The 243,793-nt window shown below is 37.8% G+C and overlaps 3 protein-coding genes across 5 annotated transcripts; all 3 read left to right on the forward strand.

The window, feature by feature from the left end:
- Positions 1–99,087: 99,087 nt before the first annotated feature.
- adam8b (ADAM metallopeptidase domain 8b) lies at positions 99,088–129,365 on the forward strand. 2 transcript variants are annotated; one of them, XM_052102506.1, is made up of 23 exons: positions 99,088–99,258; positions 105,254–105,351; positions 105,520–105,626; positions 105,916–105,994; positions 108,179–108,255; positions 108,386–108,569; positions 108,686–108,748; positions 109,485–109,556; positions 110,004–110,173; positions 110,714–110,795; positions 110,910–111,052; positions 111,774–111,951; positions 114,204–114,293; positions 114,451–114,646; positions 116,421–116,523; positions 116,982–117,153; positions 117,239–117,319; positions 117,426–117,510; positions 117,615–117,726; positions 121,229–121,385; positions 121,499–121,540; positions 122,185–122,259; positions 128,719–129,365. In XM_052102506.1, the coding sequence occupies exons 1-23, from the start codon at positions 99,207–99,209 to the stop codon at positions 128,773–128,775; spliced, it is 2,475 nt and encodes an 824-aa protein (XP_051958466.1). In that variant the 5' UTR covers positions 99,088–99,206; the 3' UTR covers positions 128,776–129,365. The 2 variants fall into 2 exon arrangements, 1 of the variants encoding a protein (XP_051958466.1); XR_007968468.1 differs by lacking the exons at positions 117,615–117,726; positions 128,719–129,365.
- Positions 129,366–138,266: 8,901 nt separating this feature from the next.
- LOC127626603 (exocyst complex component 6-like) lies at positions 138,267–224,347 on the forward strand. Of its 2 annotated transcripts, XM_052102507.1 has the most exons (23): positions 138,267–138,375; positions 174,151–174,322; positions 175,786–175,833; positions 175,975–176,065; positions 176,542–176,587; positions 179,230–179,434; positions 181,002–181,154; positions 182,948–183,016; positions 187,862–187,945; positions 188,024–188,070; positions 188,810–188,930; positions 194,802–194,873; positions 195,052–195,149; positions 195,753–195,858; positions 198,835–198,944; positions 201,549–201,660; positions 201,766–201,900; positions 203,239–203,418; positions 204,479–204,508; positions 208,800–208,941; positions 212,011–212,084; positions 220,725–220,837; positions 222,689–224,347. In XM_052102507.1, exons 1-23 carry the CDS (start codon positions 138,278–138,280, stop codon positions 222,819–222,821), a joined length of 2,439 nt encoding a protein of 812 aa, XP_051958467.1. In that variant the 5' UTR covers positions 138,267–138,277; the 3' UTR covers positions 222,822–224,347. The 2 variants fall into 2 exon arrangements, with proteins under 2 accessions (XP_051958467.1, XP_051958468.1); XM_052102508.1 differs by lacking the exon at positions 204,479–204,508.
- A 12,260-nt stretch (positions 224,348–236,607) lies between these two features.
- LOC127626991 (cytochrome P450 26A1) lies at positions 236,608–239,818 on the forward strand. The gene is made up of 7 exons (XM_052103172.1): positions 236,608–236,896; positions 237,117–237,341; positions 237,496–237,777; positions 237,885–238,040; positions 238,137–238,271; positions 238,360–238,512; positions 239,166–239,818. Exons 1-7 carry the CDS (start codon positions 236,708–236,710, stop codon positions 239,505–239,507), a joined length of 1,482 nt encoding a protein of 493 aa, XP_051959132.1. The 5' UTR covers positions 236,608–236,707; the 3' UTR covers positions 239,508–239,818.
- Positions 239,819–243,793: the final 3,975 nt, after the last annotated feature.

The following is a 243,793-nucleotide window of genomic DNA, read 5'->3' on the forward strand; positions in this document are numbered from 1 at the left end:
TTACAGTGCTAAAACTTTAACTCTGTGTTACTCAGCTTTTTTGTAAATTAATCTGAAAGAAATGTTGAATGAAACACTATGGTGTTTTGGCCAAACCATTTGAATTATTACAGTGGGGGGAATTATTATTATTATTATTATTATTATTTGAAAGAGATTGTGAATAAAACTACTGTATATTGTAATGGCCAAACAAATTCAAAGAAAATAGTTGACATCGTTTCAGCTTCTGGGTTTTTAAAATTGCTCATTATTAAAATTGCTTTTATTTTATAAACTTGTTAGTTTTATGAAAACACTAAAAATAATAAACACTGGCTCTCAAATTTAACTTAATGGATATATACAGGGATGACTAAAAACTAAATTAATCAAAAATGTGCTTTATTACTACATTTGTTTACAAGTAATTTTATTCAAGTTAAAAAAAAATAATAAAATCAATAGGATTTACGTAATATACTGTAGAATTTAGCTTTTTTTTGGTCACTGGCAGCCACCCCGTTTGGAGGCAGTGCCCCAGCATGGCCCCCCCACTGAAAATGCTCTAGACACGCCCCTGAGTCCTGGACCACCTTTGGGACAGTCATCTACACATTCTTTGTGTTTATTCCGCCTATTGTTTTAGAGAGTATCTTTTGTTGTGTTATTCTGTCTCACAACATTTGTATAGAAACACCGAATGTGATCTATCCGATGGCAAAGTTGTCGCGGAGGCTTTCATAGGCGTACATGTATATGGAACGCCAGGCAGGTCAAATATACGCGAATTTTAACACGTAGACAACGCGTAGACAACACGTCAACAACACGTTGTTTGCACGTTGTCAACGTGTTGTCTACGCGTTGTCTACGTGTTAACTTTTCACGCGTTGTTTACGTGTTGTTAACGTGTTGTTTACGTGTTGTTAACGCGTTGACAACGTGTTGTTAACGCGTTGACAACGCGTTAACAACACGTAAACAACGTGTCGATTTCATGTGATTCTGAGCCATTTGGCCACTTGTCCAGTTTGAAGGGGTGAGTGTTGCACTTTTCCATTGGCTGCTGAGTAGTAGGGTTAAACCATTTCTGTAAGCCTGGGGGGTTTGCCTGCCACTATTTAACATACTAAGGATCCTCTAATTTCTTGGTCCTTTTCTTCCTTTTGTGTGTAGCCTATAAAAATGTAATATTTGGATTGCAGTTTTAGGACTTAAAATAAATTATTATTATTATTTTCATCAAGATAAATTGCCACTTTTGCTCCTTTACTCCCTATTTTGTTAAACAAACACATTAGAGGGAATTCATGCTTTTTACACCATTCAGCAACTTTAGTTTTTATCTTAAAAATCATTAACAGTTGTGCGGGGAAAAACTAACAGCAGTGGTACTCATTTAATGTTGGTGTAGGATACAGACCATTGTAATAAATACTGTATATGTCTTTTGAAAACAACATGAACCTTTTTCAGCATTTTAATTTAATGTAGGGCTTTGACCAGCAGAGGGCACAATGTGACTAATTATGGGGCTTGTTAAAACCTAAACGGACCTCTTTTTGTTTAGACCAGGGGTGACCAACCCTGGTCCTGGAGAGCTACCTTCCTGCAGAGTTTAGATCCAACCCTAATCAAACACACCTGAACCAGTTTATCAAGGTCTTTAGGATTACTTGAAAATGACAGGCAGGTGTGTTGGAGCTAAACTCAGCAGGAAGGTAGCTCTCAGGAGCAGGGTTGGTCTCCCTAGTTTAGATATTAAGCACTCAGACATATGTACACAGGTGATATTACCCATTTTGAGGAAATGTACAGCCTTCCAAAGACTGTCAGGATTAGAATGAAAGTTTGTAATTAGGTTAGATAGTAACTGATTTGACTTTCCTGACAGCAGATGTACACTACTGTGCCAAACTCCTAGGTCATCCTTAAAATTCTTATTAAAGCCTAAAACCTTATTAAAGCCAGTTTATTATTCCCATCTTTTAGTGGAGCTAAAATATTCTGTTTAGAACCTGCCTTAATGTTAGCCCTGCACCAGCTTGTTGCATAAGTTAGGACCTCTTCTATAGACAAAGAGGGAAGATCATTAAAATGCTGGGTATGCTAATGCTTATGCCGGATCAGAGGCCAAAATAGGCCAGTGTTTAAGAATAGTGTTCTGACAGAGTAATTTTTACCCTATTTGACACTTTTTTGTAAAAGATCAAACTAGAATTTAAATGCACCTTGGTAAGCCTCATCAACACACTGTAAAGAGGAGGCTCTGTCCCAAAAGCTTTATTTTTCATTGCAGCAGCTTTATCAATTAGTTCCTCATTAGAATGACATCTGAGCTCTTGGGTAAACCATATTCCTGGCTAGGCAGATTGTAGTCTTATCTATTTATTTTTTATATGAGGCTGCCACTGCATAATTCGATTCACATATCCAAAAAGACAAACGTTTATGATCATATTCAACTGAGAACGTAAGGTCAGGAGGTGTCTGTTAGTGTTAAAAACATAACTGTGTAAAATAGTTATTCTATGAAACGGCTGCCATTTGTGTCCATAACGTTTGATGAGATGCATAAGGCACAAAAAATGTCCCAAAGTGTGTTTCCAAAGCTTAAAATTATTAAATGATGTGTTCTTGTTAACATGATATATGATAAAATACTATTCTTAAAGAGTAGCATACTATTTTTAATCATTTTTCATTCAGTACATGTCCAATTTCACATGTCCGTGTTGACCAACATGACATTTGCATCTAAAATATCACCAAATAAGTTATAAATTTTTTTCAAACATTTATTATTTTCAGGATTTTATGTGTGTCCCTGTATATATGAGATATATTTATTCAAAATACATCGTATTTTTGGGTAAATATTTTATGATTTGTGTAGGTCCCTCAGTTTGACTTACCACCTGTCACACTAACTTGTTTTATCTATAAATAATGTACTGTTGCTTTAAATGACATCACAAAGTGGAAATGACATAATTTGAGCCTTATAGCCACCATGAACAAAAGCAGGCAAGTACTGACATTCTTTTACTTTGTTTATTTGTTGCTTTTTCATGTTAGGCAGTGTCCGTCAAGCTGAAACCAACCACCCCATCATGGAAAATAGATAGGAAAACTGTTTTTTATTACATTTTTTACATTATTAATGCAAAGAAAATAATATTATAATATTTCAGATTGAATGCATTTATTCTATGTGAGGAATTTGACCACATGTGAGATCTGCAGCCATTTTGGGATGAAATGTACCACCCCATCACATGTTTTATTTTGACGTGGTGGTAAGGGATGTGATGGGGTGGTTCTGCTTCCTGTCTTGGTTCACTCACTCACTTACTATCACTTACTATCTCTTTCAGTCACTCATCACTCACTCACTCACTCTCTCACTATATCTTTCAGTCACTCACTCACTCACTCTCTCACTATATCTTTCAGTCAGTCAGTCAGTCAGTCAGTCACTCATCACTCACTATATCTTTCAGTCAGTCACTCACTCACTCACTCACTCACTCACTCACTCATCACTCACTATATCTTTCAGTCACTCACTCACTCACTCACTCACTCACTCACTCACTCACTCATCACTCACTATATCTTTCAGTCACTCACTCACTCACTCACTCACTCATCACTCACTATATCTTTCAGTCAGTCACTCACTCACTCACTCACTCATCACTCACTATATCTTTCACTCACTCACTCACTCATCACTCACTCACTCATCACTCACTATATCTTTCACTCACTCACTCACTCACTCACTCACTCACTCACTATATCTTTCAGTCAGTCACTCACTCACTATATCTTTCAGTCACTCACTCACTCACTATATCTTTCATTCACTCATCACTCACTCACTCATCATTCACTATATCTTTCACTCACTCACTCACTCACTCACTCACTCACTATATCTTTCAGTCAGTCACTCACTCACTATATCTTTCAGTCACTCACTCACTCACTCACTCACTCACTCACTATATCTTTCATTCACTCATCACTCACTCACTCATCACTCACTCACTATATCTTTCAGTCACTCACTCACTCACTCACTCACTATATCTTTCAGTCACTCACTCACTCACTCACTCACTCACTATATCTTTCATTCACTCACTCATCACTCACTCACTCATCACTCACTATATCTTTCACTCACTCACTCACTCACTCACTCACTCACTCACTATATCTTTCAGTCAGTCACTCACTCACTATATCTTTCAGTCACTCACTCACTCACTCACTCACTATATCTTTCAGTCAGTCAGTCAGTCAGTCAGTCACTCACTCACTCACTCACTATATCTTTCAGTCAGTCAGTCACTCACTCACTCAGTCACTCACTCACTCACTATATCTTTCAGTCAGTCAGTCAGTCAGTCACTCTCTCACTCACTCACTCACTCACTCACTCACTATATCTTTCAGTCACTCAGTCACTCACTCACTCACTATATCTTTCAGTCAGTCAGTCAGTCAGTCACTCACTCACTCACTCACTCATCACTCACTATATCTTTCAGTCACTCACTCACTCACTCACTCACTATATCTTTCAGTCACTCACTCACTCACTCACTCACTCACTCACTCATCACTCACTATATCTTTCAGTCAGTCAGTCAGTCACTCACTCACTCACTCACTCATCACTCACTATATCTTTCAGTCACTCACTCACTCACTCACTCACTATATCTTTCAGTCACTCACTCACTCACTCACTCACTCACTCACTCACTATATCTTTCAGTCAGTCAGTCAGTCAGTCACTCACTCACTCACTCACTCACTCACTCACTCACTATATCTTTCAGTCAGTCACTCACTCACTCACTCACTCACTATATCTTTCAGTCAGTCAGTCAGTCACTCTCTCACTCACTCACTCACTCACTATATCTTTCAGTCACTCAGTCACTCACTCACTCACTATATCTTTCAGTCAGTCAGTCAGTCAGTCAGTCACTCATCACTCACTATATCTTTCAGTCAGTCAGTCAGTCACTCACTCACTCACTCACTCATCACTCACTATATCTTTCAGTCACTCACTCACTCACTCAGTCACTCACTCACTCACTCACTATATCTTTCAGTCAGTCACTCACTCACTCACTCACTCACTCACTCACTCACTCACTATATCTTTCAGTCACTCTCTCACTCACTCACTCTCTCACTATCTCTTTCACTGACTCATCATTTATGTTTTTTATTTATTGTACAACTTCCTTTTATACAGTTGAATGCAAAAAGTATTGTGATGTATATGAACAAAGTCTAGAAAATGTTCTTTCATTATTACAAGGAATAAATTGTTCAAAAATTGTTTGTTAATAATTTTTTTGTAAAATTTTCAAAATATCATTGGTTCTAAAGTTTGCATCCCCATTTCTGAATGTAATAGCAAAGTTCTCAAATAATATCTTTGTATCTTTTTCCATTAAATGTTCATCCAACCTCTTTGGGTACTCTTTGAGCAGCTTTTTTTGTAGTTTAGAGGGATGTGTGGATGCGACTCTCCCATTCACCATTATGATGCTCTTTTCAGGTATTCAGAGCATGACCAAAGTTTTCCATTACATCTCCAATTTTAATGTTTCCCATCCCCCAGTTTTATAAAGGTTAAAACCAGAAGATCATATAGAGAAACACTTTGTCCATACCACCCTGTAACAGTGAACCACCCCGCCACATCAGTTACCACCCTGTCACAGGGTCATTTTGTTAAAATTTTATGGAATGGAAATGAAATGTTACATAAATGAATGTTGAATGATGTTCTTGTTGTGTGGACTAATCAGATAAATGTAACTTTATTTGTATTTTTTAAGTGAATTTGTTTTTTTCAGTACAAACAATGAGGCCATTGAAATGTCAAATTCATATTTCAAGATTAAAAATCTAAGAATACATTTTTTTTATTAAATTACAGACTTTCTATTGATGGTTTCCAAAAAGGACATTTTACTATTAGGAAAACATTAGATTTTAAAAATCTATTTCTTGTATTACTACTCTAACGGGGTGGTACAAGAAAGGCTCCCTTGCCTGAATAAAAAGGATAATATTAATAAGGATTTTGTGCCTGAGGTGGAAAAATATGTATTTTTTGGAGGATTAACATATCTTTCAACTTGTAGGTTTAAAAAAAAAAAATTTGTTCTTCATGAAAAATTAGTGGAAATGGCACCCATTTGGTAAAAACAAAAACATATAAATTATCATATTCCAGTGCAAAAGTAGAACCCATTAATGTTCCTTTACATTGTAGGAAGAAAACTTCAATGAAGGAGAAGTAGTTCAGTTTAAGGACCAAATCAGCTCACAAATAAATGTACAGGGTTGTAGTGCTTCCTCAGTGCAGTCTTAAATAATACTCAAGAGCCTCAAGACCTCTTACAAGGAAGATATTTGTGTAGAGGCTTTCCACATCTAAAGTGGCCAGAATAACATCATTGGGTAACTTTTTAATGTTGATATCTTGTTGAATAAATCAATCTTTAATATATGATGGAAGCCTCTGAACAGATGGTATAAGAAAATGATCAAAATAGTTAATTAAAAGATAATGGTTCTAGTAGACAATCATTGATGGCTACAATAGGTTGGGCTTTGGGTTTAACCAACCAAGTAGAGCAACTGTTGCAGGAAGCATGATATAATTGTTAAGCTGTGGCCTATCACTCATTGCCTAGATTATATCTGCTCATATTTGGCTGCTTCAACTCAGTTTTGATTATACTGAATTCTCAGTAAATTATTATAATTACACAATTTGTGATTATGTCTTACATTTATCTAACTGTGCATCAGGACACTTATTATAAATTAGGTAGCCTATATTCCAATTATTTTTAACTACCTAAAATCAGTGCATATAACCTTAAACATTTGGATCTTCTGATACTGGTTTCTAGTGTTGTAATACAAGTGCAAGTGTTACAGGCTGCTTAATTGCTTGTTAAGCTGCAGCCAATCACAACACTGCCTCCCTCCTCCACTCATTTGCAGCCTCTTTGATCTGTGCGTGAGACCTGCGCGGCTTGCTTCAGTCCGGTTGTTTGGATGCGGACGGTGCAGTATGCTGAATCGCGAAGATTACATGAGTAACAGATATAATCATATAATTGAACGAATTCAGAACAGACAGGAGCAGCCGAGTTCTTCTGAGAGTCTTGTAGAAAGGTGAGTACTTTGAATTAGCTGGGAAATATCTGTAAAGGACCCCAATTCACCGTGTGTTTCAAAAGGTATAACGTGAAGTTTGCGTTCCTCATGCAACTTTATTAATGTTATTGGAGTCTCCTCTTAACCATAATAAGCTTTTGACGGAGTAATTTAAGTAAATCATGTTAAAGTGGTGTTAATAATATATTCTGCGTCTCGGTGAATTTCATTGGGGTTGAAGTGTGTGTTGTAGTGTTTGCCAACATTAGCCTAACTATGTAGCAAGCTAACTTAGCAAAATGCAATGCGTGGAAATGGCACCTTTTGATAGAAACATTACTGCAGTTAAAGGTTTTAATAATTGGAGGACTGCACTCACGTTGAATGTTTCAGCAACTCCGTTTAAAATATTTATTGATGGCAGTGGAATTATGGTATGTCAGTAACGTTATCTAACTTTCATCCTGCCTTCGAGTAACATGTCATATTATTGATTGTTTAATCTTTGAATGTAGCATTCTTTGTCAAGTGAACGCAAGATCTCTGTATAAGACATGACACCTTGTTGACATCACCATTTCCATGCTTTGGGAAAGGATCGCTTCCCCCCCTGGCCAGGCCCCCAACTGTGAACAGGTCGGTGTGACTGTAGCTGTATGGTGGTCATTGTCGTTTGTCACCCATCAGTTGTAGATCTATTTGGTCAAATTTGTGTGTTGTATCATGTTTAGATGTCAGTTGACTGGTTTAGTTATCCTTTGTCAGGCAGCCATTTGTGGGGCAAGGAGCTGGATTTTCCATATACATCAGATTTATATGAGATGCTTTACATGGCTTTTGTATTCAGCCAAAATTCTGCCTCACTGCATACAAGCGCCATCTAAGTTTAACATAGTACATCTTATGATTAAAGCAGCCGAGAATGTCCTAAAATGACCACTTTGCGTGTATAATATTTAATAGGCCTATTTTAACATCAACTAACCACTTGCCATTAGTTATGGATATGTTATGTATGTTTTTCTGGACATGGTCTATATAGGCTTTTGGCTTTGCATTTCCCGGTCTCACATTTTCTGTCACTTTTTCAGGCTGAGGATGTTCAGATAAAATACTCCCATTAGAGGACCAAAGTGAAGGGGGCAAACAAGACTTGCAACTTTCAGAGTTGGTCTCTTCCTCCATCCTGCTATGGAAACATTCCACCCACATAAAGGTATGTTTAATTACGTATGCATTGTAGTGTTACGCTGTGGCACATTGATGGGAACCACAAGCTCATCAGGTATATGCAGATGATAAATTAGTTACAGTGAGACTAAACACTCAACTAACACCGTCTGTAAACGGCCCCTCTTTCTGAATCAAAACATGATCATGCACTGGAGGAAGGATTGTTGACGGCTTTTCCACGCAGAGAAGATTAGTGAATCAATCCGAAGTTGAATGGTTAACGTTAGTATCATGAACACCGCTGCGCAAATCTGTTCAACACAAAGCTGTCAATTTCTGAGACCCACTTTCAATTAAATTAGTAAGCATGTACGGAGCCTAGTTAATAAGGGTAGTTATGTTAAGAATAGCCTACAGCTGGGTGGCCGAGGTTAGCACAATGTACATAGCTACTAGTTAATATCAATTGCCACCTCCCCCCCCCCCCCGGGCCGTTCGCCACAGTTAGCCATTCTGTTTAAAACACTGCATTACGTACAAAATTGCACGTATGTGTAATGAATGTTACCGTGCTCACACGGTGTGCGAGTCAAAATCATTAGTTGCTTTTATATACAGTCTGTTTGTTGCACTTGATAATGATAACCCTGTGAAATTTTTGTAGCGGCAGTCATAATTCAGGAGCAGCGACGTGCCGAATAGGGGAACACTGGTTTGTGTACACCACCAACTGTCTGGCGCTGCACTTCCAAGTTCTGCCTCTTTTGTTCTGTCGACATTAAGTTACCAATTAACATTTAGGGAATCCATTCGGAATCCTCCACTTCTGCATCGCAATGCATCAAAGTATTGATTTATTTACTTATTTCCCCCCACCCCTACTAACCACAGTGGTATTGATAAACATTTATTTTTCTCCTGTAGACTGCTGTATGGAATGTCCAGTGCATAGAGAGAACTTCGCACACTCTTAAAACGGATGTGTTAAAAACAACGCAACCTGTGTTATATCTTAACACACCTGTGTGTCTAGTTAAGGACAACACATTTTGTGTTACTTTTAACACAACCAGTGTGTTATTGTTAACACAGGGAGTGTGTTAAAATATTTAACACACTGTGTCGTAAATCACACAATTTGTGTCATAGATGTGCTATTTTTGACCAGTTAAAATGAACACAAAACAAAAGCATTTTAAAAAAATAATTTATTAAAAACTTAACTGCTACATTTTCACAAAACAAGCACCACTCACATTTTGTTCACACAATGTAAAGAGCAGCACATTCAGAAAACATTCGTCAGTAATATAGATAAACTGGAAGTATAACCTCTTTAATGTCAATGTCATGTAGGGAAAATCATTTATACATGTACATCTAAACAGATGCAGAAAATCACACCGCTCACAAATCAATATAATTGAGAAGTCACTTCATTCTTATTCATATTAGTTCTGCTGCTAACGAGTACTGAATATAATTCTATATACCAACTTACAAAATTAGACTGAACAAAAAATACTTAATATAAAAAATAAATACTAGAAGCTTTAAATTGTAGTAAATGAGACTTAATAATTTGACTGTACTCATCAATCAGTAAAGACAACATTCAACATTTCACAAAGTCAACATTCACATGTCATTTGATTTTCATAAAGACATTTTTAAACAATTTTATATCTTGGATTTACAAAAAGGTTTTCTTTGTAGGAAATCATGTGAAGAGGTTTTACATCAGCAGCATTGCTCAAATTAATCACTTTGTACTCATTTGTTCTTTGGACAGCGTAAGCATACAAGTGTGGGTGAAAGTACATTTGTGTTAAAACTCTAAGAAAAACTAAAACAATTTCTTTTTCAAATTGTGGAACTATGTGTAAAACTTCACCAAAGAGACGCTCTTCTCTTAAGTCACAGTTTAAAGCAAGTACACAGCCAGTTTGAAAGGTCTGACCGAACACACCAACAGAGTGAGAAAGATGAACAGTGCTACATGTGTCAAGTTCATAGCCAAAGTCTGTCATGTTTTCAACAAACAGAACACTTTTTTTCCAAAGAGCCAACCATGACTGGAAAAACATTTGGGACAGTAATTTTCTCTGTTAATGGACTTCCCAGTTTCCAATGAAACATAGTCTGAACCTGACTCTTGTAGGCTAATGTCTTACTTATATTTATAAAATTACATACAACTTGTGCTTGTCTTTTTAGAGGACCATGCTTTCCCTCAAATCTCATGCACCAAAATTTAGACAGTGGGCCAAATTTTATCATCATTCGCCAGTAATGAGTCATAAAATGATGCTTTGGTATTAGTGATTTGTTTGGATATAGAGTCTTAAACAAATTATGGTGATCAATAACTAGCTGCTTTAAAAATACAGCTAATCCTTTGGTAACAACTGGTGCAAAAATTATACTACAAATTTCCTTAAGGAGAAGGAACAATTTCCAGTGACTATCACCTTCACTTATAAAATTTCCAATCAGGAAAGGCAAAAAAAGGATGAGACACCACATTTGACTGGCATTTTGCTTAATGGGGTTCTCTGATATTCTTAAATTATGAATGGCACTAGGCTTTTCGCGTTTGTCACACCATAGTCAAAGCTTTTCATTCGGTCATTCAACTGATCTAAAGTGAAAAGTTTTTGCTCATAGATGAAATGTTGTAACATTAGTTTGATCTCGAGTGGAGCCACACCCTCTAAAATGTCATGCATAATGAATCAGACATTATCGGTAATATGAAAGTACTCTAGAGAGTTTAGGCAAGAGTCTGCTTTTATGCCTGTTAAACTAGGATTTTTAAGCATGACATGTTCATTGTAATTAACTTTACTTAATAAAGTTGTAATTGCGCAACTCCAAACAATCGTCGTCAAATATACTCTGCATCTCATGTTTGTCAATCAGACAGTAATGACAGGATTTGTTGGCTGCAAAACTCTCCAAATATCCTCCAAGTGAATGGCAGGCCAGATTATCAGCAGTAAATAAGCATATTGTGCCAAATAACACTGAACTTTGGCCATTTATCTGAACTTCTAGCCCTCTGGTTTCAAGAAGTTTAATATCATCCAACAATGGCTCAAATATTTTGTCGAAACCATAAACTTCTCTGTCAATGGAATTAAAAAGCAAACATAGATGGATGTTTTCAAGAGACGAGTTAAATCTAGCAGGTAAATTCCTCAAACAAAAATAAACTGCTCCCATTTTGTGAACTTTGGTTTTAGAGCCTAAAGGATTTGTTGTTTCAAAATCATCAAAATAAAGTTGAATTTGTAAAGCTTGAGGAAATCTACTGTACAATTTGTGATTTTTAAAATGTGAGCCATCACAGTAGTCACACAATTTACCATCACTTTCAGTTGAATCCACAAAGAGCTTTTGCATTTGTTCATTGTCAAAAAGAAACTTCAGGGTGTCAATAATAGATATGTATTGACATGTATCTGCTATTAACGCTTGAGTTAATTTACCTTGCTTTCTTGCAGTGTCACCTCTGTTTCCAAGGAAGAGTTCTGTTGGCTTGATAAGAGTGGTTTTCAGCAAAATACTTGGTCATTTTGTGGGGGGTATCAACTTCCTCAAACATATTTCGTCCTCTTTCAAAATCTTTCAAAGTCTGCAATTCATCATTGGGTATAGAGTAACGATTAAGCAGAGATGTGGTTCTCTCTTGCAAACAGTCCAGAGTTTCACAGAGTAGTTCTTTTGTGCATGTGATGCTTCTTTGCACATCGGTCAGGGTACAATTTGAAGAGGAGTACATTTTTGCAACAAACGCTGCTGCACAGCTTTGGTAGTCAGAAGTGCTGAAATTACTGGAGCCATCAAAATTAGTCTCTTGAATATCAACAGCAGCAGAGCAAGATGCAGCTGAGAAGTTCTCACTCATGCTAGTGTCAGAATCTTGTTCTAAATGTACTGGGTTTGCAGCTTGAGCATGGTTTCTATTTAGATGTTTAGCATAAGAATTGAAGTTATGGTATGTTCGTTGACAGTTGTTTTGACTACAAACAATTGTATAATCCTGTCCATCAGAAAGTGCATGGACATGCCTAAGATGACTTAAAAGTTTCCGGATGTCTTTTGAAGTTGATTTTTTTTTTTGCACTTCGGACATATATACATGGCGGTACAATTTAGGAAAGTGCTTGAAGCTTTGAAATAAGCTCCACAACTTTAGATCTCTTCCCACCAGAGAAAGGAATGTCATACACATTTTCAAAGAAATTGAAGACAGATGTGAGTTGGGCAGGATATTCTACATTGCAAACCCAATACATTTTAAACAGCTTGTCGATGGCACACGTTAGACTGTTATCCTCAAGTGGAATGGTGACTTTGTCATTCTCGGCCACAATGATGTATTGCGCTGTAGAACTTGGAGCTCCTAAGCAGACAATGTGGGGTTGATGGCTTTCCACCATTGTCTGGGAATTATCCAGGAGGCTGGAGATGCTGGTTCCAGCCTGTAAAAATAAAAGTACATTTTATAAAATCAATTTTTTGCAACAGGAATACCGCACAAGGAGTAGCAAAAGCTACAGAGCGCTAGGATTTGAACTTGTACTGCCAGATCTGAGAGTTTATAAGTGCCGACTTGAGATTGTGCAGCGAAACTGAAGTAAAGTGCAAAAGGAAATGTCGTAAACATTTGTGCTAAGATTCCGATTGGCCCAGAGAAATGTCAATTATAAGAATTATCCAATAATGTTTCTCAATTCTAGCCTCCATGGCATGCAGATGAAGGGCGGGCAGCATACCCCCAAAATAAAAAAAACTCTCCGGTTCTACGCGATTCACGTAAATGACCCAATTGACCAAGAAAACGGCGATTTTCGCCGAAAAGCGACAAGTTTGCAGGTATGTAAGCTACTGATTTACCTCCATAGTTTTGGATCACTGCATTTAATTTGAGAATGTACATACAGAATGAAACATCCAGGGGTGCGTTTCCCGAAAGCATCGTTATCCAACTATGGTCGGAAGTTCTGTCGTTATCAACATAGTTCAACAAGTTGGTGTTTCCAGAAACCATTGTTCCAACGAACATTCCCAAACAGCATTGCAAAGTTGTGTGGTTGGAACGACAGCTCTCGACCTGTGGTTTAAGCATAGTTTCTAAATTGCATGACATGTGGACTTAATAAATCCGTATGTTGAGCAAAATAAGCAAGCTGACATTCAGTACAACCTGTGTCTTTTATTTAGAATACATACAAATGTGTTTTACATCTTTGAGTTTGTCAAGAGATTTTGAAGACTGCGCATGTGCGAACGTGCTCTACTATGCAAGAACGAGCCTGTGGCAGCGGGGGCGTGGTCAAGCGCCCGTCCGGGAGAGAGAAGCGGTAAGGGCGCTCACACCTGGGCCAAATTATGACTAACACCTGTCTCTAATTGCAGTAGAGCGAGGAGAGCGGTTAAAAAGCCAGCAGCCTCAGAGCAGAGGGAGACGACCGTGCAAGCCAACCCAGTGCGCTTGTGTCTTTGTGTGAACTAGTGTGTAAATTATTGTGAGACATACGGCAATTAAAGCCTTTTTGTTGAAACCTTCGTTTCCTGTCCTGCTTCCCGTGAGAGTTTCACAGAGCCTATGATTGAATCTGGAAATAAAGCGAAATAACAGAAATATGAGAAATAGTCCTCAGAAAAACTATCGGTGTGGATTTCTGCCGATAACGATAGTTCCACCAATCAACTATCGGTACCGATATATCGGCAAAACCAATGAATTGGTCGACCTCTAGTTATAAACCAACGTGGTTGAACGACCAGTTTGCGACAATATGGTTTCGGGAAACAGTTGTGACTAGCTAGATGATTTCTTCAAGATGCATCGTACTATGGTAGTGAAGCAGTGAGTTACGGCGTTGTACGGGAAACACACCCCAGCATGAGAGTAAACATTCACTACCGTGAGCAGCAGAAACAGCCTCCCCTGGGTCCTAATGCCCATTTGGTAAAAAATGAAAATACAGAAATAACCTTTAGACACTTGGCAAAAATGAGTTTAAAAATATATGCAAAAATCTAATATCATGCATACCTAAACAACAAAACAAAATTAAAACAGTATAGTTTTATGTAAATCAGAGTCATATAATTTAATAACATCACAAAGTGCTTGTACAGAAAACTAACAAACAAAAATAAAGCTAACATAAAAGGACAAATAATTTGCTTACCGGCTTAATGTCCAAGAGATAAGCAAGGGCTGACTTTGTACTGCATTTGGCCCACCCTTTGCTCCTTCCTGACGCAGTAGGGGGAAGCAATGTAATAAGAATTTGAAGAGCTCTGTAACATGAATCTGTAGTATGATAGAAAAACACAAAATATAATGACATTTTTCATGGCTGGTATAATGGCTGACTTTAAACTCTTTGAACTACTAAAACTAATGGTGTCCACTGAAAGAAAAACAACATTTTGACAAAACGAGCAAAGTAGCCTACCTTCACTCTCATTTTCAGTTGGCATGACCAGAGTGTTTTTCACTGTGGACATCTTTTGCAATTTTGGAACAATATTTCCTTCCCATTTTCGAAGAAAGAGGTCAGCCTTCCCAGGAAACATTTTTCCAAACTCAGTGCCAAGCTACAACACAGGATAGAATGCACAATTACAAAACTACTGTTTGCTCAGCATGTTTTGCTCAGTATGAGTCTTTGAGTCAAGTTTATGCAATCTTAACTTCAGAGAGGCATTGTGGGCCATTTCAGGTTATGAATAACAGTAGGCAAAAAATAATTATAAATATATAGCTAGCAGTATTACGATTTTACTTAAACTGAATGAAGAATAATAAGTGGTGGGGATTAATTGCATAGATACGTTTTTCACCATAAGACTAGTATTATGCACTAGCAAAGTTAAAAAAACAATCATTTTTAATAATATCTACCAGCCATGTCCCTTGACAAGTCTATTCATACCTAGCTATAAGGAAAAGCCAAGCAAAACACAAGTCCTTACCAAGTATGGCATGTCTACAAATCGAGGGTATTGTTCAAAAATCTTTCACTGTTGGGGACTTGTTTGCGACCCATAACCTGCGACTATTGTACGTTTTCTCCATCCCAGATTTGATGGTATTGAGGTTTTCTGGAGATGGTTTCATCCTTTTGATCACAATCGTCCACTCCCGAGAGGACTCCTCCTCCCCTTCAGCAGTTATTTCCAAAGTGATAGACACTCCAGAGGAATCACTGATTCGACTACGTTTGCGCTGGTAGCGACGCTGATCATCATGAAGTTTCCTCCGTAGATTCCGAAGTCTCATCTCAATAAATCCACTGTGGGAAATTGGGTCATAGAAATGTTCCTGGATGAAAGGGGGAGGAATTATAAATAAATAGTTGTCTATTTCTCGTCTGAATAGTGCTCCTTGCAAAAAAGTGTCAATGGGCCAGATGGCATGGTGATTTTTTTTTTTTTTTTACATTGTTTTAATTGTGTTTAAATATGAAATCAGGATTACAATGTACGCGACACAAAAGTGAAAATGCTGAAGCATTATATGGTGAAATTGTTATTGCTAACCCTAACAATTGTAACTTTTACAAGAACCCATGTGTGGCGAGCAAACCAGAGTGGATGTACTTTTGGTGTTATTGTAACTGTGATATTGATAATTTAAAAAATAAAAATAAAACCAATGACAGTCACTAAATTTTCAATTGATTTGTATCCTGTTAACTAATTAACATACCACAATTAGTACTATTATAATTTGCATTTATTTAAAGTGGTCTTTGTGTGTTTTAATAAGTGCAACTTACAAATCCTTCATTCTCATCTCTCATCTTCAGAGAAGGAAACAGTGTTACCACACTTTCTGCCAACATCCGTTTCTCTTCATTAGAAGGGTAACTATAAGCAAAATAAAGACATAGCATGGAAGAATTACCTAATTCAACTCATACATAATACATTAAAATAAAATACAGGAACCAAATTCAGTCAGTTTTTTCTGCTGCTGATAAGCAGTTTGTTTTACAAGTTTCCCCCCCAATTATGTTCAAATTATTAAAAGTAATCAGTGTTTTCAAAGTATTCAACATCTTTATACGTTATTGCATTCACAGTTGTTGTAGTTAATTTCTCAACTGTAAACATACAATCCACTTTGTTCCACCAACGCACTGACTCCTATCTTCACAAGGAGCTTTCTTGATGTCTCTGAAAGCATTCCTGAAGCTTCATAATCCTTATATATACTCAGACCTTTGCTTTCAAGTAGTGCTCGCATTGTGTCTACATCAAGTATATTACGTTGATGCTGGAAATATAAAAAGCACAAAGTAGTTCTTATTAGATGAGTTAGTGATTCAGTTACTCAAAGTTAATCCCTTAGGGTTAGGCTCCTGAGTGAATCAGCAGTTTTAAATGAACTGATGAATGATTCACTCATTAATAAAGACAGTCAAAATTTACTGACGAAATGTACAGATGTACTGTACAAGTGTACAGACTGTTAGTTTCTGTGGAATGGGCAAAAAAATTCAAACAGAGTAATACAAATATTGAAAATAGTGCTGTTATTTCAGCACTCTGTTATATATACAAACCTTCTGTTGACTACTTGGACCAGCTTCATGCGTGTTCTTTGGGGCAACCTTCAAAAAAAGAAAAGAAAAAAAGGCAGTTAAAATATGTTCAAGTATATTACTTGTAATTATGTATATGCAAATCATCCATGAACATACATTCTGTTGATGACTTGGACTGGCTGCATCTACATCCAATTTTTCATCCTCAAAGGACAACAAATGTAACAAGAATTAGTACAATAATAAAGATATGAAATACAATGAAACTGCATCTACTCTTATGTTATGTACAAAAAGGTTAAAGTAATCTTTTATCAATGGATAAGTTTAATTTATAAAGTTGTCTATTTCTGGTCTGAATAGTGTCTGAATTAAATTATTTTGTTTTAATTGTGTTTAAATGTGAAATCAGGATTACAATGTATGCGACACAAAAGTTTGACGTGTAATACTGTAGGAAAATGCTGAAGCATTATATGGTGGATGATCATATAATACAAAGTTAAACAATCCCAAACTAGTAAAGTGTGTTTACTAATTGACAAGTTAATTTGAGTTTTCAATTGCTACCATTATGTACCATGCAAATGAAAAAAGAAATGTAGATAAATACTGTACTACTTTACATTATCATTTGTGATCATCATCCCCCACCATGTTTGAATGGAAATGCCACTTGAACGGTTTCTTACCATGCAAATTGAAACGCAATATTCATTTTTAATGTTTAAGAAAAGTACAATAATACTGGAATCTGTATGCAGGATACACAGGTCACTTATTATATGTTATGTTACTGAAAAGGGAATTACATACCAATGCATTTGATCCACTTCTCTTAATCGACTTAAACAAAACTTGAAACTTGTCCAATGCTTCCACTTTCTCAGTTAGGTCGGTGTCAATAAATTCATTAAAATCAGCGTTAAATTTTAAAATTCGGTGGTACTCTGCAGCACAGGGGAGGAGACATTTGGAAGCATCAATTATTTCTGCTGCACTCTTGAGATGCTGCAATTTTTTGCATATCTCCTTTTCATCAAGTAGTACAGCCACTAGTGTTTTCGGAGTGTCCTCCATTTGAAGCTGCAAAAGGGCAAACAAAAACACCAATCTGTTATATATAATGTTATATACTGATTAAGCATAGTATTCACATTAATAATGTAAAAGAGTAGTTAACAAGCAGTGTAAGAATGAACAATATCAATTTATTTACGAAAACATCAACCTAGCATAATAATCTTCCGAGATAAACCTAAAGCAATCTTTTGATCTCCGAAAACCAGTCCATTTTTAATGAAGAGTCTTCCTGAATTTGGTACTTCATACTAATACTATTTCATTCTGCCCCAAAATATTAAAAGTAACGTTAGTGTGCTAGTACGCGGTTCCGAAATTCCGAATCTATTTGTCTGGTATTACAATGCACTCAAAAGGATGTTGAAAACAACACAACTTGTGTTGAGGACAACACGTTTGTGTTACTTTTAACTCAACAATGTGTTATTCCTGCTAATTTTCTACACACCAATGTGTTATTACACGATTTGTGTCAATTACGTAAGTTACACGAAATGCCCAAACTGAGGTCAATCAAATTTGTACCGTTACCTTGATAAATCATGTTAATATTAAAGGGCATTTCACAAAACATCAATACATTAACGTTATGTTGTTTAATGAAATAGAGGCGACAGATAGGAATGAAAGTGATAACATTACCACTAGCTGCTAACAGTTAGGCCTAACGGTTTGTCAAACTCGTTAACGAGCTGCAGCGTTTTATCAGACATTGTTAATAGTTTGGAGAGGAATGGAGGAATGGAGGTTAATGGCACAGAACAATAAGCTCTTATATAGAATTTTGCCAGCTTTACCTTTAGAATTGCCTTAACGGAATGTCAAATTACAATCAACTATACATTATTAGATGCTAAATTAATCACCAATGCTGAAGTTGCCCTACTATACCAGTCATTTAACATTAGCAGTGGAGGATTTTGCTGAGGTATATTTGACTTGCCAGACAATGGTCAAAGAACAGCATGAGCATTGTGTGAAATAGGACTAAAATAAAACTGCCCAAATCTAATGTAAACTATATTCTGTTCTATGGCCACACAGCATGTCCAGTGTGCAGGAAGAGTTTAAACGGAGAAGACGGCAGCAGCCAGACCCCATCAGAATATCTGCCCTCTCCATGGATGCCGCAAACAGGAGAGATCGTCCTTCTGAGACACCAGTCATCCCTCGGTTCTTCACGCCTACATCAAACACGCCGAGAAGACAAAGCGCTTGTCACGTTCTCTTTGCTATCTGTTGCAGTCATAATCATCTCAGTCTGATATTCCTTTGTATTTCTTTGTATTTGTTTAATTTATTTAATGCCTTTCTGCACCATGTAAACTGTTACCAATACAGGCGTCCTAACAGTAGGTTGAGTTCAAGCCCATGTCTTCACCTCTCAAGCAACTCCATCTTTCTTGACATGCACTGCGGCAATATGCTATTATGGGGAAATGCCAGACTTTATATCATACCATGTCCTCTTTACACATCAGAAAATTTGCTAATCCTGCAACTGAGCACTACATTTACATTTATGCATTTGGCAGACGCTTTTATCCAAAGCGACTTACAGTGCACTTATTACAGGGACAATCCCCCCAGAGCAACCTAGAGTTAAGTGCCTTGCTCAAGGACACAATGGTGGTGGCTGTGGGGCTCGAACCAGTGATCTTCTGATTACCAGTTTACCAGTTATGTGGTGTAGACCACTACACCACCACCACTGGTGGTGACTACAGCATATGACTACAGCATATGGGATGGCTGTAGGGGTTACTTTCACTCTTGGCATTTACAGGGTCTGGACCGAACAATATGAACACAATATTGCCTGAAATAAATGATGTTTATGAAGGATCTAATATATTTTTGAGGTTTTGTCAGGAAGATCTTGATTGATCTCTGGTTACTTATTCTGGTGGTGTTTTATTGGATTGCATTATAAAACCATGGGCCAATGACTGGGTGATGGGCAATCGATGGGGTATCTTTAAAATGTTATGTTTGTGAAAAAATAAAAAACCTTTCTCATGATTGTCTAGCTCTGTGGGTGTTTTTGATGGAGTCAGATGCAGATTGTAAACTTTTCTGTCTATGAAATGAAGTAGGCATCTTCAGCAGTATTCACACTGTGCTTGCTTGATATATAAATTAAGACTTGTCATCTTAAATATGTTAACAGTGTTTCCCACCCAAAGCACCTGGTTAAATCATGACATTGTCATTATTTTACCATTTCATCGGGATAAGGTTACCCCCCCCTCCTCGCGGGTCATAACCTACATTCAATAAAAATGTTCAAAGACTAAAGTTACATGTTTTCCAAATACATATTTATTACAATGGACTGTATCCTAAACCAACATTTAATGAGTACCACTGTTGTAACTTTGCAGCCACACAATTGTTGATGTAATGAGAACTAAAGATTGATGAATAGTGTAAAAAAGCATGAATTCCCTCTAATGGGTTTGTTTACCAAAATAGGCAGTATTGGAGCAAAAGGAGGCAAATTATCTTTTTGAAAATGGGTTTATAACTTTACAATTTATTTTAAGTCTTAACTGCACTCCAAATATTAAATTTTTATAGGCTACACACAAAAGAAAAGGACCAAGAAATTAGAGGATCCTTAGTATGTTAAATAGTGGCAGGCAAACCCCCCCCCAGGCTTACAGAAATGGTTTAACCCTACTACTCAGCAGCCAATGGAAAAGTGCAACACTCACCCCTTCAAACTGGACAAGTGGCCAAATGGCTCAGAATCACATGAAATCGACACATTATTTACGTGTTGTTAACGCGTAGTCAACGCGTTAACAACACGTTGTCAACACGTAAACAACACGTTAACAACACGTAGACAACGCGTAGACAACACGTTAACAACGTGCAAACAACGTGTTGTTGACGTGTTGTCTACGCGTTGTCTACGTGTTAAAATTCGCGTATATTTGAACTGCCTGGCGTTCCATACATGTATGGCGTTAGAAGTTGGACAAAACAGCGCAAGCGCAAAAACACAGCGCGCAAGTGAATTTCAACAGTGTGATCACCATGACACAGCTTGCACGTAAAATTTAAACCCGCAGAACTTGCAAATCACAAACTCGGGCACAAAAAATATGATTGTGCACACAAATTAACAAGTCCCACACACTATGGAACGCACGAGTTATTTTCTGCACGCGCGCAGAACTGTACACACGCGCAGATCTGCACACACGCGCAAGTTATATTCTGCACACAAGTCGGTTTTGACACTCAGGGGCGGGGCCCAATCCTTTCTGTTAACAAATGCTATTGGCTGCTGACCAAATACTGTATTGATTGGCTTCATCTCTTCGAATCTCTCGTGATTGGCTGTTGTTGGACGAGAACAGACAGAAGGTAGGAAGGATGTTTTTTTTATTAACAAAAATATCAACATACAAACTCTTGGTAGGGAAAAGAGAATATACATGCGTATATACAAATGTTGTCAATATACAAAAGTATTAACCCAAGCATAAAACAACAAAAACAAACCAAAGAGGGGGAGCTATTTCAAAATACACAAGTCAAAAGCAAAAAGGCTAAAGAGAATAAAAATAACATTTGGAGCAGCACACAAGGGGAGACTAATCAAAAAAGTAATTTCCTAGATATGTCTCTACACATTTTCCTTGCGATTTTATTAGATTTGATCTTTTTCATTGAGGTAAAAAACAATTTAAAATCATTTATAAACCAAACAAAGGAAGGCTTAGAACATCTCCACTTACTGCAATGAATATGATATTTACCTATAAGAATAATCATATTGACTAAATCTGATACTGATGAATCTACATTATCCATATAAAAGAGGATGTGTGGCAAGATGAGAGTAGGGATATTATCAATCTTAAGTGACAGCCAATTATGTAGCTCGGACCAAAAGCTGTTGGACACGGGGCAAAGAAAAAACAAGTGTTCCAGAGTCTCATCAGCCATCTCACAAAAAACACAAGGGTCTACATCAAATTTGAATCTTTTTCTAAGAAAGTCAGCAACCGGATATATCTTATATATTATTTTAAAATGAGTCTCTTTGACTTTTGGGAAAATGGGCCATTTAATGAATTTAAAATGTTTTTTTTTCTATGGACAATGCAGCCATATTCGGAATCTGTACACACAATCCTCTGTTATAATCAAAAAACAATTTAGATTTCAAAGCATCATTAATATATTTATTATTACATTTTTTGTCAACTAAAGTACAATCATTAATAACTATATTTGGTAAAGTTGGTAAGGGTCAGAGGCGTTTCCAGCATTGAAGGACATCCGTGGCTTAGCCCAGACCATTTTATTTTAACACTAGCAACCACTTCCCTGTAGTCCAAAGCTGGTGAGAGGGTATTCTTTGAGTTTTGCTCTTGCTGGGCCTGTTTCTACAGTTCCTAAATCTACCACTCTAGTATATCCTCGACTAACTCATCCTCTCTCCTCCCTGAATCATCTGTGATGCAAAAGAACAGATACAGCACATAACTTATTGCAAATCAGCTTCAAACAACTAATTCATCAAGTGCTACATATTTCAAATTGTAGACCAATACCATTGAAGAAGAGCAGATCAGTGGGATTGCCCTAATATCTATCATGATTCTTGAATTTTCATGTACATTAACATAAAGTCATCACAAAAGAGTTATATTATAGTGAGTAAAGTGAAGTAAAAAACTTTTTTTTAATATACATAATTTATATTTTTGACATAAATAGTCAAAATGATGTATAAAATCCTAAGTTAAAGCAATACATGAATGACTTTAGTCTAAGTTCATTGACACACCATGGCATCGAACTGTATATAATTCTCAATGTTCATCTGTCAAAATTCCTTCATTAGGATTATTGGGATAAACAATGTTTCACTTTTAACTTTCTCTAAAGTAAAGTATACTTATATATATATATATATTGCCTTATATAGGAACTGTATCTAAAATAAATAAGGGGTGATAAATAGATTCTAATACAACAGGCTGAAAAAATAGACATTTATTAATTTTAATATCCTATATATATTTTTAATGTGTTGAAACTTAACACCGGGCGACGCATCCCGAAAACTGCACCATTAGAACGGTTTCATGGTGAATAGATGCTTAAAAGTAAGTTTTTCTTCTCTCTCATAAATGTAAACAAGTGTAAATTTCATCATCATACTGTATGTCGAAAGGATTGAACATGAAAACATGAGCAGATTGATGCAATTAAATGAGTCTGCTTTTTTATTCCAACCATTACACCCAGTCAGAGGCTACCGTAAATATTTAGTTTATTTTACTAAAACGTTTTACCTAAGTTTAATAGTGCAATGCTCAAATATGCAGTGGTGCGTAAGTTGTGACGTAGTGCCCATTTACGCCAAAACTAGGCTAAGTTAGCTGGTGCAACCGGCTCCCAGACTTGTGTGTGTGGCTGTGCGCGCTGCAATGGCTTTGGTTATAGAGATTGCTAATGTGACGTCATCGTGATGTATTACCAGTGGTAAACGCAAAGCATTTTGGGAATCCGCGGCACAAACAGAAGGCGCCAGACTTGATTGCATGGAGGGAAGAACGCAGTGTTCAAGATGCCGTCTACCTGCTGTGTTATAAACTGCAATAGTCGTTCTCACGATAGAAGATTATCTTTTATCGTTTTCCAGCGTGGAAAAATAATAGTACAAGCTATGTTTCAGAGGTGACAAAAAGGTGACGAATGGCATGGATAGCACCAGTAAATGAAATCCAATGCGATATGATTAATGTGCAAAAGATGGAACCCACAGACTGTTTTGAAATGGGGTTAGATAAATATGTTTTGCTTTTAAAACTGTGTGTGTGTGTGTGTGTGTGTTTGGTTGGGTGACAGTTGTAGGTTACAGTTTGACAAGAGTTTAGAGTGTGACAAAAGCACAATGTTGTGTTGTATTGCGAGTGTACACAAATATAAGTAAACACTTTGCAGTTTGAATGATGTCCTCTATGAACAAAATGACGGAGTATGTTTTTATGTTTCCACTGTTCGATCGCGCCCGCGCCTCTCTCTCTCTCTCACACACACACACACAGTTCGATCGAGCCCACGCATCTCTCTCTGTGTTCGCAGGCGCGCGCACACACACTCCAGCATTGCAATGTTGACATGAATTCTGTTGAATTCTGACTGCATGCAGATAGATGAGAGAGAGCGAGGAGTGTGGTGCTTAAAACATTAGCATACCGTTGAACGGACGACAGTTTTCTGCCCCACTTTTACAATCTCCAGGTCCTGGACCCATCCATCTGTAAAAAAGACCTAGGCCTGCTGCAGCGACTTGAAGTTACTGAAAACATTGTGTGTGTATATACTAACACTTAATATCATGTAGTTGTATATATATGGGTGCTGGAAGTTGGGCAACAGGTTGACGTCCCCTGACCAATCACTATGCTCGTAAGGATCCAGTCCTTTGATTCTCGTCATATCTCGTCTTTGCATTAGGATTTAGTTTTAGGCGGTATGGTCCGACAATGTTTTCTTTAGCCCGCTGCATTTTATAGGATTATATTCTGTTTTTCATGCTAATTTTTTTATTATCTTCATGCCAGAACAGCCTGCTATGCGATGCCAGCCCATGTAAACGGGCCAAACATACCCATAATTCTTTGCGTTCTGATGACGTTGCAGCCCAGTTGGTCACATGTCTTAGCGATCTCTATAGCAAGCGCACAGGCGCGTGCCACACGGACATGGAGTTCTGCTCGCATATATTGGATTTGTGTTTTCAGTTAAACTGCGTTGCTTTTACAAGCATTGATTGGGTGGGTTACTGCAATTTAGGTAGATCCGTTTCTTTTTTCCGGGATTATCAATCTAAATGAATGCACTGACAAATAAAGTAAATTGTTAATACTCAAACTTGAGATTTTACTGGGTCACAGCAGATTTATACTGAGGCATGTGCCCCTAGCAATGCCCCTGTTTAAGTCCCTATTTGAGTTGGCCTCTAAGAGCTTTGTGCTTTTTTTTTTAAATTTTGTTTTATTATATTCTTAATAAATTCTTAATTAAATGTATTTTATTTTATTTTTTTATTTTATTTTATTTTTTTTTTATTCTTTGTGTTTGTAAAACTGAAGTGTGTGTGAATAAACACTCAACTGTTCACTGTCTCCTGACTCCTCCATTGCCCCCAAACTTAACGTTATCACAGAAACATTTTAGTCTCAGATCGTGCCCTGGTGAGTTTAGAGATGTTTCCACATATGGAGAAAAGGAAATCATATAGTTGGTGCTTTAATGTATACCTTTTTCAAAATCCTGAATTCCAACCAATGGTAAAGGCTAAAATTAATTTTTATATGGAGGCCAACTAGTCCTCAGTATCCTCTGTGGGCATGGCTTGGGAGGCAATTAAGGCAGATCTTAGGGATCATACAGTATGCCTCACTCACTAAAAAATCCAAAGCATGAGAACTTGTGGAGTTCGAAGGGAATATTAAAAGTGCCAAAGCAGAGCTGAAGCGCCAACTGTCATCTGATGGCCTCAGAGAATTGACCCGATTGAAATACAGATAAAGTACTATTTTGTGGAGTTCCGGACCAGAAACATTGATCATAATCTATAAATAAATTGAATGGCATCTACGCTAATAATATTAAGGCCCGAGCAATGATGGTGCGAGGACCCTATTGTTCTTCTAGTCATTTATTACGGTCCGAGCACAGATGATGCGAGGACCCTATTGTTCTTCTAGGCGTTTATTAGGGCCTGAGCACCGATGGTGTGAGGACCCTATTGTTCTTCTAAGTGTTTATTATTAGGGCCCAAGCACTGAAAGTACAGAGACCCAATTGTTCTTCTAAGGATTATTAGCCATTTTGATTTTTCTTTGATTTTTTTTCAGGCCTCATACTTTAAAATACTCCTAGAGATTTCATCAGATCTACTTCATATTTGGTTATTCTAATCTAAAGGCCATGGCAATACTAAATTGCAAAACTTTTGAGTTTTCACTGCACGGTGTGGCCATGACGGTCTGACAAATTTGATGTTTTGCCATGAAACAGGAAGTTGTTATAACTCATACATACAATGTCTAATCTGCCCCAAACTTCACATGTTTGATAATAGTCCAGCCTGAATACATCTATATGCCAATATTCAGTTATAGTCATAGTACCAACTACTGACAACAGCCAATTCCAGGTCTTGTACTTTAACAAATTCCTCCCAGAGATTTAATCAGATCAACATTATATTTAATCAGTCTTAATCTAATGGCCTTGGTGATGTTAAAGAAGCTTTTGAGTTTTCGTTGAAGGGCGTGCCCTTGATGGCCTGACAAATTTCGATGTGAAACAAATCATATTTGAGGCCTAAACATGCATGAAAGATCATGAAATTTTGCACACACCTCAAAAGTGCAGAAAATTTACATCTGATACAGGTTTTAGAATTAAGTGTTGCAAAATGGCTCAATAGCGCCACCTACAAAATTACAACTTTACATTACTCACGCCACATTTCACCTACATATAAGAAAATTTGTAAATATATGCAACATCTCAACACGTACAAAAAAAGTCTCTTAGAGCCATATCCTAAACCCAACAGGAAGTAATTTTTTTTTTTTCAGCCAATTTTTGCTCAGTTTTTGCCATTTCCAGGCCTTGTATTTTAACAAACTCCTCCTAGAGATTAAATTATATCGACATCATATTTCGCCTGAAACAGGAAGTTGTTGTAACTCAAACATACAATGTCCAATCTGCTCCAGACTTCACATGTTTTATAACAGTCCCGGCCTGAATACATCTACATGACAATATTAAGTTGTAGTCATAGCGTCACCTACAGGTAACAGGAAGTGACATGTTTTGATGTATAGTTATAAAAGTTGTATTTGTTGTGAAGTAATAAGTGTCTTACCTCAGGAAAAATTTACTTTCCAGTCAGACGCAGCTGAAGTAGGCCTACTAAACTGCCTGAGAAAAATGTGTTGTCTTGTTTAAATATCTGCTGTAATATAAGGTTCTGTCAGGCTATATGTCAGGCTGATGTTATTTCCGTATCTTTGATAAAATTTGTTTTGAAATAAAAAGCCTTTACCTCCTTAACTCTCCTGTCCTCTCAAAATTACATACATGACCTGAATAATTAAATATATCATAACATAAAAAGTGCTAAAAAGGGCTACAAAAATTGAATGCCATTCCCCTGGCCCAGCAGCCCCAACTTGCACCAGGGTGCGAGGGCCCTTTCAGCTTTAATTAGGGCCCAAGCCTTGAAAAGGCAAGGCCCTATTGTTTTCGTTAGGATTAATTAGGGCCCAAGCACAAAGTGCGTAGGACCCTATTGTTTTCGTTAGGATTATTATTATTATTATTATTATTATTATTATTATTATTAGGGCCCAAGCACAAAGTGCGTAGGACCCTATTGTTTTCATGTGGGTTTTTTTTATTTTATTATTATTTTTTTTTTTTACGACTATTGGGGCACTTTTGGGGCTCTTAACGTGCTCAAAAACTCTTGAAACTTTGCACACGGGTCAGAACCCGCGGCTGTCAGGGCCGGGCTGAAGCTGGTACCCGGGCGTGGTAGGGGCTCGACAGCGCCCCTGGAACAGGGTCCGAAAACTTGGTCTATAACTCAAACACGCTTGCATGTAATAATATGAAACTCGATGCACGTATAGATCTCATCGTTTCATATATCCTTCATACTTTTACTTTTTACCCCAGACCAACAGGAAACCGTCTATTTAGGGTTGTTTGAAAAACGCACGCAATGGAATTTGGAATACTCCTCCCAGAGAATTCCACCAATCGCCACCAAACTCGGTCAGCATGATGTCAAGACATTGAGCATGAAAAATTGCCGGCAGATTTTTGATATCTCTAACGGTTTGGCCGTGGCGAGGAAACGAAATGATGGCGCGAAAAGAGAAACAGGAAGTGTGTTATAACTTCTGCATACATTAATTGATCTCCATGAAACCGCAGCAGCGTGATCGCTGGAAGAAGCCGATCGCATGGATGTGACTATTGTCAGTCAAAGTTATAGCGCCACCAACTGGCAGAAGGAAGTGTGTCACTTTTAAAATGCTTTGAAATCACCCACTTATTTTTACCCGATTTACTTAAAACTTTAGGTGTATAATGTAAACACACGGCAGATGTAGACATGTGAAAGGATTATTGATATCTTCGATACTGTCGCCGCGGCAACGCTTCAAACTCGAATATTCTTTTTGATGCTTTTGAGACTCTTAGCATACTTGAAATTGCATGAAACTCGACAGACTCATCACATTTATTAGCCAGTACACATGTGCAAAGTTTCAGAAACGGGCGTGGTGCAGGGGCTCAGTAGCGCCACCTTTTGACAAAAGTGGGGGGTTGCTTTACACTTTGACCCACAGTCACAAAACTCAGGAATTATATTGTTCTCATCGAGCCGGACAACTTTCTAATTTACAGTCATTAGCTCAGACCAACAGAAAGTCAGATATCGTGGTTTGAATGTGGATGTTTTGGAGAATTTTCTCTCCCTCTCTCACTGACCCTACGTCTCTCTGTGTCTGGGGGAGGGTGCTGATTTTGCTGAGGAGTGAAAATGCTTTTATTTTTGTTTTTCAAGGTTTTGGGGCCCTTAACGTGCTCGAAAACTCTTGAAACTTTGCACACGGGTCGGAACCCGCGGCCATCAGGGTCGGACCGAAGATGGTACCCGGGCGTGGCAGGGGGGCTCGACAGCGCCCCCTGGAATGGGATTCGAACACTTGTCCATATATCAAACATGCTTGCATGTAATGATATGAAACTCGGTACACTTGTAGGTCTCGTCGGGCCGAACAACTTTCTAATTTACAGTCATTAGCTCAGACCAACAGAAAGTCAGATATTTTGGTTTGAATGTGGAACACATTTCAAATTAACTTTGAAGCTCCAAAAAGCACATCAAAAGTAACATAAAAAAAGGGATTGTGTTATAACTTCTGCATACATTAACTGATCTCGATGAAACTTCAGCAGTGTGTTTGCGGGAAGAGGCCGGTCGCATGGATGTGACTACTGTGAGTCAAAGTTATAGCGCCACCAACTGGCAGAAGGAAGTGTGTCACTTTCAAAATGCTTTGAAATCACCCTCTTATGTCTCAAGTGAACAAACAGACCAACAGAAAATCAGATATTTTGGTTTGAATGTGGAACACATTTCAAATTAACTTTGAAGCTCCAAAAAGCACATCAAAAGTAACATAAAAGAAGGGAGTGTGTTATAACTTCTGCATACATTAACTGATCTCGATGAAACTTCAGCAGTGTGTTTGCGGGAAGAGGCCGGTCGCATGGATGTGACTACTGTGAGTCAAAGTTATAGCGCCACCAACTGGCAGAAGGAAGTGTGTCACTTTCAAAATGCTTTGAAATCACCCTCTTATGTCTCAAGTGAACAAACAGACCAACAGAAAATCAGATATTTTGGTTTGAATGTGGAACACATTGGAAATGAACTTTGAAGCTCCAAAAAGCACATAAAGGCAGCATAAAAGCAAGGAAGTGTGTTATAACTTCTGCATACATTAACTGATCTCGATGAAACTTCAGCAGTGTGTCACATGGATGTGACTATTGTGAGACAAAGTTATAGCGCCACCAACTGGCAGAAGGGAGTGTGTCACTTTCAAAATGCTTTTAAATCACCCTCTTATGTCTCAAGTGAACAAACAGACAAACAGAAAGTCAGATATTTTGGTTTGAATGTGGAACACATTGAAAATGAACTTTGAAGCTCCAAAAAGCACATAAAGGCAGCTTAAAAGCAAGGAAGTGTGTTATAACTTCTGCATACATTAACTGATCTCGATGAAACTTCAGCAGTGCGTAAATTATAATTACATTAATAAACCTGAACAGAGACCTCCGGATAAATACTGGCCTTCTGGATTAACACGTTTAAGTGCTGCAAAAGATATTGACCTATGACATCAAAAATTAATCTACATTTGAATTACCTCATAGATCTGACTATTGTGGTTCACGGTCCTAGGCACTGTCCCTGTCTCAAATGGCACACTTCATATGAATTTTCAGTCTTGTGTACTTATTTCGTGTGTCCATTAACTCCATGAGACCGTAGGGTGTCTCATTTTTCATTTTAGGTATCGGAAGGGTGCTCACGCATACTTTGTGGTTGATATGTGCCCTCCATGCGAACTTTTGCAGAGCCCACGCTGATGCGAGCTCTACAGCACACGTCTTCTCGACGGTCAAAGCGAGGTTACGTTATTGCCCATCGTGCACAGCGATCCTAAAGGCACGGGGGTAGCGGTGCCACCGGCTTGGGCCCGCCATCGCTGCTCGCAGCTATATTTATTATTATTTTTTTTACGACTTACGGGGCACTTTTGGGGCTCTTAACATGCTCAAAAACTCTTGAAACTTTGCACACGGGTCAGAACCTGCGGTCATTAGGGCCGGGCTGAAGCTGGTACCCGGGCGTGGCAGGGGGGCTCGACAGCGCCCCCTGGAACAGGGTCCGAAAACTTGGTCTATAACTCAAACACGCTTGCATGTAATAATATGAAACTGGGTACACATATAGATCTCATCGTTTCATATATCCTTCATACTTTTACTTTTTACCCCAGACCAACAGGAAACCGTCTATTTAGGGTTGTTTGAAAAACGCACGCAATGGAATTTGGAATACTCCTCCCAGAGAATTCCACCAATCGCCACCAAACTCGGTCAGCATGATGTCAAGACATTGAGCATGAAAAATTGCTGGCAGATTTTTGATATCTCTAACGGTTTGGCCGTGGCGAGGAAACGAAATGATGGCGAGAAACGAGAAACAGTCAGAGTGTTATAACTTCTGCATACATTAATTGATCTCGATGAAACTTCAGCGGTGTGTTCGCTGTAAGAGGCCGATCGCATGGATGTGACTATTGTGAGTCAAAGTTATAGCGCCACCAACTGGCAGAAGGAAGTGTGTCACTTTCAAAATGCTTTAAAATCACCCACTTATTGTTACACGATTTACTTCAAACTTTATGTGTATAATGTAAACACCCGGCAGATGTAGACGTGTGAAAGGATTATTGATATCTTAAATACTGTTGTTGTGGCAGCTCTTCAAACTTGAATTTTCTTTTTTGATGCCTGGTGCAGGGGCTCAGTAGCGCCACCTTCAGACAAAAGTGGGGTATTGGTTTCATACTTTGACCTAGAGTCAGATATTTTGGTTTGAATGTGGAACACATTGCAAATGAACTTTGAAGCTCCAAAAAGCACACAAAGGAAGCATAAAAGCAAGGAAGTGTGTTATAAATTTTGCATATATTAACTGATCTCGATGAAACTTCAGCAGTGTGTCACATGGATGTGACTACTGTGAGTCAAAGTTATAGCGCCACCAACTGGCAGAAGGAAGTGTGTCACTTTCAAAATGCTTTGAAATCACCCCCTTATGTCTCAATTGAACAAACAGTTGATAAAGAAATCGGGTATCAATATATTGAATTATGAATTATTGCAGTGATCAACTTTAATGTCCGGTTAAGATGAAAATAAACTATTGCTCTGTCTAAGCCATTATCTTTCTGAAACACGTCACAAAAACTTACAGAAACTGATAACACAAACATGATGTTGGAAATATACACTTATCAGAATAGTTATATTAAACTTTAGTCTATTTCAGTTAAAGCCATTTCAGTTATAAAGCTGTCTCATGTAATTTCTCCTTTAATTCTATAATATAACCACTAGGTGGAGTTCTAAGCCTATTTTCTGTATTCTCGTTGTTTTAACGTATGAAGAAGACTTGTACATGTTGTTGAGAACGCAGTAAAGTGTGACGCATATTTCGTTCTGTGAGTTTTATGAGTACTCCGAGTCTTTATTAAAACCAACACATGAAACATATGTCTAAAGAAAGTAGGGATGGGCTGATCGATCCGAACGTATCAAAACGTCCGAGAATGATGATCAAATTTCAAAATGCTTTGAAATCACACTCTTATTTTTATTGTAAACCTGTGATAAAACATATATGCTTGTGTTTTACATTTTTAAGAAAACAAAAAAAATGGCAGCAAACAACCACTTTTATAATTATTGTTTTGCGATCTTTGCGATTGATTTTCTTTCTGATTAATTTTCTGATAAATCTACCATTTGTTTTTGAAATGACGTAGTTCCAACGGGAGTGCGAAGTGGGTCCACCTTCTTCATGTAGCCAATCAGATGAGCTAATCGCTAACTCTTGATTTACTCTTATCTGATTGGTTTAAAAACACGCCAGTCACCAGAACACATCTTTAACATAATTTGGCTCAGACCCGTTCTCGTTGCTGCAATGGTACTTTTAATAATGCACACATGCATGTTAAATAATAAATAAATAAAAGAACAAATGAATAAATAAATGAATAAATAAACCATGATTACTTAAGGTTACAAATACACACACACACACACACACACTCCATCATTGCAATCTTGACATCGCAGCCTGTTCATTATATCCGCAATAAAATATAATAATAAAATAGTAAACCTAACATATAAAAATTACTCTGTTTAAATTAGGGCTGGGCGATAAAACGATCTCGATATGGCATCGCGATAATATTTATTTAGACTACGATGATAAACTTTTGACATGTTTACTCGATATGGATAGACCTAACAGCCTATTACAAAGCAGAAATAAACGGACAACAGCCAGTCAGAACGCAGATTTTGGCTTGTGCGTCTAAGTACACGCCCATTTGCTAGCAGAGCACTGTTTGAGCTACCGGCAGTGAAGAAAGTGAGTGTAAAGAAAAAATGAGTGGAAACGACGAACTCGAACTATCTTCCAAAGCTGAGGAAATTGTTGACAAAAAAGGTAACAAGACGTCAATTATATGGAAGTGGTTTGGATATCTGAAAAGCGACAACACGCAAATAAAGACGGTCTGCGAAATATGCCGTCGGTCGGTGATAACCAAGACGGGAAACACAAATAAAACCTTTTCGGTCACCTGAAAAGGTACCATCCCAGCGACCACACCGAGAGTATGAATATGCGGGCCCATGTTAATGTTACTCCGTCCAAAAGTTTTGCAGACTAGTCTTTCTGGCAAAAAACCTATAATAGGGTAATTAGGGTTACATATGACGAGCACTACCTAAAAGGTGTAGCATAGTGACTGGTTTACAATGTTTACATTTTGCACTTTTTACTCAGATTGCTACCTCTAAAACATTTGAGATATTTAAAACCAGTACACAATTAATATTTTATTTATCTGACAGTTAAGTACTTAAATCTGCCAGGGACTTTGTGGTTCACCTGTTTACATTTGTTGTCTTGGTTGTACCTCTGCAAACATTTTGAAATGTTTGCTGCCCTGCCAAAGAAATTTGATGTGATAGTACTGTAGTCACAGCTTTTAGTTTGATATTTTATAATCAGTTACAAGGCAAGCTAACTTGCATTGTTTTGTCAAGGCAGATAAAGCATGTTTGCTAAAAGTAAAATGTTAACATTTAGATTCAAAGTTTATCAATATTCTTTTATAACAAAATATATTCTCAACCAATCCATGTTTGCACAGTTAAATGTTTGCATTGTTATTTATTTATGTTAATAAACTATATAGTTCAACTATTGAACCTTCTGGTTTCTTCAGGCATCATTATCAGTATACTTTTCAAACGGGCAGCATTATTAAATTATATATCGTAACAAATATCGATATCGATCAATATGGAAAAAAATATCGTGATAATATATTTTGCCATATCGCCCAGCCCTAGTTTAAATAGTCAGTAGTATAATTCGTATCATTCACAGTAAGCACCGCTCCACTGTGATGTTTCCAAGCATATTTTTGCACATGTAAAGCGGATGATTTTCTACGTCGGTATTGGAGCGTGAGTAAAGTACAAAGCCTATAATAAAGAATAGTTTAGCATCCAAATACATCGCAAATGTAAAAACATTTTGATTGTAAAGAGAGCGTTTTTTTATTCGTGTTCTGTTCTGAATATCATTCAATTTCAAGGATTTGTTGTGGAATGTTTTGAGAGTATCATCAAATAAGAATAATTCTCTCGTTTTAGTGATTCCCTAGTTATTTTTTTTATAATTCTAATCCGGTAAGGCAAGTAATATTCTCTGTGTCTTTATATAAATAAACCAAAACAAAAAAGTTTGAGAACCGCTGCTTTATGGCACGTTTTGGATTGTGGTCAGCACAGAAAACAGCGCACGATTCTTAAATGGTTTGAAAGTTATATTGAAATGCTTACAAAGGAATGGATAAGAGGAATCGACATTTTTATTTAAAAACAAGTCATCTGAAACCTGACATCAAGTAAGGTGAGGAACAACGAATTTCACACACTTGGAAAATGCTTTTTATTTGAATGAGTGAATGTGGCTCTTAAAAGAGCCATTGTTGCTGCCCTTAAAAGGACATTTGTTGCTTCATCTTCTGAGTTCCACCTGCAGAGCTTCTCGGAGGTTGCTCGGCAGAAGCTGGTTTCCCTCTGGTCTCAGGTGGACTCCGTCTCTGCACAGATGGAACAAGCCGATGTTTCTGTGGTGAATGCAGCGCATCTGCCTCTCTGCCAAGAAGCCAGACATGGCGCCGTTGATCCACCGCCGGCTTCGTTCAATGCCATAGCCAGTCCTGCCAGTCTGTCCTCTCCAATTTAGATGGGGTAAAATGCCAGAAAACACCAGCCTGGTTCTGGGAAACATTTGTAAGACTTCGGTCAGGTCACTCTTTATTTCCCGAAGAAAATCGAGGCGGTTGCGGCCCACCCGACACAAACTGTTCCCTCCCAGGTGAATAATGAGAATATCTGGAGCTGTAGCTTTGGCCCTGAGAGAGCGCAGAGCTGGAAACAGCTGCTCCCAGAGTCTTGCCGTCCCAGGTGATCTCACACTGAAGACCGAGGTTTCCGTCCAGGCGCTGCTCACAGAAGCGAGTATGCAGTGTGCGGATGATGGAACTGCCGACGATCCAAACACGTGAAGCCATCTCAAAGACGAGTGAGGGAATGTGATTTACAACCGGTATTTATGAGTGTTGCACGTTTGGTTCCTAAAGGTGTTACAGGCCCCACCCATTTCCAGATTCAATAATCGGCTCGTTCTTACATAGTAGAGCACGTTCGCACATGCGCAGTCTTCAAAAACGGTGCTTTATTTATTTATGTACCGTACAAAAACGGTACATAAATAACATTTGTATGTGTTCTAAACAAAAGACACAGGTTGTACTGAATGTCAGCTTGTTTATTTGGCTCAAGATAAGGATTTATTAAGTCCACATGTCATGCAAACAAGAAATGCTTCTAACTAGGTCGAGAGCTGTCGTTGCGAATGTTCGTTGGAGCTCTACAGCACACATCTTCTTCTCGACAGTCAAAGCGAGGTTACGTTATTGCCCATCGTGCACAGCAACCCTAAAGGCACGGGGGTGGCGGTGCCACCGGCTTGGGCCCATCATCGCTGCTCGCAGCTTTAATTAGGGCCCAAGCCTTGAAAAGGCAAGGCCCTATTGTTTTCGTTAGGATGACTATGATTATTATTAGGGCCCAAGCACAAAGTGCGTAGGACCCTATTGTTTTCATTAGGATTATTAGGGCCCAAGCACAAAGTGCGTAGGACCCTATTGTTTTCGTTAGGATTATTATTATTATTATTATTATTATTATTATTTTTACGACTATTGGGGCACTTTTGGGGCTCTTAACGTGCTCAAAAACTCTTGAAACTTTGCACACGCGTCAGAACCCGCGGCTGTCAGGGCCGGGCTGAAGCTGGTACCCGGGCGTGGCAGGGGGGCTCGACAGCGCCCCCTGGAACAGGGTCCGAAAACTTGGTCTATAACTCAAACACGCTTGCATGTAATAATATGAAACTCGGTGCACGTATAGATCTCATCGTTTCATATATCCTTCATACTTTTACTTTTTACCCCAGACCAACAGGAAACCGTCTATTTAGGGTTGTTTGAAAACGCACGCAATGGAATTTGGAATACTCCTCCCAGAGAATTCCACCAATCACCACCAAACTCGGTCAGCATGATGTCAAGACATTGAGCATGAAAAATTGCCGGCAGATTTTTGATATCTCTAACGGTTTGGCCGTGGCGAGGAAACGAAATGATGGCGCGAAAAGAGAAACAGGAAGTGTGTTATAACTTCTGCATACATTAATTGATCTCCATGAAACCGCAGCAGCGTGATCGCTGGAAGAAGCCGATCGCATGGATGTGACTATTGTCAGTCAAAGTTATAGCGCCACCAACTGGTAGAAGGAAGTGTGTCACTTTCAAAATGCTTTGAAATCACCCACTTATTTTTACCCGATTTACTTAAAACTTTAGGTGTATAATGTAAACACACGGCAGATGTAGACATGTGAAAGGATTATTGATATCTTCGATACTGTCGCCGCGGCAACGCTTCAAACTCGAATATTCTTTTTTGATGCTTTTGAGACTCTTAGCATACTTGAAATTGCATGAAACTCGACAGACACATCACATTTATTAGCCAGTACACATGTGCAAAGTTTCAGAAACGGGCGTGGTGCAGGGGCTCAGTAGCGCCACCTTTTGACAAAAGTGGGGGTTGCTTTACACTTTGACCCACAGTCACAAAACTCAGGAATTATATTGTTCTCATCGAGCCGGACAACTTTCTAATTTACAGTCATTAGCTCAGACCAACAGAAAGTCAGATATTGTGGTTTGAATGTGGATATTTTGGAGAATTTTCTCTCCCTCTCTCACTGACCCTACGTCTCTCTGTGTCTGGGGGGAGGGTGCTGATTTTGCTGAGGAGTGAAAATGCTTTTATTTTTGTTTTTCAAGGTTTTGGGGCCCTTAACGTGCTCGAAAACTCTTGAAACTTTGCACACGGGTCGGAACCCGCGGCCATCAGGGTCGGACCGAAGATGGTACCCGGGCGTGGCAGGGGGGCTCGACAGCGCCCCCTGGAATGGGATTCGAACACTTGTCCATATATCAAACATGCTTGCATGTAATGATATGAAACTCGGTACACTTGTAGATCTCGTCGGGCCAAACAACTTTCGTGCTCTAAGTTTTACGCCAGCCCAACAGGAAGTCGGCTATTATGGGTTGTTTGGAAACACGTCCTCTGGAATTATATATATTCCTCCTAGAGAATGAATCCAATCGCCACCAAACTCGGTCGGCATGAAGTCAAGACATTGAGGATGCTACATTCCGGACGGATTTTTGATATCTCGAACGGTTTGGCCGTGGCGAGGAAATTGATTTATGACTAAAAAGGACACATGAAGTGTGTTATAACTTAGTTAGTTCTATCTACAGTTACAAAACTCGGCGTGTATATTGTTCTCGTCGAGCCGAACAACTTTCTAATTTACAGTCATTAGCTCCGACCAACAGAAAGTCAGATATTGTGGTTTGAATGTGGATTTCTTAAAATTTTTCTCTTTCTGAGTGACCCCTCCTCCTCCCTTTCTGTGTTTTTTCTCTCAGTGTCTCTCTGTCTGACAGACAGAATGGGCCTGCCAAATTTTTTTTTGTGTGTGTGTGTGTGTGTGCGGAGGGGAGGGGGGTTCTCTGTTGGGTTTAGATTTGCTTTTTGATTGTTTGATTGTTTTTCAAGGTTTCTGGGACTTTTGGGGCCCTTAACATGCTCGAAAACTCTTGAAACTTTGCACACAGGTCAGAACCCGCGGCCATCAGGGCCGGGCTGAATCTGGTACCCGGGCGTGGCAGGGGGCTCGACAGCGACACCTGGAATGGGATTCAAACACTTGTCCATATATCAAACATGCTTGCATGTAATAATATGAAACTCGGAACACTTCTAGATCTCGTCGGGCCGAACAACTTTCTAATTTACAGTCATTAGCTCAGACCAACAGAAAGTCAGATATTTTGGTTTGAATGTGGAACACATTTCAAATTAACTTTGAAGCTCAAAAAAGCACATCAAAAGTAACATAAAAGAAGGGAGTGTGTTATAACTTCTGCATACATTAACTGATCTCTATGAAACTTCAGCAGTGTGTTTGTGGGAAGAGGCCGGTCGCATGGATGTGACTACTGTGAGTCAAAGTTATAGCGCCACCAACTGGCAGAAGGAACTGTGTCACTTTCAAAATGCTTTGAAATCACCCTGTTATGTCTCAAGTGAACAAACAGACCAACAGAAAGTCAGATATTTTGGTTTGAATGTGGAACACATTGCAAATGAACTTTGAAGCTCCAAAAAGCACACAAAGGAAGCATAAAAGCAAGGAAGTGTGTTATAACTTTTGCATACATTAACTGATCTCGATGAAACTTCAGCAGTGTGTCACATGGATGTGACTACTGTGAGTCAAAGTTATAGCGCCACCAACTGGCAGAAGGAAGTGTGTCACTTTCAAAATGCTTTGAAATCACCCTCATATGTCTCAAGTGAACAAACAGAGCAACAGAAAGTCAGATATTTTGGTTTGAATGTGGAACACATTACAAATTAACTTTGAAGCTCCTAAAAGCACATAAAGGCAGCATTAAAGCAAGGAAGTTTTGTTATAACTTCTGCATACATTAACTGATCTCGATGAAACTTCAGCAGTGTGTTCGCGGGAAGAGGCCGGTCGCATGGATGTGACTATTGTGAGTCAAAGTTATAGCGCCACCAACTGGCAGAAGGAAGTGTGTCACTTTCAAAATGCTTTGAAATCACCCTCTTATGTCAAGTAAACAAACAGTTGATAAAGAAATCGGGTATCAATATATTGAATTATGAATTATTGCAGTGATCAACTGTGATGTCCGGTTAAGATGAAAATAAACTATCGCTCTGTCTAAGCGATTATCTTTCTGAAACACGTCACAAAAACTTACAGAAACGGATAACACAAACATGAAGTTGGAAATATACACTTATCAGAATAGTTATATTAAACTTGTCTATTTCAGTTAAAGGCATTTAAGTTATAAAGCTTTCTCATATGTCATTTCTCCTTTAATTCTATAATATAACCACTAGGTGGAGTTCTAAGCCTATTTTCTGTATTCTCGTTGTTTTAACGTATGAAGAAAACTTACATGTTGTTGAGAACGCAGTAAAGTGTGACGCATATTTCGTTCTGTGAGTTTTATGAGTACTCCGAGTCTTTATTAAAACCAACACATGAAACATATGTCTAAAGAAAGTAGGGATGGGCTTATCGATCCTAACGTATCAAAACTTCCGAGAATTATGTTTTAGGGTTGCCTCTGACAACACGTGATCCGCGAGGCGAGATTATTTTTGCTCGCATCTACACGAAGGTTTGTCGGTTGTATACAATGTTTGCCTGTTTGAACGTTCAAGCGATTTTACACTATTCAACTCAACAAATGTGAAAACAACTCAAATACATGTTTGCGAGCAGATTGTGTGACACAACGAGACGCGTCGTGTATAACGCACGCACTCCAATGAGACTTCGCTTTCGCTGCTGCTTGCGTCTGAACGGACAATATCATACAAAAATTTTTTAAAATAGGCTACATGATATATTGGGGAGTCTGTTATGTCTCAAGTGAACAAACAGTTGAGAAAGAAATCTGGTATAATTATATTAAATTCTGGCATTATTCCAGATGACGTCCTGCTATATTTTTCTCTCGAAACAGCGGAAACAACTTAAACAAAATACTGCATTATTTGTGCCCATACTGATACATTTAATACATCATTACGAACTATGAAAGTTGTACTTTTATTTGTGTACACTTAAAATAACAATAAAACCTTGTGCTTTTTTAAAATATCAAATATCAAAACTTCCGAGAATTATGTTGTTTTAGGCGAGATCATTTTTGCTCAAATGCAACATAAAAGTAGCCTAACCCATAGGCTAACACTTTTTTTCTTCATTTTTGCTCAAATGCAACATAAAAGTAACCCATAACACTTTTTTCATTGTTCTAATCAGGTAAGGCAAGTAATATTCTCTGTGTCTTTATATAAATAAACCAAAACAAAAAAGTTTGAGAACCGCTGCTTTATGGCACGTTTTGGATTGTGGTCAGCACAGAAAATAGCGCACGATTCTTAAATGGTTTGAAAGTTATATTGAAATGCTTACAAAGGAATGGATAAGAGGAATCGACATTTTTATTTAAAAACAAGTCATCTGAAACCTGACATCAAGTAAGGTGAGGAACAACGAATTTCACACACTTGGAAAATGCTTTTTATTTGAATGAGTGAACGTGGCTCTTAAAAGAGCCATTGGCAATAAGGCAGACATTTCAAAATGACAGTCCCAGTGTATTTTGGTCTTGTTTAGGCTATAATTTAAAGTCACGCATTATTTACAATTTTCCCACAGGCCATTACTGATATTTTCCTTACACCAGAAATGGTAATTTCCACGTAATGAATAGTAAGTAGCTCTGTAGGATGCTCTGTCACCGGAAGGAATCGTGGAATACGAATTGAAATGATTCTGTCTAAGTAGATGAAATTAACGTTTAAATTCATCAACATTTCTTAAATTATGCACACTTCTGGATTAAAAGCCCATATGGGTGCTGTTCAATGAAGCCATATGAAAACATAAACCAGAACATAGGTACTGAATATGAATAAATATTTTTTTTTTTTCAAAACATTACACATTGAGTGATCAATAAAACTTATTTAAATAAGCTTTTAAATGAGCCTTTTACCACCTTAAAATACCATCTGGGCTGTAACCTATAGGTAGGTTGGGTACAGGACCTAGTTGAATCACATGCATCAAGCTGAAAGGACCGCCCACAGCAGGTTACCCCATTTTTGCTTAAAGCCAGGCCCCAGGACTTTTGCTGCACAATTCTACGTATTGGCGTAAGACAGCAAAGACTACTACTGCTACCTGAGACACGCGGGATTAAACTATTGTTCCAGTTACTGGATTCTTTGGAGACATCTCTACGACTTCTACAATTACGAAAAGGTATTTTTATCACGATATGTGATTTTGTGTTTTGTTTTTTTAACAATCATTAGTTAAATCATTACTTATCACAAGTTAGCTTTTTAATGTAAGATCATAAAGATATTTTCCCTTTTAACAGCAGAAAAAACTACAATACTGACCATACAGATCAAGAAATTATTCCAAACAATAAAAGGTTTGTTTTTATATTTTTACTCTCACTATAAAAACAAAATATGTTGTGCTTTTCTTAAATAAATCAACACCATACCGCGTTCTGGTGTCACATTAACTTTCTGTGAAGCAGCGCGTGCAAAAATGAACAAACTCAGCAAATAGCTCAATTAAGTGAAACATTTCGTGTCACTGCCTGTTTGTTTCTTTAATACGTTTGTATTGTTTTATTCTGTTGTGCTCCGTCGATGCGTAATTGTTGCGTGAATCCTAATATTATGTTGTTTATCTTTTGATATTTGCATGTAGGCCTAAATCTAAACGCTTTAACAATTTTGCCATTTTCAATGGGCCACACACTATTCCATATTAATTTAACTGATATATAATTGAACTATCTTGCCTAATCCTTTAACAAGAGACATTGTCGGTCAGGAAAAAAACAACATCATGTGATAGCCTATTTCAAGTGTTTTATTTACTCGTTTGTTCATTTAGTTTTATATCTTACAAAATACTTTTTCCGGTTTTGAGAATTTAAAGGCTTTTTATTTTCGTTCCTTTTTTGTCCTTATAGTTGTCGACATTTGGCTACTTTTCCTGTTATCTGTATATTTATTCATTCATCTGTTTATAATATATATATAAAGTTTTACTTAAACTTACTAAAGTTAATTAGAACGTTCTGGCAAGGTTATTAGTGTCCAATAGGCCTATCGCACGTTTAATGCCAGCTCTTAAGCACATAGATGATAGGCTATGATAATGTTGTATTATTGTAGTTACATATTGTAGTACTTTAAAATGTACAACAATGGTAATACTAAATTATTTCTGAACATTGAAACTCAACGTTTTCTGATAGGTCTCCTCCCCAGTAAGCTATATTAAAAATGTGTCGGTCAACAGTTAAGGATCATCCTTGTCAGGTAAAAAAGGAAAAGTTTTGGAGTGTCATTTCTCTTTCAAATGTTTTATGTATTAGGCTACTTTCTTTATAATGTCTACTCTTTAAAAAAATCCCAATTTTCTGAAAAAAAATTATTTCAAAATAATATTTTATTTTCAATTGTACTCCAAAAGTCTATAAAATTACAAACAATATTAACAACTGAAATTAACAGCTCTTGCCAAGTTTTTCATTTTACCCCAAAACTTTGTATGAAATATTATAAGTAAATTTTTCCTCTACATTTCTATATTTTAAAATGTATTCCTGTAATGCCAAACCTGAATTTTCAACATTGTTACTCCAGCCTTCACTGTCATTATTATTATTAGGGCCCAAGCACAAAGTGCGTAGGACCCTATTGTTTTCGTTAGGATTATTAGGGCCCAAGCCTTGAAAAGGCAAGGCCCTATTGTTTTCGTTAGGATGACTATGATTATTATTTTTTTTACGACTATTGGGGCACTTTTGGGGCTCTTAACGTGCTCGAAAACTCTTGAAACTTTGCACACGGGTCAGAACCCGCGGCCATTAGGGCCGGGCTGAAGCTGGTACCGGGCGTGGCAGGGGGCTCGACGGCGCCCCTGGAACGGGGTCCGAAAACTTGGTCCATAAATCAAACACGCTTGCATGTAATAATATGAAACTCGGTACACATATAGATCTCATCGTTTCATATATCCTTCATACTTTTACTTTTTACCTCAGCCCAACAGGAAATCGTCTATTTAGGGTTGTTTGGAAAAGGCATGCAATGGAATTTGAAATACTCCTCCTAGAGAATTCCACCAATCGCCACGAAACTCGGTCAGCATGAAGTCAAGACATTGAGGATGAAAAATTGCCGGCGGATTTTTGATATCTCGAACGGTTTGGCCGTGGCGAGGAAACGAAATGATGGCGCGAAAAGAGAAACAGGAAGTGTGTTATAACTTCTGCATACATTAATTGATCTCGATGAAACTTCAGCAGTTTGTTCGCTGTAAGAGCCCGATCGCATGGATGTGACTATTGTGAGTCAAAGTTATAGCGCCACCAACTGGCAGAAGGAAGTGTGTCACTTTCAAAATGCTTTGAAATCACCCTCTTATTTTTACCCGATTTACTTAAAACTTTTGGTGTGTAATGTAAACACACGGCAGATGTAGACATGTGAAAGGATTATTGATATCTTGGATACTGTTGCAGCGGCAATGCTTCAAACTCGAATATTCTTTTTTGATGCTTTTAGACTCTTAGCATACTTGAAATTGCATGAAACTCGACAGACACATCACATTTATTAGCCAGTAGACATGTGCAAAGTTTCAGAAATGGGCGTGGTGCAGGGGCTCAGTAGCGCCACCTTTTGACAAAAGTGAGGGGTTGGTTTTATACTTTAACCCACAGTCACAAAACTCAGTAATTATATTGTTCTCATCGAGCCGGACAACTTTCTAATTTACAGTCATTAGCTCAGACCAACAGAAAGTCAGATATTTTGGTTTGAATGTGGATTTATTGGAGAATTTTCTCTGCCTCTCCCACTGACCCTACGTCTCTCTGTGTCTGGGGGAGGGGCTGATTTTGCTGATGAGTGAAATGCTTTTATTTTTGTTTTTCAAGGTTTTGGGGCCCTTAACGTGCTCAAAAACTCTTGAAACTTTGCACACGGGTCGGAACCCGCGGCCATCAGGGCCGGGCCGAAGATGGTACCCGGGCGTGGCAGGGGGCTCGACAGCGCCCCTGGAATGGGATTCAAACACTTGTCCAGTATATCAAACATGCTTGCATGTAATAATATGAAACTCGGTACACTTGTAGATCACATCGGGCCGAACAACTTTCGTGCTCTAAGTTTTACGCCAGCCCAACAGGAAGTCGGCTATTATGGGTTGTTTGGAAACACATGCTCTGGAATTATATATATTTCTCCTAGAGAATGAATCCAATCGCCACCAAACTCGGTCGGCATGAAGTCAAGACATTGAGGATGCTACATTCCGGACGGATTTTTGATATCTCGAACGGTTTGGCCGTGGCGAGGAAATTGATTTAGGACTAAAAAGGACACATGAAGTGTGTTATAACTTAGTTAGTTCTATCTACAGTTACAAAACTCGGCGTGTATATTGTTCTCGTCGAGCTGAACAACTTTCTAATTTACAGTCATTAGCTCCGACCAACAGAAAGTCAGATATTGTGGTTTGAATGTGGATTTCTCTGAATTTTTCTCTCTCTGACAGACAGACCTGCGATTCTGTGTGTGTGTGTGTGTGTGTGTGGGAGGGAGGGAGGGAGGGGAGGGAGAGGGGTTTTCTGTTGGGTGAGATTTGCATTAAGATATTGTTTTTCAAGGTTTCCGGGACTTTTGGGGCCCTTAACGTGCTCAAAAACTCTTGAAACTTTGCACACGGGTCAGAACCCGCGGCCATCGGGGCCGGGCTGAAGCTGGTACCCGGGCGTGGCAGGGGGTTCGACAGCGCCCCTTGAACGGGGTCTGAAAACTTGGTCCATATATCAAACATGCTTGCATGTAATAATATGAAACTTGGAACACTTCTAGATCTCATCGGGCCGAACAACTTTCGTGCTCTAAGTTTTACGCCAGCCCAACAGGAAGTCGGCTATTATAGGTTGTTTGGAAACACATGCTCTGGAATTATATATATTCCTCCTAGAGAATTAATCCAATCGCCACCAAACTCGGTCAGCATGAAGTCAAGACATTGAGGATGCTACATTGCGGATGGATTTTTGATATCTCCAACGTTTTGGCCGTGGCGAGGAAATTAATTTATGAATAAAAAGGACAGCATAATAATGGGAGCATAAAAGCAATCCATACGACTCCATTGGTATAATTCATAATTCCCACAGTGTACTTGCTTGTTATATTAGCTACTACAAAATATATAAATACATTTACTATCTTAACTTTAATGATCTACTTAACATAATGATAAATAATCGTAAAATATGATATCGTATGCTATGTATTGTGAATACACCCATGTTAAACATAAAAATGTACCTCCATTGCATATCATAGGAACACATAAGCGTAAATTATAATTACATTAATAAACCTGTACAAAGACCTCCAGATAAATACTGGCCTTCTGGATTAACACATTTAAGTGCTGCAAAAGATATTGGCCTATGACATCCTATGACATTAAAAATTATTCTACATTTGAATTACCTCATAGATGTGACTATTGTGGTTCACGGTCATAGGCCCTGTCCCAAATGGCACACTTCATATGAATTTTCAGTCTTGTGTACTTATTTCATGTGTCCATTAACTCCATGAGACCGTAGGGTGTCTCATTTTTCATTTTAGGTATCAGAAGGGTGCTCACGCATACTTTGTGGTTGATATGTGCCCTCGATGCGCACTTTTGCAGAGCCCACACTGATGCAAGGTCTATAGCACACATCTTCTCGACAGTCAAAGCGAGGTTACGTTATTGCCCATCGTGCACAGCAACCCTAAAGGCACGGGGGTGGCGGTGCCACCGGCTTGGGCCCGCCATCGCTGCTTGCAGCTATATTTATTATTATTATTATTATTATTATTTTTTTTTACGACTATTGGGGCACTTTTGGGGCTCTTAACGTGCTCAAAAACTCTTGAAACTTTGCACACTGGTCAGAACCCGCGGCCATTAGGGCCGGGCTGAAGCTGGTACCCGGGCGTGGCAGGGGGGCTCGACAGCGCCCCCTGAAACAGGGTCCGAAAACTTGGTCCATAAATCAAACACGCTTGCATGTAATAATATGAAACTCGGTACACATATAGATCTCATCGTTTCATATATCCTTCATACTTTTACTTTTTACCTCAGCCCAACAGGAAATCGTCTATTTAGGGTTCTTTGGAAAACACATGCAATGGAATGTAAAATACTCCTCCTAGAGAATTCCACCAATCGCCACGAAACTCGGTCAGCATGAAGTCAAGACATTGAGGATGAAAAATTGACAGCGGATTTTTGATATGTCGAACGGTTTGGCCGTGGCGAGGAAACAAAATTTTGGCGTGAAAAGTGAAACAGGAAATGTGTTATAACTTCTGCATACATTAATTGATCTCGATGAAACCGCAGCAGTGTGATCGCTGGAAGAGGCCGATCGCATGGATGTGACTATTGTGAGTCAAAGTTATAGTGCCACCAACTGGCAGAAGGAAGTGTGTCACTTTCAAAATGCTTTGAAATCACACTCTTATTTTTACCCGATTTACTTAAAACTTTATGTGTATAATGTAAACACACGGCAGATGTAGACGTGTGAAAGGATTATTGATATCTTAAATTCTGTGGTCGTGGCAGCGCTTCAAACTCGAATATTCTTTTTTGATGCGTGGTGCAGGGGCTCAGTAGCGCCACCTGTTGACAAAAGTGGGGTATTGGTTTTATACTTCGACCTAGAGTCACAAAACTCAGGAATTATATTGTTCTCATCGAGCCGGACAACTTTCTAATTTACAGTCATTAGCTCAGACCAACAGAAAGTCAGATATTTTTGTTTGTATGTGGAACACATTGCAAAGGAAACTTTGAAGCTCCAAAAACCCCATAAAGGTAGCATATAATGGGAGCAAATAGCAAGGAAGTGTGTTATAACTTCTGCATACATTAACTGATCTCGATGAAACTTCAGTAGTGTCACATGGATGTGACTATTGTGAGTCAAAGTTATAGCACCACCAACTGGCAGAAGGAAGTGTGTCACTTTCAAAATGCTTTGAAATCACCCTCTTATGTCTCAAGTGAACAAACAGAGCAACAGAAAGTCAGATATTTTGGTTTGAATGTGGAACACATTGCAAATGAACTTTGAAGCTCCAAAAAGCACACAAAGGAAGCATAAAAGCAAGTAAGTGTGTTATAACTTTTGCATACATTAACTGATCTCGATGAAACTTCAGCAGTGTGTCACATGGATGTGACTACTGTGAGTCAAAGTTATAGCGCCATCAACTGGCAGAAGGAAGTGTGTCACTTTCAAAATGCTTTGAAATCACCCCCTTATGTCTCAATTGAACAAACAGTTGATAAAGAAATCGGGTATCAATATATTGAATTATGAATTATTGCAGTGATCAATGTCCGGTTAAGATGAAAATAAACTATCGCTCTGTCTAAGCGATTATCTTTCTGAAACACGTCACAAAAACTTACAGAAACGGATAACACAAACATGATGTTGGAAATATACACTTATCAGAATAGTTATATTAAACTTTAGTCTATTTCAGTTAAAGCCATTTAAGTTATAAAGCTGTCTCATGTAATTTCTCCTTTAATTCTATAATATAACCACTAGGTGGAGTTCTAAGCCTATTTTCTGTATTCTCGTTGTTTTAACGTATGAAGAAGACTTACATGTTGTTGAGAACGCAGTAAAGTGTGACGCATATTTCGTTCTGTGAGTTTTATGAGTATTCCGAGTCTTTCTTAAAACCAACACATGAAACATATGTCTTAAGAAAGTAGGGATGGGCTGATCGATGCGAAAGTATCAAAACTTCCGAGTATGATGTTGTTTTAGGGTTGTCGGACTAGAGCTGTCGCGATAGTCAATATATCGACTTATCGCACGATATATGGAAATGAGCGTGATCATTTTTGGTGCCGCGATATATTGCAACTGATCATTTGTTTTATTATTAAAAATAATAATCAGATTCATTTTTACATTAAAATGAATGTCACCAACATTTTAGTTGATCGCGCTGCCTCTGTCATCTTGTCTGCACTCTGTGTCGGAGGCGGGGCTCAGGCAGCGTGTCCACACACACACACACACAGAGGTAGAGACAGAGCGGACACCGTCTAGTGAAGAGAAGGCGTGAACCAACTGCATTTTAAAGTGTTCTGTTTCGTGACATCTTCAGCGAGCCAGTTAGGAAGAACGAGTCCAACATGGAATTGATTTCAAAGCCGCAATCTTCAGCTCCGGTGTGGGAACATTTTGGCTTTAAGCCGAACGAGAGAGGAGAGCTAATTGACGTTGCGATTTAAAGTTGCCTTTTCAACTTTGCTCGCATCTTCACGAAGGTTTGTCGGTTGTATACAATGTTTGCCTGTTTGAACATTCAAGCGATTTTACACTATTCAACTCAACAAATGTGAAAACAACTCAAGTACATGTTTGTGAGCAGATTGAGTGACACAGCGATCGAGTCGCGTCGTGTCTAACGCTCGCTCGAACGCCTGCTGCTTGCGTCTGAACGGACAATTTCATACAACAAAGTGTAAAAATACATGATATATTGAGGAGTCTGTTATGTCTCAAGTGAACAAACAGTTGAGAAAGAAATCTGGTATAATTATATTGAATTCTGGCATTATTCCAGATGACGTCCTGCTATATTTTTCTCTCGAAACAGCGGAAACAACTTAAACAAAATACTGCGTTATTTGTGCCCATACTGATTTAATACATCATCACAAACTATGAAAGTCGTACTTTTATTTGTGTACACTTAAAATAACAACAAAACCTTGTGCTTTTGTAAAATAAAGAAAATAAACCGGCTGCGCTGTCTCTGTCTTCGCGATAATCTTTCTGAAACACGTCACAAAATTCAAGTGAACAAAATCAGCCATTCACGCAGTCTGTATTTTATCATCTCACAATGAATACAGATGCAACAAGCAAGGCACAAAACGAAAATAATGATACTTCTCAGTTCTCAAAAGATTAAGCTGAACTGTGCCTTGAATATCGTAACATGCGATAAAACCCTCTTAAAGAGACAGTAACAATTTAGCCTTCGCCCTGAACATAGACATCCCAAGTCATTGGAAAGTACAAATGGTATTATTTTAAGTTTTTTAATTTCTCGCTTACGCTGTAAAATGCCACGTTTTTGAATGGCATGTAAAATGTAAAAATAATCACTCAATCTCCATTTATCTTCTATGATCTGTTGCTATTTTAATGATTTAAAAATCAAAGCACTGACCATTTAAAGTGTGAGCTTGTACATTTTGAAATTTATAAACAGTCACAGCAATGCAGTGTTATTATGTACCTAGATAGTCTTTCAAATAAAATGAGTTTACCCCAAAAAGATATTTCTCTCATCATTTACTCACCCTCAGGCACGTGCCCACATAGACATCAAAGGGGGCTTGAGCACCTGCCCTTTTTCTTCCTCGAGAGAAAGTGCCCTTTTTTCTGGGGTGTTTATTTTTTTAATAAATAAATTAATATATATATTCCTGTTTACGCACAGCTTCCTGTCAAACAAATATATTTATTAAATAAAAAATCAAAACATCAGGTCGGTAGATGAGATTTTGTCGATGCCCGCCCTCCCTCCCTCCCTCAGCGTCGTGTACAGTGCCTCGACTATACAGCTAATTAGCCAAAAGCAAATATAGTTAACTTGTGTCTTGCTAACATTCATGACTCATGAGCTACTAGCTAATGTAATAGGTTAGCTAAAGTCTAGCTAAGGCAATATATCATGGCCATACAGGCCAATATACTGTACTTATTGGAGACATTACAGGTGAATACAGTCACATTTGTGTGATGTACTTAACATAATGATAAATAATCTTAAGATATTATATCGTATGCTATGTATTGTGAATACACCCATGTTAAACATAAAAATGTACTTCCATTGCATATCATAGGAACACATAAGCGTAAATTATAATTACATTGATAAACCTGTACAAAGACCTCCAGATAAATACTGGCCTTCTGGATTAACACATTTAAGTGCTGCGAAAGATATTGACCTATGACATCCTATGACATCAAAAATTATTCTACATTTGAATTATCTCATAGATGTGACTATTGTGGTTCACGGTCATAGGCCCTGTCCTAAATGGCACACTTCATATGAATTTTCAGTCTTGTGTACTTATTCCATGTGTCCATTAACTCCATGAGACCGTAGGGTGTCTCATTTTTCATTTTAGGTATCGGAAGGGTGCTCACGCATACTTTGTGGTCGATATGTGCCCTCGATGCGCACTTTTGCAGAGCACACACGTATGCGAGCTCTACAGCACACATCTTCTCGACGGTCAAAGCGAGGTTACGTTATTGCCCATCGTGCACAGCAACCCTAAAGGCACGGGGGTGGCGGTGCCACCGGCTTGGGCCCGCCATCGCTGCTCGCAGCTATATTTATTATTATTATTATTATTATTATTATTATTTATTTTTTTTTTACGAATATTGGGGCACTTTTGGGGCTCTAAACGTGCTCAAAAACTCTTGAAACTTTGCACACGGGTCAGAACCCGCGGCCATTAGGGCCGGGCTGAAGCTGGTACCCGGGCGTGGCAGGGGGGCTCGACAGCGCCCCCTGAAACAGGGTCCGAAAGCTTGGTCCATAAATCAAACACGCTTGCATGTAATAATATGAAACTCGGTACACATATAGATCTCATCGTTTCATATATCCTTCATACTTTTACTTTTTACCTCAGCCCAACAGGAAATCGTCTATTTAGGGTTCTTTGGAAAACACATGCAATGGAATGTGAAATACTCCTCCTAGAGAATTCCACCAATCGCCACGAAACTCGGTCAGCATGAAGTCAAGACATTGAGGATGAAAACTTGCCGGCGGATTTTTGATATCTCGAACGGTTTGGCCGTGGCGAGGAAACGAAATTATGGCGCGAAACGTGAAACAGGAAATGTGTTATAACTTCTGCATACATTAATTGATCTCGATGAAACCGCAGCAGTGTGATCGCTGGAAGAGGCCGATCGCATGGATGTGACTATTGTGAGTCCAAGTTATAGCGCCACCAACTGGCAGAAGGAAGTGTGTCACTTTCAAAATGCTTTGAAATCACACTCTTATTTTTACCCGATTTACTTAAAACTTTATGTGTATAATGTAAACACACGGCAGATGTAGACGTGTGAAAGGATTATTGATATCTTAAATACTGTGGTCGTGGCAGCGCTTCAAAGTTGAATATTCTTTTTTGATGCGTGGTGCAGGGGCTCAGTAGCGCCACCTGTTGACAAAAGTGGGGTATTGGTTTTATACTTCGACCTAGAGTCACAAAACTCAGGAATTATATTGTTCTCATCGAGCCGGACAACTTTCTAATTTACAGTCATTAGCTCAGACCAACAGAAAGTCAGATATTTTGGTTTGAATGTGGAACACATTGCAAAGGAAACTTTGAAGCTCCAAAAACCCCATAAAGGTAGCATATGAAGGGAGCAAATAGCAAGGAAGTGTGTTATAATTTCTGCATACATTAACTGATCTCGATGAAACTTCAGCAGTGTGTCACATGGATGTGACTATTGTGAGTCAAAGTTAAAGCGCCACCAACTGGCAGAAGGAAGTGTGTCACTTTCAAAATGCTTTGAAATCACCCTCTTATGTCTCAAGTGAACAAACAGAGCAACAGAAAGTCAGATATTTTGGTTTGAATGTGGAACACATTACAAATTAACTTTGAAGCTCCAAAAAGCACATAAAGGGTGCATAAAAGCAAGGACGTTTTGTTATAACTTCTGCATACATTAACTGATCTCGATGAAACTTCAGCAGTGTGTTCGCGGGAAGAGGCCAGTCGCATGGATGTGACTATTGTGAGTCAAAGTTATAGCGCCACCAACTGGCAGAAGGAAGTGTGTCACTTTCAAAATGCTTTGAAATCACCCTCTTATGTCTCAAGTGAACAAACAGAGCAACAGAAAGTCAGATATTTTGGTTTGAATGTGGAACACATTGCAAATGAACTTTGAAGCTCCAAAAAGCACACAAAGGAAGCATAAAAGCAAGGAAGTGTGTTATAACTTTTGCATACATTAACTGATCTCGATGAAACTTCAGCAGTGTGTCACATGGATGTGACTACTTGAGTCAAAGTTATAGCGCCACCAACTGGCAGAAGGAAGTGTGTCACTTTCAAAATGCTTTGAAATCACCCCCTTATGTCTCAATTGAACAAACAGTTGATAAAGAAATCGGGTATCAATATATTGAATTATGAATTATTTCAGTGATCAACTGTGATGTCCGGTTAAGATGAAAATAAACTATCAGCTCTAAGCGATTATCTTTCTGAAACACGTCACAAAAACTTACAGAAACGGATAACACAAACATGATGTTGGAAATATACACTTATCAGAATAGTTATATTAAACTTTAGTCTATTTCAGTTAAAGTCATTTAAGTTATAAAGCTGTCTCGTGTAATTTCTCCTTTAATTCTATAATATAACCACTAGGTGGAGTTCTAAGCCTATTTTCTGTATTCTCGTTGTTTTAACGTATGAAGAAGACTTACATGTTGTTGAGAACGCAGTAAAGTGTGACGCATATTTCGTTCTGTGAGTTTTATGAGTACTCCGAGTCTTTCTTAAAACCAACACATGAAACATATGTCTAAAGAAAGTAGGGATGGGCTGATCGATGCGAACGTATCAAAACTTCCGAGTATGATGTTGTTTTAGGGTTGTCTGTCTAGAGCTGTCGCGATAGTCAATATATCGACTTATCGCACGATATATGGAAATGAGCGCGATCATTTTTGGTGCCGCGATATATTGCAACTGATCATTTGTTTTATTATTAAAAATAATAATCAGATTCATTTTTACATTAAAATGAATGTCACCAACATTTTAGTTGATCGCGCTGCCTCTGTCATCTTGTCTGCACTCTGTGTCGGAGGCGGGGCTCAGGCAGCGTGTCCACACACACACACACACACACACACACACAGAGAGAGAGAGAGAGCGGACACAGTCAGGTGAAGAGAAGGCATGAACCAACTGCATTTTAAAGTGTTCTGTTTCGTGACATCTTCAGCGATCCAGTTAGGAAGAACGAGTCCAACATGGAATTGATTTCAAAGCCGCAATCTTCAGCTCCGGTGTGGGAACATTTTGGCTTTAAGCCGAACGAGAGAGGAGAGCTAATTGACGTTGCGATTTAAAGTTGCCTTTTCAACTTTGCTCGCATCTTCACGAAGGTTTGTCGGTTGTATACAATGTTTGCCTGTTTGAACATTCAAGCGATTTTACACTATTCAACTCAACAAATGTGAAAACAACTCAAGTACATGTTTGCGAGCAGATTGAGTGACACAGCGATCGAGCCGCGTCGTGTCTAACGCTTCGCTCGAACGCCTGCTGCTTGCGTCTGAACGGACAATTTCATACAACAAAGTGTAAAAATACATGATATATTGAGGAGTCTGTTATGTCTCAAGTGAACAAACAGTTGAGAAAGAAATCTGGTATAATTATATTAAATTCTGGCATTATTCCAGATGACGTCCTGCTATATTTTTCTCTCGAAACAGCGGAAACAACTTAAACAAAATACTGCGTTATTTGTGCCCATACTGATTTAATACATCATCACAAACTATGAAAGTCATACTTTTATTTGTGTACACTTAAAATAACAACAAAACCTTGTGCTTTTGTAAAATAAAGAAAATAAACCGGCTGCGCTGTCTCTGTCTTCGCGATAATCTTTCTGAAACACGTCACAAAATTCAAGTGAACAAAATCAGCCATTCACGCAGTCTGTATTTTATCATCTCACAATGAATACAGATGCAACAAGCACGGCACAAAACGAAAATAATGATACTTCTCAGTTCTCAAAAGATTAAACTGAACTGTGCCTTGAATATCGAAACATGCGATAAAACCCTCTTAAAGAGACAGTAACAATTTAGCCTTCGCCCTGAACATAGACATCCCAAGTCATTGAAAAGTACAAATGGTATTATTTTAAATTTTTTAATTTCTCTCTTACGCTGTAAAATGCCACGTTTTTGAATGGCATGTAAAATGTAAAAATAATCACTCAATCTCCATTTTTTTCTCTGATCTGTTGCTATTTTAATGATTAAAAAATCAAAGCACTGACCATTTAAAGTGTGAGCTTGTACATTTTGAAATTTATAAACAGTCACAGCAATGCAGTGTTATTATGTACCTAGATAGTCTTTCAAATAAAATGAGTTTACCCCAAAAAGATATTTCTCTCATCATTTACTCACCCTCAGGCACGTGCACACATAGACATCAAAGGGGGCTTGAGCACCTGCCCTTTTTCTGCCTCGAGAGAAAGTGCCCTTTTTTCTGGGGTGTTTATTTTTTTTAATAAATAAATTAATATATATATTCCTGTTTGCGCACAGCTTCCCTGTCAAACAAATATATTTATTAAATAAAAAATCAAAACATCAGGTCGGTAGATGAGATTTTGTCGATGCCCGCCCTCCCTCCCTCCCTCCCTCCGCGTCGTGTACAGTGCCTCGACTATACAGCTAATTAGCCAAAAGCAAATATAGTTAACTTGTGTCTTGCTAACATTCATGACTCATGAGCTACTAGCTAATGTAATAGGTTAGCTAAAGTCTAGCTAAGGCAATATATCATGGCCATACAGGCCAATATACTGTACTTATTGGAGACATTACAGGTGAATACAGTCACATTTGTGTGATGTACTTAACATAATGATAAATAATCTTAAGATATTATATCGTATGCTATGTATTGTGAATACACCCATGTTAAACATAAAAATGTACTTCCATTGCATATCATAGGAACACATAAGCGTAAATTATAATTACATTGATAAACCTGTACAAAGACCTCCAGATAAATACTGGCCTTCTGGATTAACACATTTAAATGCTGCAAAAGATATTGACCTATGACATCCTATGACATCAAAAATTATTCTACATTTGAATTATCTCATAGATGTGACTATTGTGGTTCACGGTCATAGGCCCTGTCCTAAATGGCACACTTCATATGAATTTTCAGTCTTGTGTACTTATTTCATGTGTCCATTAACTCCATGAGACCGTAGGGTGTCTCATTTTTCATTTTAGGTATCGGAAGGGTGCTCACGCATACTTTGTGGTCGATATGTGCTCTCGATGCGCACTTTTGCAGAGCACACACTGATGCGAGCTCTACAGCACACACCTTCTCGACAGTCAAAGCGAGGTTACGTTATTGCCCATCGTGCACAGCAACCCTAAAGGCACGGGGGTGGCGGTGCCACCGGCTTGGGCCCGCCATCGCTGCTCGCAGCTATATTTATTATTATTATTATTATTATTAGGGCCCAAGCACAAAGTGCGTAGGACCCTATTGTATTCATTAGGATTATTAGGGCCCAAGCACAAAGTGCGTAGGACCCTATTGTTTTCGTTAGGATTATTATTATTATTATTATTATTAGGGCCCAAGCACAAAGTGCGTAGGACCCTATTGTTTTCGTTAGGATTATTATTATTATTATTATTATTATTTTTTATTTATTTTTTTTACGACTTACGGGGCACTTTTGGGGCTCTTAACATGCTCAAAAACTCTTGAAACTTTGCACACGGGTCAGAACCTGCGGTCATTAGGGCCGGGCTGAAGCTGGTACCCGGGCGTGGCAGGGGGCTCGACAGCGCCCCTGGAACAGGGTCCGAAAACTTGGTCTATAACTCAAACCTGCTTGCATGTAATAATATGAAACTGGGTACACATATAGATCTCATCGTTTCATATATCCTTCATACTTTTACTTTTTACCCCAGACCAACAGGAAACCGTCTATTTAGGGTTGTTTGAAAAACGCACGCAATGGAATTTGGAATACTCCTCCCAGAGAATTCCACCAATCGCCACCAAACTCGGTCAGCATGATGTCAAGACATTGAGCATGAAAAATTGCCGGCAGATTTTTGATATCTCTAACGGTTTGGCCGTGGCGAGGAAACGAAATGATGGCGAGAAACGAGAAACAGTCAGAGTGTTATAACTTCTGCATACATTAATTGATCTTGATGAAACTTCAGCGGTGTGTTCGCTGTAAGAGGCCGATTGCATGGATGTGACTATTGTGAGTCAAAGTTATAGCGCCACCAACTGGCAGAAGGAAGTGTGTCACTTTCAAAATGCTTTAAAATCACCCACTTATTGTTACACGATTTACTTCAAACTTTATGTGTATAATGTAAACACCCGGCAGATGTAGACGTGTGAAAGGATTATTGATATCTTAAATACTGTTGTTTTGGAAGCTCTTCAAACTTGAATTTTCTTTTTTGATGCCTGGTGCAGGGGCTCAGTAGCGCCACCTTCAGACAAAAGTGGGGTATTGGTTTCATACTTTGACCTAGAGTCAGATATTTTGGTTTGAATGTGGAACACATTGCAAATGAACTTTGAAGCTCCAAAAAGCACACAAAGGAAGCATAAAAGCAAGTAAGTGTGTTATAACTTCTGCATATATTAACTGATCTCGATGAAACGTCAGCAGTGTGTCACATGGATGTGACTACTGTGAGTCAAAGTTATAGCGCCACCAACTGGCAGAAGGAAGTGTGTCACTTTCAAAATGCTTTGAAATCACCCCCTTATGTCTCAATTGAACAAACAGTTGATAAAGACATCGGGTATCAATATATTGAATTATGAATTATTGCAGTGATCAACTTTAATGTCCGGTTAAGATGAAAAAAACTATTGCTCTGTCTAAGCCATTATCTTTCTGAAACACGTCACAAAAACTTACAGAGACTGATAACACAAACATGATGTTGGAAATATACACTTATCAGAATAGTTATATTAAACTTTAGTCTATTTCAGTTAAAGCCATTTCAGTTATAAAGAAGCTGTCTCATGTAATTTCTCCTTTAATTCTATAATATAACCACTAGGTGGAGTTCTAAGCCTATTTTCTGTATTCTCGTTGTTTTAACGTATGAAGAAGACTTGTACATGTTGTTGAGAACGCAGTAAAGTGTGACGCATATTTCGTTCTGTGAGTTTTATGAGTACTCCGAGTCTTTATTAAAACCAACACATGAAACATATGTCTAAAGAAAGTAGGGATGGGCTGATCGATCCGAACGTATCAAAACGTCCGAGAATGATGATCAAATTTCAAAATGCTTTGAAATCACACTCTTATTTTTATTGTAAACCTGTGATAAAACATATATGCTTGTGTTTTACATTTTTAAGAAAACAAAAAAAATGGCAGCAAACAACCACTTTTATAATTATTGTTTTGCGATCTTTGCGATTGATTTTCTTTCTGATTAATTTTCTAATAAATCTACCATTTGTTGTTGAAATGACGTAGTTCCAACGGGAGTGCGAAGTGGAGGGCGGGTCCACCTTCTTCATGTAGCCAATCAGATGAGCTAATCGCTAACTCTCGATTTACTCTTATCTGATTGGTTTAAAAACACGCCAGTCACCAGAACACATCTTTAACATAATTTGGCTCAGACCCGTTCTCGTTGCTGCAATGGTACTTTTAATAATGCACACATGCATGTTAAATAATAAATAAATAAAAGAACAAATGAATAAATAAATGAATAAATAAACCATGATTACTTAAGGTTACAAATACACACACACACACACTCCATTATTGCAATCTTGACATCGCAGCCTGTTCATTATATCCGCAATAAAATATAATAATAAAATAGTAAACCTAACATATAAAAATTACTCTGTTTAAATTAGGGCTGGGCGATAAAACGATCTCGATATGGCATCGCGATAATATTTATTTAGACTACGATGATAAACTTTTGACATGTTTACTCGATATGGATAGACCTAACAGCCTACAAAGCAGAAATAAACGGACAACAGCCAGTCAGAACGCAGATTTTGGCTTGTGCGTCTAAGTACACGCCCATTTGCTAGCGGAGCACTGTTTGAGCTACCGGCAGTGAAGAAAGTGAGTGTAAAGAAAAAATGAGTGGAAACGACGAACTCGAACTGTCTTCCAAAGCTGAGGAAATTGTTGACAAAAAAGGTAACAAGACGTCAATTATATGGAAGTGGTTTGGATATCTGAAAAGCGACGACGCGCAAATAAAGACGGTCTCGCGAAATATGCCGTCGGTCGGTGATAACCAAGACGGGAAACACAAATAAAACCTTTTCGGTCACCTGAAAAGGTACCATCCCAGCGACCACACCGAGAGTATGAAAATACGGGCCCATGTTAATGTTACTCCGTCCAAAAGTTTTGCAGACTAGTCTTTCTGGCAAAAAACCTATAATAGGGTAATTAGGGTTACATGAGCACTACCTAAAAGGTGTAGCATAGTGACTGGTTTACAATGTTTACATTTTGCACTTTTTACTCAGATTGCTACCTCTAAAACATTTGAGATATTTAAAACCAGTACACAATTAATATTTTATTTATCTGACAGTTAAGTACTTAAATCTGCCAGGGACTTTGTGGTTCACTTGTTTACATTTGTTGTCTTGGTTGTACCTCTGCAAACATTTTGAAATGTTTGCTGCCCTGCCAAAGAAATTTGATGTGATAGTACTGTAGTCACAGCTTTTAGTTTGATATTTTATAATCAGTTACAAGGCAAGCTAACTTGCATTGTTTTGTCAAGGCAGATAAAGCATGTTTGCTAAAAGTAAAATGTTAACATTTAGATTTAAAGTTTATCAATATTCTTTTATAACAAAATATATTCTCAACCAATCCATGTTTGCACAGTTAAATGTTTGCATTGTTATTTATTTATGTTAATAAACTATATAGTTCAACTATTGAACCTTCTGGTTTCTTCAGGCATCATTATCAGTATACTTTTCAAACGGGCAGCATTATTAAATTATATATCGTAACAAATATCGATATCGATCAATATGGAAAAAAATATCGTGATAATATATTTTGCCATATCGCCCAGCCCTAGTTTAAATAGTCAGTAGTACAGTTCAGTATCATTCACAGTAAGCACCGCTCCACTGTGATGTTTCCAAGCATATTTTTGCGCATGTAAAGCGGATGATTTTCTACGTCGGTATTGGAGCGTGAGTAAAGTAAAAAGCCTATAATAAAGAATAGTTTAGCATCCAAATACATCGCAAATGTAAAAACATTTTGATTGTAAAGAGAGCGTTTTTTTATTCGTGTTCTGTTCTGAATATCATTCAATTTCAAGGATTTGTTGTGGAATGTTTTGAGAGTATCATCAAATAAGAATAATTCTCTCGTTTTAGTGATTCCCTAGTTATTTTTTTATAATTCTAATCAGGTAAGGCAAGTAATATTCTCTGTGTCTTTATATAAATAAACCAAAACAAAAAAGTTTGAGCACCGCTGCTTTATGGCACGTTTTGGATTGTGGTCAGCACAGAAAACAGCGCACGATTCTTAAATGGTTTGAAAGTTATATTGAAATGCTTACAAAGGAATGGATAAGAGGAATCGACATTTTTATTTAAAAACAAGTCATCTGAAACCTGACATCAAGTAAGGTGAGGAACAACGAATTTCACACACTTGGAAAATGCTTTTTATTTGAATGAGTGAATGTGGCTCTTAAAAGAGCCATTGTTGCTGCCCTTAAAAGGACATTTGTTGCTTCATCTTCTGAGTTCCACCTGCAGAGCTTCTCGGAGGTTGCTCGGCAGAAGCTGGTTTCCCTCTGGTCTCAGGTGGACTCCGTCTCTGCACAGATGGAACAAGCCGATGTTTCTGTGGTGAATGCAGCGCATCTGCCTCTCTGCCAAGAAGCCAGACATGGCGCCGTTGATCCACCGCCGGCTTCGTTCAATGCCATAGCCAGTCCTGCCAGTCTGTCCTCTCCAATTTAGACGGGGTAAAATGCCAGAAAACACCAGCCTGGTTCTGGGAAACATTTGTAAGACTTCGGTCAGGTCACTCTTTATTTCCCGAAGAAAATCGAGGCGGTTGCGGCCCACCCGACACAAACTGTTCCCTCCCAGGTGAATAATGAGAATATCTGGAGCTGTAGCTTTGGCCCTGAGAGAGCGCAGAGCTGGAAACAGCTGCTCCCAGAGTCTGCCTCCTCTGCCGTCCCAGGTGATCTCACACTGAAGACCGAGGTTTCCGTCCAGGCGCTGCTCACAGAAGCGAGTATGCAGTGTGCGGATGATGGAACTGCCGACGATCCAAACACGTGAAGCCATCTCAAAGACGCAGTGAGGGAATGTGATTTACAACCGGTATTTATGAGTGTTGCACGTTTGGTTCCTAAAGGTGTTACAGGCCCCACCCATTTCCAGATTCAATAATCGGCTCGTTCTTACATAGTAGAGCACGTTCGCACATGCGCAGTCTTCAAAAACGGTTGCTTTATTTATTTATGTACCGTACAAAAACGGTACATAAATAACATTTGTATGTGTTCTAAACAAAAGACACAGGTTGTACTGAATGTCAGCTTGTTTATTTGGCTCAAGATAAGGATTTATTAAGTCCACATGTCATGCAAACAAGAAATGCTTCTAACTAGGTCGAGAGCTGTCGTTGCGAATGTTCGTTGGAGCTCTACAGCACACATCTTCTACTCGACAGTCAAAGCGAGGTTACGTTATTGCCCATCGTGCACAGCAACCCTAAAGGCACGGGGGTGGCGGTGCCACCGGCTTGGGCCCGTCATCGCTGCTCGCAGCTTTAATTATTATTATTATTATTATTTTTTTACGACTATTGGGGCACTTTTGGGGCTCTTAACGTGCTCAAAAACTCTTGAAACTTTGCACACTGTCAGAACCCGTGGCCATTAGGGCCGGGCTGAAGCTGGTACCCGGGCGTGGCAGGGGGGCTCGACAGCGCCCCCTGAAACAGGGTCCAAAAACTTGGTCCATAAATCAAACACGCTTGCATGTAATAATATGAAACTCGGTACACATATAGATCTCATCGTTTCATATATCCTTCATACTTTTACTTTTTACCTCAGCCCAACAGGAAATCGTCTATTTAGGGTTCTTTGGAAAACACATGCAATGGAATGTGAAATACTCCTCCTAGAGAATTCCACCAATCGCCACAAAACTCGGTCAGCATGAAGTCAAGACATTGAGGATGAAAAACTGCCGGCGGATTTTTGATATCTCGAACGGTTTGGCCGTGGCGAGGAAACGAAATTATGGCGCGAAAAGTGAAACAGGAAATGTGTTATAACTTCTGCATACATTAATTGATCTCGATGAAACCGCAGCAGTGTGATCGCTGGAAGAGGCCGATCGCATGGATGTGACTATTGTGAGTCCAAGTTATAGCGCCACCAACTGGCAGAAGGAAGTGTGTCACTTTCAAAATGCTTTGAAATCACACTCTTATTTTTACCCGATTTACTTAAAACTTTATGTGTATAATGTAAACACACGGCAGATGTAGACGTGTGAAAGGATTATTGATATCTTAAATACTGTGGTCGTGGCAGCGCTTCAAAGTTGAATATTCTTTTTGATGCGTGGTGCAGGGGCTCAGTAGCGCCACCTGTTGACAAAAGTGGGGTATTGGTTTTATACTTCGACCTAGAGTCACAAAACTCAGGAATTATATTGTTCTCATCGAGCCGGACAACTTTCTAATTTACAGTCATTAGCTCAGACCAACAGAAAGTCAGATATTTTGGTTTGAATGTGGAACACATTGCAAAGGAAACTTTGAAGCTCCAAAAACCCCATAAAGGTAGCATATGAAGGGAGCAAATAGCAAGGAAGTGTGTTATAACTTCTGCATACATTAACTGATCTCGATGAAACTTCAGCAGTGTGTCACATGGATGTGACTATTGTGAGTCAAAGTTATAGCGCCACCAACTGGCAGAAGGAAGTGTGTCACTTTCAAAATGCTTTGAAATCACCCTCTTATGTCTCAAGTGAACAAACAGAGCAACAGAAAGTCAGATATTTTGGTTTGAATGTGGAACACATTACAAATGAACTTTGAAGCTCCAAAAAGCACATAAAGGGTGCATAAAAGCAAGGAAGTTTTGTTATAACTTCTGCATACATTAACTGATCTCGATGTAACTTCAGCAGTGTGTTCGCGGGAAGAGGCCGGTCGCATGGATGGGACTATTGTGAGTCAAAGTTATAGCGCCACCAACTGGCAGAAGGAAGTGTGTCACTTTCAAAATGCTTTGAAATCACCCTCTTATTTTTACCCGATTTACTTAAAACTTTAGGTGTATAATGTAAACACACGGCAGATGTAGACCTGTGAAAGGATTATTGATATCTTCGATACTGTCGCCGCGGCAACGCTTCAAACTCGAATATTCTTTTTTGATGCTTTTGAGACTCTTAGCATACTTGAAATTGCATGAAACTCGACAGACACATCACATTTATTAGCCAGTAGACATGTGCAAAGTTTCAGAAACGGGCGTGGTGCAGGGGCTCAGTAGCGCCACCTTTTGACAAAAGTGGGGGTTGCTTTACACTTTGACCCACAGTCACAAAACTCAAAAATTATATTGTTCTCATCGAGCCGGACAACTTTCTAATTTACAGTCATTAGCTCAGATCAACAGAAAGTCAGATATTTTGGTTTGAATGTGGATGTTTTGGAGAATTTTCTCTGCCTCTCTCACTGACCCTACGTCTCTCTGTGTCTGGGGGGAGGGGGGTGATTTGGCTGTTGAATGAGAATGCTTTTATTTTTGTTTTTCAAGGTTTTGGGGCCCTTAACGTGCTCGAAAACTCTTGAATCTTTGCACACGGGTCGGAACCCGCGGCCATCAGGGCCGGGCCGAAGATGGTACCCGGGCGTGGCAGGGGGGCTCGACAGCGCCCCCTGGAATGGGATTCGAACACTTGTCCGTATATCAAACATGCTTGCATGTAATAATATGAAACTCGGTACACTTGTAGATCTCATCGGGCCGAACAACTTTCGTGCTCTAAGTTTTATGCCAGCCCAACAGGAAGTCGGCTATTATGGGTTGTTTGGAAACACGTGCTCTGGAATTATATATATTCCTCCTAGAGAATGAATCCAATCGCCACCAAACTCGGTCGGCATGAAGTCAAGACATTGAGGATGCTACATTCCGGACGGATTTTTGATATCTCGAACGGTTTGGCCGTGGCGTGGAAATTGATTTAGGACTAAAAATGGACACATGAAGTGTGTTATAACTTAGTTAGTTCTATCTACAGTTACAAAATTCGGCGTGTATATTGTTCTCGTCAAGCCGAACAACTTTCTAATTTACAGCCATTAGCTCCGACCAACAGAAAGTCAGATATTGTGGTTTGAATGTGGATTTCTTGGAATTCCTGACAAACAGAGTGACCCCTCCCATTCTGTGTTTTTTCTCTCTGTGTCTCTCTCTCTGACAGACAGAATGGCCTGCCATTTTTTTTGTGTGTGCGTGTGTGTGGGGAGGGGAGGGGGAGGGAATTTCTCTGTTGGAACTTTGAAGCTCCAAAAATCACATAAATGCAACATAACAGTAACCCATAACACTCCAGTGGTTTAATCCATACTTTCAGAAGGGATATTATAGGTGTGGGTGTGAAAAAGATAAATAGTATATATTGTATGTAGTATATATAGTATTTTTATATTTTTTACTATAAATTGTCCACCCTGCTCAGGAGGGGTGATATGCTTAAGTAAATCACCCAAAAAAACAAAAAAACAACTGAAACGGAACTCTTAAGAGAGAAGAGCGCTTGTGAAAGTGAAAGTAGAGATTTATAGTAAAAAAATGACTTAATTATTGATCTGTTTCACACCACTTCTCATTTACTTACATTGAAAGGACCAACAGAGCTGAGATATTTGTAACCCAGATGATTCAGGCTACCAGTAGAAGAGTTGAGAGATGTGTAAAAAGATGGGAAAATTAAGAAAATGCTGAATAAGAGAGAACAACGAGTGCTTTAGAAGAGAAAGTGTTTCATCCACTTATGGATCGTGCTGCATTGACTGACACTCCAATGAGCCAATGGTAGCAGCGCACTGAGACTGCGCGGGCCACACTGCTGTTGTCAAAAAAACATTGGGAGAGAGCGAGCGAGTCTGACGAAGCAGATACTCCTCATTAAAAAGTAGATATTGAGGAAAAGAAACTTGAATGCAATCAAAATATTACATTTGAGTGAAAGTGATAACTTTGAAGAGCTGACGCCGAAGTCGAGAATAAAAACCGATGTAGATACACGGAGCGCCAAAAAGCACCGCAAATTATCTTCTTGCAAAATAAGATGTGAAATTCTTGCCTTGGTGAGTTGTTTTTTTTTGTTTATTGACTTGACATTTTACAAGAAACTGTTGCAGACGCAACGGCAAATCAGTAGTGTGACATTAGAGTTCATATAGGCCGCTTGTGCATAGTGTGTGAGCTAGTGTTAATTTGCACGTTGGGCTAAAGCTAGTCACATGTGAAGATGCAAACGAGTCGATGAAAAGTGACAATGTTGTGTGTAAGTGTCAAGATATTGAGTTAATGCGTTGTTTGAAGTGTATACATGATATTTGTTGATGAAAGTGTTTGAATGGAAGATTAATTATTGTTCTGCCTTGTGTTTTTGCAAGGCTGTATTTTTTTTTGTTGTATGTGTGTTTCTTCTGAGAAATTGTGATCAACATCCTGGATACGTGCAACGCATATGAGCGTATGTAAAAGGCGAGCCACCCACGGAGACCATTTGATTGAACTTTGATCTTGAACTCATCGAAACTGGTATGAGAAACCTTTTCGTTTTCGGACAAATTGGACCGAGACTTTGTTTTTGCATATTTTTCCTCGAGCTTTGAACGGAGAGACATCGATTCTGAACTGAACGATTCTAAAGAGTCAAAAACTCTTTTGATCCGAGTCATTTGACTCTGAACTGACACTAACTGAATCAATTCAGTGGATTTTGAACATTTCATTCATTTGGCTGAAAAGACTGTTACATTTTAAATTGAAAGAGTGATTTGAGTTATTAAGTTGCAATATGTTGTTTTAAGAACATTGTTTATTGTTTCTAAAAATGTTATTGGGTCATAACCAAACTGAGTCTGAGTTTTCCAAGTTTCATTTTATTATTTCATTTTCATACAAAGTATATGACAACTGTTGTCAATTGAGTTGATTTGTTTGAGTTAATGAGTCCAACTTCCTGGAATTTCAAAAAAGAGATTTGATTGTAAGCATTATCATACATTGTATGTTGTCAAATTACAGTATTGAGATTTACATGCTCCAGACAAATTGCAATTAGGAATTTCTTCAACGAATACAAGATTCCAACCAGTAAAAAAAGCTCTTGGTTTTCACCTACCTGCTGTGTTGTTTCCCTCTCTCCAGTAGCCGCTCCTTATCTTCTGATCAGTTGGCCCATATCGAATTATATTGAACCTTATACAAGTGTGACACACAAGACCTGGCACGTGTGCCTCGTTACATATTCTTGCATACTTTGTGGTTGATATGTGCCCTCGATGCGCACTTTTGCAGAGCCCACACTGATGCAAGCTCTACAGCACACATCTTCTCGACAGTCAAAGCGAGGTTATGTTATTGCCCATCGTGCACAGCGACCCTAAAGGCACGGGGGTGGCGGTGCCACCGGCTTGGGCCCGCCATCGCTGCTTGCAGCTATATTTAGGGCCCAAGCACAAAGTGCGTAGGACCCTATTGTTTTCGTTAGGATTATTAGGGCCCAAGCACAAAGTGCGTAGGACCCTATTGTTTTCGTTAGGATTATTATTAGGGCCCAAGCACAAAGTGCGTAGGACCCTATTGTTTTCGTTAGGATTATTAGGGCCCAAGCACAAAGTGCGTAGGACCCTATTGTTTTCGTTAGGATTATTATTATTATTATTATTATTATTATTATTATTATTAGGGCCCAAGCACAAAGTGCGTAGGACCCTATTGTTTTCGTTAGGATTATTATTATTATTATTATTATTTTTTTTACGACTATTGGGGCACTTTTTGGGGCTCTTAACGTGCTCAAAAACTCTTGAAACTTTGCACACGGGTCAGAACCCGCGGCTGTCAGGGCCGGGCTGAAGCTGGTACCCGGGCGTGGCAGGGGGGCTCGACAGCGCCCCCTGGAACAGGGTCCGAAAACTTGGTCTATAACTCAAACACGCTTGCATGTAATAATATGAAACTCGATGCACGTATAGATCTCATCGTTTCATATATCCTTCATACTTTTACTTTTTACCCCAGGCCAACAGGAAACCGTCTATTTAGGGTTGTTTGAAAAACGCACGCAATGGAATTTGGAATACTCCTCCCAGAGAATTCCACCAATCACCACCAAACTCGGTCAGCATGATGTCAAGACATTGAGCATGAAAAATTGCCGGCAGATTTTTGATATCTCTAACGGTTTGGCCGTGGCGAGGAAACGAAATGATGGCGCGAAAAGAGAAACAGGAAGTGTGTTATAACTTCTGCATACATTAATTGATCTCCATGAAACCGCAGCAGCGTGATCGCTGGAAGAAGCCGATCGCATGGATGTGACTATTGTCAGTCAAAGTTATAGCGCCACCAACTGGCAGAAGGAAGTGTGTCACTTTCAAAATGCTTTGAAATCACCCACTTATTTTTACCCGATTTACTTAAAACTTTAGGTGTATAATGTAAACACACGGCAGATGTAGACATGTGAAAGGATTATTGATATCTTCGATACTGTCGCCGCGGCAACGCTTCAAACTCGAATATTCTTTTTGATGCTTTTGAGACTCTTAGCATACTTGAAATTGCATGAAACTCGACAAACACATCACATTTATTAGCCAGTACACATGTGCAAAGTTTCAGAAACGGGCGTGGTGCAGGGGCTCAGTAGCGCCACCTTTTGACAAAAGTGGGGGGGTTGCTTTACACTTTGACCCACAGTCACAAAACTCAGGAATTATATTGTTCTCATCGAGCCGGACAACTTTCTAATTTACAGTCATTAGCTCAGACCAACAGAAAGTCAGATATTTTGGTTTGAATGTGGATGTTTTGGAGAATTTTCTCTGCCTCTCTCACTGACCCTACGTCTCTCTGTGTCTGGGGGGAGGGGGGTGATTTGGCTGTTGAATGAGAATGCTTTTATTTTTGTTTTTCAAGGTTTTGGGGCCCTTAACGTGCTCGAAAACTCTTGAAACTTTGCACACGGGTCGGAACCCGCGGCCATCAGGGCCGGGCCGAAGATGGTACCCGGGCGTGGCAGGGGGGCTCGACAGCGCCCCCTGGAATGGGATTCGAACACTTGTCCGTATATCAAACATGCTTGCATGTAATAATATGAAACTCGGTACACTTGTAGATCTCATCGGGCCGAACAACTTTCGTGCTCTAAGTTTTACGCCAGCCCAACAGGAAGTCGTCTATTATGGGTTGTTTGGAAACACGTGCTCTGGAAATATATATTTTCCTCCTAGAGAATGAATCCAATCGCCACCAAACTCGGTCGGCATGAAGTCAAGACATTGAGGATGCTACATTCCGGACGGATTTTTGATATCTCGAACGGTTTGGCCGTGGCAAGGAAATTGATTTATGACTAAAAAAGGACACATGAAGTGTGTTATAACTTAGTTAGTTCTATCTACAGTTACAAAACTCGGCGTGTATATTGTTCTCGTCAAGCCGAACAACTTTCTAATTTACAGTCATTAGCTCCGACCAACAGAAAGTCAGATATTGTGGTTTGAATGTGGATTTCTTAAAATTTTTCTCTTTCTGAGTGACCCCTCCTCCTCCCTTTCTGTGTTTTTTCTCTCAGTGTCTCTCTGTCTGACAGACAGAATGGGCCTGCCAAATTTTTTTTTGTGTGTGTGTGTGTGTGTGAGGAGGGGAGGGGGGGGGTTCTCTGTTGGGTTTAGATTTTAAATTCTGGGACTTTTGGGGCCCTTAACATGCTCGAAAACTCTTGAAACTTTGCACACAGGTCAGAACCCGCGGCCATCAGGGCCGGGCTGAATCTGGTACCCGGGCGTGGCAGGGGGCTCGACAGCGACACCTGGAATGGGATTCAAACACTTGTCCATATATCAAACATGCTTGCATGTAATAATATGAAACTCGGAACACTTCTAGATCTCGTCGGGCCGAACAACTTTCTAATTTACAGTCATTAGCTCAGACCAACAGAAAGTCAGATATTTTGGTTTGAATGTGGAACACATTTCAAATTAACTTTGAAGCTCCAAAAAGCACATCAAAAGTAACATAAAAGAAGGGAGTGTGTTATAACTTCTGCATACATTAACTGATCTCGATGAAACTTCAGCAGTGTGTTTGCGGGAAGAGGCCGGTCGCATGGATGTGACTACTGTGAGTCAAAGTTATAGCGCCACCAACTGGCAGAAGGAAGTGTGTCACTTTCAAAATGCTTTGAAATCACCCTCTTATGTCTCAAGTGAACAAACAGACCAACAGAAAATCAGATATTTTGGTTTGAATGTGGAACACATTTCAAATTAACTTTGAAGCTCCAAAAAGCACATCAAAAGTAACATAAAAGAAGGGAGTGTGTTATAACTTCTGCATACATTAACTGATCTCGATGAAACTTCAGCAGTGTGTTTGCGGGAAGAGGCCGGTCGCATGGATGTGACTACTGTGAGTCAAAGTTATAGCGCCACCAACTGGCAGAAGGGAGTGTGTCACTTTCAAAATGCTTTTAAATCACCCTCTTATGTCTCAAGTGAACAAACAGACCAACAGAAAGTCAGATATTTTGGTTTGAATGTGGAACACATTGCAAATGAACTTTGAAGCTCCAAAAAGCACATAAAGGCAGCATAAAAGCAAGGAAGTGTGTTATAACTTCTACATACATTAACTGATCTCGATGAAACTTCAGCAGTGTGTCACATGGATGTGACTATTGTGAGACAAAGTTATAGCGCCACCAACTGGCAGAAGGGAGTGTGTCACTTTCAAAATGCTTTTAAATCACCCTCTTATGTCTCAAGTGAACAAACAGACCAACAGAAAGTCAGATATTTTGGTTTGAATGTGGAACACATTGCAAATGAACTTTGAAGCTCCAAAAAGCACATAAAGGCAGCATAAAAGCAAGGAAGTGTGTTATAACTTCTGCATACATTAACTGATCTCGATGAAACTTCAGCAGTGCGTAAATTATAATTACATTAATAAACCTGAACAGACACCTCCGGATAAATACTGGCCTTCTGGATTAACACGTTTAAGTGCTGCAAAAGATATTGACCTATGACATCAAAAATTATTCTACATTTGAATTACCTCATAGATGTGACTATTGTGGTTCACGGTCCTAGGCACTGTCCCTGTCTCAAATGGCACACTTCATATGAATTTTCAGTCTTGTGTACTTATTTCGTGTGTCCATTAACTCCATGAGACCGTAGGGTGTCTCATTTTCATTTTAGGTATCGGAAGGGTGCTCACACATACTTTGTGGTTGATATGTGCCCTCCATGCGAACTTTTGCAGAGCCCACGCTGATGCGAGCTCTACAGCACACGTCTTCTCGACGGTCAAAGCGAGGTTACGTTATTGCCCATCGTGCACAGCGACCCTAAAGGCACGGGGGTGGCGGTGCCACCGGCTTGGGCCCGCCATCGCTGCTCGCAGCTATATTTATTATTATTATGGCCCAAGCCTTGAAAAGGCAAGGCCCTATTGTTTTCGTTAGGAGGACTATGATTATTATTTTTTTTACGACTATTGGGGCACTTTTGGGGCTCTTAACGTGCTCGAAAACTCTTGAAACTTTGCACACGGGTCAGAACCCGCGGCCATTAGGGCCGGGCTGAAGCTGGTACCGGGGCGTGGCAGGGGGGCTCGACGGCGCCCCCTGGAACGGGGTCCGAAAACTTGGTCCATAAATCAAACACGCTTGCATGTAATAATATGAAACTCGGTACACATATAGATCTCATCGTTTCATATATCCTTCATACTTTTACTTTTTACCTCAGCCCAACAGGAAATCGTCTATTTAGGGTTGTTTGGAAAAGGCATGCAATGGAATTTGAAATACTCCTCCTAGAGAATTCCACCAATCGCCACGAAACTCGGTCAGCATGAAGTCAAGACATTGAGGATGAAAAATTGCCGGCGGATTTTTGATATCTCAAACGGTTTGGCCGTGGCGAGGAAACGAAATGATGGCGTGAAAAGAGAAACAGGAAGTGTGTTATAACTTCTGCATACATTAATTGATCTCGATGAAACTTCAGCAGTTTGTTCGCTGTAAGAGCCCGATCGCATGGATGTGACTATTGTGAGTCAAAGTTATAGCGCCACCAACTGGCAGAAGGAAGTGTGTCACTTTAAAAATGCTTTGAAATCACCCTCTTATTTTTACCCGATTTACTTAAAACTTTTGGTGTGTAATGTAAACACACGGCAGATGTAGACATGTGAAAGGATTATTGATATCTTGGATACTGTTGCAGCGGCAATGCTTCAAACTCGAATATTCTTTTTGATGCTTTTTAGACTCTTAGCATACTTGAAATTGCATGAAACTCGACAGACACATCACATTTATTAGCCAGTAGACATGTGCAAAGTTTCAGAAACGGGCGTGGTGCAGGGGCTCAGTAGCGCCACCTTTTGACAAAAGTGAGGGGGTTGGTTTTATACTTTAACCCACAGTCACAAAACTCAGTAATTATATTGTTCTCATCGAGCCGGACAACTTTCTAATTTACAGTCATTAGCTCAGACCAACAGAAAGTCAGATATTTTGGTTTGAATGTGGATTTTTTGGAGAATTTTCTCTGCCTCTCCCACTGACCCTACGTCTCTCTGTGTCTGGGGGGAGGGGCCTGATTTTGCTGATGAGTGAAATGCTTTTATTTTTGTTTTTCAAGGTTTTGGGGCCCTTAATGTGCTCAAAAACTCTTGAAACTTTGCACACGGGTCGGAACCCGCGGCCATCAGGGCCGGGCCGAAGATGGTACCCGGGCGTGGCAGGGGGGCTCCACAGCGCCCCCTGGAATGGGATTCAAACACTTGTCCGTATATCAAACATGCTTGCATGTAATAATATGAAACTCGGTACACTTGTAGATCACATCGGGCCGAACAACTTTCGTGCTCTAAGTTTTACGCCAGCCCAACAGGAAGTCGGCTATTATGGGTTGTTTGGAAACACATGCTCTGGAATTATATATATTTCTCCTAGAGAATGAATCCAATTGCCACCAAACTCGGTCGGCATGAAGTCAAGACATTGAGGATGCTACATTCCGGACGGATTTTTGATATCTCGAACGGTGTGGCCGTGGCGAGGAAATTGATTTAGGACTAAAAAAGGACACATGAAGTGTGTTATAACTTAGTTCTATCTACAGTTACAAAACTCGTCGTGTATATTGTTCTCGTTGAGCTGAACAACTTTCTAATTTACAGTCATTAGCTCCGACCAACAGAAAGTCAGATATTGTGGTTTGAATGTGGATTTCTCTGAATTTTTCTCTCTCTGACAGACAGACCTGCGATTCTGTGTGTGTGTGTGTGTGTGTGTGTGTGTGTGGGGAGGGGAGGGGAGGGGAGGGGGAGGGAGAGGGGTTTTCTCTGTTGGGTGAGATTTGCATTAAGATATTGTTTTTCAAGGTTTCCGGGACTTTTGGGGCCCTTAACGTGCTCAAAAACTCTTGAAACTTTGCACACGGGTCAGAACCCGCGGCCATCGGGGCCGGGCTGAAGCTGGTACCCGGGCGTGGCAGGGGGGCTCGACAGCGCCCCCTTGAACGGGGTCTGAAAACTTGGTCCATATATCAAACATGCTTGCATGTAATAATATGAAACTTGGAACACTTCTAGATCTCATCGGGCCGAACAACTTTCGTGCTCTAAGTTTTACGCCAGCCCAACAGGAAGTCGGCTATTATAGGTTGTTTGGAAACACATGCTCTGGAATTATATATATTCCTCCTAGAGAATTAATCCAATCGCCACCAAACTCGGTCAGCATGAAGTCAAGACATTGAGGATGCTACATTGCGGATGGATTTTTGATATCTCCAACGTTTTGGCCGTGGCAAGGAAATTAATTTATGAATAAAAAAGGACAGCATAATAATGGGAGCATAAAAGCAATCCATACGACTCCATTGGTATAATTCATAATTACCACAGTGTACTTGCTTGTTATATTAGCTACTACAAAATATATAAATACATTTACTATCTTAACTTTAATGATCTACTTAACATAATGATAAATAATCGTAAAATATGATATCGTATGCTATGTATTGTGAATACACCCATGTTAAACATAAAAATGTACTTCCATTGCATATCATAGGAACACATAAGCGTAAATTATAATTACATTAATAAACCTGTACAAAGACCTCCAGATAAATACTGGCCTTCTGGATTAACACATTTAAGTGCTGCAAAAGATATTGGCCTATGACATCCTATGACATTAAAAATTATTCTACATTTGAATTACCTCATAGATGTGACTATTGTGGTTCACGGTCATAGGCCCTGTCCCAAATGGCACACTTCATATGAATTTTCAGTCTTGTGTACTTATTTCATGTGTCCATTAACTCCATGAGACCGTAGGGTGTCTCATTTTTCATTTTAGGTATCAGAAGGGTGCTCACGCATACTTTGTGGTTGATATGTGCCCTCGATGCACACTTTTGCAGAGCCCACACTGATGCAAGGTCTACAGCACACATCTTCTCGACAGTCAAAGCGAGGTTACGTTATTGCCCATCGTGCACAGCAACCCTAAAGGCACGGGGGTGGCGGTGCCACCGGCTTGGGCCCGCCATCGCTGCTTGCAGCTATATTTATTATTATTATTATTATTATTATTTTTACGACTTACGGGGCACTTTTGGGGCTCTTAACATGCTCAAAAACTCTTGAAACTTTGCACACGGGTCAGAACCTGCGGTCATTAGGGCCGGCCTGAAGCTGGTACCCGGGCGTGGCAGGGGGCTCGACAGCGCCCCTGGAACAGGGGCCGAAAACTTGGTCTATAACTCAAACACGCTTGCATGTAATAATATGAAACTCGGTACACATATAGATCTCATCATTTCATATATCCTTCATACTTTCACTTTTTACCCCAGACCAACAGGAAACCGTCTATTTAGGGTTGTTTGAAAACGCACGCAATGGAATTTGGAATACTCCTCCCAGAGAACTCCACCAATCGCCACCAAACTCGGTCAGCATGATGTCAAGACATTGACCATGAAAAATTGCCGGCAGATTATTGATATCTCCAACGGTTTGGCCGTGGCAAGGAAACGAAATGATGGCGAGAACGAGAAACAGTCAGAGTGTTATAACTTCTACATACATTAATTGATCTCGATGAAACTTCAGCGGTGTGTTCGCTGTAAGAGGCCGATCGCATGGATGTGACTATTGTGAGTCAAAGTTATAGCGCCACCAACTGGCAGAAGGAAGTGTGTCACTTTCAAAATGCTTTAAAATCACCCACTTATTGTTACACGATTTACTTCAAACTTTAGGTGTATAATGTAAACACACGGCAGATGTAGACGTGTGAAAGAATTATTGATATCTTAAATACTGCTGTCGCGGCAGCTCTTCAAACTTGAATTTTCTTTTTTGATGCCTGGTGCAGGGGCTCAGTAGCGCCACCTTCAGACAAAAGTGGGGTATTGGTTTCATACTTTGACCTACAGTCAGATATTTTGGTTTGAATGTGGAACACATTGCACAAGAACTTTGAAGCTCAAAAAGCACATAAATGAAGCTTAAACAGCAAGGAAGTGTGTTATAACTTCTGCATACATTACTTGATCTCGATGAAACTTAAGCAGTTTCTTCACTTGAAGAGGCCGGTCGCGTGGATGTGACTATTGTGAGTCAAAGTTATAGCGCCACCAACTGGCAGAAGGAAGTGTGTCACTTTCAAAATGCTTTGAATTCACCCCTTATGTCTCAATTGAACAAACAGTTGATAAAGAAATCGGTATCAATATATTGAATTATGAATTATTTCACTGATCAACTGTGATGTCCGGTTAAGATGAAAATAAACTATCACTCTGTCTAAGCGATTATCTTTCTGAAACACGTCACAAAAACTTACAGAAACGGATAACACAAACATGACGTTGGAAATATACACTTATCAGTATAGTTATATTAAACTTGTCTATTTCAGTTATAAAGCTGTCTCATATGTAATTTCTCCTTTAATTCTATAATATAACCACTAGATGGAGGTCTAAGCACATTTTCTGTATTCTCGTTGTTTTAACGTAAGAAGAAGACTTGTACGTGTTGACTTGAGAACGGTGTTTGGAGATTTTAAAAGACGCGGACCAGACGGAAAAACAAGACATACTGCATCATTGCGTTCAATATTTTAACGAGGGCCACTCGTACGCTGTACACGGTGTAAGCATCAGCTTGAGGACTCTTCAAAATGTATATAGGTCTCAGTTCTGGATGGACTTATTTGCAGACCTTACAGATGCTGGATACTTCAACGGGAGTCGTGAGCGTCATTGCTTTGGTGATACAATAAAAAATACTCTACAAAAAAAAAAAAAAAAAAAAAAACAGGGTTTCCGCGGGGTCTTAAAAAGTCTTAAAAAGTCTAAAATTTCAAAATCACAATTTAAGGCCTTAAAAAGTCTTAAATTTGCTGAAGTATTGTGTTCTAGGTCTTAAATAATTTTTAACAGGTCTTAATTTTCCTACGTCCATGTAAATCTCATTTAAATGCTCCCGCAGCGCTTTGGAATGTTTTTTTTTTTTTACTTCCGTGGTGTTGTAGTTTCTTATTTCGCTAGTCCAAATGTAATTCGCTGTATTATGACTACAAAATAGACCAACATGCAACAGCCAGCTTTGAGCTTTCGTGTTATTGGCGCGAGTCTCTCGGATACAACAGAAAGACGTTAAACGGATTTTATTCAGCTATGAGGAAGTGCAAGTTTAGCGATACTTGGCTTGAAAAATCTGAATTTCGTGCTTGGTTAAAGCCAGTTGCAAATAACGCATTTGAAGCCTACTGCTTATGCAAGAAAGCTATTAAATTGGGAATGTTGGGTGTACGGGCGCTGGAGTCTCATTCAAAAAGTGAAAAATATCTAACTGCTGTCAAGGGTCTCCAGCAAACTACAGCCATCAGCCATTACGCGCTTTGGAATAGCGGATGATGACTAATTTCCAAAATCACGGGACCGTTCGTGCTGATGTTCGACGAAAGTCTTAATCGCACCACCAAAACGAAACAGCTGGACCTGCACGTACGTTTTTGGTCTGCTGCGAATGGGTCGAGACTGCAATAAATAAAAATAAAAAGGAATAGGCTACAATAAATGATCTATGGCAGGGCTAGTATAATGGTGGCCCCCAGATCATCTTTATCTGGCCCTCCAACAGTTTTTTTATGTTTAAAAACCCTCACAATCTGATATCAAAGTGCCCTCTAAGCAAAGGTTTAGCGCGTTCATAGGCAACCGCATTCATCGGTGAGTTTAACAACGCTCATTGTGGCGTACAACCCCATTCATCGGTGACTTTAACAACGCTCAGCTGCAGGTAAAGCAGCATTCAGAGGTGAGTTTAACCAAAACAACGCTAAACTGCATGTGGCTAATGTTTACACTCAGGGTACATTACGGCATGTTTTCCATAACGTTACGACGTTCTCAATATAATTCATAATCCCACGTTTATAATGAACAACGCGTTATGGTTATTGTGTTATTAAAAATTGTGTACGCAGGTGTTACAGTTAACATGGTAACACTAAGTTACACCTGGTTTACTTGTATGTTACTGATTAAGAAGTAATGTCAAAAAACAGTTATAACTGCATGAAGATGAATGGTAACACAATACTGGCAAAATACTGTTTACATCTTGCAAATGCATATGATTCAAGACTAGAATTCCCCCAGAACGGAGGGAGGGGCGGGGTGACCAAACCTCATTATCATTTAAAGTCATATGCACTGAAACGGCGTGCTGAAAACGGAGCTGTTTTTGAGCAGTTAAAATTAGTGTTTTCTTAAAATACTAATGAGAATTTTTAATAAAAGTATATTACAAAGTTTTCATTTAGACCCTAAAGATTCATATTAACTTGTACAAAAATGGCATTATATGACCCCTTTAAGGTTACAAATACACACACACACACACACACACACTCCATCATTGCAATCTTGACATTGCAGCCTGTTCATTATAGCCGCAATAAAATATAATAATAAAATAGTAAACCTACCATATAAAAATTACTCTGTTTAAATAGTCAGTAGTACAATTCGTATCATTCACAGTAAGCACCGCTCCACTGTGATGTTTCCAAGCATATTTTTAGCATGTAAAGAGGATGATTTTCTACGTCGGTATTGGAGCGTGAGTAAAGTACAAAGCCTATAATAACTGGCAGAAGGCAGTAAGAGAAACAGGAAGTCTGTTATAACTTCTGCATACATTAATTGATCTCGACGAAACTTCAGCAGTGTGTTCGCTGTAAGAGGCCGATCACATGGATGTTGCTATTGTGAGTCAGTTATAGCGCCACCAACTGGCAGAAGGAAGTGTGTCACTTTCAAAATGCTTTTAAATCACCCCTTATGTCTCAAGTGAACAAACAGACCAACAGAAAGTCAGATATTTTGGTTTGAATGTGGATTTCTTGGAATTTGCACACATCTTCTCGACGGTCGAGCGAGCTTACGTTATTGCCCGTCGTGCGCTGGCGACCCTAAAGGCCCAGGGTGGCGGTGCCACCGGCTTGGGCCCGTCATCGCTGCTCGCAGCTTTAATTAGGGCCCAAGCACAAAGTGCGTAGGACCCTATTGTTTTCGTTAGGATTATTATTAGGGCCCAAGCACAAAGTGCGTAGGACCCTATTGTTTTCGTTAGGATTATTATTATTATTATTATTATTATTATTATTTTTTTTACGACTATTGGGGCACTTTTGGGGCTCTTAACATGCTCAAAAACTCTTGAAACTTTGCACACTGGTCAGAACCCGCGGCCATTAGGGCCGGGCTGAAGCTGGTACCGGGGCGTGGCAGGGGGGCTCGACGGCGCCCCCTGGAACGGGGTCTGAAAACTTGGTCCATAAATCAAACATGCTTGCATGTAATAATATGAAACTTGGTACACATATAGATCTCATCGTTTCATATATCCTTCATACTTTTACTTTTTACCTCAGCCCAACAGGAAATCGTCTATTTAGGGTTCTTTGGAAAACACATGCAATGGAATGTGAAATACTCCTCCTAGAGAATTCCACCAATCGCCACGAAACTCGGTCAGCATGAAGTCAAGACATTGAGGATGAAATATTGACAGCGGATTTTTGATATGTTGAACGGTTTGGCCGTGGCGAGGAAACGAAATGATGGCGCGAAAAGAGAAACAGGAAGTGTGTTATAACTTCTGCATACATTAATTGATCTCGATGAAACTTCAGCAGTGGGTTCGCTGTAACAGGCCGATCGCATGGATGTGAGTATTGTGAGTCAAATTTATAGCGCCACCAACTGGCAGAAGGAAGTGTGTCACTTTCAAAATGCTTTGAAATCACCCTCTTATTTTTACCCGATTTACTTAAAACTTTAGGTGTATAATGTAAACACACGGCAGATGTAGACATGTGAAAGGATTATTGATATCTTCGATACTGTCGCCGCGGCAACGCTTCAAACTCGAATATTCTTTTTTGATGCTTTTGAGACTCTTAGCATACTTGAAATTGCATGAAACTCGACAGACTCATCACATTTATTAGCCAGTAGACATGTGCAAAGTTTCAGAAACGGGCGTGGTGCAGGGGCTCAGTAGCGCCACCTTTTGACAAAAGTGGGGGGGTTGCTTTACACTTTGACCCACAGTCACAAAACTCAAAAATTATATTGTTCTCATCGAGCCGGACAACTTTCTAATTTACAGTCATTAGCTCAGATCAACAGAAAGTCAGATATCGTGGTTTGAATGTGGATGTTTTGGAGAATTTTCTCTCCCTCTCTCACTGACCCTACGTCTCTCTGTGTCTGGGGGGAGGGTGCTGATTTTGCTGAGGAGTGAAAATGCTTTTATTTTTGTTTTTCAAGGTTTTGGGGCCCTTAACGTGCTCGAAAACTCTTGAAACTTTGCACACGGGTCGGAACCCGCGGCCATCAGGGTCGGACCGAAGATGGTACCCGGGCGTGGCAGGGGGGCTCGACAGCGCCCCCTGGAATGGGATTCGAACACTTGTCCATATATCAAACATGCTTGCATGTAATGATATGAAACTCGGTACACTTGTAGGTCTCGTCGGGCCGAACAACTTTCGTGCTTTAAGTTTTACGCCAGCCCAACAGGAAGTCGGCTATTATGGGTTGTTTGGAATTTGGAAACACGTGCTCTGGAATATATTATATTCCTCCTAGAGAATGAATCCAATCGCCACCAAACTCGGTCGGCATGAAGTCAAGACATTGAGGATGCTACATTCCGGACGGATTTTTGTTATCTCGAACGGTTTGGCCGTGGCGAGGAAATTGATTTATGACTAAAAATGGACACATGAAGTATGTTATAACTTAGTTAGTTCTATCTACAGTTACAAAACTCGGCGTGTATATTGTTCTCGTCGAGCCGAACAACTTTCTAATTTACAGTCATTAGCTCCGACCAACAGAAAGTCAGATATTGTGGTTTGAATGTGGATTTCTTAAACTTTTTCTCTTTCTGAGTGACCCCTCCTCCTCCCTTTCTGTGTTTTTTCTCTCAGTGTCTCTCTGTCTGACAGACAGAATGGGCCTGCCAAATTTTTTTTTGTGTGTGTGTGTGTGGGGAGGGGAGGGGGGTGTCTCTGTTGGGTTTACATTTGCTTTTTGATTGTTTGATTGTTTTTCAAGGTTTCTGGGACTTTTGGGGCCCTTAACATGCTCGAAAACTCTTGAAACTTTGCACACAGGTCAGAACCCGCGGCCATCAGGGCCGGGCTGAATCTGGTACCCGAGCGTGGCAGGGGGCTCGACAGCGACACCTGGAATGGGATTCAAACACTTGTCCATATATCAAACATGCTTGCATGTAATAATATGAAACTCGAACACTTCTAGATCTCGTCGGGCCGAACAACTTTCTAATTTACAGTCATTAGCTCAGACCAACAGAAAGTCAGATATTTTGGTTTGAATGTGGAACACATTTCAAATTAACTTTGAAGCTCCAAAAGCACATCAAAAGTAACATAAAAGAAGGGAGTGTGTTATAACTTCTGCATACATTAACTGATCTCGATGAAACTTCAGCAGTGTGTTTGCGGGAAGAGGCCGGTCGCATGGATGTGACTACTGTGAGTCAAAGTTATAGCGCCACCAACTGGCAGAAGGAAGTGTGTCACTTTCAAAATGCTTTGAAATCACCCTCTTATGTCTCAAGTGAACAAACAGACCAACAGAAAATCAGATATTTTGGTTTGAATGTGGAACACATTTCAAATTAACTTTGAAGCTCAAAAAGCACATCAAAAGTAACATAAAAGAAGGGAGTGTGTTATAACTTCTGCATACATTAACTGATCTCGATGAAACTTCAGCAGTGTGTTTTGCGGAAGAGGCCGGTCGCATGGATGTGACTACTGTGAGTCAAAGTTATAGCGCCACCAACTGGCAGAAGGAAGTGTGTCACTTTCAAAATGCTTTGAAATCACCCTCTTATGTCTCAAGTGAACAAACAGACCAACAGAAAATCAGATATTTTGGTTTGAATGTGGAACACATTGCAAATGAACTTTGAAGCTCCAAAAAGCACATAAAGGCAGCATAAAAGCAAGATATTTTGGTTTGAATGTGGAACACATTGCAAATGAACTTTGAAGCTCCAAAAAGCACATAAAGGCAGCATAAAAGCAAGGAAGTGTGTTATAACTTCTGCATACATTAACTGATCTCGATGAAACTTCAGCAGTGTGTCACATGGATGTGACTATTGTGAGACAAAGTTATAGCGCCACCAACTGGCAGAAGGGAGTGTGTCACTTTCAAAATGCTTTTAAATCACCCTCTTATGTCTCAAGTGAACAAACAGACCAACAGAAAGTCAGATATTTTGGTTTGAATGAGGAACACATTGCAAATGAACTTTGAAGCTCCAAAAAGCACATTAAGGCAGCTTAAAAGCAAGGAAGTGTGTTATAACTTCTGCATACATTAACTGATCTCGATGAAACTTCAGTTATAATTACATTAATAAACCTGAACAGAGACCTCCGGATAAATACTGGCCTTCTGGATTAACACGTTTAAGTGCTGCAAAAGATATTGACCTATGACATCAAAAATTAATCTACATTTGAATTACCTCATAGATGTGACTATTGTGGTTCACGGTCCTAGGCACTGTCCCTGTCTCAAATGGCACACTTCATATGAATTTTCAGTCTTGTGTACTTATTTCGTGTGTCCATTAACTCCATGAGACCGTAGGGTGTCTCATTTTTCATTTTAGGTATCGGAAGGGTGCTCACGCATACTTTGTGGTTGATATGTGCCCTCCATGCGAACTTTTGCAGAGCCCACGCTGATGCGAGCTCTACAGCACACGTCTTCTCGACGGTCAAAGCGAGGTTACGTTATTGCCCATCGTGCACAGCGACCCTAAAGGCACGGGGTGGCGGTGCCACCGCTGGCCGTCATGCTGCTCGCAGCTATATTATTATTATTATTATTATTAGGGCCCAAGCACAAGTCGTGGACCCTATTGTTCGTTAGATTATTATTATTATTATTATTATTATTATTTTTTTTTTACGACTTACGGGCACTTTTGGGGCTCTTAACATGCTCAAAAACTCTTGAAACTTTGCACACGGGTCAGAACCTGCGGTCATTAGGGCCGGGCTGAAGCTGGTACCCGGGCGTGGCAGGGGGGCTCGACAGCGCCCCCTGGAACAGGGTCCGAAATCTTGGTCTATAACTCAAACACGCTTGCATGTAATAATATGAAACTGGGTACACATATAGATCTCATCGTTTCATATATCCTTCATACTTTTACTTTTTACCCCAGACCAACAGGAAACCGTCTATTTAGGGTTGTTTGAAAAATGCACGCAATGGAATTTGGAATACTCCTCCCAGAGAATTCCACCAATCGCCACCAAACTCGGTCAGCATGATGTCAAGACATTGAGCATGAAAAATTGCCGGCAGATTTTTGATATCTCTAACGGTTTGGCCGTGGCGAGGAAACGAAATGATGGCGAGAAACGAGAAACAGTCAGAGTGTTATAACTTCTGCATACATTAATTGATCTCGATGAAACTTCAGCGGTGTGTTCGCTGTAAGAGGCCGATCGCATGGATGTGACTATTGTGAGTCAAAGTTATAGCGCCACCAACTGGCAGAAGGAAGTGTGTCACTTTCAAAATGCTTTAAAATCACCCACTTATTGTTACACGATTTACTTCAAACTTTATGTGTATAATGTAAACACCCGGCAGATGTAGACGTGTGAAAGGATTATTGATATCTTAAATACTGTTGTTGTGGCAGCTCTTCAAACTTGAATTTTCTTTTTGATGCCTGGTGCAGGGCTCAGTAGCGCCACCTTCAGACAAAAGTGGGGTATTGGTTTCATACTTTGACCTAGAGTCAGATATTTTGGTTTGAATGTGGAACACATTGCAAATGAACTTTGAAGCTCCAAAAAGCACACAAAGGAAGCATAAAAGCAAGGAAGTGTGTTATAACTTCTGCATATATTAACTGATCTCGATGAAACTTCAGCAGTGTGTCACATGGATGTGACTACTGTGAGTCAAAGTTATAGCGCCACCAACTGGCAGAAGGAAGTGTGTCACTTTCAAAATGCTTTGAAATCACCCCTTATGTCTCAATTGAACAAACAGTTGATAAAGAAATCGGGTATCAATATATTGAATTATGAATTATTGCAGTGATCAACTTTAATGTCCGGTTAAGATGAAAATAAACTATTGCTCTGTCTAAGCCATTATCTTTCTGAAACACGTCACAAAAACTTACAGAAACTGATAACACAAACATGATGTTGGAAATATACACTTATCAGAATAGTTATATTAAACTTTAGTCTATTTCAGTTAAAGCCATTTCAGTTATAAAGCTGTCTCATGTAATTTCTCCTTTAATTCTATAATATAACCACTAGGTGGAGTTCTAAGCCTATTTTCTGTATTCTCGTTGTTTTAACGTATGAAGAAGACTTGTACATGTTGTTGAGAACGCAGTAAAGTGTGACGCATATTTCGTTCTGTGAGTTTTATGAGTACTCCGAGTCTTTATTAAAACCAACACATGAAACATATGTCTAAAGAAAGTAGGGATGGGCTGATCGATCCGAACGTATCAAAACGTCCGAGAATGATGATCAAATTTCAAAATGCTTTGAAATCACACTCTTATTTTTATTGTAAACCTGTGATAAAACATATATGCTTGTGTTTTACATTTTTAAGAAAACAAAAAAAATGGCAGCAAACAACCACTTTTATAATTATTGTTTTGCGATCTTTGCGATTGATTTTCTTTCTGATTAATTTTCTGATAAATCTACCATTTGTTGTTGAAATGACGTAGTTCCAACGGGAGTGCGAAGTGGAGGGCGGGTCCACCTTCTTCATGTAGCCAATCAGATGAGCTAATCGCTAACTCTCGATTTACTCTTATCTGATTGGTTTAAAAACACGCCAGTCACCAGAACACATCTTTAACATAATTTGGCTCAGACCCGTTCTCGTTGCTGCAATGGTACTTTTAATAATGCACACATGCATGTTAAATAATAAATAAATAAAAGAACAAATGAATAAATAAATGAATAAATAAACCATGATTACTTAAGGTTACAAATACACACACACACACACACTCCATCATTGCAATCTTGACATCGCAGCCTGTTCATTATATCCGCAATAAAATATAATAATAAAATAGTAAACCTAACATATAAAAATTACTCTGTTTAAATTAGGGCTGGGCGATAAAACGATCTCGATATGGCATCGCGATAATATTTATTTAGACTACGATGATAAACTTTTGACATGTTTACTCGATATGGATAGACCTAACAGCCTATTACAAAGCAGAAATAAACGGACAACAGCCAGTCAGAACGCAGATTTTGGCTTGTGCGTCTAAGTACACGCCCATTTGCTAGCAGAGCACTGTTTGAGCTACCGGCAGTGAAGAAAGTGAGTGTAAAGAAAAAATGAGTGGAAACGACGAACTCGAACTATCTTCCAAAGCTGAGGAAATTGTTGACAAAAAAGGTAACAAGACGTCAATTATATGGAAGTGGTTTGGATATCTGAAAAGCGACGACGCGCAAATAAAGACGGTCTGCGAAATATGCCGTCGGTCGGTGATAACCAAGACGGGAAACACAAATAAAACCTTTTCGGTCACCTGAAAAGGTACCATCCCAGCGACCACACCGAGAGTATGAAAATGCGGGCCCATGTTAATGTTACTCCGTCCAAAAGTTTTGCAGACTAGTCTTTCTGGCAAAAAACCTATAATAGGGTAATTAGGGTTACATGAGCATTACCTAAAAGGTGTAGCATAGTGACTGGTTTACAATGTTTACATTTTGCACTTTTTACTCAGATTGCTACCTCTAAAACATTTGAGATATTTAAAACCAGTACACAATTAATATTTTATTTATCTGACAGTTAAGTACTTAAATCTGCCAGGGACTTTGTGGTTCACTTGTTTACATTTGTTGTCTTGGTTGTACCTCTGCAAACATTTTGAAATGTTTGCTGCCCTGCCAAAGAAATTTGATGTGATAGTACTGTAGTCACAGCTTTTAGTTTGATATTTTATAATCAGTTACAAGGCAAGCTAACTTGCATTGTTTTGTCAAGGCAGATAAAGCATGTTTGCTAAAAGTAAAATGTTAACATTTAGATTTAAAGTTTATCAATATTCTTTTATAACAAAATATATTCTCAACCAATCCATGTTTGCACAGTTAAATGTTTGCATTGTTATTTATTTATGTTAATAAACTATATAGTTCAACTATTGAACCTTCTGGTTTCTTCAGGCATCATTATCAGTATACTTTTCAAACGGGCAGCATTATTAAATTATATATCGTAACAAATATCGATATCGATCAATATGGAAAAAATATCGTGATAATATATTTTGCCATATCGCCCAGCCCTAGTTTAAATAGTCAGTAGTACAATTCAGTATCATTCACAGTAAGCACCGCTCCACTGTGATGTTTCCAAGCATATTTTTACGCATGTAAAGCGGATGATTTTCTACGTCGGTATTGGAGCGTGAGTAAAGTACAAAGCCTATAATAAAGAATAGTTTAGCATCCAAATACATCGCAAATGTAAAAACATTTTGATTGTAAAGAGAGCGTTTTTTTTATTCGTGTTCTGTTCTGAATATCATTCAATTTCAAGGATTTGTTGTGGAATGTTTTGAGAGTATCATCAAATAAGAATAATTCTCTCGTTTTAGTGATTCCCTAGTTATTTTTTTTATAATTCTAATCAGGTAAGGCAAGTAATATTCTCTGTGTCTTTATATAAATAAACCAAAACAAAAAAGTTTGAGCACCGCTGCTTTATGGCACGTTTTGGATTGTGGTCAGCACAGAAAACAGCGCATCGATTCTTAAATGGTTTGAAAGTTATATTGAAATGCTTACAAAGGAATGGATAAGAGGAATCGACATTTTTATTTAAAAACAAGTCATCTGAAACCTGACATCAAGTAAGGTGAGGAACAACGAATTTCACACACTTGGAAAATGCTTTTTATTTGAATGAGTGAATGTGGCTCTTAAAAGAGCCATTGTTGCTGCCCTTAAAAGGACATTTGTTGCTTCATCTTCTGAGTTCCACCTGCAGAGCTTCTCGGAGGTTGCTCGGCAGAAGCTGGTTTCCCTCTGGTCTCAGGTGGACTCCGTCTCTGCACAGATGGAACAAGCCGATGTTTCTGTGGTGAATGCAGCGCATCTGCCTCTCTGCCAAGAAGCCAGACATGGCGCCGTTGATCCACCGCCGGCTTCGTTCAATGCCATAGCCAGTCCTGCCAGTCTGTCCTCTCCAATTTAGACGGGGTAAAATGCCAGAAAACACCAGCCTGGTTCTGGGAAACATTTGTAAGACTTCGGTCAGGTCACTCTTTATTTCCGAAGAAAATCGAGGCTGTTGCGGCCCACCCGACACAAACTGTTCCCTCCCAGGTGAATAATGAGAATATCTGGAGCTGTAGCTTTGGCCCTGAGAGAGCGCAGAGCTGGAAACAGCTGCTCCCAGAGTCTGCCTCCTCTGCCGTCCCAGGTGATCTCACACTGAAGACCGAGGTTTCCGTCCAGGCGCTGCTCACAGAAGCGAGTATGCAGTGTGCGGATGATGGAACTGCCGACGATCCAAACATGTGAAGCCATCTCAAAGACGAGTGAGGGAATGTGATTTACAACCGGTATTTATGAGTGTTGCACGTTTGGTTCCTAAAGGTGTTACAGGCCCCACCCATTTCCAGATTCAATAATCGGCTCGTTCTTACATATTAGAGCACGTTCGCACATGCGCAGTCTTCAAAAACGGTGCTTTATTTATTTATGTACCATACAAAAACGGTACATAAATAACATTTGTATGTGTTCTAAACAAAAGACACAGGTTGTACTGAATGTCAGCTTGTTTATTTGGCTCAAGATAAGGATTTATTAAGTCCACATGTCATGCAAACAAGAAATGCTTCTAACTAGGTCGAGAGCTGTCGTTGCGAATGTTCGTTGGAGCTCTACAGCACACATCTACTTCTCGACAGTCAAAGCGAGGTTACGTTATTGCCCATCGTGCACAGCAACCCTAAAGGCACGGGGGTGGCGGTGCCACCGGCTTGGGCCCGTCATCGCTGCTCGCAGCTTTAATTCTATTTGTTTCCCTGTCTCAACCTCGGGATTCATATCCCACCAGAGCCGGCCAGATCCAGCTCCATTCCTGCTTGGTGTCGGACTGCACTGATGAGTGATGATGACAAACTATAGCCAGGGTGCTACCCAGGCATCACTTCAGTCTTTTACGATGGACTACAGAGGATGAACTGATGCCAACTCCAACTGTAAGAAATCAGATACTTTACATGCCACTGCCTGAACCTTGGACATAGGATGGACCCCACCAAACCTCACCGAAATACACCTCATTGATTTGATTTGATTTGATTTACTTTATTAATCCCCAAGGGGAAATTTATATGTCACAACAGCACAAAAATACAATGACTAAATAAGCAACAACAACAACAGACAACATCAACAAGTCTTGTTCTCAAATATAAATTTCTTCAAAGCATTATGATTATGATTATATACGACCATTATCTGTATATCATCTTATATAACAATGATTATAAAATCTAATTGCGGTTGGGGAAAAAAGACTTTCTAAAACGCTCTTTGTAGCAGCGTGGATGAATTAATCTTGAGCTGTAGGTACTCACAAAAGCTCCAAATATTTCATTAAGAGGATGACAGTCATGATTAATCATAAGAGAAAGTTTCTCAATCATTTTATCCTGCACTATCTCCTCTAAAGTGGGTAACACACTCCCCACCACAGAGCCTGCCTTCTTAATGAGTTTATTTAACTTATTCTTCTCCTTTTCCAACAGTCCCCCTCCCCAACATGTGATAGAGTACAAAATCACAGATGAGACTACAGAATCATAGAATATCTTAAGTAGTACCTGATATCTACCAGCCAGGGTTTCCGTTGTCCGGTAATTACCGGACATTGACCGGTAAAAAAATTAAATGTCCGACAAAATTAAATCTCTCCGGTCAAATTGTCCGATTAAAATTGCCTAATAATCCCGTCCCCCTAACACAATCTGAATTTGAGAATAAGCCTAAAATGTATAAAGCAAAAATACACCGATCTCTTGCTATGTTATAAAGGAACAGGCTCTATCGTTTGAAAGTTATGAAACAACATCGCATGATGCATTTCAAATAAAGCGCACGCCTAAAACGGCTGCAATATCTAAACAACGAACGATTGATTGAGTGAGACGTTTCAAATATGGCCAGGCCCAGGCAGACTAGCTTTAAAAGCTTTTTTCAGAGGCCAGACGATGGTGAATCAGGAACATCTCATTATAGATAGATCAGTGCTTCTAATCCGCGCATTCGTGCAGTTTTTTTTCTCTATCATCAAAACTGAATAGCCTATGTTCATCAGTGCATGGTTACAGTCTATATCAAGCAGGGACACGTTTGTGTGCATTTTATTTTGTGATTTCACCGGAATTAATAGAGAGTCTCCGCAACGGCGATAGATTGAAACGCGCGTCCTAGTGAAGATTGCGCAACTCGCGCAGCGCGTCGTCCATGCAATTGATAGCAGCGGACACGAGCGCTCAGCTTGATTTCAAAAACAACAGATTTTAGCGCTAGATCTCTTATTTAATAACGGACTAAATGAATGATCTGCTAGTTAACTGGAGATGTTTTATTTATTTGTATTAGGTACATCCGTGCCTCAATGTTTCAAAAAGTGAATGTGTGTGAAACCACAGTAAAAAACAATTGCCGTTGATTGACGCCAATCGGACGTTCATGTTTTTTTTTTCGTCTATTTGAAAGTTAAGCTAATAATAATGTGTTGCATTCTATACGGCCTGATTATGTCATTTTTTAAGTTACATAGACTGCCTCCAGTTTTCCTCAACTTGACTAATTAAGAGGCGATATATTTGACCGGCATATCATCAAAATGTTTTTCTAGCGGAAACTCTGCTACCAGCATCACCTTTGTTATTGACTATACTCTTGAAATGGAATACATAGACTATCAATTACTTGCCAACATAAGCCTTCATCAGCCAACAAACAAAGGACAATGCATCTATGTGAACTTCTGCAGTTAATCTAGGATGGACTTCAAAGACAGTAATCTTACAGTTCATACAAAATCTTTGTTTAAACACTGGCTCATAACACTAACTAAGTTTACAAATTTTAAACCATGACTTGCACTGCACACAAATAACAAATATTGGCTTTATATTAATGCTGTTTAGTCAGAGGGGAACTGGCCCCCAAAGTGAGCCTGGTTTCTCCCAAGGTGGTTTTCACCATTAACCAACATCTTATGGAGTTTTGTGTTCCTTGCCACAGTCGCATTCGGCTTCCTCACTCGGGTTCTAAATACAATTATTATTTAACTGTTTCATTATTTATTTTCATACACAATTTACAATTACACAATGATGACTCAAAGACTAGAAATTACAGTTTCATTTTCTGTTAAAGCATGATTTTCTGTAAAGCTGCTTTGAAATTATGTGTATTGTGAAAAGGTCTATAATAATTATATATTACTAGTATTAGTAGTAATTATTAATTATTAGTAATAATAATTACTTGACTGTTAGATAATCGGGTCTACCAGACCTTACTTATCATTTGTTATCGTTAAATATTTCTGTTAGCACATATGACATTGAACATCTTCAAATAATGCCATACATTTTTTCAGTTCTAATTACCTTTATTTACTTTAAACAAGTCATCAAACATGCCTCTTCAAGTGATAAAACATATGTGTAGTGGCATGTAAATTAGCATATTCACGCTTTTCAGTTCTTTTTCGGATTGGAGTGGCAAGGCCAACTCAGAAAAACACAATATTTTCAACTTTAAAGTATTTTCGAGTCATTTATGGCAATAATGAAAACTTGGACTGGTGCATGTTGTCATTATTACAGGAAAATATTTCAAGTAAAAGTGAAATTCATAATTGTTTTTCAGTTGTCTCCACAGAATTATTATACTGTAGATTTGATACATACTGATTTAATGCTATCAGACTTTTGGTCTGTAAATTAAAATGAGCAATTTCTCCTCCTAATTTTGTGTTCAGTTTTAAAAGGCGTTTAATGTTATCCACAAAAGAACAGTGAATTTTTTCTCTTTATCAGTATTGTTGCTTGTTTAAAAGCCTATTCCCTATGTATAATTGTATACAGTCTAAAGGACTGTGGTTATTTATATAATAATTATTATATTAGTAAATTTGGTGGAGGTCAAAATCATGAGAGGGACGGCCACCAGACTATAATTACGAATAAATCAGCGGTAGAAATTGGCGAACCCCAGGAACTTCTGCAGGGCCTTGTGGGACTCTGGGGTTGGCCAAAAGTTAACGGTCCAAACACACACCCTCAGAGGACACAACATACCCCAGAAACGGAACTGACTGTGCATGGAACGCGCACTTCATCGCCTTGACAAAGAAGTTGTTCTCAAGCAGCCTCTGCAGCACCCACCGGACATGCTTGATGTGCACCTGGAGAGAATGAGAAAAAATGTGAATGTTATCCAATTACACAAACACAAATCTATTGACCATGTCACTTAGCATGTCATTAACAAGTGCTTGGAAGACAGCTGGGGTGGTGGTGAGTCAAAAGGGCATCACCAAGTACTTGAAATGGCCCATGGGAGTATTAAATACTGTCTTCCACTCATCCCCCTCCCTAATCCTCACAAGATGGTATGCTTTGCAGAGATCCAACTTTGTGAAAAGTGTCGCCCCCTGCAGTAACTCAAAGGCTGAAGACATCAAGGGTAATGGGTATCTGATCCTGACAGTGACATCATTCAGCCCTTGATAATCAATTCAGGGGCACAAGGAATCATCCTTCTTGCTCACGAAGAAGAACCCTGCACCGGCTGGGGAAGAGGAAGGGCGAATGAGGCCGGTTGTCAGTGACTCACTGATATACCTGTCCATAGCCTCCCGCTCTGGTCCCGACAATGAGTAGAGTCACCCACGAGGCAGAGAAGTACCTGGTAGGAGATCAATGGCACCATTGTACAGGTGTTGGGGAGACAGGGACTTAAGAAGACTGCTCTCAGATCATAATAAATAGCTGGGACCCCAGACAAATCAGACATCTCTGCCTTGAAATAAAAACAGAATACAAAGCTAAGCCCAGACAGTGGGAGGAGCAAAAATAACTCCAAGCATAAACAGAGTTGCCAGCCCAATTTATGTGTGGATAGTGTTTCACCAGCCACGAATGTCCCAAAACCACTGAGTTATTGGGATTTCGGAGCTGGTAAAACACAATCACCTCCACATGGTTACCGGAAATTCTCAGACTCACCGGGGGGGACCTGAGGATCTTGCCAAGGGAGGAGCCACTGAGGGTACGGATAGCTATGGGAGGTTCCACTGGAACAACCGGGATGCCCCAGTCAGTCGCCAAGTCAGAATCCAGACAATTGCCCTCAGCCCCAGAATCCACGAATGCCAACACCTGTTGAGCTTTTTTCGAAAATGTGAAAATTACCTAAATGTCCTGGAAAAATAATGATTTGTCCTGGAAAATATTAATATAACCATTTGTTTGTGTTGCTAGCAAGGTTTCCATTACAAGCACAAAAACATGGTAACGATCGGACTTGGAATGGAGTCAAATACTGCAATGGGCACAAAGACCCATCCGATGTCGTCGTTCCCTCTCCTTCTTAGGGAGTGATGCTCGGCCCAGATGCATGGGTTCCGGTTCTGGCATGGCATTCAGCGGAGAATGAGGAGGGACAGCCAATGGAAGCTCTCGGAGACTAGAAAAAAAGCGCCTGCCAAATTAATCATTGTAGAATTCAGCGCTGAGAGTAGATGGTGATGGTTATGATGGTGAGAGAGATGATTGTCCACTCGGACGGCTAGATCAATGAGATCGTCAAGACTCTCAGACAAATCAAGTGAATAGATCTCATCCTTAATCACTTCTGATAACCCCCCAAGAAAAATGTCCTATTGAGCTCTCTCATTCCAACCGCTGCAAGCCGAGAGTGTCTGGAACTCAATGGAATAATCTGAGACAGAGTCCCTCCCCAGGTGAGAGTAATAACAAGGCACGTTGGTGCGAGACGAGCTGAATAGAGATGAGCCATGTGCGTTGACACCTGATAACTGTCAAATACCAAAACAAACATGCCCAAGAGAGATCATACACAAACACACAGGCACACATCACAGCCACATCAGCCATGAATCCTGACACGTTCAATAAATATGGTAATGCCATTGTAATTGTTCAGAATTTTAAGTGGTTCCTTGTAATGTTATTATTTTGATACACTTTTTACCTGCAGTACAGGGTCATTCGAAGACTACACATGCGAATGCACATGACTTTCTTTATCACTGGCAAATGATAGAATGCATTTGCAGGTTTTGTTTCAATGTATTGTATGTAAATATCCACTTCAATCAGCACTATTTTTGTTCTTTGTCTTCTAAAGGATCCCGTTTCTGTTTTACTGAAGGAGAAACCACTTAAAAAGATTCAGTCCAAACTTGCACTCATGACAGCCCCGCACTCATGAGTTAATGTTCCATGGAGGGTGCCACTACATGTTATCTGAGTGCACAGGATGCACAGTTTATTTGACACAAGTTCGACACGTTGAAATAAGCTCAATAGATCAATGCCCCAAGAGATGGCATGCTAGGTGGTTACCTACTAGGGCTGTCAACGAATATTCTAAATTCGAATATATATTCGAATAGTTTTAAAAAACAGAAATTCGAAGGTGAAAATTAATATTCGAATGTGGAAAAAAACGCGCCGCTGTAGCAGATGTCGCGGCTGTCTGCTTTAGCGAGTGGGCCTGCTGCCTGAGGGGTCTTTGTTGTCACATTTCTCGGAATTGTGTGCCTCATTTTATTTAACGTTAAACAGAAACATGACTAAAATGTAAGGCTACTGTACTGACTGAATAGATGTTGCATGAATAAGGTAGGTTAGATACAGCAGTTTCATGCACTGCAGGCTTCCACTGGTTTGATTATTTACCGTTTCATGTCAAGGAAAAGTTCCATGTTTACCACAGCACAGCTCGCTTGGAGCGTTCAATGTCGGTTCTATATACTGTAAAACTTCAATTAATGTTAATAATTTGTTTTAATCACTGAATGAAGCCTGCTATATTTGGGACAAGAGTCGCGACCTTATATTGCTTGCACAAAACTCTTGATCAGCACTCAACATTTGTTTATTGTTGTTGTTCTTTTAAACCGTTATGCTAGCGTGAGGGCAGAGAGAGAGAAAGAGTGCCTGCGTGGCGTAGCGAGAGTGAGGTCTTGGCCATTAGTTGATTTACTTGTTTTTGTGTAGGTAATACGTTGTCAAATATGTTTAAACTTAAATAAACTACCTATACAAATAGTTATGTCTCTTTGTATTAATTTGTCCTGTTATTGACGTAATGCGCGTCATTGACCAAATGCGCAACCAGATATTCGAATAGTTCGAATATATGTGTTTTTTTTAGAGGGAATATTCGAATGTCATTTTTGAGCAATTTTGACAGCCCTATTACCTACTGTATATCGCCTGTTGGGTTCACGGTCCCTGGCTGCCCTAATATTGCTTTATACGTAAGCCTTCAGAAGAAAAAAGAAGGAAAATGCTCTTTATTTTCACATCCTTTGAAAAGAAAACATAATATATGTGTTTGTTTGACCTTGTATTTATGTGTCTGTGAAATTCATGTATGTTTTTAAGTGTGTTTAGAAAACGAAACAGAAGCTGGACTTGTCAACCAGCCCCATACCGACGAATGCCGGTGAAGATTCCCCTATTGACCACCGGAGGTCGCCATCACCCCAATACTGACATTCCACCTTGAACTCCATTTCCCATAATCCTCATGCTGACTCTGATTACCTGCTCAACTGTTCATGATTTACTCAGACTATTTAAGTCACACTGTCACTCACTATCATTGCGAAGTCTTGTTTTGCCCCGGCTATATTACTGAGTGTTAACCATTCCCAGTCTTGATTACATGTGTTTGACTCTGCTTAGGATATTTCCGTTTACATCTGTTTGCTGCCTGCCTACTGTTGTGTTTGCCTGGATTACTGACATTGTTTTTTGTTGCCTGCCCTGAACCTCTGCCTGTCTCACTTCATTTCTGCTCTGCCTCTGATATTACTGTTTGCCTGGATTACTCAACCTATGCCTGTCTGTACTTGAGTTTGCTGTATTTAATAAATCGCACATGGATCCCACTCAACCTGAGTTCTTGTTACAGAAGACTTCGCAACTTACCGATCCAGCAGTCTTCATGCATGTGTCCAATGAACTCTCTGCACAAGCAAACCTACTTGCATCTCACCAACAACAACTAGTTTGCCTCACTTCACTAATGGAGGAATTAGTGAAATCCATTCAGGGTCTCCATCAGCCCACATCTGAGCCCGTTTCCACAGTGCTTCAAGTGAATCAGGTTCATATCGCTATGCCTCACAGTTCTGTGACTACCAATCCATGTCTAGCCTTTCCAGGAAAATTTGACAGCACCCCAACTAAATGCAAGGGCTTTCTCATGCAATGCTCTATGTTTCTGTCACAACAACCTTCTTTCTACCCTACTGAAGAAAGTAAAATCTCTCAAGTGTGTTCTCTGCTCACAGGACAAGCGCTAGATTGGGCAACCGCTGTCTGGGCTAATCAACGGTTTATCCACACCACTTTCGATAACTTCATTCAGCATCTAAAGGAGGTTTTTGAACATTCTGAGGGTGGAAGGAGTGCAGGTGAACAACTGCTTATGCTTCACCAGGGAAGTAATACCACAGCTGATTTTGCTCCATCGTTCTGCACCCTTGTGGCACAAACTGTTTGGGTGGAAGATACTTTAAAACTGCTATTTTGTCAAGGATTAAACACAGATGTGCAATCCGAGCTGGCCTGCCATGATGAAGGTAGAACCCTGGACCAATTAATTGACCTTGCTATTCGTATTGACAATCTCATTCGCACCAGGAGACTTAACCGATCTATCAGCCCTCTCAGTCAAAGGACACAACCCAGTGATTATGCTGAATCAATGCAAGTAGGTCAAACCCATCTCCCCACAGAGGAGCGTGAGCGCCGTATCAGTAATCGCCTCTGTCTATACTGTGGTCAAGCGGGACACTTGAGAGATGACTGCTCATCACGACCATCTCAATCATGCGATTGCAGGGTAAGTTTGTTGATTTCCTTTATCCAAACTACCGATTGCTTTGAAGTACCTGTAAAACTAACAACGCTGTCTGATACCATTATCACAAAACCATTGTTAGATTCAGGGGCAGTGGGTAACTTTATTGATGCAGAGCTAGCCCAACAGTATAAGGTACCACTAATTCCCTGCAACTCTCCTTTGGCAGTGGCAGCGCTAGATGGGCACCCCCTGGGGTCCAGCCAAGTGCTGTACACTACGACAGATCTCAGTCTTCATGTTGGAGCTTTACACACAGAAACTACTCGCCTCTTCGTCATTCACTCTCCTCACCACCCATTCATTCATGGATTACCCTGGCTACAGGAACATAACCCGCTAATTTCATGATGTGAGAAACAAATCATGCAATGGGACTCCAACTGCTCTCCCAAGTGTCTAAAGACTATCAACCCCATGCCTGTGAGAACCATAAAGGTGAAAAATGAGTCCAACAAAACTCCACAGGTACCTTCTGAGTATGCTGATTTAATTGAAACCTTTTGCAAAGCCTCACAACTACAGCTGCACCGACCTAGTGACTGTGCCATTGATCTGTTACCTGATTCCCTGCCTCCTAGAGGCAAAATCTTTCCCCTGTCAGAACCCAAGGCCAAACAATGAGATTGTACATTGAAGAGGAACTGGCCATGGGTTTCTCCGTCCATCCACTTTACCAGCAGCAGAAGGCTTCTTCGTGAGTAAGAAGGATGGGGGTCATCGTCCCTGTATCGATTATCGTGGTCTGAATGATATAACTGTTAAATTCAGATATCCATTGCCTCTGGTTCCTGCAGCATTGGAACAACTCAAATCTGCTAAAAAATTTTTACCAAGCTGGATCTTCACTGTGCTTACAACCTCATTCATATTCGAGGAGGGGATGAATGGAAATCAGATTTCTCCACCAGCTGCGGGCACTACGAATATCTCGTGATGCCGTTCGGCTTGTCCAATAGTCTGTCTGTGATCCAATCTTTCATAAATGACATATTCAGAGACATGTTGAACCAGTGCTTGAGTGTGTATATATAGATGTTATCTTGGTTTATTCAGACACCTTGGAGGAACGCATCAAACAGGTCCAGGCTGTTACGAAATGTTTCATGGAACGCAAACTATATGCCAAAGCAGAGAATTGTGAATTCCACCAAACATCCATCTCCTTCCTCAGTTATATCATCAGTCCAGAAGGCGTGTCTATGGACGAGGGCAAGGTACGGGCAGTTCTTAATTGGCCTCAACCCGTTACTGTCAAGGAACTCCAAAGATACCAACTTATACTGAAGATTCATCAGAAACTTCAGTACTGTTGCCGCCCCACACACTGCCATGGTAAAGGGAGGAAACACAAAGCTGGTCTATTGACACTATTCAAGCCTTCAGTGAGTTGAAGAATCACTTCACCTCAGCTCCCATCCTTCATCATCCTGATCCCAATGCTCCATTTGTGATAGAAGTGGATGTATCTAACACTGGCATTGGCGTTATCTTCTCTCAATGCCAAGGTAATCCTTCTAAACGTTTTCCATGTGCTTACTACACACGCAAACTTTCCTCTGCCAAACAGAATTATGATGTGGGCAATCGTGAACTGTTAGCCATGAAGGCAGCGTTTGGTGAATGGCGACACTGGCTGGAGGGGGCCAGACATCCATTTCTGGTATTAACGGATCATTGCAACCTGGAATACCTGCGTTCAGCCAAGAGACTAAATCCCAGACAGGCCAGATGGGCACTGTTCTTAACTCGTTCAACTTTTCTATTACCTATCTTCCAGGATCAAAGAATGCCAAACCTTTCCTGTCAGTATGGCGCCACACCTCAGAAGCCCTCTCCGGAGCCCTTCATTTCACCTACGCTGATTCTAGCCCCAGTCCAGTGGGACATCATTTCCGAAATCTTTCAGGCCCACGCACAAGACCCACCGCCTCCAGAATGCCTGCCCAACCGAACGTTTGTACCACCTAGGCTACGAGAAAAGGTAATCCACTGGGTACACTCCACCACAAGTTCTGGTCATCCAGGTATTATGTCAACTGTTCGCTTATTAAGGAAACGGTTCTGTTGGGAATCATTACAGGCGTTGCCACAGCAAAGACCCCTAGACAACCCCCGGCAGGACTGCTAAAACCCCTACCCATACCACAACACACATGGTCCCACATCGCCATTGATTTTGTCACTGATCTTCCTATCTCGCAAGGTAACACCACTATTCTAACTGTCATTGATGGTTTCTCTAAGGAATGTCATCTCACATCCCTAAACTCCAATCAGCCTTTGAAACCACAGAACACCTCTTTCATTATGTGTTCTGCTATTATGGTCTTCCTGAAGACATTGTCTCTGACCAGGGTCCTCAGTTCATACATAGTTTGGACAGTCTTTATTTCAATCACTTAATGTCAACATAAGTCTCACTTCAGGTTACCACCCTCAGTCCAATGGCCAGACAGAACGTCTGAATCAAGAAATCACTAAATTTCTTTGCATGTACTGTCAACAGGCTCTGTCACAAATGCCGGTGAAGATTCCCCTATCGACCACTGGAGGTCGCCATCACCCGAATACTGACTTTCCACCTAGAACTCCATTTCCCATAAGCCTCGTTCAGACTCTGATTACCTGCTCACGTGCTCACCTGTTCCTGATTTACTCTTTAGAGTACTATTTAAGTCACAATGTCACTCGCTATCATTGCGAAGTCTTGTTTTTCCCGGCTACATTACTGAACGTTTACCATTCCCTGTCTTGATTACCTTTGTTTGACTCTGCTTTGGATATTACCGTTTACATCTGTTTGCTGCCTGTCTACTGTTGTGTTTGCCTGGATTACTGACATTGTTTTTTGTTACCTGTCTTGAACCTCTGACTGTCTCACTATGATTCTGCTCTGCCTCTGATATTACTGTTTGCCTGGATTACTTGACTTATGCCTGTCTGTACTTGAGTTTGCTGTATTTAATAAACCGCACATGGATCCCACTCAACCTGAGTCCTTGTTACACTGACTAACCCAAAAATCAATCATTGTGCCAACCAACACCACACACACTTTTATTTTTGTTGTTGTGTAAATTATGTTCGTGAGCTAGCCTAGCATAGCTTATCACAAACCTTATATTAAAATATAACTAATACCAATCTCTATTAACAAAAAATAATGTTTATAAATTCTTGATCAATATTTCTATAACATTTTTAGCAGTGTGGTTTGATTTTTGACATAGATCAAATAAAAAAAGTTGCCTTAATTTAAACAAACCCCTGTAGCCAACCAACCACGGCTTCCAGGAGTCAATGAAGCAGACAAGTAACCTTTATAAGAGCCTAAATTATGCAGATGTAAATTAATGATAAGTACTGAAATTTAGAAAAAAATAAATAAATAAAAATGTTCTGGCAAGAAACTTGCTGAAATTGTCATTTTAAGTTTAAAAAAAAAAAAAAAGCTGCAATATAAAAAATTGTGCAAACAACGTTGATCATGTGTAGCAACTCAGGATATATTCAGGCTTCTACAAACTTATATGAATTATATTACAGCAATAATGGTATCTTATAATTATAGTATCACTGTCTTATAGCAACAACAACAAAAAAAGTGCTGTAAGATAGACAGTTAAAAAAAATACTGCAGCATGTTTGAGGTTTCTAATTCTTTAGTTAGTTTCTGATCAACCAGCAACCATTTCAATTGCAGAAATGCCTTTATCTCACAACCTAATACCATTGGAAATAACCATTATTTACATGTTGTTATCTCATACAGTGTGACAACATGCCCCACTAATATGTGTTAAATGAACTTCCTGGGCAAAAAAAGATGGAATTGTTCAATAGCTTTTTGAATCCAAGACTTTGATGTATGTGGTAATATAGAAATTGTCTTTACTCATTGGAACATGTTTTTTGGCACCAGTTGGTCAAACTCTGTCCATTACTCAAAAAATAAATAAATAAACAAACTAAAAAAATAAAACATTATTCTAAATTTGTTAATCTTCAGTTTTTTGGGACAGGCAACAAACATGCAAGGACCAAAGAGCAAAATATAAATCCTCCAAACAATCGGTCCAGCCAAATTGGACTCTTTATTTACATTACCAGAACAGAGATGCTGGTTACTTAAGTGAAGACGATACAAAAATCGTGTAACTATTGCTCAAATTAGGACTGCAGCACAGTGCATATCATATCAAAGGTCTGCTCTCTAGTGGTTGTAATATGCAAGTGGAGTCAAAAATAAAAATAAATAGCAATAATAATATTTTCGTCAAACCTCAGGGTGTATCAATATAAAATATGTAAGTGAAAATAAAATATTTAATTATATTTCTGCTATATGCATGAATACTAGAAAAAATCTCCAATTCCATATTTGGATCAAGATGTTATTGACAAATAATGTTTTTAAAAGATCACTCTTTATTAATAATTATACAAAATATATATCAATTATACCATTTTATTTTTATCATTAGGCTTGATGAAATAAATACACAAACTCTAAATGTGAAAGATATAGGCCTATCTATATGTTAAATACATCCTGTAGCTGGCATAACTGTGTTTCTTGTAATAGGCCTATTATGAGTCACTATGGTACATATGTTGTGGTTTTTACCACTTAGCAGAAATGTTGTTGTGTGGGCCTGGGATACTAGTATATTTCCTCTAAGGGGCGTTTGGGGGCCCAGACACTCATATCTTTTATTGAGCTGTATTCAAACCTCAGGCAGTTTCTTTGTCTTAATGCAGAAAGTTGTACAATAAAACCTATAGTAATTTACATCTATTAATTCCAGGAATTGGAAGTTAAAACACAAATGGAAACCCACCCAGGAGTTTCAATTTCATTGATAAACAAACTGCCTTATATTGCACTCATGAACGATTATGATTGGCCCATCCTCTCATTTGCTGAGAAAAGTAACAGTTACCACGTGACAGCGTCGTAGTTAACCTTTTACCCAGTTACCGATTAGTGGGTTTTATAATCAATTTAAACGTAATAATGACACCGATAAAGTTTAATTGTCATTGAATTTAAATGCACATTATATTATTATTAATTATTACGTCTCTGGCTCTAGGCCCGCCCACTTGAATTTATTGTTTCATGCTTATGGACATTCTAGCGGCTTATTCTATTTCGTTGGTTTGTTCTGATAGATAGAAAATGCAGCAGTCCACTTGGGCGGACCTTAAGTTTCACTTTTGGCTCATAGTTCGTCTGACATGTAGGAATCATGTTGTGTTCCGCGTTCACAGCTCGCGCAGTTTGCTGTCTTTGTCTTTGGGGTATGTCCATGGTTTTCTTTGAATTGTTTGAATAAGTATTTCCATCTTAATACAATATACACTGAAAGATGTAACCGTTTCGTTTTTATAATCATTAAAATGCATAACTGCATGTTGGATAGGCTACGCCTATACAATTATTAAAATATATTCGCCTATATCTAGCCTATTATATAACATACAGTGGGATTCAAAAGAGTGAGGCCACTAGTATTTTTTCTGATTTAATAGACAAAAGGAGTTAATGTCAGTGTCTCAATGTGTCATTTGCTTAGATGATTTGATTAGGGATTTAGGAAGAAGAATCTTCCCTTTCAGAAATTTGAAATATTTCCATTTATGAGCATACTATTTATACGTTGTATTTAAAAACAATAGTTCATTTTCTTGAGCATACTTGTACATATTTAAATTCCACTCGTATTTGGGAAAATATACCGAATGTGTTTTTTAGATGAAAACGGCCATTTTTATAGTTTTTCGAAATAGTATGTGACTCAGAGAAAACCATATATTTAATGTGTTTTGCCTTTTTCTGCCATATATCAGCTTTCTATGGGTTAAATAGGTAGTTAACTGCTCACCATGTGAAAAACAGAGGTGGGACGAATTTTTTTTTTTAAGAAAAGTACAAAATAAACAAGGAAAGTCAAGCTTTCACTATACAGAGAAATAAAAATAGACACAAGGGTCAAAAAGGTATAACAAAGAAAAAACACTGAGCTAGAGATCTGGTAACTCAAGGCACAGGGTGAGTAGGCTCAAGACTGAACACATTGGCGAGAAACAAACAGACTTATATAGGGCAATACACAGGTGAAGGAAATGAGGGTTAACGAGCAGAGTTGAATCAGGTTAGGGGCGTTGGTGCCATCTACAGGAGTGGAGAGGAGCACAGTGTTGCCAACTATTTTCAATGGAAAGTAGCTAAAGCCTGCTCGAAAAGTAGCTAAATGTCGCCAGATGACGTCATGCGTCATTAGCATATTAATGACGTCATCGCGTCGTATTTGCATTCTGCCTAATTTGTCGGTACTGTAGCCTACTTCAGTTTATAATAACGGTTATCTCCCCTAAACCGTGCTCATACTGTTTTTATATAAGTATATAGCCGAAAAACGGTCAAATTAAATGTTTTGAATTAAAACAAAGGAGAAGGCAGCTGATATGTGATCACTGATTGGTTCCTGCTAACACAGCGTGCACATGCGCAGCTCATTCATGTCTATGTCCGCTGGCGTGCAGTCAATGGAATGTGCTGCTCCTCTCAGCCGCTCACTGAACAGAGCAGACGCAGCGGGGAAGTAAGACCTCACGCTTGCAGTACTGGCGATATTTGGAATTTGGAAAGTTGCTAAGGTTTGTCCAAAAAGTCGCTAGATTTGTCGCTAGTCGCTTTTTTGAAAAAATGTCGCTAAAGGGGTCTGAAAAGTCGCTAAAAATAGCGACAAAGTCGCTAAGTTGGCAACAATGGAGGAGCATAGCATGGGAGGACCAAGGCAAACGCCCTCTGCTGGTCTGGAGGGGAACAGCACCCCAAAGAGGAGATCCCCTCCCCTAGGAACGGCTCCTGACGTTCTACAGTCAGTTCCCTCGGGATTGGTGAAACTCTGCGATGAGATGGACCGAGGATGTCTCAAGCGTGGACCCAGGTCAGCTCCTCCGGGCCATAGCCCTCCCAGTCCACCAGATATTGGGTCGTCCCGGACCCGGCGAGAATCCAGCAGTCTACGGACAGGGTACGCTGGTTGTCCATCAATGATATGAGGTACTGGGGCAGGCTTTCTAACAGGAGACAGAGTGGAGCAAACAACAGGTTTTAAGTGTGAAACATGAAAAGTGGGGTGAACCTTCTTGGACCTGGTCAGTCGGTAGGAAACTGGGTTGATCTTCTTGAGGACCTTGAATGGGCCAATGTAACTTGGAGCCAGCTTTCGGGACTCCACTCGCAGAGGAAGATCTCGGGTTGACAGCCATACACTTTGCCCTGGGCGAAGCATGGGTCCCACCCTCCGGCGTTGGTTAGCCTGCCTCTGTTGTTGTCGGGAGGCTCTCAGTAAAGCAGCGCATGCTCTTGCCAGGAACGTTAGCACTGGTGTACCAGCTGTGTAACAGCAGGAACTTCAAACCTCTGGCTCCTGGCCATTGGACTGGGGGTGGAAGTCGGAAGACAGACTGGTAGAAGATCCGATGAGTCGACCAAATGCCTTCCAGAACTGTGACGTAAACTGTGGGCCTCGGTCGGAAACCATATCCTGCGGGAACCCGTGGATCCTGAAGACAAGCCTCATTAACATTTCTGCAGTTTGGTTTGCTGTGGGGAGCTTAGGCAAAGGTAAGAGGCGACAAGTCTTAGAAAATCTGTCCACCACCACCAGAATTACCGTATGTCCTTGAGACTGTGGTAGGCCTGTGACGAAATCCACACAAAATCGGGTGAAGCTTATTATCACTCTTACCCCTCTGTGACAGGACAGCTCCTACTCCCACATCTGAGGCATCCACCTCCAATACAAAGGGTAACTCTGGATCATGAAGGGTAAGGATGGGGGCAGATGTGAAGAGTCGCTTTAGTTTGTTGAAGGCCTAGTTAGCTCTGCTGGTCCACACGAACTGCCTGGTTGCCTTCTTGGTGAGTGCGGACAAAGGCTCTGCAACAGAACTGAAGTTTCGAATAAACCTCATATAAAAATTGGAGAAGCCAAGAAAGCTGTACCTGTACCTGAGGTTGCACGGGGCCAATCCAAAACTGCCCAAATCTTGCCAGGATCCTTCTGGAGACTGCCCCTGGACATGCAGAAACTGAGGAATGAGACTGCTGGGACATGAAATTCGCTCTTCTCCAGCTTCACAAAGAGCCTATGCTTCAGCAACTGTACTAGGACATGCCGAACGTGCTGAAAGTGTTCTTGGTAGTTGCGGGAGAAAATTAGGATGTCGTCTAGATAAACAAATAAAAACCTATTTAGCATCTCTGAGCGCATCATTAATAAAGGCCTGGAAGACAGCTGGGGCATTTACCTGGCTGAATGGCATTACCTGGTATTCGTAGTGACCCGTCGGGGTGTTGAATGCTGTCTTCCACTCATCTCCCTCACAGATTCTAACAAGGTGGTATGCATTTCGAAGGTCAAGTTTGGTGAAGATGGTGGCACCCTGCAGGATCTCAAAAGCCGTGGACATGAGGGGGAGAGGGTACCGGTTCTTGACAGTAATACGATTTAGGCCTGGTTAGTCAATACAGGCACCAGCAGGCAAGGTGGAAGGGCAGATGAATCCACTGTCCAGAGATTCTTTAAGATACTTGTCCATGGCCAACCTTTCAGGGCCAGAGAGAGAGTTGAGTCTTCCACGAGGTGGGCAGGTGCTAGGAAGCAGATCAATAGAGCAGTCATAAGGTCTATGAGGGGGCAGTGTGGCAGCTCTGTCTTTACTAAAGACTTCGTGGAGGTCTGCATACTCCAGGGGTACTCAGGATAACTCTAGAATGTGCATTAGAGATTTGGGCTTCGCCAGCTCCATCTTGAGAGGAGCCATGACCTCCGTGGACAGGGTCTTGGGAACAGAAGTACTACTCCACCTGGGGACATCGGGTGAAAGTTCTGGGAATTATCTTAGTGGGTTAGAGGTGCTGCAGAAAGTGATGTTTGAGACACGACAGTCGGTTCCCTAGGTTCTAACAACCCCTCGGGACCAGTCAATGTGTGGGTTGTGAGCGGTTAGCCATGGGAAACCAAGAATTAGAGGGAGCTTAGGAGAATGAATCAAGAGGAACTGTATTTGTTCCTGGTGTTGCCCCACCCTTAGCTGGAGAGGTGGGGTACATTGACAGACTTGTTCGGAACCCAGGGGGCTTCCATCAACTGCTGTAATGTTAAGGGGTTCTTGAAGGTAACAGGCAGAATAGATAGTCTCTTGGCCAACTCAAAATCCATAAAACTCCCGGCGGCCCCAGAGTCTACAGTGGCACAAACTTGATGATGTTGAGTGCCGTGAGTAAGAGTGGCATGGATGGTCAAACCAGAGGTTGCCGAGCAGGGGCTGGTTCCTATTCTCGCCCTGGCCCCCCTCCTCCTGGGCGAGAGTTGGCTTTTCCTGACAACTCAGGACATGCAAGGAGAAAATGGCCCGACTTGCCACAATAGAGACAGCACCTGTTCATCATCCGTTGGTTGCATGCCGCTTGGGAAATTCTGGTTCTACCCAGCTGCATGGGTTCCTTGGGGTCGTTAGGGGACAAAGGTAGTTTGATTGGGTTGGCCGACTCCCGCAATCTGACCTCCTGTGGCGATGGTCATGGAGATTTCTGATCCCATAACGGTGAGGCCCAGTCCAAAGCCTTGCCTGTGAGAAGGGTAATGATGTAGGCCACTTTACTACTTTCAGCGGGAAATCAGCTGTGCTGGAGCTGGAAGGCCAGGGTACACTGGGTAATGAAGCCTCTACATCTGTCAGGAATGCCATCAAAACGTTTAGGGGCTGGTAGTCTGGGCTCTGATGGCAAAGAAAGTATAAGTCTTGGTGAAAGATCAGGAGGTGGGTCTCAGGATGAGGCAGCTTGAGACTGATGACTCAGAAGGTGAAGGATCTCTGACAGAGATCTGTTCATGCCTCAGAATGGTTGCAGCTTGATCAGAGAGGGCTGACATAATTTGTTCTACAAATGATGGAGGCTCTTCTGCTGGGCTCACTTCCATAGTTCGGCCTTGCTGTGATGAGGCTGCTGGAGGCAGGGATCGAACCTGGGTCTGCAGTGCTCTAGTGTTAGGCATCTTACCACGGAGCTTACTCCCTGATAATTGAGCCCAAGGTCAGATGAGCAAAGAGTCAGGAAACTAGCGTTTCTTCCAAAAAATATAATCTTTACTAGATGAAAAAAGGCAAAGTACAATATAAACAAGGAAAGTCAAGCTTTCACTAAACAGAGAAATAAAAATAGACACAAGGGTCAAAAAGGTATAACAAGACAAAACACTTGATGTGAGAATTGTACATGCTGTCTTTAGTTTGACATCTAACTCTGTATGTATGTGTGCGAATAACAGAATCACACCACATGCGTGAAGAGTCCATGACCTTCATAGATGCTGTTAGTTTCTCTTGTCCTCTTTAGGAATGTTCTGTGCTCCAACGAGCACATACTCCTTTCCTTGAGCTAAATATCTCAGTCGGACATAACAAATATCTAGGACTGCTTGATCTCATATGATTACCGGTCCCGTACTATTCCGGTCAACATTTATTGTCCTTGGCTGTCTCGCAAGTCCTGCTATCACTACACTATTGGCTGTTGGTTGTTCTTTGTTCTATGAAAGGTATAAATATTTTGCTTGCTGTAATAAACTTTGAGTAGATTGAACAGAAGCAAGTGTTGGCGTTCTTTCTACTTCCTTCATGAAGTCTTCAGATAGCAGACTCCCGACTACATTTAGCTACACTGAAAGGGACCGAGGAATTCTTGAGGGTAGAAGTGTTGTATTCTAGACTACAACGAGATCCAAGTTTTATTCCTAACACTAGAGAACTGGTAACTCAAGGCACAGAGTAAGTAGGCTCAAGACTGAACACATTGGTGAGCAACAAACAGACTTATATAGGGCAATACACAGGTGAAGGGAATACGAGCAGAGTTGAATCAGGTTAGGGGCATTGATGCCATCTATAGGAGTGGAGAGGAGCATAGCACGGGAGGACCAAGGCGAACACCCTCTGCTGGTCTGGAGGGGAACAGCACCCCAAAGAGGAGATCCCTTACACATCAGGATATGTCAACTACCCAAATATTTTTTCTTCTTTTAACCTTTCAACTTTTTTTAACTTTTCTTTGTTTATTTTTTTTTTAAACGCATAAAAAAAATTATATTATATATCTATATATATCCCTGAAATTTAATGTAGTTTCATACATTTGGACCCCACTGTATATATGGTTATTAATGGACATTTGTGAAGAATATTGTATTGTTTTGTATTGATTCACTCATTCATTCATCAGGATGTGTTGCACAGAGTTTAAGGACATTACCTCATGTACAGCAGTTTTATGTGGTGAGACCTCAGAGTATAAGAGCTCGCAGGAGTGTCTCCAAACAGGTACTATATATCTCTACATACCATCTGGATCTTACCATTACAGCTGCAAGATCTGTCTTGTACTAGGTGTTTCAACATTACATTTTTAATCTTAGTAGGGTTGTTTAATGTGTTTTGCAGCTATTGGGTTGTGTTGTTTATTATTATTAACACATGAGTTGTATGCAGGTACGGTCTGATGAAGAATCACAAAACCATGAGATATATCCTGATCAACTCACATATCAATTATTCTTTGGAGGGAAAAATCACACAATACATTTGGAAAAGAACATGTGAGTGTCATGTTTGGGTGCATTTTATTTCATAGACTTTCCTTGAAGATCACTGTTCGTACATATTTTGATGCTCAATGTTTGAAACAAAAAAATTAAAACATTCTGCACACCTGATAGATTATAAGCAGGTGCATGGGGAAAAAACACTGATGAAAATAAACAAGAAAAGTGCTGTTTGGAAGCCACAGCGGTGTGCAGGATTTTTTCTTGTTTATGATGCTCTATGGTTTGAAATACATTATTTACTATAAAGAAAATTAATATTGACTTTGTTCTTTATGTTTAGACAACTCATTGGACATAATTATACTGAAATATACTATCAGGATGATGGATCAATTGTGAGCAGCAATCCACATATAAAGGTAACTTACATTATATAGTATACAGTTAAAATTCACTTACTAAAATTTAACTTCAATGACCAAAAAACTGCAGCTATGTTCAGAGTAGCAAAGTACCACACTACTCTTACAATTTTCTTGCAGTATGTAGTATTCTAATTTTCTGCATGCATAGAATATCCAGATAACCTAATATAGTATAATGACCATGTGCCAACAATGTCTACATATTATTAAAGTTTTAAATATTTATTTTTGCAAAATGCATGCTGTCAGTGTATACTGAGCTGCGTAAATGTTTTTGTTAATATTCTATTCCGAACATATCCTACATTTAGCTCTAAAACTTGGTTTATACTCGATGCACCTGCTTGTTTGCGAGGTTGCCCGTGACAAAAATTATGTCATTGCGGCATTGGCGGAAGTGTGCGTTGGTGCCGCAAGCCCTCATTTTGTATAGTCGTGCACACTCCGATTTAGACTTCGGGGTCTCAGTACCCCCCACTTGCTGTTTTGGTGTTGCCTAACTTACCCACTTGGCTTATGTATTTCCAGTGTTTGGCCACTAGTGTGCAAGTAGATGTTAGGCAGTAGACTAGGCGAGTGTGTGGATGACTTTGGATTACACGTTGGGACACTCGTAGACTTAAAGATGTTGGTGCTGGTTGCGACAGCTGTTTTTGTCTTTTCACTCAGCTGAAGACTGATTGTTTTTGGTTGCAGTGACTGTTATAGCCTACTTAAAATAATAAAGAACTTAAAATGTTACCCATCTTTTCATTTATTAATACAATACTGGTTGTTGGAAGTGTATTGTGCTGTAGAAAATATGTAAGTAACATTTTTATAATTATTTTATTGTGTGAAAATAATTGTAAAAGGGAATTATTGTTACTCGTTTTGATTTTCAATACTTTGCACATTAAAAAAAATTTTAACTGTAAAATTGTGTCTTCCATAAATGCTTTACAATATGAAATATAAGCACTTTATTTTTACTTTGTTTCTCAATACACTGCATAAAACATAATTTAAAAAATAAAAACTTTATCTATAAACCTGTCTGATCCATTAATAACTACTAATACAAACTATTTAAATGATATGCTTTGGCTTGCCATTTATATAAGACGACCTTTACAAAATGTATCGGCTTAGCCGATGGTGTAAGTTTGGGGTGGGACTATTGGTTTGACCAACCAATGCTGCTCTTCAAAGACAAAACACAGTAACTACACATTTTGTTAAAGGTTATGACCAAAATCGGGTCTCTTAGACTATGATCTGGTCTGTTACAGGTTTGTCTTAACTATGCTTAGATTCAGAGAAATCAAATTGTGAAAACAGCATGGGAAATCAACATGCTGCTTTCGAATGTTCATTGAACCTATTGAAATTGACCCCATTCTGCAGAATTATTGACAAGTTCCATCCCCCACACCACACCACTTTTCCTGTGGTGTTACAGATAGTGCATTTTGAGAACAATCTCCAAGACATGGATTCTGAACCCATGAAAACCAGGAAGTAATTGCGTTCACTCTGAGACACAATTTCTGATCCCTTGGAAACAGAGGAAGTTATAGTTTTCACACTGAGATACGAGATCTTGTCCAGTGCAAACCAGGAAGTAATCATGTTCACACTGAGACACAGGATCTGGTCCAGTGGAAACCAGGAAGTAATCGAATTCACACCAAGGGATGGGATCTGGTCCCATGGAAAACATGAAGTAATCTGATTCACCTCAAGATATGATGAGACACATCGGTGGGTTCTGGTTCTGTGGAAACAAGGAAGTAATCACATTCAAATAAACAAGCATGATTCGGAGGCTGCATGTTTTCTCTCAAATAAAAATTAGGTTAGGGTGGAGAATAATAACAAAAAATAAATAAAACATGCATTCTTATTGACTGTATTACGTCATTCACAACTAAAAATACAACTTGCATTTGGTGCGACCCTGTGGATATTTCACCTCAACAACACTTCCAGCTTTGGCTAATGGGGGCAGTGGTTGGAATTTTGTTTAGAATTTTTGTTAAATGTGATCAGTCGAATGCTTGGAAACTTGATGAAAACAAACAAGAACAGAAATGATACAGTTCTCCTTTAAAATGTTTGTAAATTGGTCAGTTATGTATGGAATATAAAAAATCACCAACCATGTATCAACTATGCAATTTTTTTAACTTGTATCAGGACAATTGCTATTATCATGGCTATGTTCAGGATTTGGAGGATTCCTCAGTGAGTGTGGGAATCTGTTCTGGAATCAGGTATCAGACAATGGCACGCACATATAAGCATAAAAAATAACAAGACATAACTTTACTTTTCCTTAAGCAAGTGTTGTATTTGTGGCCATGTTTTTATATTTTTGAAGTGTATTCTGTCTTCTGCCCACAGAGGTTTTGTTAAGGTGAATCATGAAGTGTACCTGATTGAACCACTAAACAATCACATTGATGGAGACCATGCAATCTATAAGCAGAAACATCTAAGATGGAAGAGAAAATCTTATGCTGAATCACACACCACTATTTATGACCATGAACCACCAGTGGCTGCTCCCTTGAAATCCAGCAGCTGGGTAATAACATTTTAACATGTTTTAGCATATTTGTTGCATGTTAAATATATTTTCTATTAGCAAGCATTTTTTCTTTGGTGGAACATGTCTCTAAACAATTGACACTATCTTCCCAGACTCTTAAACGTTTTGACATTCCAAGATTTGTGGAAATGTTTCTGGTGGTGGATAACACTGAGGTAAGAATTAGAGCTTTCTGAAATATATTTATTAGTTGTTGATTAATATGGGATATTCAGCTGCTAATGCCATTATGATATCTAGAGATCATGGCGGCAATGGCTGATAATATGTTGATATATACATAATACAATTTAATAACAGCAAATGAGATGTACAAAAATTGCTGTAGTGAAGTGAACATTTGATTTTGACCTAGGGCCCTATGATTTCCGCTATAAAGAAAACATGGACAGAATAGAATAAAATACAGAATGTCATGGAATTTGACATATTTGGGCTAAAATATATGTATGAATACAAAAATAATCAAAATTTTAATCGTTATATGTCCTAGTGTGATTATTAAACCACAAAAGGCTGCAATTTAATGTAATAAATAAACAGTCTGTATGTGCTGCGCCCTTAACACCGCATTTATCCCTTTCAAGGATAAATATTCTCTGATTATTAGCATCACACACGCTTTCTGTGTACAGAGAGCAGAGCACTCATTAACCTTGAAGCATGCAGCACATGCAGACTATATATTTATATAATTAAATCACAGCCTTTCATGGTTTAATAAGCACCTTAAAATACATAGCGAACTGCTTATCTGCAAGTGAGAAGAAAGAAGAAAGTTATACTAGTTTGGATCAACATGAGAGAAATTATGACATTTTCATTCTTGGGTGAACCAGCCTTTTCAAAGGCTAAAAGTTAAATTTGCCATTTCATATCTCACTTTTACAGTATAAAAGCTACAGGTCTAACATGGACTTTATCAGAAGTAGGATGCTGGAAGCTGCAAATCATGTTGACAAGGTAAATTCATATATTTTATTTTAATGGAATCAAACCTACGAATATTATATTTTCTTGTATAACATTTTTTGTTATTTTTTTATGATTAGAAGGTCATATTTTAGAGAGAAATTGTGGGGTGCTGGTCATTATTGCAAAAAACAACAACAACTAAAGGGGGTTATTTGCAATGATGACAGCCTGGCTTAAACAGGGCTACATACTAAATAAGGTAATGCAAAAATTAACATGAAATATTATTTTGAAATTATTTTATAATGCAGGAAGAAAGAGACTGTGGATTGATACAAGGAAACCAGTTGCTTAGGTCAAAAGTCAATTATTCAGTTTATCAGTCATTATACAAATTTATTTGATTTCAGAATGTCACGATTGACCAGTCACAATCAAGTATTCCAGAGAGCTGTGTAAAATAACATATTGAACACTTGTCTTTATTAACTTCAGTTGTATCGGCCCCTGAATATCCATGTTATGCTGGTGGGTTTAGAGGTGTGGACAGATCAGGATCACATTGTGGTGAGTGAGAGTTCAGATGAAACTCTCAGCCACTTCCTTGAATGGAGAAAGAACAATCTGCTTAAACGAGTGAACCATGACAACGCTCAGTTTGTGACGTGAGTATGACAAAGTTACAGACTTAATCAGACCTACACTGTGTTGTAGATTTTGCCACCTTGCAAGTAATGTATATTGAACAAATGATTGTATTATTTGTGATAACTTTTTTTTCTTGTATACAGAATAAAAATGTAATAAAAAAAACATGTTATTAGCAAAAGCTCTTGCAGGATCTATAATTACCCTCAGTTTATTATGTCAATGAATGGACAAACTGTTTGTTTTTTTAACACAAAGTTCAATTTAAGTTCACTTTACAGTCTTTACCCTACAATTTGCATGCTTGCAGCATATTCACTATGCATTAATATATTTAGTCACTGACTAATTACTTTACATAATGATTACTGGTGAGATTTCACTGGCAACACAAAGAAATTGCACAAATAACATTGCAAATTTGGTTATTTTGGGCGCAATAATGAGAACAATACCTCTAACTTTATGCACTTTATGTTTTTATCAAACTGTATTTTACTACTAATTAACTCTATGTTATTCTGTATACTTTTTTTGTTTTGTATTTTTTCTTCCAGTGGAATAGATTTTTGGGGTGACACAGTCGGGCTGGCAAACAAATGTGCAATGTGTAGTGAAAATTCAGCAGGTGTTAACCAGGTATTCATAATTCAAGTTAGTTATGGTATTCTGGTAGTGAATTACTGTACATCAGATATTCAGATATACATAAGATGTTTTATAATTAGAGGAATGTGTCCTGTTATTGTTCAGGATCATAATCAGGATGCACTGGGTCTGGCGTCCACCATTGCTCATGAAATGGGTCATAACATGGGAATGTCTCATGATGAAATTCACTGCACCTGTGGCACATCCATGTTCAACTCCATCTGCATCATGACAGAGCGTGTGGGGTAAACCTGCATGTACTCTTTCAGTACACACATAAGTCCCATTCACACCACCAGTGACATTGTTGCTTGATGTTGCTAGTGGGCACACCTACTGTTGTCGCTCTGGCGTTATTGGTGGCTGATGAATGATTTATCAACACATTAATTAAACTCATTCAGAATTAAGACAAATTCTTACATCTACTATCATAAACATGTATGTGGTTACAGATAAATTATATAAAGCGGTGAAATCGCTCACGTTAACTTAAATTCTCCTCCGTCTTGTGTGCACTCAAATCTAGTATCTGATAGAAGTATGACTTGAGCTCTACTGACTTCACTCTGGTTGGTAGTTGCTCCCGAATGTTGCTCGCCATGCCCATATCTTGTCGCCAGCTAACTGTCTAGTAAGAGTGATGGAGTTACCCACAACTGCAGATTTTTACCCACAGTTTGCGGGTTGGCGTGTGTTAATGTCAAGCCCTGCCTGTAACACATATCATCTAACCTACAGATAGGAGTTACTTTCTTGTCATAATAAGTATACATTCATAGTTAGGCATTTTACAAGCCACAAAGTAAAGTCTAACTGGACAGATACAGCAGCAGGTATTTATTGATGATTATACTGTTGTTTAAAACAATAAATGGTAACCACAGGCTGCTTTGCCTCATAGTAGTTTCAAGTAGAGTGTGCGTTATCAGGAAATTAGCTCATGTTCTGACCCTGTCTGTCCAGCAATCTATTCCCAGAGCAGTTCAGTGACTGCAGTCTGCAGCAGTTGAGTGCGTTTCTGGAAAACGCTAACCCCAGCTGCCTGCTAAACACCCCCAGCTCACACAGACTGTACAGTGGGCCTGTGTGCGGCAATGCTTTCCTAGACCCCGGAGAGGAGTGTGACTGTGGGAAAGTGGAGGTACAGTAGAAAAACTACATACAGTATTTTCACAATCAAATAGTAAGTGGGTTGTCTCAGTGATTAGTTAACTAGTCAGCCTTAAGGAATCCCTGTATAATTAGGCTGGTTTTATGATCATGTCCACCACACACTGATTAGGTGCATTTTGGGGCATTTTTGACGCTTTACAGAGTGCAACAGAACAGAACATATTAGTCCCAAAACTGTTTTGTAAAAGTTGAAGTATTTAAAATTTTACAGAGCATCTTAAAATGCAAAGAGCTAGATGCTTCACTACGGTATAGAGAAACATTTAAAAAAGCAGGCTGTGCAGTCTTTTAAGGGATCGTTCACACCAAACACGTACTTACACTAAAAAAGCTAGATACAATGACATGAATAGAGCAGAATGCAGGTGCCTTGAGATGTGTTTTTAACAGTTGAAATTACAAGATGCTGAAAAAAACGCAAGACTTGGCATATCATATCAAGGCAGCTTTGCAGAAAATGATGCTTTAACAGAAAAAGAAGCTGTAATATCTGTAATGTCTTAAAGTCATAATTATGCGGTTTGATAAAAAAAACATGATTGTAAATTGCGCCTTAAAATAATGAAATAAATAAATAGATAATATTTGTATTAAGACCCCAAGTGAGCAGGCTAAAGGCGACTTTGGCAAGGAACACAAAACTCCATAAGATGTTTGTTAAAAGAGAAAAATAACCTTGGGGGAAACCAGGCTCACTGTGGGAGCCAGTTCCCCTCTGGCTAAACAGCATGAATATAATGCCAATATTGGTTATTTATGTTAACCAATTAACCAGCTTAAAGTTTCTTTGGACATGCCGCAAGGATAATGAGGAGTTAATAATATTAAGAAGAGGTGCTTATATTACAGGAAACCCCTCTTTTAAGAGCTTGGTTGGTATTGGGTCTAACATACAGTACATGTTGTTGCTTTTTATGTTTTAAAAGGTTTTGTTAGCTATTCTTAACCTATGACAGTGAAGGTAGGAAGGTGCTCATAGGGAATTATATGGTACACTGTCTTCTGAGGTGCTATGGTGGACTTTTGCATAATTCCAATTTTGTTTCTTTTTTAATTGTTTAATTTTATTAGTCAAGAAATTCATAAAGTCATTACTACTGTGCTGCGATGGAATATCTGGTTCAGTCGAAGCTTTATTCCTTACCAATTTATCCATAGTACTGAATAAACACCTAGGATTTTTGTGCTTCTTTTCTATGATTTTGTTAAAATATGTAGACTTAGCAGCTTTTAGAGCCTTTCTGTAGCTAGAGACACTATCCTTCCTTGCACCACGAAACATCTCTTATTTTATACTCTTCCACTTGCACTCCATTTTCCGAGCTGGTCTCTTGAAAACATGAGTGTGATCATTGTACCATGGTGCGGGATTTATAATTTTCTTTAATCAAAGGGAGGCGACACTATCAAGAGTGCTATTGCCAAGTGCAGCATACAAGAGACATGATCTGAGATCGCATCATCGCTCTGTGGTAGAATTGTTATATTATCAACATCAATTCCATATGACAGAATTAAATCTAGGGTATGATTATGGTGGTGAGTTGGTCCTGTCACATTTTGTCTGACCCCAACAGAGTTAAGAAACCTTTAATTGCACAGTCCTCAAAAACCTTTGGATTATGCATAATAATGGGAATGTTGCTCAAAGCTGTGATTTTAAGTCCAATGGTTGTTGTCTTGAAATGTATTGTTATCGTCTCTACATTCTGCACCAGAACTAAAATGTTAAAGCTAAAACCAAAAATAGGCAAAAATCGAGATAATCTAGTTGACCTCACTACTCGACTTGTTGGGTGATGGACAACTAGACTAGACTCTTCGCATGCTTAGAATGGAGAGTTTATGTTTACCCAAACATTCTAATTTTGTCATCATACCCTCATGTCATTTCAAACCTGTATGACTTTCTTTTGTGGAACACAAAAGGAGATGTTAGGCAGAATGGTAGCCTCAGTCACCATTCTTTATATTGCATCTTTTCTCCATACCTTCTGCCTAAAATTACCATTTGTTTTCCATGGAACAAAGAAAGTCATATGGATTTGGAACAAAATGCGGGTGAGTAAATGATGACTGAATTGTAATTTTTGGATGAACAATCCCTTTAATGTAGCTTTGGTACTCAATCTAGGCTAGCATCTAAATTATCCTTCTTTTATGAGTCACATCTGGTTTCCCAGTAATGACTAAAGTTACCGTCTTGTGTCTTTGTGTAAGGAATGTGAAAATCAATGCTGTAATGCTGCAACATGTCGGCTCACTGAAGGCTCACACTGTGCTCAAGGGGATTGCTGTGAGAATTGCCAGGTAATGTCTGAGAGTCACTTTGTCATCTCACTTTAGAGCATTTAATTGAATTTGCTTTAATTGTTTTGATGATAACTGTAATTCTAGATAATGAGTAGACTGGCTGACACTACATTATGCTTATTCACAATAATATTCTCTCTCTCTGTCATTCCAGATCAAAACTGCTGGAAGTTTGTGTCGGGAATCTGTAAATGAGTGTGACCTTGCGGAATACTGCACAGGTCTGTCAGAGCAGTGTCCAGACAATGATTTTAACATGAATGGAAAACCCTGCAGTTCAGGCCAGGGTTACTGTTACAATGGTCAATGCCCTACTCACCTCCAACACTGCCAAAGACTTTGGGGAACAGGTAGTCATGCGTATATTCAAGTCTTAAACCTTTTCAACTTACTGTTCTTTTACAGTCGAAGTCAGATGTTTACATACACTTTTTAAAGTCACTGCACAGATTTCATATAAGCAAAGCTTCTGATAGGCTAATTGGAGCCAAGTGGAGGTGTACCTTTGGATGTATTTTAAGGCCTATCTTCAACCTCAGCTACTCTTTGCTTGACATCATGGGAAAATCAAAAGAAATCAGACATCAGAAAGAAAATTGTGGACAGACACAAGTCTGGTTCATCCTTCTGAGCAATTTCCAAATGCCTGAAGGTACCACGTTCATCTGTACAAACAATAGTGTGCAAGTATAAACACCATGGGACCACACAGCCATCATTCTGCTCAAGAAGGAGATGCATTCTGTCTCCTAGGGATTAATGTAGTTTAGTGCAAAAAGTGAAACTCAATCCAAAACAACAGCAAAGGACCCTGTGAAGATGCCGGAGGTAAGAGGTGGTCAAGTATCTATATCCACTGTAAAACAAGTCCTATATCGACATAACCTAAAAGGCTACTCAGCGAGGAAGAAGCCACTGCTCCAGAACCACCATAAAAAAGCCAGACTACAGTTTGCAAGTGCACATGGGGACAAATATCTTACTTTTTGGAGAAATGTCCTCTGGTCTGATGAAACAAAAATGTAACTGTTTGGCCACAATGACCATTGTTATGTTTGGAGGAAAAAGGCTGCTGCTTTGTGGCAGGAGGGACTGGTGCACTTCACAAAATTGATGGCATCATGAGGAAGGAATATTATATGGATATATTGAAGCAACATATGAAGACATCAGCCAGGAAGTTAAAGCTCTTTCACAAATGGGTTTTCCAAATGGACAATGACCACAAGCATACCTCCAAAGTTGTGGCAAAATGGCTTAAGGACAACAAAGTCAAGGTATTGGAGTGGTCATCACAAAGCCCTGACCTCAGGTAGAACTGAAAAAGCATGTGCGAGCAAGGAGGCCTACAAACCTGACTCCGTTACACCAGATCTGTCTTGAGGAATGGGCCAAAATTCCACCAACTTATTGTGAGAAGCTTGTGAAAGGCTACCTAAAATGTTTCACCCACGTTAAACAATTAAAAAGGCAATGCATCCAAATATTAACAAAGTGTATGTAAACTTCTGACCCACTGGAAATGTGATGAAAAGCTGAAATAAAAAAATTCTCTCTACTATTATTCTTACATTTAACATTCTTAAAATAAAATAGTGATCCTAACTGAGCTAAGACAGTGAATAATTTATATTTCAGTTACATTTGACGTTTAATTATTTTTTCTGGTTAAACCCATTCATCTGCGATGGACTGGCGACCTGTCCAGGGTGTCCCCCGCCTTTCGCCCAATGTTAGCTGGGATAGGCTCCAGCCCCCCGCGACCCTGTACACAGGATAAGCGGTTGACGATGGATGGATGGATGGATAAACCCATTCATAAATCTGATATATCACAATATGTAGCAAAAACATAGGACTTCATGTGTGGTTTTCACTGATAACAAAAGGTCACATATTGCATATGTATCTGCTCTCTTATTGGCTGTAGGTCAACGCTGCAGTTTTAATCAGTCAAAACATATTTCACATTGTACGATTTGGAATCACACACAGGTCTAGATATTTAACATTCTAGATATCTTGGGCACTTCTGGTCTAGATATATTGTAGTATCCTGATAGTCCATTATGGCTAATATTAACAAAGTATGTTTCAATATCCTTTCTCTGATTATTTCATCAGGTGCCTCAGTGGCTTCTAAAGCATGTTTTTATCAAAACACATTTGGAAAAAATGATTCTCACTGTGGAAAGACCAAAGACCGCTACAGAGCCTGTACAGAAGAGTATGTTCAAATATTTTTAAATCAAATTTCTGAAAAATCGCTCACAGATTGACTTCTTCCAACTTCAATATTTGTCATAGCATTCAGTTTAAAAAATAAAATGGTAAATCAATGTGATCTCATTAGTATTTGTAGGTATTTATATTTAAAGTGTGGTTCACATGTATTTTTGGATGTTTGGATAGAAACTGAAACGTACAATATCAATGTATTGTTATCTAAAACATAAACAATTTTATTTGTGACATACACATGTTAACAAATTATTTAAGGTTTATAGAATATTGAATTTGTAAATGTTTAAAGTTGTACACACAAAAGTTAAAATTTTAGATGATGTAAATACATTTAAACGTACATTTATTGTTTGTTACAAATATCTATGAATACATATGAGATCACACTGGATAATTTTGGTCTGGTTATGTTGACATATGTTGTCTTTTGTCCTCAAACAGAAACATGTTTTGTGGAAAGATATTTTGCATGGGAGGAAATATCTACCCGATTACAGGTCAGAAAGCTGTCATAGTAACACGCATGGGACAAATATGCAGCATTGCCGGGGACCAAACAGAGGAGGATGCCCTCAGCATGGTGCCCAATGGAACAAAATGTGGACACAATAAGGTAAGCATGTGAGAATGCTGTTTAGACTGCAGGTATTTCTGACATGCAGGGACAAGTATTACATTATTTGGTTATATTTCAACAGGTTTGCTATGAATATATGTGCCAAGACCTGAGTGTTTATGGCAGTGATGAAGACTGCTCATTAAAATGCAATGGTAGAGGGGTGAGAGCAAATCTCCATTTCATTGCAACCAACAGCAAAATTTCATATTTATTATTCATAACATGAAAAGCCATGGTTGGAATGTTATTATTAATCTTTTTTGCAGATTTGCAATCAGAAAAAACAATGCCACTGTGAGGCTGGTTGGGCACCTCCTTACTGTGATGTCACATTCTCTGAATTGCCTTCCGGTAAACAGACACAAGATTGCTCAATTTTTTCTGGCCAGTGATAAATTGGAAACCTGTAGTATCATATTATTTTGACAAATTCTACTCTTTTTCCAATGTTTTAGGAGGAGGAGTGAAGATTATTGGCTACTTAGCAGCAGTTGCAATAGTTCTGCTTGCTGTAATAATCGGATTAGTGGTTTATTGTAAAAAGAGAAAAGTCATCGGGCAGCAGACGTGAGTTGTTCGACCTGCCCAATTTGTCAGACAACACTGAATATTGGTCAATTTAAAAATTTTGGACTGGAAAATCATGGAGATTATGGGGTAGTTCACCCAAAAATGAAAATTCTGTCATTTACACACCCTCAACCCGTATAATGTTTTCAGGGTAGTCTCATAGAAACACGTTACCTACATTTTTATGTGCTTATTGTGACACTAGAGGTGCTAAAACAACGACTTTTAATCCCTTTCACACAAATTACTTGTAAAAGGGCAGATTATAATTTTTATAAACACTTTTCGCTCCGTTTCTTACACAATTTTTACAGTTTAAAATGTGTTACTATAGCGCATGACTTGTAAGGGAACATACAACAGTTAGTTCCGGTCCTCGAATCTGATTGGACGAGAGACGTTCCAGCACTGATGGTCTGACACCATCAACACTCCTACGCTTCACTGTGTGTGTAGCACTCCGCTTGTGTTCGTGCCATTCTAAACTAAAATGTAAGAGCAGTGCTGTTAAGAGCTTCTGTTTGTCTTTTTTTTTTTACATTACATATGTTAGCCAGCAGGTAGTGGCAAATGATAATTTGTTTGTGTAATATGAGCCAGGTAGGTGACATGAAGTGAATCCACATCAGCTAGAGTTTACATAAAACTCTTCGTGATTGCTTGTATTACTCCTACTAATGTTAGGAAATAGCTTTAAACAGCTTTAAACGAACAACTTCAGCATTACGGCTCATCACAGCTGAGAGTCACAACAGACTGATTAATTACACAATGGGTGCTATTTAAAATGGCGAAGGACATTGCGGTTTCTATAGTGATCGACTCTGCACCGGCTACCGCGAATTAGGGAGAAATACTCCACTTGGACTCTATTTTTCCACTGAGAAAGCTGACCTTCAGAAACAGACAGCATCTCTGCTTGGGAGTGGCAACAGGTGATTGCAGATGCTCCATATCTCTCTCTCTCTCTCTCTCCCTCTCTCTCTCTCTCTCTCTCTCTCTCTCTCTCTCTCTCTCTCACACTCTCACTCTCACACACCTCCATGTTTATCCAATAACTTATTAGAAACAGCACAAGCCGTGATACTATTTCTGAAGTGGAATTTTTTAATTACTAACGGAGGTTTGGACGCATAATTTGTTTTGAAGGCAGATTCTGATCCATCGCGTAAGAAAGTAGATCCATGCACAAATGCGTTTTTATGGCTCTTATGATAAATTTACTTTTTCATTGAACTGTTGTATAAAAGCAATATCACACTCGTATCGTGCTATATTGCAATACCTCAGCACTGCTGAACATTGCTTAAATATAACATTTATAAGCTTGTTCCTCTTGATCAAATTGCGTGCAGTAACTCTTCTGATTTATTTGCGATGCAAAGGACCTGTGAGCTGATAGTCACAGAAGCACCGTAAAATGATGTGCTTGCTTAAGCAATTGCTTTTTTTTTATCTCACATTGGTTTTCGTTGGTAAAGGAATATTCCAGGTTCAATATGAGTTAAAGCTGATGTATGTAACTTTTTCTGTGTTAAAATACTTTCTCCTATCCCAGCTTAAATATGCAGAAACTACTATTAGTAAGCCATTCTGAATTTTCTCGAAAACTGTACACACTGTGTTTCTGTTGCGCTATAAAATGGCTCTGTTTGTTTGACACGCTTAGACCCTCCCTAACAATGTTACTCAACCAATGGCGTGAGTTGGGGGCATGATTATCTCTTTGTTTGACCAATGGCAGTCAGACAGGGGCATATTCAGAAAGCTTTAAGCAGCAGCATTTGTGGTGTAATGTTGATTACAATACATATATATATATATAGGGGAATACAATTTTTTTTCACATTTTAGAATAATAGTAAAGTCATCAAAACTATGGAATAACATAAATTGAACTATGGGAATTATGTTGTGACTAAACAAATTCCAAAATAAATCAAAATTGTGTTATATTTTAGCATCTTCAAAGTGGACACCCTTTGCCTAAAATTTACAGACATGTACGCTTGACATTTTCTCAACCAACTTCTTGAGGTATCACCCTGGGATGCTTTTTAAACAGTATTTAAAGAGTTCCCATCTATGTTGGGCACTTATTGGCTGCTTTACTTTATTATTTTGTCCAAGGCATCAATTTCAAAAATGTTTTTCTTTATGAAATTTTAGTTTCATAATTAAATAAATTAATATGGTGGCACAATTATATTTTTGTCTACAAAACTAATTTCAAACATTAAAGCATACACCTTCCGATCAAAAGATTTGATCATGAGAAAATATCAGTCAAGTGTATGTACCGGTAGTGTATGTATATATACAGATGAAGTCAGAAGTTTAGAAACACTTAGGTTGAAGTCATTAAAAAAAATGTAACAACTCCACAGATTTAATATTAGCAAACTGTAGTTTTGGCAAGTCGTTTAGGACATCTACTTTGTGCATGACACAATACATTTTTCCAACAATTGTTTACAGACAAATTGTTTCACTTTCAATTGACTATATCACAAGCAAGAACTTTACATACACTAAGTTAACTGTGCCTATAAGAAGCTTGTAAAATTCCAGAAAATCTTGTCAAGCCTTTAAACTATTAGCCAATTAGCTTCTGATAGGAGGTGTACTGAATTGGTGCAAAAAGTGCAAATCAATCCCAGAACAATAGCAAAGGACCTTGTGAAGATGCTTGAGGAAACAGGTAGAAAAGTATCTATATCCACAGTAAAACATGTCCTATATCAACATAACTTTATTTTAACATAACATACATTTTTAATATAACATACATTTTGGTCTCATGTGTATCATATGACTTCAGAAGACTTGTAATGTAGTGCATGAGTTGTATAGATTGCTTTTATGATACTTTTTTATTACTTTTTGTCCTTTTTAGAGATTGGCAGGAGTGAGTAAATAATGACAATTTCATTTTGGGGAGAACTATTCATTTTATAAAGTCTTAAAATGTAAAGGTAACATAATGGAAATTTTATATAAGATTTTCTAGTTATGCTCATCTCTAAAATATTTAAAGCTGAAGGGTGTAATTTTGTACTAGCGCCATCAAATAAATTGCAAAATTAAACCTTTTAGAATAAACCCCTGTCTGTTGTTGATTGAACAAATGATAATCCTGACACAACTCACGTCATTGGTATTTTTGTTGAGCCAATGTTTTTGTGTCGGACCAGACGGGTCGCTTAAAACAACCAGAAGAATCTTTGTGGAGCCTTAAGTTTTCTCTATATAGTAAGCTGGTATAGGAGAAATCATTTTAACACAGAAAACTTACACACTTCAGCCTTAATTGTCTAGGAATTGCTTTTTGTTAGTGCAATCACTTTAAAATGAAAAATCCTGATTGAATGAATGTAAAAGTAATGAAAATTCATCAGTCAAACGTTGTGGGAACCACTTGTTTGAAAAAGGGTGCTTTTACAAAGTAAAATAAGTACTTACTACTCTGATGGTTTCACATGTGTTTGCTTGTTTACAGGAAAACTGCATCTTCAGGACAGACCCTTCTTGATGAAAACAGCACTGCCAAGAGAGACCGCCCTCAGATCAGCCTGCCTATATTCATGGAGACCACAGTAACTCAACCCTGCCTCCCTCTAACCACAAGAGTGGCTCCAACCCATCCTGCTCTCCCGGTTTATAGTTTTACCCATAATATCCTTTCAAGACAGAAAAGAAATAAGTATTTTTGTCTTTCTGCTGAAAACATATTCATTCTTATAATTTTTTTGTCATTCTTTGCTTGCAGCCCTCTAAACAGTCACCACCACAGCTACAGAAGGCTCCAGATGTAAGACATGTATTATATATATCTATTTGTCTTTTTTTTTCTGGTCAAAACAAAAGCCATTTATGGAATTTCAGAGCACTTTCAAAAACATTTTCCTTCTTCATTGTTTGAATTAGTATTCATAGAGGTGTAATCAATTATCAAAGTGTTTTTACGTATGTATAGTTTTAGCGATGTGCAAATCTTTACAAATCCTCTCATGACTGATCAGAACTGAAATTACTGGAAACTTTGCTACAGGTTCCGGGGACACCTCTGCAGGTGAACCCCCCATAGCGGGACATTTATTTATCAGACAATGATGACATTTTATCCAGGAAAGACCTTTTTAATGCCATTTTTATGTATAAATTACATCCAGATGGGACTTATAAATACAGTATATTTATTTCCAACCTTAATATAGTTCATTTTAGTGACTATGCAATATATGTACATATGATAGAACCACACTTAAAATATGAATATGTATGAATACTAATGAGATCCTGTTGGACTACAACGTGACACCATTTAACAGTACGTAAGCACAAACATTTTCCTTGTTACAGTTGTTTTTCTTATAATAATAATTTTTTTTTTTTTGTAGTTAATGCATTTTAAAAATCAAAAAATAAATTCTAAAATATTCTGTGTAATTGCAGGGAATCAAGTCAACTCCTCCTCCAGTTCCTCCAGCGAAACCAATTGTAGTAGCAAGATCCTTGAAGTCAGATCAAGTTAGTTCCTTGTGTTTTCTCTAAATGTGTCAACTGCACAGTCAAGCCTTGTTTATACTTCTATACTCGAGACTGGCCATCGGGAGAACCGTGACTTTTCCCGGTGGGCCGGCCACGAAATGGGCTGCCATGTTATGCTGAACGGGCCGCAAATCGTTCTCGTGATATCACGAAGGGGACAGCGATATGCCAAAAAGGACAGCAAATTTTTCATTTACCTAGGCAGCTTTGATAATAAATAGTTTTTGATCGCTGGTCATTTGAAAGAGGTGAACAAGTCAAAAACACTTCAATAAAGAACCATTTATAGGCTTTTTACACTGTTTGTCTGTGGCTAAACGCAAGCACTAATTTACTAGAAAAATATTTGAATGAACTTTACATTTAAACAATTTAATAAAACTTGTAAAAAAAAATATTTACACTGTTTTACACAGAACAAAAATACAGTTGTTCAATTCAATTTTAATTAAACCAAGCCTTAGTGTATTGTTTAGAACTTTTTATTTAGTGTACAAAAGGTGGATAAATAGGCTTGCTTGTCTTTCTACACAAGAACAACTAGGGAGAACCAGGTAAATTCACGGTGAGAATATTATTTGTCATAGTTTAATCTGCCTCAAAAGCACAGGCACATCTGCCCTTCCCTTTTCCTCTAATTCATTCAATGGGAGCGAAGCAGTGCGTGAGCACTGTGCAAAACGTTAAAAGAATTGCCATCTGCACGAGCACGTGAAACAATATATTTTGATACAAAATAAATTACGTCCACTTGGAGTGCAATGATGAAGCTTCAATTTAATGGCAGCGGCCAACACATCAACAGCTTCTCAGCTGGGCTCTCTCTGCACACTCTGAGGAATGGCCCATTTTATTTCCCCCATCTCTCATTGCGAACACAGAAACAAGCAATTACTAGATGGCAGATGTCACTTTGTGCACGCAGACCCTCGTGAACAGTGACTGCATCGAGTATAAACCAGGCTTTAGTCTTCTTTGACACAGGACTGGGTGGTTTATTGAATACTTACAATTCACACTGATTACTGACAATAAAATTAACCCCTTACACTCTGCTGCAAAAATTTTGGTCTCATTGTACAAACCCCCCCTCTTTAAAAAAAAGATTCCAATAATTTATAAATATAAGTGTAACAGGTTAAATGAAATGAGGAAGTGGGAGACGGTGATTCCAACTCAGGATTGTCACTTTTTATTGATATAAAATAAAACATGTTTGCTTAGAGCATGACAGTGAAGCTTCAATTTAATGGCAGCGTCCAACACACCAACATCTTCTTAGCTGGGCTCTCTCTGCACACACTGAGGATTTGCCCCTTTTATTTCCCCCTTCTTTCATTGCGAAAACATAAACAAGCAATTGCCAGCAATTCATCTAATGTGAGAACCCAAAGACGAATGCTCAACCATGCCCTCGACTCCACAATAAGTATATTATTTATTAGTTTATTAGTATGAAACTTTTTCATCCTTTCATTGAAAGCATGTCATTAAGGCTCTGTTTGTCCCTGCAAAAAGTGTTTGGTCATTCTACTAGATGTACTAGAAAAACCATCACCATCCATTGCGATATCCATAAGCATTCTGTATGTTTTGTGATCTCATGCACCTTTCCAACTATTTTGTAGAAAATATCTGGCTCTAGACTAGAAGCTTTATTTAGGTGTCTTTGGAAAAATAAGATCCTCAGCTTTGCAATTTTGTATTACATTATTGTTTATTGTTAAACACTGTTTATCATGCTTTTTCTGATGGATTGCATATTTTGTTCTGGACATCTGACAGCTCACAGACAAGATAAAAATGGACTATAGTACAACAACCTAAATGCAAAAGTAATTGAGTTCTGTGAAAAGTTCAGATTCTTAACTTTCAAATGGCACCACATGACTATTTATGTATTCAGGGACTTTTACATTTTAAGCGGAATCTTTTTACAAACTGCTGGCCCCACAGAGTTTAGGGCAGTTTAGCAACATTGTGAATATAGCATTGATTTTAATGCACTTTATTTTTGACCATTAGGTTTCCTATAGACATCATCAGATTTGTTTCACAATCCCTCTTATTCTCATGACTCACAAATACTGTATAAGAGAGTTAAGACAGCGATGTTTTAATTAATCTAAGCCTCAGCAAACAATTTGTTAGGGGCTGTTTACACTGAACGCGTCCTTGCACAAACAAACGCTAGACACAGCATGGCGCTCCTGCATGAGACGCTGAGAAAATGGCGAGACACGGTGCAATGTTCAAAGTTCCCTTTCAAGTAAGTCACTTCAACGCTTCATCGGTAGTAGGGCTACTTGATATGGAGGAAGTTTATTAGGAGGAAAAAAAGGATTTATATCGCAGAGGTCACAGTAATAGTTGCCTTTTGTTCAAAATGGCAAATGGACTGTGCACAATATAGGTTTTACCATTAGCTGCCTACCCACAAATGTGACGTGCTCCTATCATTTGAGTCAGAATTCGTTTTTGGAGCAACACATTTTTAGTCTCAATTTTATCAAAAAATTCTAAAATAAATGTTGTTTTGATGCTCTTTAATGCTACGTGTGACAGATCGCAGTAGCTACCCATTCAAATGGAGCAGGGTTAAACGCTCTCTCTCTCTCTCTCTCTCTCTCCGACATATAGGACAAAAAAACATGAATGAATATCAGAGGGTATGGTGAAAGATACAATACAACTTACAAAAATATGTCAACTCTTATGTAATTGCCCAATCTGTTAATGTTGAAATGACATGGAGAAAATGAATGGGGAATATCTTGTGCTTGTCTCGTGCTTTGGATCTACATCTGTGCACTCTGCACGCACACACACCGAGTGAAAATCATGTGCCCAGTCCATTCTCTGCAATCTGCATAGCCATAAACATTACTTTTTAAAGTTTTAATGCAAGCCCTTGCAATATGCGCATCACGATATGTACATTTTTGATAAATGCGATATACTGTATTGTGCAGGCCTGCCAGGTCAGTAGGTGATGCTATGGGAAACTCTTCCTAGGATTGACGATCTCTGAAGCCCTTTAGAATCACACCAATCTATTGACAGATGGTGCTTGATGCTCAGTCCCTGATGTGCGTGTCATCTCAGGCATATAAACCAGAGCACAGTACAAGTTCATCTGAATTTTTCTCTTCGGGGTCACGATTTCATCTCTCATGCTCTGGACACTTGAATCTTTGCTACGTCATTGAAACTACACACCTTAACAGCGAATGGATTACTTTCTACATCCAAGCATGTGCTCTGACAAAAAGCATATACTTTATCACTTCCGTGTTTCAAAATATTTTGCATTGTGATTATGTTGTGTGTTTTATTATCTGTAAAGCACATTCAAGATGCCAGTTCACAAATGTTTTCCACCCTGTACTCACGGCCCACCATCCAGAACCATTTTTCCCCGAGATGCATGACCAGCTGGTCCAAACCTGCCATTCCAAGGAAGACATGCTGAAGGATATGGATGAGAACGGCCTGGACCCAGAGTTGTTTAAAGAGCTTCGAATCACCAATGATCTGCCTTTCCGAGCTACTAAGATCACCACTGAAGCCATCGGCTTGTCTATGAGTAGCCTGGTTTCCGTAGAGCATAATTTCTTGCTCAACTTGACAGAGATACATGATAAAGACAAAGCTGTGTTGCTCGATGCCTTGGTGTCATATTAGGGCCTATTTGGTTACACTGTGAGTACTTTCACTGAGCAGATAAAAAGCAGTTGTAGGTGTACAAGCACATCTTGCCGAGTTGAGGTGGCTCTGTGGTGTAAATGACTCACTCGCACGCTTCCTTGGGGCAGTGCCCAGCAAAGCTCAGTGCGCCTGGCGCTCTGGCTCCTAAGAAAATGGAGACCAAGCCAGTAGTTTGGTCCCAGTGGCCTTGGCCTAAGTGTAAATTTGTGCTTTACAGCACCATAAAGTACCACCACTTTGAGTACCATGCACCGGGGACCAGAGTTCACAGAACTGTTTGGTTTGGATTCGAAGAAGTTAAGATCCTGGTGGACAAAGATGAGCCTCTGTGTCCTCTGGCCCATTACATGGGCGCATGGCATGGTCTTCCGAGCATCTCAGTTGGGTACTGCTTACAATCGAACATGGCAACGTGCTTCAGTTCACGAGGTGTCCGCCTTGCTTCAGTGTCGTTATGTCCTCCACTGTGATGATGTGGGATGCACTGGTTTTGTGCTCAGAGGTACAGTACAATGTCTCCTTGCCAAAGATACCAGCATGAGACGCACAGATAGGCTTCTACAGATGTTATTCTCCGGTCACCAAAAAAAAAATGTTGAGACAATTTAATTTGACATTTGCGAAGTCTCTGTTCAATATTGTTACTCAGAAACAGATTTTGTCTCACATTCATAAGATTTGCCCATGAGGGCACTGCATACCAGTTAAAAGTCCTGCCCTCTGGCTTGTTCCTAGCTCCTTGCACATTCACAAAATATGTCCATGCAGCGCAGGCTTCGCTGAGCTCCGTCCGTGTTTTAAACGACCTTGTGGACTTGTTGCTTTTAGCGCAGCCAGACGCACAAGTGTGCAAGCAAAGGAACCTGTTGTTTGCACATTTGGAGCATTTGGGTCTCAAAGTCAATTGTGTGAAGAGTGTGTTGGTTCCCAGTCGTCAAGTCTATTCTCTGATGCGTGACAATCTTCAATCTAGGAAGAACTTTGGGATTACATGGCCGCCACAGCCACTGTCACCCTATTGGGTTTGTTGCGCATTAGGCTTCTCCAGTGCTGGGTCAACTTGAGAGTGCCTCGTCATTTTTGGCAAATGTGGTGTACATAAACCGCCAGGGGGAGTGTGGTCTCGCCCAATGTTGAACCTTTACCACAAATTTGGAGATATGCTTGGGGTCATTGTCCATTTGGAAGACCCATTTGCGATTGAGATTTAACCTCATGGCTGATGTCTTGAGATGTTGCTTCAATTTATCCACATAATTTTCCTTCTTCATGATGCCATCTACTTTGTGAAGTGCACCAGTCCCTCCTACAGCAAAGCATCCCCACAACATGATGCTGCCACCCCCCATGCTTCACGGTTGGGATGCTGTTCTTCGGCTTGCAAGCCTCACCCTTTTTCCTCCAAATATAACAATGGTCATTATGGAAAACAGTTCAGTTTTTGCTTCATTAGACCAGAGGACATTTCTCAGAAAATATATTTGTCCCTATGTGCACTTGCACTTGTAGTAGGCAGGTTTGGAGCAGTGGCTTCTTCCTTGCTGAGCAGCCTTTCAGGTTATGTCGATATAGGACTCATTTTACTGTGGATATAGATGCTTGTCTACCTGTATCCTCCAGCATCTTCACAAGGTCCTTTGCCGTTGTTCTGGTTTGTGCTTTTCACACCAAACTATGTTCATCTTTACGAGACAGAAAGTGTCTCCTTCCTGAGCACTCTGATGGCTGCCTGGTCCCATGGTGATTATACTTGCTTACTATTGTTTGTACAGATGAATGTAGTATCTTCAGGCATTTGGAAATTGCTAATGATGAACCAGCATTGTTGAGGTCCAAAAACATTTTCTGAGGTCTAGGCTGATTTCTTTTGCTGGAATTGTGATATAGTCAATTAAAAGTGAAACAATCTGTCTGTAAACAAGTATTGGAAAAATTACTCATGTCATGCACAAACTATAGTTTGCTAATATAAAATTGGTGGAGTGGTTAAAAAATTAGTTTTAATTACTTCAACCTAAGTGCATGTAAATTTCTTACTTCAACTGTATGTTCTTCTACCCCGTTTACTAGTGGCATCACTTTATTTTGTTGGCCAATGTCCGTTCTGTATTCATTTCCTCGCTGTGGTTTGGGTGGGATTTCTGTACAGTTTTTCACTACCCAGTATGGTTAGTGTCATTTTTATATTTTATAACCATGTATGGTTAAGTTTCTCTCTTTTCCTTCCTATTGTTCAAAACAAAGGTGAGACTATGTCAACTTTTTTCAACTACCCTAATGGCTAGTAAGCATTGCCTTGGGTGTGTGAATCAGTAGCACAGCATGACTTTTTCGTAGTTTCAGATACTGATCCAGAGTCGAAGTGACCAGCTTGAAAGGGAATGTGCTGGTTACGACCGTAACCCTGGTGTTTTGGTTTATATGCTAAATTATTTGTGTCACATTAGTGCATATGCATTAAGTGAATGTAATGAAATATTCTACCATGTGTTATATTGTACAGTGGCATATTATTACAAAATCATTTTAATTAAATGTTTTCTTTATTTTTCTGTTTTGCTTCATATTGAATCTAATTGGAAACGATGGCTGTTTGGTTGAAATTATGTTTCATTTAATTGACAAAAAACTTTTAACCTTTTAACCCATTTCAGAGCTAATACATAAATATTGAAATATATTAAATAGACTGAGTTCATCTATGTGTAAACTAGCATTTTAATTTTGCAGGTCACAGGAGATACAGTGAAGATCTCACTATGGCCCACCACCATTCCAAGAAGATGACCACATTTTAAATCATCATCTGACTAATTTTACCAAATTGCAGCCCTGCTTGTTCACTTCTATATTCTGTGGGCAGCTAAATCACACTGTGCCTGTTTAAACCATGCCTTTAAAACAATGCCAATGCCTTAAAATGCTTGAATTGATTTGTCCGTTAAATGTTAGCAGCAAGAAATATTATTATACATCATCTAAATATGTGGTTTGGAAAATAATCCACAGACCAAACTGCTTTATAATGAGTTTAATTTATTATTTAGAATATTTTATAGATGTGTATATATTCATTTCTTATAAATGTTTTTATTAATTACATGCCTCAGTATTAAATAAGTTAAGTCATTACACTTGAAAGCATCAGTAGTTTAATTTCTATTTTGACAATTTTTTTATGTTCTTATTTGTGCACAAAAAGTCAAAAGGGTATTACATTTCAAAATAAAAATTTCTTCCTACATTCTCACTACAGATTGTTCAGTTGGCAACTTCCCTTTATTTGCCTGGCAACCACCCTAATCACAATTTCCACAAATAAATTTTGACTTCTATCTTTAGAGGGCACATTAAAAATACATGGACAACAGCTTTTTTTGTTTTGTTTTGTATTTTGTATAGCATTTAGAGTTGAAACAATTAATTAATTGTAGTTTTAATTTTGTTTTAGTCTAAAAATATATTTTATTTTTTATTTAAATTTTCACAGGTGAATAGGATTATAACAGCTTTACGGTTTCATGATATACCTCAGTTTTGAAACATATGTTTTTTTTAATCACCCAGTAAGTTAAGTCAATTAATTATATTGTAAACTGTTTCCACACAAAAGCAGTTTATGCAGCATTCAGAGGCTTCTCCATTGACTTACATTGAAACAGCTCTGCTTGTTGACCGTACCAAGATGGCGCCATGGTTGATGTATCCATACCACCCGAATGAGGCATCTACATACCTATGCATGTAGGTGCCTGAACCTTTATTTCCACCAAAGCGTTTGAAAGTCACGGTGTAGGAATAAAGCTGTTGAAGTTGTAGTTCAAAAACCCAGAGGAGAATTAGCAATTTCGAGCCATGGGTTCCCTATGGATTTGCCTATGGGTTTTTATAATGGCAGTTTTTGATTTTTGAGTCCCTTTAAGATACTTAAATGTTTTGTTCTACAACATAAATGACAAACACTCATATCCCAAACATTAATTTTGAAGCCGTCATGTTTTAAGATAAACTATGTTGCTAACAAGTTGTCCATCGCACACTGCACCCCAACCTGCAATGAAAGCATCCGAGGTCACCACTTTCCACCTGAAATTCTAGTGAAGATCTTGAATAAACATGTAAACAGAGGATCAGCTAGTCAAGATAAGCGGCAAAAATTTTTATACAAAATAATGACCGTCAAATGCTCACACAAGGGGCTGACTCAGACAACACCTTTTCCTGGAACAGCTTAAAGGAATAGTTCACCAAAAAAAAATATTTTGCTGTTAATTTACTCACCCTCAGGCCATCCAAGATGTTTTGATGAAGATTCTTTCTTCATCAGAACAGAATTTAAGATTTTTAGGATTTCATTTCAGTCCTCCTCCTTTAAACAATGCAAGCGAATGTACGCCCATTTTTTGAAGGTAATGCATTATGCATACTCCAGTAGACAAATAATGTTCTGAACCTAATCGATTGATTATTTTTAGAATCAAAACAATACTTGTATACTTTTTAACTACAATGTTTGCTTCTGAACATCTCTGTGATGCGCGCTCATAAGAGGGATGGCGTAAGCTCGTTGGTAAAGTCGTGGAGGAGGAGGCAGGAAGCGTGTCATTGGCTGTGCCTCGTTTGGAAGGCTGCATATGTTATTGAGGCTGTCTTGTTTCAGAAAAGCGAGTAGGATACTTCGAATGCAGCCTTCAAATGCGACCTTCTTTCACAGGAATTCGGAGAATGCATGAGGTGTATCTTTAGTGGGCATTCGCACCCCACAATTCTTTGCTTCAAGAAATGATGCCAATTTGCCCATAAATATGATGTTCAAACGCAAGGAATGTTAATTCCCAAGTTGAAGTACCTCAGTAGATGGGTGCAGAGTATATAATATGTATAAATATATTAATATATAATAAAATAAATTATTAGACTAAAAGTACTCATGTAAAATGTATTTTCTTTTCTCTTTACATCATTATAACTCTCCTAAAATGTTCCTCATGGATTCCCTTCCAGAGGGAATTTGTTCACTTCTCAATCAAAGCACTCATGCTTGTTAAAGAGTGCCGTGCTGTCATAGCTACCATGTTACGTTACGTTTCTGTTTTTCCTACGAAAGCCATCTCGTTTATACGAGGCTTGTTTAAAGGAGGACACTCTGTATACTGCAGCCTTCAAAGGACATGTCCTACCTAGTACGTAGCCTTCGAAATGAGACACAGCCATTGTTTACATGAGGAACTTGCACCAAATGCCATTCACAAACCAATACAGTCCAAAACAATATAAAATAAAAAATAATGTCCAAATAATAATAATAAAAACAATTACTGCAGTAAATAACCATCCTTTATTTTGGAGTAATGCCATTGCGTTATCTCCTTGTGCTTTTTCTTTAGCAGAAATATATAGGCTATATGACTATATCATACCCTCAGATCACTGACGTTAGCCATTTTTGACCACTGTTGTGTCTCACTGCTGATACTGCTGTTCCCTTCATGGAGCTCATATCCTCTATCATCTTCCTCCTTAGACACTTCAGTGGACAGCTTTAGTCTCAGGTTTTGTGAATGTATGAACTCTGCTGCCCCTTAAAACAAAGACCGTCTCTGGGACCTCTTAAGCCCCCTGGATAAATAGTACCTTCATTGCAAAAGAGACTGTAGGAAAAGCAGAAAGACGGTAGAAACAAAAAACAAAAATATATTCACTTAATTGTTATATTGTTAAGGTGTGTTCAGTAATTTTTTTCCTCATTAAAAAAGTTTAATTCCTAAAGACATGAATTGTCATTTTGCGATATATGACTACTCACATTAAAAACACTCATGGGGGCTGCTATGTTAGAATCACATGACCAGCCTTATACTAATCGCTTAATCTCAGTAACCTTACTGTTATTTGACACTTTCACTCATTGATGAAATTAATTATGGCTGACTGTAAATACAACATTTCTATAATGGCATAAATAACTGAAACCTATGATGCTGCATCCAAGCTGCTACGTGTCAGTGTAAGTCCAAGATGACACAAAGATACCTTTAATATTTTCTCCAATATTACGAAATACTGAGGGGTATATGACCCTTATTCAATATGAGAGAACCAACCTGACTACATCAGGTTCCAATGAAAGAGATTTTTAAGGGTTAGAACAGGTAGAAATAAGGCCTTAAAATGTATTTTCACTTTTTACAGTGCATAACAGCCTCACGCCCTGCTACACCTTGCCCGAGTTAAACACCCTTTAAGTCAACCCAAATAAATATGACAGGATATGACTGATGCTGTATTTAGTGAACACAAATCTTTAAGCTTATGAGATTTATCCTTAACCTTTAGGATAATCGGCCTAGACTGGCAGTCATGTGTGCAATAAGTAATAAGTCTTGATGAATCATTGTGATTCACAGGTACAGCTGTAATTATCCTGTGAGTAAGATTAAAAAAATCATCCCTGACTCAGAGAATAAATGAAAGGGATAGTTCATCCAAAACATTTTATTCTCTCATAATTTACTCACCCTCATGCCATACAAGATGTGTATGACTTCCATTCTTCAGCAGAACACAAATTAGAAGAATATTTCACCTCTGTAGGTCCATATACAATTCAAGTGAATGAGTGCCAAAATTTTGATGCTCCAAATTTGACCTTCACAACATTCAAGAACCAGCTAAAAACACATCTGTTTCGCAAGCACCAACCCACAATAATTGCACTTACTACTGCACTTAACCTGCACTTAATGTACAAAAAAATAAACAAAAAAATAAATAAATCCCTGTCTGTCTCTTTCTTCTGTCTAGCATCTTTATTACTCCAGCAACTGTGAGAACTGTGAGTCCTATACTGCAGATGTTAAACTTTGTATGACAAATTGCTTGCTGTTCTCATTTGTAAGTTGCTTTGGATAAAAGCGTCGGCTACATGAATATATGTAAATGTAAACCTTATGTTAGCATGTTTTTAATGCACACAAACTTTTCAAAATTCACATTTTTTGTTTAAATATGTGTTATTTTGTAACACTTACAACAAGGTTGTATTTGTTAACATTAACGTGATCTATCAATGAACAATACATGTACAGCACTTATTAATCTTAGTGAATGTTAATTGCAACATAACTATTTTTTATTTCATTATAAATTGTATGTGTTAACATTAGTTATTGCATTACTAACAGTGAACAGTTGTATTTGGATGAATACACATTAAACAAGATTAATAAATGCTGTAAAAATATACTGTTCTTTGTAAGTTCATGACACCTAATGCATATACTAATGTTAAAAAAAATTATAACTTTATTGTAAATTGTTACCTGTAAATTAGATTGGAGAATAAAACATTAAAGTCTCTTCAAGTGATGCTAATCCCAGAACCTTATTTTTCTTAGAAATATGAAAACCTCTATTTTAAAACCCTGTTGAAAAATAATAATGAATAAAAATATGTTATTTTGGCACCCAGCACCCACATTTATATATTTTTGGATGCGCATGCCTTTTTTCCCTATTTAAAAAAAATTATGTTGTGAATGAACAACTCTATTGGTCTGAGTTTATAATTTACACTAACTGTTGCTAAGCTTCCTGTCACCCAATCAGCGAAATAAGGTCATGCATTGGCATGACCTTAATTTTAACAATATTGTTTCAGACACAGTATGGTAGGCTATATTTTACATTGTAGCATATTGATGCTACAATGTAAAATATAGCCTACATACTGTGTCTGAAACAATATTGTTATATTATAAATATATAGTAAGCATACTATATAGTGCTATATTACTGCCTCACACAATGGCAGTGAAATGACTGATTATGCTGAGAAGATCGGTCAAATAAAAGGTAGTCCATTGCAAATGTAAGACATAGAAAGGCAGAAGTTATAAATGAATGCAGGTTCAGACACGTTTGAAGAGAGGGTTCATCGTTGCTCAAAGATATTTCCTTTGAGGTCATGACCTTTTCTTGTTTTTGTGAGGTAGTGAGGAAATCACATGTTGTTAAGACATGTTTTGTAATATATGTAAGTTTGTAAGATGTGAAAATGTTACATTTCATAATCAAACAGTCATTTGAAAAACAAATGTGGTGATAAAATGATTTGATCTGAAATATTTCATTCTTTCTCTTTTAGGTTCTGCCTTTTTATTGACTTGGTTTCATGAGCAGTATCCAAGTGGAACTATTTGAGACATACAGTGACCCCACAAAGTACAGAAGAATTACAAATGTCTGGATGTCATTGCATTAGATTGCAAAATATCAAACAATTTCACATTTGCAAACAAATGCTACTAGATCTTTTCTCAGAATTAGCTTCACTGTTCTGTTCTGATCCCTTTTTGTAATGACATCTAACCAACTGGTACCAAATCAATTATTTTTAGTCAGTGTTTGAAGTCAGTTCTCCTCAGGTTATTTAATCAAATTAAGACATTAAGAAGTGTGTCTTAAGTGTATGCTTTTTGTTTGTTTGTTTGTTTGTTTTTTGCATTCGTAAATGCATGAATTAACATGAATTCATGTCATAAATGTCTGTAAACCATTCTTTACATGAATGCACTGTTGTCTTATATTGTGATTCAGGTCATATACCATGAAATACAGATTCCAGTTTAATGGTGTGATAAATCCTAAAGCACAACTGTGAAATATTTAACTAGACAGCAACTATGACTGTTTTGTTGGATTCAAAGTACTAGAGATTACAAGGTTTATCCATTTTCCTGAGTTGCAGTTTTCTGCTGACATTAGTAACTGTATGTCCTGCTGTGGGCCCAGACCTCCCATAGCTTAACACAGAGACGCAGTCATGTACAGCAGCAGTCTCAATTCTTCCACACATCCCCAAGAAGAAGATAACAGAGATGAAAAGGACTATGGAAATGTTTTTGCAGAACTTGAATCAGTAGACCTGCCCATAGGGACAACTTTAAAGTAGAGTAAATACCATGTGCTAATAAGAAATAATGATACAGCGAAGGATACAGTATCAGTATACGCTCTTTTCCCACAATTACTCATATTACTCATATGTCGAAAACTCTTATTAATACCATTGACAAACAATTTTACATTATATTTTACATAACAGATTATGCATACACAACATTAAAATTAATAAAAAATGTCAATGTTTATCTACATATTGTTATGTATAGTATTCTATTTCTAATATTCATGATTTACTGTGTGCATTATATAATACTTGTTAATTACTTATCAATGAAAGCAATACCACTAACCAAAAACTTGGTATTACATGTAACTTAGTAGTACAATGAGTTTTTTGACATTTTTCATTGTAATACCATGGTTTTGGGCTCCAAAACTGACACCAGAAGTGAAAAGTTAATACCGTTTATTTTTATAACAATTTAAGTGAAAGATAAATCTAAAACAAAAATTGCATGAATGCGATATGGTATGTCGATCCTCCTTTTTCTTTAATTATAGTATGCACTCGAGCTGGCATGGACTACACAAGTTTGTGTAAAACCTGATGATCATGTTATCCAGCTTGATTTGAGAAAGTTTCAAAGAGTTTTCTCTTAATTTCCAGGTCTGTTTGAATTTTTTTTAAGACTTTAAATGTGATCTTAAACTTTTGGACTCCACGATACCTTGGAATATCATGTAAATATAAATATGGTGATGGGGTCAACGACTTGAAATAAAAAAAGTCTCATCAAAAGCAGAAATTATTGAAAAAAGAAAAATTGGCATGCATGAGTAGTGCAGGATAATATTTTATTATTATTATTTTGAAAAAGCAGTAAAACAGTGAAATTATAATTTTTTTGTCATCCAAATCAAAGTCATGTTGAGAACTGTACAAACATGTAGGTGGCCATTTTGTTGTCATGTGACCTATAAATAAATAAACAGACATGACCCCTTTAGACCCTCGTGAGTTATAAGTACAAAATAATAATTATTATACATATCAGTGAATATATGTGTGTGTGTGTGTGTATATTTTTTCAACTTTGAAAATCTTTATTTGAATTTTTTTTTTTTGTAAGAAAATACTTGCATACATTAAAAGTATTCCACTGATTCATTTAGAGTCTGTGTGTGATCATTTAAAGGTGCACTCTAAAAGTTTAACTCCTAAAGAAATTAATTGTAATTTTGCAATATATGTAGGAAATCATGACCACTCACCTTAAAATGAAGACTCCAGTCATATCAGTATTCTTATAAAAGCTAATTTATTCTACATGGAGAGGGTCTGCTCACGTAGGCTGCAATGTTAGAATCACATGACCACCCAAATGCTACTCCCTTAATCTCAGTAAACACACTGTTATTTGACACTTTCACTCACTGATTAAAGTAATCTTCGCTCACTGTGAATACTACATTTCTACAATGGCATCTGAAAATGAAAACTATTTATTTGAAATGATATGCTGCATCCAAGCTGCTAGGTGTTAGTGTTAGTCCAAGATGTCACAAAGACAAAAGTTACTGAATGCACCGTTAATGTCAAATGTTCAATTTAACCAATTAATTAACAGAAATTCTCTATCTAAAGCTTATAGTTAATGTGATCATGTAAATAAATAGGCATAGAATACTCTACTAAGAAATATATCTGTAACATCTAGATGTGTTTTTGTTTATATCCTTTATTTTGAAATGTTTGTTCATGTTCCATGTTTTGTTCCTGTTTCCTTGTCATGTAATCATCCTGTTTCCCTCCACGTTTATGTGTCTTGTTTTCATTGGTTCATTGTTTGATTACTTTGTTATTAGTTCTAGTTTGTCACTGGTTTATGGTTATTAGTCCTGTCTTGTTTAGTTTTCTGTTTGATCATTGGTTTATGTTCTCCCTTGTCCATGTATTTAAGCCCTCATGTTGCCATTGTCCAGGGTCTAGTATTGTTAATGTATTGTTGTTGGTGTACTTTGTTCCATGTTAAGTTTATAGCCAAGTCTAGTTAATGTTCTACTTCATAGCCAAGCCAAGTCAAACTGCCTGCTTAGACTGGATTTTTGGGTAGAATGGGCGTGTTGGAATGTTCAAAAATGAATGCTGTCTAGGAAGGTTTTATTTAAAAAAAAATTCTTGAATAAAAGTCTTGTATCATACACAAAAAACACTTAAGAAAACAGGAAACTCGAGGTAGAGCAAGGCAATGGAAAAACATTTTTAAACAAGATACAGTAAACCGAGATAGTCTACAAAAAACGAATTAAAAAACCATGCAATATAAATTAAAAACAATACATTAATACAAAAAATGATCAAATAATGCTAAATAATATGAGAATTTTATTTATAAAAAAGTAATAATAACTGTCACCTTCAGAAAATCAAGAGGTAACTCTTATAATGAAACCATAATTTGTTTTAATCAACAGAGCAGTTTTAGCGGCTTTCTTGTTAAATGATAAACAAAGAGAGTTGTAGAATAATTTTAGATCGATACAGAACAGCCTGAAATTGGCCTTAGAATCAGTGATTTTACATTTATGGAGATGAAACTGTCCACAGAGAGTTAACAGTTTTAACCATCTCATTTGGCCCGGAGTCCCAAAACAAAAACAGTACATTATTTTGAAAAATACAAAATTTGTTGTAAGCAGAGAAAATAAGGCAGGCTACTTCTTTCCAGAACTCCTTTGCATAATCGCATTCAAAAAACAAGTGTGGTATTTTTTTCAACATTAAAGTTACAGAATGTACATTGTGAAGAAATGTCCAATTTAAACTTAGAAAGAAAATAATTTTATAATGAAGTTAATTAATCTTGTTCGGTAACAGAAACATATTAATGCCAGTCCATATATTAATAGTAGCAAGAGAAGGATAATTTAATTTCCACTTGAAAAGAGCTTTGGGTTGACAGCTGATTGTCTTAATAAGGATTCTTCTAATCCAAAAATGGTTACGTTTGACATTGGAAAGCTCCAATCCACCAATGGATAATTGGGGGATTTCACAGACTGACACTCTGTAACTACCTTATGATATGCAATAGTTTAGGTAAAATAAAATTAATAACCCAGTCATAAACTGTAGGTGAGGTATCCACTCCACAAATGGCAGTGAATTCAGTATAGGAACAAAAGCTGCCATCCTTTTTTTTTTGTCAAACCAATTCTTAATAAAAATAGATTTATTTCCACTGTCTAGGAAGGTGCCTCACTTGGTTTCGAGCTACAGCCCTATAGTTGCATTGACGCACAGCTCCCCCTGTCGGTTGACCAGTGTTACTGCATCGCTACCGGCATTGTCACATATGACCACTGTGACGAAAGAGCCAACATGGCGGAGAGTGAGAGCCTGGAGACTATCACTGAACATGAGCGTATATTACAGGAGATCGAGAGCACGGACACGGCGTGCGTGGGCCCGACGCTCCGGTAAGAGATGCGGATTATGTCTGTATAATTTAACGTGTTCACGGCGATGCTGTGAATTGACTAATGTTTGTTGGATGCACAGCAGGCCTTTGTTTGCTAAAGATGCAGAACAATAAGAATTTTTTTGTTGTTATTAGTGATACACTTATAAATATATATATATAAAAACTGCTGATCGTTGAGTTTCGATCTGATGTGTTCTGATTTAGTGATTTTCTATATTATTTTTTTTAATGAAACCTGTATTCTCTGCCATGACACTGTATATTGACTTCATAGAGTAAATGGCACAGGTTACATAGAGTTGATCTTTATATTTGAATGACATTTATTCAGTGCGAGTGGGTGATGTGACGCATTTATTTATTCATTCATTCATTCATTCATTCATTCATTCCCCATCTATCTGTGTTTGCGGTGCTCTGATTTACTCCTTTAATATGTAAACATACGAGTTACATGATCACAGGCCCGCTGATGCTCTCTCTCCTTCATGAATATGATGCTGTCATGTGTAAAGACCGGAGAGACATAGCTTCAGTTTATACCTAAAGAAAGCTTGCTATCGGTTGAATAGACCGTATTTTTTACCTTTCCAGGTACATTTCGGATGTGGAAACATGAAAGCTGACGAAATAAGGGTGGGTGTGGCGTTAGCAAATGAGCTAGTGCGATGTTAGTCTGGGTTGTGCTGGCCATTGTTATTCAGCTTTGGTTTTAATGTTTTCATGTCTCATCTGGATCATAATCAAATATTGTGACAGAGATGTCTCTTGAATTTTCAGTCATGAAAAAGATTTCAAATACTCAAACTCCATCTAGAAGGCATCATTATATTACCTAATCTTGTGCGAAATTGTTTTAAGGGTTCCTGTAGCTCAACTGGTAGAGCATGGTGCTCGCAACGCCAATATCTTGGGTTTGATTCCTTGGGAACACACAAACTGATAAAATGTATACCCTGAATGCACTGTAAGTGGCTTTGGATAAAAGCGTCTTCTAAATGCTTAAATGTAATCTGTAAATTAGGTTCTAATCAGACAAGGTTTTTAAGGTGAATATTAGATGAAAGCTTTAATGAGTAAAACGTACCTCCCTAACTTAAATCTGTGGTCTAAACCTAACCGTGTGAAAAGATAAATGAGAGATGAACAAAAACAGACATCCTTGCCTTTTTCCAATAGCTAAACCTAAACGAAAGTGTTTTAAAAGCAAATTCGACATGAAAAGCATATTTACTGAAGCAACCACATCATTTTGTGCCATTTCTTATGGCTTAACTTTCACTCAGAGCATCCTTGGCTGGGCTCAAGGCTCAATCTCAAAGTCCAAAGTACAACATCTATCAGGTGAGCTAGAGCTAAATTTAATCATGTAGTTGGGTCTGTAATACAAGTGTTAAATGTATCATTTTTCAAATGATGCATTAGAGAAAGTGTTTATATATCAGGAAAAAATTTATCTTTTAAAAATACCTCTAAATGACATTCACTGAATTAAAGGGGGAAAAATACTTTTTATAAGTTTAATTCAGTAAAGAAATTCGCTGCAAAAAAATCCTATTGTTATCAAGTGTTTTTGTCTTGTTTTCTATTTAAAGCTGTCTAAAAATCCTTAAAACAACATTTAATTGAGAAGCAACATATAAGATATTTAGACTTTCTTTAAGAGAATGTATCTTAAATATACAGTAAGTGTATTTTGTATATAAGTGTATTTTTTACTTTGTTATACTTCTGTGAGTGCAGTAAAGACAAAATATACTTCTATTCAAGATTTATTCTCTAAAAGAGAATAAATATCTTATAGGCAGCTCCAGCTCCACTTATTCCACAATGAGAGTGCTTCTGTATTTACTTTGTATTTTTGCATTATAATTCCCTCATATATTGCGATCTACATCAGCTGAAGCTGTTTGGAAAGTTTAGAATGCATCTGAACTTCCTCTCCTAAGTTTGATGCGAGCTGCAGTGCTGCTCATCATTAGAGATTAAAGTGATTTTTTTAATGTAACATTTTTGTCGACAATTTTTTATTGTTGACGTTGTCGATAAAATTGACTAATCGTTTCAGCCCTATACCTATATCAAAACATAGCAGTGTGTGAATAACACACTTGAAAAATAAGTGTTTTGTAAAGGTATAAACAGCCATAGTACTCATGATTTGTGTGAAAGTGAATAAAACGCACAGTTGTGGCTGCATCTCTAGTGTTCATTTCAACAGGAAATTGCAGCAAAACGTAAAAAGCGGCACGTAAAACGATGTAAAAATTGTGTTATATTAATGTTCATTCTATGATACTAGGTAAAAAAAAAATAATTATTTTAAGAGTAATCGTAACTGGTTAGTCTCTGAGATGTCTGTTTAAAGGCCAAAGTATACTTTGGTTTCTGCGTTGCGGATTGTTTCATGCACAGTTTGACGCAAATTACGTCGTTAGCACAGTCGCGCTGCTTGACCCGCACACTTGATCCTCGGCTTTGCACGTCGCTGACAAATGCGCCTGCGATTGACTGTACTAAAAGAGTTTCACAAAGAGGTTATAGTGGGTATGCGTCAAACGCATTCGTAGTCGCTCGCAGTCAGAAGAGTACTCACAAAGTTAATGCGGTCGACCAGGCGTGAGCAATCTGGAATGTTCAAAAACTAAGAATATCTGGGCCTTAAGAGTGTACAGCAACACATACTAATTAACATCTACTAAACAAGGGTGAACAAGGGATGCAACAGCAGCCTTAGTGCACCAGTACACTCACCACACACCAGCTACTGGTGGAGAGGAGAGAGTTGAGTAATAGTACCAATTCATAAAAGGGGGTTATTAGGAGGCCATGATTGATGAGTGTCAATGGGGAGAATTTGGGATTTTTAATGACCACAGAGAGTCAGGACCTCTATTTAACATCTCATCCAATGGACGGTGCTCTTTTCTTTTTACAGTATAGTGTCCCCATCATATTACTGGGGCATTATAACCCACAAAGACCGCAGGGTGAGCACCCCCTGCTGGCCTCCCTAATACCTCTTCCAGGCTCAACCCTGCTTCACTTCAGTGGGCAACCAGTCTTGAGCGACAGGGTGATATTGCTGCTGGTAATTGCTGACATCCAAAAGGAAATGTCTTTCAGATGAGCAAACAATCTAAAAATGACATCTTCAAGACATGCATCAAATAGATGTCTGGGTTATGTACATGTGCTATCAGGGGTCTTATCATCACTGGTGTTAAAACCCTTGCTTCATGAAACAAAATAAAATAAAGAACAACCGTAAAGTTGTCTTTTATGAATAGAAATAATATCAAGGTGTTTTAAATAATGTTTACCCTCAGCTTTTATGGGTGAAAACTGAACTGAATTGAACATTTAATATTGTATTGTATTTGGAAGTCAAATTTCTTTTTGAGAATGGCCCATCTAATTTAGTCATGATGAATATGCAGATCTGACAATATTTGTCAGTATACTATTATACTGAAATACTAGTTGTCCTGTAGGATAGGGCTATAAATTAATATTCCTTTTTGCTTTAAGCCATGGTTCACTACAAATTAATTTGTAAAAATTTTGTAAAATTTGATGCCTAATTTTACTAAATTGGGCTCATCAGACTGTGAGCATGTTTTTCGTACTCTAAATAGTATTTCACATTAATATTGAAAGCTGTTGTGAAATCTACAGGATATGCAAACTTGTCAACATTTCAGTGTGTGCAACATGTCCTGAGGCAATACATTCTGTACTGAGACTTGCTCTGACCATTACAGATATGGCAAATATGTTTTCTTATTCTACAGACCTTAGTTAAGTTACCTAGTACAGTTAATGTGTGGTTAACATGCAGTGATTGCTTCAGATCTTTAAAGCAAAGTAGGTGTATAAATGTTATACATCTACTTTGTATAACAATTATTCAATGATCTTATGCTGCCTTCAAGTGCACCTGAAGCTGCAGTTGAAGTCAGAAGTGTACATACACTTGGGTTGAAGTAATTAAAACTAATTTTTTAACCACTCCAAAGATTTAATATAAGAAATTATAGTTTTGGCAACTCTTTTAGGACTTCTACTTTGTGCATGACAAGTATTTTTTTCCAGCAATTGTTTTACAGGCAGATTGTTTCACTTTTAATTGACTATATCACAATTTCAGTGCATCAGAAGTTTACATACATTAAGTTAACTGTGCCGTTAAGCAGCTTGGAAAATTCCAGAAAATAATGTCAAGCCTTAAGACAATTAGCCAAGTATCTTCTAATCAGTGGTATACTGAATTGGATGGTGTACCTTCAAACTCCGTGCCTCTGCTTGACATCCTGGGAAATAAAAAGAAATAAAAAATCAGAAAAAAATTGTGGACCTCCACAAGTCTGGTTCATTCTTGGGAGCAATTTCCAAATGCCTGAAGGTACCACATTCATCTATACAAACAATAGTATGGAATTATAAACACCATGGGACCACACAGCCATCATACCGCTTAGAAAGGAGATGCTTTCTGTCTCCTAGTGATGAACGTTATTTGGTGCAAAACAATCCCAGAACAACAGCAAAGAACCTTGTGAAGATGCTGGAAGAAACAAGTAGACAAGTATTTATATCCACAGTAAAACAAGTCCTATATCAACATAACCTGAATGACTGCTCAGCAAGGAAGAACCCACTGCTCCAAATCCACCATAAAAAAAAAGCCAGACTACAGTTTGCAAGTGCACATGGGGACAAAGATCTTACTTTTTGGAGAAATGCCCTCTGGTCTAATGAAACAAAAATATAACTGTTTGGCCATAATGACCATCATTGTGTTTGGTGTTCTTCATCCTGCAAGCCGAAGAACACCATCCCAACCGTGAAGCATGGAGGTGGTAGCATCATGTTGTGGGGTTGCTTTGCTGCAGGAGGGACTAGTACACTTCACAAAATAGATGTCATCATGAAGGAAAATGATGTGGATATATTGAAGCAACATCTCAAGACATCAGCCAGGATGTTAAACCTCGGGCGCAAATGGGTCTTCTAAATAAACAATGACCCCAAGCATACCTCCAAAGTTGTGGCAAAATGGCTTAAGGACAACAAAGTCAAGGTATTGGAGTGGCCATCACAAAGCCCTGACCTCAATCCGACAGAAATTGGTGGGCAGAAATGAAAAGCGTGTGCGAGCAAGGAGGCCTACAAACCTTACTCAGAAACACCAGATCTGTCTGGAGGAATGAGCCAAAACTACAGCAACTTATTGTGAGAAGCTTGTGGAAGACTACCCAAAATATTTGACCCAAGTTAAACAATTTATAGGCAATGCTACCAAATACTAACAAAGTGTATGTAAACTTCTGACCTACTGGGAATTTGATGAAAGATATGAATGCTGAAATAATTCATTTTCTCGTCTATTATCCTGACTAGGGATGTCCAAATCAGCTTTTTTTGGCCCCCGATCTTATATTTAAATATTAAATATCTGCCGATTCCAATTCTTGTATTTGCCTAGATAATAGAGCTGGAGACTGGTTTTTTGTTTGTTTACAAAAATAACTAACATTTACACTTGAACAGGCTCAAGTTCAACAATAATGAAACCGATATCAATGCCATTGTGACATACTGACAACCAGTAAAAACCATGAAAGCGTCACGCACTGCAGAGATACATTCAAAAATAAGAAATATATATTCATAACAAGCTCTAAAACTGCTCCAGTGAGAAATCATTATTGTCTATGGCCTGTTTACTGTCTTTGAGTTTTGCTGTAATACAAATCACTAATTATTAAGCAAATGCAAGAAGACGTGGTGTCGTTATTGAAGGTTAACAGTTATATTTATTATTAGTGGTATTGTGACCAACATTATTCTGATTTAAATTGGGTGAGTGACTGATGATGAGATATTGAGAACACCCAAAGAGTGCACATCTTTAATCGACACAGAGAGCTCGTTAAAGAGAGTAAAGCTTAAAGTGCTCATGATTGCTCAAACAGTCTCTATCACTCAAGACAATGTCTGATTGTCACAACTCACGTCATGTATCAGGTATTTGCACGTTTATTTGTTGTTTAATTTGTTTTTAAACCTGCTAACAGCCTCTATATCCTCTTCCTGTTCACTGTGAAACGAGTCCGAATAACTACTGTAAGACTCTAACGAATAAATGGGCAAATTAATATTCATACACATGTAATTCTTACACATTTTTAAAAACAAACCGGCATATTCATCTCAATTACATAATGTCTGAAAGTAAACATTTGTGAATGCTTAGAATTGCCAACAACTCACCCTCCATACTCTCATTCATTAGAGGAGCAGTGTATGTGTGAGTGCCTGCGTTCTGCAAAAAAGATCGGCCCTAAATCTAGGCACGATCGGCGTTCACGGATTTAAGACCAATGTCGCCCGATTTTGATCGGTGGCCGATTGATCGGGACATCTCTAATCCTGACATTTCACATTCTTAAAATAAAGTAGTGATCCTAACTGACCTAGGACAGGAAATGCTTTCTGAGATTAAATGTCAGCACTTTGAAAAACAGTATAAAATGTATTTGGCTAAGGTTTATATAAATTTTGACTTCATCTGTACTACATCCAAGTTGGTTATTCAGTATTACGGCTTATTACACAGTTTCCTGGACTACTTAATTATCATTGGTCAATCAGACTAATAGTGGTCTATTATATTTCTGAATAATGACCGCATATCTGTCATTCGGGTATTGTGAGTAATCTTTTCTAGGGCCCCACAATTAATCAAAATAAAATCAAAATCATGATATGACCCTATGAGAATATGAAATCACAAAGGGCTGCGATTTTAATTAAATAGATAATTAGTCTGCTCGCTTCAAAATGTATTTGCGCTGCTCTGTCCTGCCTATATTACATTTTATTGCAGTGTTTTCAGAGCGCTTCTGTGCTTCACAACTCTATCTCATGCTTTGAGTAACAGAAGTGCTCAGAGTTCGGTTTTGTTGCATGTGCTAAGTGCTTATTTACACTAAAACCGGCACGTCCTGCTTGAAGTGGTTTTTAATTATCATCTGGGGTAGCAGCATCTCAGTCTCCGCCAGGCACAGGTATCATAATAATAACGCTTAATTCAAGATGGGGCTATAACTCAAGCATCTTTATTAAATTATTGCTGAGCAAACAGCATTAACAGTTGCACACGTAGAGTCCAGAAACATGCACTTTTCCTATATTCACCTGTCATTAATTTACCTCACGACAGAGCATGTCACCCTTATTACGCTCACAGCAGCATCAAGTTAAAGTGGAACTAATATTACCAACATCCAACAAAATAAAAAGGAAGGAATGTACATATAATACATCTTTATATTATAACAACAACAACAACTTACATTTATATAGCGCTTTTTCTCAAACCCAAAGCGCTTTACATAGTATAGGGGGAATCTCCTCAACCACCACCAGTGTGCAGCATCCACCTGGATGATGCGACGGCAGCCATAGTGCGCCAGAACGCCCACCACACACCAGCTATTGGTGGAGAGGAGATGGTAGTGTGATGTAGCCAATTCAGGGATGGAGATTATTAGGAGGCCATGATAGATAGGGGCCAATGGGGGAATTTGGCTAGGACACCGGGGTTAAACCCCTACTCTTTACGAGAAAGTGCCCTAGGGATTTTTAATGACCACAGAGAGTCAAGATCTCGGTTTAACATCCCATCCGAAAGATGGTGCTTTTTTTACAGTATAGTGTCCCCGTCACTATACTGGGGCATTAGGACCCATACAGACCATAGGGTGAGCACCCCCTGCTGGCCTCCTTAATACCACTTCCAGCAGCAACCTTGGTTTTCCCCAGGAGGTCTCCCATCCAGGTACTGGCCAGGCTCAACCCTGCTTATTTAGCATTATATTATAGTATCTAAAAACATTTAAATATTGTTAAATTAAATATAATATAATAAAATAATGAAATGGTGACAAACTAACCAAAACTTTCACTTTAAATTTGATTACAGCAAATGGGTTATCAGTTTATCTTAAGTTTGACATAAAGCCTCGTTCTTTAGGACTATCTTATATACAGTAGAGAATAGTTTGTATAAGCCTACTTGTTTTTAAGGCCTATAGAGTAAAGAGTAAAATTTTATGTTTTGTTTATTTAATTATTCAACCAACCAACAGTATTTTTGACAGAAAAACTAGGCAATAAGTATGGCTTTACTAACACGGAAATTCAGACATTAAGCAGAAAGCTTACATATAACCAGTTTTGAAAGAGCTGCTGATTAAAAAGTTGAAGATCAGTATCAGATGATTTGAAAAGAAATTAAAATAAATTTGAAGATTGGTATCGGATGTTAAAATCCTGATTGTAGCATCCCTGATATTCAAGTTACCTGGGTTTCAAAAACGAATGTTGATGATTAGTGGGCTGAGACCCTATCACAAAATGGATAAAAACAGGTACACGGAGGATGGGTACAATTTGAATATGAAGAAGAGAGTGTTTTGTTTTTGTTTCACATATATTTATTTGTTTGTGGGTGAATTGAAAAAAAGTTTCAGTTTGGTTCTTTTTAAGAGGACTCAAGAGTGAAAACCCCAGTAGCCTTTTGGCAGTTGAACATGTGAAAAATATGACCTTTTTATTTTTCTTTATTTTTTTACAATAATCACAATATGACTTTTATCCAAATCATGCAGCCCAAATCTTTTCAGCTTCTCATATCACTCTGCAATCTTTACAAGTAGCCTAAGTTAATACCATTACTTGAAATCAAACCCTAAATATTTAATGTCCATTTATTTGGATTTATGGATCAAACCAAACTAAAACAAATAGAGTTGAAGTCAGTAGTTTATATACACATTAGCCAAATACATTTAAACTCAGTTTTTTACAATTCCTGACATTTAATTGCAAACATTCCCTGTCTTAGGTCAGATAGGATCACTAATGTATTAAGAATGTGACATTTTAGAATAATAATATAGTTATTATTTCTTTCATTACATTCCCAGTGGGTCAGATGTTTACATACACTTGTTAGTATTTGGTGGCATTGCCTTTAAATTGTTTAACTTGGGTCAAATGTTTTGGGGAGCCTTCCACAAGCTTCTCACATAACGTTGCTGTAGTTTTGGCCCATTCCTTCTGACAGAACTGGTGTAACTGAGTCAGGTTTGTAGGCCTCCTTGCTCACACACGCTTTTTCAGTTCTGCCCACAAATTTTCAGGGCCACTCCAATAACTTGACTTTGTTGTCCTTAAGCAATTTTGCCACAACTTTGGAGGTATGCTTGGGGTCATTGTCCATTTGGAAGACCTTTTTGCGACCGAGCTTTAACTACCTGGCTGATGTCTTGAGATGTTGCCTCAATATATTCACATATTTTTCCTTACTCATGATGCCATCTATTTTGTGAAGTGCACCAGTCCCTCCTGCAGCAAAGCACCCCCACAACATGATGCTGCCATCCCCATGCTTCACGATTGGGATGGTGTTCTTTGGCTTGCAAGCCTCACCCTTTTTCATCCAATCATAACAATGGTCATTATGGCCAAACAGTTCCATATTTGTTTCATTAGACCAGAGGACATTCTCCAAAAAGTAAGATCTTTGTCACCATGTGCACTTGCAAACTGTAGTCTGGCTTTTTTATGGCAGTTTTGGAGCAGTGGCTACTTCCTTGCCTAGCAGACTTTTAGTTTATGGTGATATAGGACTTGTTTTACTGTGGATATAGATACTTGTCTACCTGCTTCCTCCAGCATCTTCACAAGGTACTTTGCTGTTGTTCTGGGATTTATTTGTACATTTCACCCCAAACTACATTAATCTCTTGGAGACAGAATGCGTCTCCTTTCTATAAGTGGTATGATGGCTATGTGGTCCCATGGTGTTTATACATGCATACTATTGTTTGTACAGATGAATGTGGTACCTTCAGGCATTTGGAAATTGCTCCCAAGGATGAACCAGACCAGAATTTTGGCTGAATTCTTTTGATTTTCCATTATGTCAAGTAAAGAGGCACTGAGTTTGAAGGTAGGCCTTAAAATACATCCACAGGTACACCTCCAATTCAGTACACCTCCTATCAGAAGCTAATTAGCTAATTGACCCACTGGAAATGTGATATAGTCAGTTAAAAGTGAAACAATCTGTCTGTCAACAATTGTTGGAAAAAGTCCTCGTGTCATGTACAAAGTAGATGTCCTAAACGACTTGCCAAAACTATAGTTGGCTAATAATAAATCTGTGGAGTGGTTAAAAAAATTAGCTTTAATGACTTCAACCTAAGTGTCTGTAAAGTTCTGACTTCAACTGTAAACAATGAATGATGAATTTCTTTTTTATTAAATGTTTTTTTTCTGTTCTACTAGTGGAATTGGCATAAAACAAACCACAAAAGGTAATATTAATAACTAATGTATTATTCAGATTATTTATTGTTATGTAATGGTCTTTTTACAGTAGACTTAGTGTAAATAGTGGTAGATGCTATTTGTACCCTGGTGAATAGTGGTAAGAGCTGATCCTTTTTGCACCATTTGTTTATTATAGTTAGTTGGTTATTTTATATACAATGTATAGTATAATTATTGTGACCGAACGATCGCCTTCCCTTATGTCAGCGCTGGGCATGAAAGAGGAGCAGCACCTTAACCTTGTGTGACCCCGTGTCCACATGTTTGAACGTTGTATTTTGGCTTTGCTATACACAATGCATTAATTTATTTCATTTGAACTGACTGATCTCAGTTCAGGAGACATTGTGCTGTCAGTAAAAGGTTAAACTTTAGATGTATGGAGTCATGTGACCAAAGAATATGGCATCAATCCCAGCAAAGTCTTACCAGAAATGTCAACAAAACTACATCTGGTAAGAAACCTAATTAAGTTTTTACATTGAATCTCTATTTTCATCCGATATGCCATCTTTAATATTTGAGCGATTTATTTGCGAAACAGCATGCTGTTAAACACAATAACCATGTGGACTATATGCTCATTTTCTTTTGAAAAATCCTATATTCACTGTGTATTATGATGACATTGAGAATCAATGGATGTGTCCAAAAGCTGGAAAATGTTGCTTTCAGAGGCTGTATACAGAGTTAGGATGAAAATAGGGTGCATTTCAAACTGTTCTGAAACCAGTACAGACAGCACACTGGAGGTTAAGTCATTAACTAAATAGGGAATAAGGGAGCATCTATAGCTGTCTATGCTGTTAAGTGCATTCAATCCAAACTTCCTATCAAATGTTCAATTTGGCAGACATGGACAATTGTAATCAGTAGATTGATTCAGAATATTAATGCAAAATTTTATTTTACCATGGTTGGCAGCGATTGGATGATGCTGGCTGTTTCTTTGAATAATAATTATTTATGCTTTTAACCAATACTCCTGGAAACCAAAAATTTGATACAAAAACTCAGACATTCTATAGCTTGGTATTCATTTCACAACTTAGTTCCACTGTCCACATATGTGGACATCTATTTTAACAAAACTATTTGGTCTAAAAAAACATTTTTTATTATTTGTTAGCATGTTTCTTAGGTGCTTCTAGTTACAAATCAAACAGGGGAATGGAAAATGCACACAGCAGTCACGCTCGGGACTCAGGAGGTTAAATTAAATACATTGCTGGTTAAGCGCACTTGAAGTTATTGGTACCTCATCACTGCTACCTTTAAATGCAGAGCATGGCTCTTATTGTGAGCTGGTCTCTTCCTGGTACAGTAAGAGACCGTGTAAATATGTTGCTGTCAAAAGAACTAGCCACACAATTGAAAGCATAAAGGTGTAAATCGCAAGTTTCATCATAAAATCTTGTGTTTTCCAGCGATCTGATCAGTCTGATGCTGCTTTCCCATTATGCGGGGGAAAAAATTAAAACAAAACTATTATTAAAACAATTTTATCCGTGAGAGAAAAAAAACAAAGTAGGACATAGGCTCAGGAAGTCTCTAAGACACCTAAAAAAAATAAAAAAAGATTTTTCACCTTGCGGTTCAGGGCTCAAGAAACAGTTTATTGAAGTTTGCTTATTTTGAAACTCTTCTTGGTACCGTTTGTGAATAAACAAATATATACATTTCACAAGTGTGTCATACTTTTTATATTTTTTATACATTTTAATTTACAAGTAATTGATTACTCATAATTTGTGGGTTAGAGTTTATTGTCACATTGCTTAATGTTGGTTGCACCGCACTTTCATTTAATTAATGTCCACATTAATAACTTAATATTTTTAAACAAAATAGCTTTTTTTTTTGTAAATTTTACTTAGACTATGGCAAACTACTTATAATAATAAATATTTGTGTTAATCTAAGACTTTTATTAGGACTTTTCCCCCTTCATTACACTGGACAGATACTCCATCTTGACATTTTTACCATGACAAAATATCAAATCAGTTTTAAAATTCAGAATTGAAAACAGTAGGGCTGGGATACGTCGACTCAAAATATGCGCGTCGATTCGTCAGACCCAAAACAAAGATGGCGGCGCCGGAGAGTGCAGCACGAGTGGCTCCTCAGACTATCAGAAGTGCAAGGCGGTACGCACTCGTCCTCTAAAGTATGGGAATTCTTTAATTTAAAATGAAACAATTCCGTGATATGTCATCTTTTGCAAAATGGAGATGGCCTTCCATTCTAGCACCACAGCAATGCACCAGCACCTGAAGAGGCGCCACCCGACACACACACACACAGTATTCTTAAGGTGAAAGGAAAGTGTCAGAGTGTAAGTTGTTATTTGCCTGTGAATGAAGATGCTTTTTTTCAGTAAGCTAGGCTATGTTCAACATAAATGTTGAATTCTGAATGTTTATTTTTATTATTAATTTTTTGTTGGAAAATAACTTTCTGTATTAGCTTAAAGCCCCCAAGTTTACAATAGTTACTGTATTCTTTCAATAGCTCTAAGAAAGGGTGGCTGGGTGACCTTTTTTATTTTTTTATTTAATGCTAGACATCAGAATGCATTATTTTGCTCTTGTACACTTTTACTTGAATTTTATTTTTGAATTTTGAGTTTATGAAAAAGGTGAGTAAGACTGTATTACTATGTTGTTGTTATTTTTATGTGAATGAAGAATTAAAAGATGCACTTTTTTCAGTAAGCTAGGACTATGTGTTTTCAACATAAATGTTCAATTCTGTTGGTTCAGGAAGGACGCCATGACAGGCTGCTGGCTCCCACTGTCGCTGTTAATTTTTATTTATTTTTTGTTGGAAAAGCACTCTCTGTATTAGCTTAAAGCCCTCAAGTTTACATTGGTTACTGTATTCTTTCAATTGCTCTGAAGTATTTTGGGTGACCTTTTTATTTTTTTATTGAATGCTAGACTATGGAATGATATTCCGGACATTATTCAAAAGGAATTGCAAATTGTATTTGCAATTGCGTTTTCAATTTGTGGACGCATAAAATGTGACATAATCCAAACGCAATTGCAAATCGCGCGATACGGTTTGCATTTTCGTTTAGCTGAACGCACAGTGACTGCCAAATTTCAAATGGAAAAGCAAAGTCCGCTTTGCAACTGTGTTTCCCATATCTTACGAGTTTTGGCCCTGTCATATTTAAATAGCAATTTCAATTACCATGTCTGCTTTTTCACTTTCTCAGCGTCGCGTATGTAGCCAGCCAAAACTCAAATGGAATACTAATTCCCTTAGTATTTCCATTGACGCCTTACACGGAAACCTGTCAATCAGGGTCAAGGGTGGGATTATGCTATGGGGCGTGTTTGTCTTGGGAAGTGACATCACTCACAGTGGACGGTCAAGAGTCATTATATAAACAAGCATTAAAAGTAATGGACCAGAAATCTGTAAGATGGCATCACTGCATCATTCTAAGGAAGCATAATATCTTGAGTTTTTGACAGTTTTGTAAATTTTTCTTTTTTAAAACAAATTTTTAAGTGTGTGAACAACGTTGCACCAGAAATATTCTGTCAACTAGTACATAAACAAAAGAGCGGAATAAGAACTAGAGGCACAATAAGTGGAAACTATAGCCGCAAAACGTAGAACAACATTTGGTCAGACATCATTTTCAGTAAGAGGCATACATTTGTGGAATGCATCTGAAATTAAAACATTGACAGACTTCAAGGTTTTTAATACACATTTAAAGCAATGGCTGAAACTGAAACAACTTTGTGAACACTGACTGTACAGGACATTATGGAAGCGTATTGCATTCACGTGAGAAAAAAAAATCTATTCTGTTTTTCTGAATTAACGACTTAATTATCTCAGAATTACGAGATAATTTTTCATTAAAAAAAATATTGAGATCCCTCAAAATCCTGCCAGGAGCTCTATTTTAGCTGGATTGCATGGACGTAAACATGTCCCGCCTTTCAAGTTTAATCCGGTTTTATTTTACTTTGGGTCTGAGACAATTTATAGAGATATATTTTAAACTTGGCCTTCAATACAAAGACATTACTGTCTATGACATTTGTAATACTGTCATGGCTGAGACACGCTTTGATCTTCCAAAGGACACTAATTACACGAGAACTACCGAATTCTATAACTACTAGAATGGCCATAGTGGTCATTCTGACCGTTCATACTAGACTGTACCAAAATGTCATGTCATATTTACATTCGAAACTTCTATTGAGGTTTTAGAATGAAGCTTCTAATGTCTGTCGTCATATTTTATGAGCGTCATCACCCTACAAATGTATTGAATAAAATACAATAATATGGATCAAATGGAGCATGCTGAGCATGAGATAGTCCTACATAATACAGTCTTTTTTGTAATATATAATAGTGCTAGACTATATAAATACATAGGCCTATATATATTATATATTAGCTGCTAGACTGCCCCGGAAGGTGCGTGCCTCGCTTTGTGTACAGCAAGTTTTTTCCACCACAGTGAAAATGTTTTCGAAAGTCTAAACGCCAACAAACATGGATTGAGTGGAATATTTCAGTTAGATAAAAACATGTTGTGAATTTTGGAAATTATTACATCTATCCTTTTTCAAAACATGTTGACTTTTGGACTTTACAACGCTCTGGAGTTATTGGAAATTGGAAACAATCCTATGCAGCCGCCACTGGAATCAAAAACCATGAATAAATGAATCCGTTATATTAATAAAATGAATGTGAAAATGTATTAGTTCATCGACAACCACAGAACTTGCTATTGTAGCTAATTACAGATACAAATTTGATTATTTATATTAAATTATTCTCTTTGTAAAATAAAAACAAATCAATACAATAGCTTATAAAAACATCACCAAAGTGTATTTCAATGCATAGTAAAAACCTTAGACATGTATGAAACACATATAGGCCAAACCCAAAATGGCCAAAGCGGTTAATAAAGAATATGAACATTCGCTAAACTGTGGGAAAACGAACTGATTTAGAAAGCAATATTTGTTTTACTGAGCAAAAATATCATGCTGTAAAACTATAATGAAAATAGTATGCTGTAAAATCATTCTGAACGAATTCTCCTAAAAGTGGGCTCACTTGAACAAAAAAGGGGGCCCCCTTTTAGGAGAATAATTTAATATAAATAATCAAATTTGTATCTGTAATTAGCTACAATAGCAAGTTCTGTGGCTGTCGATGAACTAATACATTTTCACATTCATTTTATTAATATAATGGATACATTTATTCATGGATTTTGATTCCAGTGGCGGCTGCATAGGATTGTTTCCAATTTCCAATAACACCAGAGTGTTGTAAAGTCCAAAAGTCAACATGTTTTGAAAAAGGATAGATGTAATAATTTCCAAAATTCACAACATGTGAACATGTGATGGTGACAACATGTCAACATCTAACGAAATATTCCGCCTCAATCCATGTTTGTTGGTGTTTAGACTTTCGAAAACATTTTCACTGTGGTGGAAAAAACTTGCTGTACACAAAGCGAGGCACGCACCTTCCGGGGCAGTCTAGCAGCTAATATATAATATATATAGGCCTATGTATTTATATAGTCTAGCACTATTATATATTACAAAAAAGATCGTATTATGTAGGACTATCTGCGTTCGCTTGGCGCTCCATTTGAGCCATATTATTGTATTTTATTCAATACATTTTTAGGGTGATGATGATATAAAATATGACGACAGACATTAGAAGCTTCGAATGTAAATATGACATGACATTTTGGTACAGTCTAGTATGAACGGTCAGAATGACCACTATGGCCATTCTAGTAGTTATAGAATTCCGGTAGTTCTCGTGTAATTAGTGTCCTTTTGGAAGATCAAAGCGTGTCTCAGCCATGACAGTATTACAAATGTCATAGACAGTAATGTCTTTGTATTGAAGGCCAAGTTTAAAATATATCTCTATAAATTGTCTCAGACCCAAAGTAAAATAAAACCGGATTAAACTTGAAAGGCGGGACATGTTTACTTCCATGCAATCCAGCTAAAATAGAGCTCCTGGCAGGATTTTGAGGGATCTCAATATTTTTTTCCATGAAAAATTATCTCGTAATTCTGAGATAATTAAGTCGTTAATTCAGAAAAACAGAGTAGATTTTTTTTTCTCAAGTGAATGCAATACGCTTCCGTAGGACATAACACAATGCATACAAACATAATTTTGCATATGTGAGCACGCACAGACATATGCACCCTTTTGTGTTCTTGTATTGTTAAATGTGTCTAGACTTTGTTTTATAGTGACTTCCACATCTACTTAAGCCCATATCTTATTTCATATATGGGATGTATTTGTTGTATGTATTTTATTAATTATAAATTTTAAACTCATTACTCTGTAATTTTTGTTTTAAATTTATAAGCCTAACTAGGGACAGGGGTTGCAAATTAGTCATGGCTAGAAACATGTATGCGTGGCATCTACTTTGTAGGCCTATTCTTTATAAAGCAATGTTCTATGCATTTGTCCCTGTCAAATAAACATTAAAATAAATACAAAATAAATAAAGAGGTGATGCCCTGAACAGACGTCGGTTTATTTGATCTTGACCGTCGACTGTGAATGACGTCTCTTCCCAAGACAAACACGCCCCATATCATAATCCCACCCTTGACCCTGATTGACAGGTTTCCGTGTAAGGCGTCAATGGAAATACTAAGGGAATTAGTATTCCATTTGAGTTTTGGCTGGCTACATACGCGACGCTGAGAAAGTGAAAAAGCAGACATGGTAATTGAAATTGCTATTTAAATATGACAGGGCCAAAACTCGTAAGATATGGGAAACACAGTTGCAAACGGACTTTGCTTTTCCATTTGAAATCTGGCAGTCACTGTGCGTTCAGCTAAACGAAAATGCAAACCGTAATGCGCGATTTGCAATTGCGTTTGGATTATGTCACATTTTATGCGTCCACAAATTGAAAACGCAATTGCAAATACAATTTGCAATTCCTTTTGAATAATGTCCGGAAAATCATTCCATACTAGACATCAAGTTGTTGTTATTTTAATCTGAAAGAAGAATTACAAGATGCACTTTTTTTCAGTAAGCTAGGCCTATGTGTTTTCAAGGCTTCAATGTTTTATTGAATGTTACCTCTGACTAAGAATGCATTACTTTGCACTTGTATAGTCTTTTATTTTGGAATTTTAAGAGCAATAAACATATATTGCAATGTTAAGGAATTCATGTTTTTTTCATGCAGATATGTAAATCAACATGTATAAATTGCTATTAGTCAATTAATGGGGAGATAATCGAAATCGAATCGGACTGGAAAAATGAATTGTTAGATTAATCGATGCATTGAAAAAATAATCGCTAGATTAATAGTTAAAAAAATAATCGTTTATCCCAGCCCTAGAAAACAGGTTTATCATAGAAGAGGAAGGCTGTTCAAGGCATTCTCTATATTAATTGCATTTTATTACATGCCAAAAACAGAATATGAGTGTTATGCAATTTACCCTCATTCAAGCTCATGTCAAAATAGGGTTTAATTTGATTTCACCTGTCTTCTCATAAACAAAAGGTGTTTGTTTGACATGATGTAAAGCAGAGGTATAATGATCTGTGTGTGCTGTAAGAGGAGAGGAATGACTTGCTCTGTGTGTGTTCGTTTCCTGCTGTATCTCTTGGCATAACGCCGTAACCTTCAGTTAGGTGCGTGTGCGTGCGTGCATATTCGCTCACACAGGGTATCCCACTATGGGGCATAACAACCTTTTAAAAAGTAGCGGAAGTGGACAAGAATTTGAGGAAGCTTCAAATGTTTAGAAATTAGCCATCTGAGGGGCCAGAAAGTGACATTCAGGTGACCCCACAGGATTTTAATGATTTTAATGAATAAAAAACAGGGCTCAAAATTAAGTACTGTCTAGGGCCAGTTGTCAAAATAAAAGCATGAGGGTTTAAAAGTTAAAGGTGCACGATTGAGATATTACTATTATATTATTATTATTATTATTATTATTATCATTTGTTTACAAATTATGGGCACAATGGGAGTGATTTGTATACTGGAACACATTTGATCTGAATATAATCTAAATAAGAAATATATAGAATGTTTTGAAATACTTGGCATTTTGAATGAGTTTGATCCATGCATTGAAAGATTGTTAATCTTATGCATTACACTATATTGGGCAGTGTGAGTTCAAATCTGGCTCGCATCATTTGCTTATCTGTTCCCCTGATCCTAACAATAAACCCTTAAGTGTTTGTCACATTCAGTATTTGTCAAAGTATCTTAAATTGTGTAGGTGTACCCTCTGTGGTCCTTGGTCTGGTTAAAATATCCAGATAGTGATTGGAAATGCACTGTTGTCCACAAAGGGGCGCAATTGGAAAACTATGAATGTGTCTCATTTACACTGCATGATGTTGTTCAGTTACTCAGTGCATGCAGTGGCTTTGATTTAATATTGCCATCAACTAATAGTACATTTATTTCACAGTGACTAGTTTTAGCCCCATATTTGAAGATTAGAGGCAACATATTTTTAGTTACACCAGTGGTTCTCTCCTGGTTTTGCTTCAGGACCCAGATTTGACATTAAACATCAAGTGGTGACCCAAGTAAAAAAAAAAAAGTAGCCTGTATTTTATGTAACTTAGATCGCATTTTTTATCTTTAATGTTATGTTATGGTTTCCAAGTATAAGGGCATGTATCAGGTAGTCTCGGTAGTGTCTATAGCTGCTTCAAATGGCCAAGAACCACTCATTTAGACAGGAAAAGCTATCTAACTGCCATGTAAAGCAACCATTCACAGTCGATTTTGTCATTAAGGAGTTTTTAGTGGTAGGGCAAATGATGGTGGATGGAGGATGGTGTATGTTTGTTTCAGAGTCAGACACACTAGAAATGTATCATTTTGTCAGCCTGCCTAAAGATTAACAGTTAGATGAATGAGGTCATAATAAATGATCTACATTAGCTTCACCCTGGGCTAATTCAGTGATTATTTCATCCTCAAAAGTGTTCGGCTTCCAGGCAGACTGATAAAATGTCCTGTCAGTCTACTCGTGGAAGTTCCATCAAACCATTTTCATTTTGGTTAATGCACGCCAACGGACTACACACTGTGGGTAGTCCGTTGGCGTGCATCGGGTGACATTGTTTTTGTTGTAAATGTTGAACCTATTTATTTATATGAGCCTGTTATATTTTTTTGTCCTGTTTATTTCGTAAAATCAAACATATTTCAAACAAAACTTATATTACACTGGAGGAAAACTTATTGCTATCACTAATTTGCTCAGAAGTCTTGGAGATCAAGAATTTAAATCCCTTTGCCTTTATATTTACAGTGCAATGCCATAAGCACAAGTTAGCCCATGGATGACTTCTCAGTTTAAAAAGGAGGTCTAATAGGCCTAGATTATACCTAACAGAATGTTTAATATGAAACCGTAACATTTTTGTCAAAATATCACATTTACTGTTACTACCGTAACATTGTGATACATTTGAGTAAGTGTGTTGATGTGTATTTTTAAAAACCTTTTTATTCTTGCCCATAGCACATTTTCCTCAGTGCTATTCATAATATCATGGCTGTGTAGCTGTTTGAAAGGGTTGACTTTCTCACACTGTGCTTTAAACTAGAAAATTCTCACGCAGTCGGTTCCATGATGGCTCACGCCACGCTCGTGCAAAAACCAGGCTTTAATCGCACCACTAAAATATCGTGCTGTGGATGAGAAGCATTTTTAGTGCATATAAAGCGCCAAATGCGAGATTAGCATTAAAGGTGTGGCTAACTTCACACAGCTAAATTATCACAAAGGCAAAATACAGTCATCTCAATGGTTGTCTCTTGGTCACTTCCTTTTGAAGGTCCTTTAGACCAATTGTCCTCCTTTTAAACAAGCCTTGTTTAAAAGAGACAGCCTTCATAGGATGAACGGAAATGGAATGTAACAATGACAGCATACCACTTTATCAAGCGCTTTGAGTGAGAAGGGAACAAATTCCCTTTAGAAGGGACTGTATGAGGTAACATTTTAGGAGAGTTTTAATGATGTAAAGAGAAAAGAAAATAGGTTTGCAGGTGTACTTTGTCTAATACTTTATTTTAATTATATATGAATATAATTATACATATTATATAATCTGCACCTGTCTACTGAGGTACTTCAACTTGGGAATTAACATTCCTTGCGTTTGAACATATTTACGGGCAAATTGGCGGAATATTTTTTTTACATTTCCATTGAAGAAAAGAATTGTGGGTTGTGAGTGCCCACAAAGGATACACCTCATGCATCCTCCAAATTCCCATGAAAGAAGATGCATTCGAAGTGTCCTACTCACTTTTCTGAAATGAGACAGCCTCTGACGTATGCGGCCTACAAATGCGACCTCCTGAGGACGCATTGTTCCAAACGAGACACAGCCAATCGCAACTGTGAATTTCACGTGATGGACTTCCGATGGTGAAGAATTCCCCCTCGCAGATTTCACATGGATTTCAAGTTTGGTGACATTCACCACGTTGTATAATAGGAAATTGCTTGGTTTGGCAGTGATCGCTGTGTGGCCGCGGTGCTTTGTACACAGCTGCGCTGAATAGGGCTGTCAACTGGGCAGAGAAACTAATTCAAAGTTTTACCTTAAATATTTTTTTTTATGAAAATTAAATTAGAATTTTAAAGTCAGCTGATTTTTAAATTGACGTTATTTCCTCTGTCCACAAGAGGGTGCATTGAATACATAATAAACCATACATCACCGAGTGTTTCCCCTATATGCATTTAGCAGCGACGCCGCTATTACATTTCACGAGGTTAATATTCTTGACGCAACGTAACGCTTACCAGCCCCAGTCAGCTGTGTGCTTTCTACACTGCGAAAGAGGCCCCACCACACACACAAATACACGCACATACTCAGTGACGTCTAGGGCTGTGCCGATACTATCATATATCGATATATCGCAGTAATTTTTCTCAAGATAATGTATCGATCCATATATCGGGATATTTTCAGTGCAGTCTGAGACGCTTCTACGAGGCACGAAAGAGAAAAAACTGATCCAGCAGGATCCATGATTTATCTCACAGATATGCTGGACCTCTCTCACGCAATCGACATTGCGACAAGATGTACTTTAACTTCAGACTTTCAGCTTTAATTTGAGGGTATTTACATCCAAATCAGGTGAACGGTGTAGGAATTACAACAGTTTGTATATGTGCCTCCCACTTTTTAAGGGACCAAAAGCAATGGGACAATTGGCTGCTCAGCTGTTCCATGGCCAGGTGTGTGTTACATATAATATTATTGGTAAATGCGCAGGTGCTACCAAAGCAGGTGTTGGTGCCACATTTTCAACAGTTCCTTTAAGGTCACAAATAAACCCTAATGTGGCCCAAGTGGTAGAGCAGGTGGTTATGGGGTGCCTGTGGCTCAGGTGTTAGAATGGGTTTTCCACTAATCGCAGGGTTGGTGGTTCGATTCCTGGCCCACACGACTCCACATGCCAAAGTGTCCTTGGGCAAGACACTGAACCCGAAGTTGCTCCCAATGGCAGGCTAGCGCCTTGCACGGCAGCTCTGCCATCATTGGTGTGTAAATGAGATGCAGTGTAAAGTGCTTTGAATACCGCTAAGGTTAAAAAGTCGCTATATAAGTGCAGACTTTTTACCATTTACCCAGGCTGAAACTGAGTTTGACACCTGTTTTAAGCTATGCTCCACTGACGTGCGTTAATATGGGTCTGGCGGGCGGGATCGTGGACACGTGTACAACAGCACCTCTGCTGAAAAATATCCAAGGGGAAACACTGCAACATGTTATATTATTGAAAAGAGTATTCCTGTCTGTTAAAAAAGCGCATGATGGAGGGGGGAAAACGCTTCAAAAGACAGCTCGCATGGCGTTACACTTGCACTGATGCCACAGTATACTACCCCAGTCTCAAGCTTCTTAATAACAGCGAAATAACACTTTATTTTTATTAATTATAGTTGTATGTAGAGTAGTAATATTCCCAGATAGCATTGGTATTCGGCTGAACTCCTTTCCTGACAAAGCGTTTAAAAAAACTCATTGCTTAATCTGAGAAACGATTGTAAAAGAGCAAGACACAACGGCCAAAGAACTCTACCTACTGCAAGGGGCTGTTCACACCGAACGCATTTGTTTCATTTTGTTTCTGTTTATTCAGCATCTTGTGCTGAAGCGCTGTTTTTTACATGCTTTGTCTAAATTAAAAGAATTTGTAAAAGCATATTGAGATATCCGCTTTCTCTTGAACTGTATGTTGTGCTGAGTCTTAATTTTAATGTGAGTGGTCATGATTTCCTTCATATATTTCAAAAATAACAATTCATGTCTTTAGGGTTAAATTTTTTTAATGAGGAAAAAAATTAAAGATACTGAAGTTATCCATCCAAGGGCATAAGTTTGTTTTTCTCCTGAAAATGTTGTCATCATAGTAAAAACATATCTGACAGTTGCAGGTATATAATGCTGCTTTTACCCCGCAAAGCCTAATGCATCCCATGTTTGACGCATCTGATTTTTTTTTTTTTCCCTGCGCGTTTTGCAAACTGACTGATTTTACATTAGAGAAGCCCTATTATGCTTTTGGGGATTTTACCTTTCCTTTATTGTGTAACATAGCTCTTTGTGCATGTTAAAGGTCTGCAAAGTTACAAAGTCCACACATAAGGGAGTTATTCTCCCCACAGACAACACTGCTCAAGAACTACAAGAAACGGCTAGATTGTAGTACAGCCATTTCTTCCATAAAATATCTACGTCACTATGTAACACATTTGTATAATGTCAAATTATACAAAAGGGCTAATTTGGCCCACCCTCAAACAAACATATTTTTATATGTTGAGTAGGCTTAGTGTTGTCGCCATGTAGAGAAGACACTGTTTTCTTCACTGCGAAAGCAAAATCTCTTTTTTTTTTTTTCTTCTGGACTTTCTGGACGAATTGAAGAATCAGTGGTTAAAATTTATTTTTACTACTATTGATCAGCAGTACAACCACAACCAGTGTCGGATTTTCAAGATGGTTACTCCTGAAAGATAGTGCAGTTCCCACTTTGTCATAAAAAAAAATATTGATTCCATCCACACAATACAATAAACGCAACATAAAATACGGAATCAGTTATATAAATTAAACCCCTCCCACACCCGACACAAACACGCATTTCAGTGGTCTCTTACAATTATAACAACAAAAATGATAGAAAAAAAAAAAAAAAATACAAAATATATACTTTCCAAAAACAAGAGTGAACATACACATCAAACTAAAAATAAAAAATCCCTCTCCACTTCCCATCCCCAAGAACCCTCCAAAAAAATCTAAATATCCACCCCTCTTCCTATTAAACATATCCCATTTTCCCAACCTTCTATGAATTGCCTCCTCGAATGCCGCAACCTCACCCATCTCCCTGCACCACTCCTGAAACGAGGGTGCCCCAGCCGTTTTCCACCCCCTGAGAATTATTTGCCTGGCCACCATAACTCTGGACAGGATCCAACCTCTCACATGGCTATCCCCAAAATTAATGACCTCCCCATCACCCAAAATGCAGAGTCTGGGGTAAAATGAAAATTCTGTGTCCAACACTTCACACATAATTGCTTGAATTTTCAACCAAAATTCCTGTATTTTAACACATCCCCAAAAAACATGGGCTGTGCCCAGTCTTCTGTTTGGCATCGCCAGCAGGTGTGTGTGTGTCTTTAAGACCCAGTCATTACAATCTAGAGGGGGTCCAATACAATCAATTTAAAATCTTAAATTGCATCAGACGCACCCTTGAATCTCTAGATGTAGACTTGGATGTTTTTTTAGAATCTTAGCCCACACCCCCTCCTCCAATACCAAGTTTAAAGCTCTCTCCCATATCCTCTTGAGAGAAGTTGAATCTCCATCCCCCAGACTCTGAATTTACAAGGAGTATTAAACTGATACCTCATGACCTTTTCCAAAAGCAGTAATCACCACTTCTGGAGTATCTGCCCTGTTGGGGGGGGTAGCATACTACTCCCAAAAATAGTATAGAGCTGATGTATGTACCTGAAGAACTGAGATCTAGGAATCCTGAAATGTTGGACCAAATTTTCAAACTATCTCAACCCACCACTCTCATATAGGTCACCGAGCATATTAACACCCCTCACAATCCACTGCGACCAGCAGAAAGGGGACTCGCCAATACGCGACATTGAGTTTAGCTATATGCTCATGGCAACATTTAAATAAATGTCTGAATTAAACACTCTGGACACTTTTTTCATAGTGCGTGCTGATGCGAGATAATGGGGTGCAACTTAACTTCTCCAGTTAGTTTAATAGAATCTTAAAAAGAAAGTCCCATTCAAACTCCTTTTTGGCATCAAGTGAGATTGCCGCGACCAGAGCCTGATCATTCGCCACTGACCACATGATTTTGATGAGATGCCTAATGTTACCAGAAGACCTACAGCCCCGAATAAACCCCACCTGATCTATATGAATAAGAGATGTCGTAACTTAATCGGTTAGACAGAATTGTTGACAATTTTTACATCTAACTGGATCAGGGAAATTTTATGGTAACTTTTACCCTCGATCGGATCTTTGTTCTTTTCCAAAAAAATATATAATTTTTTCCAATTTTTTTCGCCATCCACACTCAACTCACCATGCGCCCCACTGTGAGCAAACTACATTATAGCGACCACGTGGAGGTTACCCCATGTGACTCAAACGTCCCTAGCAACTGGGCCAATTTGGTTTGCATAGGAGACCTGGCTGGACTCACTCAGCATGCACTGGGATTCGAACTAGCGAACTCCAGGGGTGGTAGCCAGCGTCTTTTATACTACTGAGCTACCCAGGCCCCCTGGATCTTTGTCCTTTTTAAGAATTAGACTAATCTGGGCCTGTGTCATGGTCGGGGGAAGCTTTCCATTCTTTAATGATTCTGTATAAACTTCTAACAAAAGTGGAGCCATTTCTGTAGCATAAGATTTTAAAAATTCAGCGGCAAAGCCATCTGGCCCCGGAGCCTTGTCTGTAGGTAAGGCCTTAATTTCTTCACATATCTTCGTCTAATATCTTCGTCAGTAGATGAAGACGTGGAACTATAAAGATCAAGATTTAAAGGCATTATTAATATCAATAACCGAGCTATATCTCATATATATATATATATATGTATATATATATATATATATATATATAATGTATATGTATATATGTATATGTATATATGTATATATAAAGAGGGGGAAAATTGTTTTTGAGCATTGTCTCCTGATGCCTTTCTGGTCAACACCCCACAGTCAGTATCACAAACATGTTGGACAGCTGACGCAGAATTTCCCCGGCAGCACCATCCAAATCGAGTCCCCAGTTTGTGAGCCTGTCAGAGCTTTTATCTTGAACACATAAGTGTCTTTTAATATCTCCAGAGCCTGATGATTTTGACTTCTTTGCCATAATTAGCTCAAAGAGCAAATGTGTCACTGGGTGTATCAAATTCCACTGGATTATAACATGAAAATAATTTTTACAAAAAATAGCAAAGTGCACAGAGCTCGCAGTCTAAACGTCTGTTCCTCCCATGGCATCACGTGACCCCCCCAGTTCCCACTTTGTTGGGATTCAGGATCACAACCTGTAAGTATGCTTGATTATTTGTGGATTACTACTGAGAGTTCAAATGGGGAGTTTTGTGTTGTAGCTACGGTACCAGTGCACAGCTGTAGGCCTGTGCTAACCTGTTACCTAATGTTATTGTGTTAAAATAGTTTTGCTAATCAGCTGCGGGCCAAATTTTACCTACAATTGTGTAGAATTATGCAGATTGTTTGTCGTTCTTACTATTATGAATGGTGCTCAAGTGTGGAGTTTTATTTTTACAAACAGTAATTTTACTTCTGCAATCCAAGGTAGTGCTCGGCTAACTTACTCCAGAGTCTTATATAATTATATAATTAAAAGCTGTAATGTTACAGCCGCTGTACACGGTGGTCCACGGCTAACTTGCTCACTAACCGGGAATAAGCCTCTGCTCTCCATTCATATCTCAGGTGAAAAACTTTCAGCTACACCCATTCCAGCAAAAGATGATTAATTTAGATACACTACGTGTATTTTACTTCACAATAATCAGTGTACTTGTAAGAAAGCTACAAAATTAAAACTTACCATTGTGAAACGTCCTGCTCAAGTCGTGCTTGTCGATCAGCTTGTTCTTCCAAACTTTAATTCATTATCGGACTCAGGCTAGAGCTGGTACAGCAAAAACCAATGCCATAGTTACAATAATGTTGACAGTTGTTAAGGTAGCCTTAAACTCAGTTATGGTAAGGGGTGTTACATTTCCGACACACTCTATGCGGTTGACCAATCACAACAGACTAGGCCAGCTGACCAATCAGAGCAGCCTGGGCTTTTCAACATCATTGAAAAGCAAATGTCCCCCGCCATTACACGTGAAATTGTATTTTCCAAGAATAAAAGAATGAAAACTTGCAAGAGATTTACGAAATCCTGTAAAAGCACTCAGTCCAGGCAACCATTGCTATGAACATATGTTCAGATTTATGTAAAGCACACAAACTTCAACAGTTTTTCAACTGAAATAACAATAGAAAACTGAACAAAATCATCACCACACTTACTCATAAAAACCCAATGAACAGACATTAATGGAGATGAACGGCATTAAGAATCAACTTGAAGATATTACACACAAAAAGTAGAATTTCAAAAACAACACCTACTATCCACACATTTTGAACATGACGACCAATCAGGAAAATATTTGGCCAACCTGCTTAAACGCATTAAGGAAAGAACTTATACCAATTAAGAACTCTGAAAACAAGATTGTCCACACCTCACAAGAAATAAACTAAACCTTTCGGACATTTTATGAAAGTCTGTATAGCAAATAAAAAGACGACAATAATTAAGAAACTTACAAATTTTTAAACAACATTCCTACCAAAACTAAATTCAGCTCAGAAAGAAGACTTAGAAAAGCCACTATCAAACAACGAATATAGGCAAGCCCTCTTCTCTCTATCAGACAATAAAGCTCCAGGTCTAGAAGGTTACCCCCCAGGATTTTATTAACATTTTTGGTCAACTATTTCATCTCTGTTCTACTTCAACCTAATAAGGACCCGTCATTATGCACAAGTTATAGGCCGCAATCTCTTATTAACACAGACATAAAAATAATGGGATGTGGTGAACGACTAAATTCACAGTTTAAATGGAAATGTTGAAGTCTACTAGTCTAAAAACAGAAAACGGTAAAAAATCTAATGTGTTTATGCGTCCCATTTAAAATACTTAATCTATTCCAAAGGGGCATTTATCTGTGACGTGCTTGCATTATCACAATTGTACATTTAATATAGAACATGACACGCATTCACTGAATCAACGTTAGCGAATATTTAACAGGCACACTTATTGAAAACAATTAAATGAAAAGCGCAGAACTAATACAGCAACCCAGCCTGTTCTAAATATAATTCACTGCATAAGTTACTAGCGTAGTAAAATAGTCAGGACATTGTTGAAAATAATTAACAGGTAGACTAAGCCAAATCTACGAGAGAGAAATAAATTGTCATGTGCCATGACACAGAGATGGCCGTTGTGTTTAAACCAAGTAAAATAAAAATAAAAAATTGTGGTTTTGCAATAGCAGTACATATAGGTAATCACAAATAATAACAAAATTTGAAAATTAAAAATGGTTAAGCAAATAACTTTACAATTATCGGACCACTTGAGATGATCTGACCCAAGCACTTTCAATGTATTGACAAAAAGAATTGAGAGATTCTTCTAAAAATCTATTTGTGTTCTGCTGAAAAAGAAAGTCATACACATCTGGGATGACATAAGGGTGACTAAATGATGAGAGAATTTTCATTTTTGTTTGAAATATTCCTTTAAAGCTCGATGCTCGAAACAACTGCTCTACCGCCTCTATTGTGCGGGACGTTACATCTTTTTCATCTTTTCATTTCTGTAATCATATTGCCCTTTTTATTTTATTTTAAATCAGATTAATGTAGTGTTTACAGTGTCATAAATAAGAGATGTATTTTAAAAGTTGTCAATCACACACATATAAAATACCTATATTTTTTAGTGATGCACCGAAATGAAAATTCTGGGCCGAAACCGAAAATTCAGGATACACTTGGCCGAAAACTGAAAATGACTTTTATTTATTTTTTTAATACCTTTTTAAAATTACTTTTTTATATATATATATATATATATATATATATATATAATTGTATTAATATTATACTTTTTAATTAATTTCATGAATTTAATCTGAATCGAAAAATTACAAATCAATAAAATGATCACACTTTTATTGAAATTAACAAACCAAAATTGGACAGAAAATATATTATAACAATATTAAATATATTATTCTTTATTCAGTTCTTTAACAATCAAATTTAACAGATTTTTGTTTTTTTACCAATTATCCAATAAATGTAACGTTCTAGAAAACTCAGCAGTCAAGTAATGAATTTAGCAGCTCTAGGCTAGCATCTTGCAAATACAAAAAGTTTAAATATGCTACACAGTAATTTTAATGAAAACTACAGGCAAATATTTGAACAGTATTTCATAATATTTTTTGTATTTGAATACACAGAATGGCAGAGGGGCTCTATTATGTTTATGTAAACGTATTTATACTTTAATATAAAATTATTGTGCAAAACAGCAGTAATTGAACTAAAACCAAACTCGACTGTAAACGACAGATGTAGCCTCAAGTGAAGAACAAAGTTTAAACAAATTTTAATGTAATTGCTATGCACAGCAAATTAGACTGCTTTCTAATTAAGTAAAAGTGTCAGGTTTTTCTTCAAGAACAAAAGTTGCTCAGCTTTCTGAAACTCAAGAACATGAGATGCTGCACTGAATAGTCTCTCTCTCTGTGCTGGTGTTTGGGCAGATAAATACCTGCGTGCAATCCGCGCAAGCAATGGAAAGCGATCTTCGTTCATGCCCCAGTAGTCAAGAGGATTGTCGCGTTCGTTCCGCAACTGCTTTCGGGTCCTTGAATAACGTATAACGTGCAAGGAAGGGCACCCGGTGGACTTTCTGGTGCCCTCTTAGGGAGACTGCGTAGTAGTGCCCTGTGCAGACTGCGTAGTATGCGTATAGGGAGCATAGGTACTGCTTTGAAATTTTTCCACACCGCTGACTTCGGCCTTTGCTTGGCAGCGCCGTGATTATGATTAGATCGATCGAGAGTGAAACCTGAGCACTGAGGGGCAGGGAGGCATATGTATCGGCTCATGTTTTCAGCCTTTTTTCTCTTTCGGCCAAAACCAAAAAATTCAATTTTCAGCCGAAACTTTCCGGTGGCTGAAATTTCGGTGCATCCCTAATATTGTGATACATTTATAAAAAATTATGAATATCGGATCCGATTATCAGCTAGGCCGACCCCTGGTTTGAATTAGCCACTCATCTTGGGATCTTTAAGAAAGCTATACAGAGATACAGTTTTTCCAAACCAGAAACACTGGTTTGCTGGTTAAAAGCAAATTACAGTTATAATAGTACCACTTTTATTATTGCAGTATACCAGCTGCTTTCTCTCTCTCTCTCTCTCTCTCTCTCTCTGTCAACTGACTGAACACAAGGATTACGTATGTTGTGTATGCAGGGACCATGCAAATGACACTACACAGTGATGTCCCAATGTAGCTGATTTCAAAACAAGTTGTTTTTGCATGGTGGAAGCATTAAATGCTTTTTTTGGACTGAAGAGGAAGCTTCGGGTTCTAAAACTTAGTGTGTTTTTATAGTATAGTGACCTCTTATATGTAAAAATATCAGGAAAAATGTGATTCGTCATGTCATGACCCCTTTAATGCCTCGCCAAGACTGGGATTTTGACAAGTGTTAAAAATTTCTTGCCATACTGGCTAAAATGCAAACATGACGTTACAGTATCAGAAGCTATTTTTATCTACCGGCACCTGTTATAAGGGGGCGATATGGTGTCCTGTTCCTGCAAAACAATCAGGGCCCATCCCGTTAGACATCCCTGAACTAATCTGTCTTGGAAAAGAATGTCTTGATAGACTGGGCTCCTGCAGTTCTCCTGGCTTCCTACTCATTCTTTTCCACTTGTTTCTGGTTCCCAGAATGTTTTTTTTTTTTTAGCTTTGTGTCAGACTCGCAATGCAGAATTGCCATAGTTGAAAAACAAAATTGTTCTCAGAACAGCATCTATGTTCTGAACAATGATTGGTGGTGTTCACACTTTGGGGTGGGACTTTCCAGTTTGTTGGGTTGCTCAACTGTTTGTCATTCTGAGGTAGTTTATATTAAAGGGCACCTATTATGGCATTTAAAATGTTCCTAATATTGTTTTGGGAGTCCCCAACAACAGTTTTACATGCATGCAATGACAAAAAACACTTTTGTTGTCTTATAATATGCATTTATGTTTACCTGATTTGCTCACCGACTCCCATATGATTCGTTCAACGACTCATTTTTCCAAACCCCTCCTTTGCGTGACGCTAATCTGCGGTGATTGGTCAGATGACCCAGTCAGTTGTGATTGGTATACTCTGTGCAGAGATTGTTGGAAACGGAACGCCCATCACCGCTTTGTAGTAAAAAAAATCTAAATCAGAGAATGAATTTGAGTTGATATATGTTAGCGATCATAGCCCAAAGTTCGGTGGTAAACACCCAATCAGTTATTGTTTGCGTTAGCCCAACGCATAAAAATATTGGTAAAGCACTGCATTACTACAAGTTATTGCTCTATTCTTTATGACAACTCCAATAACATCGACAAACATTTAGCATATTTCCAAAAAATTGACATTGGAGACCTAGAAGCTGCGCTGAGCGTAACTTACACAACACACACAAATACTTATTAAGCATGCTAAAAAACACATAAAAGCAACAATTATTAATAATACTTACAGGTTGTGATTCGGAGGAGGAAGCTGATCCAAATAAACTTGGTACTGAACCTTCCTTCAGTATCAACCGACTCATGAATCCACACTTGAAAGCATTCATGTTCGTAAAGCAATCGTCATTAAAATGATGCGAACACAGCACAAGGTTCGGGCTATACTTGTGTGGTATAGTTGTAAATATAAACTCTAGCCACTGATTCTTCACATGCTCGTCCCTGGGCAGTGAAAAAAAAGGTCGCTTTTGATATGCACTTCAGAACACAGCGTCTTGTTGTTGACGTGATGTTTTAAAGTTTTCCCTGGTGGCTGCGCGCAATGAGTGGGCGCGGCCAATTTGATAACTTTTCGTCTTGACGTCACAACGAAAAGGAAAATGACTCATTGGAAAATTGATTAATTACATTGACTCAGAGTCGACTCCAGCTTTTGAGAGACTGTAACTTTTTTTACGGTGAACTTTCATATATAAAACTTTGCAGGATGTTTTTGTTCACTTAAATCTATGTTACACACTACATGAAAGGTAATTTTCAAAATTCCATAATAGGTGCCCTTTAAGCACGATTAAGCCTCCTGGACTAAACAATTTTTTAAGGAATGGGAGGAGAGATGGGTGATGCTGATTTGGAGACTTATTTCACCAATATTGCATGCTTTTGGGGTTTTCATTTAACACTTGGGCATAAAAACTGTATGTATATGATCATTTAGGCATAGTGTAGTGGCCTATAGCTAGTTTTTGTTCCTTTCCCCCCACTAGCAACAGCTTTGCACACTATTTTTCAAACTGCATTAAACTAGGGCTGTGTCGATACATTAAAATATCGATATAGAGTGGCAAGATAAAGTATGTAAACCCTTTGGAATAACCTGCATTTATCTACTTTGATCTTCATCTAAGTAACAATAATGAACACACGATCAGTTTTAACAAATAACACACAAATTATTGTATTGTTCTTGTATATATTGAATATTTAATTCAAACTTTTACAGCGTAAGCACTCTGACAGGCTGATGTGGACCATGCCTCACAAAAAAAGGATCTCAAAAGACCTACGATCAAGAATTGTTGCTTTGCATAAAGCTGGAAAGGGTTATAAAGTTATCTCGTTGTGCTAAGAGAACTTGCCAGCCGGTGCCAATAGCCTCGGACCTAGAGCTGCAAGACCAAAGTCGATCTTTGTTTCCACCATCAGGCCAATAGCCCTGAAGCAATAAAACCTGCTTTTAACACATGCACATTTCACCAGCAAGCCAGAATCTCAGGCTGAGTTATCATGTTATCTAGAATAGCGAGTTTTTATTGTTTGTAAACATTATCTAGATAAGTTAATGTTGCCAACTGTAACTGCCATGGTGTGCCGAGTTGTCTCCACTAACAGCGGGATAATATCACAAGACACTGTCCATGATCTCAAACCATAGAAATTTCTTCCTTTGGGCACTGCTTTGTCCATTGTGTGTTTTAACAGATTTCTACTGTACCCGCAATTTTGTTTTATTTTTTCCAAACCTGTTTGGCGAAACTCTGCCTCACTCGGCCACAGTTGGCCTTGTTTGGCCCAAGGGTCAATCGGCGTGCCAAAGTCCTTTGGCCATTGGCCCCGAGAAAGCCCCATAGTGGCATAATGAAGCCCCAGAAGTGACATGCAATTGGCCCTGGCATGAATTAGCACAGTCTCATTTGGCCCAATAGTGGAAACGAGGCTAATGAGGTCAAAAAGAACCCTAGAGTGACAGCTAAATACTTGAAGGAATCATTGGAACTGATTAACATCTCTGTTCATGTGCCTACATTACAGAAAAAAGAAAACAGGCATGGTGTTCATGGCTTGGCACAACAAAGGAAGCCACTGCTTTCCAACAAAAACATTGCTGCATGCCTGAAGTTTGCCAAAGACCACCTTGACACTCCACAACGTAACAGGGAAAATGTTTTGTGGACTTATGAAACCTGCTTGGATTGTTTGGGGAGAACATGCAGAATTATGTTTGGCATAAAAAAGCACCCTATACCAACACGAACACATCATCCTAACGGTATACGTTGGAGGGAGCATCATGATTTGGGGCTGCTTTAGGGCTAGGACTGCTTGTCATCATCAAGGGAAAAATTAATTCCCAAATTTATCATGATATCCTATAGGATAATGCCAGGGTGTCAGTGTGCCAACTGCAGCTCAGTAGAAGTTTGGTGATGCAGCAGCACAATGATAATGAAGTAAATCCACTACAGAATGGCTTCAAAAAAAGAAAATCCATCTTTTGGAGTAGCCCAGTCAGAGCCCAGACATTAACCCATTAGAGCTGTGGAATGACCTCAAGAGAGCCGTTCACACCAGACATCCTAAGAATATGGCAGAGCTGAAGCTGTTCTGTCAGGAAGAATTGACCAAAGTTCCTTCTGAACATTGTGCAGGTCTAATCCGCAGCTCCGGAAACACTTGGTTGAGGTTATTGCTGCCAAAGATGGACTTTTTCCACAAGCCCATAGCACCTCTCTCAGATGTTTTTGCGCTAGGGTTAAGGTTAAATATTGATTTTGCACTTAATAATGATCTTCATTTAAATGATCCTAATGTCAATTGTTAAAATCCTAAAGTAGCTTTTTTATTCTATGTGCAACCCTCAAAAATGTCTAATTATGTGACTTAAAATGTCTGTGATTGGCCAATAGCTGGTAATTTTTCAGATTTCATTCACCAGTGTTTGAGCACTGAGATCTTTTCAATGTGGAGAATAACTTTTACTTTGTGGAAAGTAAAAGTTTGGTTTGACTCATCCAGTGAGCGGTAGTTCTGCGGACAGAAACGCCTTGTTGATGAGAGAGGTCAACGGAGAATGGCCAGATGTTCAAGCTGACAGAAAGGCTGCGGTAACTCTGATAACGACTCTGTAGTGAGCAGAATAGCATCTCAAAATGCACAACGCTTCGAACCTTGAGGCGCATGGGCTACAGCAGCATTGTTTTGAGAGCAAAGGAAGTCCCTACCTAGTATTAGTATAGTGTTCCTAATAAAGTGCTCAGTGCGTGTGTGTATACGTGTGTGTATGTGTATATGCAATATAATATATGCATTTTCAGGACATCATATTTATTGAGTCATATTAAATGGAGTTTGTGAATTTTTAAATGTGACCAAAATGATGACTAACTAATGATAAAATAAAATTTGTTAAATTAATATTTCCATAATTTACCAAGTTAGAAGGTCCCCAGTATAACTAATAACAGCATTAGCTGAAAGAGAATCTCTTTCATACGTAAGCAAAATAGACATTGTAACTGAAATAAAGCTTTGTGAATCAGAATCGAATCATGATATTGTGATATGTCGTGATATATAGAATCGTGACATATGTATTGTGTATATTGTATATATATCAAATTGTTACGTTTATCACAAAACATATCTTCTTGTGAGGTGGGTGGCAATACCCAGCCCTAAATAAAACACATGGGAAATGTAAACACTGACTGAAACAATGCAAATTTACAATAATTGAATAATATAACAATCTTCCCTACGCTTTACGTTTATACAACAAGGATGGTTTTGCTGCTGTCCTGTGATGGTATTGTTTACAAAGAGTGCAAATGATTATTTTATTTTTAAAATCACAAAGATTTGATTTATAGGTAAATTAAAGAATGAAACTTGTTATTTAAAATTTGGAAATAAAACATATTTAATAAATCTCATATGCCAATGTAACTTTTACGCTTCATGTCAGATGGCCTGAATAGCCTAACTGTGCTGAAAAGCAGCTCATTATCGTCCGGTCAGGTAATGAAATTTGCTAATTATTAATTCCGTTCCACTGTAAATTCAAAGTGCCAGTGTACATTTTTAGTACTCTGTGTAAGGAGCTGAATGAAGACCCTGAATCATCTCCGACTCTTTTTGTACACTGACAGTGACAGCAGTCTTCATGATCCAGCTGGATTTGTAAATAGGGCAACATGCTCACTGATACCACAACACTCTGAGAAACTGTGAGGCCCATCCGTTACCTCACCAAACCAGCTTTCACTGTTACACACATACAGGTGCCAAGACCTGCAGAAGATAACACTGTTACTGATAAAAATGCATAGTCACTGTACTTTATTCAGCCAATCAGAAAGACTTTCTACCTGTAAAACTTATTGCATGTTCAGGTTTGCTAACATTGGATTAGTTTACTTGTCTTTGTAAAGTTAGGTATTGGAGCGAGGTTGTCATTAAGGTTAGCAAAATGCTGGACGTTAACAAAATATCAGAAATCTACTATAGCTCTTTTAAAATAGATTATTTGATTAATGATTTGTTATTTTTTTGTAGATCTGTGTATGATGATCAGCCTAACGCACATAAAAGGTTTATGGAGAAACTTGATGCCAGAATACGCAACCACGACAGAGAGATCGAGAAAATGTGCAACTTCCATCATCAGGGCTTCGTCGACGCTATCACAGAACTGCTGAAGGTCCGGGCAGATGCGAAGAAACTGATGGTAAGTGAAAATGACTGTCAAAATTTACTTTAACAAGGAGAGAACTGATTTTGTGTTTGTAATAAATTTGATTGCCCATTCAAAAAGTAATGTGACTGCATCAGGCACAGTTATGGTATCAGATGGGAGTACCATGGCACTTTGATATATTATACTATTGACCTGAATGATAATCATATTGATATACCATAATACTCAATGGTTCTTCAAAGAATACATGGTACTCCCATGTTACTTGTCCAAAAATAAATATGGTAATTCCATGGTGCTTTCTGATACGTGTTCTGTTCATTTTAAGTGTTTAGCCCAAACTCCGTGGTTGACAGAAGTCATGTATTTCAAACAAACTGAGTGTCATAGAGCAACAGTATTTACACTCTTTAGAAACTCAACCTACAAATTGTTGACTTTTTGTTGTCTCTGCATGTTAAACTTAGATAGGAGAAAGTATTTCAAGTTGAACACCATTGGAATTTTCTCAATCAGCCACTGTAGAACTATTTACATTCTTCTACAGTAGAGTTCAGAGCAGAATTTTTTTGTTGACTGGAAATTGTATCAAGAGAAGTTAAGCATCATTATCCTGAACAATATGGAACTGAATTTGCACAGTTATGCCGATATTGTGAATTTGTTGATTTCCTAACTGCCATGACAGTTTGGTCATTGTGAGTCCGTAGGTTTCAGCAGCCCTGGAATCACACGCCAATTCTCTTTAGCTCCCTTTCCACTTCTCATTCAAATATGATCACCAAACGGTGCAGGAGATGCTCACCAAACCTCGTAATTAGACCCACATTATATAAAGCTTATTCAGATAACAAGAGTGCAGATACGGCATCAATGAGTTCGCTGGGCCCTCTTTGTTCTTATAAATGACATTTTTAATAAACCCCAAAAGCAGGTTCCTTATTACGATGACCTAATGAGACCTAATATGTGGGAAATTCTGCGGTCGTGCAGTCCCTGCACCTGCACCACTATACTGGCGCAGTGGTGTGGAGGTCTCCACATTTGATGGTATTCAGCCACCCAGAGCCAAAAAAAAAAGATTGAGAGAGAGAGAGAAACAAATGTTTAATTACCAGAAAATGCTCTCCACATTTTTCCCAAGACAATGAATGGCACATAGAGCTCATTGAAGTTACCAAGAAGGGACCACTGGTCAATTGGGTCATTGATTTGAATTGTTTGACAGAGCCAGAGGCACAACCAAAGTTCAAAAATCCCAAGTAAATTTGAGAAGTTTGTCACAGAATCTGTTAGAAAGGGCTGTCAGAAGCGATTACCGGCCATAAAAGCTCCCGGCTGACCAAAAGTTCAAGTTCCTCTGCACATTTAATTTGAATTTGCATGGCTTTGTTCCTGACTCCTCATGAAGTATGATCTGATTACAAGGGTGAGCAGTTACAACAGGGAATTGTGGGCTTATTTGTCTAACAAAAGTGATATTATATTTTAAGGGCCAAGTGAGCGACACCAACAGAAGACTTCAAGACGCCGGACGGGAGGTATGGCACAGTCTGGCTTTGTTAGCATGTCTGTCGTTAGACCGGCTGAAGAAAAGAATGTTGATTGTTTGATAATAGCGTTGAGGGGACTGTCTCGTTAATTGAGAGGGCTTCACACTCTTTGACCTTCCCTTATGTAAGGTGACAGTCCAAACGGAAGAGGTCATCCGCTGCCGGGTTCAACAGAGTAACATGGCCACCACGGTGGAGAAATTACAGCTCTGCATCCCCGGTGAGATGCAACACAAAACACACTCATTAAAATCTTGTTTGGGTTCTGTTGTTTACGGTTTTATCAAGTATTGTAGTATGGCTTGGAACCACTCTCTTTCTCTTCATTTCCTAGTAATTTCATAAAAAGACTGTTAACAGCAATCAAGAAACTGTAAACTTTAAATTGTCCTAGGTGTCTTGCTACAATAATAAGTCTAGTTCCTCGTTTAACAATGCTGTGTGTGTTTTACTGTCTCTATTACTTAAAACTTGTTTAACACAACAACGTCTGGCTGTAGGACAAACAGAAATTGAATTAGATATTTTTTTGTCATTACAGTGGTTTACAAATCAAATGTATTGGATGATCCTGTAGATAAAGAGTTCGGTTGTGGTTCCAAAGTGGTTTCTGTTAACTAAATATTTCAGTTTAGTTCCTTTTTATGCAATGGAATTTTCTCCTTCAGTCACTCTCTTTTACTTATATTTCCACAGTCTTGGAAATGTACAGCAAATTGAGGGAGCAGCTTGAATCAAAAAGGTAACTTAATGCCCATTTTTATCTCTTATCGCACAGCAGTCAGAGTCATTAGTGGGCGTTAATCAGTTTTTTTAAATGATCGGTGAAAGGAGGTGCTTGACTTTCAGAATGTAGTCTACCTCAGGTGGTCAAACAAAATATTACATGAGTTGTTATATTAGTATTTATTTGCAACCCTGTTATCAAAATTTGGATTTACCAAAAAGTTTCTGAGCGCTGTTCAATTTCCAGTAGCAATTCCACTTGAGCACGGTTCGTTACTGAGCTATTACAATCCTGTCGTGGCCCGGATTTCTTAGCACGTTTAACAAACAGTAGTAAACTGTGCTGGTGGAATGCCTTTAGGGATGGGGTAACTCAGTTCATTCTAATCCTGATTTCGCATTGCCACATTGGGGAGGAAAAAAAAACATAACTGTGATGGATCGGATCATAAATGGCATGGTTTTGCTGCTTGTATACCATCTGACTGACGCTATTGTCTAAATCCAGTGAAATCCTGATTTGTGTGATTTCTATCAATAAACATTAAATAAACATAATAATTTTATACAAATTCAAAATTTAAAAAATGTATAAAGCAGGGTTAATTTTTACACAGTTTTTGGTTTTAGTCATAGGGCTATATTTTAAGACTGCTACGTGATGCTATGCGATGCGTCATACCCACAAAGTCTGCGGGCATGGCCACAAAGTTTTGGTATTTTCATGCGAGCATGCGCTAATTCTAAGGCGTTAGTGGGTTGGCAAAATAACATATGCAATGCGTGAATAGGTTTGGTCAAGTGCAATTTAATTTAAAGGTTCTTCTCCAGTGATAGGGCCATCTGCGTCCTATTATATAGTCCATTCCCTGTCAAGCAACGTCGATATCAATGAAGACATCCCATTCATAAGAATTTGGTAGTAAATCGGCTGTTTGCAATACATTAGAAGAATTGAAATATGTTTCCTTGTTGAATGTCAGGGATATCTCTATGACAGTGACACACTCCTTTTAAACTTATGGAAAATGTGGTTATCGTTAGGACTTATTGGATGTAGGCTGCATTCAATTATAAATAATCTAAGTATAATTAATCATATTGATCTACTGTCACCAAAATCATGGTAATTATTAACTGTGCTTGATAGGTCTTACCATCTGCTTGTGGAATCCCCAAACTGTAAATACACGGACTGAGTTTAGACTTTACGCTGAGAATAGATGTAGTTCTCAGATGTCTTAATCGCAATTTCTTACAAAATTAGCACATTAGAGTTTCCATCACTTGATTTTTATAGACCTCCCATGTATACCTACAGATTTTGTGCTTTCACAATCATTTTATAAGATATAGCACAAGGTCGTAGTGCATAGTGCTGCAGCTAGCGTAGGTACAAAAATAGAGCCCATGGTTTTAGTCTTTTGATGAAAATGTAAAAAATTTAATTGTCAGTATTTCATCATCTAATTTTCATTAATTTGACTAAATCTGACTAAAATGGCATTCTGTCCTATTTGTGGGAACTGCCAGTGTTTTGCTGAAAAAGTTAATCGCTTTGTTGTAATCCCACTAAAAACAGGCAACCATTTCGGACCTCTTTCTTGGAAAAGTGTTCGGTTCATTTTCCTGGGATCATGGGGTACATCCGTAGGGTCACACTGAACTTAATAATGACCCTTCTTTGTCCATTAATGTCTACTTAGTCGGTTATAACACATCATCAATAAATAAACTATTCATACGCAAAGACAATTGACCTTGTGTGTGCCCTTCTTCACAGCACTGGCCTGTTCCAGCAGGCCCATGACTGGCCTCCACCAAATTAAGGCAATTAGTACAATGTGTTTGTCCATTAATCGGTGTGTCGCCACTGCGCACTAATGACCAGGCTGGTACATGGTCTAATCAGGCGGTGATTATTTCACAGTTCACATGTAACTGTCACTGGGAAGGGCGCCACTTTGGCCCTCTACATGGATACACACGCACTTCCGAGTGGTGAGGTCAGGGAGCATTCAAAGCCATCGGCTGTTGCGACACAAGTTAATAAGCGTATTGGTATGTTGAAGATGGGAAAGGGGTTATTCATAAGGTGCATATTATAAGGGCATACCCAGGTCATGCATTGTGCAAGGTTGTTATCTTTGACCCCTGATAACGCTTCATATATTCTAAAAAAACAAAAATTCTCTGAAGTTTGAAAAATTGTTCAGGCTGAATCTACATTTGATCCATGCATGATAACAGAATAGTTCCCATGGATTTGGCTATTAGTTAAAACTAATTTACTAGTTAAATATTTTCCCCCAAAACATTTTAAATTACTTCTGGTTTGGTTCTCACTTTATTAAAAAAATGAAGTATTTAATTCAATGCTTTTATTTTGTACCAGTCAGCTGTTCTGCGAAACTCGAGATATGCATTTGGTGCTACTGGGTTTAGGTGTGGGTAGAGTCAGGGTAAGGGGAAAAGTCAACAATTTTCTGCTGAAGAATTGTAGTCAAGGCAAAGACTTTTTTTGTATTGATGTCATCTATGCAACGTTTTCATCTTCTTTGTAGAACAATACTCTCAATGGTAAAGGCGGCTTTTGACTTCTCAGTTCAGGCTTCAGTTCTTATCTCATAGTTTTGTTTTTAATATTGTCCATTTCAGATACTATTCAGCTTTGAAAACCATGGAGCAGCTAGAAAACATTTATATTCCCAGAGTTAGTCAGTACAGATTTTGCCAAATTATGGCTGAGACACTTCCTAAACTCAGAGAGGAGATAAAGGAGATCTCCATGTCCGACCTGAAAGACTTCCTGGAAAGCATCCGCAAACACTCTGACAAGATTGGTGAAACTGCAATGAGACAGGTGAGAAATGTTTTTTGATAGTTTGGCTACCTTATTACTCTTTACTTTTTTAATTTGTTTCAAAAATCAAACTTGATTGAGGGCCATGGGCCAAAAGAGAACATTGCATTATAACAAACTTAGGGCCTGAAATTCATTTCTGAAAATGAGGGGGGCCTCAAACTCTGCTCATATGGGTGGCATTTTTAACTTTTACAAAGGTCATTTTTTCTAGACAGTCATAAGGCTAGAAAACAATTACCTTTTGTAAAAGTAAAAAAAGTGTCATACTTTTATGTAAAATACTTTAATTTAAACAATTAATTACATTTTAAAATGGCATGTTTCAATAATTACAAAATTGCATGATCTCTACTTTGTATAATGTGCATTGTTACTGGAAAAAAATCTCATTCACATATGTCCAAATATTTGGGCTATTAAATTAACAGCCTACAAAACAAATGCACCAACACTGAGGAGTAGATGGTAACCTTTCTCCAGATTTGGAATTAGAAGCTTATAAAATAACTTGGCAACTCCTTCAAGCCAATTTAATAAAATAATAAACATTAGTCAGAGATATGATTCATACACCAATAGTGGTTAATGTTCTGTAAAATTATTATTGTATCATTAATAACGTTTTATTTAACATCAAGTCTATTTAACACATCCAGATATTATTTTTGTTAATATTATTATTAACTACATTGTAGCATTTGGTATATTTAGCGCGGGACCACGACACTGAACTGATGCGGAGCATGAGAAGCGCAGTGCCCATCTGTGCTCGTTTATGGCGCGAATATCTGCCACTGACTTGGCAGCATCTGCACAATGGACTGCACGAAACCAATTATGTTCAGCGAAAATTCAAAGTAAGAACGCGATGGATATATTCATTTGGAACTATATCAGATTGCATGGGAATTGTTTTTGCCCAGAGCCTCCGTTAATTTCCGAACCAGGATGAAGCTAGAGATGAGAGATGTAACAGGTGATTAAGTGTCTCTATTCACCACTATGATTAATGAGGGAGCGCCAAGATATGAAAGGTGCACACACTTGCAATGTTAACAACTTTGTTGAATATAAACAGGAATTATATATTTGTATCGCATCGCTTCCTTACGGAGACATGTATAATGCCATTTGCATGTGGAATTAACACGTTTAGAATTGTTTATACATCTGTAACATCTTAAGTTCAGTATCTGTGCGACAGTGCACTTCCTCACTGCGAGCACTTCTGACACGGCTGACAGCTGCACAAAAGAGAAAGACAGAACGATTTACTCACACAGCTTCTTGAATTAAAGTTTGATACAAAAACACGTTTATTGATTTGATTTGTTCATCTGTATCTATTGGTTTACTAAAACTTTTGTCGTATACACCAAAGCAGACCAAATAAAATGTCATCACAGCTAACTTTGGCCAGCGGGCCCTAGTTTGGGTATGTCTGCTCTAAATGAAAGTCTTTGTTTGCAAACTCATTAGTTTAATTCATTTTGAAGTGACTAGCATATATTATAGTCTGCTAAAGTTATTATTGGATCTACTCCCTATCACCTTGTTCTCGCAGGCTCAGCAGCATCGTACATTTAACAGTGCAGTACATAAGCAGGTCACTCTGAGCTGTGCTAAACCTCTCTACGGTCTGAATGGCCGAACAGCCCTCCATCATAATGGTCTGATCACAGAGGAGACAGTAGATGAAGAGGAGACTGATGAGGAGGTGAGTACAAAGTCATGTTAGAGAAGTCACTGTGGCCAAAAATGTATTTATCATGTTTTTTTAAATGTATTATACGGTGATTGAAGAGTTATGATAAATATATTTTCTATCTTTGAATATGTGGCTTGACCAAGTCTAATTAAACAAAATGCCACAATTTATATTGTTTTTTTTCAGCCTTTTGATGCAATGTTTATGTATTTTCTCTGAAATAGCTTTAAAATTGTTAACGTAAAAAGTTTTTTACCAAACGAACACAAGGAATATTTTTTTTCTGTTATATGCACCAATATACACACATTACATTCACATACACTCACTGACCACATTTTATTTGTTTCACCTGTGCACCTACTTATTCATATGATTATCTAATCAGCCAATCGCGTGGCAGCAGTGCAATGCATAAAATCATGCAGATGAGTGGTGGTGGTGTAGTGGTCTAAGCACATAACTGGTAATCTGGTAATCAGAAGGACACTGGTTTGAACCCCACAGTCACCACCATTGTGTCCTTGAGCAAGGCACTTAACTCCAGGTTGCTCCAGGGGGATTGTCCCTGTAATAAGTGCACTGTAAGTCGCTTTGGATAAAAGCGTCTGCCAAATGCATAAATGTAAAATGTAAATGTAGATACGGGTCAGGAGCTTCAGTTAATGAGACCTCTCTCATCAACTACCACTCACTTCATGTATTTTGTTTTTGGCACCATTCTGAGTGAACTCTAGAGACTGTTGTGTGTGAAAATCCCAGGAGATCAGCAGTTACAGAAATACTCAAACAGCCCATCTGGCACCAGAAATCATACCATGGTCAAAATCTCTGAGATCACATTTTTCCCCATTCTGATGGTTGATCTGAACATTAACTGAAGCTCCTGACTCATATCTGCATGATTCTACGCATTGCAATGCTGCCACATGAATAAGTAGGTGTACAGGTGTACCCTATAAACTGGTCGGTGGGTGTATATACATTATACAATGTTGTATATATGTAATAACATACATAGTGAGAAACCGCAATATGTACAGCATTATCTACATATATTTTTCTTAAAACATCTTAAATGCAAAGACCTCCTTAAAAACGTAACAAATCTAACAGCTCTTTTGTGGCATAATGTTGAAATCCACAAAAAATAATTATGACTCAAAGGCAAATGTCCTGGCAAAAATTGCAGTTGTAGTAAGACACTTACAATGGAAGTAAATGGTGCCAGTTCATAAACATTATAATACACACTGCTTCAAAAGTGTAGTCACAAGTAGTAAACCTTAAACATGTTAACATGATTTTAGTGTTATAAAACCAGTGATTTATGAAATTATGGCATTTACAAGGTTATAGATTTTATCATCATGACAACAAAGTTGTAATATTGGATATAACTTTATACAGAAATTTAGTTAGCGATTTTATCACACTAAAATCATGGTAACGCATATAATATTTATGTGTTGTGACTATACTTTTGAAACTGAGTGTTTTTTATGTTTATGGACTGACCCATTCAATTCCTTTGTAACACTATTTTATTTAATTTTTTTTTAAAATAAACAAGTGATGAGTCAAAATATATTTTTGTATCTTTGTTATCCTTACAAGTAGTGAGAAATGTAAAACTAACTGTCATATATAGTATAATTGTATATCGAAAGCAAAATCATCACTAATATATCATTAATATTTAACATCTCGTCCAGCCTTTTTAATTATCAAGATATATTAACTGTCTGTGAAGGCAGTTGCCAAATGAAATGTTTCTTTAAGGTGTCTATTTTCTTTTTCAGGTTTTGACTGTGCAGGATCTGGTGGATTTCTCGCCTGTCTACCGATGTCTTCACATCTATGCTGTTTTGGTAATTCGCATTGGCTACTGCTCTACAAATGCACCATGCACACTGTGAACACAGAAAATTACAACAATCCCTGTCCATAACATGTTATGCAAGCCTGTTTGGCATTGAGAAACATTCCTGTTCTTATAAACCACCATGTTCCGTGTTGACAGTGCGTTATCAGTAAAACGCTTTTCTCCCAAGAGTCTCTTCAAACATTAATGGCCTGTATAAGCTGAGGGATTTCCAGAGTTGTGACTGTCATACCATAAATATTATTTTAGCTTTAAACCAAATGCAAACTATGGAGGGGCGAGAGCGAGTTTGTTAGCGCTTTGTCGTGCAGTGCCATCGCTCATCTGGTCAGAACTAATCCTGTGTCCTTCAATGCACCAAAAAAAGGGGTCGGACTGCAGTGTCTAATGGGATTGACCGAGCAGTAACCCCCTTTTCGCAGTAAAAACAAAGCAGTAAAAAAGTTATTCGCTTCAGCATTCAGATTGTGCACAAACTGCGGTGAATTCACTGGGCGAAGAATGAGTCGGGCAGTTTCCCCTCAATGGTTCAGTTAATGAGAACTTGAGAGCTTTTGACCGCTGTGCTCCCTGAGCACTCACAGGTACTGGCAGGGTCTGAGGGACACTTTTCAGCTGCCCAGAGAGGGAGAAGGTGGTCAGCATTTAGAGATATAGTTCCTTGTTTATATCATGATGAGGCAAGATCTAGTTTTTTTCTCAGTTTCTCTGTGGCATTTTAATGTAATTCAACTTTATTTATATAATTTGTGAAGAAAATGTGAGTGGATAGAGTCAAGTAACCAGACTATTGACATAAACTCTGGCTCACACTTTAGCTTATTCTGGCCAAGAACCGCCCCCCTTAGACAGGAATGGTTAGTCTGATTGACATGTAAAGCAACCAACTACTGTTCATTTTGTTTTTACCAGCCATTCAGAGGAGGATTTATCTGAAATTCTTCATAACACAATGATAGACAGGTATGGGAGTATCTTGAGATTTTCAGACTGGTTTTTAGCATGTTTCTGTGTAGTTGCTAGGGTCTTCTGTGTGGTTGGTAGGGTATTGCTAGGTAGTTTCTAGGGTGTTCTGGATGCTTGTCAGTATTTTGGAAAATTACTTTGAAACTGTTGTTTGAAGTAGTTAAACTACACTCAAGCTACTCCTTTGAAAAATAGTAGCTAGCTAAACTAAAAGCTACTAACAAAAACTACATTGAAGCTATTTAAGGAAGAAAATTATTTTAGATATACAACTTTTTATATATGTAAAGAAGTTCTGATTTAAGAATGAAAGTCATCTTACAAATATAGTTATATAGCTCTCTCTCTCTCTCTCTCTCTCTCAAAAATTCAAAAATTCAAAAATGCTTTATTGGCATGACTGTACCTATTACAATATTGCCAAAGCTTTGAACACATAGAATAATTATAAAGACATCAAAATAATAAAGTATATAATTAAATTCATTGTACAAATTAACAGTGTAACAGATTACAATATCTGTGAACATTCGATACCACAGTGTTTTAACACACACACACACACACACACACACACACACACACGATATATACATATACATACATACACACACACACACACACACACACACACACACACACACACACATATACATTACTGAGGGTCACTGTGGTGGACAGTAGGGAAACACACTGAGGTCAGACACACACATACATTCACCTGCTGTCTCTCAGGCTGTGGCACACACACACACACACACACACACACATACATTCACCTGCTGTCTCTCAGGCTGTGGCACACACACACACGTATCTGGCAGCCAGTGCTGCTGTCTGTCCCTCTCCTAGTAAGGTCTTTATCTGATCTATTTCAGTCATGGCTGTAAAGTCCTGTATTAAGTCAGTGAGTTTGTTGAAGTAGAGTTCTCTGACTGAGCTGTATTTGTGACAGTGAAGGAAGGAAGTGTGTCTCTGTCTGGATCTCTCCTGTCCTACACTGAACACACACCCTTTGCTCTCGGGGTAACCAGCTCTTTCTGTGTCTGCCGGTCTCGATGGCTAGGCTGTGTTCACTCAGCCTGTACTTGTACTGTACTAAAGAAGTTCTGATTTAAGAATGAAAGTCATCTTACAAATATAGCTATATAGCTCGCTCTCTCTCTCTCTCTCTATATATATATATATAAATAAATAAATAAATAAATAAATATAAATAAATAACAAAAAGTTTTATTTATAATATAATCCTTCAGTCAGGACAACTCTCAGAAAGATTAAGCATGTTAATATTGATAGGATGGTGGACTAGATCTACTACACTTCTGATACCGAAGAGCAAGTACTGAGACTTGCTACTGCTAGAACAAACATGGATATGCTGAGTTAAGCAGGTGGACATGCTGCTGCTGCAAAATTAGAAAAACAAGATGTACATTTAGACATAAATAAAATCCCCGTGTAGCAGATCTAGACATGTGGAGGTGGAGGGTTTCAGATACAATTCGCGCATCATGCTACAGTGAACCGACATACTTGCAAATGGAGCAAATTCAAATGTCAGGCTACATGATTACATGTCAAAGAACCTATCATCTTACACCATGTGAGCTGATTGGTTAACAAATAAGTTAAAAGAACCTAAAATAAACCTCCGCTTGCGCCATTCAGAGTTGCATGCCTGAACAAAGTCATTTATATATTTAAAAAGATCTTTATTGCTTTTGTGCTACATACAGTTGAAGTCAGAAGTTTATGTTCACCTTAGCCAAATACATTAAACTTAGTTTTTCACAATTTCTGACATTTAATCGTAGATTACATTCCCTGTCTTTTATTTTAAGAATGTGAAATATCAGAATAATAGTAGAGAGAATGATTTATTTAATTTCTTTCAGAAGTTTACATACACTTTGTTAGTATTTGGTAGCATTGCCTTTAAAACTTGGGTCAAACGATTTGGGTAGCCATCCACAAGCTTCTCACAATAACTTGCTGGAATTTTGGCCCATTCCTCCAGACAGAATTGGTGTAATCGAGTCAGGCCTCTTTGCTTGCACATGCTTTTTCAGTTCTGCCCACAAATTTTCTATCGGATTGAGTTCAGGGCTTTGAGATGCCCACTCCAATACCTTGACTTTGTTATCCTTAAGCCATTTTGCCACAATTTTGGAGGTATGCTTGGGGCCGTTGTCCATTTGGAAATCCCATTTGAGACTAAGCTTTAACTTCTTGGCTGATGTCTTGAGATGTTGCTTCAATATATCCATATAATTTTTCTTCCTTGTGATGCCATCTATTTTGTGAAGTGCAGCAAAGCCCCCCCACAACATGATGCTGCCACCCCCATGCTTCATGGTTGGGATGGTGTTATTCACTTGGAAGCCTCACCCTTTTTCTCCAAACACAACGATGGTCATTATGGCCAAACAGTTAAATTGTTTTTCATCAGACCAGAGGATATTTCTCCAAAAAGGAAGATCTTTGTCCCCATGTGTACTTGCAAACTGTAGTTTAGAATTTGATGGCAGTTTTAGAGCAGTGGATTCTTCCTTGCTGAGCCAACTTTCAGGTTATGTCAATATAGGACTTGTTTTACAGTAGATATAGTTACTTGTCTACCTGTTTCCTCCAGCATCTTCACAAGGTCATATGCTGTTGTTCTGGGATTGATTTGCCCTTTTCACACCATACTGCATTCATCTCTAGGAGACAGAATGTGTCTCCTTCCAGAGTAGTATCATGGCTGTGTGGTCCCATAGTACTCATGTACTATTGTTTGTACAGATGAACGTGGTACCTTCCGGTGTTTGGAAATTGCTCCCAAGGATGAACAAGTCTTTTGGAGGCCCACAATTCTTTTGTTGTCTTGGCTAATTTCTTTTGATATTCCCATGATGTCAAAGATGCACTGAGTTTGAAGGTAGGCCTTAAAATACATCCACAGGAACACCTCCAATTCAGTACACCTCCTGTCAGAAGCTAATTGTGTAATGGCTTGACATCATTTTCTGGAATTTTCCAAGCTGCTTAAAGGCACAGTTAACTAAGTGGATGTAAACTTGTGATCCACTGGAATTGTGATAGTCATTTTAAAGTGAAACAAATTTTCTGTAAACAATTGTTGGAAAAATGACTTGTCATGCACAAAGTAGATTTAGTAGAACGACTTGCCAAAATGTGTATAATTTGTTAGTATAAAATCTGTGGAGTGGTTTAAAAATTAGTTGTAATGTAAACTTCTGACTTCAACTTAATACTGTTTTGATTTAGTAATGTGTGGTGCAAAAACATTGAAGATCTCAGGTGAGGTTAAACAGTTTAAGGTGACAACAATAAATTGAACGGATACATTTATACTAAATACAACTAATAAACTAGAAAACACTGTATTTTATATAAATGTCAAAAAACGTTATAAACCGCATTAATTAACTAAATGTTTCGCTTCAAAAAAGACGAAGAACTTGGGCTCAAGTGAATCAGGGAATCATTTATTTGAACTTGTTCATACATGACCCATCCCAAAGAACAGATTAATGAAAATGAATTTGACTTCCCACTGCTATATATAAGTGGGTCAGTGAATCATTCTCATTCTGAATACAAAAGGTTAATGCTGTGTCCACTTCTGCATTTAATTTTAAATCTGCCGCAAAAGAAAGCCAAAGAATTTGGTGGTCATCACCCCTTGGAATTGACCTCTCAAGTCAATGATGATGCAGAGGCAATGGTCAGGATGCTGTCTGCACAGTACCTATGGGCCGAAGAAAATTGGTGTCACGTTTACATTTTGCTTTTATTTACCATAACCTGATAAAATCTAGATTGAACACATTAGTGCCACTCTTTTGTTTCCATATAGGGGGACAGAGAGACGTTCGAAAACTACTATAGAAAGCAGAGAAAAAAGCAAGCGAGACTAGTACTGCAGCCTCAGTCTAACATGGTGAGTATTACTTGCTTTTTTGTTTTGTTTCTTTCTTTATTAATTTATTTGTTTGCATTTCTATATATCTCACTCCAGCATGAGACTGTGGAGGGCTACAGGAAGTACTTCAATCAGATTGTTGGGTAAGTTTTACTCTTTGATTCTGGTGCATGGGTTGATTTGTTCAAGGGATAGTGAAATGTCCAAATGTCATTTGATAGTGAAATGTCCCCCCCAAATGTCAATATTTACTCCCTCTCATTTCATTTAACACCTATTTGCTGTTATTTTTTCTGTGGAACACAAAGCATTTTTTCAAGCAGTTCTTTTCCATACAACGACAAGCCATAGTGACCACAGCTGACAAGCTCAAAAAAGAACACAAAAGAACACAAAAAGCACCATAAACTAAATCCTTATGAATTGTGTGCCGTGTTTCAAGTCTTCAATTTACAGACCGAAATTGAAATTGATATTCACTAAAAAAATATTTCCCTCTGCTGTTGCTCTCAAATCAAATATGGTGCCTATGGCACAGGTTGGACGTCACTGACATCAAACATGGTTCTCGTGTATCTCGTGACCAAACATCGGTGATGTCAAATCCAATGCAACAATTCCAGCAATGCCATATATCATTTGAGAGCTGCAGTGGAAGATAATTTTTTTTTGGGAATAACAACTTACACAAAGCCATTGAATGATTTCTGAAGACTTGCTGCATGAGACATATGGACTACTTTTATATTACTTCAGACTTGTTATCTCGACAGCCCCATTCACTTTTATTATATGGAAAAAGTGGCCATGGTATTCTTCAGAAATTCATCTTTTAAAATTCACCACCTTCAAAATTTGATCAAATGCCATCATGCTCCATAGGTTCTTTGTGGTGGAGGATCACATATTACACGCCACACAAGGTCTGGTGACACGAGCCTTCACCGATGAGCTGTGGAACATGGCCCTGTCCAAAATCATAGCAGTTCTCCGCACACACTCTGTGAGTCCCACTTGCATGCACTCCCTCTTCAATTATTGTGGGTATTCAAAATGATTAATTCATTTCCAAGTGTTTCATGTAAATGATTGTTTTGCATACAGCTGATAAAACATCAATAAACACACCAAAAAATATATATAAAAAGGTGAAATATAATTACAAGAATGTACCAGTAAAATGTATAAAAATAATAATAATTGCAATATACAAAATAAAGTATAGTGCAGTAGAATAAACCACGAGAGGCTGTGTAAGTAAGTGTAAAGTCTGTTAAACTAATATTAAGTGTTTCTGTTTCTCTTTTCTTTTTTTTTCATTTTGTTTTTGATATTTGTGATTCTTTCCCCTCCAATTTAACCTCAAAATGTAATATACTTACTCAAACTTTATTTATCTCCCCCACATTCTCATAACATGTGCCTGTCTTCCACTGTGTTCGAACATATGTGTATTATTGTTAAATGCAAAACAAATGTGTGAAATGAAATTGTTTAATAACATTCTTCAGTTTTTTAACAAATGTAAAAATGTGTATACTTTTGAATAATGAAATTATCATTATCGGCTTTACGTCGTGCCTACACTGAAAAAAAGATTTTGAGGTGAAGTAAACATAAAAAAGATAAGATCACATTTTATGATAAATTAATGCAGAAAAACAGCTAATTCCAAAGGATTCACATACTTTTCTTGCCACTGTATATTTAATTTTTACAGTGCTGGAAAATTTTATTCTGGAACCGGAATTGGAGTCATGAGTAAAGAATTTCCATTTTTGGGTAAACTATTCCGCAATAGAGATATAATCCAAAATATTCTCTAAATGCACAGTTGGAATTTATGCATTTGTTTCAGTGCCCACAGAAATGATTAAGTACTTTCTACATTGAAAAAATTAGTTTAAGCATGAACATGAAAATAAAGCAAATTTTACTATATTAAGTTAATAATATTTATGATTCATAGATATCTTTACAATGTGTCATCATGTATCAATCCTAAAGTAGAAAACCTTCTCATATTTATTCAATAATTTAAGTACATTTCTCTGGTAAATATAATAAGCAAAATTTACTTAACTTTTCGAAGCTGGTGTTCCCAGCATGCACTGGGTTGAATAATTTATGAGCTTGCATGGTTTCACTGTTTGCAAGTTTATTTAAACAGTTTTTGTTGTTAATTTAGTTATTACATTTGGTAACTTCTTGTTTTGTGCAGTCTGAAGTTCATTTTCTAATCAAGATTACCCGTTGATATACCCATGATATAAAAATTAATTATCTGTTGATTGTCGCCATCATTGTGTTTTGCGGTCTGCTTGCTCTGTATCTTATTTGTGTCACCACTAATACAAGATGATGTTGTCTCATAGGCTTCTTAGCATGCATTAAGCTTTCCTGTGGGAGGCTTCCGTGACTCATGTGGGATACGTTAATCATTTATTTGTAAGGAAATAAAAAATTTGTCGTTCTAATAATACATTCATTTCAATTTTTATTATGTTCATTTAAGTACCATGTAAATCATATTTCTTAGTCAAAGTTACTGTATTTACTAAAAGTTAAATGTTCCCACTCACTTTAAACAATATTATTTCATAACGTTAAACAGATTTAACTTAATTTTATACCGTTAAGATTTACTTAGAAAAACTGTGTGCAAAAAAATTAAGTAAATCTTACTAGGTACTTCAGTGTAAGAACACCCCTTACCTGTGGTAAAATAACTGTATTGTATGGACTCAAGTGGTTTATTTAATGTATTAAATGGCAGCAAATGCAATATGATAAAACTCACCAATGTTCAATAAACAATTACATTTATTGTTAATAATATCAGAATAAATAATTATTTCCCTAAGTAATATAGCTCATTATCTTACCAGTAGGAGTTTACTGTTGCCAAGCATCTTAGCATCTTTGTGCATTTATATATAATGTGCGTTCATAAGTTTGCGTTTAAAGTTATTTTACAACCGCTTCGAAAGCAGTTCATATAAATCAGAATTTAGAGACTGTTTTATTAAACACTTTCAGCAAGATATAAAGGGAAATTAAGGATGTACTGTTGTGCAGACAATGAATGAACTAGTGAGTATGGAGAGCAGGAGAGTGATTGGTTTCTGAGGCTATATTCTGAAAATAAATAAATTATAAATAAATAAATTTCAGATGTTTCAGACAGTTTAGGCTAATTCAAAATTAGATGTGAGAGTTTTCCAAGGTATTTCTCTCATTTTTCTCTTAACTTGTCGCAGTATGAGTCTAATTCGAGAATTTGACGCCCCCCTCTCTCCGCTGTGCTGTGGCCTGAGTCTGTCTTTTTGTGATTGAAAATTATCTAGCAGTGGGAGAGAGCTGGCTTGACCTCTTTGTTTGGGCTGTAGGACTCCAGCCGCAGGGTATTTGCATAATCCCTCGGTGATTTACAACTGACTGGCCCTGCAAACACTCTCTCAGCCCCAGCAGTTTAGAATATTCACAGTTAATCTGCTGTTATTGTTGCAATCTGTCCTCATTAGACCCAACTGACCTCTCCATTAGATCAGATTGAATGGATGCTCAGTGAATGGGCTCACCAGGAAATGCTTCCAATTATCATTCCAAATGCCTTGTTTTCAAAATAAACTTCACGGAAAGACACGATCTAAACCCTCTTAGCTCCTAAACTGCCTGAAAGTTATACAGTATACATACAGTGGGGTCGAAAAGTCTGAGACCATAGGTGAAAATGCTTCTATTTTGCATTTTCCTGGTTTAATACAACTTCTAATTCTAAATCATATTATCAGCATACCATTTTGAGTGAAAATGTGAATTGGAAAGTTAAAATGATTTGAGTATTTCCCAATTTTGCTTTAATGACAGCATGCACTTAACAAAACCTGCTAAACAGCATGGTTTGAAAATATTCCAAAGAGCATCTTTTGTGTTTCAATGGAAACTAGGACATTTTAACTTTTGTACAAAGTTAACAAGTTCAATGTCACCAATTTGCTTACATTTGATTAGTGACCCAGAAATAGTGAAGAAACTTAAACTTTACTTCTTTATATTACTTCTTATCTTTGTTTTTGTTACTTGTCTTTTTTCTTTTTTTTTTTTTTTTTTTTTGAAGATTCAAAATTATAATTTATTTTATCATTATAAAACCTTTTGTTCATGTCCAGGTTTAAATAAAAAAAATGACATTTACAATGTGGTCTAAGACTTTTGGACCACTGTTGCTGTCTTATGTCGCTACTATAAAGAATATTGTATGATTTTTATTTTATTTTATATTATTTATTATTAAAGTATCTAACTTTTTAATATTTAATTAAAGTAATATTTTAGTAAAAAGTTTGATTCTGTCATGTAAAAGTTCAAGTCTACTATACTAATATTTTTAAGTGTAATAAAATAGTTTAACAGCATTATCCTTAATTTTTTTGTGTTTGTTTAAAAAAATACTTTAAAAAATACAATTTGTAATTGTTCAACTTATTATATTCTAAATATTCATATAAATTACAATATTATATATATAATATAATTTATATAATTTACAATATCCATCCATCCATCCATCGTCAACCGCTTATCCTGTGTACAGGGTCGCGGGTAATTTACAATATATTATAAATTAATATATACATGTTTTTATCATAATTTTTATTATATAATAAATATTTAATACATTATAATATTTATAAAATGATAATCTTATAAACAATATATAATTTATCAAATAAATAATAATAATAAAGTGATAAGCGACACAATTTACCTTAATTAGTCAATTTGTAAGGCATTTGTTTTGTCCCTCTGTAAGGCCTTCTATTTATATTTGTGTTTGTGTACACGTTCACATGCTGTGACAATGAAGTATATGATTGGCTGAAGTTTGGAGTGACGGTGTGTGTTACAGCTTGACCAATGCTTATTTAACTGTGTGATTTACGCATTCACTCCTTGCGTCAGAGAGGCAGGCCACTGCGCCCTATCTAAATGTTTAACAAGAGAATTACACTAGTGCCAGGGGCCGTAAATCAAACCTGCAGCTCCTGTACAACAACCCTCATGCTTTACCATCAAACCTACTAGTCTGGAGGAGACCCAGCTCATGCTTACAAATTCAGATCATCGTGGATGTCATCGAGATGCAAACTAAATGTCTGCTGCCAACAGTGTCAGAACTAACTTAGTAATGATTTTAAATGATTAACTGAGTTGATATTCAGGGGGATCTTTGCTTATTTATCTGTATACTTTTCTATGTATTTCTAATTTAAAACACAGTGTGATGATCATTTGTTAAATGCTTCAATTCATTATATATAAAAAAATATATAGGCCTATATAAATAAGAAATGTGTAGAATTTTTTTTGCACCCACATTTTAAATATCCAGGTTTTCTTTGTCATTTTCAATGGCATACTGTATTTGCCATGAGCCCTGCTTAATTGCTGAACCTGCCACCATGTGTTAATGTAGATGGTGGTTTAACTCATTGGTTTTGGACAGACCTACATCTTTAGTTTACTGTTAATCATTAACTAGCTGTTAAACACTCATCATTAACTGAGAACTACTGTATGTTATGATGTCAAAATACTGTGGCAGCAACATGTTTCCATCCTTTGTCTGAATTCCAATTTAAAATGTTTTTTTTAATGGCATGGTGAAGTGTGTTTTTCTCACAGATATTCAAGGATTTATGAAAAAGCCAACCGTACATTACAAGTCAAAAGTTTGGACATATTTGCCTATGACTTAAACTGAAAAGTTTGAAAAGTGTAGGGTAGTTGAGATGTATTACTTTTAGAAAGTTGACACATCCTGCAGTGTGACATGCTATACTTCTAAAACTGTTTTAAGCAGAATTTTGCTAATTCTTATATACAGTATTTAAAAAGCATCCCAGGATGCACCTCATTAAGTTGCTTGAACATTTGTGGTCACTCCAAAATTCCCATACTTCCATTTGGATTTATTCATAGTTTTGTTTACATTAATCTTATTGTTTATAATAACTATTTTGCACATATTAGAATGAGTAGTTGAGTCCAAACTTTTCACTGGTATTATATGTACTGGTGTATTGGCAACAAAGCTACATGGTCCTCTGAGGTTGCATGTTATGGTGGGTGGGCAGGCTTGTGTGCACAGACATTGACTAATCCTGTCAATCATCACTCCCCTGCCTAGGTCAAGCTCTGCTCTCTCCTATTTAACCTCACGGACAGGCCTCCCCCCATGAGGACAACTCCATCAGCAGAGGGGGAGGGTCAGGCAGACTCATTTAGATGCTAATGTACCCTAAAGACTCATTAAGACACAAGTGTATTTGATCAATAAGTGTCAGGCTTTGAGTTACCCCATTTAGAGGGTAATGTTTAAGTTCTGATCTAGTGGGGATCTCACAAGTCTACAGAATTTGGGATTCAGCTTTGATCCTCCATGTTCATAAATGGTTAACACATGATTTATTGAAAATGTTGGTAGACATGCTGGGGATTGTTTCTCTCATTACTGTAATGAAAATGAAATGAGGAATTTGGGGGTAAAATTTGCTGAATTGTTAAGAAAATTATTAACAAATTATTATTATGCAAACATTCTTTCATTATTCATGCAGGATATAATTTATTTTAGTTTTATTTTTTGTTTTGGGGGTTAAATTACTTTGACATATCTTTGTGAAATGTATGCTTTTTTATTCTACTAAGCACGTTTGTAACTTTCTAATTGTGAAGAAGTGTAAAGTAGAGTTTTGAACTATGTTTTAAGTAGTAGAATCATTTAACTATGAAAGACATCTTGATCAAACAGTACTGTTGAAATTAGCATTATTTTTTCTTTTCTTCCTCCCCCCTTCCCCCCCAATAGTCATATTGCACTGATCCTGACCTGGTCCTAGAACTAAAAAACCTGATAGTTATATTCGCAGAGACTTTACAGGTATTCTCCAACCACATTTTGATTAAAGCATCTTCATTCCAATTACATTTGTTGTATTTTATTAGTTAAATGTAATAGTAATATATTTACAGTATATATAAATATTTTTGTGTACATTTAATTGATATGGATATGAGCAGTCAATTCCGCTGTTAACAGTTGTATTTTTGTTTTGCAGGGTTATGGTTTCCCAGTGAACAGACTTTTTGACCTTTTGTTTGAGGTTCGAGGTCAGTACAATGAAACATTGCTCAAGAAATGGGCACTGGTGTTCAGGTGAGCTAAATCTTAACAGCATTATTTGCTGATCTTATCTGTTAAGCCTAGTGCACACTATACGACTCAATGTCTGGTCTCCTTTGATGTCTTGGGTCGGCAACTGGTCTGCAACACGAAGTATCAGATCTCACGACCAACAATCGTATAGTGTGCGCATTCCTAGTCGCAGACACTACGACATATTTCAAACCAACTTGATATCTGACATGTCGTCAGGTTTGCGCACTGTCCCTGTATTAAATCTAGAGAGCACCATAGGAGAGCAATATATTGGTAATAAAGAGACAAAAAATTATTAACGTTTTCAGTGGTTTTCTTATATATTTTTTTTTCAGAAACCGGCGCGAGACGTTCTTTCATGTTTGTTGACGATATCATGAATAAACTGCAATACTGTGAAATTAATTTCATTATCATAATTTTAAGGCGCATTTTTGCTTGTTCACTTGAAACGGGGCAATACTAAAGACAGCTGTAATGGCGTGTTTCTGTAATGTTTTTGAGATTTCTTTTCTGTAATGTTTTCCACTTCAAACACATTCAGACATTGAGTCCTTTCTGTGTCATGCGATGACAGCTATGTTTCTTCTGCTAAAACAGGGAGATTTTTGAGCAGGATAACTACAGTCCCATTCCAGTGGATACTGAGGAGGAGTATAAATCAGTTATCAATCGATTCCCCTTCCATGATGCAGAGATAGAAAAGGTTTGTAAAAACACACATTCTGCCAGATTCTATCCAACAAAGCCTTGATTTGTCATGGGATTACATGCTAAATATTTGCATCTAATACATAGTAAATCATACATGTATATCTGCCTCAATATTAATGTTAAAGTTGTGGAGTCAGACTAGTCTCAGAATTAATATTGTCACAAAATATGATAGAATTCATTGAGTGAGAACAAATATTTCTCAGGTAAATCAATTAAATTTTTTTAGATATTTTTTTTTTTAGTTGATTGAACTGAAGATTTTTTTTTTAAGCATATTTTGTGAATTTGGTTATTCATTTCTGAATTGTATTTTGTATATGTAACTATTCTGACTCCATTAAAGGCAAGTTTATTATTATGGCACATATCATACACAGTGGCAATTCAAAGAGCTTTAAATAGACCTGAAATAAGAAATGCATAACATTTCTTTTTAAAAATGAATTTTAAATAAACTTTAAAATAAAGCTTTCAATGAAAAGTTTGAAACTTTTCAGTGTTTTAATTAGAGGTTGACCGATAGTAGATTTTGCCTATATTGATAACTATGTGTTACGAATGAGGTCGGAGTCAGACAAGGGATGAGGATCCAAATGCGGGTTTATTGATAAAAAGGAAACAAACAGGCATGAACAAACAAAACTACCATGATGGGCAAAATGAAAACAAAACACGAAAACACAGGAACTGGAAACACGGGAACACAGGCATGGGAGCGAGCATAAACTACGCACAACAACATTCAACGATAGACAAGGACTGAAACAAAAACCAGGATATATATACATGAACATAGAACTGAGGGGCCAATGAACAAACAGAACACCAAACAAGATAACGAGGGAAGAAACAGAGGCAAGTGGCAAGTTAACGAGGGACAGGTGAAAGCAATGACGGAAAACACAGAGCTAACAAAGAGACTATGGAGTTACATACGGGACAAAAGTGAAAACTAAGGAATGCAAAAAGTGACAAAAATGGCAAACAAGAGGGAACAGTGAAACAAGACAGGGTAACCGTTACACTATGGTGGTGAAAAATGCAGATAACCAATGAAACTGCCAATAGTTAAAAAAAAAAAAAACATTTTAGTCTCCCGTACTGTGATGGGTACAGACTTATGGCAATTTCCACTGCACGTTACGGTTCGACTCGACTCCACTTGCTTTACTTTTCTGAGCTTGCATTTCCACTGCTGTTTAGTGCTGCCTCAACGCGGGTAGGCTGATTGTCATAGTTGCATCACCTCTATTGCCGTGACATCATCTTAAACGTGACACAAAACAATAACATGACCGCTAGCTGTTAGCTACTAGCTCATTGTGCTGCATAAAGCAGTTGTTGCATGGTGATTTTACACAAGTGTAACAGTTAAATTGGCCTGGTGGTTTTAGATGCAAGCTTTCCAGTATCTGGTCAACTAAATAAAGTGAAGCTTTCAAGAAGAGTATAGAGTTTAATGTACCATCCTCCATCGTGGACTCCAGCCGTGGCTGGGTTCAGGGCACTCTCCCCTCCATTGCTCACCCTCCTAGATAGTGTTCATTTGGTCGAACCACTTTTCCTTGATGGATCTGTATTCACTTAAGTTTTTTTGTTTCCCTACTATGTTGTTAGGTCCGGTGGTAGCCGTGTCTCAGCTGTGTGGTCAACAGTTGAGACACTTCCTGAAAGGCTTTTTAGTTTCGTTCGTCACTAACGAGAGGAACGTCTGTACCTCTTTTGTTGACCACTGCATGGTTTCATACTGTTATCGCTGTAGCTAATTTTAAAACTAGCGGGTTGATGAAATCCAGTGATGCTGGTTGTGACGATTCTCTCTGACCAATCAGTGATCTGCACGCTTTCGACATCACATTTTGTATCGGCTCTGCTCGCTTGGAACCTTGACTGAGGTGGTACTATAAAAGTACCATGTACTATCCACAGTGGAAAACCCCCAAAAAGCGAGCAGTCTTGAGTCGAGTTGAGTTGTTCTGTGCAGTGGAAAAGCCCCAATAGAGGCTACAGGAGTCCAAAATGAATGAAATAAGATGTGGTGCGTTACGCAGGAATTTGAACTATAAACATGCCTTAAACCCAACTGGGACTCTTATTGTGCATTGACAGAGACTTATGTATTTACCAAATAAAGCCTTTTATTGCCTATATATATTCACCAAATGAAGGGTTTTGTAACTACATATATTTCACCAGGTTTAATGAGTAATATGAGTTATTATTATTCACAAGATATGAAGTTGGAGACACAATGTGCTGACAGGGCATGATCCTATATAGTCTAATTTTTCTTTGTATGCCTTCTCTTCAATTAAGAACACTTGATTATCTAATCAAAATAACAAAATATGCACTGAAGTAAGGGTAAATATATGGATGAATATTGTCAATGATGAAAGATTTAGATGCAGCAAATCCCTACATGATTGTTTTTATTTCACCTCTAGAGGCCACTGTTATACTGTACAACCAAGCCATTCTAACTGAAAAATCTTCTAGCGCTCGCCAAGGAGGAATAAAAAAAAATAAAACTAACAATCGGCAACTATCACCATAGATTTTGCCGATAACCAATCGTTACAAGCAACTATCGGCACATGTTAAAAAAATTTGTTAAAACTGATATATATTGGTTTAACTAGTTTTAATGTCAAAATAAATCGAAATGTTTCCTATTTACTTAATACACATTACCGGTCGTTGTAAACTTTTATCAAAATATAATTACTTGCTCCGCTGCTAACAAAACATTCCTTTTCGTCTGGTGTCACAAAACTACATTTTTTTTTAAAATCCAACCACCAGTCATATAGAGACCAACTTTTTATGATAAAATTTTAATATCCTGTTTCACTTGGAAATGCATCACGTTGCAAATGTCAATTAAATGTCTTGCAAATGCTGTGTAGTGTTGATTTTGTTTATTTTCTTGCATCACCTGTTATTGTCTTTCATTATTCAACAGCAACAATTTCCAAAGAAGCTGCCCATGTCTCAATCAGTACCTCAGATCTACTCTCAAGTGAAGGAGTTTATTTACGCCAGTCTGAAGTTCTCAGAGTCACTCCATCGCAGGTGAGCAGGCTCCAAAAAACTCATAAATCTAAATTCCTTCAACAGATTCAAGCCCTTCAAGTGTGTCTAGTTTAATCCAGTGTGCTTGTTTCTGGAAAATAATGTCCCAGAAAACCGCTTTGTTTGCAGAATTGTGCTTGTTAGCAAACCTGCTGCTGTTAGCAGGAGGTTTATGTCATTATCTACTCACCCTCATGCCGTTCCAGAACTGTATGTTGATATTTATTTCTGCGGAAACACAAAAGGAGAAATTTTGAAGAATCTTTTCACATCTTTTGAAGTGAATAGGGGCTGTCAGGCTTTAATAAAGGACAAAAAAGCACCATCAAAATATTACATATGACTTCTCTGTGTTTCATGTCTTCTGAAGTCTAAAGGCTAGGGTATACTTTGTTTTCCCGCATTCTCTTTTGACCGTGAGCAGTTATTCCCCTCCACCAAAGCTCTGAAATCTTATTTGCATTCCAGTCCAGATTTAAAACTGGCGCAAAGTGCAAGACACCACATTTAATGTCATTGACGCCAAACAACATTGCTTCTCGCATGTGTCGTAACCAAACGCAACACGCCAGTTCTAATTTGTGGAATGAACACTGAGTTTTGAGAGATGCAGCAGAGGGGAATATTTTTAGTGAATAACGACTTACATTTTGGTGTGTGCCTCACACAGAGCTTTCATATGACTTCAGAAGCCTCTGAATATAGTGCACAAGTCGTATCGAATATCTTTATAATACTTTTTTTTTTTAGTGTTTTTTTGTCATTTTAGAGTCAAGGTTATTATGAAATAAGTGAAGACCCATCAGAAATTCGTATTTTGTGTTCCACGGAATAAATAACAGCATATGGGTTTGGAACAACACAAGGGTGAGTAAATTATTATTATTATTTCTTTTTCATTTTTGGGGGAAATGCTCTTTATATTTATGCCCTACAGAAATCAATGAAATAGTTATATTTTGGCAAAGCATTTTTACCAAAGCCTCTTAAATTTGAAGTTCAGTGCATGTCAATCCTGTCACTCATCTGCTGGGCTTATGGAGCTGTTATCTGGGTGAGCGTGAGATGACCCACTCCACTGGAATTCCTAATTTAGCCCAATGGGTCTGGACTGTCTTTAAACCAGCATCCCTTCTGCCAATATTTGTTCTCTTTAAGCTCTGTGGCATTCTGTGGGTCTGTGTTGTGCTTGTCAATGGCACCCCAAATTCTTTCCCAGAGGGTTAGAAGTGCACATTACCAGTGGATTTTACCTACCAGTCGAGTCGCCTGACTGTCAGCAGCAGATTTGACCTCCCCTTTATACCAGCTCTATCAGCTGCCCATGTTATTTCTCTACCAGTGTTTTAATGAGTTATTAAGTCAAATATGTAGTGTAATGAATTACATTTTTAATTTGTGTAATCCGATTACAATTACAGATTTTTCAATAAATTACTTTTAAGTGCATTACTTGGGTTACTCACATTTAAAAAAAATATATTATGTAAAGTTGGCCCATTTGAGCCGTTCTAAATTTCTGGAACAAAAACACCTTTTTGGCCAGATTTTGTTCTAAATTACGTCATACCTGGTAGTTTTTGGATTTCATATGAAGTATGTCTGGGCTTTTAAATGTAAATCAATTAAGTAATCAGTAGTGGATTTTTTTTCCCCTCCTGTCCCTGTGTTAATCAATGCAAACAACTGCAGATTTCACACTTCTCTCTAATGTCTTTGTTATGTAAACCAGTGTTAATGAGTGACCTCTGCACCTCTGTGTGCAGCGTTTGCCCACCTGATCACCACCTAATCAACAACTCACACTGACACACACTGCAAAATCAACACCATCCAGCAGTGTCCAGTATACACTCACAACCTACAACAGCACTGTTCTGTAGTAATGGGTGCAGACAGCAAGCACTCTACATTTGGTTTGTTTTTAGTTATGTCAGAAGACCTTATTCTCATCAAAGGAATGTTACAGGTTTAATACAAGTTACTATCTATCAGCAGCATTTGTGGCATAATGTAAATTACCACCGAAAATAATGTTCATTCCTGCCTGAGTATTTAAAAAACAAAGCAACAGTAGCAGTTACAGTAATGCCCTTACAAATAAATAAATGTTAAAATACATGTTTCAAACGAATAGCTACAAGACTTAAACGTTGTACATCTTGGCCTGTGACCAGTTTGATTAAAATTTGCTGTTTTACCTTGCCTGTGCAAAGTTTTATCCAGTTTTTCGACTCTCTAACTTTTGCACATTATGCACAACAATACCAGAAAGGGTCTTTTTACATGAAGAGAAATCCACTCAAGGAAACTGCAACAGTCAACAGCTGCCTAGAAAAGTAATTATTTAGAGAACGTTTCAACAAAAATATGTTTTGTAAGGAATTGCGGTATTTAAGTGTTTTTTGAGTGCTTTAACAAAAATTCTAACTTTCCTTTTTTGCTTTCACCCTCTGGTACATTCACCTCATAGACTCCTCATAAACCTTTTGTTTGTAGTTACAAACTGAGGGAAGATTTAAAATAATTGTAGCTAGCAACACAAATAAAACTTCATTGGTAACATTGCTAATTGAAATATTTCTTGTTTAACTTGTGTTACAGCTCAACTGAAATTGACGACATGCTCAGAAAATCCACAAACCTGTTGCTAACAAGGACGCTGAGTTGTTGCTTACAAAACCTCATTAAAAAAACACACATCGGGTTGACTGAGGTAAAGCTCACACCTCTCTGATCTCTTTAATCAAAGTGTCAGCTCGTTCTGTCTGTGAATCCCAGCTCTGCAATAATACACCTCCCTTTCTATTATACTTTACAGCTAGTTCAAATTATCATCAACACCACCCACTTAGAGCAAGCGTGTAAATACCTGGAGGATTTTATCACAAACGTCACCAATGTTTCCCCAGAAACAATTCACACCACAAGACTCTATGGGCTTTCCACCTTCAAGGTAAATTCTCTCACAGACTTGTTCTGTAATTACATTTTCACCTGCTGGTTTGACTGTGTTTCTGCCATGGCCGGACAAGATTAGACTAAAGCTGTCATTAACTTCATAGAACACTAGCAGCCTCAGGGTTCATGAACATCGTATAGAGCTTGTTTAGATGCCAATGTGTTTTTCACCAAGAACGACTTGTATACACCGATCAGCCACAATTTTATAACCATGTGCCTAATATTGTGTAGGTTCCCCTTTATGCTACCAAAACAGTGGCAACCCGCATCTCAGAATAGCATTCTGAGATGATATACTCCTCACAACAATTGTACAGAGGGGTTATCTGAGTTACTGTAGACTTTGTCTGTTCAAACCAGTCTGGCCATTCTCTGTTGACCTCTCTCATCAACTAGGTGTTTCCATCTGCAGAGCTGCCCCTTACTGGATGTTTTTTTTTTGACACCATTCGGAGAAAATTATTGAGACTGTTGTGTGTGAAAATCCCAGGAGATCAGCAGTTACAGAAATACTCAAACCAGTCCCATCAGGCACCAACAATCATCCATGCGATTTATCTAATCAGCCAATCGTGTGGCAGCAGTGCATAAAATCTTGTAGATACTGGTCAGGAGCTTCAGTTAATGTTCACATAAACCATCAGAATGGCAAAAAAAATGTGATCTCAGTTATTTGGACCGTGGCATGATTGTTGATGCCAGACAGACTAGTTTGAATATTTCTGTTACTGCTGATCATCTTCTGGGATTAATCTACACTCCATACCCCATAATGGCAAATGTTATATATACATATACACACATATATATATATATTAGTTATGTGTGTGTGTGTGTGTGCGTGTGTGTGTGTGTGTGTGTGTGTGTGTGTGTGTGTGTGCGTGTTTTTGTGATTTACGAGGACAATTTTGTAAGTTACAAATTAGTAATTACAAGGGTATTATGCTATAAATGTGATTTATGAGGACATTTCTAGTGTCCCCATAATTCAAATCGCTTAAAAATCATACTAAACAATGTTTTATTGAAAATGTAAAAAATGCAGAAGGTTTTCTGTGAGGGTTAGGTTTAGGGGTTGTGTTAGGTTTAGAGGATAGAATCTATAGATTATACAGTATAAAAGTCATTATGTCTATGGAAAGTCCTCATAATGATAGGTAGACCTGTGTGTGTGTGTGTGTGTGTGTGTGTGTGTGTGTGTGTGTGTGTGTGTGCAGTACTGGCCTGATTTAACAGTTGACCGGTAAACTGGCCCAAAAACTCGAATGCACTGGCTCCAGGATTTTGGGCCATAATTATTGTTGAGCCCTGATTTGGTTTGTTATTTCAGGATGCCAGGCATGCAGCTGAGGGCGAGATCTATACCAAACTCAATCAGAAAATCGACGAGTTCTTTCAACTGGCTGATTATGAATGGGGCATGGCAGAGTCAGATGGCAGGGCCAGCGGTTACCTCATGGATCTCATTAACTTCCTGCGCAGCACCTTCCAGGTCTTCACACATCTCCCAGTGAGTTCCACACCACCCTTCCCAGTCCACACACAGTCTTGTTATGGGTTTGTGATCATTTTCCACTGGTGGGATTATCAATGTGCACCTCAGTGGCATAGTCAGGATTTTGTTTTATGTAGTATATATTGTTGCATGTGGCGTCAAATGTTGTTGCATTTATAGATGTTTACAGGATCATATCTAGATAGAAGGTCTAGGAGCACCCCGAAATGACACAATTGCTGATTTTTTTTTTAAACTGAGAAGTTCAATATAGACTAGTTTACATCCATTACTTCACTTTCTGCTGTTTAACTAGGTTGAATTTGGTATAAATCAAAACTGAAAAAGCACAAAAACAGCTTGCTTGGTGATTATAGGTGTCATTCCCGAATATTATCTGTCACAGATGAAATATTCCCAAAGACATTTATTCCAATCAAGTATTTCTGGATTAAAATCATAGTTTTTTTTAAAACACTTAATAAACATTATATAATTTTTACATTTTTTTTTAAGTTCTTAGGAAAAAGTATAATTTCATTGATTTTAACACTTAAACATTTTTTGTAGAAGGGAAGTTTAAAAAGGTAGGGGAAAGCATATAGACATTCTGGCAAATTTGGCACAGACACTAAATAAAGAGACAGAATTTTTTTTTTAAAGCTATTATAAAGTGTTCTTTAAATAAGTATTTTTAATACTTTAATACTGGGTTTTTCTTTCAAATCTTCAAAAGGTACAAAAAAGTTCCCCTTTAATGAAGAATCACCTGTATATTTCTGCACATAATCATCAGCACAGATATATCCCCACCTGTCCCTTTCATTGTGAACGATATGGCTTGCTTGTTTTTTTCTTCATCTGCCCTGTCTTCTTAAAGAAATAGTTTTGACCACCAGTTTAATTTGGTTATGTTTTCTCAACAATGTAACAAATTTCCTGTAAGAGAATGTACCTTCTCTTTGCTTTCTGCCAGGCATGCTTGGTTTTCTGATTTTTCTTTGTCTGTCCATTTATTATGGCTATACTTTCTTTCCCTGTCCGTGTGTTTTATTTTCTTGGGGTTTCTGCTCAGAATAACAACAATGATCATGCTGCCATGTCGGTAAGTAGACCCTATTCAAACCCTAGAGGGGAGGATAAGAAATAAATATGATGATTAATAAGCAAACAAACCAACAAAAACTGCATGTTTATGTCAGTTCTGTGGACTTCAGCAGTGTTTTGCTTCCCTCTTCACGTATAATGCAGAATGTAAAGCAGATTGATTGGCATGCTACCTTTGGAACTGTTCCCATGTAGTCTAAAGTAAATACTAGTATCTTACTTGAGATTCACTTGCACTAGCTCCATCATTCAATGTTATAGTTATACAGTTGTATATAATTAGTGTGTCTCAAGTCAAAATAATGCTTTGTTAATGCAGCATAATGAAACATTCTGCTCTACTACAGTCAGGACAGTTATATGTTGCTCCCTCTAAGAAGAACACTTAGAAAATATTCTTTATGTCAGCACAGTTAAATCATATTACATTATGTAGCTGGGCTAATATAAGCAGGCGTATTTAGACTAAAGTGATACAGTCACCTTTAAAATGCTTTTGAGGTGTAATTACAGTAATTCTTACAAGACGCAGCATTTATGACAACAGAGAAAATGACAGATTCTCAGGTCATATTTGCATGCTTTAATAAAAATATTAATGTCTTACACCATATTCAAACCAGTGTTGGGTGTAATCTGATTGCAAAGTAATTTGTTACTGTGATTTAATTACTTAGTTAAAAAAAAATTGTTTACATTTTAAATCCTAGTAATCAGATTACAGTGACTGACGTTCAATTAAGTATATTGCTTGGGTTACACAAAATAGTATTCAGTAGTATATAAAATATACTATTCAAATAGTATTATTTTTGTAAAATGTAAAACATGAATTATGCTCATATGTGACAGCTGAAGGTAGTATGTCCCCTAATTGTGTGTATAACTTGCTTGAGAAAATGAATGAGGAAATATAAACATTATTTTGAATTTGTTGAGCAAAAAAACTGAAACACTTCTGTGGAAAGTGTAAAGTGTAAAATATGTAAGTTTCTATGGATTAATCATTAAAGTAAGATTAATAGAATTCAATAGAAGTAATCTGAAGTGGATTACTTTTTACCAGGAAGTAATTTACCCAACACTGGTCCTAACATGGCACAACGTGATAAAGTGACAAGTGACAAGTGATAAAGCGATCCTTTCCATGTAAATGTGGAAAAAAAATTGGTTTTGACCTGACCAGCGATGACTGATAAAGCTTTTAGTTTGTTTAGGACAGCAGTCAAGTCGTTAGAGGAAAAATCCCATAAAATTTTTTCCAGAAATAGATTTTTAACAATAACAAAAACTTCTCAAGACAGACCTACAATGATTGTTAAATGTGATGTAAAATCCACAAATCAGTGTGATTTCAACTTTATTTATTTTAAATAAAGTTTTAATTGCAAAAACTCCCAGTGAGTAACTACATACCCATAATCCTGATGTGAGCTCCACCAATCAGAGTTGCTTTTACCACTGCAAAAATTCATCCTAAACATTGGAAATTGTATTTGTTGTCTGTCAATCTTAACCCTCTTATATTTATGCTGCTACACCTTTTTTGGTCCCAAAATAGTTCAGCATATACACTGTAAAAACAAATCTGTTTAATTTACGATAAAATACCGGCAGCTGTGGTTGCCCGAAATTAATTGTAAAAATGCAGTGGCCAAATTTAAGGCATTACGGGATGTGATTTTAATGTCTGTATATTTTACTGATCACCATAATTTTTTTCATTATATTTTTTATTTTAGAACTGCAAAAATCTTCTTTTTACTTCACAATTAATTTTTAAACCATAGTAACAGTAGAAGGCCACACTTGAAGTTCATCAGCATCAATGACTTGATTAAGCATGTAGAGACACAAAACACCTTCAAGGCAACACATGTGACACAAAAATAATGAAATAAACAGTAACTAAACTACATAAATATAACATGGAACACCCCAATGTACATAACTGATATCAAAAATAAGAATTTCCATAAAATATTATGAAATGTGTTTGGTAACGCAGGGACTTCTGGTAACACCCTTTTGTTTTAACAATAGTTTACTGTAAAAGTACATGTATTCTCTTATTTTTACTTAAAATGTTTATTTTTTTTTTTTTTTATACAATATTTTATTATAAAATGTATGGTCTTGTTAAATATATTATTTATTATATATGTTTACCATATATGTTAAGTTTAACCTGTTAACCAAATATTATATATAATATATTGGGGGTTTTTTTTGTTTCTTTTTACTGTAGCATATTTACATTCTTTTCCCATTAGAATTACTGAATTTTTTAGTGCATGTTAGACTGTAATTGAATTCATTGATTTGAAGAACATTTTTTTTTTTGAGAAATGCTGTGTAGCACTGTTTAATAGTGCCTGCTTTTATAGCCCTGCTTTTCAAAAAATTTCAATATCTCTAGAAAGGAAGAATAGTTCAAAGCGCTTTGAATTTTGGGCTTTGTGTTTTTATTTTTATTTTATTTTTAAATTGGTTTATTATGTGTATGCTTATGACATGGGATTGGTTGGTCATTGTGATGCTTTAGTGTTTTGCTTGCAGAATAGATATACTGTATATATAATATATATTAACACAGATAACATGATAATGACCAGGGTTGTTTGGTGAGAGCTTTCTCTTTTTGCTTTGGGTAAAATAACATTTGCTGTTGGGTACCAAATGAATGTTTAATTTCTTTGCTAGTGGTCAGCATGTATTGGTGGAGAAGCTGTTGCATGAGTTTTTAATGTAAGTGTGTGTTATGTCTGTTTTTGTCAGGTTTGACTGGTCTTTCATCGGTTTCCTCTTTAAAACCCTGTTTATAATGAGCTGTGTTGCCTTGCATGAACCTGGCTGCAGATACGCAGCTTTAGTGTGTGTGTGTGTTTGTGTGTGTGTGTGTCCCAATTGAAATCCACTGGTTGTGGATTTTCAAAGCTTGGAAGACCTTTGTCATCTCCATGTTGTGTCTTTACTTCCACTATTTATGATTTGAGGTATTTTTAATGTATGGTTTTGAATTATGGTTTTAGATTTAGGTTTACATGCAGTTAAAAGATCCCATGAAATAAAAATTTGACTTATATGGCTTATATTCCATGTTTGTTTAGCTTTGACAAAAGGTAACAAAAATATTAATGACTCATCTTGCACTAAACCGATTCTTGCCCAATCAAATGCTCTCTAGAATAAGAATGTCCCTCCTCCTAATAACACCATCAGCCGACTAGCAAGTAGAAAATCATGGTGGATGGTTGTGAAGTTACTGAAATTTACTGTTTATTTTATAAGAAGGGATGAGCCCTTTGAAATCTCCTGCACAAACTTCCTGTTTCAATAGGAAATATGTCAACACAGGAAAGAAAACTGTGCTTATTGAGCCATTTCATGGGGTCTTTGACATAAAGCACCAGTGACATAAAACAGCATGAGCTTACAAAAGTTTGTGGTCAGTTTTGTAAAGGAACACGCTTAAAACAATTGTTTTTAGACTTTTGCAACTCACGTTGCCACAGAGACATAGCTTGAGATGGCACTGCAGCATCCATGCTCAACTCAACACGCGCTCCACCGAGAAGGAACCACATTATAGTGACCAAGAGGAGGTTACCCCATGTGACTACCCTCCCTAGCAACCGGGCCAATTTGGTTGCTTAGGAGACCTGGCTGGAGTCACTCAGCACACCCTGGGATTTGAAGTAGCAAACTAGCTTAACCCAGGGATGTTAGCCAGTGTATTTTACCACCGAGCTACCCATGCCCCCACATGATTACATTTTTTATTACATTACCAATCGGCCAATGGCAATAACTAGTGTGTAATTTACTGTTTATGCTCCTAAATTTTAAAAGGGCAATCTGAGCCAGAACCATATATATTGGCCTAGCCAGGTAGCACTACATACATTGAAACTCAGCAGTTTGATTGTATGTTTACTTTTGAATGAAAGGAGTGTTAATTGGTACTTAATACAATTAAATTAAAAGTAATCAGATTAGATTACATAGAAAGGGTAATCTAAAAGATTACCTAACTGATTACAATTTACTCATGTAATTTGTAATTAGTACCAGATAACATTTCAGAAGTAATCTACCCAACACTATACAGCATGTGCAAATAAATCACGCTATAAGCATAGATTTCCCTCTTGGTTTTTATAGCTTTTCAATGGAACCAACCTATTATTAAGAATCTGTTCAGACTCTGAATTTTATGGCAGGTCTAGCAAAGTACACCTGTAGTCACAGTTTTATTTGTGTATGTGTTTGTGTGTGCTGCTTTTCAGGGTAAGGTAGCGCAGACGGCATGTATGTCTGCCTGTAAGCACCTGGCCACTTCACTGATGCAGATGCTGTTGGACACTGAACTCAAGCAGATCAGCATGGGAGCCATTCAGCAGTTCAACTTGGATGTCATACAGTGTGAACGTGAGTAACACGCATTGAGATTATTAAGGAATAGTTCACCCAACAATTAAAACTCTGTTATCTTGTATGTTTACTTCCTGTTTTGCTGCAGTGTAGACAGCTATGTTGATTACAATGGAAGCGATGTGATTTTTTTAGGTGTGTAATGGGCCTTGTGCAAAAGTATATGTATTAGGCTACTTTTTAACAATCCTTGAAGAGAAATATATGATAAGATGAGATGCAGAAAGTGATAATTGATTTGAAGGCCGAAATTGGGGATAAACTTTCCATATTTGAGCTGCCTTTTGAAACTATCTTTTTATTTTTAGACCCCTGCAATACAACAACAGTTTCTAGTGTACATTTCAGATTTTCAGGTTTGAATTAATTAGAAATATTTTTTCCCACTGAGTTCATTGGAATGGATTATGGGATTGTCATGTATCCTTTGCTGCCTGCTGTGCCAAAAGAATAAAGCATAATTATGTTGCCTTATTTTTTGACCCGCCTTTGCATTGGGAGTGTTTTCAAATTCTGTTTATATAGGCAAATCGCTAAGTTTTAAAGAGGAAAGCTTTACAATAACCATTTTCTAAGCAGAATTTCCCATCCGTTTTTTCAAATGCACAGTTAGACGCCAGACGAGAGGTATGATGCACTGTGAACCGCAGCGTAGAGGTAGATACTCTCATGCAGCAAGTATTATTGATATTATCAGCAGCTCTAAGAAGCAGTTATCAGAGTTACACTATTTCAAAGAACATTCCTGGAAATCCACACATGCTCTGATAGAAACTGATATGAAAATGATGTAACAATTTACATCAATGGCAATTTGAACCATGTGCACAGATTTAACATTACATTGTAAAAAACAACAATACATAGATTTTTTCTAAAACCTTTTCGAACATGTATAATGTCAACTGGGTACTTAACTAATCACTGAATATGTGTTTTGAAACTGTTGTCTGTAACAAATGGTTAAAAAAAAAAACAGACTTTCGGAAATTAATCGAAATTCCCTACTAATTTTTTCTGCTTTTGTTTTATTCAGAGATGTGTTTAAAAAATCTTGTTTAAAACTATCAAACCGTGAGAGAAGAAGTGGGCGTGAAACTCGCCTACCAGCAACATCATTAAATGGCTAAATTAGAAGCACACTACTTTGCATTTTTATTTACACTGCTATTAACAAAGTTGGTTATTTTATATCGGCAATAAAATAATATAGAACATATCTATATGAATATATATATATATAGATATTTATTCGGGCTGTCATTGATTAAAAATTAGAAATCCCCTCAAATAACAATAATTATCTATATTAATAATAATTATTATTATTATAAACAAATTATATTCAGATAATTAAAATGCATTACATTATTGTGGCAGAGGATTTAAGCATTGATAAGACAATGCAAAAAGTGGCTTTAGAATCCAATGTATTGTTTATTTGCATATTATTGAACCTAAGCCAATCATTGGCCTATTGTTCGCAGCAATACATTTTGCAATTGGATTTGTCAATCAGTTCGAGATTTATTATAAGGGCTTGTCTAAGGACCCGTCAATGTACACCTGCATCAGACAGATGCTTTTGGAACATCTCATTTTGTTTGCATTGTGTCATAAACATCCTTAGAAAAACACGTCTTGAGATCCCTAAATTCGGATTTGCACACCAAGAACACATCCTCGTGTTGTGCTGTCTGCTGAAGGGTTGGCGTGATCTCTGTATAAGCTGCACGTTGCCTATAAAGCTGAAGTTTCGCTTACTCACCCATGGAGAAAACAGGTGGAACTTCAAGCTTGAATTGCTCAGGAATCTTCCTAATTACGGTCCGTGGACATGATTAATTCTTAATATCGATAGGAATATTCTGGGTTCAATTGTCTACCCCATGTAACTTTTGGCCCTCTAACGATTGAAGCATAAAACTGCAAGTTACTTGCGGAGGAACACTTTATGTCAATTGTGTTTTCACTGCCATTCTGGCAGATGAATCTCATGATTAGAGGTTACCTGCTTAGCCTTTTGATCACAGAGAGTCAGGACGTGCAATTTTCATGTTGATATTGTTATTCATTTAAACATTTATAATCGAGATGTAACTTGCTTTGAGGAAGATAAACAACATTCAATTAATTAAACAACAATTAAATAATTTAATGTTTATTCAAGTGTTTATCCATTCAACAATTCACATTAATGTCCGAATTGTTCTACACATCTCAATTTAAGAGGTGAAACTCGTGACACAGGATCAGTTGAAGACACTTATATTTATAATACCCAATAACCCAGTAATCTGGTAAATGCCATAACGTAATCTCCGATTTTATCACACTAAAAGTGTTAACATGCATATTGTTTACATCTTGTGTCTCTACTTTTGAAATATTCACTTCTATTGAAAGTGACTTACTGTAACCACACTTTAAGTAACATTTTACAAAAAGGTTCCATTAATTAATATTAGTTAACTAAATTTGTTAACATGAATAACAATGAAAAATATTTTTTACAGCTTTTGTTAATCTTAATGAACATTAATTTAAACTCTTACTAATACACTTTGTAAATTAAAAGTTGCTGTATGTCATTTACACACACATCTAAAAAATAAGCACAAAGCCATTGAAGTGCATCTGACAGCAGTTCAGTTGGTAGTTGCCCGCTAGCGATGGTGTAAGCTTGATGCTCAGTTCCCCTGATCTGCTTTTAACAGTGTTTTGATTAGAGATTGTCCACTTACTTTTCTTGTCGAACTGTTTGGTACACACGCAAAATATCCATTCCTTTACTTTGATTCTATCAAACTTTCAATCACCAGACTCTGGTGAAATGTTCAGAAATAAATGAGTGGTAAATGATTACCACAAAAGTGGTCAAATGAATTCCAATTTAATGCAATTGAAACTAACATGAACAAACAATTAACAATTACATTAACCAAGATTAATGAATGCTGTTTTAAAATATTGTTCATTCTTAGTTCATGATACCTAATGCTTTATTTATTATATGCTGTGTTCTGTATCTACATGACTAAAACGTTTCCCTGGGTTTTCACGCAGTGTTTGCCAGTTCCGAGCCCGTGCCAGGATTCCAGGGGGACACGCTGCAGTTGGCCTTTATTGACCTCCGACAGGTACATAATTCTTTCAGACATGACTATGCTTGATCGACAGTCCTTGTAAGTGGAGCTGAGGGGCAGGGTGGAGACCATACAGCACACAACTAATGGATTAACCCAACCTGAAAACTCTTACCTTCAGGAGGGGAAATCACTTAGTCTCAGTGGAGTTTTCCTCTCCTTCTTTTGGTCCTGTTTTTTGTGATGCTTGGAGTTTGAACTCTTAATCTAGGCCTCAGGTGCTTAAGGTATAAAGATGAGGTCATCTAGAGGTTTCTTCTAAAGGTATGTCAATATAAAGAGATATAGTTAGGGTGTGTCATTATACTCGGTACAAAACTGTTTTAATCCCTCTCTTTATGTAATATACTTTCAGAAGGCCAAATGCAAGTATCTTAAAATCACTATCGTCGGCAGAGAGGTCACATGGCGCCATGCGAGGAGCAGACGTGTGAGCGACGAGCTCTGTGCACTGCTCGTTTATTTTCATGTTATAATCCGGTGAGATTCGATACACCCAGTTACATGTTTGTTCTTTGTGGTAAACATGGCAAATAAGTCAAAATACTTGGGCTCTGGAGATATTACATGCTCAAGAGGAAACCTCTGACAGGCATGCTGACCGGAGACTCGATTTGGATAGCGCGGCAGGAAAATAAATCCAGAGTCGACTGTCCGACATCGTGATGCTGACGAAGGTTGTCGCTGACTTGGAGGATCTCACTGTAATACGTCGATCGATTACGGCTATGGAAACAAAGTTCCCTGGTTTGGTTACAAGAGTGTCAGATGTTGAGAAACGGATCGATTATCTGGAGTCATCAGAAAGAGAATTATCCGCTAAACCGCTTGCGACCAAAATAAATGGGAAGTTTTTTGGAAAAACTGGAAGATCTTGAAAATAGGAGCCGAAGAAATAACATACGGATTGTTGGAATTCCTGAGCAAGAAGAAAGCAGAGAATGGTGAAATTTCTAGATGAGCTCTTCCCAAGTCTGCTAGACATAACAGGTCATAAACTGGAAATTTTGGGAGTTTGTTTTGTGGAATAACACTTCTCCTTCGAGAATCTTTTGCATTGACGGTGGATCGCTTTTGCACCGGGGATCCCGGCCAGATTGAGAGTGGATGCTGGAGATGGCCGCAAAATATCTACTTGCCCACACAAAGGATGTCTTTTATAAAGTTGATGGTGTATTTTAATGCGGCCTCCGAGTGAATTTGACTCTTGACCATCCGAGCAACCGGGAAGCCTGGTCGCGATAAGAAAGTAGAATGATTTTCCAGGGGTGATGGCGGTAGGTGTGGCGCATAGGCAGATGATATTATATTATTTGTCTCTTACCCTACTAGATCTATGTCTTACCTCCACAGAATTATTCATTCCTTTTCCAAGTTCTCAGAATACAAAGTCAGTTGGTCTAAATACAAAGCTTTTGCTCTGACCGCATACTGTCCAGTAACGGCCTTCCAGCAATGTACCTGCCAGTGGCCCAAACAGGGCATTAAATATTTGGGTATTTTATTCCCAGCAAATTTGTCTGATGTTGTTAGTTAATTTTGACCCTTTAATAAAAAGGTTTTCGAGCAATGTGGGCAGATGGGCTTCATTACATTTATTGATTATTGGGAAGGTAAGTTTTATTAAATTAAATTGAATTGTATTCCAGAATTAAACTGCCTGCTACAGTCTCTACCTATAGATGTCCCCCTCTCAATTTCAACAAATTACATAGGCCGATTGACAAAGGTGGGCTAGGCCTGCTCAAGATTTTGTTTTGTTATTATGCGTTCGGTCTCAGGCATTTGGCTCATTGGTCGCTTCCACCTGAAAGATCCCCCTCTGGTTTTCTATTGAACAGAAAGTCCTTGCCCCTATTTCGCCATTGCAAAGCCTTTCTATCAAACTAAACGGAGAAGTTAAGTCACACCCCGTCATTTCACATTTGAATGTGATTTGGACAAGAGTGGCCAGAGTCTTTAATTCAGAATGTTTTTACATGTTGCCTCGAGCATATGGCTGAACCCCAAATTATATATCAACAAGTCCCCTTTTTGCTGGTCAGAGTGGATTGGGAGGGGGGTTACCACACTCTGTGACCTATATGAGTGTGGAGTGTTGAGATCCTTTCAAAGTTTGGTTCAACTTCTGTCTAGTGCATGTTTATATAGAAAAGTATTTCTGAATAATCCAGATGGGTCCCCTTTGGTGTTCAGGAATAGTTAGTTGGCCACACTAGGGCTGTCTGTCCTGCTCTCTCTCTCTCTCTCTCTCTCTCTCTCTCTCTCTCTTCTCTCTTTCTGTTTACGAACCAGTGGGTGTGAGCACCACAATGATGACGTATGTTGAGGGGGGTGTAAGTGCAAATGAGCAATGGTTCTCAATGCCACGAACACACAGATTTCAAAACGAGACATTTCAGCAGTGTGGTAACTATAAATACTCTTTTTAGACTGAGGAATTTTTGAGTTCTGAAACTTTTAGTATGTTTTTATAGTACAGTTACCTCTTATATATCTAAATATCAGGGATATTTTTATTTAGGCTTTAAAAACTTGGATAATATTGCACAGGGTTTATAATGTTATGTTGTCATAGCAAGGAAGTTGAAATATTGGAAACTTTACGTAGAAAAGGTTATCACACTAAAATCATGTTAACACGCATATTGTTTACGTCTTGCGGCTGTACTTTTGAAACATTTTAATGTTTTCAGATTGGCCCTTTAAATTTCAACTGTAAGTGCCTCACTGTAACCCAGATTTTACCTTTTGTTTTTTTTTGTTTTTTAAGGAAAGGAGGGACAAGTCACAATTCATTTTTGTGATAATTCATCATTATGCCACAAATGCTATCGATTGAGCTAAACTTGTATTGAATCCGCAATATTCCTTTAAAAGCTTAAAGCACAGCTCTGGTTTTAGCTGCATGCCATGCGCAGTCACAACTGTGGCAGCTCGCTGAGATCTCAGCTCGGTTACCATTAGCACAACAGCACTTTGATCCTAGCCTGGTTCCTGCAAGATTTGCTGACAGCTTCTTTCAAATGCACTTAGCGAGCGCTGACTCCAATATAGACAGAGAGAGCTCAGAGAGGGTCACAGATAAGGAGAGAAGAGAGCCGGCCCTTTCTGAGATTACCTTCCCATCATGCACTCTGACAAGGATCAGCCCTAAAGCTCCTATAGTAGGCCGGCGTGGACTAGACGTCTAGGTGTCACTCTTGACAAGAGACACAAGCTGCATGGTACAATCTCTAGAATTGGTTTCTTTGAGGATTTGATGACACCAAATCCACAGGTTACAATGTCCCTGCCAATCATGCGACTGCTAATGGAGACTCTTGTTTACTTTGTTGTGTTTTAAGCTTTTCTTGAAGTCCTTATTGTGTGTAATGTGATACTGTTCTGGGCTCCAGATGCTTGTTCTAATACTGATAAAACTGTATTTGCTCACATCAGTTAAGAGAGACTAAAATGTCTGAGAAACTTGAAATATCTGAGGGCACATTTCAGCAGGCCCAATTTATTTCCCCCTGCGTTGGGAAGAACTAACTAAAAATACGCTACTAAAATTCTTAAGTTGTGTGACAGAAGTTCAGCTGTTTTCAAAGTAGTGTTTCTTTTCTATTAACAAGCTAAATTTTTTACAAATATATCAGTGTAGAGGAACGAAATGTTACACTGCAACTTTTTGTTGTATTGTATTGCGCACAAACCTATAGCTAGTCTGGTCTCATGAAAATTGTGACTGATGCAAAATGTTTATTACGTTGTTCCTTACATGTGTCAGGGAAGTTCATAGTGAAATGTCTACTGTGTGGTGCTAAAAGCACTGTAATTTTGTGCTACTTTCTTGAAGCTTTTATCTCACTTGTCAACTCTCTGCTCTCCTGGACACTTACCCCTTTTTTTGCATTTTAAATGCAACGATCTGTCAGTTGAGCTATTTGAAACAATTTGATCGCACTTGCTTGTAAAAGAAAAATCTTAAAAGTAAATCTTGCCGAGGCAGATTTAATGATAATCTAAATTATAATGTCTGTATTGTAGACATTGAAGCATATTTGCTGACCCTTGAACTGTGATTGGTCATGTAGGTCTTTAGGCTTGTTGTAAATTTGAAGCAGTGAGATCTCTGAAAGTTCATGATGAACACACACTTTCATCACAACTTTCAAAAATTCTTGCGCCATGTGGGAGAAATGCAGTTTAGAGGGGATTACAATCATCCCAATTCTACACACTGTGACATCAAGTTGATTCAACTCAACAGCAACCTTAATGTGGCTGCAGGCGCATCAACTGAGCCATTCTTGTGCAGTTTTACAGCAGGTTTTTATTGTGAATGTTTCTCGGTTTTTAACAGCTAGACAGAAGCATTGCCTTTTCTTGACACATATATTGCACCATAATGCCCGATTTTTCGAATGACCTACCTGACCACAACAATCCTTTAGAACCCTTTTGATTAGTAAACACTGAAGTCCAAAAGACTATGAGATTTAAGTGCAGAGAAAGACAAATACTTTAAAGACCCAATTAAATTATATGGAGATTAAGCAATTGTGCTGGGCCACATATTCATGATATTTTCGCTATGAATTTGCTGGCAGTACAAAATAAAAACCATTGTGAATATCACAATGAATTTAATGCACTTTTATTTATGTATACCATTTAGTTTCCTGAAGAACGCATCATTAGATTAGTTTTGCGATTCTTGTTCACTTCTGAATATGCAAGCATTAGGACAGAGATGTTTGAACTATTGTAGTAAAACAAAACTGTGTTTGAGTTGATTTTCAAGTTCATTTCAGTGAATCAGATTTGATAAACTGATTGTTTGCAGCATAACCCAAAAATATTCACTGAAGTCCTTACTTTTTTTCTATTAAAGTTTTGTATGCAGTAAATATATTTGAAGGGAAATGTTGCTTTTATTGCCATGTATAGTTATTTTATATAAATATAAATGAAGCAAATTAAATATTAATATTCCTTGTGTTAAATTGATGAAAAACAGTGTGGAAAACATGCCTGTTGAGATTAGTTGAGTTCTCCATGATGCTTGGAACAACCTATCTGCCAACAACCTTGAAAAACTGCACAAATGTACCCAGAAGAATTGCTGCTGTTTTAAAGGTATAGGTTGATCACATTAAATATAGGTTTTATATATGTTTACTGAACTTTCTATGAAGTTATTTTCTAAATTACAGTTATTCATGCTATTATTTTTGAAAACATCCTCACTATTAAAAATTTTCCACAAATGCCTGAAACTTTTGCACACTACTGTATATCTTTAATCTTCTCAAAAGGCTGAAAAAATAGCAAGATATAATTATCACCCAGCCCTCCTATGTCTCCAAATATTGACATTTATAAACACGATCTTGTAGCCCATGATGCTCCCCAGGCTCTTGTTGAGTTAAGCAATAATATTGTCTCGGCCCAGCAGGAGCAGCAAACAGCACTTAAAAATGCTCCAAAACCAGACCTCCTCAAAACGGAGCACATAGTAGGTGTGAAGTGCTATTAGCCTCCTGAACCCTCCCTCTAACAGCCCACCATAATGAACGAGCCATCCAGGGATTGTCCCCCATTGATTGATTTGAATTTGCATACATAGAGGTGAGTGATCTGTGCCTTCGTCAGCAAATTAAGTTCAATGTGTCCAGAGGCCTGCTTTGAATCAAAGATGCAGGGAGTCCACTCACTAGTGTGCTGAGAGGCAGGATTAGCCCCTCTGTGGGTTATCTAGAGGTCACAGAGTGATTTCTCTTCCCTTTGCATTTAAAGTGCCTGCTCCCCAACAAGTGCCCTAGTAATAACCCCCACCATTTGTGGATGACCCTACACACGTCTCTCTGGTCAACTGTTTTAAAATCTTGATTGTTGCATTACTAATATTCTGTTAGTTTCTGATTTTCAGGGTTCCCACGGTCTCAAACACTACAAATATCAGGCGAATTAAAAGAATATATATTTTCAGGCCTTGAAAAGTACTGGAAATGAAAGGAATGCTCTGGGTCCAATAGAAGTTTAGCTCAATTAACAGCATTTGTGGCATAATGTTGATTATCACAAAAAAAGTACTATAAACTCGTTTTTATATATTTATATATATGTATGTATGTGTGTGTGTGTGTGTGTGTGTGTGCGTGTGCGTGTATTTATCACTTTGTGGGGACCAAATGTCCCAATATGGATAGTAAAACCTGAAATGTTTGACCTTGTGGGGACAGTTTGTCGGTCCCCATGAGGAAAACAGCTTATAAATCATACAAAATTATGTTTTTTGAAAATGTAAAAATGCAGAAAGTTTTCTGTGAGGGTTAGGTTTAGGGGTAGGGTTAGGTTTAGGGGATAGAATATAAAGTTTGTACAGTATAAAAACCATTATGTCTATGGAAAGTCCCCATAAAACATGGAAACACAACATGTGTGTGTGTGTGTGTGTGTGTGTGTGTGTGTGTGTGTGTGTGTGTGTGTGTGTGTGTGTGTGTGTGTGTGTGTGTGTGTGTGTAAAAATGGTGGTTACAGTAAGATACTTACAATGGTAATGAATGGGGCCAGTTGAAAACATTAAAATACTCAGTTTCAGACGTAAACTTTGTATATGTTAACATGATTTAGTGTGATAAAATCACTTGCTAACCTTATCTGTGTAAAATTATATGCAATATTACAACTTTGTTGCCATGACGTTACAGCACCATAAAGCCTGTGGGTGATTTTATCACACTAAAATCATGTTAATATGTATAATGTTTATGTCTTGTGGCTATACTTTTGAAACGGTGTATATTTTAGTGTTTATCGACTGGCCCCATTCACTTATATAGTTGTGCCTTAATGTAACCACAATTTTTGCTTTTTCGTTTTTATAAGAAGGTACGAGTAAAATAAATGACGTACGAGTCGAAATTTTTTTTTTGTGGTAATTAAAATTATGCTACAAACGCAGTCGATTGAGCTTGTACTGAACTTCAAACATTCCGTAGTAATATACAGTCAGGTCCATAAATATTGGGACATCGACACAATTCTAATCTTTTTGGCTCTACACCACCACAATGGATTTGAAATGAAATGAAATGCTTTAACTGCAGACTTTCAGCTTTAATTTGAGGGTATTTACATCCAAATCAGGTGAACGGTGTAGGAATTACAACAGTTTGTATATGTGCCTCCCACTTTTTAAGGGACCAAAAGTAATGGGACAATTGGCTGCTCAGCTGTTCCATGGCCAGGTGTGTGTTATTCCCTCATTATCCCATTTACAAGGAGCAGATAAAAGGTCCAGAGTTCATTTCAAGTGTGCTATTTGCATTTGGAATCTGTTGCTGTCAACTGTCAATATGAGATCCAAAGAGCTGTCACAATCAGTGAAGCAAGCCATCATTAGTCTGAAAAATCAAAACGTGTATAAAATATGTACCAAATATGTATAAATATACATATTTGGTGTGACCACCTTTGCGTTCAAAACGGTGTACATTTTTCTAGGTACACCTGGACACAGTTTTTCCTGGTTGATGGCACACGTGCGTAAAGGCGGGGGCGTTTACACTTATTCCACATCCAAATGTTACCCAATCACAGCAGTGGGCATTTACACTGAAATCTTCAAGAACACACAGCCCAAAAAAATCAGTGCGTTTGAATCAGGCATAAAAACTGGATAGAAAATGACCAATTATTCCGAAATTATGACTAATTATAATATAAATATCACACTGACATTATAAGTGGACCTCAAGGAACATTATAAAATTAAAAAAAATACAAAATCCAATTCATGACACCTTTTAAGCTTCTTGGAGAATTTGCCACATTTCTTCTATTTAGGCTCAATTGCTTCTCTCTCTTCATGTAATCCCTGAATTACATTTTACATTTATGCATTTGGCAGATGCTTTTATCCAAAGTGATCCATGTACCTTATTCAAGGTACACATTTTATCACTTGGTGTGTTCCATGGGAATCGAACCCATGATCTTGCCATTGCTAGCTACACAGAATGACTTGATGTTCAGTGGGGGAGTTCTGTGGGGGCCATGACATCTGTTGCAGGGCTCCCTGTTCTTCTATTCTAATCAATTATATTTGCATAAGGAAAGTTTAACATGTCTAAACATCTTAAGACAAATGTTTTTGTTAAACATATTATGTCCCTTAGACATTTGCACAGTAATGTGTATATATAAAGTAATTGTAAAAGTTGAGAAATGTCTTTTATTATATATATATATATATTTCTAGTTATGCTCAGCTTTAATACATTTCATTGGCTATAAATTGCTTTTTGTAACTGCAATAATTATAAAATAGTTTCCATAATCCTTGTCCAGTAATCACAAAATACTCAAAGTGCTTAATTCTATTAATCTGATAATTTATCTGATGTTTAATTGCATGTGTTTGTATTTTTCATAATTTCATCTCTTTTCAAAGCAGTGTCTGTTAGTGAAAATATAAAAACAAATTCTAACATTTTTTTTGTTTCCAGTGACTATAAAATTTGTATTAATTTTGTAAGGCCTGTTCTATTAGGTTTTCTAAAATGTCATATGTGTTAACACTTGTGTTCATTTGTGTTGGATGTCTTCATTAATTATGTGGAACATTTATTTTTGGTGTTGAAGCTTCTAGATCTGTTCATGGTGTGGGATTGGTCCACATACCTGGCAGACTATGGACAGCCCACCTCAAAATACCTGCGGGTGAACCCCTCCACCGCTCTTGCACTTTTAGAGAAGTGAGTTTTCCTACTCTTTCCATCAGAAAAATTCTGGTTGTATAGCCTTTTTTCAGTCACTTGTGTACACATTGTGTGCACGTTTTCCATCAATGAACAGAAGACGCAGTGACTTGAAGAGCAGAGGAGCTCTGCCTTGTCCTTTAAACCAAATAATTAATCTTCCTCCTTTGTGCTTTTTTCTTACTAACCAATGCCAGAGTCAACAGAGGGTACGTTGATAGATCCAACATGTATTTCTCTTTCTGCTTTCATTGTAATATGATTTTCTGCTTGAATAGAAAGTTATTAAATATCATCATTTATTTTTTATTTATTCATCCCACATCCATTGTAGCATGCAAACTATAGGTATGACATGGCTGAATGAAATATGGTCAGCGATTGGGCTGGATATCACCAACTATGTACCTTATGATACAAATCTTACACAGGTGAATCAAAACATTATGACCACTCACAGGTGAAGCAAATAACGTTAACAATCTCCTAAAAAGGCCAAATGTCATGGTCTGGGTAGATTAGACAGTAAGCGAACAATCAGTTCTCATAATCAACGTGTTGAATGCAGGAAAATGGGAAGGAGTAAAGACCTGAGTGACTTTTACTAGGGCAAAATTGTTATGGCAAGATGTCTGGGTCAGAGCATCTTTGAAATGGCAAGGCTTGTGGGGTGCTCCCAGTCAGCAGTGGTGAGTACCTACCGACAGTGGTCCGAGGATGGACAAACAAGTGACAGGGTATTGGGCGCCCAAGGCTCATCAATGCTTGAGGGCAACAAAGGCTATCCCGTCTGGTCCGAGCCAACAGAAGGTCTACTGTGTCTCCAGTCACAGAAAATTGTAATGATGGTTATGGGATGAATGTGTTACAACACACAGTGCATCGCACCCTGCTGCTTATGGGGCAGCGTAGCCGCAGACCGGTCAGAGTGCCCATGATGACCCCTGTCCACCTTCGAAAGCTCTTACAATGGGCATCGGAACTGGACCTTGAAGCGGTGGAAGATGGTCCCCATATCTGATGAGTCCCGTTTTCTTTTACATCATGTGGACATCCGTGTATGTGTGCGCTGTTTACCTGTTGAAGTGATGGCACTAGGATACACTGTGGGAAGACAGCAAGCCAGTTGAGGGAGTGTGATGCACTGGGCAATGTTCTGCTGGAAAACTCTGGGTCCGGCCATTTATGTGGCCATCAATTTGACATGGGCCACCTACCTAAACATTGTACACCAGGTACACCCCTTCATGGCAACAGTATTCTCTGATGGCAGGATAGTGCGCCCTGCCACACTGCACACATTGTTCGGGAATGGTTGGTGGAACATAATGAAGAGTTCAAGGTGTTGCACTGGCCTCCAAATTCCCCAGATATCAATCCGATTGAGCATCTGTGGGATGTTCTGGACCAACAAGTCTGATCCACGGCTCCACCTCGCAACTTACAGGACTTAAAGCATCTATTTCTAATGACTTAATGCCAGATACAACAGGACAATTTCAGGAGCCTTGTAGACTCCATGACTCAGCGGGTCGGCGCTGTTTTGGCTGCACCTGGAGGACCAACTGCATATTAGGCAGATGGTCAAAATGTTTTGGCTCATCAGTGTATATCAGTGAATTATCAATTGCAATATCATAAGATATAGAATTGCACTGGCACAGCCCTAGTCTGAGATACTGTTTTGTGAATCTGTTTCTCATCTGTGTTGTGAACTGTGCATGTACTATCTTCATCCTATGTTTAACAGGTAGATGAAATTCATGGTTGTAAATCTGTCTATTATGTATGTGTGCAAAGCACATGCTGTTAGATACTTTAATATTGTCATTTATATTGCTTTTCCAGGATGAAAGACACAAGTAAAAAGAACAACATCTTCTCACAGTTCAGGAAGAATGACCATGACAGGCAGAAACTTATCGAGACTGTGGTGAAGCAGTTGAGAAGTCTGGTGAATGGCATGTCACAACATTCTTAGAGTCCTTCATATTCACTCCAAACACTGGCCTGGCTTTAAAGGTATAGTTCACCCAAAAATGCTAAATCAGGTTTGGAACACATAAGGGTGAGTAAATGATGACAGAATTTTCATTTTTGGGTCAACTGTCCCTTTGTAACCTATAAACTATATTCAAATCTTTGGTCCTCGCTGTAAAATAAAAATTCTTAGGCTGTTCAAAGTAATGTGGTGTATTTTGACAACTGCATTGAGGAATGCCAAAATGTATCACTCCAGAATAATAATGTATATAATAGGGATAATTTGAGAAAAGAAAACCGAAGAGAAGTTATGCAGTAATTTTTTGTAATGTATTTTTAAAGCTTGAGAATTATGTTTTGTACATTGTGAAAGTGCAAAGATTCTAACACTACACTTGAGGTGTGTATATGACTGGTGACATGTCCAAATATGATACTGATGGTCATATTGCAACCTGTATGAAATTGTAGTGTAATATGGATAAAGTTTTTAAATGTAAATATTTTAAAATATCTTTAACACGGCTATGGAATCATGCTTTCCATTGGTCGCCTTGAGTGAAATTCGATTCAAATAAGGGAACTTATAACAACATTTGCATGCCAATGCTTCATTTTCGTTCTTTTGAAGTTACATTTTGGTCTCAATTTTTCCTTTAAAGTGCTAAAATGTATGTGCATAAACCATTTCCTAGGTAAAAGAATCTAAAATTGTCAATTATGTTTCACTGAATGATGTACAAAATGCAACACAGAATTATATTTAATTTTCGTTTTCTCAGGGTGAAATGAAGCTTTTAGTGTAAACGCTTTAGAATGTGATTTTAAGAACTAAATAAGCAATAATTGGTCCAGTTACAGACTCTATTCAAGAGTAATTCATTATTCACACTGGTTTTGTTTTTTGTTTGTTTGTTTTTTTGCCTAATTTACTTTCAGCTGGCATTTTGCACTGAAAATTATTTAAGTTTGCCTTTAAACAAGCAAATATATGCTTATGTATTTAAAATACCATTGTATATACCACAATATTTTGTTAAAATGGGGAAAAAATGGGATGTAAAGATAAAAATGGGTAAGAGTATTTAATCTATTCCCTAAGCAGAACTAAACATATATTATTACATTTGTCATTATCTGTAAGGGTGTTTTTCATATTTTGTTTCCCTGTAACAACACTAATATAGGTGACACTTTAAAATAACTCAAAACTTTAAAAACGTTCTTTACAAACCAGTAGTTGATATGCCTTAAAATGTGAAAATAGGAAAAATAAAAGAAAGAGTCACGACATTTTAGCTATTTAAATATGTGTTATCTATTGATCTTCTAAGCATTATAAATGTTATGTAATAAGGTTTGTTAATATTATTAAAGGAAGTTATTATAAAAAAAGTTATTATAAAGTGTTACCCTGAAATTCAACATTTCGATGAGACTTACAGAATCAGAATTTCCCCAAATCCTTCTCTGGCATTTTTATTTTTAAATGTTTTATTTGTTTGCTTTAATAAAATATTATTATGGAAATACTATTGTTTTTGATTTTTCATAAACTTGACCATAACTTTACCACTGAGTCAAATGTTTGAACACACTTGACTGAATTCAAGTTTCTCATTAGTCGTGTTCACAAATACAGCCTTTAACAGAAAATGACCTACAATTTCCAATTTAGAGGTCATGTGTGAACATGACCCTTTTTTTTTTTTATCCTCTTTTTCTCCTAATTTGGTATGATGAATTCCCACTACTTAGTAGATCCTCATGGTGGCACGGTTACTCACCTCAATCCAGGTGGTGGCGGACAAGTCTAAGTGGCCTCTGCTTCTGAGACCGTCAATCCACACATCTTATCACGTGGCTCGCTTTGCATAACACCGTGCAATCCATTCACAACTTACCACACTCCCCATTGAGTGAGAGAACCCTTAATCGTGACCACGAGGAGGTATTCCCATGTGACTCTACCCTCCTTAACAACTGGGACAATTTGGTTGCTTAGGAGACCTGGCTGGAGTCACTTAGTCACCCTGGATTCAAACTAGCGACTCCAGGGGTGGTAGTCAGCGTCAATACTCGCTGAGCTACCCAGGCCCATGAAAACAACCCTTTTGAAATTACAGTTAAATTTTGCTCTGGCAATTTTCCTTAATGTGAAGTTGTATCATTACCTATAAATGTCCTTATTGATGGTATGTGTGAACAGCCAGAAGATTACCGGTTGGAGTTTGTACGAGGTCAGGGTGCACTGATGTAAGAACGTTCTGACTGAGAGGACACAAATACTCTGTGCCATTTAACACTGTTGACTCAAAAGTACGAAAAATGTCAACAAACTAGTGAAACTAGAGCGCATCTCTTCATCTGAGCGGATCAGTACATTTCCCAACAGCTGAAAGGAACAGTTAACTATTTCCCATGTATTCTCTAAGGAACCCACGTTTTTCGCACAGACCTCTGTGTAGTGAAATAAGTACATATTACTGTGGTTTTCAGCCTCGGATAGTGTCTGCCTTCGGATGCTAGTGACAGCAGTTTGTTTTCTGTAGTTCAACAGTCTCATTTGAAATCGTCACATGTGGTGTAATGGAGTCTCAAGCAATTGTATAAATGGAAACCTACGTCAAACAATTGAAGAAAAAAACAGTCATGTTTTCAAACTAAAATCCCACATTTCGATGTTATGATGATATGTGAATGGTAGCAAAACAGAAAAACATTTACCAGTAAGGCAACCCAACGATGTTCCTGTAATTTACCTGGTTGCATGTATGAATTGGGCTATTATCTTAAAACGTTTTGATCTAAAAGCTTATGCTTAAATGCTTGAAATTAGTTTTGGAGGCAAATATAGTTTGTGCCAAAAATGAATTTCTTGTGACACTTTACATTTCAATTTAATAATTTACAAATGCATTATAAAAACGTTTGCAATTCTTTCAAATAATGAGCCATTTTACCTAACTTGTTATATATGCTTAATTACAATTATTAAATATTAACAATTTATGAAAATGTAAATGAATGCAAAGTGGACACATTTAAAGAATTTATTGCGGAGTTCCCTACATTTGAAACATATGTTTATTAAGTTCAGTATGGTTTTTCAGTAGTGTTCATCACACTTTATTGCAATATATGCTGTGAATGAGCACAAAGGACTACAGATAACTAGAACCAAGTAATTTGGGACACTACTCAAAGTAGCACTATTCTTTTGACATCAATGTGAGAAGAAATGTCTCAAAACAGACTATAGAGTAATTAATATAAACACAAAGCAGACTGTAGCAAAATAACATAATCCCTCCATTTAATCTAATCATAGTCTATTTTTGCTGCATTGTTACTACTTAAATCGTGAATTAGGGCATTTTATGTTTTTGATTAGAGCAAGTATGAAAAGGTGCATTTAATAAGAATTTATAACATTTATGATGCATTTGTAAATGACTTCGTCATTAATGAACCCCTTTTTAAATTCGTAACTTTTTTTTTTACGCATTAGTTGAGTCGATAGTGAAGAAAAAGCAGTCAGCAAGTGTCCAGCAAATATAGGAACATATTTAGTACTGCTTCAGTAGCATCTCAGGATGCACATCATGAATTTGGTTGAGAGATGAATGGTGTTTGTCTACAAAAAAGCAGGCAAAGAGTGACAACTTTCAAGAAACTCAAATATAAGATGGTTTAACATACTTGATCATTATGTAATTCCCGTATTTCCTTTTGTGTTATTTCATAGTTTTGATGACTTAACTGTTACTCTAAAATGTGGAAAATATCAATGACAAAGAATGAGCATCTGTGTCTTATTTCTTTATCAGTGTATGAAACTGCACTTTTAACAATAGTTTTTCACTTTGTAATACCTGTGATTTATTTACTTTAAGACTTAATTTAAAGTAACATTCATCTTTGTAGGGAACATGAGAGGCCAGTATGATATTTCTAAAATCCATGAGCTTCAGTAATTTTAATGTAGTCCAGTTGGGGAGCTCTCATCAGTAGGATGTGTGGGCACACATTCAAGCCACACTTTCTACGTCATCACTGAAGGTGGACCATAAACACCCACAACATTTATAACAAGGAGCTTCATGAAGCAAAATTCAACGATGCACCTGGCCCTCAATCCAAGTGTAACCACTAATTTTATTTATTCATCTTTTTATGGAATAAACTTGGAATAAATTTTTTATGGAATAAACTGTGTTGCAATGGATACAAAGAGATCTGACCATTTCTGCAAAAGTGTTATAAATGTTACAAATTTGTCAAGACAGTGAGAGCGAGACAAAGAGTCCCAAGAGCAGAGGAACAGTTTAAAGGATTTATTAACAATAAATATTCACTTCAACTGTACTGATGAGGATCCCGGCACCAGCTGCAGTAGCAGGGAGAGGTTTGTGAATGTGAGGGCACTGTGGCTGAGCAATGGGCAGATACGAGGAATCCTCTGTTGAAGATTTGTGAGCACAAAGAACAAGCGTACAGCAAACTGTAAGGCAACCACATTGCCGACATGTGAGCAGAGACAGGCAACCAAACAGACACACGAGACAGGACCAACTATGCAGAGAGAGTGAGGTAAGTTACATCACACAAAACAACGATCTAGCAAATATACTGAGAACACAAAGGAATTAAGTAGGGAGCGAATCAGTGAAGAACCAGGTGCTGCTAGCATGCTATTTAGTGGCATGATCAGCTCCTGGGAACAATCAGTGTTCCCATGGAAACACTGATCATGCATGCCGGCAGCGCCTATGAAACATGAGGGAGAGAAAGTAACAAAACACACAGAACAAATGCCAGAGCAGTGACAAAATTTGCTTAAATTTTATAAGTGGACAAGAAATGGTTCAAAAGCTCAAAAATTTCTTAATCCTTTTTATGAAAATAAAATGAGGAAAATCTGCATATTGTTTTACTCTTCCCTTTTATTTACAAGATCTCTCTGATCTAAATGTTGCTGTTCCTGTCCTCGCCGTGCACTTCACCCCAGCTGCCGTTTGCCATTCTTTTTGTAGGTCACTTGATGTCATCCTACGGTTGTTGAGTGACATTCAAATTAGTTGGCGGTCATCCCGGTTAGTGTAAAGTTGGTTTCATCCTCTGTTGGTCTGCAGCTTTGTTGTCCCCAATATCTGTTGCTTGACCTTGTTCATATGAACTGCCATCTTTGAAATTTTAAGGATGTAAGAAACCTGACACTCACTGTATCCCTCTGCCAGTAAAACCAAAATTGAACCCTTCTTTTCCTCACTGAATACTTTTCTTTTCAACTCTTTTGGCATTATCCATGCTTATTTTTGATTCCAATTTCTTTTGAGGTACTACTAGCCAGTTATAGTCAAGTCACTAGATCTCGAGTCCTCTCTGCTCAAGTCAGAGTCCAAGTCACCAATATTGTGTCCAATTCGAGTCGCCAATAACTGCATAGAGATACGAGTCCTTGTCTGTGTCATAAAATAAGCAAAAAATCACAATTCTGTTGCCATTATATATATAGATATATACACACACACCAAACACTTTGTTAGGAGCAAGTGTACACCTACTTATTCAGGCAAATATCTAATCAGATCCCAGTCCAGAGATTCTGTTAATGTTCACATCAACCATCAGAATGGGAAAAATGTGATCTCATTGAGTAAGACCGTGGCATGATTGTTGGTGCCAGATGGGCAGGTTTGAGTATTTTTGTAACTGCTGATCTCCATGGATTTTCAAGCACAACAGTCTCTAGAGTTTACTTAGAATGGTGCCAAAAACAAAGAACATTCAGTGAGTGGCAGTTCTGCGGACGGAAACACCTTGTTGATGAGAGAGGTCAAAAGAGAATGACCAAATTTTTTCGAGCTGACAGAAAGGCTATGGTAACTCAGATAACCTCTCTGTACAATTGTATTGTAGTGAACATGTCAGATCTTGAGGTGGATGGGCTACAACAGCAGAAGACCATATCGGGCACTTTATTAGGACCATAGTGTTCCTAATAAAGTGCTCAGTGAGTGTATATATATCTCAAGACATTTAAAATCTGAAATATTCTTGCAATCTGAAAAAAACATAAAGGTACAAGACTGTGTATTTACCGTCTTTTACGAAGGCACGGACTACAATCCCCTAAAGCACCGCTAATGACATAATCGATTCAAAAACTATGGGAATTTATAAAACGATTTATTTTACATTGTTGATTGTAAGTATTGAAACAATATATTTCATGTTTTCACTGCTAAATATTCTGATATGAACAAATAAATAAGCAGTTTATGGGTGAAGGTTACGCCATTCACACAACATCATGTGGGTGGTTGCTCCTGGGCTAGATTTGCAGGCTTTGCATGCTGCAGTTCTCTGTTTGGTGAAACTCAATAAAATCAAAATTTGTCTATTGAAGAAATTTATCAAATTTTTACTTCCGGAACCAGACTGTTGCGCTTTATAAACTCACCCACAGACCTAGTCATCTTGTGCGCATGTGACATCAACTATCGTGTGTTATGGATGTCTGAGTAAACGGAGATCCCTTGATTTTGTTGTGAAGGTGCTGAGGTACTCCCCCTCCTGTTTGTGGTGGTTACAGGACTGTGCTTATGACCTTTCAATTAGATGTCATTATGAGTCAAGTAGTTAACTCAAATGATATTACCTGTTGATTAAAAGAGAGATAACATTCCACATTTGTATTCACTTTGCATTACAACACCGGTTGCAACAAAAATAAACTATTTACTTGTTTGACTAGAGGTTTGTTTTAATTTGCTTTCTTGCAGGGTTGCCAGATCCAAAAGGGCTGGCATATTCTGTTCTGTATCAGAGACACCCATGAGACTGATCAAGTATACCAGTGTCCACAATAATTTGACCCAGACCATTTTGGGTCAAACAGGAATGAGAGCAAACTGGGACATTTCAGTTATATTTATTTTGGAGGTGGAATGAGGAGCTGCATCAGCAAAGAGCAAAAAAATTATTATAAAGACTGGAAAATTGCAACCAAGACAATCCCAAAGATGCATACAGTACCAGTTTTCACCTTTGAATGGACTTCTAACTTTGTAGAAAAGTGATATTATTTACTTTTTCAAACTGGTCCTCTCGCTTGACTAGGAAAACATTAAAAAAATAAAATTCCCCACAGATTGCACTCTGAAACATATTAAACTTATTGGGATACTTTAAACACAAACTGTGAATGCAGATTCAGCTAAAAATAATTATATGAACTATTTAACTGTTAATACCCTTGCATACATGAAACAAATGCTTACTTTGACCCACATTACCAATATGGGGGAAATCCTTTTGATATCCAAATAGAATGCAACTCTACTATCACATTTGGATACTGTCGTTTATGGACAGGCATAAATGTGGTGGCAGATAATGCTCCCGTTATTATTTTTCTGTTTAATTTTATACAATTTGATACAGTTAATACTATTCTATTATAAGACTAGTTATCAAATCATAATTTATGTGATAATTTGTATGAGTTAATTTTATGGTAGGGGGTTCTACATTCTCAATATAATTATTCTGATTGAGAACTGTACCAAATTGATTAAATTCAAGTATTTGAATAAAGGGAAAACACTGTATATTTTTTTAGATGTTTAGATAAAACATGCCCCTGAAAATCAAATCTAGAGGGCAATCATGGCCCCTTTATGAAACAATTGATTTCTGACACTGATGTCTGTTATTGGAATTAGCTATTTACTTTTGAATATGGTCATGTTTAAAACTTGTGCTTCTAGATAAAATGCAAACTGTTTTAGAAGAACACCTTTATTTGTATACTTGCATATTATCATGCTTGCATATTAAATTACATTATTGCTTAAAAAAATTATATAAAAAACATATCTGCAGCTTAGCCGTTGTTCTCTTGAGATTGTAGTGTAGTTTTTACTAAACAAAACAATACAAAGACAAAACAATGACAAATAATCTGCAAAAGATTATTTTAAGCCACCATACCATAATTTGGTTTAATAATAAGACTTCACACAGGGCCGGCCCGACCCAATAAACAATTACTCTGAATTTTGCCCATCAATTACTCTAATCAACAAAACACACAACTGTATCAATGAAACGTAGTATGTTTCATTTTGTATATTTTTTCTAAATTAACTAGAATTTTCTAGAAACCTGTAGGGCCCACAAAACCCTAGGTCCGGCCCTGACTTCACAGGTCTATATTTATGTTAATCATATAGTTTTAGCAGTAACACTTCAGCAGGTTGACTTTTTTTAAAGTTGGAAATCATATTGGTAAGCAAGAGCATAGCCAGCAAATTACTCTTGGGTGGACCTCAATAAAAATGGATGGGCCAAATTTCCTTAACAACAGAGCAGTTCAAACAGGTCTTTCACACTTTCAGAAATCTGATATTTTGCATTTGTTTTAAACTATTTTATAATATATATATATTTGAAGTCATAAAATAATCTTTAATGTTCTGGGTGGGCCTGGGTCTAATTTTTCTGGGTCCAGGCCCATCCTGGCACACCATTGGCTATGCCACTGTTAAGTAAACATAGGGATGAGTTTTAAATTTTTAAAACTAAATATTGTTTTAATTGGTTTAATCGTTGTAATATTCATTTAACTAACCAAATCCAGTTTCTTACTGGCATTATTTTGGTGGGAAAACAACAACACAAACATCATTCTGTGAATTCTGTGATGTTTTGTGGTAGCCTATCAGTTGTTTTGTCTGACTGTAAAACATTACACCTTGTTTGACAACATTACAGAAATCGTGACATTTCAAAACATAAAGATTTAGATTTAGAAATATAATATTTAAATAAATCAAAATAAACTTCAAGTTGGCACCTTCATGTAAACTAACTCTCCAGCCCTCACTGAGCATTGACTAACTTTAACCTAACACTTTCATCCTTTTCAGTTATCATTAATAAAGTTTGTCTTGAGCTTAACCAAAGCTTAATTCTGTAAGTCTGATATACATCTTTATTGCAATTCTTCCTTATATCACAACACAAACATCATTTTTTTTTTAGGCAAGGTTGCCTTTAATAGCAGCAGCATGTTTTAAATGCACATAAAACAGAATGAGACTCATGAGACTGGAGATTATGTACCTAAAAGTGAGTGTTGAAGTGTGACCCTTTTGTGAACTGTTTGCCTGTGCTCTCGTGACCCCCTCCCGCGGTGCTCGCGGTTCAAACTGCGTTCGCGGGTCTATATGTCATGTAAACTCATAAATCAAAGACAAATTCACTATAGTCGTGCCACGCGTCACTAATGTGAATCATGTTATGCGAGTAAACAACAACACCAATCAACAAATTCAGCATGGCGCGCGCACAACAGACAGTGTAAAAATATACACTGGTTTCTAAAAAAAGCCATTTGAATATAATCTGAAACAACTGACAAAGGGCTAGTTTATATGACCAACGGTTATAAAATATATACATAATTTTCTGTACCTAGTCATTTCGTCAAAATCATTACTTTTCACCATTTTTAAAAACCGCTTTCTTAGGCAGCTAGCTAGCTAAATATAGGCTTATCTCCGTGCTAGAGGGTGCAACTGTGATAAAAGCGACATTCAACATGCAAGGGTCCAATTAAAACTCTCTTCTCGCACCAATGAAAAGGCTGTTTATCTCTTGACCCAATTAGAAGGTTACTGTAAGTGGCTTTAATGATCCCCTTGATTTGATTTCTGCGATGGACAGCGCGGAATAGATGGCAGTGCGGATAATTACTGCTGCTCGTTATTTGACGGACAGTGAACTTGGCGAGCTTTGCCTTGCCCGGAGTTCACAGAGATGTCAGGGTCCGCGCTGCAGGGTCACCAGCGGGTCATCGGCGCTTGAGAAAGACACACCGATTCACAAAACCTGTGCGCTGGAGACTGCAGCTCATACGGGCCAAGTGTCGCTGGGGATAACTCAGAATATCCCTCACAAGATCACTGAGTAACAAAGTGATATTAAAATGAATAATAATAATAATAATACAAAAAATGTACACGAAATCTTGGGCATTGCATGTAGGCCACTCCACTGGAAGTTGGTATCATTAAAACCATATAATTTCAGTAACGAAAACTCTGATTAGGCTACTTTTTAATAGGGGCCAAAGAAAATTGACTGTTTAGACTGAAATTATAAACGATATTTAGAACGATTGGTATTTAAAACCTAATTTAATTAATTCGAATAATGCTTTACTGTCATGATTATTAGAGTATAGCAGTGCACTGCAAATCAGGCTAAAATTACGCTTTGCATTGACATAATTTAAATGATTTATCTTAGGCCTGTCAGTAATTTTTTATTTATTTTATCGAATTAATTACATAGTAGAGGCAATTAGTCCTATCTATCAATATTTGAGAATTGAGACCCCCAAATAAGGATGATTTATTATATAATAATTAGCCTACAAATTATATTGTTTAGAATTATAATAATGAATTATAAATAGCGTATTATAATTATATTTATGAATATTTTGTATAATTATAAATACTATAAAATAATTATAAATATAATTTAAGAGGCCTACATCATAAATATTACAAAGAATATCATTCAAATACATGACATATACAGTAGGCCATATTGTGGCAGCATGACAAGCATGTAAACAAAACAAACTGTGACTTTAGAAGTGAAATTGAGATTTTTTTTTTATTTCCATATCGTTGTACATTGAATATCATGAACCCATTTAGCCTACAATCGTCGGTTTATGTACTCATGCGTCAAGTTTAGGGAATAGCCAACTTCGTTTTTCCACATGCCGTTCCATCTTTCGCACGGTCAAGCGCTCAGCCAAAGAACAGTCTTTTGACAAGAGCTTTTTCCTGAACGTGGAAGTGTTCCACGATTCATAACGGAAACCTGTTTGATTAAAGAACGATTATATTGGGGCGTGAAATATTGGCAGTTTGTTAATCACTCATCCTATGTCCTGCAATACAGTCCGTGCTGTGCTAATGATCACATTTGCATCATTCGCAACGAGCGTGAGACATACCGGCATGCGGAAAACTGAACTAGGGTACAAGGGGGCTAAAGGCCCACCGGGGTAAAGGCACTTTTGCCACCGTACTTTCCTTAACACCTGTTTGTCACTTTACACCTGAAAATATTCCTGATCCATGAGATCATTTTATGCAATTTCTAAAGTTTGATTTTTATGTAATTGGATCTATTTAATAATTTTAAAAATGTTGCAAATATCTGTAGCTGATGGAAATCCATGAAATTAGTACACTAATTTAATTTAATTTAATTTCCTTTATTTAATTTCATTTATTACATTAATTATTACATTCAACACATTCATTTTTAGACAAATTATGTATTTATCATTTTAAGTTTTGTTCATGGCGATTAAATCTTGTTTATTATTATTATTACCGTTCAGTAAGTGAAATAATAGTATTTGGGGTTAAAAGACCTCTTGTTGCAGGGCCCCCATAAAACACTGTTTTTCTTAAGTGGGACGCATAGATTTGTTATGAAAAATCACAAAGTGTGCTCACATTGACCGATTCAATCACAGCGGAGATTAATTTGTTTATAGAACACTTGAGATGTGATGAAATGCCAAATGTAGTTGAAAATAGTTAACCCTTGAAGTGGTTATTTTGAACAAGCATTATTTAATTTGTTACTCAGAAAAGCATCTTGCTTTCTCAAAAGCATTTATTTAACACATTTTCCATATATTTATATGTAGGCTATTCATTATAACCAATTATATAGGTCTAACTAACTGCACTAAATTATTAAACATTTGAATAGGCTTTAATATCAGTAATATATAAAACAATAGTCTTTTTTGGAAATCTAACATTCAAACATTCCTCAGTGAACTATACTTGAACTTAAGGTTGAATTACTCCGTCTCAGGCTCAAAGAGTTTAATAGGGTAGTTAAAACATTTCACACAACGCTACGATTCTTACGAGGGAAACGCAGCCTCGTAATTGCAAAAATTCACAAATAAGGCCAAGTTTGAAGGTTCAATTTGGGCATTTGGCACTGTCGAGTCAAGTTAAAGAATAAATATGGCAATGGTCGTGTAATGGCTTAACATATGAATGCGTTGCTTACGTAGACCTCTAAAAACCCTTAAACACAGATAGCCTATGTCATGCGTGAGTTGTGCCCGTCCCATCACAGAGGATGAAAGGTGAAATGCCGGACACACACACACACACACACACACACACACACACACACACACACACACACACACACACACACACACACACACACACACACACACACACACACACACACACACACACACACACACATACATATGTTGTGTTTCCATGTTTTATGGGGACTTTCCATAGACATAATGGTTTTTATACTGTACAAACTTTATATTCTATCCCCTAAACCCAACCCTACCTCTAAACCTATTTTCAAAAAACATAATTTAGTATGATTTATAAGCTGTTTTCCTCATAGGGACCGACAAAATGTCCCCACAAGGTCAAAAATTTCGGGTTTTACTATCCTTATGCATGGGGACATCTGGTCCCCTCAAAGTGATAAATACACGCTCACACACACACACACACACACACACACACACACACACACACACACACACACATATCAAAGAATGAAGACGTGGTAAAATTGGAGCCATCCTGTCTCTTTAACTGACTGACTTCCCAGCTTGTTTTCTCCACGTTATGGCTGTCGTAAAAACCGACCGCTGTGGGTGTTTGCTCTTCAAGTACCGGTAACCTTGCTCTGCTCCGTCACTTTTTAAACTGACCCGGGTTTGAACCCGCCGTGAGACAACGATCATATTTATGATAATACTGCACACTCTGCTCTACTTTCACTGAGGCCACGAAAACATAAAATCAATGGCACTGTTACAGGTTAAAGTCTAATATGAGTTCATCCAGCACCACAGTCCTGAGAATCAACAAATCAATCGTGTCAACTGTTACAAAGATTTTTAAAAAAAATAAACAAATTATATAGATAGATAGATAGATAGATAGATAGATAGATAGATAGATTTCTATATATGCTTATATTTTCTATTCACTTTTTATTTTTTATTCAATTTGTTAATATTATTATTATCTCTGTCTTGTTGTGCACTGGAAGCTTCTGTCACCATGACAAATTCCTTGTATGTGTGCATTGATAATAAAGCTCTTTCTGATTAAGAGATGATAGATAGATAGATAGATAGATAGATAGATAGATAGATAGATAGATAGATAGATAGATAGATAGATAGATAGATAGATAGAAAGAAAGAAATAAGTGTACTTCAGCTGTACAATGTATAGGCAACCTGGCTAACCTGTTTAAGGACAGAATGATCCTTAAAAGAACCCCCACGCCTCGAGAGGGACAAACGGAAGGACATTTAAGGGATTTAAAATGTAAAAGTAGCGCTTCACAGTTTATAAGCTCCTCAATTATATACTCTTCGGCATTTCTGATGGCACACAAGCTCAGAGTAATGAGTGTAAACGACGGGAATATTCGCAACAAAAGAGCCTCGGATGCTTCCTTTTGTTTCGGGGGAATTAACACCTTTTCAAAGTGAAATCTCAGGATTGTCTGCATACAACAGGAGGTGGTATTAAAATGCGCCTATAAACAAATGGCTGAGAGTTTGGAGCGGCTTCTGCCCCGTGGGCGGGGCCAGATGACACCACAATTAAAGATGAACTTTGTGTGAACTAATTTATCTGAGGAAGGTAACAGGAGGAGACCTGCGCTCAATGGATATATAAGGGCGCACCAGCCCGGAGACACGCAGTTTGCGCGTAAAGACCCGTTTTCCTCTCCAAAGGGTCGTTAGTGATCGTTGCGCGCTTCAGAATGGGACTGTTCACACTCATAGTTACTTTTCTTTGCACGATCGTGCTCCCTGTTTTACTCTTTCTAGCAGCGGTGAAATTGTGGGAGATGTTAATGATTCGGCGTGTTGATCCGAGCTGCAGAAGCCCGCTGCCACCGGGTACCATGGGTTTACCGTTCATTGGAGAAACGCTCCAGCTGATCCTCCAGGTAAATAGAGAAGAATCGATGCGAGTTGAGTAGAGTTGTTAAACTTTACGTTTAATTGAATGCTCTTTTTGGAAATGCAACGCACAAAATAATTCGCATTCTACTTTCTACGAATATAAAACAGATATTTTAATATTTGACACAGATGCAGTGATATTGGACTTAATGTTGATTCATAGACTGTAATACATTCCAATAACAATTTTGCTTCTACCAACAGAGAAGAAAATTCCTCCGGATGAAACGCCAGAAATACGGATGCATCTACAAGACGCACCTCTTCGGCAATCCGACTGTCAGGGTGATGGGTGCCAATAATGTCAGGCAGATTCTGCTCGGTGAACATAAACTGGTCTCCGTTCAGTGGCCAGCATCAGTCAGGACTATACTGGGCTGTGATACCCTCTCCAATGTCCATGGCACACAGCACAAAAACAAGAAAAAGGTAAGGATGCTCTCTTATCAATGTCTGCTTCGTATATTAGTAATTCACCAAATGGCTACACTGGCAACTGGTACTTGGCTTCAACTTCTCTCTTTGTGTTAAAATGAAATAAAACATTGGTTTAAGAGATGTTCTGATCATATATTCTGTTTAGGCAATCATGAGAGCTTTTTCAAGAGATGCTCTGGAGCACTACATCCCAGTGATCCAACAGGAGGTGAAGAGTGCCATACAAGACTGGCTGCAGAGAGATGCATGTGTGCTGGTTTACCCAGAGATGAAACGTCTCATGTTCCGCATTGCCATGAGAATCCTGCTTGGTTTCGAGCCAGAGCAGATCAAGACAGATGAGCAAGAACTAGTGGAAGCTTTTGAAGAAATGATCAAAAACTTGTTCTCCCTCCCTATTGATGTTCCCTTCAGCGGCTTGTACAGGGTAAGTTATAATGACAGCTTTAAGAAGCAAAGATGCTATGTGAAAATTAAAAGGTAAATTTAAACCTAAGATGAGCATTAAATAACAATGTACTATTTGTTTGGCAGGGTCTGAGAGCACGGAATTTTATTCACTCTAAAATCGAAGAGAACATCAGGAAGAAAATTCAGGATAATGACAACGAAAATGAGCAGAAGCACAAAGATGCTCTTCAACTGTTGATTGAGAACAGCAGGAGAAGCGATGAGCCCTTCAGTTTACAGGTAACGATTTCCCCATGAAGTTGTCTGATATTATTTTATGTCCAAAGCAAAGCAAAAACCATCAAAGGCAAAGCATTGATGATGTTTTCCCACCAGGCAATGAAAGAAGCGGCTACTGAGCTTCTCTTTGGAGGTCATGAGACAACAGCCAGTACTGCGACCTCACTGGTAATGTTCTTGGGTCTCAATTCAGAGGTGGTGCAGAAAGTTAGAGAGGAGCTTCAAGAGAAGGTATGATCCTTTTTTCAGTTCTTCCAGTTCAATTCTTCTAAACTTGATGGCAATGTGTTGGCTAATTTAAAAATATTCTTATTTGCAGGTTGAAATGGGCCTATATTCACCAGGAAAGACCTTAAGTATGGAGCTGCTGGAACAATTGAAGTACACTGGATGTGTGATCAAAGAAACCCTCAGACTCAACCCACCTATACCTGGTGGTTTCAGAGTGGCACTCAAAACTTTTGAACTTAATGTAAGTGGAAATTTTAGCTGACACAAAACATGTCCATGAACTTTTTTTTATATTAACATTAAGATTTTTGATATAAACTTTTTATATGAATGTATAAGGGAAAGTGCATATTTTACCTTTTTAAACCACCTTTTGGGTTTATTAGTTCATAGTTTATTTTCACTCATTCACCAGTTCATTCTAGTCCTGCAGTGTGACATTCATTTTTAAAGTAACAACATTCTTCATGTAGTCTCAACACATTCATAAATCAAATATGACCATTTATGAGCATGTGTAAATAGAATTATAGTGCATATATTTGAGCATATATGTGCATATTAAAATTCCACCAGTGAAAATATATGTTGCATACATGTACAAGTATGGGACATTTTATATCAGTCAAAACCAAATATGATAATTTCATGTGTGTTTTGCATATATTGCAATACATCCAATTTCTTTATGGGAATAATTCAAGGCAAAGATGCAACTACAAAATTAGAAACATGCTTTTAAAATAGGTTTAGAAGGGTTATAGAATGTCACTCAAAATATTTCACACGTACACCCCAAATATTAAATGTAATATCACAATACTAGGTATGATGGTATAATGGGCACAAATTGTTAACATTTTTAACGTCCCATGATTTTATTTATTTTTTCAGGGTTACCAGATACCTAAAGGTTGGAATGTCATTTACAGCATTTGTGACACGCATGACGTTGCAGATGTGTTCCCAAACAAAGATGAGTTCCAGCCAGAGAGATTCATGGGCAAAGGCCTGGAAGACTCAAGCTCCAGGTTTAACTACATCCCCTTTGGAGGTGGCTCCAGGATGTGCGTGGGCAAAGAATTTGCCAAAGTGTTACTTAAGATCTTTTTAGTTGAGCTCACACAGCAATGCAACTGGATTCTCTCAAATGGACCGCCAACAATGAAAACTGGCCCAACCGTTTACCCAGTGGACAATCTCCCCACTAAGTTCAGTAGTTACGTCAGAAATTAGTCCATGCTTTAAATTAGTTATGAACTAACAACACAAGCTTTGTACATATATATATATTTTTAGATGAGCTGTCATGTATTTTACATTTTATATTTTGTGTATATGAAAGATGTGTATATCTAAGTCTATTCAAAAGAGCGTAAAGGAGGGCACTACTTTTTCATGGATCACTGCAATTCAAAAAGTGTCTGTGATGTACATTTGTAATGTAGTTATGTTATATATAGCTTTTTTTTACTGTATGCAACTTATTTAATTTTCTCTTTATTGTATGGGTTTTATTTAATAAAACAAGTCCTTTAAAGTTTAAACACACATTGTTCTTTCATTACTAAGTTCACATATATTGTTATTGAAAAACACGTATCTCCACTTTTGGCAATTTTGACTTTTTAAAAAGTCCTATGACCTCGCCGAATGACCTCTTCCTGAATAGATGGGTAATCAGGCTGTCTGTTAAACAAGTATTAAGTAAGATTGTTTATGAGAAAAATAGTTTTTCCATGCTCTTCTTGATTTTCCATGTGTTTTAGATTTTGTTTTAGATTTTGAACAAACGATATGTAAATTTTAAGATGGAAAGTTCTGGTCAGTACCCTGATTTATGTACTTTTTCTCATAGGAAGGATGGGATTTAGTAGGCAAGTAGACAGTCATATTTGAATGTGGTTTGTGCTGCCATGATCATGAATCAAGACTTTTTAAATTAGATGAGTGATTTAGAAAACAAAAATGTCTATTTACCTATTCAGACTGTCAATAATTTTGAATATTATTGGGTATATGTAGTCCATGGTTCAATTATATTAATATATTTCAATGTTTGGTTAAGGAAATTTCATTAAACTATTTTGGGTTTAATACAAGTTATGCACAATAAATAGGATTTGTGGCAGGAGTGGTGGTGGTGGTGGCGGCGTAGCGGGCTAAAGCACTACACTGTTAAGCAGAAGGTTGTTGGTTCGAACCCACCATTTGGATAAAAGCGTCTGCCAAATGCGTAAATGTAAATGGCATAACGTCAGTTTCCACAAAACAATTATATATAGTAATGTGGCACTTAAAATGGAAGTGAATGGGGTCAGTTCATTCTGACCCCATTCATTTACATTTACATTTATGCATTTGGCAGACGCTTTTATCCAAAGCGACTTACAGTGCACGTATTACAGGGACAATCCCCCTGGAGCAACCTGGAGTTAAGTGCCTTGCTCAAGGACACAATGGTGGAGGCTGTGGGGCTCGAACCAGTGTCCTTCTGATTACCAGATTAATGTAATGGTGAATTACATTATGAAATAATGAAATAAACCATTCAGTTTATTTCGTGTGGTAAAATTGCTTGCTAACATTGCAATGAAACCCTATAATCCCATTGTTTGATATAACTTTACACAGATAAGGTTTGTAAGCAATTTTATAACACAAAATCATGTTTAAATGTATAATGTTTGCATCTTGTGGCTATACTTTTGAAACATTGTGTATTTTAGTGTTTATGGACTGGCCCCATTCACTTCTATTGTAAGTGCCAACTGTAACTGCTTTTTTTTTTTTTTTTAAATGAGGGTCTTTTTTGTGGCAATCGACATTATGCCAATTCTGTTGTTTGAGCTTCAATTGTATTAAACCCTGAATATTCCTTTAACTTTTCTAAGAAAAACAACACTGGTATTGTGTTGGATCACCACTGTCCAATGTAAAATATTGGTCCTGAAGCAAAGACACTTACAGTACAGTCAGCATATTATGGTCTCACCTTTTCTCACAAATCTCAGTACAATGCACTATGGCTATTCTAATGACCCCCATAGGCATCCCATGTAGGCTTTGCACAAATGCATTACCCCGGGTGAGTGCCCGTCTCCCAGCACACAGGGGTCATGTGGAAGGGACTTGTCCTTGTGTGACAGTGCAAGGGAGACGAGGCTAGATGCTAGCAGATTCCTCTTGGGCCGTTTTTCTGCTGATTTACATGCGTCCCACTGCAGGCCTGACACCTTTATGTTCAGCCACCCTATCACTGCAGGTCCAGGCCTTGGGAGAGATGCAACTGAACTTTTCCTCCTATCACCTTATAAAGAACGTCTGCCCGGTCTATTGTTTGACATCTAAGGGTGACAACAAAACATTTTATTCACAGAGCCATTTTTTGTCTAAATCTGTGAGTATTTACTGAATTTATAGCAACCAAATGAAAGAGGCTTGTTTTTATTCACTCTCTCGAACTGAACACAGCGTTGAGTAAATCAGTGTAATTGCGGCTTAAGTTTTCCCTCAGTGAACAATGCACTGTTTGTTATTTAGCATAAGGGAAGAGGACAAAGGAAGCATTTTCAGCCAAGTTCTCTACTTCTGGCTTTTTATTATTTGGATTTGTAAGTAAACTAAACTTTTTACATTTTCAGTTGAAAAAAATGCAGAAGTCGCAGTCACAATTCTAGTGTTGCAGGTGGTTGCCAGGATGTTGCTATGTGGTTTCTAGGGTGTTCTGGATATTTTTAGTGTGTTGCTATCCTGTTGCTAGGGTGTTCAGTGTAGTTGTTAGGAAGCTGCTTTGTTATGGTTGCTTACTCAAGACTCAAGTCGAAAGAGTTGGTCTCTAGATATTTTATGTTTATGGGCAAAATGTTTGATCACTTGGAAAAATAATAGCTCACCCCTTTTTAAAAAGCCACATAATTTGAGGTTTCATTCATGTCTTTAGCACTAAGGGTACATGTCGAGTTACAAACTAACCATTTGTACTTAGCATTAGGGATTGTAACAGACCCCTAAGTCAAAGTATGAGCCAAAGTAATAAAGATGCTTGTTTGGCAATCATGACGAATCAAAAAACTATTTACAATTCACAAATGATTAAAAAACGAATTGCATAAATGTAGTCTCTAAATGATATGTAAATTAAAAGTGATGTTTTGAAAACTCATATGTTGATTTTGGGTATTGATATTGTAAGAACAGTGTTGGGGAGAAAGCAACTAAAAGTAGCAACGCAACTAAAATGACAAAATTTTTCAGAAAAGTGACGTAGGCTTTTTTCACATGAATGCTTTTCCAGTAACGATCAAAATTTTTCAGTGAGTTGCAATGCAGCACAAAAAAAAGCTACATTTGTCACATTGTATTGCAACGCTGCAAAGGAGCTGACGAAATAATAAAACACACTCACCTAAACTGTCTTTTCCCTTTCAAGTTGGTCAATTCGACTCTGCATCAGTAGCTGACACTATAGGAAACTCCTCACAGGAGTTACAGTCTCTGAAGCCTGTTAGAATAATGCTAACCAATTGTCATATTTCGCTTGACGCTCCGCCCCTGATTCATGCATCTGGATATAAATCGGAGCATAACACATTTCATCAGAATTTTTCTCTTCAGGGTTGCAATTCCATCTCTCATGCACTGGACGCCTGAATCTTCACTTCATCATTGAAACTGCACACCTTAACTGTGAGTGGATTATTTCTACCTCCCTACTTCTGCTCCAATGAACAATGTATCCTTTGAACACTTCTGTGTTTCATGTTGATGTGTTGTGGGTTTTTTTCAGTGAAAAGAAACAAAAAGCTTATGCTTAACAATGTTGGTCCCCTACAGTCTCTCCTTATAGATATCCCCTCTCTTATTTCAAGCAATTTGATAGCATAGCAAAGTCCTTCATTTGGAATGGTAAACGTCCCAGATTACATTTCAGTAATCTCCATAGGCCGATTGACAATGGTGGGCTAGGTCTACCCAAGATTTTGTTTTATTATTATGCATTCGGTCTCAGACATTTGGCTTATTGGTCACTTCCACCTGAGAGAGCCCCTCCTTGGTTTTGTATTGAACAGCAAGTTCTTGCCCCCATTTTGCCATTGCTAAGCCTTTCTATCATACTAATCATAGAAGTTAAATTATACCCTGTTATCTTGCATTTGAACTCCGTTTGGACAAAAGTTTCCAGAGTGTTTAATTCGGACATTTTTTTAAATGTTGCCTCGAGCATATGGCTGAACCCAAATTATGTATTCATAAATCCCATTTCTGCTGGTCAGCGTGGAATATGAGGGAGATTACTACACTTAGTGAACTATATGAGAGTGGAGTGTTGAGATGCTTTAAAAATTTGGTTCAACTTTTTTGGATTACCAGATCTCAGTTTTTTAGGTATTTACAGCTACGCCACCTGCTCTGTACTATTTCTTGGAGTAGCGTACACCCCCTAAAGTGGCAGATACTCTGGGAGTGGGGATTACTGCTTTTGGAAAGGTTGTGAGGCATCAGTGTATTACTCCCTGTTA

Source organism: Xyrauchen texanus, chromosome 33, assembly GCF_025860055.1.
Source record: "Xyrauchen texanus isolate HMW12.3.18 chromosome 33, RBS_HiC_50CHRs, whole genome shotgun sequence".
In the NCBI taxonomy this organism is placed as follows: Eukaryota; Metazoa; Chordata; class Actinopteri; order Cypriniformes; family Catostomidae; genus Xyrauchen; species Xyrauchen texanus.

Bases quoted from the DNA above. Each gene is read 5' to 3' on its own strand.
- adam8b (XM_052102506.1), top strand. From the start codon at position 99,207: ATGTTGTGTTCCGCGTTCACAGCTCGCGCAGTTTGCTGTCTTTGTCTT. The intron at 108,256-108,385 runs GTATCAGACAAT...TTCTGCCCACAG, and splicing joins GGAATCTGTTCTGGAATCAG to AGGTTTTGTTAAGGTGAATC. The intron at 116,524-116,981 runs GTATGTTCAAAT...GTCCTCAAACAG, and splicing joins TACAGAGCCTGTACAGAAGA to AAACATGTTTTGTGGAAAGA.
- LOC127626603 (XM_052102507.1), top strand. From the start codon at position 138,278: ATGGCGGAGAGTGAGAGCCTGGAGACTATCACTGAACATGAGCGTATA. The intron at 181,155-182,947 runs GTGAGTACAAAG...TTTCTTTTTCAG, and splicing joins AAGAGGAGACTGATGAGGAG to GTTTTGACTGTGCAGGATCT. The intron at 203,419-204,478 runs GTGAGTTCCACA...GTTTCTGCTCAG, and splicing joins AGGTCTTCACACATCTCCCA to AATAACAACAATGATCATGC.
- LOC127626991 (XM_052103172.1), top strand. From the start codon at position 236,708: ATGGGACTGTTCACACTCATAGTTACTTTTCTTTGCACGATCGTGCTC. The intron at 237,778-237,884 runs GTAAGTTATAAT...TTTGTTTGGCAG, and splicing joins CCTTCAGCGGCTTGTACAGG to GGTCTGAGAGCACGGAATTT. The intron at 238,272-238,359 runs GTATGATCCTTT...TCTTATTTGCAG, and splicing joins GAGAGGAGCTTCAAGAGAAG to GTTGAAATGGGCCTATATTC.